This window comes from Mugil cephalus, chromosome 4 (genome assembly GCF_022458985.1).
Source record: "Mugil cephalus isolate CIBA_MC_2020 chromosome 4, CIBA_Mcephalus_1.1, whole genome shotgun sequence".
Taxonomy (NCBI): Eukaryota; Metazoa; Chordata; class Actinopteri; order Mugiliformes; family Mugilidae; genus Mugil; species Mugil cephalus.
In genome coordinates this window covers 14206455-14429573 of record NC_061773.1, presented here as the reverse complement: position 1 = coordinate 14429573, position 223119 = coordinate 14206455, and the positions used below count along the sequence as shown (strand labels likewise).

The following is a 223119-nucleotide window of genomic DNA, read 5'->3' as shown; positions in this document are numbered from 1 at the left end:
TTGTTTTGTCCGACTGCTCATCACCTGCGCTCCTGCCATCAGTGCAATGTAAATATTGTCACATAGTAAGTGAATGAAGTGTCTGGGTCGTTAACAGGAAGTGGGAGAGGGGGCAATCAGCCAATCATCACCCAGCAAAGCTTTAAGAGTGTTCTGCCAAAGTTCTTTTCACTTTTACTTTTCCTTCTGCACATGTTTGTTCACATGACTCCCCCCACCCCCCGTCTTCCCTCCCTCCCACCTGGATAAAACTGAACCCACCCTCCCCACTCGTGGCGGTCTAGTGTTGGACTGGTCGGACTGGTTGACTGGTTGCCCTCCCGTCTCATGCCAGGTGCTCAGTGCAGACGCTGCGACCGGTTTGTGCTTCTGCTTTCACTCACGGAGGAAATAGACAGCGGACTGAAAGTCTTCACCTGGATTTAGTTCTCCAACAACGTTCATTGTTTTGTTTTTGTTCTGTTTTTTATTTGTTGTGTTTTTGGGTATTCTTTGGAATATGTGAGATCTCAGTTTGCCACCGTCGTTTTCCCATGAGGACTTCAGTACGGAGAAGGAACTCGCTTCTTATCCAGTCACTGTTGCATTCTGACTGCGTTGCTTCCTCTTCAGAGCACTGCCTTTCTCAGAACAGCTTCCTGTCTTTGGATTTTAAGGAGATCTTTGGAGAATCGTCACTTCAAAAATTCACAAATCAGACAAAAAAAAAACTGGAAAAATCACAGTTGGAAAAGTCATAACCACTTAGCATATATATCTATATATTTATATATTATATCTATATATTTCTGTCTGGCATATATACATATATTACATATAAATACATAGATATATGTGGTTTCTCAGTTGAACTTCATTGCAAAAAAGACTGAAAAAGTTTTTTTTTTCTGTAATTACTATGATACACAGTTATAGGCGTTGGTGTTATTTTTGTATAAACATAATATCATCTATGTGGCATGCATGACATATATACAAAAATTTGGTGGTTTAAAGCAATATGTCCAACCTGGTGCGATTGGTTCCGTCGTGTTCTGTGTAGCCTAAAGCCACTCTGTACGAAAAGAGATATATATAGAGAAAAAAAAAAACGACAAAACAAGAAAAAAAATAGAGAAACTGCATTTGGATAAACTAACTGTTCGGTATATGTGTTCAATGTTCTGTGTTCTGCATGTTTTAGTATGGAATGAAACATCCCAAATGTTGACTTGTTTTCCAAATGAATCTTAAACACACACGACCCCTAAACACATCACACACACACACACATAAACACACACACACACACGTATTTGCACTGTGAGGTGAAACACACTGAGGAAATGAACACTGTGTGACGTCTGATGGTTGGACTGATGAAAGATGAAGACTCTTCTTTTTGTTTCCATCGTCATTTAACCAGAAAACTAAACGACTGCCTGATCTCATCCGCTTGCGTTTTTTCCGCCGTTTCACCTTCCCGCCACAAACACTCAGATTTACAGACTCCTCTGAACCTGGGGAGGATTAGGAGGAAGGAGACACTAAATCAGGCCTCAGACATTCAGCGTGTGGTTCAGGTAGGCCTCCGCTCTGCAGGTCTTCATCCCACCAATCACATCCATTGGGCCGCCATCCTCCTCGTCCTTCTCTGACGGAGGAGGACGAGGGAGTTTGTTGCTCACCTGTCAAATGTTTGTCCCGTCAGTGTATCTCATCGAAGATAAACTTAAAGTAAATTTTGAGATTTCAATGTGAAAACGAATATTTCATGATATTTTCAGACTTTTCTTTGAATTAATTTAATAACAAATTCACGACAGGGAATTAATCTGGAACTCAAACTTCATCATCACAAATACAGATGTTTTTAACCTGTTCTTAAAGTTCTCAACTGCAAATCAACCTGTCAAATTTTATGCAACAGCAACAACAACAAAACAAAAAGCGTTTCCAATGGCATCATTCATGTTTTTCTAACTGACACATCTAGCTCCACGTGGAAGGAATGAGGAGCTCTTTAGCCAAAACAATCGTCCAGTACATTAAGAGAAATTCAACAATCTGTCGGCCTGACATTTAATACTATCACTGCCATAAACAAATTAAAAATGTCAACCCTGGAGTTTCTCTCTTAGTGTTTGAAAGTCTGAAGCGGCACAGAGATGCCGAAAAGGACGTGTTTACAGTCAGTTTGCTGCCTGTGTTTGTGCTGAGATAGGCTAAATACTTCACTCTGACTAGATGCAGAAACACAGCAGAGGAATCAAATAGTTTATTTAAATGACAATAAACAGGATTTAAGGTCTACAATCTGTAATGTACGCTCATTGTCACTGACATTTATTTGAGATTTTAGATGCAGTTTTTTGTACTTGTATGGCTTCCAGAGTCAGATAATGTAACAGTGAACAAGTTCAACATCGCAGTTGAAATGAATGTCTGAGAGCGTGAAATATGAGAGCAGCATCACTGGCAGGATTAAAGAAGCTCTGAGGTCATAATGTCCGTCTTAAATGTCTATTTGGATCCGAATTAGCTTTTCTGCTTCTGTGTTGTCTCGTATTACGCTATTCCCCCAGCTTGAAGATATAAACCCTTTATCTATTTAAGGCCTAATCAAAGTCAAATTTATTCTGTAAGTGTAAAAGTAACAGATTTATTTCTTGTAAATCACTGACTTGGTTCTAAACACTGCGGAAAAACAAACTTTGCTCTTAGTTAAGCCTGAAAAAACAGCTACAAAATCCTTTTTTGTCCCTGATCCCAGCTGACGTGAATGCAGCATTGATCCAGACTTAAATATCGTAAAAGATATTTAATACATTGCTATGAAATTTGGTACAACCATTTATAATTCACAGAGGAAGAATCCCGATGACTTGGAGGATCATCTGACTTTTCTTTTGGTGTCACCATGAGTTTGACATCTGTGGTCCTCGATTTTCGCTTTAGTGAAATTCATGACGCTGAGGCTTCAGATTTCCATCCAAAACTGCTTAAATCTTTACCAAATCACCACGTGCTAGACATCAGTAGGTCAGAGGAGGAGACCTCAGCGTTTCTATCCTGTATGGCAGATTCTGGGCCTCGACAGGGATTTGTTTTCGAGCCAAAATAAAACTTCCTGTGCTTCCCTGAATGTGTGTGTGTTTCTGTGTTTGTGTGCTGGCCCAGTGAAGGTGTGTTTCCTCAGTGTGTGTGCGTGTCACCGTCTCAATCCCTCATCCTGTCCGTCTCCATCAGACATCCTCCTCCTGTTTGCTTCGATCTATGCAACAGACTCCTCCATCCGGTTCCCCTCACGCTCTCACTCTGTCTGATCGTCTCCGTCTTTATCTGCTTTTTTTTTGTGTGTGTGTTTCAGTTCGTTGTACAGACAGAACCGCCACACCTGTACACTGACGATGTATGTATGTATGTATGTATGTGTGTATGTGTGTATGTGGGTGTACGACAGCCGCACGCACATTGTTTTCTTTACTCTTTTGTAAGATATGATCATGTGGAATGCCTTGGTCTTAGTGTCATGTCGTTTGAACTTTACGCTGAACAAAAGATGATAATCAAGCAACTGAGTAAAAGTTGTTACATAAATATATATAATTATAAATATATATATATAAATATATACAAATCTATATACATAAAATAAAGCCATTGGAATTTGAAATAAACCTGTGTCCCTTTGTGGTTCTTGTGTCTTGGCGTCGCCACTCCCTGGTTTGCCCCATAAATGGTATTCATTGTGCTCATGAAGACGACGAAAAATATTCCAACTCCCTTTTTTCTGTGACTAAAGCTGAAGATATTTGGCCAGATTTTACCCACAATCCCAGCCTGACTGTCTTCCAAAAAGTGTGTCCCTGTGCTTGTATCTGATCTGATCCCGGGGTAGTTAATGGTAGCCCACCAAAGTTAACAGACTGCCTGGGACAACAGATTAGGTGGAAAGCATATGAATCATGGTACGTATAAACTAACGAAATAACGAAGTCAGGTAAGTCTCATCTAAGTACTGTTTTGCACTACATGAAGTTATTGCCTTCTATTTTTTACTGACCGTCTAGCTACAGTAGAGTGCATAATCTATTAGCATTCAGCTAATTCAACTAAAAATGTCCATAAATGTCGTCCCTGGAATGAATATGAGTATATAAGCCCAGATAATAAGTAAATAATTGAGTAATGCAGTAAACAACTAAAGTTGCAACCCTTCAGTTTAGTGTTTTATTGGTTTTTAAATTTGCTTCTAACTATGTACACCTTTAATGGTCGTAATAATATAATAGTATTTGTTTTAGAAATATAAGCTTAATTAAATGAGTTTCTCTAAAGTAAGGAAGAAAACAAATTACTACTTTGTCCGAAGGCAACAAATTAAAATAACTGCCTTAGCTGGGTCCTGTCTCGGTTTCCACAAAGACTCCGGGTCATGTCTTTATCAGGATGACACGTGATGGGAGCTGAACATTTCAGATTAGAAGAAAAAAAATATATAAAAAGAAACAGAATTCTTGAATTTACTGGAGACATTTCATCCAAGTATCTTCTCCAGTGCCAAACAGCTGGTGGGGAGTTGGGTTTATACTGGGAACCTCTGTGGGGGGTGCACACCTGAAGCCTACATGACTAGAGTCTGTTAAAGTAATATCATGACCTGGATGACTGGGAACCGTCACGGATATATAATAAATGTTAAAACTACGATAAAAATACAGACAAGTTAATGCAATTTTCTCCAGACAACTCTGACTCACAGGCAGCACAGTGGCGCGGTGGTCACCACTGACGCCTCACAGCAAGAAGGTCGAGTTTGAATGTGACCGGGGCCTTTCTGTGTGGAGTTTGTATGTTCTCCTTGTGTCCATGTGGGTTCTCTCCAGGTGCTCCGGTTTCCAGCTCGTTAGGTTCATTGGTGATTGTAAATTGGCCGTAGGTGTCCCCACCCTCAAGAAAATGAACGAAGTCATTGAGACGTTCATATCACGGATTTGCCTCTAGGGGGCAACATTAACACGCCTGATATATTTTACTGTAGTTGCCAAATTGTCTCCAGTTGTGATGAACCGTGACTTCCTCTCTGCTGCTCAGTACAACACTGCCTCCATGTGGACACAGACGACTGTACAGCTGTAATCTAATAGAATAATCTACAGGTCACAGTTGAGCAGTTGATACCAACTGATCTCCTTAAAGTTTTTATTTGTGCCCTAGACCCGTGCCGGTTTGTCAGAGTTCATCTGCCACGTCCGTATCTGATACATCCATGTTTTCTATCAAAACCAAGCTGCAACAAAGGCTCCTGGACTTATCATGTTTTCCTGTGTTCTTTTTTTTTTTTTTTTCATTTTGTCCTTATGGTTTAGGAGGATTGTTTGTTTAGTGATGGCTGGGACCATCAATATGGGTTGTTGGTATTTGAGCAGCAGTTTTTATTAGGAACATCCGTAGGCGGTATCTACCTGGAACACACATGACTACGGTCTCTTAACAACCACACACTCACCTGCAGCCATGAAGACGCTGTTCAGATTGTCCACCTGCACTTGTCTGAAAACACACACTGCTACAGCATGTTTAGATCAGATCACAGGTATGACACCAACAACGTCTACAAACAGTGAACCACGAGAGACTGAAGCCGATAAATCAATAAATAGAACCCATCGTTCATTTTGTCGTTCCCAGCTGAGGTTTATCTGCTTCACTCTGTTGAACACATTGATTGTGAAGACACTGATTGATGTGCAGGTTTTAATCAGATCTGGATCGGAACGCAGCGGCTCTCACATGTGATGAGTCCTGTGGGGGCAGCGCCTGAAAGTCAAAGATGTTCTACAACATTATGGAATATAAGCTGCAGAAGGTCCATGTCCATTCTCTGGTGAACCACGGGCAGGAGCACACCTGGAACAACCAATCAAGCAATTAATGGAGAGACACGAGACACAGGAAGTAAAACAGCAACACAAAGAAAACCAGCATTACAGAAAATGTTTAGAAGTAAATACTATAACCCAGTCCATAGTAATGAAACCTTCATGGGTCCTTCCTGGACTCACATCTTACCTGGATACATGGGGCAAAGCAGAGAAACCAGCATGACGCAATAGACTGGATGAGTTAAGAGTCAAAGACTTATGTTTGAGGTTCAGGTTTTGACCGGAGCCCAACGATGGTCTGCTTCCTGCTGTGAGAAATGCTCTCCTCCATCTGCTGATTAATTTCTCCTTTTGTCCGTCTCCACTCTCTCTGATTTTCCTAAGGCCGCCGTCATTCACCCTTTAATGGACCCAATCTCTGCGCCCACGGGGCCCGCATTTCTCGCGTAGGGAAACTCATCCTGGAAGCCGTTGTCAAGACGACTGCATCAGTGAGGGTGACTGTGTCGGTGTCGAGGCGACCGGTTTGTCTGGGTTTATTAGCGGTGGAGCTGGTTGCTGCTGCAGAAGAGCTCCAGGCAACAAACATCTCAACCGCAGACAGAAAAGTTTAAACCCGAGCTGACAGACAGTTTGCTGACATTCAGTTCATCTACACTGACTCATCCCCGTGTGTCTTCACTCTGAGCATCAATGAACCCACTCGGGCTATGATCTCCAAATTCCTCCTGTGTCAGACACTTGGATCTCCCCAAGACGAACAGGGAGGATTAGACCAGAAAATAGAAGACTGATAATTCCTCAGTTTCATTTTCATCCTCCTTTTCAAAAACACCTCATTATGCAAAGAGTGTGTGTGACTGTGTAAACAATCTCCACTGTCACACCGAGGTGCTGGGGATCTGTTTGGGATCCTGTTACGCAAATAACCCGGAAAATGTTTCATATCTGCTCCAGCAACAATCACATGTCAGAGATGATGGCGCTGACGTCGCTTCATTAGCAAATCAAACGGCCCAAGCTTCAATTTGTGTTGACTCCTAAGCCTGTGGGAGGTCTCAACAATATATATATATATGTGTGTGTGAGTGTGTGTGTGCGTGTGTGTGTGTGTGTGTGTGTGTGTGTGTGTCAGAGGGCTTTATAAAAGGTCTGGAGGTTGAATCCAAAGTCAGTTCAGTGTCTTATCATCAGAGGAGCCGTCGTCACCAACAGGGAACATGTGAGTACCTTTTAAATATATCGCCACTTAAAGAAGCTCTAAAGAATTCTGAGTATTTTAGGTTTTATTTGTGTTTCATTGTGTTTATTCTTAAATGTATTTGACATTTGCTCCTATGGAAAAAAAAAAACTTTCTAAAAAGACTTTTTTGCTCATTTGAAATTGCAATTCAGTAGAATAAATAAATAAATGAATAAATAAAAATAAAATATCATTTGGGCATGTGGATCTCATACATTGACTAAATAAATGTTGGATGAAAGCAGTAAGATTTTTGCTCATTTCTTTTATTTTTAAAAGTAAAAAAAAAAGGATTTGGATTGTTCGTTTAACCTAAATCTAGTTGTTGCATCTAAAAAAATGTGCTGTGTCTTCTCTGATAAACTGCGTCTGTGGTCAGTTTGTATTTGGATGGAGGTGTAGAAAGGCAATTGTGTAGATGTGCGCGGAGTAAATGGATGAAGGCAAAAATGTAGCCTGAACATGCGGACTTTACCAGGATCTGACTCATCCTGCTAATATTATTGTCAATGAATCAAACTAAGTTTAGAAACACATAAAATCGAAAAGCCTCCACACAACCGAGAAAAAAAGATAGAACCTTCCATGTGGTTGTGTTTAAAGCTGTTTGAGTAGCTGGGTTATGTACTACTGCCGTTTCCTTATTTTTTATTTATGTGTTATTGAACCGCACAGAGCTTTTATGATGATGAGATGGAAAAATGCATCAATGGAAGGTCATATAACTCATCTACTTATGCAAAATGAATGATAACATACTGTTTAACATCTGTTGATTTGCATATTTTATTTTTACATTTTTAGTCTTTTTTTTTATGGACATCTGGAAGTGAACACTTCGTTGTTGTACTCTGTTATTGGGCTTGAACTAAACAGCTGATGTGCATTCATATTTAAAGTGTGTTTGTTGCTGTTTTAACGCAGAAGATGCAGATGCCCCACAGGCCTGTGCAGTGGCTCGTTGTCATGCTTCTTGTCGTCCTCACAACCGGCCAGTGTGAACAGAGCGACAGGTGAGACCGCTGATACCGCCTGAATCCAACTGCTGGATGCTCTCGAACGCTTCCTTTTTCTCTTAATCTATTAGTCACTGCTCGGGCTTTTAAGTCTATTTACTTCCTCTCACGTCAGCTCTCACAGACTGACGCTGTTTGCATGAACTGTGACGAAAAACTTGTGACTTCCTTCTCCGCTGACTCCGCAGCCGTCGAGCTGTGACCGAACACCAGCTGATGCACGACCGCGGGCGAAACATCCAGAGCCTCAAGAGGCTCATCTGGCTGTCAAGCGCCATCGAGGGCCTCCACACGGCCCAGACCCGCTCCGCCGCTTTCAACCCGGCAAAGGTCCTGAACTTGGCCCTGAATCCGGCGCTGATCCCTGCTGCCGGGAGCCCCCAGCAGCCCGCCCGCGTCCGGAGCCTCCTGAGAGACTTCTTTAATCCCTACCAGACACAGCTGCCGGACGCAGAGCCCTAACGCCGCACTGATGCACAAACACAAAGCTACACACACGCACACACACAAAACAATTTAATTGTGTCAAATGTTTGTACAATAAAACGCGTGAAGCACCACGACAAAGTCATTCAGCTGGAGAACGTCTCAAGAGTTGAAAAGCAGTTGGTTTATTGATTTGCTGTACGATCGCACTTCCTCCAGAGTCTGGGCCTTACGAACAAATACACAACAGGACACATTTATTACTTTTTTGGCAAAATAAAATAAAAATATCTCAATTTAAGGCTTAAATGTGTAAAATAACCGAAGAATATTGAAGGATTTCCACGCAGCAGTCACTAAAGAGTGTCAGTTTTAGCAGACAGCTAGCATTAGCCACCAGAAACCCAGAGATCACTCAGTTCTGTAGTAGCCAGCTTCACATAAATAACACTTTATAGAAAGAGCTGAGCTTTTTGTGCATGTTGCATTCCCTCAGTCTTCAGGATGCCGACATCTTACACACGTACGCTAAAATGTGAAATGTTCAAATGGAAGGTGACGCTTTCTTTGCCACGTTCTTTATCGTTTTCCTACAGCTGGTTACCAAAGTGCAGTCAGCGTGTTTATTGTGACGCAAATTCCTAGACGCAACTTCGGACAGATTTTACCACCGGATGACGCTACAGCAAGAATAAATACTGAAATAACTGTACAGACAAATATTAGCTCAACCGACATGTGGATGTGTTAATGAATTAATGCAGTGTGTCGTATCTAGCTTATTACTCATATTCTCTCATCCTCTTCCTTCAGATTCAGAGATGCTTTTCTTTACATGCAGTAAATTCATTTTGTGGTCGGTTTGCTCAACATTTATTTATTTTTTTTTTTTACAGTGTGGAACAGCTGTGTTGGGCAGAAGGTGGATGTGTCAATAAGACTAAAGAAAGAGAAAAAGAAACAGTATCTGCTCGTACACGCTTCATCTCTTCATTTAAGTGCCGTCTCCTAAAGAATTCACATGAATAAACTCCAGATCTGAACCCTCACACACTTTTAGGAGAAACGCAATGACGTGGTTGTGTGCTGGTTTCTTTTATTCCCCCCTGCAGAACATTTATTGCATTAGTTTTCGTCTCCAATATAACTATTAACCTGCCTAGAGGTGCGACCTGGTTAAGAAATGAAAACCCCAGTCTGCACAGGTTTGCAGAAACAGTAAAAAGTCTCCTCCTCTTTTCTTTCGTCTGAAAAAAAAATGCTAATAACCCTCGCAGAAACGTCTCCTTAACCTGACATCAGCAAACTAGTGGTTGTGTAAACATCTAGGAGACAGTGTTGCTTTGTTAACTGGAGCTTACTGGCAAAAAAAATTAAAAAAAAAAAAAAAAGTGTTTGTAAGTTGCTGTGACTCTGTTATATGTGAGCAATAACACACAAAAAGGCAATAATATTAAACTAAAGCAGTGCGGTTTGGCTTAACTCGCCCGGCTGAAGCCTCATATGCTCGGCTTAATGTCCTCCACAGTGTGATCAAGTTAGAAAAAAGAATAAGATGAACACCAAATAAAGCTGCAGCTACTGTAACACGATGAAATCGTGCAGACGAAGCAGAAGAGAGGAGAGGAGTGATCTTTTGTGTGTAATAAATCTTTAACAGTGTTGGGTTTTATGCAACTTTAAGCGTCCGTTAGCATGTCCAATAATGTGCATGGTTGTTATCTCTCCTTGGCTGCAGATCTAGCGTCACTTAGTGTAGAATAATATCAAGTCCAGTCTGTTGTTGCTGATTCAGTGCAGAAAAACACCAAACAAAAAATAATAATACTAATAATCTGAAGAGCGCTGTGTATACCAACTGCTGCGTTCAGTGTCCTCAGTAACGTTTGTGAATGTGCCCGATGAATTCCTAGTGCATGTATAAAGAGACGTGTGAACAGTGATTTGAAAGCCTGCAGTCAACATTTGTATTAAATGGTGTGGTTGCACGGTTGTAGTCTGTGTCTGTGCATCTCCTTAATCCTCACATCCTTTTCAATTCGCTAATTATGAGGCCGGATACGCCAGGGAGAGACAATCAATTCAGGACCTTATAGGTCAGGAGGATTTTAAAACCATCTGTGAGTTTTACTGCAAAGACATCAGAGCAGAAAAAAAAAGATCCTCAGTCATCCGAGTCGTGGTGAGATTAGAAACGATGCTAGAATGCGGGCAACTGGACATCTCTTGAAGATGTTTAGCTTCTTCAGCTTTAATGAACTGATGGGAAGTTGAGGTTTAAGTAGGAACATCTGCGGGTGACGTCCCTCAGAAACCTACATGACTAGATTCTGTCAGTCATCAGATGCTTATCTGTAGATGGAGGAAACAGTTTGAACTGCACTTATCAGCACTTATGTTATAATGGTCTAAATACATGTTTACATTTGTTTTCCACTTAAGGGACCATATGTTAAACTCATTAATCTTGATTTTCTGAAAAAACATGAATAAATTGATAAACAGTTATAGTTTTCTGACGTCCTATGATAACACTCAGTCAGAATCAGAATCAGAAAAGACTTTATTGCCGAGTAGTTTGAACATACGAGGAATTTGCCTTGGTGTTCGTTGCATAGTAACCCCCCAAAACAAAATAAAATAAAATAAAACCATAAACATATACACACTCAATATGCAAAATACTACATATATAGACTATATATGCAAGAGCAAGGGCATTTAGCCCTGGCATTGTTCAGCGGAGGCACTGCAGATGGGAAAAAATATATTAGCCACGCGAGTGGTCCTGCACTCGATGGATTGCAGTCGCCTGCCGGAGGGGAGTCTGTTAAATAGTCTGTGTCCAGGGTGAGAGGGATCAGCGACAATCTTGGCTGCATGCTTCAGAGTCCTCGAAGTGTACAGCTCATCGAGAGACTTCAGACTGCATCCGATCACCCTCCCTGCAGAGCAAATGACACGCTGCAGTCTGCTCTTGTCCTCAGCAGAGGCTGTAGTACACCAGGTGGTGAGGTTTGGACTCAATGATGGCAGTGTAGAAGTGCTCCATCATTGTCTTTGGCAGGTTGAATTTCTTCAGCTGCCGCAGGAGGAACATCCTCTGTTGTGCTTTTTTTGATGAGTGCCCTGTAAAGCACAGGTGTCAAACATAAGGCCCATGGGCCCCAAATGGCCCACCAGGGGGTCTACTCTGGCCCGTGGGAGTAATTGGCAAAGTGCAAAAATTACTTTGAAGACCCTAGCTTCCATTTTTCCAATAAAATTAATTGCTATTCCTAGGTTTCACTTTTACCAAGAGTTGTGCACATAACACAAAATGGAGACCAAGAACTAAGAACTGTGTCCGGTTGTTCACAAAATGTTTTGTAATAGTGCACTTCGTTAAATGTAAACACATTCATACGGTCCTCTATTGCACTAAAACAAAGGGAAACATTTGGAGTGGTCATTATTTATAGGTTAATATATATTTATATATTATATTTATTTATAGGTTATTGTGTTACTGGTCTGCCCCCCTTGTGATCAAACTAGGCCATAGGTGGCCTATAAGGGTTAACTTGGGGGGGGGCTGCATGTTTGAAAAGCTACCACTACTAAACTGCTACTGAGGTATCCAGTGTAAAGACTATGTCAATGATAAAGCACTCTATAAAACCTAAGCATTACTATTGTTATTACGGTATTTCCTATTTGAAATTTTAAAAAATTTTAAAATTGCACAGAAGTAAAACAGCTTTCTGGCGTGCTATGATAACGCTCTAAGGCTGCCTGGGAGACAACACTCAGGGCGAACCTGTTCCATGAGACAGAGAAAACCACGCGAGACTTCCGTAGTGGCTAACGATAACTAGCTTTGCTGTGTGAGTGACACCGGTCGTGGTGGTGGTCCACCGACACAGCTGCAGGTTTACGGTACGCCACAGAGTGATAGAGTGGAGCTCTACCATCCGCAGAGAGGTGCAGTCTGTCGGCTTGAAGCAGCCTCTTCGCCCCCTGGACTGTCCGCGGCTCTCGTCCTTTAATCGACCAGGTCAGTCGGAGTTACAGCTGCCTCTCAGTTAGCCACTGTAGCTAGCTAATACTAGCCGCAGTCATCGCGGGGGGGTAGGAGGTGGGGGTCAATAGTATCCGTCTTCGTTTATCTGTTTCAAAAATATAAAGTAATATTGTCGGCAGTACCAGCACGAACAGGAGTTTCTAAGCCAGCATAAAACTGGTAAGTTAAAGCTGAATAACTGACACGGGTCCTCCGTAGCTAGTTACCGTTGCACCAGTAATGCTGGGTTAGCTGATGCTAATGCTAAACTGAGTGATGGGAAGTAGCTGACAGCGTGTGTGCTAAGCTCCAGGAGCAACCTGCCGAAGACTCAGCTCGTTTGCTGTCGTTTGACTCTTGTCAGCAGCTTGTTTGTTGCTGACAGCGTCGAGAAATAGTTTAGCAACGCGGAGATGGTTCATCAGGTGGATCTTTGTTTCTCCAGGTCGTAGATTTGTGCACCGCTAACGGTGAGCCGATTAAGACCTGTCACTGGGACATCTGCATTTAAATCATATTTGAAATCGGTGCTTCATTTCTGGTCCAACGTGTCAGGTGAGTGCTTTGAAGTGGCATGGGACAATTCAGACTAACGCCCTGGGGTACGGTTTAGTTTCTGCTTGAATTGAATTCCTTTATTTTCCAGTACAACCAGATTCATGTCTCTCACAGCGTAACATACCGCATTATGATGGTTGAATTAAGCCATCAAACTCTGATGAACCAGTCGTTTAAATATGCATTGTTGTCCCAGTTAGGAGCCTTAACTTGCTTACAATCTCAGAATAATATAAGCAACACAATTAATCAGATTATTCTTATCCCTGTGTGGTTCTCGTTACAAAAGTTTTTCAGACTCTGCCTTGAAGTCTGTTTGATTTTCCTGGTCACGTTTCGTGATCCAATATTTAGTTAAGTTGTGGTTATATAGATCAGATGTACTCTCCTGTAACAGGCCCTCATTAACAACAAGGAGGTTTAAACATGCTTCACAGCAGGCTATAATAAATCCGCTCTAAAACCATAACCTGTGTCAAAGCTTCCCTTTGACGACTGCCCGTCATATTTAAATAGTGTTTTATGCTATTTTTTTTTTTTTTTTTTACCGTATTTAAAAAAAGCACATCTGTTGTTGCTGTAAAGTCTTGACAGGTTTTAGGCAGACTCATCAACCTCAGTGTTTACAACAGACTCTTAACAAACGGCCACACATGTGTCAGGCAGATGTGGTCAGTGCTCAGAATGTCACTGAAACGGTTCCTTAGCAACAGCAGCTTTTGAAATTTACCTTAGCATCATTTTTTGTTTTGTGACCTCAGTTGCTTTGTGCTTGTATGTGTTGTGAACCCAAATGCAGATGCTGGATTAAACACACTGAAAGACTAGAGGTTTCTGAGTGATAATTTATGGTTTACTCATGGTAAATTATCCCTCATTTCATTGATATTTTTGTTGTGAATAAATGTGAATGTTTTTTTTTTAATAATTTTTTAAATATATTTTTTAATATTTTTTACTTTTTGGCTGTTGAAACTGTGACGGACATTTTATAGTCCAGGAGATAAATTGATATATTGAGAAGACAACGACCAGACTAACAGATGAATAATCATTAGTAATCATTATCGTAAAGTGTTAAACATGTGTTAATGCAATATATATATATTTTTTTTAAATTATTTATTTATTTTGTTTTCCCCAAGGAATCGCCCGACTTGGTCCAGCCCCACTGTGGATCTTTAGCCCCTCAGGCAGGACAGTGGCAGAGGCAGAGGTCGAGGCAGAGCCTTCGGGGACCAGACCAGCAGGTAGCAGGGCTCCATGAGCACCACGGGGCAGCAGCAAGGGGGGGGCCTGCGTTCTCGCCGAGCCCTTGGCCGGGACAAAGAACCCGGGCAGGGCATGGGCATGGAGGCAACCTGCTGGATCGCCCCCGGAGTGCTGCGCAGGCTTATCGAGCTGCCTTCACCCCCCCTGTCTCGACACCAGCTCAAGAGACTGGAGGAGCACAGGTAACAGGACAATAACGCCTAGAGGTTATTTAATCTGCTATTATTCGTTAGCATAACTGTTATATTTCAGAAAAAAAACATCAGTGTCTGGTTATTTTTTTTCCTCTGTATTTGTGATCTGAACAGTTTGAAGTGGGACATGAATGCGTCCAGTGTTTCAGCGTCAGTAGAATCAAGAACAATAGTTCAGTTGTTTCATCCTCTTAGTGTCAGATCCACTGTAGCTATGAAGACATTACATCAACCATTATTCTCAAATACGGAGCACAGAAGTGGGATTACAGTAGCTGATCGTGGCTGCACTGTTTTCTACTTAACGTTGCTGGCGTTTCACATCTTTAGCCGGTTGAGCTAACGTTAGCACCGCTGAGAATTCATTCACGCTTTGTATTCAGAGGCTTTAAGATGATCAGTTTTGATGGTATTCAGAAGTACAACAAACCACAGCCTCCAAAATGAAAGCACTCTTGAATCAACAGCTGTCTGTTACTTTAAAGAAATGCTGAATACCATGAACTTCCCAAAGAGAAGATTTAGAGCAGGACTGTTGTATAGCTGTAAAAAACAAACTCAGCAGTGTTGATCTTTTTGTGCCTCACAACAGCATAAAGCACCTTCCATCACTGCGGTTTGCGGTTTATTTATAATTTGGTGTAATTATCTTCTGTAATATGAATGACTGATGAAATGAATGTTGATTGCCAGCTCAGTGCCAGCTTAGTGTGTTCTTTTAAACTGTGATAGTATAATGTTCAGAATAATAAAATTAGCTCGTCCCTAATGAAAGGCAGAATTCGTCGTCATAAATGTCCTCGGGGCCTCACCTGCCTGTTGTCCGTCCCTGCAGGTACAGCAGCGCGGGACGCTCCCTGCTGGAGCCTCTAATGCAGCGTTACTGGGAGTGGCTGGTGGGACGAGTCCCTGCCTGGATTGCCCCCAACCTCATCACCATCGTCGGCCTGGCCACCAATGTCTTCACCACCCTCGTGCTTGTCTACTACTGTCCAACCGCTACTGAACAGGTACCTGGTGAAACATCGTTGCGCTCGATGGCCTTTATATTTACGTCACAGAGGCTGAAGTTCTCATTGATACAAATACTTTTAACATTCACTAAATAAGTCCATGTGTTGTCAGAACTTATCATCATACTGTTAATAAAACGTTCTGCAGCTGTTTCATATTGGATAGATAAATTACACAATGTTGGCCTTTAATTTGCAGGAAGTTGGTCACAAAAAAGAAGTTCACATCAGTTAATGATGATTTAATTCAACTGTAAAAGTGTGTGTTTGATCCCTGTGAATGTTTGTGTGTGTGTGTGTCGTTCCAGGCTCCTCTCTGGGCGTACTTGTTGTGTGCGGTGGGTCTATTTATCTACCAGTCATTGGACGCCATCGACGGGAAGCAGGCCAGACGCACCAATAGCAGCTCTCCGCTGGGCGAGCTGTTCGACCACGGCTGTGACTCCCTCTCAACCGGTCGGCTTGTTTCCCGTTTAGCTCCCTTTACCTTCGCGTTTCTCAACAATCCTTAAAAGCCCTGTTGACGGTACCTGTGCTCCTCTCTGCAGTGTTCGTGGTGCTGGGAACCAGTATAGCCGTGCAGATGGGAACCAACCCCGACTGGATGTTCTTCTGCTGCTTCGCCGGGATGTTTATGTTCTACTGCGCCCACTGGCAAACATACGTGTCGGGAACGCTACGATTTGGCATGTGAGTCGACAAAAAACGTTTTCTTACTTGCCTTTTATTTGAATGTTAAAAGCAGCTGGTACGGGAGTGTTTCAGTTTTCTGTCTACACATTTCTACCATTTCACATTTAAAACTAGGGCAATTGCATGGTTGTCTATACTTAACATGCAGTGAACCACACACTTGTTTCCTGTTTTAGTTGTAGCTTAAAGTAATATTTTTAAACATTGAAGTTGACAACATGTTTGTTTTATGTAAATGTATGTTGTTGTTGTTGTTGTTGTTGTTATTATCGCAACAGAATTTTCTCCTGAGTAACCACAAAGGTACTGCATTCACAAAAAAACGCACAAAAAACCTGCCCAGTGTGGTTTGTCTTTGGTGAGGGTGCAGGGCTCTTTGTGTTCTCTGAATGTTTGGCTACTAAGTGGTATTTCAAGTAACTGTGTCTCTGCCGAGAGAACGGCATTAAAGCAAAAGATGTTTTCATTTCTCTGTTTCTGCTCTTGGAGGTTTCTCTTACGTGATGTCCTCTTCTGTGATTATTGCCCAAATAATAACCTTATTTATGTTTATTAGCCACTTCAGTCCCGTTCATGTCCTCAACATTTTGTGGTGTTGGTTCATGTTCGGCTGTAATACGTAGAGGACATTTCATCCAGCCTTCAGGTGGAGCTTAGGGATGTCTTGATAAGTATCAGGGCCAAGCCCGATCTTTTGTTTATTTAAGGACATGACTAAACATGTCTGCTGTGTAGAAGAACCAGCCACAGAAATGTGTAACCAGCGCAGCGCGTGCGTTTGATGAGGTTGTAGCAGGAAGTCGTCTTTCAGTGCTATCGACTCGTTTCAATACCTGCAAAGATAACGGGTCACAAAACGGAAAACAGAGATGGGCAGCACCGAAACAACAAACACTGAAGGCTGCAAAAGAAAAGTCGAGTCAAGTTGAAAAATATTAGAAAGAGACTTAGAGAGTTTATGGAGATGGATGATCAGAACATTTCTGTGGTTGAGAACTCAGGTTTTGACATCTGTCCGAGTTTCTTTCTTTACAATGAGTAAAATCTTTACCTCTTAGATTCTTCCTATTCTATATTATGTTTGTGATGTTTGCTTTAATTCATATTTGATCACCTACTTTCATCTTAAAGTTCATATTCTTTGCTGTGCATGCGTATATATGTATATATGTATTTAGCCGACACGTGCTGAGCAGTTGAGCGGCATAAAAGTCGTTCTGAAAATCAGGTTTTTCCTCACAGGGGGTTAGTTAATCCCCCTCCAGACAGGTCTGATACTAGTCCAGTAAACATGAACGGGTTTTTCAGGTGCCTGGAAACTCGTTGAGTAGTTCCAACGCTTTAACGAAGGCGGATCAACCTGTTGTAGACTGATGTTGTTCCTTTCTCAAGAACAGTAGCGACATGTGCCAGCCAGGTGGAGTAAATCTGGATGTGTTCTGTGTGTAGATTTGACATAACAGAGCTGCAGATCTGTCTAGCAGGATTACAGATGCTCACAGCCACTGTGGGTCCCTGGCTGTGGAACGTGATGGTAAACCTCCTGGCTGCTGGCTGCATGGCTCTCTGCTGTCTGCTTCCACCATGACACTGACCTGCATGGAGTCACAGGGAGACAAATTCAATTCACAATCCGTTCTGCTTTAAGATGTAGTCAGTAAAAAAAAAAAAAAATGGCTCTTCAGTAACATCACTGCATGTGATCTGCTGAATATAACTTAGTTTTTAAGTTTAAACTGGGTTCAATGTAATTAAATTAGTATTTCATCTGTTTTATATATTAGACCGATTGTATTTTGTATATTTGGGCCTTAAAGATGTAGACTCACCACCACTAAATTTTTTTTCATTTTACCTGCATCTGAGACAAAAGGCTGCACTTGAACACACTACAAAGACCACAGCTCACAGACCAGCAGGTGGCAGTAGTCTGAATTCGTCTTTCAATATGAGAAGAGTTACTATTGGCTGCAAAGCTAGGAAGGGACCACAACGTGTCGTAGCGAGCTGACGCCTATTTAATCATCTTTATCAGTTAATCTTCACAGTTTAATTTTAGTTCACATACATCACAACAGGCCTGGACCTGCAACACAATAGCTTAATAGCTTCGTTTTCGTGCAAAGACGTACATTATGAACATATTTACATTTAATAATCTATTCTGTTGCCAAACATTTTCTGAACGACCTAAAATTTCCACATTGTGGCCATCAGCTGTTTCGTTCCGACTACACAACTCTTGACTGAAACAGTGTGACCCCGAGTGGACAAATTAGGAACAGCAGTTATGTTTGTTGAAATATTGTAATTAATGGCTTCAGTGTAAATTTTGCAGGCCGGTTTAGACTTTTTTTTTTTTTTAGACTTTTTTAGACTCTCTTTTTAACTTTAATCTTGTAACAATATAGTAATACATATTTAAGCCCTGCATCAGGCTCTTAAAGCTCAGTAGGAAAAAACTATTTGCCATACATAAGTAATATAATAGATAAAAATTGCATCAAAACAAAAATTTAAATGTTTGTTGGTTGCCGCCTTTAAACACTTACATTCAAAGGAGTCTTATCATAACTGTAAAGGATAGATGGATCCTACAGCCGTGTGATTTTGGACTGTACAGCTTCTCTTTGTTGCGTTACAAACAGGATGTGGTTACATTAGCTTAGCATAAAAACTGAAACGCACTCATCGTATCACGTTAATCTGCACCCAGACTGAAATATAAGAAGTACATCTTGTGGTCCAACGCCTAGTTATGCGTTGAAGCTGTTTCTACCAGAGGCTGTGACTTCCTTTAGTCTGCACTTGTCATGTGGCAACCTCACAATAATGATGAAACTACCTCAGCAGTCGCTACGGGGCAGATAAGAGACGCAGACATCAAAAAACCTCAGACCCAGTGGCGATAAATGATCTTTGTGCTGACAGAGCCAGTGAAATATTACTGCTTGCATCTTTACTGCAGCTGCTTTTCTGTTGACTCTTTAACCTCCTAATCAAACCTGCGCTGCGCAGGAGAACCCAGCTCCATGTCCGGCAGCGTGTTGTTGTGGAGGAGGACGGCTGCAGGTTGACTGTGCTGGTAGACGTCACTAATCCTCACTGTAAACTCTCTGCTTTCTCCTCCCACTCAGCATTGATGTGACCGAGGTGCAAATCTTCATTATAATCATGTATATACTGGCCGCCGTGGGAGGATCTGCTTTATGGCAGTCTCTGGTAATTCTAGTTATAATTCCTACAGATTCTGATCACTCATCGATAATTTTATAATATCTTGTATCTTTGTAATTTGAATGTAATCTAATCATGATGCCACTCTAACGTTTGTGTGATTTAACTGTTTTATTGAATCCGAGCGCTTGTAGAACTAGTGCTTTCATTGTGAACGACCTCGTAAAGATTTGCACTCGCACCAGGACTTGTTTTCTCGTCTTTACTGAGGTGATGTCTTGATTCCCAGATTCCGATCCTAAATATCCAGATGAAAATGGTTCCCGCCATCTGCACATTTTTAGGAGCCATCTTCTCCTGCACCAATTACTTCAGAGTTATTTTTACAGGAGGCGTGGGCAAAAACGGATCCACGATAGCAGTAAGTCTGGATACATCTGTGTTGGTTAGTTTTGTGCCTTGAAGTGAAGTAATGTTGAAATGCAATGAATGGGAAATGTATATATGGACGCAGACCTACCAAGATGAATTGGAATATCATGCTTGTATGCACAGACTTAAATAAAATAAGAGAAATAAGTTAATTAATCAAAAAAACACAAATATAGATTAAAAAAAGAATAAAGTAGGATAGAAAAATATATAGACTAATCCAAGTATTTACTGAGTATATGTGTAATTAAATGAATTTAATTTGAGATGCCAGATGTTCTTTTTTCGTGCACTAACCATGTGTCTCTGTCGTCTTCTTGTCGTCCTCAGGGAACCAGCGTCCTCTCTCCAGTGTTACACATTGGCTCAGTTATAATTTTGGCGATGATGATATACAAGAAGTCTGCTGTCCAGCTCTTTGAGAAACATCCATGTCTTTATATCCTGGCGTTTGGCTTCGTCTCGGCTAAAATCACCAATAAATTAGTTGTAAGTGGGACCTTTTTTCAAATTTATTTATTTTTTTGTTAATTAGAGTGATTCATAATGAATGAATTAATGTTTGGCAGATTTTCGTAACCATGCGAGAACCATTCATTGAAAAGAGTTCAAAGACTTGGGTGATAAAATTAGAAGGTTAAATGAACATTTTGGTGTTTTTCCTCTGTTACAAAGATGCCCTTTATGAGTTTATAGCTTAGCGTAAATACTGGAATCAGGTTAAAACTATTGAGAGTGAACAGTGCACCTACTTTCAGCTCTGAGCTGCTTAATCGCATGACTAAAATTCTTCTATAAACATGATTCAGGAGCACAAGCTTTGAATGTGCAGTTGGTAAACGTAAGAACTTTGGCCTCATCTTTGAGCCAGTTAGTGGCTGAGCTTATGATCTAAGTTTGACCCTGTTCACACCTGATATTAAAGCGTTTTCTGAGTGATCCGGTCCCAAGCATGCAGCTTTAAGTGTGTGTGTTTACACCTGGCATTAAAATGCGTCTCTTCATGCGTGACGCTCCACTCGACACCACACTTCTGACTTCCGTATGCAAATAAACACAGACATGTGTAGAAGAATATTATCGTTAGCGCTGCTGACAGCACACGTTAATGTTAATTTAAAATAAGGTTATAACTCAAACTGTGAGGACTTGGTCTAAGATGTCAGGTCAAAAAATGTTCCTCAATGTGTCTTGAGTGTGTTAACGTTTCTTCACTCAGGACAGATGTTCACACTGGATCTAAACAGCCCTTTAACTGGCATCAATTTGCTTTGTTTAGCATGTAGAAGTGAGAGTGTGTTATTATTATCCATACATTAATTAAATAATCAAATGAAGATGAGCAAATACTGTAAATATAATAAATGTTATTAAGTTAAAAACAAAAGGTTTCATCATCTTCGTCGTCTGTGTGGGTGAGATGCGTCTCTGAAGATGCTCAGAGCCATCTGGTGAAGCCAAACCTACTAAAATATTTAAAGGGAAGGAAATCCAATAGTTTAAGATGCCGTCTGAAACCAGAGAAAGTTGACTCTCGTGCCTCAACTTGTGTGTAAAACCGGAGCTTAACGTCACATATTTAAATAATTGATGCTGATTATGTGTGTTTGTCTGTGTCTGTGTGTGTGTGTGTTTGTCTACAGGTAGCACATATGACAAAAAGTGAGATGCATCTCCATGATTTAGCTTTCCTGGGACCAGGACTTCTGTTCCTGGATCAGTATTTCAATAGTTTTATTGATGAGTACCTGGTGCTCTGGATTGCACTGGTGAGTACACACACGACGCCACTCAAAGACAAAGTGTAATGAAAGCTGCCTTCAGTTTAGCTGAAAGTGTCTGCAGTGTTAAATGTAGGTTGTGTATTATGAGTTACGCGTGTATTTGTTCATTGATGAAGTCGTAACTTTCTCAGTGATGGGTGACTGTCTGCGTTGTTTAGAAGTTATTATCTCCACAAAGAGAGAGGACAGATAGATTAAATAAATATAACATGCAAAATCAAAATGAAGAGAAACTAATTCAAAGAAATTAATTTAAAGATTTGACGTCTGTGCTAAGATTTATGAATGATAAGGCCCGATCAGCCATGACATTAACCGCGGGTGAAGTGAATAACGCTGCCACTGAACGGGTTTCTAGACGACTCTGTAACTCTGGTTCTTGTGGGATGTTCTTCATCTGCAGTGGTCACGATCTAAGAAGTCACGGGCTCATTGGTGCATGTAGTGAGCAAAGACTGGTTAATGTGGTGCTGTCCAATAGACCGGCCCAGACTGGACAATGGACAGTCTATAGGGTGTCCATAGTGGGACATGTCTACTGATGAAAGCTCCTACAATGGACACATGCTGCTCTGCTCCAATGAATCGCATTTTCTTATCCACCACTTGTCACAAGAAGCACAAGAATGCAAGGAACAACATCTTGCTGTTTCCATAGATAGAATTTGTTTCCACATTGCTGCTGATTTCCTGAATCCATTTGATTCCGGTTCTCAAGGTTTCGATTAGATTCATTTTGATGTATTTCAGTTTAAACACAATTATATTTAATTATGAAAGAGATTTCCACAACATGAATGTTTCCACTGGTTTCAGAGATCTGTGGTCTTTCCAAAGCCAGAGTGCAGCCACACCTCATCTTCAGACCTCAGAGTTGTAGCTTCTTTCTCGTCAAAGAAGATGCAGGAAATGACGTGTATTAACAATAAAACGATCCAAGATCTTATGAATGAAAATAGTATCTGTCAAAAGAAGATAAAGCCCAGCCCCGGTTTTAATGTTGTGGCTGATCGGCCTCTCCTAGATGTAACGTGCTTCCTTCCTTTTTATTTTCCTTTTGAAAGGAGTAACGGTGTTTCTCTCTCTCCCGCAGATCATTTCCTTCTTTGACTTGGTGCGTTACTGTGTCAGTGTTTGCAACCAGATTGCCTGCCATCTTCACATTTTTGTTTTCAAAATCAAGCCTTGTTCAGTCCTCAGCTCAGCTCCTCACTGAGGACACGCCGGCCATTTACTGACTCTGTCCCTGGTTCCGTTAGTCGCACTCATCTTCCCTTCCCTCTGTTGTCCACGTAGAGATGGGAGCGGGGGGGGCTGCGACGTGGTGTAAAATATGTGCTTCTGCCAACTGAATGTGAGGACTAAATAATATATATATATTAAGATACTGGAATATTACTGTCATAGTTTCTTTTTTCACCAGTGCAGAATTGAACTTGTACCAGTTTCATCTTCTGCCCCAGTAATAAGAAAATCTCCTTCTGACTAATACTTCAGGAGAGTACAGGTGCTACTCTGTATGTTCGAGGAGAGAAAACTTAACGTGTGTTTTAACTGTTCATGTGCAAGAAAAAATGTATAGGACGTGAATCAACCTCTTTGCTTTTCATGATTATAATTTTTGTAATATTTGCATAACTCTACCTTTTTGCTATTGTAAATACCAAACTGTTACAGTGTCTGTACTTCTCTCTTTTAAGTTAAGGGAAAAAAAAACAACAAAAAAAAACATTCTGCTCCGACGCATTTACAAAACCTTCCTCCATGTGTACAGTTTTAACGTAACTTCATCCCTCGCACATTACCCAAAACTCTGCACCTGCTTCAGCAGGACGTGGCTTCGGGGGAAACTTAATGTCGACTTACATTTTTATTTTCAGGACGCCTGCGAAATATTCACTGCCAGCGTTGTCTCGGTTAAGTCTGCTCATGGGACTTTGTGTTTCTTTGACAAAAGAAAAAGTGCAAGTCTAAAGCCTGTCCTAGTTTTTGCAGCTTCGCCAAAAAGTTACTAAGTAGGTGACGTTTGTTTTGTGTCACATTTTGCAGTTGATCTGAAAAAAATCAAGAAGTTTTATATTTATTCCACTTTATATATTGTTACGTTTAGTCCCTTAACTAGGTCTCAATTATTTGATAGTACTAATCAACCAATCCTGTTAAACCTCACCTGTTACATCTCTGATCTACTGAAGACATTAATCTGTAAAAATATCTATCAGTCTATATTTAAATTGTTTATAAACGGACAGTCACTTCCTCAAAATGGCTCGTTTTTAGGAGAGGAACTATTTTCAAGAGCAGATTAATACCGTTGTGAGGCTCTAGTAGCCGCAGTCTTTTTTCTCCCAGCAGCAGGACAGTGTATGTGGGAGTCAGAAAATAAATAAAGAAGTGCTTCTGTTAGATTTTGGAAATATTGTAGCTCGTGGAGCCAGAGAGGAAACGGAATCTGTCACGTTATAATTATTAGAAGATCAGCTCAAAAAGTGAGGTACTGAGTATGTGTAAACATTAAAATTATTCCTTCCTTTGTTACAGCTACATTCCTGTGAAACGTGTGTTCAGTATTAACATAATGTGGCCGACACTAAGTTTCCTCCCCGACCATACCTGCTGCGGTAGGACGCAGGTGTGAATGAATGTGCAGGACGTGAAGTGAAACGATGCCGTCGCGGTTTCTAAGGTGGTAACTGACGAGAATCAGATCAAACTTAATAAAAAGCTGTTTATTTGAAATGCTGCTCGCTCTGGCTCCACATCCTCATCATCGTCGTCGTCTGATACTGTCGCTGAGTGTGTTTGACGTTGCTGCTCCTGGAGAGGACCTGCTGCCAGTGATGATTCATTCATCTCTGGGAACGCGTTTGTCCTCAACAGTGGACGTTTGATTATTACTTTCCGCACATTGTGCCTGGTTTTATTAATGTTTCTTTGAAGAGCTCCACATCCACAGACGCTCTGCTGTGTCTTTGATGCCAAGAGTTGACTCTTTCATCTACAGTGTCTTCAGTGTCCTTGTGTTGACTCGTTGCGTTCAGGGTCAGGGTGGTGAAGTTGTGATTCACAGTTATGGGAAAAAGTGTTGGCCACTGATTCAAATAAATACTCAAACGTTCACATGGTGGTTGGTGTTAAAGGGCCACTTCACCCAAATCACAAAAACATTAGTCCTTTAATGACGGAGAAAACTGTGATGCCCCGACTTTACAAGACGAATAGAGTCAGTATGGTGATAAAGTCAGTATGAGGACAAAGATACAGTTTTGAATTATTGCTTTTCTGTAATAATATTCAGTAAAGTAGTCTAATAACTCTGTAGGTATTAGGTTTAGGGAAGAATTGTTATTAAAGAAAAAGAAAAACGGTTTGAGAAAAGATGCTGCTATTAAGTTTCCTAATATTATGTCCTAAAGCTTTGAGCATCGTAAACTAAATTAACTTGATTTTTTTTGTTTGTTTTTAAAGCAGAAAGTGAGGAGCTCTTAAAATGCATGAAATGAAAGCTCATAAAGATGGAGTAGCTCTTTTTTTTTATGATTTAGGGGGAACTGAGCTTTAAAGGATGACTGATCACACGTTGTTGAAGTGTTTTAATTTGCTATCACGGTGTTGATTTTCTGTTCTAAAATGTCTCACAAGGTTATTTCGTTTTTGGCTGCTGATGTCGATTTGCCCTTTTTAGGAAACAAAAAAAAAAAAAAAAAAAAATGGAGGATGAGCCGTTGCCCTCGTCTGCATGTGTAGTATCCTGCTTTACGGCTTCTAGCTGGAGAGTCTCTGAATAACCACTTCCTGAGTCTGTGAGAGTCTGAGTCAGGTCGACTCTCTCCTTGTTACGAGTGAAACATTTGCCTTAAACGCTTTTGTTTTCCGTTTCTGTTGGTGTTTTGCGCGGAGGTGAAGCCTCTCTTGACGAGTGTGTGAGTCTCCTCTCGTGGCTTGTGTTGAAGTTTGTCTTCTCTTGTCCAGACCGCCAAAGCTCAGGTATCACAACAGCGTGTTCTTAGAAGGCTGCAGCAAACAAAGACCCGCCTCACCATCTTTCCTCCATCGACCAATGCAAATAAATATCATACTCCCACCTGGAACCAGGTTTTAACTCGTGTGTTACTGGAAGCTGATGAAACTGACCTTGCTGCACCTTTGAGTCGACTGTGGAGAGACTGATGATCAGACTGGAGACGTCACGCGGCGCCTCCAGTTGCATAGGATGTTCTCGTTTGGTGGGAAGGAGACGAGACTTTAAATAAGGTCACTTGCTTTCACTCTGACTATTGTTGCAGGCGAAAATAAATATATTCACTGTGTTCCTCCATGATTTAACTTAAAGTAAAAATGTGTAATCTTAACCGTCTTCAAGTTGCAGTATGAGGTTACTTTATGTTGTCATGTGTGTTCCCAAATAGCCCTGTATGTTGGTGTTAACATACTTCTGTCTGATTAACGAAAACATTTTGACTTTCTCCATTTTGTTCACAAATTTAAAATCACGCCGAGCTGTTTTTACAAATAAAGTAGTTCGAAAATACATCTTTAGCCTTTTAAACCGTTCTTCTTCTTCTTTCTCAGACTCTTGACATACTCCAGGTAAAAGGAGCTCCTCTGAGCAGGGTTGGTTTTTATAAGTGGTGTCTCGTTATAAAGATAAATCTAAGTCTAGAGACCACCGGTGTTGTCTGTACCGAGGCTGGTGCTTATAAAATGAAGTGGAGAACCATTACAAATGTCTGAGTGGAGGCCTGTTTATGTAAAGTCTCCAGATTGGCTATTTTGGCACATCTGTCTGCACATCTGCCCTGAGCTCTAGGGTTTTACAGGATGTCTCTCCAGACTGGATTTAAATGACCACAAACCTGAAGGTAACTGCAGCTGGACTGATTACTGTAGGTCCAAAATGAACCACCTGGATGAGTTCAGACTGGCACAAATGATTTTAATATCAGCTGAGACTTAACTATTAAGTGGGCGACTGTTTGTTCTATCACTGTCTGTAAAGTGGCTGATAAATTATCAAATATCTGCTCCTCTGAAACGGGCTATAAACTAAAATGACAACTAATTTCTAGTCAGAGTGACGTCATTTCAAAATAAGGTCATCATGGTCTCATCTGTTGTTTTACCAAGTAGCTTAAGTTAACACAGATAACAAAAACAGATTTGAAGTATTTCTTGGTCACAAATGTAACATATGTATGGTTCTCTCTTCAGGCACCATCATGTAAAACAGATGATTATCGATCAATCTTCATTCATAAAGCACTTTTAAAAACAACACAGGGCAAAAGCTGTACACAGACATGAGGATATAAAACACTTAAAAAATAAGATTAAAATCATGAAACAAACAATAAGAACCAACATTTCAAACTGAGTTAAAAAGCCAATGACAAAATAAGTATCACTTTCATACATTTTTATTTTATTTTTTGTACAGATGGAACTAAAGATACTAATAAGTATAATCTCTATTTATTTATGGCATTTCTCAAAAATCACAAAGGGCCTTTGTTGTCAGCCTCCCCCCTGGAACAGACCTGGAACTTCTCAAGGTAAATCACTATAAGAACATCCACAAACATGAGTGGTAACAAATAAATAATAAATACGGTACTAAGACATCATTTTAAAAGCAGATTTTAACTTAAGCGTCACTTTCGGGGTAAATCTGGAGCCCTCACTGCAGCAGATAGCACAGTGAAAGTATTTACAGTCATATACTTTTTATTTTCTGAGAAATGAAGGTAGGTACAGGGCAAATGCTGTGGAGATCTGGTGTTGTAATAATTATGCTCTTTGTAGAGTTAAATGTGTTATATAAAACTCTCTGAGGATAAATAATTGGTGTTAAAATTGAGTGTCATGGAGTGTTGGTGAATTAACTAGTAAGTGTTGCACTGACACAGAGTTAATTCACCAACACTCCAGGTTCAGAGCTCCTGGATATGAATTTTGAGCAAAGCTCAATTAAGCTGCGCACGTAAACACACTGAATGAGTCCTGATTTGCATCAAATTACTCAACAGGGGTGCTCCTACGTAAGCAGTGTTTTCCCTCATTCATTCACTAATGTGAGGGTGGAGATCAATAAATAATAAGTTGTGCATGTTTGTCAAGTCATGACGCACACATGTAAAACAGCGGTGGAGCAGAGATGAGGTCTGAAGAGGCCTCGGGACTCGAAAACCCAGACAGACACAGGAAGAACGTGCCTATTATTATAGTATAAAAATACTATAAGGGCCACTAATGGCCTTCCACTGGAATGGCTGGGGGCTACACCGTGAACATGAGCCTGGTGTCATGAGGAGGCTGAGACCTCCACCTGCAGCCACAGTGGGCTGATCATCTGGCTGTTGGGTTGGACAGACCAGAATCAGCGGAGGAGGTTGGACCTTTCAGCCCAACCTCCAAACTATTAGTGACAATGAGAAACAGGTCCTATTTAAAAGCTCCTGCTGGTGATTTGATGACATCATAATGACATCATCAAGAACAAGAACACATGTGGCTGATGGCCACGCCCCTTACGGGCATGTTCAGAAAAGCATTATTTGAAATTAAAACGAATGGCTATGCTTTTTTATGTATATATTTATTTATACAGTATTAAGATTTGTTATATATTTTGATATGATTAATAATATTTACGAACACAAACAAAAATCATTGTTTCTCATATAGTGACTACAAAAGTACATAAAATACATTATTTTAAGTATATATATTTTTTTATGAAATTCTAACATTTGGATTCTTTTTTCTTCTTATAAAAAGCACAAAATACAGTAACCATTCATTTGCATTACAAATAATGTTTTTGTTAAATACTAGAACTAGTTTTTTATGTTATATGTTTAAGGTTGGATACATTCATGCTACATGCTTCAGGTTACTTTTACTTATTTATGGCCGTAGGTAAACTTGACTTGAGCTTTAAAGCAAGGCACCCATCACAGTCAAAAACAGGCACATGAAGCAATACAGTGATGAATACAATAACTAAATAGTAAACAATACAACAATTAAAAAACAATAAATGAAAACTGAAAATAATGAAGGTGCTGCAATCTTCAAAATAGAATAAGCACAAATAAAAAAACACAATAAAAACCTAGGTTTTTTACTACACACAGTTTCACAGCTTTGCTCCAAGTTCAGTTTAGAATCAATAATCGTCCGAAGGCACTTGAATAATGAATAATACATTCAATTGTAAAGCGCTATGAATGTCTATGATAAGTGACGTCATGGGATCAGTTTCAGTTCTTCATTAAAATCAACGTAAGAGCAACAGGTCTGGAGTCACTGGGAGTTTCGGGGCCTGTGGTCATGACCTCATAGTCCAGTTCAGATAACAGTGGCAGGTTTCAACTAAACCTTTCAAATCAAAACACCCGAAAATGCCCGTAAGGGGCGTGGCCATTGGCCACATTTGTTCTTGTTCCTGATGATGTCATCATGACATCATCAATTTACCAGCAGGAGCTTTTAAATAGGACCTGTTTCTCATTGTCACTAATAGTTTTGGAGGTTGGGCTGAAAGGTCCAACCTCCTCCGCTGACTCTGGTCTGTCCGACCCAACAGCCAGAAGATCAGCCCACTGTGGCTGCAGGTGGAGGTCTCAGCCTCCTCATGACACCAGGCTCATGCTCACGGTGCAGCCCCCAGCCAATCCAGTGGAAAGCCATTAGTGGCCCTTATAGTATTTTTATACTATAATAATAGACACGTTCTCTCTGTGCCTGTTTGGGTTTTTGAGCCCCTCTCGGTCATGACCTCCATAATGTCATGTGCGTCACCCCGATCCCATCTCAGTTTTATTTTATTGTCTCTAACGGATCTCTACCACTGCTTCAAAACCAAGAACAGCTCTGTTTTACATGTGTGCCATGAGTTGGCACACACGCACAACTTATTATCTATTGACACACACGATGACATAAACAAGAATTAGTAGAAAATAGGTTCCAGTGAGTCTTAAGTGGGACTCAAATGCCCAAGGCAATTGCACAGTTCACATGTGAGAAGTAACACAGGTAGTTATTGATATTTAGTGCACATTAAGTAAAAAGACTGAGGAGGAGCAGTACTGGTTAAAGAGTATGGATGCAGCAGGAAGGAAAACCCTGCGCTGTCTTTCTTGTCACTGAAGGATCATCACAGGTCATAACTGGTTTTCCTGACTATTTACTCAACCAATAATTAATAGAAATATTGTTTCATGGCTTCGGCTGAATATCATTGAATGATAAATATATGCCCAGTAAGGTTTCATCACTATCTTTTTCAAACCTGCTGTTCCACCTGAGGCCTCTACCCCATACATGGATGGGACTAGCTCTTCAGCAACAGGCTGAGATACCGTCCTTCTCGCAGCTGTCTGACTCTTTAATAAAACCTAGCAATTCAAATACAATTTAGAGAACTTAACTAGCGACATTAACTATTTTTTACTTAGTCTTACCGCTAAAATATCAGGCCCCACTAAAATACAACTGAAATTATTGTTGTTTATACTATTTATACTGGTTTATAATGTGAAATTATTGCCCATAATTAACTTTGTTACACTAATGCTGCTGTAATAATGCACATTTCCCAACTGCGTAGATCAACAAATGATAACAATGCTATCTCGTCTTTTCTTCTGCAGAGTCGCCTGCGAGGCAAAGCGCAGGACACAAAAACCCAACGCTGCTCCTATCTGACAGGCGCATGCGCGTTACGTGCCTGAATCACACACACGGACGTCGTTGGATCAACTTCATAAATTTATATTTTGAGTGGGAGCGTCGCTTGACACCGAGGATTAACGGAGGTTGGCTGAAGTTTTAACGCCGGATTTTTTATGTTTTAAAATAAATATTTCAAGCGCGTTTTGCTTCCGCAGGAGGATTAATAACGTGAGTGTCGTTATGTTGATTTAAACGCCGCCTTTCTGTCCGTGTGACTCCACTAAGGCTGTTTACTGGGTCCAGTTCAACAAGAAAAACTGTCTTAAATAAATAAGTTATACCTCGTCTTAAAACCTGGGTCAGTGGAAGCCCCTGAACGTAGCTAACTTTAGTTAAACGCTGACGATGAATGTTTAGCACGATGTGACAGATTTGTAGCTTAATTTGTGGACTGGGTGTTAAATTGTCAGTTTTTACAACGGAGTTTGGTGCGACACTCGCTGTAAACGAGAGTAAATGCTATTTTCATGGTTTCGCTTCCCTATTGCATACAATGGGACTTTCCTGTGCATTATATATACAGCAAGGTGTTTATCACTCAGTGTTTAGATTAACATTGTTTATTCCTTAAATCTCATATGTCAGTTCGCCAAACCGAAATAAATTCATTGTTTGTGGATAAAATGTCAGAAAATTGCAAAACAAGTCCAAGGTAAAACAGATGCTTTGTCCAGACAACAATCTAATCTCTTAAAAATCTCTTATAAATCTCTTAAAACACTCATATGTGTGTGTTTCAATTAAAACAAATAAATCAGGTTGTTTTAAATATTTAACTAAACTAAACTACTTAAAAAAGGAAATAAAACAGGAGCTGATCCACCTCAGACTTTTTTCACACCTGGAAACAAACAAAGACATTCAACATATAGGTAGATAAAACATCTGCACAGAAAAGCAAAATAAAGATGAATTGTTTCATGTGATTTATTGAATGATTGACTACAGCACAGTCTTCATCGATGTCACGTATACAGTAAATACAGTAAAGTCTTATTACTTTACGCGAAGTAACAAAGTCTGTTTTTTTTTTTGGCAGAGAGCAGAAGCAGCTGCGCCCTGAAAACTTCCTTTATGGCGTCTGCTTGTCACATGCTGTTTTTTTTTAATGACCGGAAATAATGCCTCTGCCGTACAGCATTTAGAGAGAATCACAAGTTGTGATGGGACAAATTAGCAGCCACCAGGTCTATAATCCGATAATGTTATGTCCGTGATTAACTAAATAATTGCTTTAAACGTAAGGCAGCAGTGAAGCTTATTTGAAAGTGACGTATACATCTACAGTAATAATTTTAGAGGTGTTGACTCTTGGATTTTAAAGGATTTTAAAGTTCAAACTGCACATTTCTCACTTGTCACACTTTGCTTTATCAAGAAGCAGGAAGTAAATGTTCACATTGACACTGGAATGAAAAAAATGATTGGTATACACTGGCTCTGTGGAAGGTGACATTGATTTATTTGTTTTGTGCAGGCTGGAGTGAACTAGCAGCGCACACAGTGAGGACACCATGTGGTGGTTCCAGCAGGGCATGTGCTTCCTGCCCGCCGCCCTGGTCGTCTGGACGGTGGCGTCCTTCGTCTTCGCCTACATCACAGCGGTGGTGCTGAGACACGTCGACCCTCTGGTGCCTTACATCAGGTCAGGACAAGCACAATGTCTTGAGACGGCGGCAGAGACGTGAACGTGATTCAGCTGGATGGTCATTTTGGAGGATGTAGTTTGTGAGGCTGTTAAACTTTATTGAATTAAACTCTAAAATGTTTCTGTTATTGAGACTCGAAATAGCTCAAACTAATTGGATACATTGACACAATACAACTCAAGTGTAACAGTCATAAGATTTAGTGCAAAGTTCTTTTATAATGCCTGCGATAGTTTCCACTTGTGTAACTGATGAACTTAATAGTAAGTGTATGTTTAATTCCAGCTTGAGTAAAACCGGTCTGGCTTCAGACCACAATTTCCCTGAGGCATTGTGTTCATTTATCTTGGCCCAACTCATAAGAATGCCAGAGGTAGCATGGCTTTTATCAAACTCTTAACTAGTTCCAGTTAGAAATCAAGTTCATGGCCGGTCACACTGCTTCTTTCAAATGTGTAGAACAGCGAAACGGGACATTTCTGCATGAGTTTCCCTCCGAAAACTGCTAAAAATAGCAGTGACAATCATTTTAATGTTTGTCTGTATTACATCTTTATTTTTGAGGTCAGCATCAGCAAGTATAAGGAAATAGTTAAAAATTCAAACGTTTCATTTCACTAAGCCACGCCCCCTTAGTTACTGTTGCTACGTTGAGTTCTTCAGTTCTCACTGGCTCGTGTGCAGTTTACAGCGGGTTGTCTTCTAAATTCACCCATTTGTTTTGGGCTGTTGCAATACATTAAAATAGGACAAAATGTGAAAAAATATGGGCTATGCGTTAATACAATAAATGTTGTAATATGACAGCCTTTAACACGATCAGCAAACATTACGAACCTTCTAATATTGTTGAGGGCTCCTTGGTGCACTCGAATGACAGGACATGACCAGGGTGTCCTGTGGTGTCTGTATCGCCTTTGGGTCCTTTTTTTTTTTTTTTTAAGTTGTGCCTGAACTGTTTTTGTGTGTGTGTGTCTGTGTTATGCTGCATCCTGCAGGGGATGAGTGCTATGGGGTGGACACCCCCACACGAATGCCAGGTCCAAGAGCTGAAGCAGAACATTGAATTGTCACAAGACGCTCTTTATTCGTCCTGTCGGTGGTTTTAATCTTTTGCCTGATTGGTGTAAACCATTTAACTGCTCGTCCTTCAGATGTATTCAGGCACATGATGATGTGAATATTTGACTATAAACTTTCACAAATAGTCACATTTTTCACATTAAACTCTTATATTTATTTATTCAGACTTCTTCTCTAATATCACATTTGTTTTGTGTTGCAGTGACACGGGGACGATGGCACCAGAGAGATGTGTGTTTGGGATCATGTTGGATGTGTCAGCCTTTTTAGGTAACACACACACACACACACACACACACACACAGACACACTCTCCATGTTGATTTACATTTAAACAATCTGAGATGGTGAATCATAGGTTTCTTTTTTTCTTTGTCAGATATTGTTTGTTCAGAATCATGTATTAATTAAATTAGAGTCAGAACTTAATAATAATCATTAATTATCAAAAATGAGTTCATTATACAGCTGTTTTTACTGTTTTTTTAAATGAATGAATGAATGAATGTAGGATAAGCAGTAGGAGAAGATGAGATGAGATAAATGAATGCGAGGGCCAGCGTTTCCGTGTGTAAAATAAATAAATAAATAACATATTACGTACATTATGAACTGATATGGTCATTGTGTTTGCAGGCATAGCCACGGTGTACGTGCGTTACAAACAGGTGCAGGCTCTGACAGATGAGGATGAAGTGAAACTCCACAGACTAAACATCGCCGGGCTGGTGCTGGGCTGGATCAGCTCCTTCGGGATGTGTGTGGTGGCCAACTTCCAGGTGAGAGCAGGCTGCTGGTCTCAGATCAGTTCACACGTCATCAGCTGCGTCTTTAAGTGTTGAACCTGTGAGCAGTGAGTCTGTGTGTGTGTGTCAGAGCAGAAGACCACCCTGTTCCCCGTCCACATCCTGGGGGCGGTGCTGACCTTCGGGGTCGGAGCTTTATACATCCTGGTTCAGACGGTGCTGTCGTTCTTCATGCAGCCTCACGTCCACAGCAAGACCATCTACCGGGTCCGTGTGGCCATCGCAGTCTGTACCCTGGGCAGCATCATCAGCAGTATCCTTAAAAACCGCGACCACTGGAGTCAGTCCACTCATATTTATGCAGAATATACCCAGATGAGCCATAACATAATGACCACTAACCACAATCGCAATTATAAATATATATAGAAAAGATGCAATAAAAGACAACTGCATCAGCAAACACTCACCAGAAAGACACATAAGCTTCAGAGCCACGCGACCATGAGCGATGAACGATTTTAGGCGCCTGGCCGTCACTTTTTTACCCTCTCTTTAAGGGGGGGTTGAGGTCTGAGTCCCAGAAGCCACACACAGAAGAGACATCGCAGACGACGCCAAAATTATGGTTTGGAAATGTCCGTTCTGGAAAATAAGAAATTAGAACACTGTGGACTTTCTGTGGGTTTCATTGAGCATCTGCAGATGAGCTCACAGCACAGACACAACAACAAGCATTGATAGTGATAGTGATGAGGAAAGAATACACAGTCTGGATCTGTTTTATGTCCACTGGAGGTCACGTTGTCCATCCCTTTCACACAAGAACACGGCAGGACATGTGACGCATGCCTCAATAGGTTAAAGCAGCTTCTAAACAACGTGTGCTCATGATGTGGATTGAAGTGAATAGTTTCTCCTCGGAACTGATGTGGGAAGCAGAAAAAATATGGACAAGTGGAAAGATTTGAGAGAATTGGGCAAGAGCCACATTTGTATCATCCCCTGTGTGCCCTGGACCAAGGTGGACTAAAGAAGGAATAGCAGTGAACCAGTGATCATGGGCGACCAAGGCTCATTGATGCATGTGGAGAGTGAAGGTTGGGCCGACGAGCTGCTGTAGCTCATTTAGCTGCAAAAGTTCTAATAGAAAGGAGTCAGAACACGTGTGTGTCTGTTGGTTTTGTGTACAACTGCACACCAGTCAGGTTGTCCATGTTGAATCTACTTATGAAAGCTCCTACAATGGAGACATGGGCATGGGTGTTGCTATTAGACGTCATCTAACCAGTGTTGGAGTCCATGTGCACGCTTTAGTAGAAACAGTATCCCCTATTGGCAGCAGCCTCTTAGAGCAAAATGGTTCAGAAATGGTTTGAGGAGGAGCACAACAACAAGTTCAAGGTGTTGACTTCTCGTAAGTCGGCTCCATGGAGGCCTCACCTCTCAGTTTATGGGACTTGTTGCTAATATCTTGGTTCCAGATACCACAGCACGCCTTCAGAGGTTTAGAGGAGTCCTACACGATATTAGACCCGGTGGTCATAATGTTAAGGCCGATCAGTGTTAACATCAATCATGCTGGTGCTTCTGAAAACAAAGTGTGATCCTTAACAGCCTGTGTAGTGTTTGTATCGTCAGTGATCATGTACAGCAGTCTGAGGGGCGTGGACGTACCGCGTAAACTCCACTGGAACCCCGGAGACACGGTGAGTCAGGGAACATGATGCACATAAAGATGCAGTATTAGAGTTCAATAATTTAAATGCCATCTATCAGCACTTCACAGCTCTGATCCTTTAAATCTGATACTTGCAGGGTTACGTGCCTCACCTGGTCAGCACCGTGTCTGAATGGTGTCTGGCCTTCTCCTTCATCAGCTTCTTCCTCACCTACATCAGAGACTTTCAGGTACTTTGTCTCGTCTGTTCACTTCACGCAGCTTGTCCTTGGTCTCAGTTTCTATACGGGAATATTTTCTAATTCCTGATCTATATTTATTTTTTTAAATGTAGAAAATAACTCTGCGAGCAGAAGCAGATTTGCAGAGCAGCCACCTTTACGACAGCATACACGGATTCGTCCCCGCGACACATCGGAACAAACGAGAAGTTTCCGAAGCCTCTCCACTGCTGGCTGGATCAACGTGACCTGCAGCATAAAACCACTGTCACACGAGTTTCCACGTTTTTCTAATCGCATCGAAAGAACCTGCTGTGAATGTAGGCGTAGTAACAACAGTTTGTACCTCAAGAGGTGATTGCCAGTCGCCGTCTGCCCTCAGTCTAACCTAAGAGTCAGAAGAAGTCACCAGTCCTCCTACAGACAGTCACTGAACACATTAATTAAAGTTTCCAACCTTCCAGTCATGCCTCATCTCGTTAGCAGTGCGTCCAAATGACTGCAGTGTGGCAAACTCACCACCATCTAAACTGTATCAAGGCTGTTTTATAACGTTCCTGTCACCTTTTAGAACAACAGCTACAGTGAAACCCAATACACTGATATATTACGTGTTATTCAGTGTGGTTTGTGTTAGGGATGCCCCCAATCAAGTTTTAACTGCCCCCCTGATCCAATCCTGATCTTTTAATATTAAGTGTTGACTGATCTGAGTCTTAAATGAACCAGATTTCCATCCCAAGAAGATTTATAAAGGTTTTTTCTTATCTTAGTTGTATTGTCCTAGCTCGTGTGTGCAGCCTTTGCCTGAGTGTAGGCGGTCAGTCAAACATCCACATTGCACAATTTACACTCTTCTGTCCGACCGACCTCCTTTTCCAAAGCATCAGTGCTTCCACTCCAGTCAATATTTGACAACTTTGACGCTAACCAGCTGCCACTAAAACAGGGATGTGGTCTTTATGACAAACCAAAAAACAAAAACTGCGAAATATCGGCCTTGGCTAAAGTGAATCCAGTCGTTTAAAATATGTCAGGACTGACCCCAGTACCAATCAGGACGTCCCTACTTGGTTGTTGTCATCATCTGCACTAAACGAGAGGACGAGCTAATTGACTTTAGCTCTTAATCTGTCTAAACTGCCTATCAAGAAGCAGCTTACTAACGATCACTAAAGCTACGAGAAGAGTTTTTCTATCATCAACCAGTTGTGAGGCTGAATGACATTTGTTTTTATGTGCGATGGTTATTTTATATAACTGATAAATGTGGGATTGTGGTAACTGGTGCTAAACTCCAGTTGGATATTGAAATCACTATAACATTTTGACAGTGTCTAATTAAAATCGGTTCGTAAAATAGAAATATGTTTGCACAGAGCGAGAGAAATTTAAAATAGAAATTAGATTTCCTTGTTCTATCTGTAAGTGATTATTACAGCAGAACCGTCAAAGCTATTATGAATCCACTCATAATGAAAGATTTTTCTAACTTCTCAGAACATCTTTAATTTAAATACAACATTACTGGACCTGTTTTCTGATCATTACTGTCACAGACTTTAAGGAAATACTCGCCTTTTGAAAGCACAAATCTTTTATTTGACAGCGCTCTACTAGTTTAAACTAGTTTAATGAATGAATCATGAATTTAATGCATTAAAACATGAGGATGTAGCTCTGAGTCTGAGGCTACTCTGTCAAACTTGTCCAGTTAACGTCAAACAGCACCGTTTAAAAACTTTTCTTGGCAAAGTTTAATATAAAATGTATCTTTTATATTGTTTATGTAGTTCAATAAACTCAGCAGATACAATATTGAGCATTAAAGACTAAAGATTTTTATTTTCTGTTGTACACTAGGTTTAGGATTGACTCGCTGCAGTTTGTCTGTGATTTATGCTTCAAAAACTCATTTTAATGCTATGAAATGTTGTATGATAAACTAAGACCTTTGAAAGTGTCTGTTCTGAGCTCAGCTTTGGTCGGATGTGTAGTTATTGTGTTTTGACTTGAATGGCAGTACTGACACATGACACATGGTCGACATAAAATGTCAAACACATCATCTGTTCAAGGCGTCATTTTTGACATTACGTTTGATTAATGTAAGAGTTTTTCTCAGGGCACCTGCTGCCAATTAACAAATACAAATATTAAATCAGATAAAATGCTGCTTAAACGTTAAACTCTGCTCTGTATTTGCTGGCATCACATGTACATTATCTATACCGAGACTAATAAATATAATTTTTTTTTATTGTGACGGTGGTTATATTATTGATGTTCAATTATGTGTTGTCCTCTGTACAATCGTGAGATCATTTACGCTATAAAACCACATGTTAAAACAGACACACCAGCGAATACATGATACGTTTTATTTTTTCTCATAAAACTATTACATCTCTATGCAAAGCGTACGTCCTGCTCAGTTTTAGCCGTGACATCTGGACATGCTGAAACACAACAAGTTGTCTTTAAGATGCAGATCCGATGAGAGACAACTTTGGCAAACCGATTCAACACCATTCAGACTTTTTTTTTTTTTTTAAACGAGCCACTAAAACCCCGATTACACACAAAATATACCCACCGCCGTTATTCCATCCGCACCGATAAACACAAGTTATAATCAAAAAAATAGAATATTACAACATTAATTATTAAAATGAATGGCTTGACATACATATACAATCGTAACAATAAATAATGACATTAGATAAGAGAGAGAAATTAGAGAAGCAGCTTTGTCTGTGTAATCGGCAAAATCAACATTTAAAACCCTCCGTTTCTGATGTGCTGTGTGTTTGTCAGAGTTGTACCCGGCTGTTAAGGAATCAGTTCACCCAGATGTTCTGCAGTATTTTTGCAGTTTCCGGCCTTCGACATCGTGCTGGTGAATTTAATCGTCTGTACTTAATGTCGGCGCCGAGCTGAAATATGCGTCTGTTGTCCGTGCAGTTCACCCTCCAAGATGGTTCCCACAAGTAAGAAGCACCACTCTGTAGCAATATGACGTCCGAACAGCAAATATCATCCACGTGAATCACCATCAATATCTAAACGTCTGCTGATTTTTAAATGTCAAGATTGTTTGACGTCTGTAACAACTCAGACATGAGATCAACCAAAGGGGAAATGATTTAAATTGCAACATATGTCAGAACAGCTGTTGACGGTGTGTTTTTATTGAACTGAGAGCCTTGTAGTAATTGTGCCTCGCTGACAGTTTAACGCTCAGCGGGCAGACGTCAGGTTTTGTGAAACCAATTGTTTACATCTTTTTTTTAATGTGGTGAAAATCGATTCCTTTAAATTTCCCAGAATGCAGAGCAAAAAATAAAAATAACTGGGTGAACATGACTGAAAGCAGGATTTCCTCCCTTTGTTGCTAAATTGATGGTTTCAGTTTAATTAATTAAATTATCATGGACTAATTGCACCATGGTGAATGGGGCCAAGTCTCTCGTTTGGACATTCAGCCTGATGTGAGCTGCAGGTGGCTGGAAATCAGATCCACATCCATTTAACCTCCTCTTCATGCTTCTGACGTGATGTTCATAGCGTTTCCTGGTTGAGAAGCGGTCGCTCTGATCACTTTCCGTTGATACAGGATCTCTGGTGGTAGATTCATCATCATCATCGGTGACGAAACATGTAAATTCATGACAGACTCTCATGGCTATAAACGACCAAACTTGAGGAAGATTCGCCAACGAGATCCACGGAAAACGTGCCAGATGTGTCTGAGGTGATTCTGGGGTTCAGGTCAACTATCCCGTGATGATGATTGGTTTTAATTCCTAGAGATCAGCTTGATGCTATGGCACAAGTACATGTTGGCGAAGTCTGAAAGTCGTTTCTCAGTCCTCTGACCACAGCTCTTTTTCCAAACTGAAGTCACGTGTGCAGTGGTTTCTACGAGGGCGCCGGGAGGTCGAGAGACAGCGAGGAGTTATAAGGCATCAGTGGGCGGAGCCACAGGAGGGCAGACGAGCTCCTGAACGCCTCAGACATTCACGGCCGATCTGTGCGTTTCACTTCAGTCCTGAACTCTGCGCTCCTTCAGCGTTAAAAGGCCGAACCGTCGCAGATGATGTTCTGGCCTCGGCCGGGGAAGAGCTCCATCTGCCAGTATCGAGGGTCAGCGTACACTGCACGGGTCAGAGGGAGGAAACATCATCAGTGTTCAGATAAAAACCGCTTCAGAAAACTCAGTAGACGGTATATCCAGGTATCAGAAACAATGCAGATTCCTATCATCATTAGAATTTCCATGTAAATACATGCAGCTTGTGCAAAATATACTGTATTTTAAAAGATATTTGTCTTCTGTGCAAAATTTATTTTCTTATCTGCAAAAAATTACCAAAATAAAATTTCCACAACTCTAATACACAAGGTAAGAATTCTATTTACTTATCTATTATTTTAAAATCGTTACTAGTTGCCTGTATGCTGCACAAAGGATTTCCACGCTCACATAATTTATATTTTGTGCGCAATGCACGTAATATAAAAACTATAATTGATATGTATTTTATAGTAGTGACAACTTTAGCGCAAAGGTTTATTTTGTGCTGCTGTCTGTTGTCAGCGTGTTTGAATGTGCTGGTGCAGCAGATGTTACCCATGTCTCCAGGTGTCAGCCACAGGTTGAAGGAGCTGCAGTGTTTCTGGCAGCGTTGAACGGGCAGAACTCGAACTGTGGGCAGCCCCTCGCCCACCACCAGCCAGCCCAACACCTCGACACCCTGAAACGCAGACGAGAGCTTGAAACAAAAGGCTGAGTGTTTGTTTGTAGTGTCATGATGAGGATGTTTATTTATTCGTTTATTGTGAGTCCAAATCCTGATTCCCAACAGTTGCACCATCCTCCTGTTTATTCGTTCAGTCTCTCACCTTGCTCTGGGAGTTTGTGCTGTGGATGACCAGGCAGCGCTGCAGGATGGTCCCAGCGCTGTCCAGCAGGGGGCAGAGTTCAGCCTTGGGGAAGAGCCACCTCAACACCTTCTCCCTGGTCCCAGAGCTGAACCTCCTGCAGAGGAAAGTGTTAAGTACCACTGCGTCGTTGCATATCCTAAGGTTTAAGGGACACCCTAATCTGATCTGTACCAGCATCAATTCCAACTCTAATAATTAACTTTTGGCTAAATGCTTCCTGTTATTCATTCAGATTTAATGTTGAGTAAATAAAGTGAAGCTTCCCTGCTTTAACAGTAGAAAACTACACAGCAAGACTCTATATTCATGGGTTCAAATGCACCAACAATGAAACATTCTGCAAATAATCAGACAATAAATAGAAGATAAATATTTTAATATTAGTGATTCAGATTCCAAAACTAACTGCACAGCATGAAGTCCTTTATTGCCTTTCTTGAATCTTAATTCTCTTTCTGACAAAGATGTAGATCTACTTGGATTATAAACACAGACTATGTTATTTCTTGCCACTTCAATCCTGCACTAGGAGAACTAGGACCCAGGCAAACCTTTACTTTAAACACAGATGCGTACCAGAGCAGGGTGAAGTTGGCAGGCCCCTGAGGGAGGCCATGGTTGTGGTTCTGCAGGCTGTCGTCCTCCTCCAGGAGAATGGACATGGAGCCTGAATGGGCCAAGTACAGCTCCTCGAGCTGCTGCCGCTGGACGCTGAGAGACTCCCCGCCCTGCAGCACGGAGAAAAAACGAAACAAGTATGAACGAAAAGAGAACTCAGCAACTCCTTCTACGTCCCACCTCCATTAAATAGAAAAACCAAGAGAAATTAAAAAGGTTTTTACAGCTGTTGTTAACTAATGGATGTGACATTAGGAGGCTAATCAAACGGCCACGCCTCAACGGCAACGAGCAGTGACCTCTGACCTTCAGCAGGACAAGCTGTGGCCCCCGCCGTAGAGTCACCGTCCCCCTGAGGCTCTCTGGGACTTCCATCACAGAGGTGATGTCTGCACATCCCGAACAGTTGACCAGACTGTGCCTGAGAGAGCCGGCACTCCACCACTCATGGAAACCTGCAGTACATACACACACAGCGACTATTAGGAAACACTAGACTTGAAAAAAAAACATCCTCCATCCATCCTGATGTGTAGTAATCACATTTTCTCATTCCTTTTTGTAGTCCATAATCCATATTTCCAGATATGCAGCAATTTTAATATATTCATGTTTATTAGCACATCCCAATTACTGTACTCGGAAGCAAATGTAGTGTAGCACTTAAGGCCATAACATATTTTAATTTTACAGATAACCAGCACTTTCTTTGTTTATGCTAGAGTGTGTTTATGAAAAAGATTAGAAACTAAGAAAAAAAAAGAGTGATAATGCTCCGCACCTTGCAGGTTGTACTTCTTGGCGATGGGCAATGAGAGCAGTCGGACATGGGTTAGAGGGGACGACCAGTTGTAGCAGCCCAGGTTGACCAGTCCGAGCTGGGGGGTGTTCTGGGGGTAGGTGAAAGCCAGCACCACCACCAGCAGGAAGCCCACAGCCACCACAAACTGAACAGACGACAAAGACATGATACTCTGAGAATGGTTTCCTTCTTGAGAACGTTAATTTGTGCACAATACTTTTACAACAGCTAGGTAAGGGTCTTCAATGATTAATCCATTACATTTATTGTTGACCGGAAGTTGTAATATTTGGATGTCTGACCTTGATGGTGGCTCTAAGGATGGGGAATTGGGGAGGCTCTCTTCTGGGCTCGTTGGTCTCCAGGACCTGCTTGATGAACCTCTCAATCTCCCGCTCTGACATGCCGTAGCGGTAGCCCGACTGTCGGAGGATGTCGATGCTCTCAGACAGTTTGTCGTAGATACACGGCTCACTCGTTGTCGTTCCCATGGCGACAGCAGTGACGACGACTTCTCAGTCAAACACGTTGGTCTTCAGCAGCAGCGGGCGCCAGGCGCATGGTGTCACCTGCGAAGTCGTCCAAGATGTCAGCTGCCTGCACAAAACTTCAAAACAGTCGAAACTAAAGTTGAAAACTACAGATAATTTTATAAGACTTTGGTCTAATATAAAACAAGTGTTGCTGGACTTCAGAAAGTTAGCACACAACACCCAGAGTACCATATATTATTCACTTCTTTTTATTTTGCATTGGTATTTGGCATCTATTAAACATTTACTAATGTAATGTACACTTTACATAGAAATCCTCAGACAAACCTTTCTTGGGAAAAGCAATTGTTTTATTTAACTGTCATCCCAAACGCTTGCTTTTAAAACTGTTATAGAAAAGATTGTATTGATCAGAACTACAATTACTGATTAAATACTGTGGGAGGACAGTAGTGTTTGGACCCTGATTTCTTCTTGCTATGAACATATGTCTCTTTAAGTTCAGCACCTTCTACTTTCACATCAACTTGACCATCAGTTAAAGATAAATTCACTTTAAAAATGCAAATGTGCACTGTATTTGTACTTTCATTTGTCTTGCATGCATTTCTTGGTATGACTACTGACACTGCTACTTCCCTTAATGACCCTCCCTTCCCGTAATGCATTTCCTGATTTCTGACAGCATGAACACTGTGGAATTATTTTTTTCTCTTACTGTAAATGTAATCAAAAACAGAGAGAGGTCGCTTCATTCAGCAGTTCAACTGTGTTGAAACATGCAAATATGAATTATGCACTTGTTCTTGCTGATTCCATAGTAGAGAGGCGGTATATTACACCTTCAGGCTTTCCATAGTAGCGGATAAGGATTGGACTCCAAGGTGTCAGCTTAAAGGCAACAGGAGGATAGGATGTGTCTGATTAAAAACGTACTCAGGACAGAAAGCTTGTTGTAGATCCTTATCTCAAAAAACTAAATAAAATAAAACAAAACAAAACAAATCTGCCTTCAGTCCAGATGCTTCAGACAGGAACTGATCAGTATGTCGCTTAACTATGAGACCGGAGCAAACATGACACGATATTACCGCGTATTACCATATTTAACGTGATTATTAGCTACTATACTTAACTGAAGGTTTAATCATATTATCTTATATGACTTAACGAAGGCAAAACCCCAGATCAACCATGTTCAACGTTTTCATAACACTAAATTGACAGGTTAGCTTGTCTTTGCTAGCCTCGTACTACTTCCGCTGTACGGTAATAAACAAAGTTCAGAAACACACTGAAAGCCTCACCTCAAAGCCAGTTCTGCCCCCACAGAGTGGCGTCCCTCATTTTTCACGTTAGTTAATATAATACATTTATTTTTAATGAACTCGGCTGCTAGCTAATGGGCATGGCTCCTACTAGCCGAGTCTTTTTTTCTAGGGGTGCAGCAGCGGTTGGTATGGCAACAAAATGGCGCATTACCGCCGCCAACTGGTACGGAGAGTGATTGTGGATACCACGGTAAACTAATACATAAAATAAAACTAACATATACCGTTGTGTACACTTACTCTATTTATCAGGCGTTTATATCAGGTGTGTATATTTTCAAATTCTTCTAATAGACAAATATTTATAAAATCATTTTTTTCCGCTGTATCACTGTTACTAAACAACTATCTGTAGCCAATCAGAAAACAGAGAACGACGTTGGCACCGTCCCCATGCGATCAAAAACAATGAAAATCATCCAATGGGAGCTCAGACTGCTCACCAGAAGTACCGCCCTCTATTTCCGTTCCTTGTGCAACCATGAAACAGCGTCGTTATGATTGGCACCGTGCTGCGTCAAGTTGTACAAACTTACTGACCGGCCGCACTCCTGAGACGCGGAAGTTTCAAATTAAAATGACTAGTCTTGAATCAGAATCAATTTCCTTGTCGAGATATCTTCCCCATAGGGAAATGTAAATCCAAAGTAGGAGCATAGTGTGTTGAAACTCAATTGTATTTACTCATGCATGTTTATAGCTATGTGTTTTTGATTTATTTTACCCTCGGTTGTAAAACTCTCTTATTTTGAACGTCATTACCGGAAGTCTATTATGTTTTTGTGTGCTCGATAATATTGACCGACTGCGCTTTCCCACCTGGATGTAAATGACAGGCTGTTAGTCTCCTCGGAGCAAAGTTAATTCACGTTTAACTTCCTTAAATCGTGAATTGTATCGTTTTTCTTCATCAGCAACTAGCGGGTCACGTCTAGTCCGAATCTGCTTACGCTGCAGTTTTTGTCACCACCAACGTGTTGTTGACGGAGGTCAGGAGGTCTACAGCTGAAATCAGTCCGTCGACTAGATGCTTTCCCCGGGCAAGACCGTCTCCTCCCGGCTGCTGAGGCCCGCTGCCTGGTTTTCTCTGCGGCTGGTCTCTGAGCGGACAGCCGCCAGCTCTCAGCGGAAAGGTAACAGCAGCAAAGCACCCTACACTGAAGCTAATCCCAAAAGTGACGCAGTAAGGAGACAAGAAACTTCACAACAGCTAGAGACCGAGTGCATGAATATTAAGTAATGACTAGTGCATAAAAGTGTCAAAGTTCGTATAAACTAGGTAAAGGACACACTACTTCCTTAATTGGTTAACATTATAGTTATATATCAGCCAGAAATATCAAAGTTATTTTTTTTAAATAAATTTAAATATCTGAAATATATTTCTAATATTGTTATGATTACTAGCCACAATGATAAAGCTACATCAGATAATGATTTTATTGAAGAAGTTACGCAAGTAGAGAAAATTGATACAAATATATGAGTTAACTTAAGATATTAAATGTTTTGTGCAATACGAAGAATGTGTTGTTACGTCAGCAGTTTTCTCTGGTTGGTTGTATCAATAGCTTCAATTAGATGTAGTAGAAACTATTGTCGTATACACTTTGGGAGCTCTGAAAAACTGTGATGTAACAATAACTTGCATCCCATAATTTGTCTGACATGATTGTGAAACAAGTATTAAAACATCTTACATTACCTGAATCACTGTGGATGTTTTGTTTTGTGCCGCAGAGTTGATCAAGAAACACGAACTGGAGAAAGATGAGCTCCGGCCTCTCTACATGGACTTCCAGGCCACCACTCCCATGGTAACCGTTATCAACCATGTCGCCATGGATGTCAGAGTCTAAGATAGATTTACACTCACACCTCTCTTCTTCTGTGCTTATAGTTTAATGTGTGTTTTTGTTTGTGTGTGTTTAGGATCCACGGGTGCTGGACGCCATGTTGCCATACCAGGTGAATTACTATGGGAACCCTCACTCCAGAACACATGCCTACGGCTGGGAGAGCGAGACCGCCATGGAGACAGCCAGGAAGGTAGAGAGACACTCAGTCTGTACAAATCTTGTTTTGCTTTTTAACTTCCAACCTCCCTGATGACACATGAGGTATAAGTTACCTGTTAGGAATCTAAGGTAAATGATTCCTGTTTTGTATAGAATTTGTTCTTCTTTCCTCACATTACAAGTTATGTTGCTTCTTTCAACCAGAGGATGTTGTATTTTTAAACTGCCACTCATATGCAGTTGTGAGCCACACGCATGGGTTCAAGACTGATGTGATTTGTGTGGATTATCAGTCATCCAGGTCATGATATATATCTATAAAACAATCTAAAACATTGGCAACTGGACTTGGAGTTGGATTTTCTTGAAGACATTTCATCACTCCAAGTTATCCAAGTAGTTTCTTCAGTTTAAATAATGTTGAGGAAAAAATAGGACACAACCCAGGTCAATCTGAGCAACATCCTGTAATTGCAGGTTAGTGTTGGTAGATAATTATGTGAGTTTTCAAGTTTCTAATCAGCAAATAAAAACTTCCCACCAGTCATTTTAAACTCAAGAAGCTTCTTGGATGAAACGTCAAGAAAACTCAACTAGTGCAGTTGCCTTTGTTTTAATTAGTCTTTGGATTAACTATTTTGCTACAGTCACATTATGAACATGGATGACACAGCTGTATTAGTTTATGTCCAGGACTATTGTGAAGGAACTTCCTTCCTCTTTGACATGAACAGAAACTTCTCCACAATAGTGTATAATAAATAAAAAATGTGAAACATTCCTGTCCCTGAGTTGACCTCCCTCACTGTTGTTTCATTCCCTTTGTTTATTTCTGTGGGACTGTGGTGGGACGACACTGAATGATAACAGTCCTGGCAGAGGTTACACAGCCAGGGATCAGATTTGGGAACAGATTTAAATCCAGATATAATATGAAATAAATAAATCACTTTGGTATGTAATGTGATCTTTATTGACCGGGGTGGCTTCTCTCTTTCTCTCTCTCTGTCTGAGCAGGAAATTGCTGAGCTGATTGGAGCCGACCCCCGAGAGATCATCTTCACCAGCGGCGCTACAGAGTCCAACAACATGGCCATCAAGGTCCCGCTCTGCTCCTCCTCTTCATCATCTTTTACACACACGTTACTTTACACTCAGTGCTTACACAGCCAAACTAGCCTCAGACCTTTTTGTCTTTAATAGCTGCACACACAGCATGTGCTGCACAAACAAAATGCTCCCGCTCTTTTTTTAGTGACACAGGTGTTTAGTACAGAGCAAGAGCACATGAAATACAAGATGTGAACATCGTAGGAACAGCTTGAGAAAACCTCTGAGAATGCTTAAAGGACTCTCTGTGTTGCCCTCCTCCTCCTCTTCCTCCTGCAGGGCGTTGCCAGGTTCTACCAGTCCAAGAAGCGTCACGTGATCACCACGCAGACCGAACATAAATGCGTCCTGGATTCCTGTCGAATCCTGGAGTCCGAAGGGTTCGATATTACCTACCTGCCAGTCAAGCAGAACGGACTGCTGGACCTGGAGGTAAACATGCAGAATGTGCAGCGAGAGCACATACAGCCTGTTCAGACATTCATTGTAAATTAAAAAACTCTCTGTGTGTATTCAGCTGTTGGAGGCCTCCATCCGCCCTGACACCTCCCTGGTGTCCGTGATGACCATCAACAACGAGATCGGAGTGAAGCAGCCCATCAAGGACATTGGTAACCGTGGCAACCAAACATTTTACTGCACCGCGTTAGACAAACTTCTTAAACATCCACAGTGTTGGATGCTTGAGTCAGTGATACAGAATGAACCAGATCAACCAGGTGGAGACTGATTTTGTCTCTTCTCGTCCCCAGGTCACATTTGTCGCTCTAAAGGAGTCTTCCTCCACACCGATGCCGCTCAGGCTGTCGGAAAGATTCCCATCAACGTCTCTGACTGGAAGGTTGACCTGATGTCCATCAGCGGCCACAAGATCTACGGACCCAAAGGTTAGTATTTGTTAATATTATGAGGTGGTATAGCCTAAACTGCTCCACAGGCAGAGCAAGGTCGTTCACTTAGCTCATTTTATGCACGGGAAAGATATTGAGAACATCAGCTGCAGTTGAAACAGTTTTAGATCAGTGGACTCATCAGTGGAAGTAATGAGTGAAGAGATTAGAGTCAAAACAAATTAATCTCAATGTAGCTGAAGACTAATATAACTCGGTCCAGTGATCCATTTGTTGACCAGTAGAAAAATGTGAAAAACAATCTGGTTTGAGGCCTCATTCATTTCAAGTGCAAGGTGTTTGAACAGGTAGTTCAGCACACTGGGCTTCTAAAACTCCCCTTTTGTTGTTTATTCCACAACTTCTCCAGTTTTAAAAAAAGTGCACATCTAAAAATATAATGGATTAACGAATAAACAACTAAAGCAGAAAGTGAAGTTTTGTCTGACGTTGACAGTTTCAGTGATTCTAATATAACCGTTCTGCTCTATATGTCTGCTATGTTGAAACTGCGTCAGAAAGGTGGTGATTCACTTGCATGATGGAGTTCATGATGCTGTTAAACTGGATTGAATTACAAGCAGATCTTTCTGTTATTTAGTCTGACTAAAATCCTTAAAATAATAGAAACATGTGTCGCTGCAAGACGATATAATTCAGTAGTACTACCCCTTTGAAATTAAACCACAGTTGTTGAAAACCAGAACCTTCACAAAAAGAAGATTTAGTTCAAGACTCTTATATTCAAATAGCTCAAATTTTATTTTCAGTGTTCCTGGTAGCATACATTTAATATATTAAATACCCAATAAACATTTTAATACCTAGTAAATGTTTTTTTGCAGCGTGTGTTGATTGAACAGAAGTGTGCTCTGTTCAGTGTGGTTCTCTACACCCTGATCTCCATGGAAGTTAGACAATCAGTTTTGTGTGTGTGTGTGTGTGTGTGTGTGTGTGTACAGGTGTGGGTGCTCTCTACGTGCGTCGCAGGCCCCGGGTGCGTTTGGAGCCGCTGCAGAATGGAGGTGGGCAGGAGAGAGGTCTGCGCTCAGGCACCGTCCCCACCCCGCTCACTGTGGGGCTGGGAGCCGCCTGCAGAATCGCCCGGGAGGAGATGGAGGTAAAGTAACACTCTGAAGCATCACAGGACTGAGAAACAATGCTCCCTACTGTCCCAGGACCTAATGTGCCTGTGCATTGTGTGTAGTACGATCATCAGCGAGTGTCCATGCTGGCGAATCGTCTGGTCCACAAGATCATGTCCGAGATTCCTGATGTCATCATGAATGGAGATCATGAGCAACGCTACCCTGGTAAACACACACAAGTCACACAAAGTCCACTGCTGATGCATGAGTTTTAGCCAGCGTGAACATAAGATCAACCGATAGGGATCTTTGAAGGCCGATACCGTTTTTTTTTTTTTTTGTTTGTTTGTTTTTACATCAGCATTGGCCGATGGCCGATACGTGCTGCCGATTTCTCTGAGCTGATATTTGGTACCAGTACTGTACTGGTACCAAATGTTACAAGTCTCAATTTAACTAAAAACATCAAACATTTGTTGAACCCAAAGAATTTCAGGGTCAGAGCTTAACAGAAGTTGAACAACAACACAACAAGTCCAGTCTAAACTGTGGACAGTGACAACCTGCACTATTAGCTTGACAGAGAGAGAGAAAAACGTCAGCTAGCAAACTCGTACTTAACAATAACAACAATAGTAAAAGTTGGGGCTGTTGCTAGTAATGACTATAGTGCTACTGTAAATAGATCTTTGTTTGGTAGCCGTTTTTATTTTCTAGCTATTTGTTGGGGTGCTCCACACGCCTATGACTAGTACACACAGTCACTGGTCTATGAGTACGAGCATTTTCTCTGATAGCAGGGGAGGGGCTGTGTATGGGCTGTGTGGGTCCTCAGGGTCTCCAGCAGCACAGGGCTGCCTGTAGATGCGCCTGTCTGTAAATATTGCTGGGAGAAAAACAAATATATCGGCAAAAGCACCCGATGTATCGGGCTGATCTTTCCGATCTCTACGTAAAAGTCACTAAAAGTCTTTAGTCTCTGAAGGTTTCTGCTTGAAGTCTTAGCTTGACGTTTCTGGCCGTGTGTGTTTTCAGGTTGTGTCAACCTTTCCTTTGCGTACGTGGAGGGAGAGAGTCTGTTGATGGCCCTGAAGGATGTCGCTCTGTCATCTGGGAGGTCAGAGACAAACCTTTAGGTCACACGTGGCTACAATTTGTACATTTGAACATGAAAATGAATAAACACATTTGTGTGTGCGTGTGTGCAGTGCATGTACGTCAGCGTCTCTGGAGCCGTCATACGTCCTCAGAGCTATTGGAGCAGATGAAGACCTGGCTCACTCTTCCATCAGGTACAAACAGTTATTCATCGCAATCCTGATTTAAAGATACAGCTTCAGTTATTTAATATTTCCTCAAGAGTCTCCAGGCTGATGATCATTCTCTCGTCTTTTTTGTCTGTTTCAGGTTCGGCATTGGCAGGTTCACCACAGAAGAAGAAGTTGACTACACAGCAGAGAAATGCATCCAGCAGGTCCGCAGACTCAGAGAGATGAGGTGAGTTCAGATGGCTTTTAATGTTTTTTTTATTTTGGTAGTTTTCTCCATCGTTTCCGTCCTGTGCTCAGAGTTTGTAGTAACACTGTAGCCTCTTTAAAATCAACCAGAAGGGCTGGAAATAAAACAAGAGGAAGGTTTAATCAAAGTGAAATAGCCAGATGGTCATCAGCCCTGTTTGGTGCCAGCTGATCCACCGTGCTTAATTTATTTGTATGTGTGCAGCTGCCCACTGTGGGACAGAGGAAGGATTATGTTGTTCTATCTGTAACTGGCCGCTCTTTCTTTCAGCCCTCTGTGGGAGATGGTTCAGGAAGGCATCGATCTGAAGAGCATCAAGTGGACGCAGCACTAGACTCCTCCCACTTCCTAGCTGCCGACAGCGGACCAGCTCTTTCTTCCCGTACTCAAACACGCACAAAACTTCCTGTCCGACTTGAAGTCTGTTTGTAGCTGTAGGTCTGCGTCTGTGTGGACCCTCCTCTAGTTGCTCTTTCAGAAGAGTTGGCAAACAAACAGCGTTCTCCTCTTGTCGTATTTCTCTCTGTTGTGTATCAGTGAGCTTCTGTTGGCCGACAGGCCTTTTCTGTATCCTGAAATTATTTTTGTCAGAGGCTGTCATTTTTTATTGCGGCCTGAAATGTAAACCGACACCCACGGGGAAAAAGTGGGTTAAAACCTTTGGTTGTCGCTCCAGAGATGGTGGTGCTCACTTTGAGACACACCCACTGATGGCTGAGTGGGAAGTTTGACAACTGAAGTTCAAACACACAAATTAGGACCAAGTTCTCACGGCGTGCAACAAGCCAAACAAACTAAAAAAACTAAATAAAACTATGCTATTTTTTTGATAAATTTTAGAGGAAAAAAACAGCGTCATTTCAATCCACAGTCTCCTCTCGTGTACTTTTTTTCCGTACTTGTCGCATGAACCCTCGTCCATCAAATCTGACACAGACTGTGGCGACAAATTTTCTTAAAGCCATCTCACACAATGTGGCATCAGTAGTCAGTGGAGCCTTTAGTCTGGTTCTCTTTGGGTTAACCCGCCTCAGTTAACTCTCAGTTTACTAATCCCGCTCTGAGCCTGTTTATGCCATTACAGCCAATCACATGCTACATCAGAGCCTTAGGTGTGAGAACCAGTGAGGCAGCAAAAAAGTGAGTCAGGATGAAATGTTTATGATTTACTGAGCCAGTTGACAGTGTTAACAGTAATTATTATGCAGCAACAAACGTAATTCATTAGGATGTTGCTCTTCATTGAAAACGCACACGTTTCTTTTCTCTCTGACATATTTATCATAAACAGATTCCTAATTCTATTCGTCTGTAGGGTGCGTATGCTTGTTATTTGCCATCTTGATTTAAACGCACTGCGTTCGCTCCTCAGATTCTGTAAGAGTGAGATTTCAGCGTTTCCAGTGATCTGTTGACAGCTTTCTAAACTCCTCTGGAGAAGTTCAGACCAGCGTCATTATGTTGTAACTCAGCTTTACATCAGCCCAAAGATGGCTGACTTAAAAATCTCTGGAATTTGGTCGGAAACACATTGAGCAACAGCCTCCCAGCGATAAGAAACAAAACCAGAACAACGGGCAGTGTTGCTTCAGCTCACGAGAACGTCTGACCTTTTCACCGATGTATGTTCCCAGGTTATATGCTGCTCTGTCTGTCTCATAATTCAGTCTTCCCACATCACTGTTCGTTAAACAGCAGCATGTTGGTGAGCTAGCCCGACTAACACTGTTAGCAGGAGATGTTTCATTGTTCTCAGAGCACTTCACAAGACTGTAGTCGTGATTTGACCCTAGGGGATCAGTTTTAAAACAAAGCAGATAACAATTAAAAATAGCTGCTCTCCTCTCTTCTGTTTTTTTGTCAACAGAAATCAAAATATTGTCCTGAAAATGAGTCTGAATACAAAATCTAATAGTTAAACATAGTCTTGTGTTGTGCTCCTTGGTGTAGTCTGAGCTTTTATCTGTTATATTTATTCAACACCAGCTTTTACTGTCTCCTACTGTTACTCATCGATACACATTTGTGTCTAATAAAGTGCTGCTTCACAGTTATGCCGTCAAGTTTTATTGCATTTTAAATGTCTGTTCATGAAACCTGAACATATATAGAATAGTCACCTGTCCCTTTTTCCATCTATTCCTTTATATACATATGAAAAACTAAAAAAGCACATAATACAAGAAAATACAAGGATTAAGTACATAATTAAACAGAAAAAGATTTCACACAGGAGAACTGTAAGACTGCAATCAAGATCTGATGATCATTTCAAAGATGTTTCGAAAATTGCAATTATGAAAAAGCTGGAAAACTAAAAAATATCCAGAAACGTCCTCATACTTTGCTTCACATGCAAATTAACCACCTTCCTTGTTTTCAATGCTTAATCAAAGATAATAATATAACAGAAACAACATTTACTCATACTTGCTCAAGATACTGGACAAAAGAGAATTAATATGTGGATGAAATGATAGAGGGGAAATTTTGAAGGGACTGACTTCATATATTTGGGTTAATTGTTGTGAAATTTCCCAAATAAAGAGATATATGTTAAAGTAAATTACATTAAATTAGGTGAAGAGACTTTTTTCTTTTTTATGACAATTACCCGTGATGATTTTCCACATAATGAACATTCATAAAACACGTTAATTAAACTTATTTGCCCTGTTTCATAAAGTGTTGATTTGCCATCAACAAACCTAAATTTGGATACAGAAATGAACCCTCTTCCACCGACAGGGGGCGTTAACGCTCTGACGGCCAGAAGGCCCCAGCTCCATCTTCTCGCGACATCTCGTTTGTCATCGCGGTGTTTGCGCCATTTCGTGCAGTAGCAGCCTGCAGAGAGAGAAGAAAAGACCAGCGTTCATGAATTAAACCTCACAGTGTTTGTTGACAAATTTCTCGGTAAGAATCAACTAGCGGCAGCCCTCGCAGTGTCGCACTCACGTCGTGAGCCGAGCGCGACGTGAGCCGCTGAAAACACGCAACCTGCTCGCTGCTCCGCTCCAACACACACAATACACACACACATACACAAAGACAGGTTTACCACCAGCTAGGTCGCTAACGGAGCGTTAGCATGCTAAGTAGCTAACCTGCATCCTGTATTTCTGCTGGAAATAAGCTAGTTAGCCATGACTTGTATGTAAAGACTAAATACTGAATATGTTTGCAATATAATACCGGGTTTAACATAGTTAGCTAGGCTTATTTATGAAAATGCTGTCTTGTCCGTAGCCAGTTAACAGAAGCTTAAATGAATGCATTTTTCGTTGCAGGCTAGTCCGTGTTCTTGCACTGTATTTATGGCGTGGTAGGATTAGGAGGGTTTGTGAGTTGGATTCCTGAATAATTGCGTGTTAAGCTCAGTTCCGGCTTCACTGGAGGAGGTGGTTGGCCCCTGACCACAGGTAACCACAGACACAAGCCACGCCCCGGGTTTTGACGTCCCAGGCCTTCAATCATGTGTGGTGATGATGAGCGGTTAGTTTATTTTTCAAGATGACTGACATTCACCATTGAGACTGTCCGGGGAGGTTTCCTGGTACAGGTGCAGTGGTGTTTTGACTTTAGCCCCTTTCAGACATGATGTCCTTTGGACCAAGTGTACATCATACATAAACAGACGTGTAATGTTGTTGTGATTTTTAAGAAATCTCATCCTGCATCTTGCTAGTCACCACTGTAGATTTGTAAATAAACTAACTGAATTTAATTTTTTTTTTATCTTGGACATGTTTAATGCGATCTGAAACATTATGAAGGCTCTGCATGGAGCATGCACGTGTCATTATGTTGCATTCATTCTACGACTGTATAAATTTACAGAATGACCAAATCTGACCTGGTAACACTGGAGACAAGTCGCTCTTGAATTATCACTCATTGGCGTTGATAATGTGGTCATCCATTTATCAAAATAACTGGCGAATCAAGCGCATTTGATTGATTTAACACAGCAAAAGTTGAAGCTCAACAACGATCAAATCTTTGGTTTCCATGGAAAATAAATTTGGAGCTTGTTGTGGTTGTGGTGGTGTGAACACAACACCACAGTTGCATCCTGTTTAGGTTTGTAAACATCATAAAAAAACATGAGACAGTCGTAGGAAATTTCCATTTCCGAACATTCTTATAATAAGGTGCATGTCTGAAAGGGGCTGTAGTTGAGTTGGTGAATGGTTTCCTGTATGATGGTTGCGTGCCAGGATTATAAAGCAGTGGAGTTCTTGAAATAGATGGTAGAATACATTTACACAGCTACAGTGAAAATGGTTGAGTGCTCTTGTCCTTGTTATTCCAGATGCCTCTTCATTGTCCTGATTTGGACTCGGTGTTGAGAGTGTAAAGCTCTTGGTCCTTGATGTTGAATAGACTCTGGTTGTGTGTTATTATGTATCTGTAGTGTTGCACAATTCTACTTCGTTTGGCAGTTTTTTGAGGTTGATGTCATGCGTGGGCATTTATGTGTTTCTTCCAAGTGATCAATTAAGGCAGTGTTTTCCTCTTTGATATTGCTTTCTGGCTGTTTATAGGGGGCTGCTTTCTATCTCTTATCAGCTGCATTGTGTTTCCTTGTTTGTGCCAGCGTGAAATGAGGCTTCAGTTTTCACCTTGCTCTGAATACTTGAGTTATTTCTCTTATTATTAGCTCTTGTCTTTTTTTCTCCTCTTGCTGTGTTTTATCCTTTTGCTGCTGCTGATGTTTCACAGGCTTTTGGTAGTTTGACACCAACATGTGACGAGGGGAGATGATGCCCAGGTTGAAAATGTTGATTTGAAGAAGCCTTCGATGCTTTGCTTATCACCTGTTGGCAACTTGTCTGTGCTGAAGTTGAATTCTGCTCTTATTGATGATAATATTGATGTCAGGTATGATGTTGAAAGGGCAATGAGCTGCGGGCCACATCCTAACATACAGACTTTAAATGTTTGTATTTTCAGCATTTTCAACAATGATTTCAAGACGCAGATTGATTGAAGTATCAGTTCATCTAGGTCTGTGGTACACAGGACTTCGGGAGCAGCAGGCATTGCTCCAACTGCTGTTTGCTCATCTGGACACAATGTTTTCTAATGTTTAATTCCTCTTGCTGCTGTCCTTTGTGCAGTGCTGGCAATCAGTTGCTGATGTTGCTGTGGTTTTCATAATGCTAATATTGCTGTGGTCGATGATGCTAATGTTTCTTTGGTTGACGTGTATGTCAGGTTCTCTTACTCTTCTTTCAAAGTGTTCATGATGTTGCTCCTACTGCTCTTGTTGAGACGTTGCTGCTGTTAACATGATGCTTATGTTTTGTTGATAATGTGTTGCCTGTTTGCTGGTTGGTTTCCCATATTGTGGTATTTTACAGCCAGGTATTAAATTGCTGCATGCTGACTTGATGACGCTTGAGGATGCAGATCTCTGATGATGTTGGCTGCCTGGTTGCCAGATAGGTCCAGGGCTGTTGCTTGGTTTTTGTCGGATGGTGTTTACATGTTGTAATGTTTTTTAGCTGGTTGTTGAGATTAAAGTAGCTTCTGTTTGTGCCTAGCTTGTTTTTTGTTGTAGATGGCGTGTTTTATTCATGATGAGCTTTGGTATTGGGTAGGTTTTGCACCTTTGTTGTCAGGTTGGAAAGCGTCTGCTTTCTATAATGTCAATTTGTTGTTTCAAAAGTGTAATTTTTCAGATTCTTGAGTTTAGTGTACATTTCAATGTTGTGTTGAGGCCAAAACAACATATGTCACACAATACTTTTAACATACCTTTTAACATTTTGAGTATAATTACGAGCTAGCTACACTGATGAAACACATCCTCCCAGCTGTTGAAAACAGCAACTCCCAAAGCTGTCCTGTCCCTAAAACTTACTGTCAGTCTCTTGTCTTAAAGGTTGAATTCCATCAAGATGTTTTGAACAGGAATCTTTGTTTTTCTGACCTTTTCACCAGGTGTCAGTATCCTGCAGAAATCATCTGTGTGTAACTCAGTGAAACTATACACACTGCTTAGTTGCATTGGTGAGTTGCATGAGATTCATGAAGGTTTACTATTGCACGAAATATTTCACAGTCAAATATACTTGCCATATCTTTGTACTGCATGGTAGACAAGCGTATAGTGTTAATGACCTAGCTATTCGGTAATATATAGGGGCCAATGCGTAAAACAGCTCTAATGAAATTGACGGCTTCAATCTTCAAATTAATTTGTTTGACAGTGGCAGCTGACATTTCATCATCTCTTTCAATTTTGAATTATTCCCACTTTGGAATTGGGCTTTACATATGGTTAGGTGATACAACAAGCACTTCATTTGAAATATTCTGTGTATTTCCAGCAAAACTATTGTTTTTGTGTTTGTGTGTGTGTGTTAGCCTGGTATTACTTTAGGTTCAGACAGGAGACCCAAGCACAGTTTTATCACAAATCGATTCTCACCAGACATTTGGCTCCTCAGCTCTATATAGACGAGATAATGACTTCATAAATTTACTGTGTAAAACATTTTATATGGTGAACTGTTGGCTACATGTAAATCACCTTCATGTGGGCTAAAAAAAAAATCAGGGAATTGAAATTGAAACTCCTGGAAAAGGGCAGGAAAAATCAAAGGGTTTGGCGATCATGTGACGCTTATTTTCGAACTTATCATAATTAGATTATTTATATCATATATTTTTATATATATTGTATTGACTCGTGGAGACAACAGTTTGTTGCTGTGGATGGGTGGAACTATAGAGGGTATGCATTGCAGTGGCAACCGGCACTGGGGAAATTGTGGATTATCAAATCATATTAAGAGCAATTGGACTCAACGCTGATCCATATGAACTAGTATGGATTTGTAAAAGTGGACTAGCCTCAGTCAGTTAGTTTAAGTTAGTTTTAGTTCAGTTGTAATTAGTGTACCTAAATAAAAGATGTTAAAGCCAAGAGCTTTACTGGCAAGTAACGTTAACCATACAATACGGTAGCGTCCAACTGGACGTTAAAAGATGCCAAGGAGTAATCACAAATCAGTTTATTATTATTCCATTTATTGTTTTATTGTTAGTTATTGGTGGAACTGAAATAGTTACTGTCGGCCATAACTTCACCAAAGCAACAACATCGGCAAATTTATCTGACAGCCCTCCAGAACGTACCTTAAGAAGTAATTTATGGCATGATCAAAAATACAGCATAAATTAAGATTACCTGACACTAAATGTGAATCACAACGCCCGATTTCTGTGCCTGGATTGCAGTTGTTTCTTTGTGATGGAGCGATCCATTTACTTCTCTTTTCTTTGGCAGTTTGAGATATCTGTAAAAATAAGATAAGATAAGATAGTACTTTATTGACCCCATTGGGGAAATTGAAATGTTACAGTAGCACAACAGTAATAGGAAGAAATTAAAGAATTAAAGAAGTTACATAGGACATCAACATTAAACAGGACAACAGGCAACAAGCAGCAAAAACTACAGTACAGAAAGTGACAGCAGTTGTGGATAAAGTGACCGTGTAAGTATGCTACATATGGGCTCAGTGAGGTCAGAGCTGTGTGCTGTTCACACTGCTGTTGCACAGTCTGATGGCAGTGGGCACAAAGGAGCATCTGAAGCGTTCAGTTTTGCTCTGGGTGGGATGATCCGCTGGCTGAATGAGCTGCCCATCAGCCACAGCTCATTGTGCAGAGGGCAAGAAGGATCGTCCAGTTTTGCACAGATTTTGTCCTTCACCCTCTTCTCTGACTGTTTTTTTTTTTAAAGCTGTTGATACAGTCAATCGCGAAACAGCTCTTCCCCATTTTTTTAAATTAATTTTACAATTTAGATGCTATTAAAGCCTGTGATTCAAATTAATGCAGCTAATCTCTACGCTCAACTGTCACTTTTTGGCACTCAGTGGCTGTAACCACGGAGACTTCGCTGGCTGTGAAGTCACGTGCATACCCTCTATACATCGAAAACTGAACTGTCAAATTGTCTAACATGGCAGCAAAAGAAGGTTGGCAGCCCTTTGTAGCACTTCTGCCTCCTATCTGAATCTGGTGTTAGGTTGAGGTAATTTACTGATACACAGAAGGAACACAATCTATGCAACTGCAATAAAACAAAGTGCGCTAATGCTGAAACCTGATAACATTTGCTGGATCAAGTAAAAGCTGTATGGGCTGTTATTTTACAAATCAAACAGACTTCGCGCAGAGGATTTATAGAGTGTGACCTGACCATGGTGCATGCTTTCTTCAGAAACTTTTTTCGGCATATTTGGCTACCTGTCAAAAAGTTTGCTCAGATTCAGCAATGAAAGATATAGCAGATGGCAACTGTTTTGGACTGTTTAAGCATGTGACAAAACGTTTTGGAGACTTAAAATTCATAATATGTGTCGTAAAGAGAATGTACCATCGGCACCGCATCAACTCTGAAATTATCGAGTGTCCCTCTGAGAATTTTCTCTTGTTCATGCCCCTTTGTTGAAATCTGTGCTATTCCTCCACTCATTTCCTGTCATGTATCTTTACAGCACAAATTATTGATTCACTAAAGCTATAATAATGACTATGATTGCTTCTGTTGTGGTCTAACATAAAATGTGGCGTGACGCATGGTCTCATAATATTTTGTAAATTAAGGATATTTTTATCATACTTGTAGAGAGACTGATTTACTTGAGCTTTTTGTCAGCTTCTCTTACATGTTGAAACATTCCCCGAAAAATTCCCTACTAAACACCACTGGTTTCCAGATGTCGGAACCCAAAAAAGGGTGTGTTAACTTTTAAAATGGTCTCTGGGTTTTTCTGAAGCAAATCAAGTCTAAGCAGTGTTGACCTTTCCTCCATTAATTTGCTTGCAAGGTCACTATCTGAGTATACTGAGAACATCAGGAAACCACTGGTCTCCTTTTTCTGCTCTTCATCTGATGGTAGTGTTGCTTTCTCCCCAGGTTGTAGGGCTGTTGTTTAGCAGTCAATATGGCAGTAGTCATCAGACTGCAAGGTCTGCCCATAGTGGCTGGCACCATGGACATCAGACACTTCTTCTCTGGCCTCACCATTCCTGATGGGGGAGTGCACATCGTTGGGGGTGAACATGGTGAGGCCTTCATCGTCTTCGCCACTGACGAGGATGCTCGACTGGGAATGATGCGAACAGGCGGGTCGATTAAGGGGTCCAAAGTGTCCCTGTTGCTTAGCAGCAAGACAGAGATGCAGAACATGATTGAACTCAGCCGCCGCAGATTTGAGGCTGGGGCTGGGGCTGTGGAGATGGCTGCACCTACAGCAGGTAATGCCAACCGACAAGGTGGTGCTGCACCCATACCCACAGTGCAGTCCGGGGCGGGGGGGAGAAGCAGTAGCCATGGAAACCAGGGTTTCAGTAACACCCCAGTCTCTGTAACGGCAGCAAGCTCATCTCAGGAGCCACCGAGCAACAAGGTAGCAGCCAGCTTGGCCAGCATAGTGCCCAGTTTCGCCAACAGCTACAGCTCTGCTCCCACTATCACCACAGCTCTAGCATCACTCAATGCAGGTCCCCCACCCATGCCTCCCCTTCCTAGCATGACTTCCATGCCCCCTGTACCCACACTACCCACCATTCCAGTTCCTCCTCCAGTGTCTTCTCTCCCACCTGTCCCTACTGTCTCCCCACTTTCCCAAGGACCGCCAGTACCTCCTATGTCCCACCTCCCCCACATGTCCTCCCTACCTCCATTTAACCCCTCCTTGCCTCCCCCAGCAGGCCTGGGCTCTGCCCTCCCTCTTGGAACCCACAACCCCATGCTCTTCAATCCACTTTCCCCCCTGGCCTCACTTGGACTTCAGGCCCATATGAAGGCTGCTGCTGCTGCCGCCCAAGGGGCAGGAGTGGCTAGTCCAGATGAGTTATTTGTTTTCCTGCAGAACCTCCCATTCTCCTGCTCAGAGATGGAAGTCAGGGAATTTTTTAGGGGTCTTGGTGTGGATGGGGTTCGTTTGCTGAGGGATGGTCAGAGTCGGCCAACTGGCAGGGCTATGGTCAAGTTCTTCTCTCCCCATGACAGTTTTGAAGCTGTGAAGCGCGGAGGTGGAATGATGGGCCAAAGATTCATAGAGATCACCCCGGGCTCAGAGCGTCAATGGGTTAGCCTGACCGACAGCGGGGCAGGCCAGGTTCCTCACAATAGTAGCAAATCAAACAACAATAACGACTCACAGGACCAGCAGCACCGCCGTGGTAATGCTGGATCAGGAGGCAGGGATCAGCGTGGAAGGTCACGATCTCCACACCGGCAGGAATTCTGTGTCTACCTAAAGGGCCTTCCATACGAAGCCGACAAGAAACAGATAAAGGAGTTCTTTAAGAATTTGGCCATTGTAGAGGACAGTGTCTATATTGCATATGGGCCCAATGGGCGAGCTACAGGAGAGGGGTTTCTTGAATTCAAATCAGAACAGGACCACAAGAGTGCTCTGGGAGCTCACATGCAATACATGGGCTCCCGCTTCATTCAGGTTCATCCAATAAGCCGTAAGGGAATGCATGAAAAGATTGATTCCATCCGCAAACGTGAAGCAGCACAGGGTGATGGCAAGAACCAGGATGGCTTGAAAGCACCTAGGAATTGCGCGCACATCACCAACATCCCATACAATGTCTCCAAGAAGGATGTTCGTGCCTTCCTGGAGGGAGTGGGCCTCTATGAGGATACCTTGAAGGTCCTGACAGATAGCCATGGCAACGGTCTTGGCCAAGCAATTTTCCAGCTCCAAACTGAAGAAGATGCTCGCAAAGCTGAAAGACTGCACCGACAAAAACTCAATGGCCGTGATGCCTTTATCCATCTAGTGACGTTTGAGCAGATGAAGGAAATTGAGAGAAATCCTCCTCCCCAGAACAAGAGGGGCCAACGCAACCAGAATCAGCAGAATCAGAATCAGCACCAGCAAGCCCAGCCTAGTCCTCAGACACCTCAGATCAACCCATTTGCTGGGATGAGTGGAGAGGAGTTTAACTTCCTCAGAAACACCATGGGGAACCTCAACAGTGCCCCTTTTGTAACTCCATTCTCTGCACCAGGGAATGGACTGGCAGGCCCTCCTCCTCTCCCTCCACTGGCCACAGGACTGGGGGATGTGAATCTGGGCGTGGCTCCACCACTAGTTGCAGGCCTTCCCGGAGCACCAATCTTGGAACCACCAGGCTTTCGTCCTGGTGCTGCAGGTGGAGCTCCGTTCAGCCAAGATGGACTGAGAGGCTTAGTACCCTTTGACAATGCCAACAGGAAAGGAGGTGGAGGAGGACAGAACCGGGGGGGAGGGGCCAACAACAACCAGGGACGTCCAGGAAGCGGGGCAGCTGGTGGACAGCAGGTGTTCACTCCAGGGGCTGAAGGTCTCCGGAACCAGCCTGCCCCTGGAGGTTCAAACAATCCCAACAATCAACGAGGTGCTGCTGGCCCGACAATTGTAAAGCTTCAGAACATGCCATTCACTGTAACTGTGGATGAGATCATGGACTTCTTCTATGGCTACCAGGTGCTGCCAGGATCAGTGTGCTTACAATTCAGTGAAAAAGGCATGCCGACTGGTGAAGCCATGGTGGCCTTCCAGAACCACGAGGAGGCCACTGCCGCAGTCATGGACCTCAATGACCGACCTATTGGTGCACGAAAGGTCAAGATAAGTCTGGGTTAGTCCCACAACAAACTGTACATGACATTTGACATTTGCTTGGATCAAGGATCCAGGTGAAACACAGCAAGCGTAATCAACACGTGATTCTGGTCTAAACCCAGACGTCAGCAGCCCTATTTGGATCTTTCCCTGCCAATTGACTGTCAGTCATAATTAAAGCTCCTCCCCTGAGCGTAGCTATTGGCAGGTAAGCCCCGCCCTTCTGCAGTCTGTCTGACTGTAATCCAGACTTTGCTCTTTTCTGCAGCTGCTCCACTGACTTGGTAGCACAAACTGATGACGGTTACGATTATGATCATGATTTCGGCAGGACCTTTCTTACCTGTTTTTCAAGACAGTGCAGCTTTTTTTGTCAAATCATGTCTAGAGTTGACACATGAAACGCACTCACTTGTTTTGTTGCTATGGTAACACGATGATTGTAATGTGGTGGACACGCATTGTCGCTATGTGCGCTTAAATGTGCTGTGCTGCTGTGGTTTAAATTTGACTCCTGCTCTGTTGCTATGGTAATATCTTAACATTCTCTGTTGCTATGGTATTGATGAGCACATACAAAATGGTGCCGTGTTTAAATGTCTATGTTCTGTTGCTATGGTAACACCATGACCTGTCGCTACACTAAAATGTTCATGTTGTCTCTTGCTATGGTAAAAATCTGTTGCTATGGTTAAACATGCTTTAAGTGAAAAGCCTTTCTACTGCAGTGCACCGTTGCTATGGTCAAGTCTTCACATTCCATGTTGCTATGGTAAGATTATGATTTAAAAAAAAAAAAAAAAAGCTATGTTGCCCCGATCAAATGTTTGTGGTCTGCTATGTTGAAATGTTGACATGTACCATTGCTGTGGTAAAAATTATACTGACGTCAAGCTCTATTGGCGACACTGTTGCTATGGTAAAATGTTGATTAACTATGTTACATCAGTTTTCTGTTGCCGTGAAGAGGATGTGGAATTGACAGGTTGCTGACACATGACTTGTCTTGTAAATTGGGGCTGCTGAATTGTTTCCATCTGTCACATTTTTATGCTGTTTGAATAATGCCATCCATCAAACCCACCTTTTCCACAGCACATGCTCTGTAGGTGTTTGGACTGTGGAGCGCTGAGATAAAGTCTGTAGTGTTTTTAGTTTGGTAGCTTTTTGTTGTATGTATGTTTGATAATGATTTGGATGTTTCCACCTTAAACTTCATTTTCTTTCTATTGTCAGTGTGCACAAACATGTATGATCGAATAACCATACATAATGTGGAGTCTCCTTTGCTTTGGTTAATAAAGGGACGTTCCTCACCTGCGATGCGCCTTCTCTGACTGTCTGCTCTTCACTGTCTGATGACGGCAACTTGTCTGATTATGGATTAAAGTCTCTTATGCTCTCTGTATTTGAAACCTGAATGGAAGACTGGGTTTGTTTTGTTAAAGATATAGATTAACTGATGGGAGCGCCATTAATAGGAGGTATGTCTCAGTTAATTAGTGCTTTCAGAAAATTTAGTTACATTAAACTCCCAAGTAGCTCAATAGCTTTTATGTTTTAGCCAAACAGTAGCTGCTTTGTGGTCTTGATGTTGACAAATCTGAACTTAAACACATTTTAACAGTAATATAGGAACTTGACCAAGTGAATGAGCTTTTTGGTTGGTGAATAAAAGACCAATCAGAAGACCAACAGAGAGTGAATTGTTAGGACACTAATCATGTAAGAACCCCACAACTGGGCTGATAATGGCTTTATATGATATTGACAGACGTAACACGTCATTAGGATTTTATTATGGGACATGTCTCAATACAGAGAAAACATATCTCTCCCCCTAATTGAATACTCCTACAACCAGAGCCATCTTATTGTAAATACACTCTTTACAGAAGTTGCTCTTCTGTCCACCACCACCTAAAGGATTGGACTGAGCCGGCAAAGATCTTCAGAACTTCAGACCGACTTTCCCTGCCCATTAAAATTGCGTACAGATTGTAGACTGGCTTCCTGGCCACCATAGTACCGTAAGTCTAGAATGAAACAAATACTGAAGTTAAGTAAGAAACAGTATATCAGTGCAGCATATTAGTGCAGGTGGTTAAAGTAGTTTAGAGCTGTAGGAGAATGTAATAATTTTGTTAGATTTCTCCTGGATCTTTTCCATTCATCACAGAGACAACATATGCTTTACACTACAAAACTTTAACACCTAATAAATTGTGGTTGCAGCCAGTCGCTGCACCTACTTATGAAACTTGGGCTTCTAAGTGATTCAGAACATACAGTAAAGTGTAGTTAGATTTGTAAGCTGCTCCATAGTAATAAGACTGCTTTTAATTTCCCAACAAAGTGTTCAGGGAGAGAAATGGTGCTCTTATTGAGCGGTCTGTTATTCTGAAGTCAGCATTTGAGATCACGTTTATGTCAAAACACGTCGTACTATAAGAATAGTAGGTCTTCGGCTTCCATATTAGTGGGACTCAGTGGTCATCTTTCATGTTCCCAAACACAACAAAATTCTAACAGAATCCAAGCAAAGCAGAATAGGATGAGACTGTTACCAACATCTTCTATCCAGTTATGTTCTGACTTCAACATTAGTTACTGCAGCTGCTCTGGTCTCCGGGTATGTGCTTCATTCAACAGTTCTTTCTCTACACGCAGGCTCTCTTATACGTTTTGTAATATTAGAAAGCATCAGTGGAAGTAATTGTGTCTGAAGAGGAATCGTCTGCTTTCAGGAAATGGTTAACCTCCAACCAGGTACAACCGAATGTGCATGCATTGTTGATGTTCGTGTGAGTGAGGCAGGCCACAATAAAGTGCAGAGAAACTGAAAAAAACAAAAAAAAAAAAATAAAAAATGGTGGTTGGTTATGAAGATCGCCAGTGTTGTGCAGTTGCTGTGTGGAGAGAAGGGAAATGCATTTGAATAAGGAAAGGAAACGATAAAAGGTTTCTGCAAGGGAGCGTGTCTGAGTAGAGTGAATCAGCGGGTGCACGTTGGATAGAGTTAAAATTGTTGTTTATCATTCGACTACTGAGCACCCCCTCCCCCCTCCTGATTATTAGACAGAAAGGGCAGATGTTACAGGTGAGGGGCTGACACAGAATATGCCAATTTAAAACATGAGAAACTAAATGATTAATCAGTTGTAGCCGGTAAATGTAGATTAGGTCAGTCGTGAAATGAAATAATGATTTCAAAAGGAAAATGGCAGTTGCCACGTAGTGCACTGTAGAATAGGCAAACCTGTAGCTGGAAGATAACCAGCGCATGACTCATGTTATTGGGCAGATGATGTGTTTAGATAGAGGATATTGTTGATGGTAGCCTCCATTGTCAGTGCAGTATGTTGACACTGTACTTAGAGTGCTTGTTTTGCAATTTTTATCAGGTAGCTGAGGAAGGTGGTGTTTCTCTCCAAAATGAGAGTCTTTGTTGTAGGAGCTGTGCATGTGTGATTTACAGGCTTTAACAAAACTGTCGTGCCCCACATGTGGCACAGGACTGCGTTTTTGTGTTGCAGTCATTCTGCTCTGCTAGTTTTTCCGACTCCAATGCAGTTTTGCTGCACAGAATGAAAAAATTAAACTTTATTGTTCTCTGTGGTGACGTTGGCTTTGATCTCTTTTATTATCCCTCCCTCTACGCTTTAATTATCGCGTATTACAATTTAGACTTTCCAGTACTTCATCAGCTACGTCAGAGAAACATTGTGGCTGCAGTCGCACTTCCTGTCAAAGACTCTGCTCTTCACAATAAAAGCCTAGAAGCTTCGTTGGAATGTGTTTTATCCTTCACTGTGAAGTTTCCTATTTAAAAAGATCTTCACTAAAGATCCTCTTACTTTCATTTCTTGGTGGTTTCATTCGGTGGCATCTTTCTTATTACAGGTTTTGTCATTTGTTATGGAACAAATATAACTAAAATGGACCAAACTCAATCTGGTATGTAGGACCTTGAGATTAGGGTTTCTGTTTGGCCAACCTTTGAAGTGGCATATTGGGGATCTTGACTAACAAATCCCAGAAAGCATAATGAATAACTAAATTGTGTTTTGTTAAAGTTTGTCGTAAAGTCACCATTATAGGTCTGCAATTCATCTTTGATTTGATAAATAATTCTTAATACCAGTGCTGCATACAAACATTCTGAGACGTCCAGGGGCCTGTTTGATTTGTACAAAACATGTAATCTATAGTATACATTGTATTATTGTCCTACATAGTTGTCTATTGAGGAAGCAGCCTCGGTTCTTTGTGACTGGAGGGACTGTGGATATTTGTCTTCTGGTGCTTCCCTGTTTAAGTTAATGGAGCTGTGGCCTGTGTTTTGTCTGGGTTTCTGTTGTCACTGTGATTGTTATGATACTGACCAAAATGCTTACAGACAGCATATTTAATTCAGAAGGAATAAGTTGTGGCTATATTGAATTTTCTTGGCGCAAAGTCGGTCTGTGTTGTTCAGTTGGAAAATTACAAATCATAAAAACGTGTGCGCATATATTTCTGTTGGACTGTTGACGTGATAAAAATGGATTTTGTGAAACTATGCCTCACGAACGTTTGCGGTATTTGGCGCTTTTATTCTGAAGGAGCTTGGCGGGAAGTACTTTCTCTGCTGGCTTCAACATTGGGAGCTGGGAACGTCAGTGTGATTCAAGGGGGCGTGACCAACAGAGGTTTCGTCCAATCAGAACACGGTCTTGCAGCCTACTATCCAATCAGAACACGGTTGTGTAACTTCCTGTCCAATCAGCTCCCCCTGTCATGGGTGCCGCTCCCTGGTAGTAAAAAAGCTGCAGTCTGAAGACATCCAGCATCTGCTTTCTGCTCGAATTACAGCCTCAAGAAGCTCTAATAATTGAAAATTTGAGTAAATACTCGTTGAGGTCGCGTTTTATTAACGCTTATTGGTGTTTAATCCAAAGGAAAGGCGTCGTTTCCTGTTCCGGATTGTGTGGGAGTGGTCGTGCCCAGCCTTCTTGTTTGCCCGTGTGGTTTGAAGAAGATTAAAAAAAAAGTTTACCGGTTCTAATAAGGTGATTTACTAAGTTTATATTGACATAATTTTGAAGGCGTGTGTGTGTGAGGGAGAGGGAGAGCTTGTGTTGTGTGTTAGTGTATTACAAACCGTGCTGTTTAAGGCTGAGTGGTTTTACTCCTTCCATTCAAACTGATACTTTAACTTCAGGTGCTGCAGTTTAATCCAATTACCAAGCAAACATCTAAATCAGAGGGACTGAAATTAGCAACAGATCAGGTGCAGCAGAGTCGCCTAAGAGCTTAATTTGACAAGTGAATAGATTAGGTGTACCTGGAGATACCTGCACAAAGGTGGACATTTTCTGATGGTTTGTGTTCATGTCAGACGTGGTTTTGGTTTAGTTCAGGACAGAACTACATTACTTCTGCTTTTCCCAGTTTATTCACATCCTCTTATGAAAATATGTAGCTGATCTTGAAGGAGATTGTACTTGTCTTCGCCTGTGCATCCACCATCTGTTGGAAGCCTCTTTTGTATGAGGAACATTTGTGTAGTCGTTAAGCTTTATCTCAGGAGATAACGGAGGCCGTATGGTGCACCGTGCTGCATGCTGCACTTAATGTAAATGAGAGGTTATTTCTTCAGGTGGTGCAAGGGTGAAGTAGTTTAAGTGTCTATAAGTTCGACTGGAGTTTGGACAATCGTAGCAAGGTTTTGTTCCTCCAGGCAGAATGTGAAGTTATTCAACCAGACGGTCCAGTTCCTCTAAACATTTAGTTTAGGGCCACACTGGCAGACAAACGAGCTGGGAAAGTCGCTGTATATTGCGTGTGTACACCTTCAATAACAGATTCAGCAAAAATCCACCTTTTTAATTCCTTAAAGCAAGAAGAGACTTATTTACACATGTAGTTGTTTTTCTTCAACGTTTAATCTTCTGAAGTTGTTCTGATCTAAGCGTCTCTCTGCTCCCCCCCAGATGGCGACAGACTGTGTCACTAAGGTGGAGCTGAGCGTCTCCTGTACCGACCTCCTGGATAAAGATGTCGGCTCAAAGTCTGACCCTCTGTGTGTGCTGCTGCAGAAGTCAGGAAAAGACAGCTGGACTGAGGTAACATCGCCCCACAGGCTATATGCACCTTTGTTTTATTGTGCATTTATTTTCATGCTAGTTCAATGAAACCAAACCCCCTCCCCTCGTGTGTGTCTGCCTCAGCTGGGACGTACTGAGCGTCTGAAGAACACCTCCAGCCCGTCCTTCAGTCAGCGCCTCAAAGTGGATTATCACTTTGAGACGGTTCAGAATCTGAAGCTGGGCGTCTACGACATCGACAACTCCACCTCTGACCTCGGTGACGATGACTACCTGGGAGGGGTGGAGGTAACGCTGGGACAGGTACGCAACAAACATGACCAGGCTCAACACAAAAACAAAATACCTCGCTTAGTAGAAACATTTTTTTTTTAATTTCCTGATTCCCTTCCCCCCTTTTTTTTTTTTAAAATGTTTTTAATCCTACAGTATCCCCGTATTTTAAAAGCACCTAGGTTTGTGCAGATCCCTGTAAACCTTACAAGTGGAGCTGAGTAATTAACATCTTCAAAGGCCTGCTGCTGATAATGTCTTTCATCTACGACATACCTACCAATTACTTCTTAAACAACAAATCATTTTATCATTTTGTCCTGAAAGGGTCAGAGAGTATTACATCTAGATATTGAGTTTTCAGTTAAAGAAAACCAAGGAAAATAACAAATCCTCCCGTTTGAGAAGCTGAGGTCTGAATATGTACAGTAGAAGAATTTGCAGCGTGATTTCCTGTGTTAACTCCCTCTGGAGGTCATTATGTTTGTAGTGTCTCTGCTCTCAGTTAATGTTGTTTTCAAAAATCGTGACACTGTATTGATTCATCATTTGATAATCAGGAAGTAATCAGAAAATATCCACAGATACTTTATGCATTCTTGCAACAAGTCCTTAGTTCGTCCAGGATAGAAAAGATTATTAGAGTCTTAGGTAGAAAAGTGTTATTAAATCTACACTGCCCTCTACTGGACAGACTGTAGATGGATTGACATCCGGAGTCCAGAATAATTCATGATGCTGGATTGGACTCAGATGATGATGTTGTCGTCTCCTCTTGTGTGCATGTGTGTGTTGCAGATAGTTTCCAGTAAAAGTCTGACCAGACCTTTGCAGCTGAAGCAAGGAAAACCCGCAGGGAAAGGAGCCATCACGGTATGTACTGTGTGTGTGAGATTGTTTTATTTAAATCTAAAATATAAATTGTGATTACCTTGTAGTTTTATCCACAGTTGGGCCATAAAGAGTCAAATAATAATAATACTGATGATAATGTGGTTCCTGAAGTGAAGCGTGAGTGCGTTTGTGTGTCTGTAGATCACAGCTGAGGAGATAAAGGACAACAGAGCCATTGTGTTGGAGCTGGAGGCTAAAAACCTCGATAAGAAGGTAACATTCATCTTCCTCTTCTCCACATAGTCATCAAGGTCTTCTGTTTTCAGTAACTGATACTGACATAATTAATCAGGTTGCACTATTAAAGCTCAATTAACAACATAGTGTGTCTAATATTTAGGAGCGGAGCTGGATGAGAAACTATGAAGGGACCAGTGCAGAGACAACAATACTCAGTTAAATTTGCCTCATTTAAACTAAACCTCCCAACCCTTTGTTGAAGATGTAGCTTAGAGTAAAACACATGTTTGGCCTCAAAATCTATAACTTCTGAATATAATGTAGGTCATACTTTCTTAATTCATAGGACTAGTTTCTTAATGCATCCATCAATAATTTAAATCTTACTTCGTGGCTTTGTAAACAAAACTGAAACACACACTGCAGTGAGTGCAACATAACCCAGAACAAAAGACCAACATGTCTATCCGGTCCGGCTGTTTCCTCCAGTCTGCCCAGGTTAAAAACCTGCTTTGCTCTTCACATGGCTGAGGAAAACCAGTCATCTGATCTGTGCTGACTGTCTCTTATCTCGTCTTGACATGTTTAAGTGCAGTGACTGAGGTAGCAACAATGTTGTCTTCTGTCTGTACAGGACACGTTTGGGAAGTCTGATCCATTCCTGGAGTTCTTTAAACAAGGAGATGGTGGAAAGTGGAAGCTGGTCCACAGAACAGAGGTAAACACAAACACACTGCTTCTCTTCACCTCATCATGTTTTAAACCTGATTCTGAATTAAAATCACTGGAAACTGACACATTTTGGTGCTACAGAGACATAGGTTTGGTTAATGGCAGACCCTAAACAAATAACAAAAGTTCGGACGTATCTGAAGTCTGATGCTTATTTTCAAAATGCCTGAATCAGCCCCGATACCAATCCCTAGTTTTTAATAATTACCCTGGTACAGAAAGAAAACACCTGCACTGTGAAATAATGAAACAGAGAATGAATCTCCACTTTGACTTTGTGTGTATTTATATGTAGAAATGCCACATGACACACAATACACGTTAAGGACACATCAACACATTCAGACCAGACAGTATGAATGTGTTGATGATCAGTATCACTATACCAATAACAGGAGTCCACGAGCTGTGTGATTGTGAAGGTGCTGTTAAAGTGCTGCAGATGTTTGTCAGACAAGAAGAAAGTCTCTTATATTCAGAATCAAAATCACTTTATTGATCCCAGGGGGAAATTACTTTTCGTTACAGCAGCTCCAACCCAAAGTGTACCAGTGTTTAGAACAAAGAGCAATCAGAATAAGTAAGAGAATGTAAAAAATATAGGAAATATATATATAACAATATGTGCAAGTATAAGTGAAGTGAACCTGTGTTCTGAGTTATTGCTCTACAGAGAAAAAATATTGCACATATAAGGAAATATATACAAGTGTATGAAAATAATGAAGTTATGCATGTGTTATTGCATAATCTCAGGATCAGTATAGTTATAAACATGGATTATAGTTATAAACATTATTGCACATAGTAATTCATGTTCACCTCATTTACTTTAAAATCTCACCGTTCCATATTGAATGATTTCATAAAGATGTCAGGGACAAAATCTGAGAATACAACCAGGGCATATTTAAAAACATCGTATCCAACATTACAAAAGGATCTTTGTGCAAAAACAAATGGGGAAATTCCACCCTGATACATTTTCAGTGATTGGAAAAAAAAATACTGCTTTAGATGGGACAGAAGTATTGCACAAATACTGAGTCCCCTAGTATACAGGGAATGTGTACTGGTATATGAGATGAGGTGAACATGAATTATTGCACATTAATGAATTATTGCACATTAAATAAATAATATGGTTCTACACCCTCAGAGTGAGGAGTTGTACAGGCTAATGGCCGCCGGCAGGAATGATGACGCTCTGTGGTGCATCGTGGTGTGATAAGTCTGGTGCTGAAAGAACTCCTGTGTCTGGCCAACGCGTCATGGAGTGAAGTTCATTAAATTCAGTCAGATATTTGATGAACAAGCAGAGAGACACAACCTTGTTCTTGTTTCAGACACGAAGTTAAAAGACTAAATAATGAGTCGGGGTAATTTGTTCTTTCTGTTTGTGTTCTTGTGTGTAGGTGGTGAAGAACAATCTGAATCCCACCTGGAAAAAGTTTACTGTTCCCCTGCAGACGTTCTGCTCCAGTGACCTCGACCTGCCACTGAAGGTTCCACCAATAAGAATCATAATGATCATAATAATCAATCAAATCTTCAGCTGTTCCACTGAATCTCTTCCTCCTCCTCCTCCTGCTCCAGGTTGATTGTTCTGATTACGACAGCGATGGATCTCATGATCTGATTGGTTCCTTCACCACTAAAGTGTCTGAACTGCAGAAAGCTGCACATGGTTCACCGGTGAGTTCCTCAAACCACAAACATCTTTGTTGTGTTGGACGGTCAGAGGTTTATTAATAAACCGTCTGCTGTGTTTTCCTCCAGGTGCAATTCGACTGCATCCACCCTGACAAACAGAAGAAGAAGAAGAGCTACAAGAACTCTGGAGTGGTCTTAGTGAAGAGCTGCAAGGTAGAGACTACATTACCCAGAGTTCTCCTGTTGAAGTTGCCGGTTGTGATATATGGAGGGGCTTTTACTGCAGGGAAAAAACTTTCTCTACCACCACAATCATCATGCTGATAGTGACCTTAGACCTTTTTATTTTCAAGTGAACTGGCCACTTTGTCAGTTTATAGCTTCATGTGTCCAGTTTCTGTTGATGTTAATGTTGCTTTTTAAGTGTGTATCAAATCGTGTTCAGCAGCTAAGGCTTTTGTGCATCACCGTCTGTTATATTGTATAAAACCGATAAACTGATTGATCTCCTGTGTTTGTGTGCAGCTGGAGGCTCAGTACTCCTTCCTGGACTACGTGATGGGCGGCTGCCAGATCAACTTCACTGTGGGTCAACATCACGCACTCGTTTTAATTGTTTTATTTTAATCAGATATACAGGGCTCAAATATTTACAGATATGGTTTTCATGGCAAGATGTTTTGATATTTTGATATTCATCATCAGCCAGAGTCCTGATCCAAACTTTATTAAACCAGATCTCCTCCTCTGGAGATTCATAGAGGCTTTTCTTAGCTTGTATTCTCTTAGATCACATGTGCACTGTCCGACAGGATTAAGTCCATTAAATAAAGGTGTCAGAGCTGATTTAGTGAGTTCTCTTTAGTAGAAGAAGAAGAAGAAGATGTTGACGATGGCAAACGGCATTAAAACAGAAGAGGAAGAGTTTTGACACGTGGTTTATAGCAGAAGTAAAATAAATAACTAGAAAAGACCTTGGCTGAAGTCCAATAGCAGTCATTTAAAAAACACGATCGACTCCGATAAAGATCAGGACACCTCTAGTTTATAGACTGCTTAGAATAGCATGTGAATAAAAGCTATAGATTAATAAAAGCCTCTATGTCGCAGGTTGGGATCGACTTCACCGGCTCTAACGGAGACCCTCGTTCACCCCAGTCTCTCCACTACATGAGTCCAGATGGTCTGAACCAGTACCTGTCTGCCCTGTGGTCTGTGGGTCAGGTGGTCCAGGACTACGACACGTTAGTGAACGCTCAGTTCTACCTCTTACATCACAAGCCCTGAACACACACCCTATAAAGTCCTTACTCTGTCTAACATCAGTTGTTTTGTGTTTCCTGTTGCAGTGATAAACTCTTCCCGGCGTTCGGTTTTGGAGCCAAACTTCCCCCAGACTACCAGGTCAGCTCTCAAAAAACCAACCAATCACCACACAGCTTTAAACAGCATCTGACAGCAAATACCCTTTGAACCCGTTTGGTTTGTCACACTGTTGTGTTGTTCATCCTCCAGGCGGCGCACCATGAGTTTGCCCTCAACTTTAACCCAACTAACCCTTACTGCCAAGGTACACACACATTGTTCAGTATTTGACTAGTGACCCATGTGATTTGTCATTGATAAACTTAATATGATAATATTTGTTTGTGTATACCTGTATAAATCTCTTAATAGTATTTATTATTTAAGAATCGTCTCTCTTTTCTGTGGGAATGATTCGGTTTGATTTCCATAACAAAAGCCATTTGATATTCTATATGGAAGAATTTAGGTGAACACATGAAAAGGTTTCTGATTTTGGCAGTAACTGCTGAACATACGGGCGTTTCAAGTCCCCGCTTTGTTTTTTCTCCATGTTTGTTTAGATCGTCTCAGAAGCTCAACAAATACAGAATATTTTCACGTTCCTCTGCTCTGTTTCTCTCAGGCATTCAGGGGATTGTCGAAGCCTACAGGATGGTTTTGCCTCAGCTCAGACTCTCTGGACCCACAAACTTTTCTCCTATCATCAGCCACGTCGCTTCCATCGCCGCCACCGCCGCGCAGGCTGACAGCGCCTCGGTGAGGACACGCACAAAAACCACACAAACCAAAAATAAAACATCAACACGCGCGCTCAAATCAGAGTTTGACCCGTGACTGCGCTGTCTCCACAGCAATACTTTGTCCTCCTCATCCTCACCGACGGCGAGATCACAGACTTTGACCAGACCAGGGACGCCATAGTTCGGGCGTCGCGGCTTCCCCTGTCCATCATCATTGTGGGCGTGGGACCGGCAGACTTTAAGGCCATGGAGCTTCTGGACGGAGACGACGGCAAACTGAAGTCGACGGTCGGGGAGGCCGTCGCCAGAGACATTGTCCAGTTCGTCCCGTTCAGAAAGTTCAAAGATGTAAGTCTCTGTGTGTGTTCGTATTTAATGACTCGTTTTTAAATAATAGGATCAAAAATGAGGAGGCATCCGTTGTGGGACCAGGTCAAATTTCATGCTAAAAGACTTAATTGGGAAATACTTTTCCCTGTAGTATTCTGGCTTGTCCACATGGTGTTGACCAAACTACAGACGGGCAGTTCCCCTGGTGGTTTGTGAATGAACATTAGTCGCTGTGAGAGGAGTTTAGTTACCCAGAAGTTACCCTGTGTTACTTTGTGACCTCTCAGACAACCATGTGTCTTGTTTTGGAGTGAAAGAACAAGTATAATCACTTTCTTCCATTCGTTTTTGTGGGTTCTCTTTGTATACTTTTCAAAAAAATGTGTAAAATTGTTTGTTTTCCTACATTTTATGCATTAATGTCAAAAGATCTGAAGGGTAAACGTTTTAAGGCAAACTTTCTCTTTCTTGTCCAGGCTCCAGCGTCGGCTCTGGCTCAGTCTGTGCTCGCCGAGGTTCCCAACCAACTGGTCTCTTACTTCAAAATGAGAAACCTCGACCCACCTAAGAAAGCCGCTCCCAAATCCTAGACCACCACCTGCGTTCCCCCTAAACCCATAGGGACCCATCCTTATCTCATTCCAGACCCAGATCATTCTCCTTCGCTCGACCTCCAATCACAAAACTGACCAATCCTTCGCAGACCAACCTTATGTGTCAACCAATCACAGAGAATCACTCCTCTGTACGCCAATCATTGTTTTTTTTAAATTTGTTTTATATGATCTTTTTCTTTCTCTTCAAATAGCATAATCATAATGATATACTATATATTCCTCCTGCTGCTTCCATTGTAACTATGCAGATCACACATGTTTGGTAGCATGTGTATAATAATCACGCACACACACACACACACACACACACACACACACACATGCCGTCGGCCATATTTAGATCCCACCGCCACAATAGCAGAAGAAGGTTACAGATCAGCTTCGATCTTGTGTTTACACTGAAAAGGCAACTGGTATTATCGCATTTGTTTCCATACAGATTTATCTTTGCAGCCTCTAGTGGACGTTAGAGGAACCGCAGCTACTTGCACTTCGCCACAAACATCAGCGTTGCCATAGTGACACCGTGCGCCTTGACCAGCTCTGTGTGTGTGTGGCTCTCTTTAGCTTTATCAATCAGGTGCCAATACTTTGCACTTAGCCATTGCACGAAATGCTGGAAAATTGTATTATGGATGATATTATATACTCTTTATATAGCTTTAATTCTGTAGCCTTAATATGAGCTTAACTGTAGCCTTAACGTAGGCGTTAGAGTAGCCGCTATGACTCCGCTCAGCAGCTTCTCCCTGAATGTTTCTGGACCGTTTGTTGATGATGCCATATTCACTCCCAGCGTAGAGCTCACCACCAGACAAGTTTCACACATTGTTCACAGGTCAGACATCACATCAGGGAGTCATCTGTTAATTGTCTAATCAGCAGGAATGAGATCCAGAAAGAGGCCATAGACACACACAAAGAATCAGATGGGCCTCATGCTGCTGAGGTACAGATTGATGTCCTTTGCCATATTATATTAAGGAAAATAGCAACAAGAGAACAAATAAAAATCTAACCAAGTGAATCATTAATAATCATGAAATGCAAAAAGTAAAGACGGTGTCTGAGAGTAAAGTGCCTTATTTAACAAACCCTCTGACATTAACTCTTTAGGCTTGAAGTTTTAGGAGTAGAAAAGACAAAATTCAGATTTAAGACTGAAAGTTGTTTTACTTTCACAGAACTTCTGCCTGAAATTTCATCATTAAAGCCAAGAACTTTCCTGGGGACGAAAATCCTTTACTGGAATTTCTTCTGCCTGAGTTTAACTCTTCTCTCATTCATACACAGGGAGACATTTGGTGTGAATTTGAGACGAGGAGCAAATCAAACTAAAGCCATTGTTATCTAGTGTTGAACTGACTAATCCTGAAAAAGGCAGAAGGGCCCATTAGTTCACTGAAAAGTTCTCAGCCATTAAGTTGCTAGAATGTATTTACAGGATTTGTCTGGTGGACGTATCTCATGACTGAGGAGCATCTCACTTAAAGGCTGTTTTATTTCTACCAAAGACTATCTGATACTGGAACGACCCGAATACACAAATGGTATCAAAATGTGTCAAAACTCATTACTGCAGCTTGGCCATATTTAGTTTTTTATCACTAAAAGACACTGCTGTCAGCTTTTCACCTGAAACCACTTAAAAACTCATTAGTTTCTGATGCCTTTATTACACATTATTACAGAGAAACAATGAGAGGGAAACAGAAAATTAACTTGAACAATTGTGGTCAGCATTGCAACATGTAAAGCTTGATTAAAATCACCTTTCAACCACTTCTAATCATTGTAGATGTTCAAGAAAACAAATAAAAATGTTTCAGTTACTACGAAATAATGATAATTCTTTCTTTTCTTTTCTTTTTTTTTTTAGATCTTTACTGACCTGTGGGAATTCAGATATTTGTATTTGTTTATTGTTTGTAGCTCTGTCGTTTATGTTCGACCATCTTCATTTGGGAACAGTCTAAGGTCATTTTGTCAAACATATCAGTTCTGTATTTTTAGTTGAAACTGTGTTTTTTGTCGCTCAGCTCACATTCAGGCTTGTTTGTTTTTGTATCCATTTTGTCAGTTTTCTTGTATTCAAAAATAAAGACAAAAACTAATTAAGTTCTTTACTTTCTCATACATTGTTGCAGAGAAGTTTTGAGTGAAAGTTTGGTTATCGGTGAGGATGAAAGTGTCGCTCTGGAGAATCAATAATACCGGAGTTCCTGTTATCGTCATAATATTTATGATCATCATCGTCTTCTCCTGCTGATTCTTCCTCTTTTACTTCTTCAAAAATGAAGAAGCAAATATTTCAACCTTCTGAGACCCTGTGTCCTCATATGTGGACATTAAGTTTTCATCTGAGATCTGTTGTCCTCCTAAGTGGACGCTTTAGTCTGACATCTAGTGGTAGCAAAGGGTCAATACGCAAGTCGGTGTCAGGACACGATAGTGGGCCGAATCATTCTTTAGGAGATCACGGGACAAAAATGGACAAGATAGAAAACCTCATCAGATTCTACGGTTGAAACTTGTTTATTCTTTTTAACATTTCTAGTTTGATATGATGCACAAATTTAACAAATTCTGTCAAAAGTAACAAGCTACGATATCGCTAATTGGCAGGTACTTGCTTGAGGACGTTGGGATTTCATTGTTTCCAATTCTGTGTAAGGAATTAAAATAAAAATAAGTTTTATGTATTGTTACATATTGGTGATAATCAGAGAAACAGTCCCTGTGTCCACATATGAGGACATCAATATCTTGGAGAAATTAAAAATATCACCACCAAACTAAAGCCTGGGTCTTGGGAGGTCAGTCAGTTTTCTGATCTGAGTATTCAAAAACACATTGGTATAAACATGTACAACACTAAAATATTCAATTAAACTTCATGTCTACAGCATCAATAATGACACAAATTGTCTGTAGATGCTTTACAGAACCCAGAGTCTGAAACATTCAGAGCAAGTAAATGCTACATATTTACAGGAAGAAGAACGCATGTTGTCTCTTGGTACTTCGGCTTCCTCCCACCATCCAGAGACATGCTCATTAGACTAAACTGACCGTATGTGTGTGTTGTCTGTCTCTGTGTTTGATAGACTAACTACCTGTCCGAAGTGTACCCACTGGTGAGGCTCCAATGTATAAATAAGTTCCTGTATTTCACAGAAATGATCCTCACTTATTCTACTAACTGATATAAAGACATACAAAGGTTTAAATGTGAGTTAAAAGAATTTAGTGAATTAGCTACAGTGGCTGTGTGTGTGTGTGTGTGTGTGTGTGTGTGTGTGAGTGTTTTCTAAGGAGGAAACTAGTTGAGCAACTCTATTTGCTTTCTCAAACATTGGAAAGGACCTGCCCTAACAGACACACACACACACACACACACACACACACACATTTAAACAAGCCTCCGTGTACAGTTACACTCTGCACTTAGTTTCCACCTGCTGAAGAGAGATCAGGCTTCACAGAGACGCCATGTAGACACGCAGAGAGGCGTGCGTCATCATGTCCATCACTGTGAATCTGAAGAAGATCTACAACCTGCCGGGACGATCTGACAGGAAGGTGGAACTCAAATTCAGAGGTAAGAGGTCTCCTCCGTGGGCTATCCTTTTAGTCCTCTGCTGTCTCCTGTCTAAAAGTATGCGGACGGTTTCCTGGTCCTTACTTCTTTTTAGCCAGCAGTGAGCTTCCAGCTTTGTGTTGACAGTGAGTAAAATGACCACATCAAAAATTCTCAATTTTTAAGTCCTTCAAAAAATATTTTTAACATCCAGAGGAATCAGCAGCATGTGGCAACAAATGTAAACATGGAGCAGCTTTAATGGTTCAGTGTGGAGCTCATTTTAACAGCTCGTTATATTGTGTTTCATTCGAAAGCACGTCTCAGAGTAGTCATGTGTTGTTTTATTATTTTATTACTGTTAGATCAATATCGCGGAAGGTGAAACAGGAAGTAAATGTTAAAAACCACACTTCTAATGTCTTAATTAAGCATCATAGTATTTTATTGATTTACTTTTACTATATGAGCTTGTTTTTTGTTGAAAGTGAAATTACTGTCTAGATTACAGTGAAAATGGTGTAGTTTAGTTTAATTTAGTTGCTATTTATGCGATTTAGGGCTCCATCACATTAGTTGCATGATGGGAAGGACAAATGAAGCACAAAACTGTTTCAGCTCTAGACTGCAGGCATGAGGAAAAGGATTTGAAATAAGTTTCTACACTACTTAATTTCCACATCATGAACAAATCCAGGTGGTTTATATGATTAATAAAGCATTTAACTGCACAGAAATATTATGTTGACTTACTGGACTCATGTGGAGCAGTTACCATGGTGATACATGTAGGATATATTTGGGTCGGGACATTTTTCAGATCCTTTACTTAAGTAAAAATACTAACACATCAAGTTCAATGTACAAAAAGAAAGGAAGCTCTAGAAAATGTTATGTAAATAAAAGTCTGCAAATATGACCAGGCAAATGTACTTAAAGTACTAAAAGTAAAAGTAGTCAGTGAAGTAGAACATCGCTCTGAGACTATTATAACTTAAGTGGTGTGTGGTGCATTGATGTGTCAGCAACATTTTATTGTAATTTGTATTTTTATATAGGACTGTTTATAGCCCATATTTATTTTATATTCAAACTATAAACTGTAGTTTAGTATAAACTATAGAGCAATCTTATTTCATTCTTAAAATTTAAGTGCAAGTGAAAAGATGCTTTTTTTTAATGGATGTGCTGATAAAGACAAATTTATGGTTCTGTGTCAAATCTATACTGTATTCTGACATCCACTGGCAATGACAATAACAGCATCATTGTGCAACATATGATACGTTTACATACACAACAAAGAGTCTGAAGCATCATTGCAGTTGCTACGGTAACGTCTGTGACTGTGTCTTTTAGGCTTCACCCATAAAACCAGAATCCTGCAGTGTGAGAATGTGGCCATCTTCAATGAGGTGAGTAAACCTAATAACCTAATACACCAGGTTCCTGTGCAAAGACGTACATGTTATATCCCCCAGTCCGAACAAGCACAAGACAGAAAAGTTTGTACATTGTAGGCTGTCTTTGTTTTCTTATTTATTTCATGGGGCCCCTAATGAATGCTTTGTTGGTATGTAATTATGCCGACTGTGCGCCCTTGATCAACAAAGTTTCAAACTTACAGACAGGTGAGGATGATGAACTGTTGAGATTTCAGAGTGCATGGTAACACCTTTAAAGGGTACTTTAAAGGTTAACAGCTAAGTTTTGGTGAATATTTAGTGAGTTGAAGAATGCTTTAAACTGAAAGGAGCCCTCACAAGGAAAATTAGCAGTTTTAGTAGTTAGCTGCTGCTGTTTGCCTGATTCAGATTGAAACTATTTTAATTGAGCTGATAGAGACCGTACCCCTCCTACAGGGCACACACACGCAACCGCTCCTTCAACACACACACGCCTGCAGCGGACATTATTCTTTTGTATTTTATGGAGTCTGAGCTTCTGCTGCTACTAGCAAAATGAATCAAAGCGGGCCGATAGGCTACTAAAGGTTGACGTAGGCTGAGTTATCACAACAATGTCATGATCCTCAATCTCTGCATCTTATTGACTTTAAAGCATGTTGTGTAGCGTCAACCATTACAAATTACCAGCTTGACATGTGCATCACCAGGTCACATTTTAGATTTTCAAGTATTTGTGTGTGGAGTTTGCATGTTTTCCCTGTGTCATTGTGGGTTCTCTCTGGCTACTCTTACTTCCTCCCACCCTCCAAAACATGCCAGTTAGGTTCATTAGTGATTCTAAATTAGCCGTAGGTGTAGGTGTGCATGGTTGTCTGTCTCTCTGTGTTAAACCTGTGATAGACTGGTGACCTGTAGTTACCAGGTGTACCCAGCCTCTCACCCAATAACAGCTGGGATAGGCTCCAACAGTATCATGTTAGCATTGTTATTATAAAAGGTTGTGGTTCATAGTAGCATGCTTATTATGAAACTACATGACTGCTACTACATTACTAACTGACATCATTAACTACTACATTAGTATGAAAGTACAAAATTAATATTAGCATGCTAACATCTTTGTTATCACACATATTTATAAAAATATTAGGTTCACATTAGCATCCTAAAAGCTATCATAGCACGCTAATTATGCAGGTACACTTATAATAAAAGTACAAGCTTCATATTAGCATGCTAACATCTTTGCCAACAACTAATTATGAAAGTACAGCCGTTGTGACAGCATGCTAACAGTTTAGTTAGCATGACATTATAAAGGTACAAGGATGGTGTAAACATGCTAACGTCTTTCATTATATTAGCATGCTAACATCCTATCTTGTACATTTTTGTCAGGCTTACATAAAGACATCTCAGAAACAGACGAACAAGAACTATCAAGAAAATATTAAGGTTCATTTCTAGTCTCAAAGGGAAAGCAACAGTCCATGCCGGTGGTGTTTAAGGAAAATTGCAGATAAAACAAAAAAAGAAAGAAAAATGCAAATTTACTCTTGTAAGTGATGGTTCATGAATTGAGTTGTAAATATGAGTTGCCACCTAACAGCAACAGCACAGTGGAAAAAGCAAAATAATTGTGATATTACATTTCATTTCCTTACATCACTATCACTGTGTTGACATTAACAGGGTTGATTGATAATGTAAAACAGTAACCCCGGTGTGACGTGAGCATGTCTGAGTTTTATTTCCTTGCTACCGAGTCAGGCAGGTGTTTGTTCTTCAGGTGTGACCAGGTAAGTGCATGTGTGCGTGTCAAACCCTAACACATAGTGATTCATTGTTGCAGTGGAATATGTTCTGTGTAAAGACAAAAACAGCTAATAACAGAGCAGGCTGTTATCATGAGACAACGACCGAGTCGCCTCCATTAGCGGAAGAAGTCTGTGAAACATGGGCGAGAGCTCAGGAAAAGATTAAAAAAGACCCTTGAACTGAACGTTTTGTCATACCTCACCTAAAAGCTAAAGATGCCTGTGTGTGTTCAAATGTCTTTGTGTAATTTAAATTTTGTGTGTCTGTGTTCATGCAGCATTTCCGTTGGCCTCACTACGGTAAAGTGATCAGTGATGAAGTTTTGTCCGTCAGTGTTTACAACAGCAGCAAAGTCTTCTCCAACAGGTAACACACACTCACATACACCTGTGTGTCTTTCTGTCTTTGAGACGGCCCTCACAAACATGAATGATGCACCGTACCCACCCTTAATCATCACCCCTTATTCATTCGTAATGACAAAATATCAATTATATATTATATATTGTAATTGTAATAAATACTGTTTATTTAATATGTTTAAAAATATTTTTACCGTGGTTTACCAGAGCTGAAGACGACATCATCTGACCACCTGTCAATCTAAAGACTCAGTTTACAGTGATATACAACAAATGAAATATTACATGAGAATCTTGAAACAACAAATGTTGTTTGATGTTTTTGAAATCATAATTAATTGGGCATTGCTCAATTTAATTTACAAACCAATTAATGGTTAATGTTTTGTCCCATAACATATCAAATAATTAATTGTCTTAGCACTTGCTCACTTTATTTAAATTCATTCAGTCATTTTGAAACTTTGAAGTGATTCAGATAAATCTACAATGTGCTTGTATTTGCAATTTTTAAATGACTGTAATTAATGGGTATTTACTTAAAAGTTTTGCCAATAATATTTAGTTTAATCATCTCTGTAAATACTGATATGCAAACCTTTCACCGGCTTTATGTAGCTCTTTTCATACCTTCACAAGGCATCACAAGGTTCACAACATAAAACATTCCAACAAGGTTAAAAGAAACGAACAAGAAGAAAGAAAGAAAGAAAACCCACGCCCCATTTACCTCTCTATATATGCACATGCAGACACATCTTAAACTCAGCAATACAATGAATTATGTGTGAAGTTAATTTGCTTTGAATATCTTTTGCAATGGACTAGCAGACTCTAAATATCTCACTTCTCTGATGGCAGCCGTGTTGTTGTAAACAGAATCAACTCAAAAATAGACAAGCTACATATGCTGTCATACACGTCTTAGTAAAAGTGTGTTTGTGTGTGTGTAGACTACTCGGTCAGCTGATCATCAGTCTGCAGCATGTTGTTACTTCTGGGAGGTTGTTGCTACGGGAACCGCTCACTGATGCCAACTACAGCCTGACTGATGTAAGGACACACAAACGCGTACCCACTCATTTCACCATAAGATATATCGTGGTCGCAGCCACTTTGGTTACGTTTCTGTTTTTTCTTAAGATCTATATAGAGTTGGATATTCGCTATCATCCATTGGAGGGAACAGCAGGACAATGGGAGGGACTCGACTTCCTGAAGGTTGAAGACAAGGATGAGTAAGATCACGCTGAACCGAAACCTGAGTGTATTTAATCTGTGATGCAGAGAAACCCCGTCTCTTCCTTATACTTTGTTTTTTACTGTTTGGTCATCCTCAGATCAGCTCTGGTCATCAGGAATGATGGATTTGATGAACCTGACAGGTGAGAATTTACACCTACACTGGACATTGATGCTTGGTTTTCTGCAAACCGTGTGATGAATGACCCTCTGGTTGAGTTGTTCATTTAAACCCATTTGACCAGAGTCTTTTTTTTTTTTTTTTTTTTTTTTTTTGGTTTTCTGAGCCCAAAGTTCCTGTTGTAAATTCACAGACCTATGCTAATGTTTTGTAGATCCATCCATCTGCCTTGACCTCCTTGCACTGTACCATTCATTTCTCAGTATTACCTTGAATTTACTTGTTCCATAACCACCTGTTATTCACTGCCCTGATAATATAATTTAAAATCTGTTTTCTAGTTCTGTAGTAATGTAAAAAATACGTATGTTTAGAAATCGATACACGTGTATGTGTAACTCATGCTGGTTAGGTGTCCCCTTCAATTAGAGAGGAGAGACCTCATGCACTTCTAAGAATTGTTAGGCTCAGGATCACATAATTTTCCTTCTAAGTGTGTTTTAAGCATAGTGAGAGATCTGTTTTTTCAGGAGAACCTTTTATTGTGCCGTGAACACCTGTGCACTTTTAGTTAGTAAGTACTGCCAAATTGAATGATTGAGCTCCACCTGGCTTCGTCTTAATTTTTTTGTTGCGTTGTTTTGAATTTATCATTTGAGAAGGTTTCCCCAAATGTTTTGACTTGTCCAATGATGATAACTGGAATAAATATCATGCAAGGACTACTACAGCATCTCATGTTTTCCTGGTAGTCGGCTGCCGGTCGCCCGCCCGGATCAGCTGGACAGAGAGACTCGGCGCCTGGGGCGGAGTCTGGTCCGGACGGGGGACGATGATGATGATGATGATGATGACTATGATGAAGACTTGATGGACTTTGAGGTTTCTAGCATAATCTTCACTCCTATTCTGAGGTCAGTCAACTGTCTACTATCTTCTGCCTCTAACTCACTGTGGAGTAAAACTAATCAGATGTGTTTGTCTCTGTGTAGTCGTTGTAGGCCGTTGACCAGAAGCGCTGCTGCAGCGATGCCCACAATCAAGAGCTTCCAGGTGAGTTCACACATACATCCATTTTATTCAGGTCCCAATGTATAAACTTCGGGAGGATCTCCCAGTCATTCTCAGGCTGAATAGTTTCCGTCGATCCTTAAGGTCTCTTCTCAGTTATGTTAAAATGTAACAGATGACAAGATGCGATGTGAGAATTATCATTTGTTTTTATTTGGGTTATTTAGTTCATACTTTGGACAACAAAAAAACATTTTGTCAATATCCCCTAATTTGGTTAGTGATGGACTGGACTTCCTCAAAAATCATCATCAGTCATTTACCATTGTACATTATAAGAACCGTGAAGCTAAACTGTGTGTGTACAGGTGAATGTGAACATCCTGGAGGCTCAGAAGCTGGTTGGAGTGAACATCAACCCTGCAGTTTTCATCAGAGTGGGAGGTCAGAAAAAAAACACAGCGACACAGAAATCCACCAACTGCCCCTTCTACAACGAGGTACCAGCAGGGTGGAGGGGAAAGAGGAATATAATACAGCTCAGAATATTTATATTACAGCACAGTACAAGGAAGTAGAGTGGGAGTCGTTAGCAATGTATGGGAGACATTATAGTAGAATAAAGTAGAGTCATCTCCTGTCTTTTGCTCTTTCAGAACTTCCAGTTTGAGTTTCAGGACTACCCCACAATCTTCTTTGACAAAGCCATAGAAATAAAGGTCAGTCCTACAGTTCTTTATCTTCTTCGCTTTCTACTGCTGTCACCATGGTGTGAGATCTGGGAGCATCTGGGAGTGAACTCCTACCATCTTATCTCCTTCCAGGTGTTCCACAGACGGACTCTCGCCTTCCTGATGACCCACATTGGAACATTTAAAATTGACGTCTCCACCGTGTACAGTCAGCCAGGTATTAGAGCAGCTCACATTCCCTTGTAGTGGTCTAAATACTTGAGTGTTGACTGGCATCTCTTAATCTCCAGACCATCGCTTCTACCAGAAGTGGGCTCCACTGACCGACCCGGGAGACACGAAGTCAGGGATCAAGGGTTACGTCAAGGCCTCCCTCAATGTGCTGATGAAGGGAGACACTCTGAGCATGCCCACTCTGCGATCATCCTCCTCATCTGCCAATGAGGACATTGAAAAGTTAGTAAAAACACAAGATGTGACAGTAGAAATCATGACTCAACAAGACCAGATCAACTTGGTTCACCCCAATAATGTAGTGGATCTAGGATTGAGCCCTGAGGAACTCCAAATTTTACAACTGTCCATGTCTATGCATACGAAGATAATCAATATTATCCTTTTAAAAATATCTGATTTGTGAGGTATTATGACCCTAAATCTCCACTCACTACATCCATACATCATGACAAGGGTTCATACTTTTTTTTTCCTTTTTTTTTTACAGGAACCTTCTGCTTCCTCGTGGTATGCCTTCTGAGCGCCCATGGGCTCGGTTCCGAGTCCGTGTCTACAGAGCCGAAGGTCTGCCCACCATGGAGGCAGGGCTGATGGCTAAGATGACCGTCTCTGATCGGGCTGTATTCATTGATCCCTATGTGCAGGTCACCTTTGCTGGACAGCAGGTACTCAGATGCAAACACTATGTTGTTTGGCAGTGGACTGGACAACAAAGTTCTGTTGTCAGCAGCAGCTGGTTTAAAAATTGACTGAGAAAAGAGAGATAGAGAGAGTAAATTATTTTTTTCAAAATGTTAGGTGGCAAATTTCATCCTAATTTGAGTTGCTTAATCTGCAGTATTTGTTGTGGTATTCAGGGGGAAACGTCAGTCGCTAGTGCCACCAGCAGTCCAGTTTGGAACGAGGAGATCTCCTTCATCGAGCAGTTTCCTCCTCTGGCTCGGCGGATCAAAGTCCAGATCCTCGATGATGCCAAGATGGGAGACATCGCCCTGGCAACACACTTTCTAGACCTGCAGCAGATTTCTGACCCTACCAGGAATGGTAAGACTTAGAGTTTACACAAAGATCTCACAAAGTAAGAAGTTGTCCTGTTTTATTCTGTGGCCAAAGTTAAATATTTGTCTGTCTTTTTTTCTACAGGGTTTAATCCAACCTTTGGGCCAAGCTGGGTTAATCTATATGGTTCTCCTCAGAACTCCACTCTTGGAGATATTCACCAGGTAAACTCAGCAGCAGCCAATTATCTTAGTTTAGTACATGGATTAAAAACAATGAGAAACTGGGCTGGCTTTGTCTAAATGCAATGAAAATCCACTCTACCACTACATCTAAAGCTCATCTAAAAAGTATTCCCCTCACATTCTGGTTCATGGACAACCTGCTCTCTGCTGAGCCAAAGCTCAGACATTTTTCTGACTTGCTGTTCTCTCACAATGACCAACAATTCCGTGAATTTACGAATTTCTTCTTAAAGAGTCTGTTCAGCTTGCGCAGGATTAAAATCATCTAAATCCAGACTAACCTCCTTCTCTCTTCTCTCTAGGCTTTGAACGAGGGTCTAGGTGAAGGGATCTTCTACCGTGGCCGAATCCTCCTTGCTCTCTCCATGGAGGTTTACTATTCCCCCTCCACCTTACCCATAGAAACAGCGCCTGTTAGCGTAGTTAAGGTACATACAAGTTAACACTCAAAAGAATTGAGCTACACATACATTTATCAGGATTTATTTCCTGTTGGAAGTTAGACTGACCTTTTGTTGGTATTCTTCTGATTGGTCTGCTGACTGTCAACCAAAGGACTCCGTTGTAAGGTCAGACAAACAATAACAATCCAGGGCTCCATTGCCACAGAAAAAAGCTCTCTCTTATAAGAGCGTAGAGATAACATGAAGCTAACGCTATATGTACAAGTATGGGTGCAACATATAGTCGAAAGACTAGTAATTTTTCCAGTGTTAGTCCAGTTGCTAACATTAGCTGTCTCACCTTCACATTATCCCTAGACTCTTATTACAGGTTTCAAACGTTTTTCTATAAGAAAAGGACTCGTGTATGGCCATTGTTTGTCTATGCAACAGGAACACAAGCAGTCGAGACTTGGCAAATGGTAGGAGTCCTCTGGTTGGTGCTCAGCAGACCAATCAGTAGACCAACAAAGGGTCAACTGACTTTCTTTGACAACAGTCACATTAAATAAGATCTCATTAACCGTTCTGTGGATATATTTCTTGTGTGCTCTTGTCCTTAAAGGTGAAAGGGGCACTAGGGAAACTGGGACTGAGGAAGAAGAAGAGCCGCAAGAAGGACAAGATGGAAGGTCAGAAAATAATTACGGGAAAAGTATCACATCTGTTGTTAAATACATGACAAGACCAGAAAACAAAGGAAAGGCTGGTCTGGCTGTTTCCCAATACAACAAAAATATCTTCTACCACCACATCTAAAATGTTTTTATTGTAACTGTTGGCGTGCACCTATAAAAGCTCCTGAAAGTCATGGTACATATATTTTTGCATTTTGTTTTTGGCCTGACAAACAAGATCTAATATGTGAATTAATGAAACAGCTTCAAGCCCTCTTCTGAGGATAAACTGGAATAGATAATTGGTGGATGGAAGAAACAGACACTCCAGAGCTGTCTGATTGTGTTTTTATTGTCTTGATATTGATAAGGTGACAGGTTTTGTTCCTTCTGTAGTTTAACAGAGAGAAGTATAAAAGGTAGTTTTTCTTCACAGCAAAAGCTTTCAACTTTTTGCTACTGATTGCTACATGCTTTGCTATAAAACATATTGTACATATATCAGTGACTGGTATTTAAGTTGTGCATTAAAGTAGTGCAGAATAAAAACAAAACAAAACATGGGTTTCTTTCTTTCTTAGCATCTCAGGCTGCCAGTGGGTTGGCTGAAGAATCAGGTGAGGTGCCAGTTGAGGTACCAGAGGCTGTTACAGTGGAAATCGAGGAGATCCATCCTCTCCCTGAGGTCAGTGTCATCAGCCATTACCATTAAATGTTTGAAATATACTGTATCTACACCCTAAAGCAGGGAGTATGCAAAAACAATCTGAAACAAGAGCAACTGGACTTCATCCAAGAGTTTAGATTTTGTCTGTTAATGGCCAGATACTCAGTCCACCTCCGTATCCCCATAAACACAACATCCCCATTCACTTCAAACCCACAGATTCGGATGTCCACCAACGTTTAAAGGTACTCCTTTAAGGACAATGTCCACATTTTATTTACAGTATGTCAAAAATGCTTTCTGAACACGGGGCTGAGATATAATTTTCCATCAACCCACAATATAGTCTGAATATCTATCCCCAAAAAAGTATTACTACCATTTACACCTTGAGGCCGAAGTTGAAGCCAATAATAGGTCGATAGGGTACCATTAATTGGTGAAAACAAACAGGCTCACAGTTTCCTTCCATCACCAGGTGAGTAACAGACACTAGTTACGTACGTTTCACCATCCACAGATCAGACAGTTCCTTATAAAGACTTAAATTCCCCACCAATTACTTAGAAATGAAGAAGCCACTTGGTTGAAACATCTTCAAGAAAATCTTCAAGAGTTTCTGTAGTTCCTGTAGCTCACATTTTTTCCTTGTTTGTCTTTAGGGTTTCCTGGGAGAGAAGGAAGAGTTTCTGCTGTTTGCGTCTCTGTTTGAAGTCACAATGATCGACCCATCTGTAGGAACCAGACCGCTGAGCTTTGAACTCTCCATTGGTAAATAATGTTTTATGAGAATAATTGACTTAATTGGCACTCCTGAGCCCGACCTTTCAGATTTCACATTTTATTTCCAACATCAAACGTCCCTGTGCTCCAGCAAGTGTTCTGTTTCTACCAGGGAATTATGGGAAGGCGGTGGAGATCGGGAGGCCTAAGAAGAGCCAGAGCAAGGAGGAGCTGAGAAGGAGCAGAGAAGAACTGAGGAGGAGCCAGGAGGATCTGAATGAGGAGTCGCAGGGTCTGCTGGAATCAGAGGACGAGCTGGACAGAGAGGAACTGCAAAGTCCTGAACCTGAGAACAGATCTGTGTCTGCTGCTATGAGGCCCCAGCCCACTGAGTATGACAGGTAAAAAAAACAACAAAATAACACCTCATTACATTTAGTGTCCGTACTGGGAGGGACTGCTCCAAATAACATCGTCTGAGAGTCAGAGAGAAGCACAAATCCGAATATAAGAGGTATCATAGACAGGTTGGAAACAGCAAATGCTCTGTGGGCCAAAACCGTCCCAACAGAGGGCCCAATCTGTCATGGGCATGTATTTGCAAAGTGCAAACAAGTGTTGTCATTGACAGTTCTCAATCATCATGACACTTGAATATACATCAGCATTATATTAACTGCCTAAAATGACAGAAACCATCCTTGAAAACAAAAATTATTTGATGAGTACTTTGGCGTTTTAGTTTGGCCCAGGTCTCATTCACTAACATGGTGGAGGTGGACCTACACCACAACCAGTCACCAGGGGGAGCTCTACTTGCTTGCTACTTGGCTTCACTTTTGAAGCTGTAATGTTGTTCATCTTTTTTACAGTCTATGGTTCACATCTGTACTTTAAGCTTGTCACTTGTGATCGGACTGATGAACAGGGCCAAAGTATCCCTGATTTATGTGTTGGACTTCTCCTAGAGTCTGACTCAAGAAAGTGGCTGCCATTATTCTCTAAATCACTCTGGTGCTGGAGGATGACTTTCTTTGTTGTCACAAGGTTTAGTTTGTAGACTTGTAGTTTTAGACGCAGTGATCCTTTAACTCCTCTTCTTACCAGTACTGTTTGACTGTCTCTCTGTGTCTCTAAGGTCTTTCCAGTGTCTTCAGCTCCAGCCTCCCTCAGTGAAACCAAAGCCTTGTCTGTTTGTCTGGAGTCAGTTTGAAGATCACAGCTTTCGACTCTATCAGGCAAACTGGCTCAGCAAGATGGCCGACAGGCTGGTGAGAGTCGAGTGATTTCTAATTTTTAAAATGACAATGCCTGCAGTGCTCTACACTCTCCGACCCTCTTTCAGGAGATTGGTCTGAATGAGGTGGAAATGCTCTTGAGGAGGCCGAGGAGTAAAGCGAAGGACCGTTTGGTCGAGGTGCTGCTGGAGCTGGTGGCCTCCTGCAAGTTAGTGTCGTCATTTTGAAGTTTTCATTAGAGTAGCTTCATCTAGTTTGATTTGATTTGTTCACCCACTTTGTCTTTTTCTCTCAGACAATTCAGTGTTTTCTCAGACAGGAGATCTCAGTCACGTCCCAACAATTTGGACAAATGCAGGAAAGAGTTTATCAAGAAGAATCTGGTGAGTCGGTGGTAAACACATCTCTCTTGCTTCATACTTGCTTCTCTCTTTCTGACCTAGTGTCTGATTGTATCCAGATCCTGGTGGCCAGACATGCAGTGAGGGCCAGACGGAGGATTACAAGACGGTCGGCCAAACAGCGGTTGATGGATAGCAGGAAAATCCTCAAAAAGCTTCGTATTCTCGCTGAAGAGGTCAGAGTAAATTTGCAGATAGATCACGTTATGTCACAAGAAGGACGTCAAAAATATAGAGCTTACGTAGAGTTCTTCTGAGCTCTGACAACTTCTCCCCAACATCACACTCTCTACAGCCCCAGAATACAATCCCCGATGCTTTTCTCTGGTTACTGAGCGGAAAGAAGCGATTGGCTTACGTCAGGATTCCTACCTATTCCATCTTGTTCTCATTGGTGGAGGAGCAGCGGGGGCGGGACTGCGGCCGAGTCACCACCCTCTACATGAAGGTAAAGTTCTTATATTAGAGGTGATGTATGAATGATTTCTTGCTGTTCTTTACCAAGATTGATGCAAGGAAAGCAAGAACCCCATACAGCATCATTAGCAGGCTAGCTAACGAGGAATTTGCATCTTGCACCCTGTAGTTAATGATAAAACGGAGTATAATATCAGGCGGTGAGGGGTCAGGTGAGGAAGATGGCAGCCTGAATGTTGGCTGGCTCTGGCATTAGAGAGGGTATTAGCTGGACATGACCACCACTGCCAACCCACCAGCTGGAGAAAGTTCTGGTTAAGGGTCTAAACACTTAATGAGGGCTGAGCATTACCTGACGTCGACGTAATAAGGCATACTATGATGTATTGTGTGCAATTTTCACAACTCATCCAAATGGCTTCTTCAGTTTTGTATTGAAGAACATTCCTCCAATTACAGGTGAGTGTCTAATCTTTATGGACGCTAGTCATTTGAAACTCAAATAGGTCTGACAAATTATAAAGTGAAATGCATTATCACAACTCCATCAAAACAAATGTGCATGTGACCCCCAAGTTCAGTAGCGAATTAACCTTTGGGCTTTTTAATCACTGCACACGATGCATGTCAATCAAACTGTTCTCATTTGTGATCCTCAACGTTTACCATATACTGTCTCTGAACTCATCATAAGATCAACGGCTCTCATCTTTCTTAATTTCTCCAAAATTCTTAATTTCTATCCAAATCATCTGTCTGTTCTTGTAGTCACCAGGAGGTTCAGCAAGTGAGGTCTTCGTGAAGCTGGAGGTCTACCTGTGGTTCGGCCCTGTCAAGTACAGTAAAGAGGCCCTCACCTCCCTGCCAGAGGAGTTCAAGCCGGTCTATGAGGATGAGGACGTGGAGGAGCAGAGGGTTGTCCCTGTGGGAGGGAGGAGGAAGCTTCCGTTCAGCCTGTCGTGCCAGGGTGAGTCAGCTATGTTGGAACATATTCAGATGAGTTTGTTCTTTGTAATAAAAGCCTAGTAATTCCTTTAATGTCTGCTTCTCCTGACTTGACCTCTCTCTATGTCTCTTTGCAGACAGCAGGTACTTCCAGCTACGATGTCACCTGTACCAGGGGCGCGGCCTGAAGGCTGCAGATGCTGACGGCCTCTCAGACCCTTTTGCCAAGGTGGTCTTCTCTACACAGTGCCAAGTTACCAGGGTAGGTCCAGCTCTTACTGACGTATATCTCCTTTAAGACGTGATACAGCTGTTAACCAGGTGTGTGTGTTTGTGTTCAGATGCTGTCAGACACTCTCTCTCCCGCCTGGTGTGAGTGTTTGGTGTTTGACAGGGTTTTGCTGGAGGGGTCAAGAGAGGAGCTGCAGCAAGACCCTCCCCTCATCATCATCAACATCTACGACTACGACGCAGTGGTAATACTCAGACGTGTTACTTCTTATGGAGTTGTTAAACTGGAGGAGTTTTGTCAATCCAAACGAGGAAAAACTTTGTTATAAAATATCCAAATCTTTAAATAAAACATTGGAAATACAAGAGCTCTATCAAGTCTAATCAGAGGTCTTACAGTAGCTCACTTCTCTTCATATCATTCAGCAACTTGTGATTTTTTTTCTCAATTGCAATGAAATAACATACCTTATTATTTATGTCTCTGTCTGGTGTAATGTCCATAGCAACACTGCTCAAATCCTGTTTACGACATACTAAACTGCTTAATGAAACACCATTCTGATTTCATCAGAGGGACCGTTTCCAACGTTTTAGAGAAAAATCTGGATAGTCCTACAGCCAATCAGAGACATTTTGTTGTAAACAAATTCAACTCCACGATGCTCAGATGACATGTTCCCAACAGAGAGACTCCAGACAAACTACTAGCTACTGGTTGGACAAATGGACTGATGGACAAAATACGTTTTCCCAACAAACAAAGCTGATTAGTAAAACAGCTGTTACATTTGCCAGAGAAAATTATATTATTATATATCATTAACTATATACATCTTATAGCACCAGGATGGCATGGAGTAGTACTAAGAAAAGCAGGTCCATGACTGAGGTTCCTTGAGCAAATACCCAACTCCCAAAACTGCCCCCAAAGCCCTGAGAGTACACACTGCTTTGACTAGATGGGTCAAATGCAGAGAAATCATTTCCTCATGAGGGATCAATGAAGGAAATAAAAAAAGAAGAAAAAAAAGTTAGGAACACAAAATGTGATACTATTGTCCTGCACATTTAGCTCCCGTTTCTATTATAAGGCAGCCTACGTGTCTGAACGTGTGTGTGTGTGTGTGTGTGTTTGCGTGCAGGGCAGTCCAAAGCCTCTGGGTCGAGCTTTTGCGGAGCCAGAGTTTAAACCCGTGGAGCAGTACTACCAAAAGCCTCACCTCCGTTTCTACGACATCAACATGGGGAAGGCCCCAGCTGGAGAGCTGCTGGCCGCCTTTGAGCTCATCGAGCTGGACTACTCTGTGTTTGGAGAGGTGACATCAATCAGTCCATCAACTGCACGACACTTATCATTGGAAAGATGGAAAATAAACAGACCATTTGGACAAAAGCCTAATTAATGTAATACGTTAGAAAGGAAATGGACCATCGAGTTAGATGACTGCAAATAGGATGTAGCTTCAAGGAGTAACTTTATTACTTCACTTTCTTCCCACTTCAGTTTTGACATGCTACATTTATTGTGGTTGTGTAAACCTCATTTTCTTGGATTATTACTCACTGTATTGCATGCCCGTCTGATCAAATTTCTCAAAAAATGCACGTATTAAGCTTCAAAAATAACATCAGAGTTGTTATAAACCAGAAATATACTTCAACAAAAATACAAAACACAATTTAATTATTGACCAAATGAATCATCTTCCTCCCCCGCAGCCTTGTCTCCCCAACAGCGTGGATCCCCAGGAATTTAACTACGAGGATGACCAGAACTATTACGTCATCCCTAAGGGAATCCGACCTGTTCTGAAGCTTTTCAGGATTGAGGTTCAGACACAAAGACACTTACACACAGTCTGTTTGGAGGTAGATGTACGTGTTTTTGGGGATTTCAGACCCAGACTAATTCTTGTATTTAGGTGTTGTTCTGGGGCTTGAGGGAGCTGAAGCGGGTGCAGCTGTTTGAGGTGAAGCGCCCCCTGGTGAAGATTGAGTGTGCAGGACGGCAGCTGGAGTCTGAGGAGATTGAGAGCTACCAGGCTCACCCAAACTTCAAAGAAGTGGTCCGCTACATCGACGTGGTCAGTTTCTGGATCTGCCAAACACTACCACTTCCACCACCTTCCACAACAGGGATGCAGCTAACGTCTCCTTTTTTTGTGTTCGGTCTAATCAGGAGCTGCCTGAGCAGAGCTACCTCCATCCTCCCCTCACAGTGTTCGTGGTGGAGCGGAGGGCATTTGGTCAGCTTGCTCTGGTCGGGTCCCATGTGGTCCAGAGCCTCATGGACTACGGCCCACGTCAGAATGAAGTGGATCCGGAGGAGGAAGAGGACGAGCCGAAAAGACTAGGTATGAAGGTGGTGTTCACAGGAAGATAGATGGAGCACGACCAGGGTGCATCAGTATTTTGATGGCCATAAGTCTTTGTGACTCACTGGTAAAAAAAACAAATGCTACTTAACCTTAGCATCAGCGGCTTGCTTTGGTACAGACAGATATTTTTAATGTTTAACAAGTTGTGATTTGATCATGTCAGTGTGGAAAAGAGCTAGAGTGAAGTACAGTGTCGCTAATGTAATTGTTTCCTTGCATAGATGCAATAAAAAAAATTTTTTTTTTTTTTTAAAAAAACATCTACATGCATCTGATCAAGATGCAGCAAAGAAGCAGCAAAGAAAGTAAACCCTACTTTGATAAAAATGGAAACCTGGTATCTTGGTAGCTCAGCTTAGCTCAATAAATGAGTTGCTTACTGCCATAAATGACATCCAGGGTGTTTGTAACAAAAGTATATTGTAAGATAACCTCTCCCCTGTGAAGGATACTGCATGTTCATTCTTCTTCATTTATTTTTTCATCATTTTCTGCCTTTTGAACTGGTGAGAACCTGCTGACAGTGAACAATTGTCACAGCAGAGTTCTGTCTTCTCTCCTGAAGTGTTTCACAGACACAGTATTTATTTGTGTCTCTCCAGCGAAACAGAAATCAGTGAAGATCAACACACTGATGTCAGTGAAGAGTATGTCACTCAGCGGCCTGGCGATCAAACAGTCGAGGATTCCCATCATACCCATCAAGCTGGTCACTGTATGTATATTAATCTAGTATTAATTAATAAGCCAGATTTTAAATATACACTCATAAAAGGCAAGATGATGTTGACACTTGTGTGTTGTAAATATATAAAACTCCTTTAGTCGCCACTGAAGAAGCTGATAAAGAAGGGAGAGGAGCTGGAAGAGGAGCTTCCAGAGAAGGAGGAGCTGGATTGGTGGTCCAAATACTACGCTTCACTGGAGGAGCTGGAGAAGCAGGTGAGACAAATGATTTACCTTCCGTCTGTCAGTCTCAATAAAGCTGATAAACATTAACGCCTTTAGCTTTGATAACAGCAGCATTCACTGTGGCATTGTTTCGAAACTTCTGCAATGTCACAAGATTTGTTTCCATCCACTGTTGCGTTAATTTCTCACCGTGATCTTGTATTGATGATGAGACCACATTTCAAATGTTTCTTTCATCAAGGTAGCGACATCTTATAATCTTACGGTTTCATTTAGAAAGTATCATGACTTATAACACTTGTTAAAATGGTTTTGTTTTTTTTTTATTTTACAGTTCATACTTTAGCTTTATGAAAGAAAATGAAGATTTTTAGTTTTTACATCAACTCAACATGTGTAATACATTATTTTTGCAGGCTGCTGAAATTGAGGAGATGGAGGAACAAGCAGAGACAGGTACAGATCAGTACCTATTGTGAAATTTTGGGTTGTGGTTATGAGATATTTTCCTTTAAAAAAGAATCATCAAATATTTCTAGTTTAATTTTTAGAGCAAAAACACATTCAGATGATATTTTCCAGTTGTTTTACTCCGTTGTAGTTCCTCAACTGTCCTCTAGATGTTGCTGTGATAAATTCCTCATCATATTGAAAGGATTGGGAAACCTTAAATATCTGCCTCTTTATCATTACAGTAACCATAATAATATTGTAAAGTTAAAAAAAAAAACCCTTGATTGGCTGATTTTTAATATCACTGTTTCACCAACGAAATGCACCAAATGGCTGTTAGTGTGGCAGCCACATGTGTTGGCTGGTGTTTAGACTTTACCTTGTGCATCACGGAGGGAGCAAACATGTTGACACAGGGTCTGTCTACAGACATAACATCTTGGTAAATATGTAGATACAAAGCTGTCAACATAGGTGTGTTAATAAAGTTTTCCTCTTTGCACAGACGGGGCGAATCTGACCATGGCAAACATCGAAGAAGAGGAGGAGGAAACTGTGGTGCAGGAGGTCGATCCTCCAAAACGCAAGCCGATCGCCACACTAAAGGTGTGAGGTCACGGTAGTTTCTGGCCAATCCTTTCTACACTGACAAAAATGATCATTGTAGCTGTGCTTTTCGGATTCCAGTAAAAACTATAAAATTATTTGGTGACAAGGCAGAGGCCACACGAAAACCACTGAAAACCTGAAAGTATATAATAAATAAATGAATAATAAATAACTAGAATGCATACCAAGCAGTATTAAAAAAAACTGCAGTAAAACAAAATTGCAAAAGATTTATGTCCTGGGGTTTGTAATCCTCACAGCCTCTGGGAAGTCACTTTGTTTGTTTAGCCTTGTTGTTCTGGCTCTGAGGCTGAACAGTTTAGGTGTGTCCTCCATGATTTATGATGACCTGCTCCTGCACCTGCTCAGGTAAACGTCCTCCAAGGAAGAAAAGCAGTTGCTGTTTTTTTTGGGGGGTAGACTGTTTGTTTTGTAGCACCTTTTCTGTCAGCTGTAGAAGAGTTCCCATAGCAGGCAGTGATGGAAGCTGTTGGAAACGTGCTGTCCACCTCATAAAAGGATGATCAGGACAACTGATGGCTGATGGTTTCTTAGGTTCATTTAAAAGGAAAAAAAAGCTTCTATATCATGTCCAGAGACAAACAAAATCCAAATAGCTCCCTATTGACGTTTAGATCAGGGCAGGTATGTAAAAATATTTGAACAGCTTTGAGTGTTTCCTTGATAACATGAGGATGTTTGTGTGTCAGCTGTACGGAGGTGATCTGGAGTCAGAGTTCAGTCAGTTTAACGACTGGCTGCAGGTCTTCCATCTATACAAAGGCAGAGCGAGCAACGACGACGACGAGGATGACGAAGAGGAAAGGGTGATGGGAAAATACAAGGTAATCTAAACGGAGATCTGTCTGTCAGTCTGTCTCGGCCTGTCTCTCAGTCTGCTGTGGCGTTCACTGTTCCCACCTTCCATCCTCAGGGATCCTTCCTAGTTTTTCCGATTGATCCCAGAGATGCAGAGGACACCACTTGTCAGATCACCAATGGAATCCCCAAAAACACACCGATCAAAGTCTTAGTCCGAGTCTACATCGTCAAGGTATACGACCAGATTCTTCTATAAATGTGTATAGACCGCACTGGTGTACTCTTTATATTCTACGTCCGGTCTGATCTGTGGTCTCTTTTGTGTCCTGCAGGCCACCAGCTTGTCTCCCACAGACCCAAACGGTAAAGCCGACCCGTACATCGTGGTGCAGGTGGGAGAGCAGCATATGGACTCCAAAGATCGTTACATCCCCAAACAACTCAACCCGACATTCGGAGAGTCAGTACCTATCTGTCTGACCATCTGTCCAGCTGTCTCCAACTGTCTGACTCTGTCTTTCTGACCCTGTCTTTCAGGGTGTTTGAGCTCACAGTGTCTTTCCCGCTGGAAACGGAGCTGATCATCAAGATCATGGACCATGATCTTGTGGGAGCCGATGACATTATCGGCGAGACACGTGTTGACCTGGAGAACCGGTTCTACAGCCGCCACCGAGCGTCCTGTGGTCTGGCTCTTTACTACGACACGTTAGTACCAACACTACAACACACAACAACATTAATAAGGAACCATAAGCTGTAGACAATGTTGTCACGATTGTTTCCTTGAAGAGCAGTTTTGTAGCTTAATATGGTGTCTTTGAGCATGCACTGCCAAGATGGCGATGCCCAACAACTTCCTTAATGATTTAAATGTACAAGTGGAGAAATATATAAATTTGTAGACACTATGACACCAGGTTGAAAACATGTTTATTTCTGCTCTATGGAGAATGACTCACCTGGAGAGCCAACCTCAGGTGAACATTTGAGGAATTGCAGTTATGGGCATCATCAAAACTACATTTGAGCCCAATATTAGTACCAGAACCTTTCAAAGAAATGTTTATCAATCCGCGTCTCTCTTTTCAGAGACGGTTACAATGTGTGGCGTGACGCAAAGAAGCCGTCAGCCATCTTAGCTGAGCTCTGTAGGAAGAACAACATCCCTTCTCCAGAGTACAGAACGTCTGAGGTCAAAGTCCTCAACAAGATCTTCAAGATACCACCAGATGCTGTACCTGAAGGTAGGACAGACGGAAAGGTAGCGTTTTATATACGGAAGCATCGTAATGAACAGGATGGAAGTACTACAAACGTTATCATGCACTACTACTCATATTCTAGTAACTGTTTTACGCAGTTTAGACGTCTGTGGTAAGTTGAGGCAGAATCTAAGGCGACAGCGCAGAGTCCTACACAGACCCTGCGTAGACCATAACGTGACATGCACCGCTCCAGAAATGTAACTACGCGCTGCAGTGACACAGAGTACGAGAGCTGTGATTGGTCGACTTGGTAGTTGTGTGTTTCGGCTTCAGTATTTCCAGCTGATTCACCATCTCCACAATTTTCAAATTGATTGTTTTGGATTAATAAAGATGGAATACATCAAGAAAAGGTTAACTGAGGAGGGTGGGAGATACAAACATGTGTATGACTTTGTAAATTACTGTGAAAGTTTCAGTCTCTATAGTTGAAAGTGAAGCAGGAAGTAGAAACAAAAATTAACAATTTAAGAGCCTTAACTCGACCGTAGCCACTGCTAATACTAAAATAATGGTGTGACCGTGCTGCCCCTCACACAGCAGGTCTAACAAAACTAACAAGCTGTAACAGTTTGTGTTGTTGTCGTCAGCTCTACTGAAGAAGAACCAGCGGTCTCCAGAGGAGGAGGCGGAGATGGAGGAGCATGCAGCCCTGAGCGTTTTGTGGCGCTGGGGTGAGATGAGTGAGTTCCTCACTGGAGCCATTCCTCTGGTGCCCGAGCACGTGGAGATCAGGTCTCTGATGAACCAGGACAATCCTGGACTTCCCCAGGTAACCACAACACGGCCATACAGAACAACACGCCAGGGCTGATATCACTCAGCATCCTCAGCAGTGTGTGTGTGTGTGTGTGTTTGTGTGTGTGTGTGTATATGTTGCAGGGCTACCTTCACATGTGGGTGGACATGTTTCCCACTGATATACCGGCCCCACCCCCTGTGGACATAAAGCCCCGCCTACCCGAGCAGTAAGTCACCACACTGTACTGTCTGCACAGTAGAGCAGAGAAGAGACGTAGCTCCAATATGTGACCTTTGTTTCCATGACGACAGGTACGAGCTGCGGGTGATCATCTGGAACACGGACGACGTGTTTCTGGACGATGTCAACCCTTTCACAGGAGAACCGTCCTCGGACATCTATGTTAAAGGGTCAGATTCAGACATGATTCAGTTTAATTCCTTTTCATTTGTATAGCATCACTTTACAAAATCCAGCCTGAAACGCCCTGAGTCAGCATGAGGGCAGCGATGTTAAGGAAACGCTCCCTTTTAACGGGACCAAACCTTGAGCAGAACCCAGCTCGTATGGAGAGAACATGTGCTTGAGGCCAGCCGGGTAGAAACAGAGAAGAGAGAGAGGAGAGCAGTAATCTTACTAAAGCTACATATTGAATCTGATTGTGATACTAGTGCAAGATATAGGTTATGATGTTACAGACTGAAAATGAATAGAAACTGAAAAAAAAGGAATCACAGGCAGGTTGGAGAGTGATGCATTCAGGTACTGGTCAGGTTGAAGAGTTATTGTTGGTCTGCCTTCGTTATGTGTCCATCGGCTCTGAGGTTCAGTCTTCTGTTGTGTTCTCTGTGCAGCTGGATAAAAGGACTGGAAGCAGACAAACAGGAGACTGACGTCCACTTCAGTTCTCTGACTGGAGAAGGAAACTTCAACTGGAGGTTTATTTTCCGCTTCGACTACCTTCCCACTGAGGTACACAAACACACGCACACGCCTGGACGAGTTGATGGCCCACATTTCTACTTCACTTTATTTTCTCTTAGGCTGTAAATTATTATTTATATGATTAATTATTTAGTTAAATGTCCAAACATAAGAATCCCAGATGATGTGTTTATATAAAGCAAAAATGCAGCAACTCCTTGTATTTTTCTGTTATTTTACGTTTCCACAGCAAGAGATCAGAATATAAATGTGCTGTTCCCGAGAGCTTGACTCCTTTAGATTTTAAAGACCCTTCCTCTAGCGCCACTGTGAGGATGAATTACATTTTTAGCTGCAATTCACTTTGACTCCTGAAACTACTGAGAACGGAGAGTTGGGGTTGTGTCAGCGCTTGTAATCACTGTCTAGGCTGATGCACTTCCACAAACAGACTGTGACAAAACCCAGATTTATTTCTTTGTAGCTAATCAGAGTCACTGACTGACACCTGAGCCTCTTTACATGAGTGGAAACAACCAGTCGTTTTCTTGGATAAACATATACACAAGTTAATTTGTGTTTAATCTGTTTGATTGGGCTCATTATGTAAAATTCAATGAAGAGAAAATGATAAAGCGACACTGCTGAACATGTCGACCCAAAACAAGGGTATATACAAGTAATGAGGGAAGAAACGTGGCTAGAAAAAATCCTGATAGTTTCTATGAGTCAGGTTTTTGAAATAAACCTCCTCCTGTGCTCCTGTAGAAAGAGGTGGTGTATAAGAAAAAGGAGTCCATCTTCTCTCTGGAGGAGTCAGAGTTTCGTCAGCCGGCTGTTCTGACGCTCCAGGTGTGGGACTACGACCGCATCGCTGCCAACGACTTCCTGGGTGAGACATGCAGCGAGGCACTCAGCTCTAAAACTCTGAAATATTACTGATTACTGACCACCACTGAAACGTGACAGGTCCTGTGTCATTGTCCACACCCTCTCAAACAGCTATTTGCATTTTAATTTTATTTTTGAAATCATTAAGAGCCACCCGTTCTCCTCCTCTCTCAGGCTCCATGGAGTTTCGGCTCAACGACATGGTGCGACCGTCCAAGACGTCCGGCAAGTGTACAATCGAGATGGCGAAGGACCGGGCCAGCCCTCGCTTCTCCATCTTTCGCGCAAAAAAGATGAGGGGCTGGTGGCCGCTGACCCGCCTGAAGACGGCCGAGGACTTTGAGAAGGAGGAGAAGGAGCGGGAGGAGGCCAAGAGGAAAGGACGCAAGAGCAAAAAGTCCAAGGACAAGAGGAGCAAGTTGAGACAGGAGGACATCCAGTACACTGACAGCTTGGGCAACACCTTCCTGTTGATGGTACGAAATTACACATCAACCTTATAATAAAGATGCCCAACAAAGATGCAGTAACTACATATGGGATTATATTGCTTATATTACCTGAGAGCACAATAAAAATGTTAATTCCCAATTTAAACTCCAGTTTGACACTTAATTTGTATTTGTGTGAAGGGGAAGGTGGAGGCAGAACTTCAGCTGGTCACCTTAGAGCAGGCCGAGGCCAACCCTGTGGGGAAGGCCCGCAAGGAGCCGGAGCCCCTGGACAAACCAAAGTACATTATCCAAACACACACACACACACACACACACACACACACACACACACACACACACACACACACGCACACACATAATAAAAGTCTGGTCAGAGCACACAAAGTTTATTCATATTCGAAAAACTTGTGATTCCATGAGACGTACCTGCTGCACTAGGTGTCGTCAATTTTCTTCTTTAGCATTACTGCGAATGACAGCAGTATGTTGCTCATGTGCTCGTTGTTGGATGTCGTCCTCCTTAAGTTAAGTTAAACAGTGAAACAAAACTTTGACGTGTAGCTCCTTTGTTCCTTCATATCTGTGGCTGCCACTTCAAATTAATTGTGGCCTCTTGCTCAGCTGGTGTGGACACAGCATATCTGTTAGTTAGCAAACTTCTTAGCTGGTCAGTAGCTAACAAATCCTCCGATGACAGGGATTTTTCTCCACTGAAGACATTTTACAGGAAAATTTTAATCTAGTGTGAAAGCAGATGTAAACCGTCTCTTCTCGTCTCTGCAGCCGTCCCACCACCAGCTTTGGCTGGTTCGTCAACCCATTGAAGACTTTCGTCTTCCTCATCTGGAAGAAGTACAAGAAGTATATCATCACCGTGTTCATTCTCGTCATCCTCGCGGTCTTCGTCGGCCTCCTCGTCTACACGCTGCCGCAGCAAATCACCTCCCTCCTCCTCAGAGGATGAAGAGAGCGGAGACGAGTCTTCACCGCTTCGTCGCCGGATGTCCCTGATTCTTCATATCTACTTCTCCATCTGATTTCTATGGTACTACTGTAAATCTGTAAATCTCATGATTGCCAGACTGCATTACCCAGCATCCTCTCTGACGGCAACATAACAAATGACGATTAGCGTTATCGTTGACTTATTGTATCGCAAGAGGAAATTTATCAATATTATGTAAATTTTAATATTGTCTGATTATACAACTTGGAGCACAACAAAACTTTATCTTGTTTTGAAGATTAAATATAGTGAGTATATATCACCAGATTCGTATTTTTGTTTTATTTTGTACTTATACAAATATGAAGTTTACACAAACAAATAAATAAATATTAATATCAATTTGAAACCGTGATTCTGTCTTCTTTCATTCAAATGACATACACCGATCAGTCATAACATTATGACCACCTTCCTAATATTGTGTAGGTCTCCGTTGTGTCTCCAAACCAATTCTAACTCATCAGAGAAAGGACATGGGCCTTCTGAGGGTGTGGTGTCTGGCAACAGGATGTACTTAGTGGGGGCCTTTGGGTCCTATGGGTTGAGGGGAGGGGCCTCTGTGGATCAGGCTTTTCCAGTTCATCCCACAGATACTTGATTATTTTAGGATCTAGGAGGCCAGGTCAACACCCTGTGCAGTTTTTGATGTTTTTTTAGTTGTTCCTAAATTGTTTTCGTGTGTGTGTGTCTGTGTCAGGCTGCATCCTGCTGAGGATGACTGCTGCCATCAAGGAGTGTCATTGCTGTGTGATGGGGGGTGTCTGGTCTGGTCTAGGTGGGTGCTACATGTCTAAGTAACACCCACATGAATGTCAGGTCCAAAAGTTTCCCAGTAGAACACTGAATATGTTATTTTATTTGTCCTGTCGGGGGTTTTAATGTTGTGGCTGATCCGTGTATGCTGTTTATTTATTATTTGGAATAAAACATGTCACCAGTCTGATAGAACCACGCATGCAGAGTCCCACTATCTTGAAAATAAAATAATAATTATTCCTATATTTATTATGAAGACAGCTGTAAATATTTAGAAACTATATTTGCACATACGGTGAGTTGATGTTGGATAAGACTTTAAATAACTGAAATAAAAACTGAATTTGTGACTCCTGGAGGAAGGAAGTTGAAGGAAGGCGGAGCCACCATACACACTCACGATTACATTTAAACATAAATCCCCTGAGGATCTCACATCTAAAAATCCAATATGACAAATTTTCTTTTTACCATCAAGCATTTGCTCCATCGGGTGGCGCTGTAGAGAAAGGATATCGGTGCCATTAAAGGCTGAAGCGATCATCTTATACAGCTCAGGGTCATGATCAGGAAATGTCACAATGATCTGCATGTAATGAGTCGTGCGTCTGGAACAAAGTTTATCAATCAGCAGAATATACAAACAAACACAGGAAGTGGCTCAGACCTGTTTAGTTTTCTTGATGAGGGAAAAAGAAGTTGGTCTGAGAGGTGAAAAACTGTGAAGGACACTCGACACCCTCACATTAGCTGAGAACAAAGATGCGTGTTTGGTGAAAAGGCAGCAATGATCAGGATGTAAGGAAAACACACCTGTATCCAGCTCTCATGACACTTTCATGGCAGGAGCTCCTCAGCGAAGGGCTCTCCATCATGTGTTCGCTTCACTGAAAGGTCATTCATTGTGTTGTTCTTTTTCACATGTGGACAAGTTGCGGTGCACTGATTGTGTTTTAAATGTCACTGAAAGGGCGTCCAGTTGTTCGCCTCTCTCACTTCAGATGAGGAGACACAGTGAATGGCTCCTTGTCCACTTTAAGAGCTCCAGCTCATTCAGTTATAAAGACTAATGATGAACTTCGTTACACATTCTTAATTTGTTGCGTTTTGTCTTTTGTCGTTTGGATGCTCTGACGTTTTATGGTGACGAGAATTAAGTTAAAATCGCGGCGCAGTCGTAAGATCTCGACCTCCCTGAACAACAGGAAGTAAGAAATGGTTTGTTTACAAACTCTGATTGTTTCCTCTGAGATGATGTGGGACATTTAGAGACAAACGCTGGCTCTTCGCCTCCGACGCTAGAAGGGAAACGACGTCAGAGGACAAATATGAAGTTCAGAGTTTGGCAACACTTGGTCAGAAGACTGTTGATTGTTTCGCATCATAGTGGCGGTGTGACTCTGGGAAGTGTTGGTCAGATTTATCTGAACTATTTGATGGATTTTACACATTTATGTTCACAAGAAGATGAAATTGCAGCAAGAAAGTCCATATTTTAAGTTTTGAGTGACATGTCTCCATAAAGACAGATTAAATGACTGAGAGTAGATGAAGACCATCATCATCTTCACCTGGTCATTCTCACAATCCTCTCACTCTTTGTTTTTCTCATTGTCGCTGCAGAAAATCACCTTCCTCAACATTAAAGGATGAAGAAAACAGAGTCTTTATCCCTTCAAGCTAAATGTCCCTGAATGTCTCAGTCTTCTAATCCTGCACCAGGTTATTTAGTCTCAGTCTATCTCCTGTGTATTCTGTTCCTCTGAAGATTAAATTAACTTTGTATCCAGAACAAAGCTAAAAGACAAGAAGTTTCATCCAAGTAGCTTGTTCAGCTGTTACATGGCTGATGGGGAGTTTAGGTTTTTATTTGGAACGTCTGTAGGTGTTGCACACCTGCAACTCTCACATGCTGTGGTCTGTTAACACCCAATACTGACCTGTAATCTGATGTTGCTGCATGACTCAAAAACAGGAGAGCTCGCTCTTCACATCAGGACTCAATGGACAAGAGACCAACTTCTGAGATCCACATTTTGGCCAGAGGAGAAAACTGGAAACACCCTCTCTGAGTAAGGGAAGTGGACTGAGATTTAATCTGTCTGAATATCTGAGTGTAGTGAAGGATCCCCCAAAGATAAAATAAATAAATAAATAAAAAGCTAAAGGAAGTAAATTGACATGAAACCCATTTGTAAAATAAAAGCAGGAAAGACTCAGTATTATAACAGCCGGAGTTCAGGACATTAATCATTAAGCATCAGTTGATAAAACAAAAAGCTGAAGAAACAACTTGGATGAAATGTCTTGGGTTGTTTTATTGATCTATAGTCACACTGAGAACCCTCACACATAATTTCTTTCTCTTGTCTTTTTTTTTTTTACATATATAAATAAAACCTGGTCTGATATATATATATACATTTTTTAATTCCAACCTCAAACCTCTCATCCTCACTTAAACCACATCTTTCACGTGAATCAAGCTGATCTCGGTGTGGACGGATTTATTTCAGGGGGTCTCTGTCCTCCGGCAGCAGTGCGCGCCGCCGCGGCAGGGGGCTCCGCCGCTGTGCACCGTGAACGCGCCTTTCCATGCGGGTTGAATAAAGAAGAACAGAAAAAAAAAAAAAAATCAGCTGGTGTTGAAAAGACATGCAGCCGTGGCCGGGGCGGAGAGCAGAGACCGGTTTTATTGTCTCGTCGGAAGCCGGTCGCCGGTCCGCAGGCTCAGGTTCTCCTCTCTGCTGCTCCACGCTTTGTCAGCCGCTTCCCGCACGGACCCGGGTGGGTTTGTGGGTTTTCCCTGAATGAAGCAGCTCCTCCACCGGAGGAGGAGGCGGAGGACTCGTTAGTTTTAAAACGCTAGCGAAGCGGCAGCGTTTTTATTGTAGTTTTTACTCTTATTATTAATGTTGTGGAGTCAGCGCTGTTTTTTATCTTTTAATTATTTCGTGTTGGACTGATTCAGCTTTTGTTTGGAGGAAAGAGACTGGCGGAGGAATCAGATCTTTAATTACATCTTCATCAGCAGGTTAATGACAATTCTTCTTCACGGGTCTGTGCTTGGATTATCCCACCTCAACACAGTGGATTTTTTTTAATACATATTACTATTAATTATTTATTATTTTTTATTGTTACTCTACGTTGCGTCCTGCGTCCTCGGGTCTATTGTTTGGATTTGATCCACCAGCGCCGGACTCTCCCCTAGACTGTCCCGGTCCGGTCCAGTGTTGTCCCGGGTTGAGCAGCACCATGCCAGAGTGTGTATCGGTGTGTGAGTTCGTGCAGGAGGTGCAGGACGACTGGAGCTCTCCGACCACCTCCTCATTCACCTCCAAGATGATGAGCTGCAGAAACACCGTCTACCTGCTGGAGGAGGTCAGTGCCGGGAGGTTCTAGTGGTTCACTCAGAGCACAGTTTATCTAGTTTATCTGCAACAGGACTCACGTACCTGATGAATAAGGGGAACCTACAAATGGTGAAGTCATTATCTAGCTTCCATGCACCAGACATGGCCGGACTTAATTGCTGTGGGGTCCTGGGAAAATGAGCTGCTGTGGCCCCCCATTCACTCCGAAGACCTGCCCCCCCTCTATGCTGCTGTCAGTGTCTCTAGCCCAGCCTCCTACAGATTACATTAACAGTAGGCCCGCTGCTCTGCTACATTAAATTTGTATTAAATGAAACATAAAGGCCCCGCACAGCCATTAAGTTACTAGATGATTGGAGATCTCTTTCAGGCTGCTCTATTATTCTCATTTTTTCCTGGGGTGTTGAGTCCATGGACATCACATAAAGGCCAGCGCAGCTCTGCAAACCTGAAACCTGCCCAGTCAGGATCAGTGACAGAGGCTCTGATGAACATTAGCAAAGACGCAAAATGTCACTTCCATTAGAGAGCTGAGGTTGTGACGTCGTGTTGTGACGTCGTGTAGTGACGTCCGTGCATTTCTGTGCACTGGCCTCCAATGCAGTGGCTTTTTTTTTCAGAGTTACCAATCTGATCAGAGAAGGGCGTCAGCGTTGTTTGCTTGGGTCCCAGGTTGTGTAGCCGAAAGACCTCTTGTGCATTATATAGACTTTTCACTAGAGTTAAGATGATGATTTTAGACATTTAGCCTGGAAGTTACACCAACTTCCCCCATGCACCATTTTATTTTTTTTTTTTGTGGTGTAAAGTTGGTCTGCAGTCTCTCCGTTGGGAACTGATTACACTCAGACAAAGATCTGCTGCCAATCAAATCGTTTGGTCGAGTTGAGGTGGTGACAGACGGAAGAGAAACACATCTTAGAGATGTGGAGTTGAATTAGTTTACAACTAAATGCCTCAGATTATCCAGTTAATGCAGAAATATTTCTTTTTGCACTATGAAAAACAAATGACGCGCAGGCTAGAAGACATGTAGAAAACTACACCATCATAGTTAGGTTTCATATATTAAAGAGCAGGCAGAATGAACACAGGAGATTATCACAACTGAATCAAATTATTAATATTCTAAAAACATTGCCTGTTAATCGCTTAATAATAAAAAAAGTGGTGAAGAGACGCTTCATAAGGTTGAACTGCAGCTAATTGAATTGTTTCAAATCCAGATTTAAATGTTAAATTAATCATTTAACCTTGAAGTGCAGTTCAAAACGCTGATGCTTTTCAGTATTATATGCGGGAGGAGTCAGTATTAAAGGAGTGTGTTTCTGCCACCTGAGGCTCAGAGGGCACCAGATGTCTATTCTGAAGCCCAATAACTTCCACATTGTTCCTTTGTGCATTTCCAGCTCTTCAACTCATTCATGGCCGTAAAGTATCTCTTCAGTCAAGCCTTGACATTCAGCCTGAAAATGTTTGAGGAATTCTTTGAAGGCCGATGTGTTACTGAGAACATGAGAACATCCACAACAACAATAAAAATCTTTTAATCTTTTAACATCGGACAATGCGCTAACAAGAGCAGTAAATAATCAATGCGATTCTACTTCGTAGAAGAAGATGCGACTGATTCTGTCTTTGTTCCTCTTTTCAAACACTTGTTGTTTTTCTACCTCCATGTGTGTGTCCCCCCCATCACGTCTCCTGAGTGCGACAAACATTTGCAGAATGACCGGATTTAATCCAGCCAGAGAGAAACGATTTACATGGTTATTAGGAGATAATATTGTTATTGAACGGAACAGATTATCACATTTTTACACCACCACTCTCAATCAGATTGATAATTCCTAAAAATGCAGCTACTGTTTAGTCACAGCGTTGACAAAGAGGTGGATGTTAAACTGATTAAAATTAAATTCATTGATTTAACAATGAATTGAATTTTTTTTAATCAAGTTCAGTTTATTCGTTTGAGTTCAGATTGTTTATGTAGAAGCTCTTTTACCACCTTCACAGGCTCCATCAAAATATTAGTTAATTTTTGTGCAGTATGTGTTTGTTTTAAACCATAGTAACTAAGTAATTCTTCAGTCAGACTCAAACACATCTCTTAATCTCTGCGTAGTCGTGAAGAATCTCTGCTGCTGTGTGACGTTTGTGTTTTTGGACGCTTTAAACCCCCCCCCTGTGGAATCACTGACCCGGAGACTGGCCTGAAAAACAGACTCAAACTGCCCCCCTGCCAACGCCGTGTACCCCCGACAGAGTCAGCATATGTTACCACGGCAACAGATTAATCCCCATTAGCATTCACTGTTATTGTTTAAAGGTAATGAGGAGGAGTTTCAGAGGCGATTATCAATGAAGTTATGAATTAATCTGTCTCCTGCAAGCAGGTGCTGCATTCAAGGGATGATGTAAAGTGGTAAATTGTAGCTTTTAGGAGAAAATGGAGTTAGATATCCTTGTCACAGAGTCAGACTGTGTGATCTGTGGTTCTGATTTCATAATGAAGATTTATTCCTTTCAAACTTCCTTATCAATTAATTGTTGGTTAAAAAAAAAAAAAGTCATGCTGTCAGTGAGCGTTCATGGCCCTTTTTGTAGTGACTCATTCATCGTCGTGTCTAATTGGACTTCTGCAGCTTTTCTTCTTGTCTGAACATTCAACTTCTCAAATACGTCATCTACAAGATAAACTCTAGATCAACAGATCAGCATGACTCTGAAGAGCACAGCTCTGTGCAACACTGATACAAACTGTCTTCCCGGCCTCCTCGCCTCCCAGCTAATAACAGCTAATCTCGTTTCCTTTTTTGAACGGTGAATACAGACTTCTGCCACCTGCTGGTGTGAAGAGTGATTTCCTCTTGGTGCAGATTTAGGCTAAAAGGTTAACCCGGTTTTCATTTCATCTCGTTTCCACCTCTGTCATCTATGTACTTTTTACTTCATAATATTAATAGGTTTGTACTGAGTTCGAAAGTAAAAGTTCTCCTTTTGTAATCCCGCAGTTTTTTATTCTTATTTTTTTTTGAGGACTAGTTTATTCTGAGCATAATAAGAAAGTAGTAAAGCGGCTGTCACATGATCGTTTTAGACCCATGTGGCGGCCTACATGGATTTGACGAATGTGAGGAAACTACTCACAGAAGTCAACGCACTATGTATCTCATGCCCACAACTAATCACAAGGTAAATTGACAATCAGGTTAACTAAGAAAAAGAGCCGTTGTTTGTTTCCATAACATATGGAAAAAGATTTATTGTTTCTATAACAGTCTAGATGAGCTGAGTTTAAACAGCATTCAGCATCAGGCATCAGTTACAACCGTGAGAACTAGATTTGAGTGAAGTCTCATAAAATTGATCCAGTGTTAAGTCCAGAAGCACCAACACAACATATTGTGCATGTTTCATATGAGTCAGTGACTGTTTTAGAGGGAATTAAACACTGAAATTGTTTCAATCTACTTCTATTGTGCAAGCCATGGGTTGTTATTTAAGCAAAAAAAAAAATAAAAATGCCTCCATTGCATTGTGTCCCACATGACATGAACCACATCCTGAGACACACACATAAGAAAGACGGAGACAGACAGAAAAATCTGTGAGGATAGACAAATCCATATCTTCTCATCTTTCCAAACCCTGAGTCAGACTGAAGCTTCAGTTTGAGCTTGAGCTGCTTCCTGTGGAGATTTGACCTGATGAGTTGATGGTTTACACACACAGGAATGTAGCTGTTCTGTTGTCAGAACAAAGCTCGTCCTCCGTGCGTGTGTCGAGTCAGCAGGTGAAATACTGCTACACAAACCACACACACTGCAGACCCACAGACTGATCGTCAATGTGTGTGTTTGTTTTCCAGGCTCTGGACAGTGACAGGTTGGTGCTGCAGAAGATGAAGAAAGCTGCAAAAGCCAAATACGCAGCAGGCCAAGGTACACACTTACACACACGTACTATGTTTCTGTCTTTGAAGATTGATTCACACAATGTGTTTCCTTGTTCCTGAGAGGTTTTAACATTTAAAAAGTTGTAGGGCCCAAATACATGACCCCACAAATACAGCCTGCCCCCGCAGTGACAGTATTCTGCACTACTTCCTGTACTGACGCCGTTTCTCTCTCAGACCACGTCTCTTACCTGGAGCAGTATATTAACTCCATGGAGAAGCTGTCGGTCAACTGTCACTCAAACGGAGAGACGGAGGTTGGCTCCGCCTTCTGTCGCCTGGCGGACTTTTCCAAAGAGCTCGTCTCTCCCATGAAGAACCTGGTGAGTGATGGCACGGCAGCACATAGGTCAAAGGTCAACACACCAAATCTCATTTCCAACCCAGTGACTGATGGTTAAATGGGTTATTAAAAAAATCAATATCATTTAGTCATGTATTCCAACTTTCCCTAAGAAACATTGTAATTGTTATAGCTCAAAGATAAATGGGGAAGACATTCATTTTTATAACAATCCTAATTTATGAATTGATATTTTTAATTTAGAAAGTGTATAAATTAATTGACCAACATTTGAGCTTTAAAGTTGTGTTCAGAAGTTGCACAGATATAGTATAACTTTCAGTTAGATTATTCATTCCATACTCCATTGGGAAAACCTTGGATTTAAAGTAATTTGAGCCTTTGTGTCGTGGAAGATGCCCCATGTCGGACGTTATCCTTTTGTTGTACCTTTATTTTTGTCGTTAGTGGAAGATGTGTATAACAGAAGTGAGACATTGTGTTGACTGTTTCCTGTGTTTGTGTGTGTACATGTGTACAGTTGAAGAGCATGCTCCACAACATCAACTTCTTCTTGGACTCTCTGGTTAAAGGAGATCTGAGGGAGGTGAAGGGGGTGAGGACTTTGTTTTTATCATTGCCTGCGCCGGTCATATCAGCTGTGATGTGATGTCATTAATCGGGTCAGTTTGGTTCTCAAAACTCTGCAGGACCTGAAGAAGCCTTTTGAAAGAACGTGGAGGGATTACGAGAGCAGATTGTGAGTAACAATCACGCTGAATGATCTGAAAATGCTAGGATGTCATATATTCTTATGCATTCAGATATCACATCCTGAATGATTTAGGAACATGGGCAGCTGGTTAAAGGCCTTGTCTTAGTAAATAAAGTATTATATGCAGTAAGCAGGTGGAGAAGGAGAAGAGGGAGTTGGCTCGTCAGTACGGGATGGTGAGGACCGAGGTGAGCGGAGGAGAGATCGCAGAGGAGCTTGAGAAGGAGAGGCGCTCTTTCCAACTGAGCATGTGCGAGGTGAGTGACTCCTCCCCCTCAATCCTTCCTGCTGCTCCTCAAAACCCTACACCGACATAAATGGTCTCTTTCCTCTCTGTGTCTAATAAATGAAATCCTCTTTCCCCAGTATCTGATCAAGGTCAACGAGATAAAGACGAAGAGAGGAGTCGACCTGCTGCAGAACCTCATCAAACACTACCACAGCCACAACAAGTGGGAACTACAAACAAACACCCACACAGACAAAGCTGCGTAGACTAAACTGACATGCTTGTATTTACCGTGCGTGTTTGTGCGTAGTTTCCTGCAGGAGTGTGTCTCCACCACTCAGAGGCTGACGCAGTACATGGAGGAGCTGAACGGAGTCTTGACCACGGTAAGACGCGAACAACGTGCGGGAACATTTACAGCAGCCTGTAGGGGGCGCTACGGGTTGGTAGCATTAGTCCTGAAGTTAAAGCACAAGGGCAATGATGGTTGTGTTTACACAGACACTAGTATTGCGCCAATAATCGGAATAAAAATGCCTCAGATTCAGTGGGGTGGTGTAAACCTACCTGAAACCAACTGTGTATAGATTAAATACATGGATGAGCGTAATATAAACTAAATAAACTATAGTTAAATGATTTATCCCCTGTAATATACGCTTGCAGCTTTCCTGAACTCAGCCAATCGCATAAGAGTTGATCCCAGTGCCCCAATGTCTCTGCACATGTTGCCTTAATTTCAAAATAGGAGCGCATCGCTATTAATTTAAAGGTAAAGTAAAAATAATTACAGCGTTCAGGCGAGTTGTTTGTGCGTCTGCAGGTGAAGCAGCGTCAGGAGGAGGAGAAGAGACAGCTGTGCACCCTCAGAGATCAGCTGAGACCGGTCGTACACACAGAGCAGGTCAGAGACACAAACACTGACACAGACCAACATTATATTACTGCTCCACGGTTAATTAATGTGCTTGTTTGTGTGTAGGAATCTGTACCTAAGCAGGTGTACAGCATGCATCAGCTGCTGGGAGACAAACAGTACGGGACAGAGAGAACGGGATTCCTCTACAAGAAGAGTGACGGGTAAACACAACACAACGCAAACTATAAGGGAATTTTAGTAAAATCAACTCAGTATGTAAAGGTACTAATGGAGTATTTTTCCTACTGCGTATTACTGAGAAGGAGGTCAACTTTGCCAGATCGGCAGTTTCATGCCTAGTTGAGGTTTTTTAATTTTATGTAAATTTTACAGTTGAGCAGGTAAACAAAGTTTGTTTTACAATCTTTTTGGCATTTTTTGTAATTACTGTTAATGCTCATTTGAAACAAAACCAAAGTGTATTTACTTTTCCCAGGGCATTGTGTGTGTGTATGTGTGTGTATGTGTGTGTGTGTGTGTGCGCCTGTGTGTGTGTCTTTATCTATGTGTGTGGCTTTATTGTGTCTAGACATAAGCAGTTTTTTTTTTTTTTTTTTAATAATAGGGTACCCTAGCGTAAGAAATGTGCTTAAGGTACCTAACACAATATCAGTCTTATATTTTGGGCAGATTTGTGTGTGTTTTGGTCTTGTGCTGGAAAACCCCAACTGTTCCAGACAACGCTGGAGGAATTACTTCCTTAAAGTCTAAACTCAGGGAACAAAACTGTGCAGAAAAGTACAAAAGTATAGATTGTGAGACTGACTGAAACTAACCTCTGAGATGTGCACTGATATGTATGTTTCAAGTCAAACAACATTTTCTTCTGTAGTTAAAAAATGAAATGTGCCCTCACAAAGATAGTCATGTAACTCTGTGACACACACTAACACTCACAGTCAGTGTTAGCAGTGTAACTAAAGCTGTGTGTGGTGTGTTTCAGATTGAGGAAAATGTGGCAGAAGAGGAAATGTTCCGTCCACAACTGTTATCTGACCATCGCACACGCTACTGTGAGTGTCTTTGTTTGCGTATGTGTGTGTTCAAGTAGACGACCATTAACCTTGAACATTAGAGTTATAATCCTTCATATTTTCATTCAAATCCACAACAGCAATATTGAAGATGCACAAAGAGAGGAAAAAAGTTTGTTGTTTTTTGTTTGTTTTTTTAATGTTGTGATCATTTTGCATCTGCATTCAAATTAGATTAAACTTGTACAGTGGAAAAACAAAGTGTGCATCCATGGAGACTTTGTGGTGGAGAGCTTTATTAAAAAATGTGCCTCATTAGTTTGGAGTCATTTTAGCATCTTATGATGTGCTGTTCATCGCAAGTGTCTCATAAGAACTTACAAAGCACCAATAATTGAAAAATGATCATTAATGTCTCGGGTGTATAAGCATTTTAGAAAAGAAAACCCTTAATTCACTTTTTTTTTCTACTTGATCTTAATCACGTCTGTATCTAATAAAAATAAAAACAAAATAGGTTTTTATTTAATTTTCTTGTGATCTATGGTTTATAATTTAATTTGTGCTCCGAAGCTACAAGGTGTTATACACATAAAGACTTAATTAATTCTCTCTCTCAGCCTAATAAACCTCCGACCAGGCTCAACCTGCTCACATGTCAGGTCAAACCCAGCGTGGAGGACAAGAAATGCTTCGACCTAATCTCTCGTAAGGGACACACACACACACTCAAACAAAATAGAAGACAAGTTAAAACACTTTATAAAATACAGGTCAGTGTGTATAAATGAAACGTGTAAAAGTTGATTCAAATCACGTATAACAAACACTTTCCCTTCCAGATAACCGAACTTATCACTTCCTGGCTGAGGATGAAGCTGAGTGTGTGGCGTGAGTCATAAATAAACTTCAGACCGTTGTTAAAGGGTCACTCTACCACTTGTACATCCCAATCTGTTTGCAGCTCTTTGAGAGTACTTGTGCATATTTAATGAGGTTTTACGGAGGATATTTTGTCTCTAGAGGGAAGCATGAATGACTTCAGCTGATGAATCTTTTGAGTCTGTGTTGGTCTGATCTGGAGACAACATGTGTAGTGATGTTGCTTTAGCTAGTAATATGATAACTCCAGAAAATTACCTTTCAGTGTTTGTGTTAGATTGTGGGACCTAGTTTTGGTAAAGAAGAAGATGGCTCACATTCTCACACTCTGCAATGCTGTACTCTTTTTTTAGGTTGTCATAAAATAAAAATGATGCATTAAAATGTGTTGTGTGTGTGTGTGTGCAGCTGGATCTCGGTGCTCAGTAACAGTAAACAGGAAGCCCTGAGCATGGCTTTGGATGGAGGACAGAGAGGGGGAGGTGGAGCTGAGAGCAGCGTGGAGGATCTGACCCGGGCCATCACTGACGACATCCGGAGGATGCCGGGAAACAACAACTGCTGTGACTGCGGTGCCCCAGGTGATGAAACCAACACTTATACCACGTAAAAGTTCCACTGTCTCTAAAATACTGTCGATGTCCAAGTGGTCAGAGGTCACACTTGGTTTCCTGGTAGACTTTTAATGTGCAGGAGATGTTCAGGTGATCTCTCTCTCCTTCTCTGTAGATCCTGGTTGGCTCTCAACAAACCTTGGCATCCTGACTTGTATCGAGTGTTCAGGGATTCACAGGGAGATGGGGGTCCACGTCTCCAGGATCCAGTCTCTGAGCCTGGACAGTCTGGGGACCTCAGACTTACTGGTAGGATGGAAAGCTTTCAAGCTAATCCACCAAACAGTCCACAATATGGTCATCTGGTGGAATTATACACCGAAGAGGACAGTTGCATCACCACAAAGTTTAGGTTTACAAAGTTTGAGCTTCTCCATCCAATCAGCTGACATTTAGCATCTAGGTTCAGCCAGCCTTGAGTTAAGTGTCCAGGTTCAGTTAGCTCAGAGTTTTATTAGCTTATGGTTAGTGTCAAGATTTAGGCCTCTAGTTAGCTTAGAGTCTGCATCCAATTTCAACTAGAGAGTCCTAAAGAGTTAGCTTCCTGGTTCAGTTAACTTGCAGTGAGTTATATTGTGGTTCCAGTTAGCCTAGTGTTGTGTTTCTGTGTGCAGTTAGCTTAGAGTTAACATATAGGTTCAGCTAGCCCAGAGTTAATCTTCATGGGCTATTGAGTTTAGAGTTAGCATCAACTAGCACAGGGTGAGGCATCTAGATGCACTTAACTTCATGTCAGTTTCTAGGTCCAATTAGCTTAGGTTAGCTTGAAGGTTCAACAAGTTAGGGTTACAGTTTAAGATTCAGTTTACTTAAAGTCAGGTTCTAGGTCCACTTAGCTTAGATTTAACTTCTAGGTCCACTTAACTGAGAGTTTGCATTAAATTTGAACTAGCCACCAAAGTTGAGTTCCTATAGAGCCAGCTATAGGTCCAGTTAGCTTAGCCTGTAGTACAGATAGCTTAGAGTTAGTTTCACAACTTTTTCACATGGCTATAAGTTTGTTTGTTATTTAGATTTATACATAGATTTCAACTTTCTCTCCCTCAGCTGGCCAGGAATGTTGGCAACTCTGGTTTCAATGAAATACTGGAGGCGAACCTGCTGAGTCCATCACTAAAGCCCTCCCAACACAGTCACATGTAAGACGCAGACTCACACACAGTCCATCGTTATAGTATTAAATGTTTAAACTTTAACCAATGTGATACTGTACATTGATGGCGCGCAGGGTGGAGCGTAAAGACTTCATCATGTCAAAGTATCAGGATGTTCACTTTGTGAGGCGGGGCCACAACTCCGCTGCAACACTGAGACTCAGCCTGCAGGAGGCGACCAAGAGCTGTGACATCTACAGTCTGATCCAGCTGTACGCTCAGAGGGCAGAACTGAGCCAACCGCTACACTCACACATACAGGTATACAAACAAGGTACACACACATACAGGTTTACACGGGTACACACTTACACAGATATACACATACTGGTATACACAGGTATACACTCATATAGGTATACTCACTCATACAGGCATGCACAGGTACACACTCATACAGGTATACACAGGTACAGATCCATACAGGTACACATACAGGTTCGCACATAGTGGTATAAGCAAATAGGTATATGTACAGGTATATATACAGGTATATACTCACACAGATATACACATAGTGGTACACAAGTGGTACACTCTTATATAAGTGTACTTACACAAGGTACACACACAAACAAGAATATATAGGTATGTTCGTACAGGCATACAAACAGGTATACACATAATGTGTTTATACAGCTTTATATTATACACAGATATACACACAGTTACTATATACACGTAAGATATACACACATAGAGTTGCATTGTTTATATAAGGTACACACAGGGTATGCAAACAGGTACAAGCTCATAGAGGTACACTATATAGATACACACAATATAAAGCTGACGACCCATAACTTTACGTACTGACTTTGTTTCCATGCCAACAGGAGAAAGGGGAGACGGCGCTCCACTTAGCCGTCCTGTTGGCCGATAGGACATCACTGCACATTCTGGACTTCCTGGCTCAGAACTGGTCAGTCCGCTGTGGTGACGTTAGTGAGTTGTGACACCTCAGAGTGAGCTTGTGTCGATACCTGTGCGTTTACCCGTGTGTGTGTTTATGTTGTACTTGTAGTTCCAATGTGGACGCGCAGACATCAGCAGGAAACACGGCGCTGCACTACAGCTGTCTGCACAACAAGAGTGATTGTGTGAAGCTGCTGCTGAGGGCCAGAGCCAACACACACATTAGTAAGACACGGACACACAAATGTTTGCACCATCGCTGACCACACAGAAAAGATTATGCTTTTTTTTTAAGCCATCAGCAATTTTAAAAATAACAGGATTTGAAATAAAAATTTGAGGTATAGACATTTTCAAAACTTCTAGATGTGTAACTTCAGTCATCTCATCACCACAAATGTAGAAAACAAATTTCCTGTGGACGACAGAAGACGTCTTTGTGGTATTAATATCGTAATTGTTTTGTGTTTTCCAGAGAATGAGTTAGGAGAAACCGCCCTGGACATGAGCCGCAGGCTGAAGCACAGCCACTGTGAGGCGCTGGTGAGGTCATCCCTAAATCTACTTTTTATGTCACAATTTATTTATATTATGTCCCCTCTCATACAGGCTTACAGAGGACTGACAAAATATTCAAATGTAAAACAAACAAACAAAAAAACCCAAAAACATTTCAAACCAAAGCACACGGGGAAAACAATAATTATTTATTATTATAATTAATAAATAACTTGACTAAAGACAGATGAAATACATTAAAACAAGCAGGAAACAATAATTTAAAGCGTGAATGAAATAAACTGACAATGACTGTGCACTTGTAGCTGCAACAGGCCCAGTCCAACCAGTTTGACCATCACGTCCACGTGGAGTACGAGTGGAGGCTTCGTCATGACGACATGTACGACAGCGATGACGACTTTGATGACAAGGTAACCGTGGCAACTCACAGTCTGCTTCTTTGTTCAAGAGGAAAACCACCAAGGTTGAGCTCTGTTGTCTCATTTTGAGTGAAGATTATTATTAAATCTGTTTCCAGTGTGTTAAGCTGGAATAATGTCCATTACGAGGAATTAATGGCTGAATGTACAGATAAATTATTTTTAGTGACTTTTCTCATTCGTAACTGACGTCACTTGTCTCTTCCCCGCTGTTTCAGAACGGCCCAGTGAAGAAGGAGCGCTCATCTTCCTCCTCATCCTCCTCCTTCACCCCTTCCTTCTCCTTCTCCTCCCGCCCCTTCAGCTTCAGTCAGTCCCTGTCCTCCTCAAACCACATGTCCTCCCCCGGGGCACCAGCAGGAGGCGGTGGAGGTCTCCTGAGCGTGGGTCGGAGGCTCGCCATGGCCATGGAGCTCCACAGTCGCCCCTCTGGCTCCGTCCCCAGCCCTCCTCCTCCTCCGCCATCCTCCCCTGCTCCCCCGCTGCCTCCCAGGGTCAAAGGTGAGCTCCGGTCGTTGCGTATTGACTCTCTCTTTCTTCCACCTTTGTGAACATTATTTTTCTATTCAAAACAATCAAGCTGAAACAAAGGTCAGAAATTATCAAGTAAAAGCTCCTCTTCACATAACGGCATTAAGAAAATATACTTATATTTTGATTTCCATGACATTCATTACTCTTTTTGTTGCTGTTGTGGTTTTGTTATGAAAAGATGACAAAGAAGAGATGTGAAAAGATATTTCACATTAAAAATCTTCCAGTGTTTATGACCAAATACCTGCAGAACTGACTATTAAACTAGTTAAAATCAGTCTCTGTTGTAGTTTGGAAAAAGCTTTTATCAGAAACGGCAACGAAAGCTCAACCTGAAAATCATATCGTGACATCTTTAACCTCTGATTAAACGGCTGTGCCTCTTGTCAACAGACAACGAATTGATGAGATTTTAATGAAATGAACAGTTTCAGTTACAGCTTATGAACAGCAGCAAACAGCAAAGATGAACTGTTTTCGACTTAGTGCCAACCTAATTAAAACAGGGGAAAAACAGGGAAGCTCTTTAGTAAAATATTCACTCTTTGTGCGTGCTCTTGTTTTGCCTCCAGCTCCCAATGTTCCTCCTCCCCCTCCTCCCTCTGGAGGAGACGGAGTGGGTGAGGAAGAGGAGGACGAAGGGGAGGTCTTCTTCTCTTTGACAGGAAACAGAAAGATGACTCCCCCTCCCATCGCCGTCCGACACAAGAGGAGTTGCTCTGAGTCCAGCAAGCACGGTAACATCAGAGAGACACACTGCAATTAATGTCTCAACATAGTACTGTGTTATTAACTCTGTGTGTGTGTGTGTGTGTGTGTGTGTGTGTGTGTGTGTGTGTAGATTACGGGTTGCCAACCAGTCCCAGGATCTACAGCGGCCCAGACTCCTCCTTCAAGAAGTGTGTGTGAGTATCTGAGTGACAGTCGATCTGAATTTGACACAAACTCATCACAACATCACTGCAGTAAAACACATCCTCTCATACGGTGCAGACTGAGTGTTGAGATCTGCTCATGACCAAACTGATTCACCACATTTAAATCCATGGATCACTTTTGATAAGACCAACAATGCCCAGACATCACCTAAACATCACAACCTGGTTCTTGTCAAAGTCAAATTCTTTAATTTGCCCATTTTCACTTCTTCTAATACAACAACCTTGAGAACAAATGTTCACTTGCTGCCTCATATAGCCCCCCCCCCCCCCCCCACACACACACACACACACACACTCTTTAATATTTACTGTATCCGTATTGATATGAATATCTGGGGCAGTGAATCAGAAACACTCTCTCAGAGAGGAACCTCTTAAAATGACTGGGAGGAGCAGCTTCATATATTACATTTAATTAGTGCTTTAAGAAAAATGTCTCATTTTAGTTCAGCGGCCACATACAGTCCAATCCCGATCTGGAGCAGTAACACAATAGCGTATAAACCTTTAAATAAGGACGTTGTTTTGGTGCAAATAAGTACATTATGAAAGTATTTACAGTTAATGAATTATAAATGTTCTATAATGTCATGAACAAATGGACAATTTCTGTATAGCTTTATGTCTTATTAAAACTGTGTGAAACTGAGGAATAGCATTTACTGTTATTGGAAAAGTTGCAGTTAATGTTTTCAATGTAATTTTTGAACTTCACAAATTCATCGTGGAGGCCAGATTAGACACTTTGTAGGGCCGCTTTTGGCCCGTGGGCCATTTATTTGACACCTGTGGTCTAAGCTGTTCTTTAAATCAGACATGGATAAAGAGACATTAGCTAATCTCAAAGTGTTGGTGAAATGAATAATAATAAGGTAATTTTATAGTCAAAAAAATATTATGTACGATATTGTAAAACTCTCTGTATTTGACAGGAACCTCTATTGGCCTTTACACACACATGTTGTTTTTTAACTTTAGTTAAACCTGTGAAACAATATTTTAAATATAAGGGAAATAAATAAATATTTATAAATAACTAAAGATGTGTTGAATATTTCCATCAAATGAGAAGCTGAAGACATCCAAATGTAGAGACTACACTGACCTCTGGTGGACAGAAGCTGAACTAAGGATAATAAAACGGAGTCCTCCTCCCTCCTCTCCTCTCTGTTTGTCTTTGTCTCTCTAGTCCAGCTTCACCTCTCAGCTCCCTGACTGAACGACCAGACAGAGGTACTTCCTGTCCTCTCAGATGCACATCTGTTATATCTGCCTGCAGTCTGTGGAAACAATCAAGTCCAGCTGTGATAAATGTTCACTGACAAGTTCACAATATTTGAGCAGGGAGCAGAGGAGGACACAATCTGGTTATGATTTTTAACTTGATACTTTAAACAGATACGTTTGGTTGAAGATTTGTTTTAATTACAGGTAAAAGGAGTTTTTGAATTGTTTTCCAGACAAAAAAAATATTAAAGTAATAAGGTAATCCACATATTTGTTCATAATGGAAGTCATTTAATTGCATTTCCATCCTCCATGGTATCATTTTCTTTTCAGAGCTTTAAGACAAAAAATATAGCTTTTTTTCCCCCATTATTTGGAGACACTAAATCAGTCAAGATGTTTTGCTCATTTTTGTTAGTTATGCAGCTGTGGCAAACAAAGAAAAATGTGCTTTAAATTTCAGAAGCTTTATAGCAGCCACTGTTTCCACATGTGTTATGTAATAGTAGTTAGTGTTGCTCTGCTCTGCACTGTTGAAAATGGTAAAAATGTTGTAACTGGTGCTATAGGAATAAAATATTTCAATTGATTAGTCTTAGATAAGAGATAAGATAAGATACTTTATTGATCCCTGAGGAAAATTGTATATTTTACAGCAGGAGGGCTAGATGGTGCAAAAGTAAAAATAAATAAACAAACTAAGAAAAATATCAAACAAACACAAATATATTTTGGATAAAAAAGCAAAAAGTATATCCTGTTAAAAATAATGAATCCATAGATTTATTGCATTTCTTAAACATTTCTGTACATTTATTTTGTGAATCAAAGTTATTTTCATCCTTTCAATTGTTACATTCTGTGTATTTTTCTCTTCATTACTAAAATGCAGTTTGATATTAATTTAAATTTTTGAAGAGGAAGTATAGTGGGTTTAACAAGATTATTTTAACAAGATATTTTTGAAAACCGTCCAACAAGTGATTTAAATAATAGCACAAAACTGTAAAATATATTTTTACCTCGATAAAAATGTATTAATTCATTATTATTCATGTTAGCTACAATTAACTTTTCACATTGTCTCTCGGAGGTTTTCGGAGGGCGGAAAGTGACGGTAGCTCCTCCCACTTCCTGTATCCTGCCAGTAAAGCTCCGCCCAATGGGTCCCCCACCAATCCACGCTCTCAGAGCTTTGAGTGCGACAGCAGAGGCCCCGCCCCTCAGCCGCTCCCTCGGCGATCGTTGGTGAGATCTTATAAAAGACATTTTGCATTTTTGTTTTCATGACCTTCTAATATCTGGCACATCTGTTCCCACTCATCAGGGTAATCAGACGCAGGCATTATTACATCAAACTGAATAAATTAAATATCTATTTATAGTTCAACAACTGAAACAGATTCTTAAAAGAAGATAACATGTAGTGAAGGAAGTACAGTGGAGGAAAGACAAGTTACATAAAATTTGTATTAGTAAAAATAGACACAACCATGTAACTGAAAATAGAAAAAAAGCTAAAAATATAAATTAAAATATAAAATTGAGATACAAAGGAAGAAACTCAAATTAAAAACATTAAAATGTTATGAACAAGGTCCAATGTGTATAAATAATTACTGTGTGTCAGTATAAATGATCATGTATTTATACATTAAATGTAACTTTTGAAAAAATAAACAACTAACTGATAAAATATCAAAAGATAATTTCTTTACTCGGTTAAACTGAAGGTGTCGCTATTGGGCCAACGGTTCCTGTAAACTGTGATTGAAGAAATTAGCCAAAGCATTTACTACTTTATTAGTTTTAGTCAAAATGAGTAAAATAGTTGAGACGGACGTTTTGAGGCTCGGATGTTAAAAAAAAAACTATGTTTGTATCATTAACTGAACAAAAAAAAGGTTTTGGGATTGTGGCCATTTTAGAAACCTCATAACAATACCCCAGCAGCAAATAGCAGCGCCATGGAAACGCAGAGTAAACACACACTTACGCCATATAAAAAATATGTAACAATGTTTTAGAGAAAGTTTACAGACCTCTGACATGTTGTTTGTTTCTGTCCATCAGCCTCGGGGAACAACCAGCCGTCGGGTCCAGGCTCTGTACGACTGCCAGGCCGACCACCACGACGAGTTGAACTTCTCTGAGGGTCAGGTCCTGGTGGTCCTGGGGCAGGAGGACAGTGATTGGTGGGTACGTATCAACGTCTCCACGTCTTGAGCTCTGATTGGTGCTCTCAAGAGGGAGAAGATATCGACTGCACTAGAGCTGTGACGTTTAATTAATCACAAACTATTTTAATATTTTAATAGATGGATTACTAAATAAGGGAATCTGTTACTGAAGTGTATTATTTAGTTTTCTCTAAGTGTATTTGTGATTTTCTATAGATGTAATGTGTGTTTGTGTGTGTGTGCAGCACGGTTACATCGAGGATGAACCGGACCAGAGAGGTTTGTTTCCGTCCTCCTTTGTCCAGCTGCTGTCAGACTGACGTTGAACCGGGACGACCTGGAGTCAGACATCAGCCCACGTCCAGATCGCATCAGAACCAGGAGCTCAGGAGAACCGGGGCTACTCCGCCACACGCCGCCCAGAATGAGACGCAGGAGCACGTCCAGCCTCCTTCGAGTCCTCGCGATCGCCACAGCAACTGGTGTTCCTCATGCCTTGTTACCGTGGAAACGTCACAGGATGACCTTTCAGTGAAGACTCTGGACCTTTTTATTTTTTATGTGGGGGTCAGGTCGGGATAACGTTGCCTCACGCTGACTCCCAAGAGCCAACTCGAGGCTCGCCAACATAAAAGCACACAGAACAACAGCAGGTGTTGGCTTTTATTTTGAAGTTAATCTGAACTGCTCTTTTCCGGTTTATTTATTTTAATTTATTTAATGTTGTTGATTCCGTGGCGAAACCACGCGAGCCACTGCCGCCGTATGTCAGGCTTTTCTTCCTTGTAGGTGCAACGGACCAGGGTTTCATAAAAGCACAAAGGATTCTGGGATACCGCAGACCAAAGCTGTAGACGAAGGTGAAGATCAGCGTCTGCCGACGGAGACCGGACTTCAGATTATTACAGGACTCTAATCATGCACTTCCTGATGTCCCAAGAGATCACAACACCTCAGTGAGTACTGCAGGGATTTGTCACCACTATTACAATCATGAATCTACTCTGCACTGCTTGTCACATTAGAACAAGATGGTTTTATAAGTTTTAACAAGAGACCTCTGCTGGAAAATTGAACTCAAGTGAAAGTACTTGAAAGAAATTTTACATTATTTATTTTGTTATTGTAGTCAGGTGTGATCTGGGTATAAGTTACTGTGTTATATTTTCTTAAAAATACAGACCAGAGCAGAGAACAACACAAGGAAGTTCAAAGAGCACACGTCATCTACATCTTCATCTGGACGTTGAGATACACAAATATTTTCACAGTAACATGGTCATCTAGAACAGGGGTATCAAACATACAGCCTGCAGGTCAAAACCCTAATTTTTCCAAATAAAAATAACGGCTAATCCTAATTTGTCCATTAGGGGTCGTACTGTTTTAGTCACAGTTAGAGGCGTAAGGAGACCCTGAACTAAACAGCAGATAGCCACAATGTGCTAAAATACCCCCCCCCCCCCCCCCCCCCCCCCCTTTTTTTGTTTGTTTGACCAGAGCCATATATTAGAGACTACTGCCACCTGCTGGTATGAAGAGTTATTTCATCCGGTGCCAAACATTTGTTCCGGCTGCTTGTTGACTCTCCTCTTTGTGGTGTGTCCAAGACACTAGCAACCCCACAGTTCTTTGATGTTGGTAAATCTGTAACTTAATGTCCAAACCACAATAAATTCTCCATTAGACTTAACTGCGCCACTGTGGTTTCTATAACCAAGTTTTCACAGATTGATCTGGACTCTAGCGTCTCAGCAGTGAATGTCAGACAAACATCAGAACAACGACTGTTGCCACCTGAATGAAGGTGGACGTTATTAAGTCAGCCTCAGCAGCTGTGATGTATTTGAGCCATTTTCTGTGCTCACCAGCTGATGTGTTAAGTGGATTTATGCAAAGCCACTCAGTCAGTGAATGCATCTTTTCAGAGAATATCAGCTGATTCCAGGGAAGCGCCACACTGACGTTAAGCTTTGAACTTGGCTAAACGCAACGCTGAAGCTGAAAAATACTTTGGTAAGAAGTACAACTTTGTTCAAGTGAGGAGAGTAAATAACATCCAACGCGTTTCAGTCGTCACAAAGACAGTAAATGTCGTTAAAACAACAAACAACCAGAGCAGCAGACTATAAGTAACTAGCTGTCTGATTAATTCTGATACACGCACTTGTTTGTTTTTGTCTTTAAAAAGATCTGGTATAAAATAAACTTGGAAAAAATCTTGTTATAATGAGCTGATGTATTTTTGATTAATGTCTTAAGTAGAAACATTCTGTCATCTGGGTTCGACAAAACAAATGATACAAAAGTCTTGAATTCATTTTCAGATTTGTTTTTATTTCACTCACAGTGACAGCAGTGGGTTTACGCTGGTTCAGTTGAAATGTCACAGTCTGTCTGGTGTCTATAAAAGAAAGATAATCAACATGGCTCTGATTTGTTTGATAGGAGTCACGGTTTGAGACACGATGAGCTGAATTAAAGCTGTGGTAACTGAACATACTGTACATCACACTCACACTCGTCATCATTTTGCCGCCATCTTACACAGGATGAAAACCTAGTTCAGCTGGATTTATTTTTCACTTGCACTTGTGTACATTAGCTAGGATTAGTTTTCCACAAGTACTCAAGTAGATGATCCACTAAATACATGTTGTGACATTAAATTTAAATGTTTTAAGCAGAGTTAAGTCTGACATTGGCCTACAGTCACTGTGTACAACTCTAATACAACATACAACAAATCTATATGTTTTAGTATTTAAAGTCAGTTTAGCTTTTGAACTTGTATAATTGTGTATATGAATCTATCTTGAGCATAATTGATATGTTAAAAAAAATAGCTTTTACTGATTATTTTGTCCTAGTTACACTAACGTTTCTGTTTGTTCAATAACCCTGTGCTACATTTGAGTGGGCTATATTGTAGCAGTATATATTGTCAGAATATTTGGACCATTTTATTAAATCTAGCACAAAAAGTTGATAATATGCATTAGACGCCATTTAAGTTGATATTCAGCCTTGAGGCTAATTTTAACATAACATTAACATTTTCTACTATGGGTGTAGTCATCCCTGAGTAAGATGGCGGCCACTTCTTCTCCTGTTTTGTATCTATGGTCTGGACCTCCTCCTCTTATCTTTGTCGGACCAGTAGCAACATTCATTGATTCATTCAGTCATTCATTCATTGATTCATTCATGTCCTGTAACCTGCTGTACAAAGGAGCGGCATTAAGGCAACTTAGTAAACAACCAAATTAACAAACTTTAAAGTGCCTGGAGTCCGTGCTACAGTCTGTAGATGCAGACTGAGTTTGACATCAGTTTAGAACCGGCTTTCTACTTTACTACTTTACTGGTTGGTGGGCTGGAGATCCTGATCCCTGTCTGAACAGAAGCGTCTTCATTTGCATGTTCCTCCTCCCATTTTCTAGAAAGTGTCGATTTCCTTTGTTCGCTTTTCAGAGGTTTGTGGATCTAACTTTAGATTTCTTGTGAAATATCTCAGGTTTCAGTCTTTTCATTTCTATTGCAAAAGTGGCAGCGCTCGTTCAGATGTTTACTCGACGCCATCCCAGTTCAGCTCTGCTTCAGTGTTTACATTTTTCCAAAGCCTCCTCTGATTGCTCCTAATTCCACCCAGATGCGTCCCGAGGCATTTTGGTATGCGCCCGCAGAGGAATCAAAAATAAAGGTACAAGGCCCATTTTTCTGACTGTGATTTAAATCTACAGATTTGATTTAAATCTACAGATTTAAATCTACAGATTTAAATCAAAGAAGCAGCTGATTTGGTTGGTTTCACCTGCACATTCCTGCATCCCTGATGGAAACGAAGCAGGGAGCTGCTGGGAATCTGATGAATCTGATGAGCACGACTTTGGATTTGAAGTCGCAGCAACCACATTTATAAAGAGTCGAGAATCTGTATACAACAAATTGGCGGGTCAGTTCTGAAACCTTGCAACCAGATGTTAAATCCAGCTCGGGCGCGTTCAAACACTCATAGAGAACATGTGAACTGGATAATTCCCTAGTTTACTGGCAGGAAGTTTCCTGGACGAGGCAACAAACCTTTAAATCTCAGCAGTGAATGAAAACATATAAAACAGGCAGCAGATGTTTCACATTAACCCACGGCGTCAGGCAACTCGTTGGTAGAATTTAAGAGACCGTTTGACTGTTTTCACACAAGAACCAGCTTAAGTTCAATGACCCTTCAAGACTGTAGCAGCGCTAACGACAGGCGACAACTTAGCACTTAGGATCATGTTTATGTTCCCAGTCTGCTTCATCTCCAACAACTGATTCGGGCAATTAAAAAATCAAAAAAAAAAAAAACTCTGACTCTTATAGTCAGACAATCCCACTGACTGTACACAGTGATCGTCAGGTGTGTGAAGCTGTGAAAAGGCTCCGAAGATGAGCGCTACTACCTCTGTCATTCATGGTGTCAAGATCAGAAAAAATCTGAAGCAGAGAGAAGTGTTTGGAAAATAATCAAACCAAAACTCTAGTATTTAACACTCAATAAACATCCTACACCCAAACCAGCCTCAAAGTGGAGCTCTCAGACACAGAGGCAGCATCCAGTCAAACGCGCTGTAATCCAATAGGAGACGTTCACATTTGTGGAATTCTAAGAATGACCATTTCTGAGCTAGGAAACCTTCCTGCTGCCAGTCAAAACAACTAAAAGCAGAACAGCGAGGTTAGAGAGATGATATGCTCATTTTTTTCAAACTGTGCACATGGAGAAGCAACTGTAACGTGAACAGTGTTGTTTGTGGGCCTTGTGTGCTACACATTCATTCTTATTAGGGACGTCCCGATTAGTATTGGGGGCAGATCCAGGCTTTTCTAAAAACCCTCAGATCGAGCTGCAGCCAAGTCTGAGCTTTTGTAGTTACTTGTTTTCGGTCCGCCACAAACCAAAACCACATCCCCGTAGTGTTCTTCCTCTTCTTCTTCTGTTTGTAACGGTGGTTGGCTTGGTTAGGGTCGAGAATGCCAAAAATCAAAGTAGAAGAAAAATCACATGACTGGAAGGAAGATCTTTACAAATGTAGACAATTGAACACATGGAGTTCACTCAGGCAAAGGCTGCACCGAATGAACACTGAAGGCTGATGACTACGTTTAATAGGAGAAAAAAGTTTCCTGGAGACGGCGTCAAGGAGAAAAATATTCCAGAGAGGGTTGAGGAGTTTATGACGTTGGATGACCAGAACATTTCTGGAGAAGAGGACAAACTATGAGCTGCCGTCTCCACACTACAATAACTTTGACATGAATCCAGATGCACAGTGCATACGTGGCCTAGGAGAAGAAGGTGAGAGAAGAAAAGCCTTTATGAATCTTGGGGTTCATTTAAGACTGAACCAGGACTCGGACCGGAGGATAGTCGGGTTCAAAAAAATCTGGATCGGGACATCCCTAATTCTTACTATTTAATCTCATGTTCACAAGTGGAATTCAAACACATCCTTAAAAACTTTTACCCTGTAAACACAAAATGACAACAAATTTTGAATAAATTTGAATAAATAAAATGGTGAAATCTGGACAAATGACCCACTTGTTTCAATGCCACATTAAAAAAAAAAGGCCTAATTTGTAGTATCATTATGTCATTTGTTCATGATGGCAGAGGCAGCAGAAAATACATGGGCTCTCAGAGTGTACAGTACAAACCACTATCGTTACACATGAACAGTTCTGACCGGGTCCATCAGCGCTGAAGATGGACGGCAGGATTCGACTCAAACAAACACCTGAAGAAAAAGCTGCTACAACTGTGACAGAAGATCAGCTACAGGTACCTGAACGTCCACAGGACAGATGTGGCCGACTGAATATGCAGTCTCGCTCATTCACATGGTTATTTTTGGTTGGACATTTAGGAAAAATTGCACTACATCTTCCACTGCCAACTGACTTAAAGTGGAGGTGAAACAAAATCATGACACTCACACACAAGCTCCTCCCACTCACTGTCCTCGTGTCCATATGTGGTCGAGAGAGGCCTAGAGAATTGGCTTGCAAACAAAAAAAAAAAAAAAAAGCACACATGCTGATTAAGTTGTGATTTCGTCTCTGGACACTTGAGGATCAGGACGGTTTACTGTAAAAGGGATGGTTCATAAACTATATAAAGTACCTTCTCATGTGATTAGAGAGCACAGCAACGATATGGCCACTTTCAACCATTCTTACTTCCGGACAAAGTGCTTGTTTTTAAAGAGGTTTTCCCCGTATAATGTCTATAAAATCCAATTAAAAAAACGTATAAAAAGTCTGTGGTTTTTTTCCCGCTCAGAGCAAAGCTTGTTGTGGTCAATCCCAGCAGCCTCAGACGGCAGGATGGTCGAGGGTCCAGACAAACCATTTGAGGTGGGTGGACAGGGTATGTGTTACAGCACCCACCTACCATCGATGTGTCCACAGGTAATCACGGTACTCCGAAAGGTCTCTGCCCAGCAGCATCCTCAATCCAGCATGCCCGGATGTCTGACTTAAGGCAGACGTGGTGATTAATATAAAAAAAAATCAAAGTGTTGGGGTCGGCTCAGAGTCCGCTGTTTAGTGCCACAGGACAGACGTGAGTCCAGTTTTACTTACAGTCAGACCAACTATTAGACCTACAGAGCAGCAGTCAACAGCCCAGTGGTTGGGTCACAGGTGGAGGCTGATCTTGCCTTCCTTGGCGAGCTGGAGGATGACCTGCGTCTCGTAGTCGGCGCTGTGGACGCCCGTCTTCCTGAAGGCGCCGGCGTAGCGATTGGCCTCCCAGTAATGATGCCAGTTTCCTTGTTTGTCGGCACCATAACCGAACACCGACACCTGAGGACAGACAGAAAGTGATGCTTCATAATTCGTATCTTTCCGTCAGTTACTTCCTCGTAGTATCAGACTGGTGCATTTAACCTCCTGAGACCCGAGCTTTTGTGTGCATTTTTAATTTCTCCAAGGTATTTGGGATCATTAGAACCTAAGACGTATAAAAACTAAGCATCGTCTTTGAACTGGAAGAAGTACTTTTAAAAAAAAAACAACAATGTCCTCATATGTGGACACTGGGATTATTTCATTATTTATATTATAATAAAGTCACCAATCTGTGACAAAAGATAAAACTGTTTAAAACTTAACATTTTAATACCTGTACATGACTGAGCAAAACCAGAATTATGAACAATGAAGTCCCAACGTCCTCACACGAGTACTTGCTAATTAGCGTCGTTGCTATTGATAGTATTTGTTACATCTGTGGATCATATTAAACTAGACAAACTATGTTAATAAGCATAAATAAGTTTTTGTTCCTCGTCCACTTTTGTCCTGTGATCGTCTGTGAATCCGCCCGCCATCATGTTTTTACCGACTAATGCTTTGCTACCACTAGATGGCAGACTAAAGTGTCCACTAACAAAGACAATGCGTTGAAATGAAGAAGCTGCAATAAAACCTAAAACGTACCTAAAATAAAAAAAAACCCTAAAATATCCCCATAAGAGGACGCAGGGTCTCAGGAGGTTAACAGAAAAGACGCCATTATTTCGTCCCCAGAAACACATTCAGAAACATTGACAAACATTTAGAAGTGTCCCTGAATGTACCATTAGCACAAGTTTTGTTAACACTTAATTTGACAAAACAAATAAATAAATAATAAGGTGACTTCATGTGCTTCCTGAAGTGTGGATGAAGACACAGACTCCGCCCTCTTTCTCCTACCTGGTCACAAGTGTGCAGAGCAAAGATGATGGCCAACATGCCGGTGGACGGGTAGCGACCGTGATGCTCAGTCCAACGATCGTGGACGTATTTGAAGAACACGGGGTTCACCACCAAAACCTGCATGCACACACACACACACAGTTACTACAGTAACATATTTAATTGAACAAAGGAGCTCTCTAAACTTATCAGTTTGTCAGTAAGCAGAAGCAGACAAGTTAAACAGAGAACTAAAGAAAAAAATCGAAAAGTTGAGCAGAACTCAAAAGCAGTGATGAAACTGAAAATGCGCCAAAACAGAAGACAGTTCAAAACTGAGTCGGACAGGTGAAACAACTATTGGCAGCAAAGTGGAGAGAACATGTTCATAACTTTATGTACCTTGTCTTTATCGGCCTCCACTCGCTCTCTAACCCTCATGTAGGTCCTGAAAACACACACACACTGAGTCAGTGGTTTCATATAAATCTAGACTAAATCTAGTCTCGACTGCATTCGTGTATTTCTGTCGTACATTTTGACCTGTCCGGTGGACAGCGCGCTGGTCAGCCACTCCAGGTCTCTCAGTTTGAACGGCAGCAGGACGAGGCTCACACCGCGGCCGACGTCCACCGCGCTCTCTGGGTACAGGAAGTGATGCGTCGTCCGATTCCCGACATCTTTCTCATATCCTCGAGTCACCGCCTTGTTCATTCTGAGAAAGACGAAGATGAGTCAGAGGGTGAAGTCTGGGTGTTTTGGTGTGTGCGTGGAGACATACGAACCGGATCACGGAGTCGTGAGAGTTGATCAGGTTGCCATGTCCAGATTGCAGCAGGTTGCCAGAGTTGCCGACCACTGCACAGCTACGGCAGCGGGAGGGGAGGGGCCTGAAGTCCACAGTAGGCGGGGAAATGACCTGGAACATCTCTACTATCACTTCCTCCAAGGTCCTGTCACTACCAGACCGCTGAAGACCCTGAGGAGAAAAAAAAATACAAAAATAGTTAAAATATACACTTTCAAATTGTTCTTATGATCCTTTATGGTATGTTGTTTGTGACCGAAGAAAAGCTAAAAAAAGGGTTAATCAGTCCAGTAACAACCAATCAAACTTCCAGCTCGTCAAAGTTGAATCATCTTCATATTCTGTGACAGCAGAGTGACTGTAATGTGAACAACGCATTTGGGAAACTACAATTTCCACTGTTTTCCAAAGAAGAAATTAATAATTAAGCTGAGGCCTACATGATTTCACTAGTTCATACAGCTCCGGTTGTAAATACTGCATACTGTGGACCAGAATGATGATGTTAGCAGTATTACCTCATCCCCTCCTTTTAATCTACTAATGGTTTCTGCAGCAGGACTTAATCTATAAAATCAGCAAATAAACTCAATCACATTCATCTCCTGGTGCAGACTGCTGTCAGCTTCCACGAGGCCAAAACTGAGATGATGTAGATTTTCTAAAATTGTCATTACAGGCCCTGAGTCTTTACTGAAACAAAGATTTTGAAGGTTTTACACATTCACCTTCTAATAAAAAATATTAAAAAAACTAATTGTTCTGTGATTTAGATGATTGTTACTGATTGTCGCTGTAGAGCTGCCAGAGTTCTTCCAGTGTGCTGCCTGCAATAATTTCCCACAGGGTGACTTCAGCACTGCAGACTTTAAACCACAGTCAATTACAAATAACTAAAGACGGCTTTTTTTTCTTTCTTTTTTTTTTAAGAATACTGTTAAACTGCAGCTATTACATTATTTGTTTTATGCCTGTTTGTGGTATAAAATAACAAATGCAACAGGATTTGATAATCTGATTTAATTCAGTGATCTGAGTTGCTTTTAGGTGCAGCAGAACAGCTAATGTATGAAATCTCATTCATATTTTATTTATTTGTTGAGATTAATGTATTTAAATCTATCTAAGTTTCTAATTTGGATGTCAAATCCCAGACTCAAACATACTAACTACAGGATGTTCTGCATCTGTGTAACCTCTTCCTACCAGCAGGTGGCACATCAACAAAACATCCGTTATTTATTCCAGATCACCTGGTCGTTTGTGTATTTGAATGTTGAGATGAGATACAGATGAAAAGCCTCGTGAAGGAACAAAACAGATGAAGTTCAAAGAGCTGTTTCCTTTCTCGTTGGCGTGTTAAGCTCAGCAGCCGCTAATGGTTGTTTCTCTGAGTGGCTGACACACCCTGCCTCAAAATCAAAAACTACCGGCCATCGGCTTGGTGGGCCACTGGCCTAATAGAAGCTCCTATTGCTGCTTTAGCTGTTATTACCAGATGGCACAAATCAAGCGGATTCCTTTCTTGCTCAACCATCCAGTGAACGGCTGTCAGTGAAAACCATCAGTTCAGGACACTGTATTCCGCAAACACCGCATTATGTGAGCAGCTCCTCCTCTTTCACTCAGTGTACAGTTTGTGCCTCGCACACAGGAAGGAAGGATTAACAGGACTATGATTTCCTTAACAGTGAAAATGTCCTGTGTCAGGTACTTCTCGAGTTGTTGTTGTTACCAGGCTCATAGGAGCCTGTGTTGTGAACCTACAGCTCTCCAACGAACAATGTGGTCTTGAGTTTTTGTGTTGGTTGGTGGTATTTTATCCCCTGAAGGAGGAGGCATCCTTCCTCTTTTTTTGGGTCACACTTCTATGAGCAGTGTTGGAGCGTGAGAGGCTGTTCATGTTATTTCAAGTTTCTATAACATTACCTCTGGTGACGCCTAAGACTTGGTAAAATTAGACGGTGGTGGATTCTGCTCTGTTTTATTAGGATGGCCTAAGCCAATCTCATTTTCTCTGTGCAAACACACACACGCTGGGGCAAATATTGCTTACCAGCCACCATTCGAGGGCGTCAGGGTCGAAGTTCTTGGTGTCTCGGATGACAGGCTGCTGACTGTGGTCGTAGCGATGGCGGAACCAGTCGGACCCGTCCGGGTTAGAGATGCAGGACGCAGAACAACCACACCTGAAAGAAGACGACACAGAGCAGTCAGGGACAGAACGGGGTATCGTGGGAAGAGACAAGCTCTGGTAATGTTTCCCTTAGGCCATACTGGTAGTCTTCTTTAAGCTCATCCTCCTCCATCTCCTCTTCATCCCCCTCCTCCTCCTCTTCTTCTTCATCCTCCTCCTCCTCCTCCTCCTGGGTGTCAATGGGAGAAGGGGGGGTCAGTAGACGGACCCGTTTAGGAGTTGTTGTGGGCTCAACCTCTGCAGAGACACACAAACAGGCCGAGAGTCAGAGAACAATGCACCATGGGAGCACAAAATTACTACAGGAAATGTGGTTATAAGAGCACAGCTACGAACACCGTTAGCATCTCTACACCATGGTCACATGCTCTTTAGTAGTTTATAAACAACATTTCCCCAACTCTATTAGTGCTTCTGCTAATATGGCTACAATTATATTACAGATACAACTGCTGTCACTTTATACCACATGACCTTTGTTCCTGCCACTAATGCTACTAATACTTCTTCTACTTCAGCCACACTAGTAAGAGTCTGTCACTGCTATTGATGTACTAATAATAATACTGACATTTACTGCTAGTTACTGCTAGCACAATGCTAATAATAGCATTATTGCTTCATGCTACTACTACTTGTAGCATGGTTGCCATGGCACGGTTGCCGTGGCTTTAACCACTGCTACTTCCCATCACTGCCAGTGGAGGAACCACTACTACTGGTATTTATACTACTATCCGAAACAGTACTACCGTCTACTACAACTACTACAGCGCTACTGCTAGCACTGATACAGCTAAGATACAATCGCAACTACAACCGTGTGACCAAGTGTCACTGCCTATAGAGCTATACTTCTGGTCGTGGTGGCTTCAGTGGTGAAATGAAACGCTATTTTGTTTTCTGTAGCAACCTTCGACTGTTTGACTGTCACATCGTCTCCTCACCTGTCTGCCTCCCGGTGTGACCAGTGTCTATGCCACTGGACCTGCTGGAGAGCGGGGAGTGTCTCCTCTGGATGCTGTGGGTAGCAATCATGAGGAAGAGGATGGCGGCAATCACCGTAGCAACCCACACTTTCCTCCTCAGCAACATGACTGGCCGGGTGGCGGGCGGGCGGAGGCAGGACGGAGGGCGCGCTGTTCGGCTGTCAATCTACCAGCTATGTCAGCATAGTTGGACTCCGTCATTCGCCGTCATCTGGACATTTTCCTCTGCTCCATCATCGCTCTACGTAGCTTTATCTTCATGTAGCCGAAGTCTGAGGCTGCTTTTCAACTGGTGGTGACTCGGTCTGTGGTAACAGATAGAAAATAGAAATAGACTAGTTAGGGGAAAAGTTATTTGTGTGTGTGTGTGTGTGTGTGTGTGTAAAAAAACCCCAAATATTTGCAGACTTTTGTTTCTAATTTCTCTGCGTACAGCTGGACATATAAACTAATGTGTGGCTGCCTGCTCTGTGCAGCTGTTGGACTGCAGCAGTAATAGATCATTATATCTCTGAGAGACATTTACTGGAGCCAGCTTGATAACTTGACAAAACTTTGTTTTAATTATTTCTATTTACATATTTATTCCATCCATTTCTAACTAACAGCCAGTCAGCACTGCGTCCCTTGCAGGTTATTCAAAATGCAGCTGCCCGTCTGCTCACTGGTAAGAAAAGGTGTGACTACATTAGTCCTGTCCTCGCTTCTATGCACTGGCTGCCTGTGAATTTTAGAATACAGTTTAAAGTTTTATTAATTGTTTTTAAATGTTTAAATGGTCTGGCACCATCCTACTTATCTGAGGTGTTGAAGCCTCACACGACTGACTTAGGTCATTTAACCAGCTGCTCATGGCAGTGCCTCGGTCCAGGTTCTCTACTCGTGGGGACAGAACTCTCTCAGTTGCAGACCCAAAAGTGTGGAACAGCCCAGCTTTCCATATTAGAGCTGCACAGTCCACGGAGCACCTCAAAACACTGCTAAAAACCCATCTTTTGTCTTTGAGGTTCAGTTCCAGCTAGATGAGTAACCTTGGCTTTTATCTTTTATCCTTTTTTATTCATTATTCTTTATTACATCTTTTATTCTTTTTATTTTTGTTTTTAGAATTGTGCTAATTTCATTCCATTACTGTTTTATTTAGTGTATGTATCATAATTTTTACCTCTGTAAAGCACTTTGGTTCAACCGAGGTTGTTTTTAAAAGTGCTTCAGAAATAAACTTCGACTTGACTTGATTTCTTAATGATCAGGGCTGGACTTAAAAACAGATTTTTTCCCAGACTAGCCCCCGGCAAGTGCAACAAAAGTAGCTGACATGTAAAAGGAGATGGTACCGGCTCTGAGACACTGTCAGGCACAAAAAAGTGATTGAATTTAAAAAGTATGACAACAGAGAAGATCTGGACGAGCAAAGCAATATTCAAAATGTGTCAACTTGAGGAAATAGGAAAGGAGATGTTGTCAAATACTGGAACCACTGAACACACAGCACCAGTAAAATGTGGCAAAGCATCTTTACTCAAGTTGGAAGTGTGGTGTGTAAACATCAGCTTTTAATAAAACACCTGGTCAGAAGTCCATTTTTGTGCAACCTGCATCATTAATTCTGTGAAAATCTGTCATTAAACTAATCGAATTGAAGTGAACCAGGACCATGGGAATCAGAACCTAATTGATTCAGGAAATCAGATTCCCAGAACTGCTAATTACAGAACGATTTGGCTCATCTACAATGACAAACAATCTCCCTATGAGGATTTTCTGTAACAATATTACAATTGGTTGAAGACAGATTTACAGCCTGCAACGAAGTAATTACCGTGGCCTTCGACAATGTTTATTATGGTCTTACTGTGTGTGAATGGGACTGTTTGTGAGTGCATATTATAGAGTACTTATTTATGTGCGTTTGTGTTTTATTCTTCTTAAACGCACCATGGGGATGGCAATGTTGTCATGATAAAGGTTTTCTATTCCTATCTTCTATTTCCACAGTAACCTAGCGATAGGAGCTTGGTATTAATATCAAACAGCACAGATGTTGTCTGGAGACACAGCCTGGAAATGAAAGTAATGAGGTTCGCGGTGGAGAACATGATGGCTGCTGTTGATAACATTATTGCTGCTGTTATTAATGATCATGGAGATTAAATGGCGCATCGCTGACACCAAACATCCTGTGTTTGGTGTCTCTTTATTTCTGCTAAGGAATGGAGTCACCCACTTTTTCCAGCTCCTTCATCGGCCACCTCCCCTCTGCTCCTTCAGGAATGTCTTCCTGCAAACAGCCCTGGTCTCTGAATACCAATCAGATCTGGATTTGGTTCAGCGTCTCCTGTTTCAGCTCTCGCTCCCCTACTGTCCCCCCCCCCCCCCCCCCCCCCCCCCCTCTCTCTCTCTTTGTGTGTGTGTGTGTGCGCAGTACGACCTATCAGCTGGTGTGTGTGACTTTACTATAATTGTGTAACTGATATCGACTACAGCTGGTTCAACACACAGGGCGGTAAAGCTTGAATCACTTCAGAGGACGTTGCATTCAATCTTTTTCTGGAGACTCGTCCCATCCGCACACATAACCACCACCTCCTCTCCTAATCCTTACCCACAGCTTTAACAAGCCCTTCAACCTGAAATGTCACGGTTTACAGTACGGGGATTTGTTTTTTGACTCCAAGAAAATGGGATGTGAGTCAGTGTGCCAACAGTTTCATTTCCTCTTGCACCACTAAGCTCCTTTCAGTCCTCACCGTGTCAAGAAAACGCCAGTCAGGCAAATATTTTTATATATTTTTAGTCTGTGTTAAATGAAAGGAAGAAAAGTTTAAACATATGGCGTTTAACCTATTTGGCTTCTGACCCCCTATAACACAGCAGCGCCAGGTCAGGCTCTGTGAGCACAAGGTATCACATGACTAAACATGTCCGCTATGTGGAAAAACTGTATTCTGGAAAATGAAGTCAGTCAGACAGTAATTAGTAAATTGTGCAATGTGGATGTTTCTCACGTTGGTAGGAGGAGATCGTCATTCAATACTACACGCCTCGTTCAACACGTACACACAAATAATATTAAAAAAAGAAAAAAGAAAACATAACAAAGCTAAATGCATGGAGTCCACAGGGGTAAAGGCTGAACGGAAACAGCAGCAACAAACCAGGGGAAGACATCTGGTTAATGTGAGGTCGTATCAGGACTCGGATGGACATGTGTGGGCTCAATTTAAATAGATTTCATAGATATTTGATCTTGATATTTGTACATGCGATATCTTTCTTCCTGGCATGAAGCACAGATCCTCTTCCTGGCAAACCTATTGTCACACAACTAGCCAGAAAGGCTGCAGGAAATACACATAAGAGATGAACAACATTACTAGTATATCATCCCCATCAGTTCAATCAGCGATACACAGCGTTTGAAAGGAACAAATGAAAGAAACACTGAAACACTTTTTTTTTTTTTTAGGTTTATCCTCCTCAAATCACATCGAAACCCCAACTATATGAAAGCTTCACTCCGACAGTCACAGTGACTGGTCAAAACAAGAGCAGACATGTCAGGACTGGTTACAGCATCAACCCACACGTTATATTTAAGGTTTCCTCTCCATGGGAAATGAGAGGAAGTTTAGATCCTGGACTAGCATCTGAATTAGCATTTTAGCATAGAGCTCCATGGCTTTAACACTTTTAAAGAGCAGCTCAGACCAAACTGATCAGCTGGATATTCGGCCTGGAGCAGAAAGTCTTAAAGTCCACATAGAAACCAGGGCTTCATCGATCAATATGCCTGTTAAAAATGAAGCAGTCCATAACAATCTTAACCAAAAGTGGCAATTTGTGATGGGTCGTTGCAAATTATTGAAACATGTCTACTTTGAAGATGGGTTATGTGCGCACGTGTCTTTAAAAAGTAAAATTTTAATTAATCACTACAAAGGTGAACATGTTATTTACTTAAAGCGATAGCGCTCAGTGCTGTCTCCGACGCTCAACCTTCAAAACATCCAATCGCACAGCTTCAAAGTCAGCGGTGTTGAAACAACAGGCGGTTCACTTTCAGATTTGGGAACCAAGTAGGAAAACAGATGGTGGTAACCTGGTTAATGTAATTCTGCACGTACAGGACAGTGTCACTGTTTAACGCACTAAAAGTAAAAGCTTTTAAAAAAAAATCATGCCATACATTTATCTGTCACTTTAGCACCAGATTCACAGTCTGCAGAAAGCAGATAAAAATCCTATTAATTACCAAGCGGGCACCAGCTGGTGCAGTGGTGTCACGCAAGGTTCCCGCTCTTGTGACCTGGGTTTGTTGCATATAATTTGAAAAGCCCTTGCGTATTTCCTTAATTGCCCCCCTAGGGACAATTAAGGTTTTCTGAATCAAAATATGTTGCCAAACATGTAATCCATCCCCTTATCCTCTACAATTTGATTTGTCTGATGGTTTTGAGCTTTTTTTCTGTGAATGGATGAATTTTGACTTGATACTCAAACATCTGTCCAAACGTTCATTCATAACTCCAAGAAAAAAAGACGAATAAAACTCATGAAAAAATAAAAACACAACCACAAATTAAGAGATGCCGATCTCATGACGTCCGTGTTAAACCCTAATCGTACGGGATTAGTTTAAAGTGGGGGCGTCGTACGATTCAGAAACTACACCCCTACAAGTTTCATGTGTTTACTGAGATTTACCCTCCTCTGCTACTTTTCGATTCACTCCACTGCGTGTTCTGACATTTTACACTTTTAGACAGCTTTAGTTACTCTGCAAATTCTAATTGTTAACATATTTTGTATCAAATAAACCGTGATGAGACTATTGATCCCGAGGAAAAATGTATGACCTGCCTACCTGGCAGCATTTAAATGAGCCCCACCTTTGCTGATGAACACATCAATGCTTGATTTAATGATCTCATCCGTCTTAATGAGTCAATAGTTCAGCGACATCTCGACTTTGCTCCCTAACATCTGGGCAAACTTTTATTTACCGCACGTCCAAACAAAAGTCTTGAAAGACTAAAAACACACAAATAGGGTAGATAATGTGTCATTTTTACTTTACAGATTACCAATATGACTGATTCCCAAAGAATTATGACGACAGACGACCTCCGCACTTTTTACAATAAGTGGTCTCATCATAAAACTTCCAGGATTAAGATCACAAACAACCCCTACCAAACTGTTAGAGGACCCAATGATGAAACTTGACTCAATCAGAATCACAATCACCACAATCAGAATAAGATCAGGACTTACTGGCACCAAACCGCCTGCTGAATGACTTCTTGTTCTTCTCAGTACAGAAGATAGTTGAGCAGCTGGATGTTTGGGTTTGTTGTTCACTCGCCCGGACAGATTAGAGACTAACATAGATGTATCAGACTCCCTGTGCATCCTATTTATTTGAGTTCTGGGAGTTGTGTTGTGTTGTCTCCCTTGTGCCACTACCTATTCCTCAGAGTGCACCTGTTTCCATTCGGCTACCAAAGAAAGAGTACGCACGGAACAGGTGCCATGGGGTCAATTAAGGCCCGAGTGTTGTTTTTATGATTTGTTGTGCCTTATATTTGTGAAATATAAGTGAAAATCTGATATCCTGGCAGCCTTACTTCATATGATAATTGTTCCTTTTTTTTAAGCCACTGTATATAAAGGAAACCTACTCTCTGATTTATTGACTTCTTTTCTCCTGAGAATCCTGGGAGACATGTCAAACTGTATAAGTGATCAAAGATGCAGCTTAGTTTCCTTGTTGTGTCTCTAACACCAGACATTAATTCAAAAGCTATTGGTTTAACTGCAAAAAAAAAACCAACAACAACAACAACAAAAAAACTATTGTGGATGGACAACAAAAGTTATATAAGAAAAGAAGCTGGTATCCGGAAATCTGCAACTTTCGAATTGATTGTTTTGGGTCAATAAAGATGTTTTTCTGCATATGGTCCTGGCAAACTTCACATAATTGAAGGGAGGATGAATGGCAAAAAGTAGGCCTACCGAGACATCCTTGAGAAAAATGTGCTGCCATCTACCGGAATGATGAAGATGAAACGAGGGTGGACATTTCAGCAAGACGATGATCCCAAACACGGAGCCAAGCAAACTCTCAACTGGCTTCAGAGAAAGAAAATAAATACTTTGTAATTTCACATTATTACACATAACTTAATTTCCGAACGTATTTCTTACTTTGTATGGATTACTTGGGTTGTTACCAACACCTGGTGAAAATTTCATGTCAATAGCACCTTTAGAAATATGTTTACTATGAAAAATTTTGATGTGTTCAATACTTATTGTACCTGCTGTATGTTATTTAACTGACTATTCAGAAAATAATTGAAAAAATAATCTTTCAATATTATTTTTGTCTATAGACAGGTTTGTGTTCTTTTATTAATAAAGAAAAAAACCCAATCACCCATCTGCTTTGATGTTCCCTTTTACGTCTTTAAAAAGTTGATTAGAAAGCTAGTTACCCTCATTCATGACAGAGAAACTGCCTATTTAAGCGCCTGTAAAAGCTCCGCCATAGACACAGGCTTGAAAGGAGAGGGGAGGGTTAATGACTATCAGCTGAGCCACAGGCTGCATGTTATTTTAGAGTTTGCATGTCGGGAGATGTGGAGGGACAAGGTTAAAGGTCACATGGTTTCCTGTGCTGGCAGAACTTTGCAACAGCTTGCTTCCTGCCTCACTCTCTCTTTCTCTGTGACTCCTAACCTCTGAGTTGACACAAAGACGATAAGCAGCTGCTCTGCTGATGAGTACGGCAACGAGGTGGAGACTAGCACCATAGAAGAAGAAGACTGCCACCGTCATGATGAGGAAACCAGTGAGGATATCCCATTGAACGGATGAAGATTTTTGCAGAGTTGCTTTAATGCAGTTAATACTTTAAGTTTAATCATTTCAGGATAGGTGGTGTACAAAATGGTACAACTACTCCATATGATAAATCCTCAAAGAAACTGATGCTTTTACATGCTCTTAAACATTTCCTTATAATATAGTTAAAATAAAGTTGTTTTAACCATTTTTCAGCATAAAAATGTAAATGACTACTTGTTCCAGGAAAGTTCTAACAGGCCTTTTCTCTCAGTACGTTTATATGCACGTGAAAAAAAAACAAAAACAAATTATTGCCTTAATCTGACTTTAACTGGACAATTTAAGTACATGTAAACCTGTTGTCCTTATCCGATTAAGACACCCAGATAATGCGATTGGAAATCGATTTTCCCCGCCATGTATACGCCTAATCGAACTATAACATGAGTGTGCACATGCTCCACAACCACTGCGCTGGCGTGTGACCAGGACGCTGGTCGCAGGAGAAGAAGGTGAACAGAGCCGGTAAAAGAAGAACCTGAGGCATAGCGTGCATCTTATCTGCAGCATAAGTAGTGTGCACACTATGTACGGGATTACAAAAGCTGAACTATTATCCATCTTAGGGCTGGGTGGTGTACCGGTTCATACCGAAGACCGGTATTTTTCGCCATGATATGAATTTTTTAATATACTGACATATCGGTGTATTTGATTGTACAGCGTTCAGAACATTGCACCGCGAGACACTGTTTCAGACCATTTTCTATGTAGCGCTTCTAAACACGCATGGTGCGACTGTGTCACTGTGAGGTGTGGTGAAGATTTAAAGTTTGCAGCAGAACAAGAAAATGTGGAAGAACTTGAAAGGTATCAGTCGTGTGGGTTTTTTTTTTTTAGGGTGACCAGATTTTGAATGACCTGTCCCCCTGTCTAAAGCTGTCCCCGAAAATGTCCTCGATTTTAGCACTTTACAAATGAGAAAAAATACATAGCAGTATGTCATAGCATGACATGGCAGCTGAAATATAAGCAGGGCTCTCAAGTTTCACGCATTCAACAAGATCACACGCTCTCAAGTTCTCACACCGAAAGATGCTAAAACTCGCGCACATAGACTTTAAATGAGACTACTATTCTGTGAATTGATGATACGATGTCTGGCTGCTCTGCTTAATTATCGACCAATCAGAAAATATCAGCGGTCAATCAAAATAGTATTTGTCGTTGCCAGGTGAAATAGGACAACTTAAAGTAGGAGTATGTGATCTGGTAATCGCTTAATTCATTAGTATTATTATTACTGTTATTATAAAGTCTAGGGATTGTGCAGGATATTTGCTTATGAATCACACTGGCTCATGTGTAGGCTACAAACATAAGTAAATATTCTGCAGATTATTGATGATGAAAATAACAGTTGTAGACGCGCCACCAACATTACAGAGGAGCTTAATTTCGTAAACTAGTGCCGTTCCACACCAAGCCCACAGTCTATAGTCCTACTACTTACTGTTTGTATCACATCTCTGCCACTGATTGGACCAGTGTGCAGCTTTTCAGCCAATTTAGAAAACATAGGTGACAAAGGCCTCATTTTACAGCTTCACAGCATCTAATCAAATATTTCCACAAGAAACATAATGATGTGGAGAGAATAAACTATGGACCAACAGATCAATACGATTTGAAGACAACAAAATAACAACAAACCACATAAAGGCAGCCACGTTACTTCTATTATCTGGAAATGTTTGCAATGTCTGACATGAGATGTTAGCTCCTGAAACTACAAATAAAAAAATAAAAATTTAATTTAATGGGCTGGGTTATGATCCAGTGAATGATCCAGTCTCAATTCATGACATATTTGTATCGATTTGTTTTTATGCACGCAATTTACTGCATCCTCTCATCAGAAATGTTGCCGTGGTCTCACATGACTGGTTACACACAACTTACCTCATTGGATCTTGGAACAGGATTAATCAAAACATGACAGAAGCTTCAAAGCTGAGACCAGAGTCAGGCCTGATGTTAAAAAAATTTGACGAAGAAAAGCAAAAACATATCCAAAACACAACAGTTTCGGTAAAGTTGACATTAAAATGTCTGTAAATAACTTGACAGTGAACAGACGCAAATTAGGACATGTAAATCAGAGCTAATCAATTCATGAAGTCAGAAACATACCCAGTTTATGTATCTACACAGCACTTTGTAGTTTCCTAGCTTCGCGGTTCGTAGCAGCGTTTCCTGTTTCCCCTTTTGAATGATGAATACGTCGTGCTGCTACCTGCTGCTATGAAAAGTTTTGTTCTTCTAGATCGTATGTAGCAGCTGGTCGGTAGCTGAAGAGGGATGAGTTCAAGTGCAACTTTGTGTTTGAGACACAGGCGATGTAAGGTAACGTTACAGTTGGCCTTTTTTGTTGTATAGTTCTGTCACATTAGTATGTCTGTACATTTAGACTCACAAAATCTGGCTTCCAGGATAACGCCCAAACCTTTCCTGTACAGATAAATACCTTTAATCAATTATTCAGTCCTTAGATACTGCATATGTAATCTTTATTTCTACAGCAATTTTCAAATCAACCTCACAAAGAGCTTAACAAAATGTAAAAAAAACCTGATTTCCTCCGGCCGATCATTCACAGCTGTGAGGCCCTAACTGTTTACAATGTACTGATAACATATCTACAGCTTTAAGTTCTGGGCACCTCAGCATCAACTCAACAAATTCGCCGAAACCGAGTTGCCGTTTAAATTTGCTTCCCTTTGACGGAAAACTTCAAGCTGCTATCCAAGAGATAAACACTGAACTTCGATGGAAGGGAAAGCCAGAGAAAGCCCAAACTGGAGGAAGCCATTAGCTAATGAGTTGAAAAGCACCATCCAGTTTTGTTTCCTTTCCTGTGTGAGAATACTAAGTTACAAGAAACTAAACACTGATTCACTCCAGCTTTTGAGAAAACAGAACGATTACACCGGTAGAGTTAATGTCTGAGTGTCTCGATGTAGTGTTTGCGTTTCCATGAAGACAGACAGCAGTAACATGACATTGTTATTTCTGGGTGGAAACTGTGTGGAGCTCTTACTCATTTAAGAAGACCAAAGGAAACATTAAATCATAGGAGTTCAAGCCTTAATCTTCATCTAATTCTACCCAAAACCCTGAAATAACCCTCAAAGCAACCAAGTCTGAAACTTCAATAATCCTTAAGAGAAACAAGGATCGACCTAGATGTTCTCGCAATTCAGAAATGTCCTCAGTAGAACAGCTGAAAACCACAAACCACACTCACTGCATTCTTTCGCTCCTCCCTTAAGTGTAATTCAAACTGTAGCCTTAAAAACCCTTCTTAACACTCAAACATTCCTACGGAGGTCAGGACTGGTCAAAATGTCCAAAATCCCGAGGCCTCTGGCTCACACTGGCCACACGTTTAAGCCCAGCTCAACATCTCAACTAAACGCCTAACCCTAACCCCAACCCTAACCATAACCTCATTGTAACCTTTACCCTAAAACTGAATTTTAACCTTCAAAACAGACAAAAAGTGAGGCTAAAAAAAAAGTGGGGACCGGCCAAAATGTCCTCACTTTACACAAATGTCCTCAATCTGATGGTATAAAACTTAGGCTGGTTCTCGGAAAGACAGCTGTACAAGAACACACACACACTTAGCGCACACACACACAGTGGAGTAGCTTTAAATAGTGACTTGAGCAGCAGCAGCTCATGCAGAAAAGCATAACTCGCTCCGTTACAGCACTGACTCATTTCAGTGCTCTTTCAAACTCTGTAATTATATATTTGCACTTAATATAATAACCACTCCCCTGGTTCAGCTTTCTACTGAGGTTAGATTTTGATATTTGAGGCTTTTTGCGTTGCACAGTTTTCTCAGTCTAATCTGCGCCTTTAAATAAAAAAATAAAAAAACGACTCGAGGTCCGCAGACAGAGAGTCTAACGATCGGTTACTGTAGCTCTGATTTAACCCAGGCCTCTTTAATTAAATCTGCACCGATACCGACTACACCAGACCACACAACCTGCCTCTCCTTCTATAATTATGTTAAGCGTTAGTCTCATATTTCAGTTTTCATATCATAACACAAAACTACACGCACAACTTCACATAGACATCCTCTAAGACTGTCACGAACACACGTGAATATCTAAAGGTCGATAAAGGTTGATAAAATACAATAAAGCACAACATTTACTTTACATGTGCATAAATATCCACGCCAGTGACTGGGAGTGCGTCAGAAATATTAAGGAAACTACAAATAAGGAAGGTCAGCCAAATACAACGGAAAATTACCATACAATCAAGTCCATTACAGTCAAACTCCACCAACTGAGTACAAAAGACAAACTGTAAAGGAGTCAAAACAAATGAAGTCAACAAAAACAACTTCTAGAATAATAGGTTACCGTAAAAAGCTAACGGACATTAAAATTTTATTAGAGATAATAACGCATTAGCCTGTAGCCATGTAATGGACGTGTCCAGGGTGAACGTCACCCCTCACCCAATGACAGCTGAGATAAGACTGGAGCCAGTCATGACCCTCAGGATGTGTAGAGAGAAAATGGATGAATAACAACACATTAGAGGACTTTAAATACACCAACAACTGGAGCAGACGCACTGCAGAAATACAACATGAGTAATAAACCAACTCCTGTGAATCTTTCTGTGAGTCACTGTGTTTCCTTACAGTCAAATTCACAACAAGCAGCAACTGAAGACAACAAAATAACAACAAACCACATAAAGGCAGCCACGTTACTTCTATTATCTGGAAATGTTTGCAATGTCTGACATGAGATGTTAGCTCCTGAAACTACAAATAAAAAAAAAAATTTAATTTCATGGGCTGGGTTATGATCCAGTGAATGATCCAGTCTCAATTCATGACATATTTGTATCGATTTGTTTTTATGCACGCAATTTACTGCATCCTCTCATCAGAAATGTTGCCGTGGTCTCACATGACTGGTTACACACAACTAACCTCATTGGATCTTGGAACGAGATTAATCAAAACATGACAGAAGCTTCAAAGCTGAGAGCAGAGTCAGGCCTGATGTTAAAAAAGTTTGACGAAGAAAAGCAAAAACATATCCAAAACACAACAGTTCCAGTAAAGTTGACATTAAATTGTCTGTAAATAACTTGACAGTGAACAGACGCAAATGAGAACATGTAAATCAGAGCTAATCGATTCAGGAAGTCAGAAACATATCCAGGACATCTCAGGCAGAGGAAGGAAAACACATCATTGGAATTTCTTAAATCCCAGCCTGGGTGCTGAAATATGCTGAAAACCATCTAGCGTAACTATGGATCGAATGTTTTGGGCAAGTAGCATAAAGAAATGGGAAGGTCACAATGCAGCCAGTGACTGTTATTTCACTCAGCCAAGGCATCATATTGTTGGACCAGCAGAACCAGTCTGACTGTTGATTTTACTGAGCGTAAGTGATAAGGTGATGCATGGCTACATAAATAAACATTGTGATGAAACAGAGCAAAGGCTGAGACCTTATGATGAACAAAAAATCTTAATTCAACAATATGTTGTAAAGTTTTTGTTGTGAACGTTTCCCTACCCATTGCCTAGGTGTGGCATTTGATTTTATTTTAAAAAAGTTTTCAACAAATTATGCACAATGGCATCCTTGTATGTGTTTCCTTTAAGTCGTTGTCCCTGATAATATATTATATTATTTAAAGGTTTAAATGGATTTCATTAAAAAAACAAAAACAAAAAAAAAAACTACTACAAAAGAATTTCACAACAACAACATAAGAGAATAATACTACGATATAGTACGATTGAAAGCAGAAACTATGAATGTGTGATGTCCTCAGACTGGATTGGTTAAAAAAAAACATGCATGCAAGTCATGGAAAACATAAAGATGGGAGGCACAACGAGCTTCAACAGTTTGATAGTGTGCCTCGTGTCGAAGTTGCTTTGCATGTTTTAAATTAAACTAGTTGAAAAATCTGCCAGAAATGATGCAATTTGATTTGATCCAACTGGTTGAGCCCTAAATCTATGAGAGCACAGGGAGACGAACCAAACTAATAAAAAAATACCAAGAATGATATCGGTCACAATATTAGGTACACTAAGTTCTGCACTAAATATATCTTCATGAAGGTTATGGTATTCGACATTTGTCTTAAATAACTGAGAGAGCTGTTGACTCCATAGTGTTTTTATTTTGGAGGCTGTCGTTTGTGGTACTATTAAATTGTACTGCACTGTCCCAACACATAATCGCTTTATTTTGACAACCCCGTTTTAGACAGTGGGCTAGACTAAACAACAGGCACACTCCAGTGGTTAACAGAGCCACAAACTACATCCTCACGATCAACCAGCTGAACCACCACCTTTCTGACCCAATTTCAACATAAACAGAACATTAAAACAATGAAGAAGGAGAATGTTTTGTGGGGCTGTTATATTACAGAGCAAACAAATAGTTATAGCCTGTTCTCTTTTACTGGGTACATTTTGCACTTTTTGCTATTTGCTCTTCTGGTTAGATGTCAAGCGTTGTGTATGTGCGTGTGTGTACTATATGCAATGACAATGTTGAATCTAATCTAATTACTGTTCATTCGTGAACCTAATGCGTTGACAGCAAAGTTTGTTCCACAACTAAAACTGTAACTGACGCTGAGGTTTATGGTGGAGGTTTTCATAGGTGTTTTTAAAGTTTATGGTAAAATTAATGTCCTAACTAGCAAACTAAGAGCACAGCACACTACTTAAACTAGTGGTATAATGCATAATAATGCACTGACCGAAGGTGGAATATCATAAAACTGTCTGCAAACACTATTTATTTATGATGTATGGAGTTAAAATAGACTCGGACAGCTAACTGTTATAACGGTACAGTGCTATTAGGATATTTGAAGAAATGTAGTCAGTCCCCTGTTGACTAACGTTACTGCAGAAGAAATGTGGACAATGAGGCCAGAGAGAGGAACATTTTAAAGGAGAACTGTATATGGAGACAAAAAGTCTAAGTAGTTCGTCCCCGTTCGCTCCCACGCACTTTTTTCTTCTTCTGCTCTTCCTTTCTTAGCGGTTCCTTGTTTCTGTTTTTCTCCCAGAACTACAAACAACTACACAAATAATATCAACGAAGAAGCGCCAACAACCGGCGATGAAATCTGTAATCTGTAAGTGACATGAAGTTTGGAGGAAACTTTGAGAAGTTTCCAGCCCTAGTTTTCACCACGTTGCTACCACACACACACACATACGCGCACACATACACACAAACATACACAGTCACACACACACACGGAGAGATTTACCCATTCAGACAAATACTGAGTCGTTAAACAGTCGGTGAAACGGTACTAAGCTCCGTTAGGAACAAAGTGAAGAGGACCTACATGAAGCAGCAGCGGTCGGATGATTATCTCCTCCTCCTCCTCCTTCTTCTTCTTCTTCTTCTTCGTCTCTTTTGTGAAGCTGCTGCTGCTCTGAAGGCTCTGAAGCATGATGATGCAGAACGGAACGGGGCCCCGCCCATTCAGAAATGAGAGGGGCGGGGCCATGGCGAGGAGTTCTAGTCATTTTATTATTATTATTTTTCTTTTTTCTTTTTCTTTTTTTTTCAGTCAGACATTTTCATTTTGGGTGTGTATGTGGGATTGTGGTTTGTTGGTCTGTGGAGAAGCACCTCCCTTTCAGAGACAAAAACTCAAAATAAAATGGAGGTTTGTTTAAATGAAGGTTAGATTTGAGTCAATGTTTGGTTTAGATAACGTTAGTTTTAAGTCACTGTCATGTTTACATAAGGTTAGTTTTAAGTCACTGTCATGTTTTCATAAGGTTAGGTTTAAGTGACTGTCATGTTTACATAAGGTTAGGTTTAAGTCACTGTTATGTTTAGATAAGGTTAGGTTTAAGTGACTGTTATGTTTACATAAGGTTAGTTTTAAGTCACTGTTATGTTTAGATAAGGTTAGGTTTAAGTGACTGTCATGTTTACATAAGGTTAGGTTTAAGTCACTGTTATGTTTAGATAAGGTTAGGTTTAAGTGACTGTTATGTTTAGATAAGGTTAGTTTTAAGTCACTGTTATGTTTAGATAAGGTTAGGTTTAAGTGACTGTCATGTTTACATAAGGTTAGGTTTAAGTGACTGTTATGTTTAGATAAGGTTAGTTTTAAGTCACTGTTATGTTTAGATAAGGTTAGGTTTAAGTGACTGTTATGTTTAGATAAGGTTAGTTTTAAGTCACTGTTATGTTTAGATAAGGTTAGGTTTAAGTGACTGTCATGTTTACATAAGGTTAGGTTTAAGTCACTGTTATGTTTAGATAAGGTTAGGTTTAAGTGACTGTTATGTTTAGATGAGATGAGGTTCAGATAAAGTTGTGTTTTAATAAGGTTAGGCTTCTATAAAGCTAAGTGTTTAAGGTTAGTTTTAAATCAATGTTATGTTTAGATAACGTTAGTTATGAGGTAATGTTAGGTTTAAATAAGATCATGATTAGATAAGATTAGGTTTGGATACAGTTGGGTTCAGATAAGGTTAGTTTTGAGGCAATATTAAGTTTAAATAAGATTAGATATAAATCGGTGTAGATAATGTTAGGTTTTGAGATTAGGTTTGGATAAAGTTAGTTTTAACCAACTCCTTGGTTTAGATATAATTGGGTTTAAATAATGTTAGGTTTAAGCAAGATCAGGTTTAGATAAGATTAGATTCAATATAGTTGAACAATAACAATCCAAATTTTCTCAAGACAAGATTCAGATCTGAGGCTGGATTGCGGACTTTGAGAGGTAACTTCAGGGTTAACCCTGGGTTTCCGTTATCCCGAAGCTGGATTCATTCTTTTCGAGCTACGTTACCATGGTAACTTACTCTGAACGGCAAACCTGCTTCGGGTCAGGGTAACTTTCAGGATTTATCTGATTCTGATAAAAGGCTCCACCCAATCAGCTGTTCAGGAAAGAATCATGTGCCCTTTCATTGAAGACCCGATTGAGATTGGAGGAGATAACCACACAAAGAAGAGAATATTTTTGCCATTTATCCCCGCTCAGCTCAAACACAGCTCGAAATCAGGATAATTTAATTCAGGCCAACAACTTGTATTGATGTGATGTAATTGTGGCATCAGCTTCCAGCTTTATTGTAGCCCATGTAACATTATGAAATGAAGAAATTCAACTCCCCAGATGAAATGATGTTTTTGTGCTTTTATCTACTCCCATGTTCTTTTTACTCCAGAGGGGTTACATCTGGGGGAATGAGACTAATTGTTATACACGCGATTCATCTATGCAGCACAGTGATTAGGATGGCTTTATTAAATGTAAACTAATTGAGCCATTGATGTGTAATTTATGCATTTATGCAATGTGCAATCCTTTGCCATGCCATTAGGTGCCTCTTAGATGCTGCCACGGTGTTTGACTTTTCGGTGAGATTTACTTTTTCTTCTTCATATTTGAGGAGAATCAGTCTTGGCCCCTCATAGGAGACAGTAAGTTGAGCTCGCTTCTTGATTCAGGCCTCAGTTTAGACTTAAAGTAAGTTAATGTTAGCTTTGGATAAGGTTAGGTTTAGAAAGTGTTATGTTTAAATCGAGATTAAGGTCAGCGTTAGATTAAGATCAGGTTTAGATTAGGCATTTTTTAAGTTAATGTTAAATTTAGATGAGGTTAGGGTTAAATCAGTTTTAAGATTATATTAATTTAGGTTTAAATTTAGATTAAGGCTGATTAAGATTAAGATTCCATTTAATTTAAGGTTAGATTTAGATAAAGTGGCGTTTAAATCAATATTAAGATAAGAGAAATGTGGTTTAAATTGAGATCAAGATTAGATAAAGTTAGGGATAAATTAAGATCAGGTTTAAATCAGGTTACGTCTAATTTAAGGTTTGGTTTAGATAAACTTAATATTAGGATAAACAGGGTTAAATAAGGCTGGAGTTACAGCAGTGGTTGTTACGGAAATTAATGAATGTAATGTGTGTTAACTGAAGTGTGTTTGTGTCATTTGTGTGTGTGTGTGTGTGTGTGTGTGTGTGTGTGTCACCATTCCAAAATGATGCTGAATATCTGTTCATTGTGACACTGAATACAAAAAACTGTCAATAAGCAGAAACGTTTCGATCATAAAAACAAACCCAACAGCATTAATCACACTCAACATGTCTCCTTCTATGGTTTTTGGTTTTCAAAATTTGAGTTATTACTTTTTTTTAAAAGTTCCATGTCACAACAAGCTGTTCCCAGAATTCAGCTGACATATTATCCAACAGCAGCCAGTATCACTTATAGCTATTGGCCAATTGTTCCATGGAGGGCCATTTTAGGTTTGTTTTAGGATTACATTTGAATGTAGATATAACATACATAAGATACAATGCCAAGATGGGCTTAAACTAACTATATTTTTCTGTTGATATGAAAGTGACTGAATATTATTACATGTTAAAATGTTTAAAGAGGTTATCTTTGTTCAGTTTAGTTATTTCAGCATTAATTTAACATAAATACCATTAACAACCACAAGTCTTGGCTGACAGGAACAAGTAAGTAAGAAGCACCAAGAACCAAGTAAGAAGCAGACATTCTACACAACTTCCAGTTAAATTTCACAGTTGACCTCAAATGGTTTCAGATGCAGATTGTTGTCTGTGTCATCAGTGTCGTAATCTTTAACTTCTAACCTGCCATTAGCAACACACCAAACTAAAATTTCGGCCCGCTTGTATGTTTCTTACTGACCTTGAGACCCCTTTCTTTAAGCTTTTCATGTATAAGTTTATATCTGTAAAAACGGGTGATATTATAATTATTATTAGAAGTCATGTTCTACTATGTCGCAATCTTGTGAGTTGGAGGATTGGCCAATAGAGTTTCATATCAATATAAGGATGTAGCAGGCCTCCAACTTTTACAAAAAGTCATATTGTGTATGGGACTTTCATTTCCCTTAACAAACAGCTTACTTCAAAGTGAGTCTCAGTGTCAAGCTGTAGAAGGACAGTTGCTGTGTTAAATAACACAGATAACATCAAATTACACAACAGCACAGTGCCTCCAACAGCGACTAAAATGCCGCTGAGGTTTTTGTGTTTTCTGCTGACTCATCAGTCAGAGTGGTGTCATCACCACCATAACCACCATGCTGAGCTCCTCCTTCCGTTTCAAGTGACTTGCATGTATACAACGTTTAAGCTTTAGCTCTGCAACCAACTATTCAATGCACCACACAGTTATTTTGTTTTAGTGGAGCATTGTTGACACAAGAAGAAATAAGTTTGTGTGATGGCTGAGCTCAGCCCTTGGAGGCAGAATGAGGAGCTCTGACATCTGCATAAAGTGAGTAGGTGGTGCTGCTCCTTCGCAATGAAAGGGGCCAGTTGTTCGGACGTCTGGTGATGATGCTCCCTGGTTGCCTCATATGAGGTTTACCTGGGAGGAGACAACAGGGTAGACTGACTGACTACACATTAAGATGATGTCACCCACAGGATTCCTGGAGGTTGGTGACTCCACCTAAATCCCAGACAGTTCAAAAATGTGGATGTGAGCTGAGGCTACTAGCAACTTGAGACTGCACCCACGGATCACTTAAAGCAGCTGCACCCTTTATTATGAATACGCTTAGGCCTGGACATTAGCTATAAGTTTATTTGTGCTATAAAGTTTGACATTTTAACACTGAGGTTTATGGGGATTGACTCACTTTTGCACTGTAACAAGCTTTACATACGTAGATCTAAAATACAAGATAAAAAATAAATTTCTGTGACGCCACTCTTTCAAGTAGGTTGAATAATATATTTCACATAATAAATTATTAGTCCCCTTTACCAGCTGTAGGATTAAATTAATTAACACTTTAATTAAGTAATCATTATTAAGCTGGATAATTACTTTGAACCAGAGCTTTGTACTTCCTCCATCTCGGCTGGTAAAAGCTCTTTTTGGGTTCATGACCCAGGTGTGTGATCCATTGTGTGACTGGAGTGAGGGAAATCATTTGTGAATGACGTTGAAGGATGGAGATTAAGGTGAAAGGAAAGCGATACCCAGGGATGGGCTATAAACCAGTCTGACTGAAAGCAAACTATGAAACTCCACATTGTCTCCTGGCAAACGTTTTTCATGCAGGTAACCCAGGAGAGCAAACAGGCACTTTATTGTGTGTCCCAGAAAGCACTTTTCTTTTTCTGTTTGGATCAAACACAATGAAGCAAATGTCTGTGGGAGCTGCAGGTGTTGCGTAAGATTTTACATCAGTACAAAAGTGTGTATTTGTGAGTGAGTGAGAAAACATTTGAAGAGTGTTAAATGCATTTTGTGTCAGAGCAATAAACATTGCCCTCAGTCCATACTGACTTCTGACAGTGCAAAAAAGTTTGAAAGAAGTCAATTCAGCGCTAAGAAATGTTTGTTACTGCGTTACTGACTGAAGGTTGTCATTTGATGCCTAATCATTTGCAGTTGATTGCTACAAGAATCTGTATTTAAGGATTTTTCAAATACTCTTGTCTTGTCAAACTAAAAGTCCAAAACCTTAAGATACACAAAATTCTGTCACATAAGACAAAACTGAGCAGAACTGTGACACAACTGAGAAACTTACCAATAACCCAGCACCCACACTTCCTCAAAACTCATATTTGTGCTATTTGTGTCTGGTCAATAGTGCGAAGCGCTCTACTTCCTCGTCGCCACAGATGTTAGAGTGTTGTTGTAGTCGACTAGTTACATTATTATTTCCTATCACTTCCAATCTGCAAAGACCCCTCAGACTGAAGTTATTTAGTAGTTTCATTTAGTAGGTTTCAAACAGACTAAGTTATTTTGCCAAAAAGGAGGCTGCAGGCACATTCAGGATCGCTTCACGGAGAAAGTGTCTATCACAGCTGTCTATCATGATGTCATATCTTGTTTTCATTTTTTATTTTTTTAAAGCGCCAAATAACTGAATAACTAAAACTAAACTTCTCAGGAAAACAGGCTTAAGCGTCATATGAACCACCTAAAATGACAGAAACCACTGGAAAACATTTATTTGATGTGTACTAGCACTTTTATTTTGGTCCATGTCCTTCCATGTCCTTAGCCCGAGCTCATGACCTATTCTGCAGTCAGCAGCCAGGGGGCGCTCTACACGTTTTTAGCTTCACGAGGCAGCTGTCACAGCATCCACTTTTTGTACAGTCTATGGTTGTGCTGTTTGCAGAAACGATGGAGTTGGATGTAAGTTCAATTATAATATAGTCACGCAGAGCTTTGTGGAAACAGTGATATTACCAACGGCTTCACCTTCTGTAACATTTTTGCAGCTCCTAGATTAAGTTTTTTTGTCTTTAGCGTACCAAATTATTAGCCCCTGTGCATCATCCAACTGTTTAGGCTGGAATTATTCAATTAACTTAATTAATTTTCTTCAAAATCGATCGTTGCAACTCCAAACTTGATTGTCAGTTTTTCTTCACAATATACAGTATTTCTAATACATCATTTTATTATTGCATTTTAGTCTCATTTTAGTAAAAACCTTACTAAAAGTTTTTACTATTATGTTCTAAATTGGGTCATAAATCATTATCACTATAATAATTATAATGATTATACATTTATGTTGAAGTTAAATTAAGTCAATTGAAGTCAATTAAACAATATGCACTGATAAAATCTAAATATAACCCTTAATATTTATCAATTCAACTTTAAATAACATTTATTAATGTCTTACGGTGGATCAACACCTCAAAACATTATTTTTCCAGATTTTACTTGTGACTGCAAGAAGACTCGACAGAAGCAGATGAGTCTCAGATTTTATTTTTGAATATTTGAGTGGTAACATATGATTAACAATCAACTATAACAGAACATTACTGTTAACAACAGGACCATGTCTATGTGATTGGCAGCAGTTAGTCACAGTATCGCTTTAAGGAATTTACTCTGCAGATAAAGGGAGATTCTACCGAATAAAGGCTCATCACATTCCAGCAGCTTCACATCCATTATTATAGATGTTTAATGTCTGTAACTGAATGATGTGTTCAAGAACTATCTGACATGTGTGAAGTGGATGCTAACAATTACAGAAGAACTATTGAATGTTAAAAAGAAAATGAGAAAGTTACTTTGGTTATATACTCCATAGAAAAGGCTGCAGATCAGCAGCAAACTGTAAAATCAGAAATAACCAGTAAATGTCACATGTAGCAAAGTCAGCATAAAAAAAATAATGTTAAGAGTAAAGGCTGTCAAAGTGAAGTGGCTTCATCCTGAGTGTGACAAATAAACAAGGTGTGATAAAGGCCTGAGCTGAGACACAGATCGCCCTCTTCAGGAGCTCTACTGTACTGCAGGAAGGCAGGTGAAGGTACAAACATTTGGACATCTGACATCAAACAACAAAGGCCAAAGAGACTATTAGCTGCGAGGTTAGGAAGCTGGAAAAGGCTACAAACCATTGTTCAGGGATGACCTCTCCTGAATCACGGGGATTTTCTCTGATTTACTCATCGTTCTAGATGATCATGTAGTCATAAAGATATTTTTGTATTTGAATGTTTGGGTGAGATAAAGATTAAAAAAAGCAAGAGGAACCTTCCGTGGACCCTGTGAGCTGTTGTCATTTTGTTTAATTTCGTCACCTCAGTTTCTCTTTGAGTGCACTGGTTCTCTAAACTTAGTTATCTGCCAATCTGCATCTGTGCTGACAGGTGTTTCGATCAGTGACAAAAACTAGGTCCACCACAAGCAAATGGCCCGACTGTCGGTCACAGCACCCCACATTTCAAAGTTAGCCTGGGAGTAGTTGGCGGCTAAAAACTATAAAATAAAATGTACCATCATCTGCATGGTCATAAAAAACGCCCTAATGTGAATTTTGAGCGAGCCTAAAACACAAAAAATATCTTTCAACTTCTTTGACAATGAATTAATACGTTTGTAGCAATGAATGTTTTTTGAATGTAAATATTACTTTAGTAAACATCTGGTTCCTGTGTGGCTGTGTGCCTTTTAAACTTTGGTGTTCTACTAACTTTCACTACTGCTACAACTCTTCTCGTGTACTAGTTCTTTAAACTGAACAGCCAATTAGCAAACTCCCTAAATGACTGATTCCGTTGCCCAGCGAACATGATGAATCGAATGAAGAACTGCCAGCGGCTCGGGCCACAGACTCTCACAGACAATACCGGCAAACGGACGACAGCTGGCTTTGAGTCTCATGACCTTTAAAGAGACGGACTCTTGGTACAGTATTTGTCCTGATGTGAAATGTTATTGTGTATAGTACATTTTTAGTTGTGGGTGGAGTGAGAGTCAGTCTGTAAAAGTTTGTCTCTGTAATGAATGAATTAACAGAGTCACACTTATAATCCTGCACAACAACAAACATTTTTCCTATAGATCATCGGTATAAGGGAAAAACGTGTACACCTTAAACTAAAAACGAAACAACACAGAAGTGAACCCGTATGCAATAGGAAGTTTTTAGATAATGCACTGAAGTGAATTGACAGAACAGTTCTGTCCAGCACCAGGAACCTCAGAAAACAGAAGGTGGTTCAGATTCTAACCTCATTAATAAAACTGTAAAATTAATCTACTTATTTCTAAAAGTTTAAGTATCAAATAGTTGGAAGAGGAATAAAAGGCCCCCAAAAGATTGTAAGGTTTTCAGTTTCTGGTTGCCGAGGGATTTTCCAGCAGAATAAACTTTCTAATCATCGTCTATCACCAACTCCCTCCAGGCCACAACAATTATGCCTCTTTTTCTTCCTTTTTTTCTACCCAGAATGCCTTTCGGTGCCTGGCAGATTATCAGCTGACTAACTGAGAGTTAAAGCAAAGAAGAAAACCGACAGAAGCTTTACTGGAGCTCAGGGGGGAAAAAAGGAAATGACATATATAATACTCCTATAATTACCGTGTAGTTTGTTTAAAATAATAAATGGATGTATGAAAGACTGTGTAAAAGTTTTCAGCTGATGAAACGCCTTCATGAAAAATGAAGTCCAGTTTTAGAGAAGAATTTTTTTTTTTCCATATCAATAAAAAATGCAGAATGTAAAAAATGTCAGGAATAGTATTGATAAGTCACTTTGAGAAATATTTCTGTAAACATAAAGCATCCACGCTGGCCGCAAAAACGAACAGATTTCACTGTATTTACCACAAATAATGATTCACTTGCAGGAGAAGGTTGACAAACATCTAAATTTAGCATCGAACCTAAGTGTGCAAAATGTAAGATGTAGTTTATCAGCTGTGTGTTCCTATGTGGTTTTAGTAAACATTTTTTGCTAGCGGAGTATAAACTGCTCCATGACATTGATAATAGGCAGTAAGCTAACAGCACATTGTCAGACACAAGTTATATTAGCTAGCATGCAAGAATTTGGAAAACCCTGACTTAAACCAGTCAGGTCTGATTTGGTGTGTTTTCATCCCTCAGGAGCTATTTCATGTTTTTCGTAGTTCATCTACTTGTTTTCAAGGAAAGATTTCATGACTGGTTGTGGGCTGAGGTTAGATGTCAGGAATAACTGCACTAACGGCAACTATATTTCAAATTTAAAGCTGCAATCAAATTGATTCAACCCCCATTGCACATTATTCTTATTGCCAAAATGTACAAGCTAGTAGAAGTTATTTAAATTATTCGTCCAATAACCCTAACTTACAGTGGGGGTTGAATGGTTTTGAGGTTGTTGCATATAATACTGAGAATACATACTTTACACATACTGTACTGTGCACATACTGGCGTGTTGTGTTTCAGGAAAATCCCTTTGTGAAATGGCACAAGCATTCACAGAGAGACGATAGTGGACTCAATAGCAGGCTGATATAATCTTAAAAGGACAAAATCTTCATGTAGGCTAATCAACAATTCAGCTGTTCATGCCAAGAACTGCAACTGCAATTAATGGCGATTATTTTCTTTCATCTGCCCACAAGGTGAATCATAACTGCATCCTAACAGGAGGTAGAGTTTAACAGTCAGAACCAAAGGACAAACACTAAACCAAAGAGTGTACAGCTATATTTAAAGTGTTGTTTTAAGTAAAGATAAAATTAAGAATTGATACCTTGATACCTATAGCTTTCGTTAACAATGGGAATTCGATGTTTGAACTAAAAACTAAAATCCTGCTGATCGGCTGCAGTTATTTATCTAAATGGACGTTTCGTGTGGGGTAAATGTGAGGCCGATGTTGTGTCTACAGGATGACGCAGCAGCAGGTTGCGGGGTAGTCAGCGCTGACTTGGTGCTCTTTGCCATAAACATAGTACCAGTGAGCGCCACTTTTCCACTTGTAGTTCACCTTGGTGATGGGAATCAACTCAACCGTCTGCCTCTGAGAAAGACAGAGCGAGAAAGTCATGTTAAATAGGCAGGAAAAAACACGTTAACACAGCATCTAGTAGCGTCAATTAAGTCCGACCTTGAATCAACATCCTTCCTGGGGAACACGATCACAAGTGATCAGCGTAAAACCCATGGGTAAACACACCCAGGACTCACTGAGGATGCATTTGACCACATTCCTCCTACCTCCTACTCAGCAGGGAGCTCTTGCGTCAGTCAGAAAAGTAAATTTATCGTCATTAGTAATGGGAGTCTTTTAAAATAGTCTGTAATTGTAATAACTAATAATGTATGTAAACAAGAATGAACAAATTCAAATATTTAATATGAGTACACTCTGTGTGATTCTGTCATTAAATAATGTAGTGATGTAAAAAGAGCAGCGTGGAGTTAGGTTGGTATTTCCTCCTAAATTTTTTGTTAAGAAGAAGAAGAAGCAGGTCTCTTAAATAACTAATGAAACATGTGTCATGACACACAAACAAAAAGCAGCACTGCTCATGGTGAAACTATGGTAGGTAGAGATTTTTCAGAGACTGCGTCCCAAATGATGTCTGAACTGGGCCTTACGCTGACCTTTAAAACCATTACTGTGCAAGTTCAACTTTAATTAATTCTTCAACAGCTTCTGACAGCAACTTCAACCTTTTAAGTTTAAATCGGTGTCAGCAAACTTCACAATTCTTCAGAGGACGTAGCCTTTTTTGCTATCCAACAGCTCAACCAACGACTTAACCAAAATGCGAGTTTCCCTCCTTACAGGCTCTAGATGTATTCATCAGCTTTGGTTTTCCACTTCGTACCTGCTGCAGGATCCTGGAGGTCTGGCCATATTTGGACTGGTGCTCCCTGATAAGCCGCTCCGAGGCCTCGGAGATGGCCGGGTTAGGGAACCCGAGCAGCGGGTAGAGCTGAGAGGAGACGGAGAAGAGTACAGACAGCTAACTCCATCACCGTCTTTGATTTAACCCCGTGACATTTTACTTCTACGACGCCCGTCTGACTAAAGTTGCTGCATCGATCAGCATCATTATGATGTTAACTCCACACTTAAATTTCCAAACACAAACTGTAACAGGCTCAATAAGATTAAAGGAACAAAAACAAAAACAGTGTATGTGTGTACCAGGTACTGGCTGTTCTTGAACAACTCCTTCCCGGTCACTGAACGCAGCTCTTCAGCATTCAGACCAGAGTTCTGCTCCACCACATGGTCCTCCACATTGTTAGTCCTAAGCACAGAAACACAGATATACACTATATACACATATGCAGTATGTATGACACACACTATAAACCTCTGAGTTTGGGTCAGTCAAACTAACATCATGTAAGGTAACCTTTAAGTATCACATTTATTAGAATAATCATTCTCTGACTTTTAAAAGTATTTATATCAAATAAACAATCATGTATTATAGTCCTGCAGTAGTAGTACTGATAAAGTACTGTCATCGTATCAGCTGTACGTTATCTTTCAGTCAGCTCTTCATTCACCTTAACAGAGCACTGTTTCACACAGAGCGCCACGCGAGACCTGTCAATCTAAGCTTCTTGTGCACAGCAGGCCACGCCCCTATCACTCTGTCAGGTTCCCCTGCAATTGAGTGAGAGCCCAATCAGTCCCCAGGCGAAATCCCAGACACACGCTGATATATAGGAGAAGAGAAGCTAACAATGCTACTCGCTAACATGAGGCCAAAATGGATCACTTTCTTTTATTTATTTTTTAATTATACACCAATTAAGTATGTTTATGCTTACATTGAACAATGAATGCAGAATTATGATAATAATGTATATTTATAAATAGCACTAGGCCGAGTTTAATATAATACACATGTAGTAAGTAGGGGGTTCCTACTTAATCTCTCCATCAGTTTGGGGGTCCTTGGCCTGAAAAACATTAAAGATCCCTGCCCTATAGGATTCAAAGACCCTTAGAAACTGAGCCCACAACCTCTGGGAACTAGATCTACGATAACTGCTAGAACATACAGATGTCTGGGTCTTCAAGGCCCTCTTAAATTTCTCAGGAACATCACAGACCATATTCAAGGACCACTGGAACAAAAACCTTTGGAGCTTTCCCAGTGATTTCTAGAAACCCTTCAAGGAGTCCACCAACTTATGACTGTCCTCAAATTTAAAATGAACCACAACAATGGTGGTAGCATCTCCTAGGACCACAGGGAGCCCCCTAAATTAACCCCCTAAAAAACCCATGGACACTCTCACTCATCATCCAGGACTCAGACAGAGCCCCTGAAATCTTGTTTAGAAAACTTGAAGCACATTAGTGTTGTTGGTACTCACCACTCCACTTTAAGCTCGATGTAGGTCAGCAGTTGGCGTTTTCCTTCACAGGTCTCACACTTCTTTGTTCCTTGACCATCACACACTGTGCACCTACACACACAAACGGTCAGACATAACAGACATATCTGACATTCTTGGGTAGAGCAAACATTATATCCTGAATTGTATCAAATTTGGGATACACCTGATAAAGAAATGACTCATGTCAAGGTAAACAGCCAATAAGAGTTGGAATGAGTTTTCTTTTTTCTTCCTCAATGTTCTGTTCATAAATCAGGTGTGATTGATGCTCTTTCTATGGACACCAGCCTATTATTAAATTAATTTTTCCCAAAACGCCTTCGACATTTCACTTTCAACAGTCTGTGGCGTCTCAAGAATCAATAAGCTGGACAGAAATGACAGAATTTCATATCATACACAGTGCAAAATGTAGCACATGTTAAGTATATATTAGCACCCGCGACCTTCATGGCTCATTTACAGTTGCTACAAAAACATGTAGACCCAATAACCCATTGCACAGGCTGACAGGCTTTAAGTCTGGACTCCCCAACCTCTATGTAGTACCTGTCTTTGCCCGTAGCATTACAGTGAGTGCAGTCCCCGGTGTCCCTCGTCCCAGAGCCATTACACACCCAGCATTCCTTCTACGGACACAATACAAATGAAAGTTGATCCACCACAGCTTTCACAGAATCATTACTAATTATCTTCAACTTACATATCCATTTCCATGGCACTCCTCACATGGCATTGTACCTGTGGCATGGCAGCTGTGGCAGTCCTACAAACACACACACACACACACACACACACACATAAACATAGGACAGCTAAAAATAACATTCACTATCTGTTGAACCCATTGACACATTGACACTCTTGCTGTATGATTGGCTGTCAGCTGTGTGTTAAAAATCAAACGTAGATGTTGCTCATTAAACAGCAGGTAACCATGGTGATGGAAAAGACACTGCATGGTATGTCGGCAGGTTAAAAGACCTGAGCGTAGCTCAAGGACAAAATGAGGTTCTGAAACTTTCCAAGGGCTTAAAAACAACTTCCAGGGAACATTTTGTACCTCAAACCTTAAAGGGCCCATGAAGGCTCAGAGGAATTTGAAACATACTGCAGGGGGAGGGTGCAAAATCCTTGGTTGATTAGACATTTTTTTATATATTTTTCAAACTTTGTCCCACAGTTTTTCCCCACAAATTTTTATTTCTTTAAATACACATTGACATGAATCCAACATATTTTAGTAAAGGGATAAATGGTGGCAGAAGACGTTATCTTTAAGTCAGCTCTTCACTCATTCAACGACACGAAACCTGTCAATCTAAGGTTCTTGTACACAATAGGCCACGCCCCTATCACTGCTGAGCCAATAACGACGCCGCATATTACACGCTAACTCTGTCAGGTTCCCCGCAATTGAGCAAGAGCCTATTCAGTCCATAGGGGAAATCCCAGACACATAGCACACGTAGCCTTATGTAACCTCAACAGAACTGGTTAAACTGTCTTGTGGACCTTTCCAGGAATCACTCCATAGACCCCTTGGAAATCTTCATGGATTTCTGGAACGTTTTTAAGAAGGACCTCTAGAAAGGACAATTACAACCTCATCCCAGAACCAGGGAAATTTTGCGAGGCTACTGAAAATCTGCAAGATCTTCAAGAAACGTCCTCCAGGATCACTTGAACGTCCAAAGCGTCCTTGAGTAACTTGAATAACCCTAGAGCCTCTACAACACCTTCATGAGAAAAAGAGAGGATCCTTTAATCAAGAAAGTATGAAACCAGGACCACTCACATCTGCTGCTGAAGCTTTTCAGTGCTGTTTGGAAGCTCCTTCTCAAATATCAATCAAACACCATTAAATTCTCTTCTAAAAGTGTTGAGGATCTCACTTTGGCTTGTTAGAGGACCCATAGAACAACCTCAGTGTCCTCTCGGACATCCTTATAAATTACTTGAACGTTCACTTCCTGTTTTTTCTTGGACCTCTCCAATCTCCTCAACAACTACCAGAATATTCAGGCCTCACCAAACACTGGCTCCTAACCGACTAATAAGTTCCTATTAAAATCCAAGTCAGAGCTAAAGGGACACCAGGTAACCACAGCAACAAGGTCAACCTCGTTGTCCAATCACCTTGATGGAGGACGTGTAGGGCACGCGGATCTTTTCAGTATTATCAGTGAAGAGTTGGGGTGGCATGACCTGAATCTCCCAGGGCCTGGGGGCAGTCTGGGTGTAGAAGTCAGGCGCCTCACCTGTCAATCACACAACCGATCACAGTCAGTCAAAAACGTGCTGCCATGGTGATAACATTGTGATGTCATCATGCTGAAAAGCACTTCTGGAGTGTGATCCACAACTAGAGGCTGTAATATCTATCATTCATTTTTATAAGAATTATCTGCAATAAAATATCTCCCGTATTTTTATCTGTTAAGAACAGTTTTGAGAATCGTAAATGTGCAGCAGAGTTCCACCCTCACCTTTTAATACACTCATATCCCACCTGTACAAATAACCGACTGGACAAGTAAGCGCATGCCTCAGTAGTGGTATTTAATGAGGGATTGATATGTGCAGCTTGGAACATGTGCACTATTCAGCCTCTTTTTGCTCTTGTTCCATACTGTAATTGCTGCAGGGGGTTTTATGAAAATATGCCTGTCAGTTCTTTTTCCATTAAACTCTGAGTAGAAAACAAAGGTAGAAAAAAAAAGCAAGGATTGCTGAACAACTGTAATAAGTCGTTTTAATTTAATTAAGACTGGTGGTTTCTTCAGCTGGAACCTCACAATGCACTAGTGTGTGTAACCAAAAGGTCCAACCAGTAAATTTAAAGTGTGTGTGTGTGTGTTTACCTTCATGAGGTTTGTGGGCCCATTCGGTCGACCTGGATTCAGTGAACGTCTCCAGGCGGTACTAGAGAACAGAAAACACACTTTAACAAGGGATACTGCATGTGCTGATAACATTAAAGTGTTAATGTGATTTTAGGAATGGAGACAAACCAGATGTGAAATATTGGTTTTTATGCATACAACGCAAAGTTAATGTCACATGAGGCCTCGTGCCAGATGAGCAACAATCACATGTTTATTAACAGTTGTGAAACTATCCTCAAAGAAATGTAAGCCCCTTTAGACACTGCATCAAAATCTGTCCTGGATAATCGAGTTACACACCCCAGGAGGCATTGAGGGCGTGTAGTTATGATCTCAGATCGCATGTCGTGGTGGTCTGGATCCGCATCCCTTTTTTAGTGTGAATGCACAATGTGTCCTGAGTGCGTCACTACTCAACAGGAATGCTCATGCGCTAGCAAAGTATATCATAAAGGTCTAATTGTGATCAGATTGTCCAGGTCAGATATTAATGTAAAGTATGATTTGGTAAATCAAAACGTGATGTTACGTTGATGAATGCACATTCTCAGGCACCACAAGGAAGAATAAATTTATATTCGACTCTAAAAGTGCAAATAAGTGCACACGGCATACAGGATGAAACACATCCAGACTGGAATGTCAGGTTCAAACTATTTGATCAAATGCATTCTATTCTGTGCATTGCACCACTGTGTACCTCCAGTGTGGTGTCATAATGTGAAGCGGATATTCTTTTCTTGCCTAATAAGTGTTGCTTTTGTGTAAGTGTGTGGTAACATTATCTTGTTGCAAGAATCCTAATGACTAAATCACTGAGCTGACGTTGGCCTCAGATTTACTGTTGCTTTCGACTGAACTTTCATGGAATCTTCAACTAGCAATGTATTCGGTCATTTGTTCATCAACACTGATGTATCCAAAATACTAAACAACATTGTGCCTTAAGGGCTTGACAATGATTATTTTAATAAGCGTAATTTTGCGTAATTTTTTTAATTTTTATTTGTCAGCTCTGTGTATCGATCAGTGGGGCAGTAACAAGTGAAAAGAAAAACAAGTAACTGTTCCATGTAGTTTAATTTATAGTGTTTGAATGATAAATACCAGGTACTGCTCACAGGTTAACACCTCTAGCCCTCAATATCTCATAAAAAGTGTGTACAAATAACCACCCTGTACGTGTTGTACGGCTCCATGCTAGTGATGACCCCATCGTTGGCCGGATCTGAACTGTAGCAGCAATGTGACGACGCGAAGTTCTTGAACGCCACACGGGCCACATCCTCTGTCAGAGACGGGATGCTACAACGGACACACGCATCACACGTTAAACCAGAAAACACATCATAACACGGCAGCTGGCCGGTTGAGACGCAGGCGATGTGGGTTCTTACTTCCAGTCATCAGGTACGGGTCCGGGTTGGGGTGGGGCTACAGGCTCCATAGGCATGGGAGGGGGCAGGTAACCTGCGGTAACAGCAACAGATTCATCAGATGCTGCGGCAGCGTCAAAGTTCACTAAGAGCTGAGTGAGTTTTCTTACCACCTCCTGCCCCGATGCCTTCATAGCCGGGGACGCTGCCAAACGAGTTGGCCACAGGGGCCGTGAGAGGAGGATACACCGCTGGAAGAAACACCAAACAAACAGGCTCACACCAGATCAGGAAAAGCCGCTGCTTAAGAGGTTTGTGGATGATTAATGTGCTTTTAAAGCATATTAATGACCATTATGGATGACCATTATGTAGCTGGTTATCTTAGCTCAAGTCCCAAAGCAGAAAAGGGGTTAAAGTTACAACTACGAGCAGCTCTTAAGATTATTAATTAACAAATAACATCATAGAGTTTTGCTTAAACTGTGCAGACATCTGAGGATTTTCATAGGAACTCGCATGTAATTTTACACCAAATCAAACAGGGGCTATTTCTTTGCCTAGACTTGTAATAATCTGGAGGATTCTCGTCAAACAAAAAAGATAAAACGTTTCAATCAGTACACTCTAGATCTCCTAATTTTATTAATGATGGACTGAATCCGGCGGCATTTCCTCTTGTTTTGAGAAGTTAAGTCATCTGCTATCATACCAGTTTTTCACGGGACCCAGTTTGGCTGCTGCTATTTCACACTGCCAGTCTCACTCCGCCCACCACCCCCGCAGCTGTTTCACTACATCAACTTTAAATTGTGGTGGGTTAACATGACACCAGAGGAATTACTTAGAAAAAAAAAATAAAAAAAGCTATCGATTGGATGTTTTCAGGAAACATGGATTAAGACAGACTCAATAATAACATTTTTCATTATAGACCCCTAGATTATTGAGTATTCTTAGATTGTTTATTTTGTCAGAAGATGTCCCACAGTTGAAAGAGACCAGTCCCTAAATTCTAACGTATTCAGTTTCAATCTCAGTTCTCCATGGGAACTTTCGACAAACTCGGTTCACCTACACAGGCCCTACACAGCCCTATCAACTTTCGTGTTTCATACAGAACAGTTAAGGAAATTTAACACTTCAGCTTCCTCTGTCTGTCTGGAATATTTTAAGTGAAAAGCCGATGGTGGGTACGAAGCTGCAAACGCAAATGTGTTATATGATGAGGTAGCGTCTGAATTATGGAAAACAGGACCTGTTAAAATCTCAGAAGTAGTAAAAATCTAAAAAAGAAATATTTCAGAGATTAAATGTAAACTGACCGGCCTGAACGCAAATCTTGACAGATCTGACCTTGAACAGGTGGGTGTGAAGAAAGGATTGAAATCTGCATATTTGTGTCTCCCACACATGTGGATGGAGGCAGAAAAATGAAATCAAAATTAAATACAGGAGATAGGAGGAAATGAATGAGCAAAAGCGGAGAAGAAAGATAAGGAAATAAGACAATAGGAAGGGTGAAAGGAGGTGAAGAATAACAGGAAGAAAAAAGAGAAGGACAGAGAAAGAAATGAGGCAAAAGCAAAGCAGGAAGTAGGATAGTCAAAAATGTGACAGAGAAGGTGAGGAGAAGATGAAGAGGGCATAGAGGGATGGAGGGACGATGAAAAAAATAGAAGATGTTGCGTTTACTGTCCTGGGAAATAACAAAAACTTGGACCAGTTTGATTTAACAATGACTCTATTGGAGTCAAGTTAAAAATAAGCTACTCACTTATGAGTTACTGGTACTCTTAATGCACCTTGTGTGGTTGTAACCCGATTATGATTTCTTAATCCGGGTAATCTCTCGCTTTAACAGTTGGATGGTTCATAAATGCGGCTTCACGTCAACAATAAAGGTAAAAACGACTTTGCATTTTCTAAACTAAAAACTGCTCTATATAAGCTGGACTGAATTTAGTCTGGGAAACCGGTCTAAATTGCGTTGCTCCATTTAAAATTGGTTGCAGGATCCGTCAGGAGGGTTGTGCACCGTGTTGGTCGCTGCTGAGTGGTCGTTGTGCCCAGCGGGGTGACAGCATGTACCGTTGTGTTGTGTCGTGTGTTTCATTTCCTACCTGGGTTGCTCATTTTACTGCAGTCTGCCAGCAATGAAACCAACTCTGCATAAAATAGTCCAGCGGCCTCTCCGTTAAATACACGTTGCGAAAATGACCCACGGAGACTCACTGCAGTACAGGCAACCTCCACTTCCTGTCACTTCCTTCAATTTCAAAATAAATGGCGCAGGTGATTAGTTACAAAATGAAGACAAATATTCAGCAAATTAGTATATGCTCCATATGAAGGTGTCACGTACAAAGTATATCCGACATTTTTTGTTATGTTATTGCCATTGATGCAAATTATGAATGAATTATGAATTCAAATCTGGGCGGTATGACGCCTCGCAGCAAGAAAGTTCTGGGTTTGAATCCATCGGCCGACTGGGGCCTTTCTGGGTGTAGCTTGTATGTTCTCCATGTGTCTGTGTCTGACTCTCTGTCAGCTACTTCTCTTCAGTCTATGCTACAACCCATTTTAAACTAATTTGGCCAAATAACTCAAAACAAAAAAGCAAAAACATAATAATAGATATCAAATCAGAATCTCATGAAGTTAACAATGCAAATTAAAACTAAAATATGTAAAATGAAACAAACAACTAAAAGTAATTTTGGCTTTTCCATTCTGCTTAGCTTGGGGTCTGGGGTTTAAGTCAGTAAACCAAGATCATATTCCTTATTATCAACTGCGTAACTTTGAACAAATCCCCTTCTATCTGTTCTTCATGAAATATAGAACATCAGATCTAACATTTAATAGTCCACACTTTTAGGACAGTCTCAGGTCACATGTCTGCCCTCTGTGCTTCTCTGAAGTACCACATAAAAAGTAGACATAGAAACAATGTTTGTTGTTTTAATTGTCCCACGTCATGCTATGAAAAACGACTTTTTGAATTGCCTCATGCTTTTATTTAGAAGAATCGGTGCACGAGTTGGCTCTAGTTTTTCTTTGGTAACTTGATGCCTGTCTTGCAGGAATGCGACCACGCCTCACATGGAACAGATTATAAAGCAGAGCGCTGAGAGTAGATGCTATAACATGATCGCACGCACACAGAGTGAAGTAAATAACCTCCAATCCGATGAATGAAAGTTGATAAATAGGACATTTAACCTGTGCTTTAATTACCTTAACCAGAAATGCAGATGTAAAAGGGAGTTTGAGGGGCATCTCTGCAGCATCAATGATGTCTCAGCCCCCAGGGCATCACTTCCACTGTTACAGGTCCTGAGCTGCCCTCCGCTGCCAGACAAGTTTGTGTCTCCGAGGAAATATTTCTCAGGTCAACAGGACGAAAAATTCTGACAGCTGTCAGATCTACACCCTCCTCCTCCACCTCCATAAAGAGGGATCCTTTGTTCCTTTTCGTCTTTCACATAAAATCAAAGTTTAGGGACGGTCTCTAAAAAAGGAAAGGAGAGAAAAGACATTGAATATGATATTATGAGAAATTATGCAATGTAAAGGAAAGGGAAGGAATGTACAAGGAATGTAAATTAAAAGTGAAAAGAAATAAATGATGTGAAAAAAGGAAATGGTTAAAGTGGAATCACATGACGCTCAGATGTGAAACTACGTGATGGTGAATATAAAGTCAGGAAAGATGTTAAAGATGTTATTTTAAATAAATACGTGAACTAACAAATCTCTGTTTCTCACACAAATAAATAAAGAAAAGGTTCGTGACTTTAGCCGAAGAGAGAAAACATTTCTTTTTTTTCCGGTTTGATGAAGAATCCCAGCAGGCAGCGTACAGCCGGCAGGGGGAGCCAGAGAGTCACATGCGCGAACCTCAGTCAGTTTACATTCCTTCAGATCTTGGTGGTGTCAGACTGTGAACAAAGAGGCAGAGTTACTGGACTGATGTGTGGACACTGAACCAGGGACAGAGAGAAAACCAAGCAGTTTAAATAAACACGGGAGGGTGTTTGATTTTCTGTGCTCTCTTCTCCGTATATGTAAATCAAACGCACCTCAAAGGACCTGAAATGTTTGAAACGCTATGAAGACTAATGTTCAGGTCAGTGACAATGCGAAGAGGCGCAGAGAGGCCTCCAGGGGTGTTTCTCCCTGAGGCTTTCAGGTTTGTTTACAGCTCAACAATTAACCATATACAGTCTGATAGGACGGAGAGAGATGCTAATCGCGTTTCCTGTTTTCAAAATGTTAATTTGCTGAAATTAAACCCGACTTTACGCCATCTTCACTTACCTCCATCCTCTGTCAGCTCTGAACTAAGAATAGCCATTTACCACGCCTGGAAGACATGTGCTAATACTGAGCTAAGGACATGGCCACATATACAGCTTGCCTCATTTTGTCCAGGCTGAAGAAAAAGTGTTGATGTTTTGGTTCTGCTCCAGGACTTTCTGCAAACCATCCAAGACCATTAAGTAGAGTAGAAACAACATGTCAAAAGGAGCCACTTTTACTGAAATGTTAGCAGGTTTAGTTGCGTTCATCATCGTGATGATGGGAGAGAATAAAAACTCTTGTACGTACTTCCCATTAGCACACATTTAGCACTTGGAGTGGCATCTTCTTTCATTTGCGCATTACCTGAATTACTTTCATAGAAACTTACAATTTCCACATTTCCAGGTAATTGCAGGTGCTTTTACCTCAAGTTTAACAGACAGATTAGACACCGAACGCAGGGAACAAATTACATTGGTAGCCCAGAGGTAAGATGCAAACATGTTAAACAACGTGTAGTATGAAAGCATAAAGGTACAAATAAATAAAGATAAATAAAAAAAATTAAGTGGCAATGAAACACAACAGGGGGCAGAAGCTCCACCATACGAGCAGTTATTGTAGAAATCAGTTTGATTTGTTTTTACACCTCAGACCAAGAGAGGAAACTCAGAGGAGGGATTTTTCTATGTTTCTATACGCAACAGATTCAAGGAGCTGCACTCACAGCTCTGAGTCTCTGGTCCTCCTCCACTGAGAGGATGTTTACACATCACTCTCAGTGTGTGTGTGTGTGTGTGTGTGTGTGTGTGTGTGTGTGCGTGCGTGCGTGTGTGTGTGTGTCATCCGGGTTGAGCAGAGTCATGCATTCTTTCCATTACCCTCATCAAATCAATGTTCAACACTCCTCCTCCATCTACTGTCCTTTACAACCACAGAGTGTGCGTCGGCTTAAATGTGTCACCGAAAACGCCCGATCAATAAACAGATAGGATATCTGATCAGCGAAAACTGGGACAACCCGTCTGCCTGATGTTGGCTCCCAGATAAACTGATGCCGATTTGAACCATGTCTGGGGCTATTTCGCGGCAGCTCGGCTGCCTCTCCGCTCACTCCTCTGAAAGGATCGGTTTCCTGATCCTGCCACGATGCCCTGACATTTGACATTCCTGTTGTCCGCAAGAGGAGCAGTAAAAAAATGTTTACTCGGTCGCACCATCGTCAGACCAAGTGTGAAGTTGTGTTAAGGAGAAAGTATTTGCACACAAAAAACAATGACCTACAAGTATGAAAGTTAACATCGGCCTTGATTTTAGTTCATAGTTCGTAGAAACAGATTCCTAGAGCTGCTTTTTATGGCTCTTAACATCAGGTTTGTCAGTTGCAGATGTTGTGGGTTCAGGTTCAGTTTGCAGCCTGAGAGGCCAGACTCAGGGCAGGAGAGGGGCCCAATAAAAGAGAGAGGCTGCTGCTGCTCTGCCTGTTTTCTGTCAACTACACAGAGGTGTCAGCGTGCAGTTGTGTCGCCATGACGACCGTAAACAACATCTACTTGGAAGGTGGCTGACCACATGTCACCATGGCAACGCTAAACATCCAGGAGTGTGTTTGTGTGAAGTGGGAACACAGAGGTGTTGGTCCGTGCAGCGCCTGCAGGAAAAACAGATTACAACTAAAAAAAAAAAATAAAGCACACAAGAATATTAAATTAATAATGCAAAATGAAATAAAAACAGGTTTATGTAAATCAATATATGCAAATTTAATTAATCCATATATATATAGTAACATTTTTCATATTTTTTTATATTAACGGACATTTGACTGAAAGACCCTTAATTACTGTTTCCACAACTGTCAAGTTTATCGTTGTCATTTTTTTTTTTAACAGACCAAAATTAACAAAAGTCCGATTTTTTCACAAATGCAACTAGTTGTCAGATCTGATTTATTTTTCAAGTTGCAGCTGGTTTTATCCAGCTATATAAGATATATATGACTATATTTGTCGGAACTCTGGTCCTGAATGGATATCACCTGATGATGACGATGCAGCTAGTTTGGGATATACTAACACTAACATTAGCAGCTCAGAACGTAATTTAACGTATTCATTGCTATAAATCTGTGTACAGCTCTTTAACATCTGCAGAAATCCAGACTGACAGCGTTACTGTGCCTTTAGTCTATAGGTGTGGGCCGAGTGAAATATTAGCTTTAAATACTGAAAACAAAAACAAATGATGAGTGATTAAATATTCAAATTAAATCCATATTGACAGTGTTTTTAAGTATTTAGCCCTTTGGATGTTTTCCCCCTTTTGTTGCTTTTAAAAATGGAATCAGTGGTCAATTTTTGAGAATTTATAAAAACAGGCTGAAAACAGATTTCTACACAGGAAAGTCGATAAATTCAAATCAAATACATTGTAAAATACATTATTGCAGTAGAAGCAGCGTCTAGTCGGATGTCCACAAATTTCTAAGTGTCTTTGCGTGGAGAGTCTCTCACGTCTAAGCTGCTGAAGCTTTTAACTCTTTAACAGCAGTCACTGGTGTCCTCCGCTACGAGTCTCCTTGCACATCCTTACCGCTCGGTTTGTGAGGACGGCATACTTTAGGCAGATTGTGCTTTGTTTATTCTACTTCCTAATAACGGATTTAACTGAAATCCAGGGAAATCCCCCGATTTACACTTTTCAATAAACTTTTGTCGGAGCTCTGCTCTTTTTGTCTCATCGTGTTATTGTAGCCAGGAATATAGATTAACAGTCACCACCAGCACCAACTGGTTGGATCTCCAGTCACTTAACGCGGCGTGAATACTTATATTTTTCCATTCATTGACTTGAATACATTGATTCCACTTACAAAAGCAGTAAGAAAGGGAACAAATCCAAGGACTTTTTGTAGGGCGTTGTTTGCTACAGTGGTGGTCTCCCGTGAAATAGGATTTTGAGATGATTGTTCCTTTAAGACTTTTTTTTATTCTGCGCAGCGCTGAACTGAAAACAGCAGAAGCTTAAGGGAAACAGCACAGTGGTCTCAATGGAAACTATAGCGCGTCTTTCATAATGGAGAATATAAGATCGGTTCTAACACGCGCACACACGCACACACACTCACACACACACACACTGATCACTGGACACTCATTCGCCCTTTAACCCTGCAGTGGAAATCCTTTACAGTCGTCTGGTTTCTTTATGCTTTGGTCATCTGAAGGAAAAGTCAATAAAATGCTGAAACCAAAAAGTCAAACAAGGAAATGAGCTGATCACAGTCGGTGTGTTATCAGTCTGCTAACTCGCCGCTGATTGTTTTTGTCTGAGGCTGTCAGCTCGCATAGAGTGAGAAAACAAACAAACAAAAAAAAAAAACTGCAAACATCGTAGTCCAATGAGTTGGAAAAAAAAAAAAAAAAAAAAAGGTCCTGCTGGGCTCTCGTCTTCACAGCACGGCCAGGTCGTGGCAGCTCTTGGACCTCACTTTGACCGCCATGCGCTGGTTGTTGCGTGCCACCAGCCGGTCCAGGAAGCGCCGGGCCTTCTGGGTAATGCCCTCTTTGCGTTTGTAGATGGAGTGTCTCCGCTGCACGGCCTTGTCGCCGTCCCGACGGAGGCGGATCTGACGGATTACGCCCTCGAACAGCTCGGCCACGTTGTGCTGCAGAGACGCTGACGTTTCAATGAACTTACAGTCGAAGACCACGGCGCACGCTCGGCCCTCTGAGGGGAAAGCAACGCCAAAAGAATGAGGTTAACTCTTACAGTGACGTCAGGCGATCGTTACCCACTAGCATTTTGTTGTATATGCCGATGTATGTTCCCCACTTTGACGTTTGACCCCACCTTCCACTGCCACTTCTCTGGACCGGACCAAGTCGCTCTTGTTTCCCACAAGGATGATGGGAAGGTTTTCAGACTGGCGGGCGCGTCGTAGCGTGATGCGAAGCTCAGCGGCAGATTCGAAGCTGGAGCGGTCAGTGACAGAGTAGACAATGACGTAAGCGCTCCCCACCTTCAGACAGTCGTCATGAGAGGATTCTCCCTCCCCCTCCTGACAGGAAACATAAACACAGAGATTACATTCATTCTCGACATGCCTTCTTGAAATTACTGATTGTAAGTTTGTTCTCCGTAAGTGGACAAACAAAAGTGGTTTATTTCCACTCGGAATCAATATCAGAATCAGTATCGTCTTTGTTGCCATGTATGTTCGCTCATACGAGGAATGTTTTAGAGGCCTTGAGGGCCATCTGTGGCCCTGGTTTTGGTCGTGTGTCTCACATTCTTGGCGCTTGTTGGCCTCCCTATTGGCAGCCGTTCAGAGTGTGTTGGTGAGAGAGATCACCATGATTGGATTTTCAGCTTTGTGCACAACCAGCACACAAGATGACTAAAGTAAACAAAACAATAAAGTGCAAAGGGCATAAAAGTGGCTGTTTTTTTAAATTTTCTTTTCATTCTGATGGTCCAGAATGAAAAAAAAAGCAGGGCCCCTGCACATTTGAAAATTCAGAATACAATACTTTTTCCAGATCTTCCAGAGACTTCTCATTAAAAAACGTATAATGGAAATTAATTATGGAATTAATCATTTCTTTTCATTATTCTGAATATATATGCCAAATTAATTTCCAGAAGATTAAAGCTAGGTAATGTAGCTCATACAAATAAGTTAAGACCAAACCCAGATAAACTCAGTGCACTTTTTTTAAAATATATTTTTATTTATTTGCACATGAATCCTCCATCTATGATCATTTATGTAGCATTTTTGTTATGTAACATTTTTTTTTTCAATATGCATAATTTTATGGAAACATAAATAATTGTCCATACACTAGTTTTCATTTTCCACACTTTTCCAGACCTGGAAATTTCTAAAATCAAATTCCATACTTTTCCACACTTTCCCACTTGCGTAGGAACCCTGTCTTAGCTTCCCCTCCTCCCAGGTGACAGTAACTCTTCTAAATTCTCCCTTACAGTGAGGAATACAAACTACTGCGACCTGTCGGTGTGAAGGGCGACTTCCTTCATACTGCAGCTGCACAATATGTGTGCCAGCATGTTGCTGCCTGTGGTCTTTGTGATATGTTTAAGTGCAACTATATTGCTCAAACACAACTAGATGTTGCTCTTTCATGTTGGTTTGGTGTGTCCTGACATTAACACACAACAGCCTCATGGTAGATGTCCATGTTATTTTTTAAGGACACAATGACTGCCACATGAAGATAACAACTGGCCAACAAACATAAAGGCTACAGCATACACTTGATGTGCATAAAGTAGCAAACACCTCATCATTATGCTAACTAGGAGCAGCTAACATGTTGTCCACATGATGCCCCTTCTCTTTAAATGTAACGTTTCATAACCAGAATGCACAGGAGACAATGAATAGGAGTGGACATTTTCTGTTGTGTTGCTCCTGTGGCCGTATTTTCTGTTTGGATACTATTAACGTAAACAGATCACTTCCTGCTGCTGACACACAATAAAAGCTGTCTTTGGGGAAACACTGGAAGACGTTTGTTTCTCACAGATGTTAGTGACTCCTCTGGACCTTCTAGTTTTTGTTTCCTTCCTTCAGCGCTGAGTAAATGCATTCTTGTAATGCACTGTTTTAAAAAGTTTATAATAATACAACTCCCACACAGTACCAAAATAAGTTTGTGGTACTGCTCTGCACTATAATACATTGTTTTGCATAAAGTTTAAACAACTGAAAGTTAGTATGTTTCTCCAGGATAATGGTATTAAGTGACCTCGTAACAGGCTTGTGTTCTCCAGTTCACAAAATATACTTATATATTACTTTAATATTACTTTAAACATAACAATGAAATTAATTATTTGGTTTTCATATTATGATGAAAACATTTTCAATTATGCAACGGCCAAAATGTAAAAATACCAGTTGTTTTTCTTTTGTGGATCTGACTCCGAAATCTATGTTGTTTGAAATCCTACACCATAAAAACATCATGATCACACACACACTAACCACACACACACACGCACACACACACTGTACCAGTCTGTCATTCTCCCAGGTATCCATGACAACGAGTGTGCTTTCCTCTCCATCTACTGTCAGTGTCCGCTCGTACGTGTCCACTGTAACAAACGGTAAATACAAACCATTAGCAACGAGGCAAATTAATCAGCAAACATGATAACGTCTGAGGCTGCACTCAAGAGATCAGTCATCATGATGCTAACATGCTAACAGTGATACCACCAACGCTGCTAATCAGCACAAAACAGAAGGACAGCTTTAAATGCATTAATCAGAATAAAAGCACTGAGATAGATAGATAGATAGATAGATAGATAGATAGATAGATAGATAGATAGATAGATAGATAGATAGATAGATAGATAGATAGATAGATAGATAGATAGATAGAACAAAAAACAAAAAAAAATTCCCCACATTGCTGTGGTGGCCAAAACAAATAAACAGTAATAAATCACAGCGGCCCTTTATGACTGTGGTAAAAATAGGCTACACAACAATATGACAAACCACAGAGACAACCCAAACTGAACTTAAAACTCAAACACAAACAACTAAATGACAAGAAAAATACAACAACAACAAAAAAAAATGTGTAAAATCAGACAAAGAGTCCAGTCGACCTGAAAAGTGACATCAGACAGGCTGTGCAGCTCACACCATGTCAGACTATCACTGGGTCAATACAGACTGCCAATCATGGCCTCAGGCCAATCAACACAGGACACAAGAGCTGATCAATGATGTTAGGTCAGTCAAGGTTGGGGTGTCACAACAAAGTTAGAAACTATGCTCTGCTCAGAATTAAAGATCTTTTGGACTCAGTTTTATAAACATAGAATTCATTTTAAACATATCTTGGCGCTTCTTTCACTAAAAGTTATGAAATCAGCACTTTTCTTCTAGCAGTTCTTGTGCATTCATTACGTCCACTTCCTGTCTGACACTAAATCTGTATTTTGCTGGGAAAGATTCTATAAGGACCGACAGAAACCAGAGTAGAGAAACATTTACAGAAAGTAACTACTCTGTGACTGTTAAGAGAAGTTAATAAAAGCCACATCAAGTGTCCCCACCTCCAGGTTGCTCATCTTTTTCTGTGATTCCAGCAAAGATTCCTGCGAGGCTGGTCTTTCCAACGCCGTGGTCGCCAAGCAACACGACTCTGTAAACACAGTCCGAGTCGCTCTGGGAGTCGTCATCCGAATCTGAACTCCAATGGGCAAGGTAGTGGAGGGACTTGTCCCCGGGGTGGTAGGACGCCGACTGTCCTAGAGGAAGGTGGCTGCGCTGGGGACGGGGCTGGTCCGGGTCGGTCTGGGTGCTACGGGGGATCGTAGTGTCCCGGGTCCAGGACGGGTGCTGGTACAGGGGAGGAATCGGCGTGCTGCCTCTTCGCCGCAGGGGCTCCTTCTCTCTCTGAGTGTTGAGGGTCATGTTGCTATGGTAACAGCATCAGGGCAGGATGGGCCTGAGCGAGGAAACAGGGGGATTCAAGTTTGAGATGAAGTCTGTCTTTAGTAGGTTTAAGACTTTTTATAAATGTATTGCACTGATGTGGAAACATACTCCAGAACTGGGCAACATTACAGACACGTCAAACTTTGAGTTAGTGGAGCAGCGTATTAAGTGTGACATTGCACACAGGAAGGTCATTATTTTTCTATCTGTGAATGCAGTAATATTTTTGATGACGCTGTGGTTTTGGCAAGGACTCACTTGTAAAAGAGATAATGCAGCTCCAAAGACCTCCTAGTTAAATAAAACAACAGTATTTCCAATGGAAAGCAGCTATGATCTTAGCGTTTCCTGCCTGGGTTCATATGGTGACCTCCACACTCTGTGTCCAATGGGATTTTAGCTACAATGGCTGAGGAAGCTACAGCTGCAAAAATTTTACAAAATTAAAGCATTATTCTATTTTATCGTATTTGGCAAATCTCCATTACTTGGTAGCTCAAATCTGACTTGAGTAAAAATATCTATTATGACTTTTTAAAAGATGCAAATTGATCTTTAACACAGGATACTGGAATGAATTGCCAGTTTCACTGTTTGAACCCGTAGCATTTAGCAGAAGTGAGCCCAATTGTTTTAGTAGTACAATACATCCAGGCCAAAAAAACTTAAACAAATTCATAAAAACAATAACAATATATGGACATTTGTATTCCTTCATTAATCCTCATTTAACCACCTTAGTCTGAACAGGCTTGTCCAGTCTGAAGGAATTTTCTACCTAATTGAGATGAGTAGCGTAAACATGTGATATTCTGTTCAGCTAGTAAATAATAGCTCCTAATAACCACGTAAACATGTGAGCTGATAGGTTCTCCCTGGTTGGAATAAACACATTCTTTCTGAGCATGTTTGCCCCATGTGGGGTAAACATCAGGTGATAAGTTGGGGACGGAAGCATGAACGTAGCAAAACAACCCGATGCCTAAACAAATGTGAATAAAGTTGCTTTGGGGGCATTTAAACATACATATGTTATCAGGTCATTGTATCTGGTCTCCTTGTAAACAGCTGAGTTTGAATCTGAGAGATTCCAGCCAGGTTGAAGAAATACGACACAGTGAATGCACACACTTTTCTGGTTCACGCATTACAGCAGTTGCTTAACTTAGAAAGCATTACTCAGATACACTAAGAAACACAGAGATCAGAATTAGTTGAGGTGACTTAAAATTATCCAAAAAATTATTGAGCAGACATATAATTTTGGAAATTATCATTTCTTAGTTGGAACAAAATGGACCAATGATCAGACCTCCTACAATGAATAATTTAGATGTCTGAATGTGCCAAGTGTGGCAGTCAGTGATGGTCAGGGCCAGTGAAACCAGGTGAGAGCTCCATGACAGTACAAAAAATCATCACTCCTTAAAAATCACTGGTAATTTAATATAAAAAATGTGGGTAATTGCTCTATAACAGAAGCACACCAGACAGCCCTGAGGTCAAATGTCATGATAAATGGCCGCCTATTAGCTCACAGGAGGTAATAGAATATATACCTTTCTTTTAGTTGAAGTGAAAACAATCAAAGAGCAATCCTACAAAAATCTCAAAATTACTCTTTACATCAGAAATATCCATAAGAACGACATACAGATTTACTAAAAGAGAATTATGCCCGTCTTATTACTTTCTAAGTACTTTCTAATTTCTTATGTGAATCATCTGACACTGATCAAACTAATTTCTTTCGGGACATTTCACAGGTGAGACATAACAATTATGTGTGAAAACAAGAATCTTCACTCTTGATTTCTTGGTAAGCAGCAGCTAAACAGAAACCGACATGCAATAGATAGACAGACTTACCTTGCACCCCATGCACAGTCTTTCTCCGTCCAGCCTCAGTAAACAACAGAACTGAGCTGAACCCTGTCTCTCTGTCTCTGTCGGTGTAATAGTACCCCGGTGCCACAGTAACCGGCTGGAAAAAAAAAAGTTCCACAACAGCGTTAAAAATTCAGCAGTGGAATCACAGTTATCTGCCTCCCTCTGTGTGTGTGTGTGTGTGTGTCAGAGCGACAGCAGAGGAGAAACAGATATCTGAGGAGGCTATGTGTATGCGTGTGCGCGTGCGTGCATGCTTGTGTGTGAGTTTTATCAGCGTGGAGGGTGAGCTGTTTTTTTCGGAAACATTTTGGTCACTTCCTGTTCAACTTAAAAGACGTAGTTTGTCTTAATGAAAGCCCAATTTACATATGACATGTGAGCATGTACTGTTAACTGTAAATATCACACAAAAATAAATACATAAATCAACAGACAGCTAATTCACTTGAATGCTCAGTGAAAGGAAATGTTTCTTTTAAATTATGTGTATATGGAGATATATTACATACATATCATTGATGGCTAGTAAAGAAAATGCTTCCATGCAAACCAGCTGGCTAATAATTTACTTGCTTGCTAAATTATTAAGATACAAACTAATTAAACTAACTAACAAGCTAGCTGTTACTTGTTTATTTCATGCTAGCTGATTTGGACCCATTACAGCCAAACCACTTAACCTTATATATTAGTATAATTTAAAAATAAAACGAAAACTCCAAATGATTAGATCTATCAAGAGTTGAGAAATGTAATGGATAAAAAAACAAAAAAACATCAGTTTATTAAGCTAAAAACTGACCAGATTACAATGATAGCTAACATATCAGTTAACAGTTTAGCTAATGAAGAACCACTTAAAAGCAAGTAACACTATTACAACAACAGCAATTTACTGACTGGTGTTAACTAGTAGTTTACTTACTGGTTTACTTACTTCACCTTCTAGCTAAAGCATTAAGATACATAGGCTACTAGCTAACTAACTGCTTAGTGGGGAGAATCCTTGTTGTTTTCCGAATTAGCAGACAATGGACCAGTTTTTAATTTTACACATTGGAAAAAATAAACACTAGCTTGATGATGATGAAATATTTTTACCAGCTAGAAACTCAAATGACAATGGACTGATTTTAGCCAAGCCACTTTATAATGTATTCTATACATTTAAAACCAATATCACGACACAAGATAGCTAGCTAGGTAGCTATTGAATAGAAATACCAGTTTCCTACCTACATTATTGGTAGTTATTGATTTTGATATGCTGAAATTGTTCCTTTTACATATGAGATAGCTGAACAGGATACCAACTTATCATCAAGCCGAGTCCAGGTTATTTACTAGTTATTGGACTGGCAATGACCAACCTATAAACTGAAAATGGACAAGTTTTAGCCAAGTCACTCTATAATTGTGACAAGTTCGTACAAGTTTCTGGTCATTAACAGAAACTAGCAAAGCAAGATTCTGATGGACAAAAATACACATATTATTAACTTTATTACTACTTTTCTCGTATCTTAATTAGGTCAACATGAGCAGTTTACCAACTACCTGGTAGCTTACTGATTAAGTTACTATGAACTAGCTAGGTGATGAAGATACTTTAGCTGTCAATGGACCAGTTTTAGTCAGGAAACTATTTACTAATGGTATAACTTTAAAAACAAATCCAAGACACCAGACAACCAGCTAGTCAAAAAAATAAAACACCAACTAGCTAGCTAATAGCTAGCTAATAAAGATGATTAAATAGCACATTATTAACTGGTAATTTAACTGCTGCCTTACTGATACAATGACACAGTTAGAAGCTAACTTATTATAACTGACCAGCTTACAATGACAAACCAATAAACGTATCAGCAATCAGTTTATCTAATGATAATCTGACATCTTAAGGTCAAGTAACACTATTAAATGTAACATTATCACTTTACTAACTAGCACAGTTAGTAAAAACACTAATTAACTGATTAAGATGTCTGGTCAATGTTAACAGGCAGTTTACTAACCATTCATTTATCTGCTTGTGTTTAAATTACCCTCAATTACTAGTTATAATGGACTAGTTACTAACCACTAGAAATAATTATTAGATAGTACTACTTGGTAATTAATATTAACTAATAAATGGTGCTAACTAGTTTTTGGTTAGTACTAGCTACTATTAACTAATAACTTGATATGTGATGAAGAACTAGTAACAAGCTATTGAAATGACACTGGACCAGTTTAAGTCGAATCACTTGTTAGGAACCCTTTTGTCAAAGATTTAAAAAAGGAGCACTGTCTAGATGATTAAGAAACACGTTTAATAACTGGCAATGAGTCCATCTGGGGAGCATGAATGTACTAGAAGTACAAGTGATGTAACCGAGTTTAAACTGTTGAACATAGCTGCCAAGTGCTCTAACAATATTTCAACTGACGCTATGCTGTAGGTCACATTACATTGTTTGATTTCTGTTTCTGTTAGAAAAGAAGGATGAACTGTTAAAATGATAGAGATAAAAATCATTCTCATATCTCATGATATCCACATTATTATCCAGTCTGTGAAAATTATACAGTTTTGCACTATTATAATAACCACTAATCACTTTTTGTTCAGTGACCTCTAATTTTGAACCAGTCTTTGGGTCTTTTAACCTTTATCAATCTTAACTTTTTATTTATTTTCTGACTGAAATGGATTTGCACAGTTTCACACACGTGCTGCGCTGAGACTATATAAGACCAGACACGACTTCCTCTGTGTCAGTGTGAGTGTCCTGACTGAAACTCAACACATCACAGATGTTTAGATTTTCATCCGCCCCCTCAGTTTGAAAGTTTAAATTTAAGAGGAGGAGCTTTCTCCAGCATCCTGCAAGTTTAAAATACAGTTAGTTAAGCACCACAGATGCCAATCCCCGATGAATAGTATCTTTATTAGTCAACCAGCTGCTTCGGTCCCTCTTTTTCAAACGGATATTACTGATGCTCAGAGGAACTTTACATGACAGTGTTTGCTGCTAATAAAATTAATTTCTTTTTACTCCACACAGTTTAAATAAAGATTAAAAATAATAAAAATAAGATACATAATTCCTAATATTAGAAAGAGGTAGACAAAAGCAGCCCCTCTTTCCTGTTTTATTTTATTTATTTAATTTGAGTTTGCCAATTAACTAAGCTCGCATTAATTTCATGACTAGTTTCAGTTCAGACTGTAAAAGGGTCTGTAATGCACCTGAAACCAATACGTAATCGCACAATAAAGTATAGAGGCTAATGCTTACAAATCCAAACTAACAGCATCATTATGAGAAATCATATAGAGGACATGGAAATAAAAATGGTTCAGTCCTACTTTGCATTGTGAGAGTGGTAGCATACAGTAAGATTAGGCCTAAAACTATTTTATACTTTCTCAATATGCAATGAAACAATCATTGATAGTCTACGAAATTTCTTACTTCTCCTGATTGATGATGACGGCCTATTGAAAAGAGAAATATTCATATCCATAAATCAAGTATAACAATTCATTTCTGTCTAATTCTGAACTCTTAAACCCTTTGTAAATGATTAAATAATTGCTGTAACAAGACAGTGAGAACACCAGCTGCTAATCTAGGAGAACTGAATAAAATATTTTGACTAAATCTAAAAATATCCAGCTAGAAATGCATACTAGATCATACGGAAATGATTATTATTATTTGGAATATGGACGCCTGCTGCCATCACATGGTCACAGAGGGAAATCTTCTACTGCAGTAGTACTGCAGTTCCTCACATCCTCCATGGACACTGAATACCAATAATGATTAATCACGTTATGTCAGCCAAAGAAACAGACACAGCTTAATTAAAACGTTCAAACATCAGTGAAACCGTAAACATTGAGATGAGCTAATTGTCATATCTTATATTTTACTGGAAACATGATTCAGCTTTTCAACTTAGATAACTTTTTAAAATTGTATTAAAAAACTATTTTAATAATTGTTTAAGCTTTTCATTTATCCTAATAATAACTTTTATTTAATGTTATGTGGCGCTGTGTTCATTGTAAATTTGGTGAATAAACAGATTCTGATCACTTAATAATTGAAGACTAGGAATTTTAGAAAACTAAATTTGAATTAAATTAAATTTGTTGCATTTATACAGTTTAATCCTGCATATATGATGCTACGAATATAAAATATAAAAGTACAACACTAGTACAGGACATTTTTCCTGCACTGTTGACTTTGTTTTTCACAGTGCATATGTAGATATATAGGGATATGTCTTTGAGAAGTCGATCAGACTTTATAGCTGATTCATTTATTTTTGTTTCTAAATCTGTGTCTCATCATGTTTCATCCCGTTGTCCCAGCTTCCACTGGAGGAGATGCCCAGAGAGGACAGTGAAAGCTGGGATCCGGCCGCTTCCTGAGAGCAGGCGTCATTGCTGTTATCCTCGTCGATGGGAGGAGTAACAACGGGAACAGCTGGAGGGAAGGAAATCCAGAAAACATGCATTCGTTTCAAAGGTACAAGATAATAATCAGTATCCAACATTTTAATATTATTATATTTAACATAACAGGAATTCATACTTACGTCTCAAAGTCCTTATTTTTTCACGTATAGCAGAAGTTCCAATAACAGTCCAGCAAGACACTTTGTTGTGGACAGCATTCAGTGCTGCAGGAGAGAAACAGACTCACGTAAGTCTTCACTACACGAGTTAGTCAAAATGATGCATGTATATTTTTGCAGTTTAGTCGAACCTCCAAACAGGAAAATTAAAGAAAGAAAGAAAGAAAGAAAGAAAGAAAGAAAGAAAGAAAGAAAGAAAGAAAGAAAGAAAAAGATGCTGTGAATCTTCCAGTTCCTGTTACTGACAGAAGGTGGAGCTGCCTTCACCATGACAACAACATGATATTAAACTTGTAAGAACTGCTACATGATTAACTTAAGGGTTTCATAAAAACCTGTAAATGTAAACATCATACCGCTACAGCCCCGTTCATTCCTCTCTACAGTCTTTACAGTCAAAGACAAAAGTCTAGAAATATAAAAGGAGGAACACTCGTGAACTTTTGATTTTGGTTCTCTATGGATTACTGATGAAATTGCTTTAGTAACGCACATCTTACATGGTCTAGCTTTTCAAATACGGCTGTTGTTGTCCTGACTGACATCTTTATTGACTCATTTTACCATGCTGTTGTTAGTTTTATCCAGTGCTTGCTCCTGTTTTAACACATGCTCTTGTTTTAATGAATCCTGTTCTTATTTGTAGTTCTTCACTGATTATTACATTGTGCGTCTGTCCATTTATGTGATGGGGTTGGTGGGAATTGGGGGGTGCAAGTGGGGCTATTTTGTAAAGCACTTTGGGTTATGTTTAGTTTGAATAGTGCTATACAAATAAAAACTAAACTGACAACAGCTCTTTTCTCATTAAGTCCTTCAAGCCCATGAAGGTAAACTTGACCTTCTGACTCAATCTCCTGTCTCCTATTTCAGTGCCTTGAGTTAATCTGACAGTTCAATTCCTTTCAGTCTTAGGACATTTGTCAAGTAGGATGGGTGTTGGGTGAGGGCTCAGACACAGGACTAATGATGAGTCCTGCGAAAGCAAGAACGAGGAAATGTGGAACATGACGTGGAACATGACGTGGAACATGACGTGGAGACATGACGTGGAACATGACGTGGAACATGACGTGGAACATGACGTGGAGACATGAGGCTAACATTAACGTAACGGAAAGGCAGGGCTATATATACACATGAGGACTGAGGGATGACAAGGCATAGGTGAGACGCATAGGGCAATCACAGCAGGTGAGACAAATTAACAATCAAGAGACAAGGGGGCACAAAACAGGAAACCCAGAAACTTAACAAAATAAAACAGGATACACAACATGACACAGACAGACATGACAAAACCACAAGGAGACAGGACAGACAGGAAACTAGATAACTTGACAAAATAAAACAGGGAACTTCAAAACATGATCACAAAATAAAAGACAGACATAGAACCTTGACAACATTAATCTCCAGCGATTCCACATCTACTATAACAAACTGCTTGGTTTTGTTTCATTGCTTCAGTTTGGGACGTCACTTGAACCCTGGGGTCTTGATGTGAGGACATTTAAAATTTAGTTTAAAAAAAAAACTACCTTTGTGTGGAAGACAAGCAGCCTCTGAAAGTCCTGGGTCTGATCCAGATTCTTCTCCGAGTTCCTCCTCTGGCTCTGGTCTAATTTGCTCTGTGGATTCTTCTCCAGATTCTGGATCATCTTCTATCTGGAGAAAGACTCGGTCCAGCATCTGGTCCAACAGCTGCCCGGCCTGGTCTGGCATGGTTCTGACAATCAGCAGGCGACGTGGTCGTCCTCCTGAGATCTCGAACTCTGTGAGATTTCTAAGGAACCAGAAAGGGAGTTTCAAAACTCTACCCCACGACATACACCGCCTGCCCCAATTTTCTGGCAACAAGTTATTTAATGCCTACTGATGCATAGGGTAGCTTCTCATTTCTTAAGCAACCATGTAGAAAGACAAATCGGGAGGTCGTGGAAAAGACGTTTGTTGGTAAGGAGATTGCAGAAACTACGAAAATTGGGTTAACCGTCCAATGAGTTATTAAAAACTGGATAATGAGCAACCATTGTCTTCAAGGAAGAATTGAGGTCAGAAAAAAATCCTGATTAATTGTGATTGTTTGGTGAAATGTTCCAGTCGTAGAAAAACTATTTCCAAACCAGTAACCAGATTGAAGTTATTTATCCAAGTCACTGTGCACTACTATTTCTTTTTCCTATTTCCCATTCCCATGAGTAAAAAGAGATTGTTGCTTTCTTCTTGTGGAAGTGACGTCACATATGTGACAAGTCACATTTTCATCACGAGGACAACTCACGTGTTAATACCACGGAGGGACACAAACATAAACAAAAGAGGGAGGAGACAGATGCGCGTTTTAATTAAATTGCTGCTTATAAGGCAGTTGTGGATATATTATTATTTTCATTATTATTGTTATTCACCTGTTTGCGTTGTGTTTGAGGACCCAGCAGAGGAGCAGCAGCACCATCAGAACCAGCAGCACAACCAGCAGGGACAAGACGAAGAGGTCAAAGCTCAGCTGATGGATCAGTGTCATGCTTGGAAAGCAGGAGGCAGCGATGTGCTCTGTTTCTTCACACTACACAACTGTTATAGGCCAAAAAGTAGATGGTCATTGAGGTTTATTTAAGGCATGTTTCATTCTTAGAAACAACTGTAGTGAAAACATGATGGTCTCTAGATATCAGTGTATCAATCTGAAATCTCAACATCTTCCATGACAAACGACAAACATTTGTTCATTGATTGTTTATCCAGGTCATGTGACTGGATGTAAAGTCGTGTCTTTACAACAATTTCCCACTAAATTCACATTATGTACAAGAGACATTTTCCTCTGTTTTCTTTGTTATGGACATAATGTTATAAAGCAGCTCTCAATTGCGTAGTACCTTAAGAGAGATACACACACCACAATTGAACAGATAAATAAAATAAATAATAAGAAGCTAAAAACAGACAGATATAAAAGTGATGGCAGCCATGAGATCTTTGCAACTAAGCCTCTGAGGAAACTTTCCATTTGACACATCTCTAAAACTAATGGACAGATTTCCATCAAGATGTCCTGCCCTTAGGAAACTTTGCATCTTTAGATAAACTGTGACTGTACTGTAAACCCATCTTGCGTCTGTAATAAACACTGCAGTCTGCAGAGTATTTTACTCGTCATCTGATTTAACAAACAATCTGAATCTACAGTTTACAGAGCAAAGTGTGGCATAAAACATTTTGTCTTTGAGCAGATTTAACGTACCTGCTTCTGATTCTGTCCTATCCTTCTTCAAGGGGGAAAAAAATGTTTTTCAGAAATGCTCAGAAACTTTTCAACCTGCATTCTTGAAAAAGTTGAAAGAAAACATTCTGTTCTTCATCCAGATACATTTTAATTGTTTAAATTTGAAATATTTAAGGTAAAATGTAAAATTAGGTAAAATAATCTTTTTTAAAAGGAATAGATAGATAGATAGATAGATAGATAGATAGATAGATAGATAGATAGATAGATAGATAGATAGATAGATAGATAGATAGATAGATAGATAGATAGATAATATAATATAATATAATGCCATATCCAATTTTAAAAACATAAACATGAACAGGATGTGTGGTAGCATATTTTAATCAGATTTAAATGGACCAGGAAGTCAGTAAATCCTTTACAAAATAAAACTCAACTCAATAATTCATCAGAAACAATGTACAAGGGAATAATATTTAAAAAACAAAACAAATAAAACAAATCGTAGACTCTTAGGTTTTTATATTAAAGCACCATTAAACAGTTATTGTTATATTATTATTTTTTTTGGTTCAATATCAAATATCACAAATGAATACTTACATTCCGATTTACCCTGATAGACAATTATTAGACACCATGATGATATAAATAACGTTTTACAGCAAAGATAAAAAATACAAGGATCAAAGAGGATGAAACAGGGAGGAGATCTGAAAATGGTTCTGAATACAACAATCACTTATGTACACAGTGTGCGTGTGTTCAAACAGCATTATTGGTGGGGGCGTTATTGTTATTGATCTCCATCCTGCTGACCAGCTCAGTCACCAGCTGCTGCACGGTGTGAGAACGCATTCGTCCGACCTCCAGGACGCCCTCATGGTTCACGCTCTCCGTGTCGTCGTAACTCTTCACCACCTGGTGCAAATCAATCAACACATCAGCTCATCACCTCAACCAGTCAGTGAACCAGTCGTTCAAACAATCACACATATTTCAACTTGACCTTTGCAGGTTTCCGTTGTATTAATCACTTAATCGGTTACTAGGTCTTGCAGATTTGATATTGGTCATAATCATCACATGAATCATCAACAGTCTGATCATGTGCCAGCTGTGTGTTACCTTGTTGGTGATCAGAGAGAGGCCGAAGACCCTCAGACCGCAGTGAGTTGCCACAACGACTTCAGGAGCCGTACTCATTCCTGAAAACAGACCAGCAGAGCTTCTTATAATAATACTCCAACTACTATAGTACTGTTTGATTATTGATTGTGTTACAAAATAATCCTCTATTACCAATTAGTGGCTATAGCTCAACACTTTGACACAGCGATCAGACTCAAATCCACCGGGCTGTTAGAAATAATATCACTGCTGCTTCTCACCCGAAGATGAACCCTTTACATTTAAACGAACCATTTATTTTTATCTCCTAGTAGCGCTGCTATGACTCAAGTGGACACAAGATGTGCCAAACGCACGTCCTCTTCCTCTGACGGCCACTTAAGGCCGGCTATAAAGCGGAGTCAATCCCTGTAGACCTCCATGTTAAAATGTCCATCTTCACAGGAAAAGTAAACATTTTTACAGCCTGGTACAAATAGATAGGTTTTGGCCAATAGATCATTTCTCCTATAATGTTAATTGACATCTGACAGTTACTCACAATTAAGGAACGTGGCCATTTTTAGAGGAAGAAATGTTGAATTATACACTGCACTTATTTTTTCCTCCGCATGATCCCTGTAGTTTTTATTTATATATTCATCCTTCTATTTTTGTAACTAAAATGAAACTTCTTTCAATACACCAGCATTATAAGCATTATACCATATTAACCACTAGAAACCATTCATGAAATATAATTATTTGAATTATTTGTACTCTAGTGTTTTAGTTTGTGCCACATCTCATCCACTAACATAGAGAGGGTGGAGCTTATCACATATATTACAGTCAGCCACCAGGCGGAGCTCTGCGTGCTTTTGCTTCACTTTTGAGGAACTGTCATGGCGTCCATTGATTCATGGATGGTTTATTTTCTTTTTACATGCAGACAATAGTAAGAATTAACTGAAGTGTGTCTGTACTGGACCCTACGTTGCCAGAGGCCACTTGCAGTAACCTCAGTCTTGTTTGTGTGTGAGAATCGTACCAACAGCATCCACTCCCAGCCGATGCATCAGTCTGGCCTCGGCGATGGTCTCAAAGTTTGGACCGCCGACCATGGCGTAAACGCCCTCCTGCATGAGGTTGCTCACCCCCAGCTGCTTGCCGATCTCCATTGCGAGGGAACGCAGGCCTTTGTCATAGCAACCAGACATGGCTGGGAAGCGTGGCCCAAACCTGTAAACCAGAAAAAAAAATTAACAACATGATGAACGACGGTACAATAAACAGAAACAATTACAACGCTTTAGAACACAAGCATGCCACATGACAGTATAACCACAATAAATGTCATAAATGAGGTGTAGTATCGGTGTTACTTGTCGTCGTTGGGTCCACATAGAGGGTTCAGACCGACCAGTCCGGGGAAGTTGATGTGGTCTTTGATGACCATGATGTCACCAGGCTGGAGGCCGTCAGCTAATGAGCCGGCAGCGTTCGTCACGATCACAGTCTCCACCCCCAACAGCTTGAAGACGCGCACTGGAAACGTCGTCTGATGGATAAAAAGACAACATTTGTAGAAAGAAGTCGCCTCCCGCTTAGGTTTGCTGTCATGGAAACTGTGGTTTGTCATGATTTTCTTCAGTACTTTGAAAACATTTTAGTTTCTAAAGATGACCGATGTGATTTACTGTATTTTCACCTTGAGTGTAAATGTGTCTTGTGTTCATTCTGCGGTTTTGCTGTAAATTGTGATGAAATGCCACCTAGGGGCAAGTCAGGTAGTGTCAGAGACACAGCGTTTGTGTGTGTGCGTGAGAAGCAAGTTCCAGTTATGCATGAATTTGGTCACATGCAGCCTTTTAACAGACTGCTCAATACCACTATTGTTTCCTTCTATGTAACAGAGACACACACGCACACATGCACGCACGCACGCACACAATAGTACAGGTTTGGTCTCATGCTGGGTGACTAAGCTTGTTCAATCAGCTCACTGTAAGTGTGTGTGTGTGTGTGCAGTGTGCACATGCACAAGTGTATTTGTATTTATTCCGGGTATTAACTATTTAGTTAATTAGTTGCACATTAGACAGTTCCTAATCAGTTTGTGTTTGTGGATATAACAAACACTGAATTGTGTGGGTTAATACTTTCAGACTTGGATTTAGGGTTAATAATTGTGTCTGGCTCAGCAGTTCAGGAAAGAATTCATTATTTAATGTTAGAACAGACATCTAAATGTGTGTGTGTGTGTGTGTGTGTGTGTGTGTGTGTGTGTGTGTGTGTATGTGTGCGTACCTTGAGCAGTGAGTGTCCTTCATACATGTGGAAGCGACCCTGCATGCAGACACACGTCTTCCCTTTCAGCTCCCCGAAAACAAGCCGGCCTGCATGACCCTGCACTGCAACAGACACACAAACATGTGCAGAGTGATGACTGCGATGAAGAACATCTATGGTTATGGTAATTACCACGCAAGCCTTTACAATTGGCTTGTTAAGCCTCAGTATAAAAAAGTTTCCTCTTGTTTCCTGACTTTGTGCTAAACTGGGCTAAAATGTCCCAACGGTTAATAATCATGAATGTTGTTCTGTTTCTTTGTGCCACACCACATAAATTAAGCCAGATTTTCAACCTGTAAAGGTCACCACCTGATCGGTCGGTCAGATTTCTAAACTGACCTGAATTTTTTTCTGGCAGGTCAGAAAGTTTGGTGGATTGTTGCTGAGTGTGACATCCACAAAAGTGCAGTAGTCTTAATTAATCTGTGTGGATTATAATTTGAATACATGAAAAATTAATCAATCAATGAAACTATTATAAAAGGTTTTGCACTTTTGAATCAATTGTCCTGAGACCTGAACGTGAGACCTATAACTGTGAGCTTTGACACGCAGAGCGAAGCAGTAACTCCACGGTACCTGTGCTCTGAGGGAAGCCTGGTATGTCAGAATAAGCGAAGGAGTCTTGACACTTGAGGGTGTCGGCGAGCATGCCCAGCCCGGACCCGCAGATGATGGCCACCTGAGGGCGGTGCCTCGTCTGAGACTTCAGCCAATCAGCTGTCTTCTGGTATTCATCATGACTACAGAGAAAAAAAGAAAAGACAGGAGGAAATTCTTCCGTAAATAATGTAATTTATATTAACGGAAGCAGAGTTATTGGGAAGATAACTCTGGTCACATGATGAGGCATGATCCGCATTGTCATCACGCTTCGCATTTCTTCATCTTATTAAGTGGATGATCACGCTTCCAATTCAGAGCACTCTGGGTCAGGTCCAAACCATTTATTTTTAACTAGACTAAACTAAAATGTTTTAAATGCTCCCCGGCGACTGGCTTTACTGGTCCAGCGCCAACTCCCACCATCATCCCTAACACCAAACAGCAGACAGGCTCAGCTTGTGGGGAGCTGGTGAAAACAGTGAAGCATTTAACAGAGGAAAGGCCAAATATTTCCCTTAAGGAGCCGGAAGAGACCAAGAACTGAGCTAAAAGGCAGTGAATTTTGGACCTGCATTCATCAGGTGGACAAACAATGCCTTCAATTGGAACACATGAGGACACAAGTCATGTATGCAAAATATTTGGCATTAAAGTGGTGCTAGGAAGTGTGAGTTGTGTATGATGATATGTCAGCATCCTGTAGGAAACACTTTTTTTTTTTTTTTTTTTGCCTGCATCAATTTGGTAAGCACAACAAACAAACCAAAACAAAGTGGTTATTGTGAGTTTAAAGAATATCTGGAATAAAAATGTCCAGTGAGTTGGGACAGGAAGTGTAGCAGACATCTTAAATAACCTCAGTGTTTGGTTTGGTTAGACGATTTAGTCGGTTCACCTGATCACCTGACCGCTCCATATTTATACGTCTCTAACTGTTTCACCGCAAAATTAATTACTGCTGGTTTAAGTGTATGAAGGCACAGAAATGATCAGCACATGACGCAGGAGAATGTAAAATAGACAAGTCACAAGCAAACTGATGTGATTGTTTGTCAGATATCTTGGCATGAATGATTTGTTTTATGAAGGGCTGGTTCAAGAGTTTGGAGAAACCAGGTCTTTAAATGAAAAGCATAACACACTCCAGATTAGCTTAGCATCAGTTATGTAGATCAGTGGAAATGTCCTTGGATGGTTTTATGGACTGTGACCATTGACTAGAGTCTCCACACTTCATGGTACAGACTAGGCTTTGTGGCAGTAATTACCAGTTCAAGTAAATCATGTAAATCATGTCACTTTTCGTAAAAAAACTCTTTCATTTCTTTATTGCACTTTAAATCATTCTGATAACTCGTGGCTGTAACAGCTCATTTACAACGATGCTTCTCTGATGGTTTTACACATTTTTCTTTCTGTAAAAATTTGAAATGATTATTTATTTCCTCTAAAATACTCATTTCTCTTTCACCACAGTCTCATTCTACTATTTAGTTTTTTAAACAGCTGTATTTTAAAAAGCAATTAAAAAGTCAACTTTTTTTTTTTAAAGAAGACTTTTTGCCACTCGTCCGAGTAGCTTGTTTTAGTTCTCATGGACTGGTGGAATGTTAAGGTTTAAACAGGAAACACTGTGGTATAACCCACACCTGTTCCTGAGGTTTCAACCTTGAGCCTCTGGCTGATCATAAACCATTAGAGCACCATTCATAGGGAAAAGTATCTACTGCAGCTGCCAATGGACAACAGTTTCTAAGGACATTCACAGACACATCTACAACTGATTCATAAATGACACTGTAACCTGCTGCAGTGATACACATTACTGCTGCAAAGTCTGTTTGGAACAACAAGAAAACTTCTGTGATTAACAAGAAATCAGAAAAATAAAAGACGGATTTGTTTCTTGGGAAATAATCAATGCTTTTATATTATATTTTCAGACTTTGGAAAAAGACACACAGCAGCAGAAACGTGCAACACTGAGAAACAACTTCAAGCCAATAAAAGTTTAGTAAACATTAAACCTTAAAGCCAGTTATAATCTAACACACCAGTTCAGCTTCAGACTAGACGCGAGGAAGACGTCTCTTACCTGATCTGCTCTTTGCTGTGCATGATGACAGATTTGCTCGTCTTAGTGTGTGTGAGTGTGTGTGTGTGTGTGTTGACAGTGAGACAGTGAGAGTGTGGCTGGCTCATGCTGACCGGCCTACATATTCGCCGGTCACATGCTCCTGATTGGTTAACAACTCCTCCATTCAGCAGCAGCAGCCAATGGCATCAGTGTTGCAGAAATGTGTGTGTGTGTGTGTGTAGTTTTTTTTTTTATTGTTGCTGCTCATGCACCCTTATTAGATTTACCTCAGTGTTAATTCCTGAATATTGAATGCACACAGACTCAGTTATGGCTCATATGTACAGTATGAGGCTGTATAGATGGAAAACGATTACACATATTTGTGTTTATTGTCGTACAGTGCAGCTAGCACGCCTTACACGGTACAGTCTGCCATGGGTGACCAGAACGGTGGGTAAACAAACACAAATCAGTGTCTCTTAGCCTGTATTTATGACATAGCATGTGTTTTTTTTATGCTGACATGTTTTAATCAAATAATTACAAAGATTAATGGTTAATTTATGAGCGGAATAATGCAGCTTTATCATGTTTAGGTCCTCCAGGTTTTGAGTGTATTAGGCTAATTAGATAAAAATATTCTCTATCCTGTTAAGATCCACAAATCAAATAGGAACCAGACACCAAGTGTCAAGAACTGCAGTTCTTTCATCGGCCACTTGAGACTGGTTCTGAAAGTGAGGTCAGTCTGCACAGACCTCTACGTTACAATATCAAACTTTGAAACTTTGAAATGAAACTATTAAATGATTGATAAAAGAAACAAACAAACAAACTGGCCTGTCTGTTTATGTATAGTGACAGGTTAGCTAGCTCTATACCTAGGAACCATACACCCACGTTGCCCACCTATATGTTTTTTAAATCATGAGTTAGGCTACGTGAGCCACCGACAAGACAGCAAGAGCCTTAAAACCTATTTCTTTCAGAAAACCGACAATGTCAAGGAACGTTCATGCATTTTTATAAACAGTATAGATAGGCTTTTTTGCTATTGCCATTACAAAAATACAACTTTACTGGGCGCTCAGGATGTTTTAAAACTTCACAATGGAAGACGTCAAAGCTGACCTTGGTTGGAGGTGTCCTGTTATCTGTTGTCTTTTATAATGGAGGTTTACGTAGGCCCAAGGGGACTGTTTTTGACTCCACATCCAGCTCTGTGAGTATATTCACAGGTTAAACCTGTAAGTCAGGGGAGAAACTTCCTATTGGCCAGTTTTAGAAGTACTGATAACTTTCCATGCATTCAAAGTATTACACTGCAGATGTATGTAAAACCACATGAAATGTGTTTCTCTGCTTCCTAGCATGCGTTCAATTAGACAAGAATCCGCTGAGTGCTTCAAGCATTTAGCTGGTTAGCATAGTTCATACATAAAGATGGTCTACCTAACACTTAAGCTTTGTGAATTAACAGGCTGCAGCTTATTTGGTTAATGAGTGCAAAAACTGAAAGATAAAAACATTGTTCTTAGCATAATATCACTGATGACATCTCAGGGTGGAAACAATACTTACTTTCAGTGTTTGCTTAGATGATGTATTATCAGTTAGTTAGATTGTAAATTCCTTAAAAATGCAGAACAGCACACAATGAAATACACGTAATATCTGTTTAAATATCTGTACAGAATTAGTAATACATATTTGTTCACCTAAACCGAGGTTCAGCAGTGCCTTACATGGAGTTGTATTTCTCTTGAGATGGTCACTAGGTGTTCACCAAGTCCCCCAATCCTGACATTTATGCTGCATGGTGCATAGAAGCCATCACATATTGCAATCGTACCCTCATCACAACAATACTTATCTAAAAAATAACACAAAGCATATATAAGATTATATAGGTTACTAATACATTTCCATTACATTTCCCCCATTACATATAATCATGCAACAAAGGACTTGAAACACACTTCAGACTTGAAGACACTTGAAAGACTTAAATTCACTTGGATTCAAAACAAGTCATCATAGAATTTCATTTAAATGATTAACATGGGTTTTTGTTTACATATCATCATCAGAAGAGTCAGAGTCTGTATTCAAACGAGGGAGTTGGTTATGGAACAAGGCATTGTTACCAATATCCCCATCAGAGGTAACACATCATTTAACTTCCAGATAGCTGTCATTTGATGTCAAACAGATGTACCAGTCGTTCTAACACTAAGCTCTCTGACACAGTGTATGAAACTGCAACCACATTACGGACAAATAGTTACAGCAAAAACAGGGTCTCAGTTTTCCATTGTCCAAACTTTGAATCAAACCATCCTGAAGGAGAAGAGTCAACACCAGTTAGAATTCTCAGTTAGTTCTTAGTTAGTCAAATGTGTCCACGTAGGACATGGCATTGTGGTCTCTTCCTAATCAGTGGATCTTCCAATGAATGATTGAATGAACCAGAATGATTAAGGCACTCGGAGGTCACCATCCTAGAGCTGGACAGCAGTTGGAGCTCAGAACAGCCGTCGAGGTCACCAGACAAAGGTGTGCGTAAACTCTTTCCCAGGTAATTGTAAACCCTGATATTTGTCCAAAGTTGTCTATTAGACTGATGAAGGGAAGTAAGGATTTCTTATCACCTGCCAAGGTTAGGATCATATCATCTGCGTATAAACTAATGGTGCATTTGAAAGGGCCACATTCTACAGTTTTTATAGCCAAAGGCCAAAGGCTTGTCCATTATATGCAACAAACGTCGAGTATTAGAAAGAAAAACTTTCTGCCATGAAGCCTGTTTGATTAGGATGAATTAATGTCACAAGGTATTTATATAATCTGTCCACTGGAGCTTTTGCAATAATTTTTTTCATCACTATATAACAAACTTTATGGCCGATATGATGAGACATTGGTTTCGTTTTCCTTTTTTCAAGAGAAGGCAGATATTGGCCTTAAATAATGAGTCGGGAAAAATACTGTCCTTCCCAGAACCATTTACCATCAGAACCCATCAGGACTGCATGCACCATTAGAAAAATGAACTTATGGTGTTTTTTATTTCTTCTAAAATCAGAGTCCAAGTCAAGCATTACAGTTTCACAAAGAGTTGAAATATCCAAAATATGAAGAAAGTCACCTATGACTACCAGTGGCTTTGGACTTTGACGCATAAAGTACTCACTTTAGTATTTATTACATTCAGTTAGGAAGTGATTGACAGTTTAGGCCACAGCGCTGTAGTGGTTAGCACTGATGCCTCCCAGCAAGACGTTTCTGAGTCCATCGGCCGACCTGGGCTTTTCTGTGTGGAGTTGGTGTTTGCGTGGGTCCTCTCAGGATACTCTGACCTCCTCCCACCATCCAAAGACATGCTCGTTAGGTTAACTGGTGATTTTAAATTGACCATAGGTGTGGGTGTGCATGCGAGCGCCAACCTTTCCAGGGTGTACCCCGCCTCTCGCCAAATGACAGCTGTGATAGGCTCCAGTCCCCCAGAGGACAAACGGTTACATGAAACAAACCAACATTTCATTTAATTATGTTCTTTCATTTGGCATCAACATGCATGCATGGGTTCAATTAATCTGGTCTAGCTGAACCCTGTCAGGTCGTAGACTCAGGCCCAGAGATGTGGCAGCTTAAACGAGCAGCATCTCGTGGGTCAGTTATGTTTTAATTGAGCCTCTACATGGAGTCTCATGACCGCTAACACACCTCACATGTTCCTCCTCTGCCACTCTGATCAGCTGCTAATGAAGCTCATGTGGGGTTGATGAAAGATGACCAGAGCTGGACTAGAACCAGGTGAATTGATAGGAAGGCAACTTTAATCATTTCTTTTATTTTCCAGTTAGTCCCACAGCTAATGGGACTAACTAGCTACTACTAAACTACTACTACTGCTACTAACTAAAAAAGAAGTGGTTTAATAGATTTAAGCTTCAAAGAACAAAATGAAAAATATAAAAAAATACAACTTGAATTAAAAAATCCACCTAAAAAAGACACAAAGCCAAAACAAAAACTCACGGATCCTATTCCATGAATGGTCACTTGACTCTGGCGACGTTCTTGCACCAAACATCTGAAAATAGAACAGTAAAATCTGCCGGTCTGTTATTCATTCACACGTGCCACAGCGTGTGTGTCGTTAAACAGGAACCACATGGAAGCTGGTTATCAGGTTAATGAACAGGAGACAGCTGATGGTTAGAGACACACACAGACAGACTGGACTAGTGTCATGTCACACTGTGGAAAGATGTACATTATGCATAACGACGGCATTTTAAACAGCAAAAATTGATGTAATGCTGTTGGTAACTAATGAATGAAGGAGTCTTATTCAGCACACGATGTGAGATGGAGTAGACGCTGCCTTTAGATGTCGTCTCGTGGTTAGTTGTGTGCACTCGTGAATTCAAACATAATCAAAAGTTCATATGGTGGTTATTCATGATTACATAAACACAAAACCACTTGAAGACAGCTACACACAGGCTAGCATGTTATCGTGCATGCTAAATGTTAGCGGGACTTTGTCATTGATCATTTTGCAAGAAAAATATTTCGATGTATCACTTTAGCTTTGGTACCATTGCCTGTAATACTTCAAATAAATGTACAAAAGTTCTGTTTGAATTTTTAACATGCTGTTTTAAGGGACTTCTTTTATCTGTATGTTCTTTTTTTTTTGTTACTATTATTTATTTATTTTCTGTAAAAATAATAAGTTGTGCAAAAATAAATCTAGATTAAATTTATAATGAAGTTTATTTTAGTGTGATAACTTACAAACTTAACTACTTCATTCTCATCAAATTGAAACCTTTCTGACACAAATGATTTGCAGAGTTAAAACATAACTATAACTATATATTTTCTTGAATAATGTTACTCTTTCCAGTTAGCACAATGAACAAACTGATCCAGATGATATTAGTGGTTCATATTATTATTATCAATAAAATAATGGCACCTGTATGAGTTTCAGTCTGTGAGCTCTTTATTGTTAATTCTCCACCACATCACTGAGTTAATTTTATGTTTTACACAACTCACCTACAACAGAGAAAAAAAAATGATAATAATAATAATTCTTTGTTCTCGTCCCAGGCTTTAACAGAAAAATTTGTGTCAGTTGACTGGAAGTTTTACCGTCACATGTTGAATTTATTCACTGATAGTTTTCTTTGCTGCTCTCTGTTCTGGACGCTGCTGCTGCATTCGTGTGTTTAATGCTCAGCTGAAGGCCCAGCATTACCGCGTTCCTTTCACCTCAGTCAAAATGTGAAAAATGTGACCGCGTCTATTAAAATGTCATTCAGATGTCTGGCATTCTCGGCCGTACGTGACGTACGAGAAGACGCTGCTGCCTATTTTATTCCTGCTGCTTCAGCTCCGACGCACGAGAAGGCCTAAAAGGTCTGTTGTGTTCATGTGTTCATGTGCACGAAATAGTACAGGATATGAGAGTTCTCTAAACTATGGGCTCTAATCATACACAACTAAAGCTTCATCTTCATCATCCCACGCAGAGACATGCCCATACTATGATTTCAACCCTATGACCTGTTAAACCTATGGTGATGGTGGGAAACATCTGACGTAGCATCTCGGATGCCAGGAATGCCATGTGGACTCAGACGGACATGTCTCAATAACTACTAAATAGACATGAATGACGACATTCATGGCGTCCAGAGGATGAATCTTAATGACTAACTTCTGGTCCAGCTGATATTTGTAGATTCAGCTGAAGTGTAACGTCATGTAGTAGGTTAATTACTATAAAGTTTAATGTAGACATTCATAAAACCAGTGACACCAGCCTCATCAACCCTACATTCAAAACTTTTTATGTGCAACAGCAGATAATGATATAGCAAGATTATACTAGGTCGTTGTGCGATGAGGAAATGCCAAAGTGTGTTTGGTTTGTTTTTTTTGTCTTTTGTCTTTATTTGTCATTGTTTATTTTATTGTTCATTCAACAGGCGCAATGTACCAGTATCAGATTTATGCAAAAAGTCATTTTAATTCGTGGTCCATTAGCGGAGGCCAGTACTGACATGCAGGTTATCCGAGCATAAAAGAAATATATAGAAATGTCCACAAGGAAACACAATCTAATTTAACGTCAACTACACTGCATTGTTTCTTAAATCTGGCCAGTGACAGGAATCTAGATGTGAACCCCAAACTCTTTGCTTTGTGCACCCACCATCCACCCCAACACCTCTTGTTAGCCCTGCTGTCAGCTCTACATATGATAAATGTAATTTAAGCTTTGTCTTTGATATAATTTGGGTTTAGTGTTAATTACCAACATGTTTATACACAAAATTAAGACGGAGACAGACTTTTCAGATGACAAACAGTTAATTAATAAAATATCTTAATGGTCATTTCTTTACTTTCCTAACAGCCGACACACACCTCATCTCATCTCATCTCATCTCATCTCATCTCATCTCATCTCATCTCATCTCGTCTCATCTCATCTCCCATACTGCTTTAATCCTCACTAGGGTCACGGAGGTTGCTGGAGCCTATCCCAACTGTCATTGGGCGAGAGGCGGGGTACACCCTGGACAGGTCGCCAGACCATCGCAGGGCCTGACATACACTACCAGTCAAATGTTTTAGGACTGAGTAAGGACTGACTAAGTTCTGGTATAGGTTGGACTAAAGTTTTGGGTCATTATCTTGCTGTAGGTTAAAGCCCTGACCAACTATACCAGAGGATACTGCGTGCTCTACTAGTGTAGTGTAATATCACACATTCTTACTGGTAAATAAAAATGTTATGTCATAATTCTGGACAAAGTGCCGAAACTGCCAATAAAAAACATTTCTAATAAAGTGTCAATTTTAGTGTGTCTAATCACTAAAATTGACACTTTATTAGAAATGTTTTTTATTTCAGTCTAAAAGTGATCTAACTGAACGTCAGCTCAAATGTCTTCAGTATTACCAAAAAGGAATTTTGTTTTTCAGCCGTTAAATATCCGACTCACTGATGAAGAAGCTTTAGGTCAGAAATCACTATTTCATGACACATTTACAGCTATGTGTTGTTTTTATTTACTTATTTATTTTTGTCCCTGCAGAAGTAGGACAAACATTCAAACCCTTTGCAGGCTGACGCATGTCTCTAAAAACGACGCGAGTGAGTAAAATCCTCAGCCTGTCAGAGGATATTTCAGATTCTCTGTGTGCTGACTCAGACTGTCTGCTGGATGATGTTTTTGCCCTGCAAACCAGTTGATGATGGTTGTATTTTGTTTTCTGACTTGCAGGGAAACTGAAGTTTAAGGTCTGTGAGACATCTGACATCTAAGTGGGAACCAAGAGAGAAAATATCTGACTGACTAAAATATGAGGGTCTCGTGATGTTTCTAATGATATCTTCAGTTATGTCACATTTTTTATATTAAAATTGTAGGTAAATAGTCTTTTCTCGTGCATGTTTAACTTTCACAAGCAAACTCCTCCCGCAAAGTCTTCCCATATAGTAACTACAACCTCACGAGTTCTATCTGAAGGCAGCTCTGAACCTTCATTAGCAGTGAAGCCACACCCTCTGTTATGTAATTTATAGTTCACGAGTCTCTGTGTGTGTTTCTATTCCTCACATGAGTTTTCTTAATGTGAAGCAGATTGGCAGTAATTTGCTATTTCAACATCTCTAAAGTCATTTGCTTGTCAGAGGAAACAAAGAATCATCAAAGGACACAATGTGTTATTGTTGGTGTGTCTGTTAAGGGGTCAAAGATCAAATTACTGTTTCGTCCAGATTCTGATTGAGTCTGTGTCATGTGGACGACTGACACTAATCACAGAGATGCTGCTGTGGACGATGTGACAGAGGGGCTGGTCATGGAGAGGATGGTCATGGAGGGGGCTGGTCATGGATGGTTATGGAGGGGGATGGTTATGGAGGAAGTAGTCATGGATGGTCATGGAGGGGGCTGGTTATGGAAGGACTGGTCATGGATGGTCATGGAAGGACTGGTCATGGAGGGGGTGGTTAAAGAAGGGGATGGTCATGGAGGGGCTGGTTATAGAAGGGGATGGTCTTGGAGGGGGCTGGTCATGGAGGGACTGGTCATGGAAGGACTGGTCATGGAGGGGCTGGTCATGGAAGGGGCTGGTCATGGAGGGAGATCGTCATTGAAGGGGATGGTCTTGTAGGGACTGGTCATCTAGGGAGTGGAGTGGTCATGGAGGGGTTGGTCATGGAGGGACTGGTCATGGAGGGGCTGGTCATGGAGGGGTTGGTCATGGAGGGACTGGTCATGGAAGGACTGGTCATGGAGGGGCTGGTCATGGAAGGACTAGTCATGGAGGGGGATAGTCTTGGAGGGACTGGTCATCTAGGGAGTGGAGTGGTCATGGAGGGGTTGGTCATGGAGGGGGATGGTCTTGGAGGGACTGGTCATGGAGGGGTTGGTCATGGAGGGGGATGGTCTTGGAGGGACTGGTCATGGAGGGGTTGGTCACGGAGGGACTGGTCATGGAAGGACTGGTCACATCCTCATGACACTTTCACCAACAACCTGATGGGACTTTTATGCAGCGTCTGTCTGTGTTAAGATTCGTTAAAAGCATCACTGAAATAAAAGTCAAACGTGACCTTTAACCTCCTGAGACCCTGTGTCCTCATATGGGGACATTAAGTTTTTGGTTTCATTGCAACCCATTCAACTTCATTTAAACCCGTTAGTGAACATTTTAGTCTGCCATCTAGAGGTAGAAAAGGTCAATACACTAGTCAATAAAAACATGCTAGAGGGTATTTCATCGGATAAATTCTTTTTATCAAAAAACACTATTTCCTTTTGAAAGGTGATGCTTAATTTTTTATACTTCTTAGGTTCTACTGATCTGAAATACCTTGGAGAAATTAAAAATGCAAACAAAACCTCAGGTCTCAGGGGGTTAATGAAATAAAGTTGAGGAGTCACACTTAAAAACGGGCAGTTAACAAAACTAAAAGAACAGACAGAGGCAAGACCAAGGTGGGAATACAAGATACAAAAATACTAAACTAGCAATAAACCAGGAGATGAGGGTGAATACTACCTTTAAATAGTGTATCATTTAGTATGTTGATTTGAGGAGTCCACATGTACAGCGCCCTCTGGTGGCATTTATAATATTGTCAGTGGACATTTTTGACCCAATTTCAAAAATGGTGGAAGTGAATGGTTGATTTCTTCAAGTCGACGCAGGTTTTTCGTCCGATGTGAACTATCGACTCAGCTTCGATGTGAACAGGAATGCCACATTGACATCGATGACGTTGACGTATCTGCCTGTCACATTCTGATTTTATCAGTGGACGGCCTCTCAGAGCGTGGCATTGTAGAAGCTCCAGGGCAGAGCAGCTCAAACAGAGTTAAGTGCTGGTCTACTCCCATAAGAGACTGATCTCTGAAGGGCATAGAGTTTTGTCAATTTTTGTCAACCTTTAATCTATGCATGATATTTGTTTGTGTACATCTCTTGGTTCAAGATCTACACAGGTCAGCTTTGTGGAAAGGGGTTGAAATAAGTCCGACAAACTACATTAGATCAATAACAGAGAAAATATTTAGAGGTATGACACAGTGGAAATCTGTAGTTTTAAAACTGTTTTTAGACTCTAGTCTTCCTTTATTAATGTACTGTGAATGTGTTTGCAGTGCACGCATATATTTAATTAACATATTGAATAAGGGACTGTTTATTCACTGTCTGTACAATATTCCAGCTGACAAATGACACTTTTAAACATTTAGTTTACTCTTTATGAGCTTAACAAGCCTTCATATTATGTTTAATTTCTTGATGTGTCTGTTTTCATATTGATACGATCTGTGATTCAAAGTCTTGAGATAAACCAAACTTTAGCTCCATGAAACAAAGGTGTCATTGTTCTGCTTTTATTTGTGAAACACATAACAGGACGTAGCGTGGGCTCAGTCACAAGAGCAGTAAACCAACAGTTAACACAGCTTCAGTTTCTTATTGAGAGTCAGATGAAAAGGTTGATGCTCTGTCTGGATAAAGTGTACTTTCTTTTCAGGATTATCAGATTTCTAGTTCTCGTTTTGCCCCCCTTCCCTGTCATTCTGCCTAAAAATAAAGCTGCTGACCCCTCCTCACGCCTGCATCTTTTCACTACACTAACTAAGAAAAAAAAACATTTGCAGATGGCTTGTGACTTTCAGCTCACGGTCACAAGTTTTGGATTCCAGCTGGTCTCAACCTTCGCTGCAGTGAAAACCCACAAGGTTTCTTTTTCTTTTTCTTTCTTTCTTTTTTTTTTAGCAGTTATCACTACAATGAAGAAGAGACTATTTGTAACACTATAAATGAAGTGAAAGGTTTAACTACTATAGTAAAATATTTAAAAATTACAAAATAACAGTTTTTTTACTCTTGTAAAGTGAGACACTGTGTAATGTTATATATTTTCTTTTAAATATTTTAATAGAACTAATCATTCAGAAACTACAGTTCGGAAACATTAAATACAAAAATATAAGATAATTAACGTTCCAAACAGCTGTCGATCAACAGGCTTTTACTGTGATGACACTGCACAATTACTCTGGCTACATCTAGCTTTATTTTCCAATCTGTAAGTAAGTGAAAATGTAAATCAAATGCAAAACTAAACTACAGTATAATTACATTAATGTACAACTTGTAATATATGAATGGTAGCCACTAAATGTTGGAGACAAACCAGAACAGAGCAGATGAGCTGATGGAGTTTGTCTCCCCCTGGTGGCTGGAGGCCGCTCCTCTCTCACCTGGCGACGGAAACAAACTGACTGAACAATAATCACACAAGTGCCTCCTTATTAGAGCAGCACATCAGAGAGGATGAAAAATAAAGCTGCAGGGTCCCGACATCACAGCCGAGTCTGAGGAACAGTGTTTGGAGTCAGTTATGAGTCTGAGTGATGTGACTGAACTTCTCCACTGTCTTACTGTCAGAATCAGGAATTCTCCACTGATCCATCACCGCTTTGGAGATTGTGTGTGTGTTGCATCATGCTGACATTCTTCACAGATCCCAGTGGAGCGCACACACACATACCCACACACAGTCACACACACACACACCCACACACACACACAGGATCTAGCAGGTGTGAGATAAATGGGCTTTTATAACGGAAACATGCCGTGTCTTTGAGCTAATAATGAGCTCCTACATGCGACCTGGTTTAAAATGGTCTATATTTATCGCGGCAGCCAGCCAAATCACAGCCCTCACATGTCCTCTTCCTGTCCTATTTCCTTCTCACTGCACACATCTAAAGATCAGGAATAGATTGTGAAATGTCACCATGAAATGATACTGGTGGAAGATTTGCAAAGCTTCTGGATCGGTAAGGCTGACTGTGACCTTACCTCCTGTCACCTGTGTATGGACCAAAAAAGTTGTACTTGAACACACCTTCGGTTCACATGGTCTGCACCTGGGTAAAAGGAAATAACCTTTCATACCAACGGGCGGCCGTAGTCTGGAAAAGTCACTCTTAGCGGGGAGTCTAGGACGCTAGGAATAACTACAACCTGCACTAGCAGTCAAACATTTGAACACACCTTCTCGTTCAATGTTTTTTCTTTTACTACTTTCTACATTGTAGATATATACTGAAGACATCAAATATATGAAGCAGGAAATTATATAGTGATTGTCACACAGAGCTCAAGTAGCAGACACGTCTCCACATCAACTGTTCTGAGACTGAGCAAATCAGGTGTATATGGTCCAATAGCTGCTAAGAAACGTCTACTAAGGAAAAACAACAAGCAGAAGAGATTTGTTTGGGCCAAGAAACACAAGGAATGGACATTAGACCAGTGGGAATCTGTGTTTTGGTCTGATGAGTCCAAATTTGAGTGTGTGTTTGTTTGATGCAGAAAAGGTGAACGGTTTCTACATGCATGGTTCCCACCGTGAAGCCTGGAGAAGGAGGTGTGACGGTGTGAGGGGGCTTTGCTCAAAATTGAAGGCACACTGAACCAGCGTGGCTACCACAGCATCTGGCAATGACAAGTGACAGGAAAATAACCCCCAAACACACCTCCAGGCTGTGTAAGGGCTATTTGACCATCAGGTGACCCAGCCTCCACAGTCACCTGATTTAAACCCAATCAAAATTCAAAGGTTCACAATGAGATGGGCCGCAGAGTGAAGGCAAAAGGGCCAACAAGTGCTGAAAACCATTTCAGGTAACCACCTCAAGAAGAGTGTGCAAAGCCGTAATCAAAGCAAATGGCTATTTTGAAGAATATATATAAAACACGTTTGAGTTATTTCACACTTTTTTTGTTTACTACATAATTCCAAATGTGTTTACAGTTTCAATACCTTCAGTGAGAATCTATGATGTAAATAGGCATGAAAATAAAGAAAAAAGCATTAAATGAGGTGTGTCCAAACTTTTGACTGGTGGCGTACATGGTGCTGATCAGCTGATATATGCAGTTTATTCATTATAGATGATCATGTGGATGTAGAAAGTGTTTGTACATTTCAGTACATCTGAAATTACAGACGAGATATAGATACAAAAACAAGGAGCTTTCTGTGCATCCTTTAGTTTTACTTTCATCACTCTTGTTACTGAATCGAACGTCCGACCTGTGGTAAAAACTAGAACCACAGATTTTAACCAACACCAGCAAATGGTCAACTGTCAGCGCGGTGTATCACAGCACCTCAGGATTCAACCTGATTCTAACACAAAGTCAGCGGATGAGACTCAGAAACACAGTTTTAAGACTCTATTACAAACCATTTATTGAACATAAAAAATGTCTTATTTGACTACTTATTAATCTGTTCATAGCTTATGTTGTTCGGTTTCTGTAAACAGATATTTGGTAGACATTTGGCTTCAGTTTCAAAGCTTTATGGTGGAAAAATCTGGCAGGGAAAAGTGCAACCCTCCGACCAAAGCGTTTAAAGTATAAAACATTTACTTTGTTGTCGGTATAAAAGTACATTTCAGTATATTGCTGATATTTTCACTTTTAACTGCACCTTTAGCCATATCTTCCATGTTTGCACATGGTTTAGTTCCATTCATCCCGGGATTTATCCCATTCACTGTTTACTTTAAAAAAAAATTTAAAGTCACATGATTTTTTTTTTCTTTTTTTAACTTGAAGTTGTAGTTTTTTTTATTTTATTTTTTTTTACTGGTGATGCTGCTGTTAATGCAACTGTTATAGATGTGACATCATGGCAGTATGAGGTCAACACGCGCACACGAACAAGTCAACACTCTGTAACTCTTCTGCAATCAGAGGCTGACTTCATCCTCCAACCAGCCCGTGTGTGTGTGTGTGTGTGTGTGTGTGTGTGTGTTGGTCAGCGTTGCGTGTTGATTGCACCTCGTTACGGCAGAAAGCAGCCGGATGGTGATGGAGGGAGTGTGTTTGTTTGTTTTGTTTGTTTCAGTCGGAGGCGGATGGGTGAGTGTGAGTGTGAGTGTGTGTGTGTGTGTGTGTGAGAGCGTGTGTGAGAGAGCGTTAGAGTGTGTGTAGGGTATTGCCTCAAGTTGCATTTGATGGTTGCACAGGAGAGCAACAAAACCATGGACACACACACACACGCACACACACATATTTGAGAGTTAACATAAGAATTAATATTTAACGCTGCTTCTACATTTACTTTGTTTATTTTTTTAATAGTTTTTATCTTCTTCTCTTGATGCTGAAAACTTTTCTCTTGGAACATTTTGACACATCAGACGTTTTATTTATTATTTATTTTCTGCATTAGATTTGCTCATTTTTATTTATTTTTTATGTAATAACAGAATAACTGAGCGTGAGGACATCAGAGCGGCTGCATGGAGCTTTAACACATCACAAACTCAACGAGGACAAACTGCTCGTCCCCTTCCCTCTTTAATGTCACAGTTTCAGAGTTTGGATTCTCTTACCTGGAAGTTTGACCTTTTTTTTTTTTCCCCTCTCATTTCTCTTTTCTCTCCTGCTGCTCCATGTTTCTGCTTCCTGTCAGACGACCGCTCCCATTCCCACGCCCGTTCCTTCCTGGAAAATCACAGTCACTCATCAGGCTGCGTTCAGAACACGTTGGTGAAAGAACAGGGCTAAAAAAACAAAAAAACTCACATATTAGAATTGCAATCTGGATCATTAACATGAAATTTTCCTTCTCCACAGCTGTTTTATGTTCCTGCACTGGTGTTTTATTTTGTTAAGTGTGGGAGAGAGATGCGAGGGTCTCGCGGGAGGAAGAGTTTGACTGCTAATTAGCTGCTGATGCAACGTACCTGGGGAGAGGACTGATGAGAGGAGGCTGATGTGTTTGACTCATTGTCTACGTTTACAGTGAGAATGTTCCTTTATCCTGACTGAAGTCATTAAAGGGTACAACTGTTTACTACACGGGTTGAGCACAATGAAGTTTTTCTCCAGCTTTACTGACGACTGAATTTATTCAACAGAAGAAGATGATGAAGACGGCCTTCACATTTTCATCATTGCTTTGTTCGTCTTTTAAAAGCACACCTGTTTTACTACCTCCATGTTTCTGACCCTCCTTAGATAGATAGATAGATAGATAGATAGATAGATAGATAGATAGATAGATAGATAGATAGATAGATAGATAGATAGATAGATAGATAGATAGATAGATAGATAGATAGATAGATGTTCAAAAAAAACATTTTAGTTCCAATAACTCCAGGAAAGATTTTCCGCAGCATCTACGTATTAGTGTCCATGCAAACGTTGCCAGCGTCACACAAGTGTTTTTTCCCCCTCTTGAACAGACCTTAAATGTGCTGAACTCACGTTATTTTATTTTATTTTAGCACAAGTTTGTATATGAAACTCCTCCACCACCAACATTTGAGCTCAGTCAAGTCCTGGAGCTACAGCTGAGCCACAAGTCCTCCTCCTGCATATACTCTAATGTACATTTACTCCCACCTTTTACATCTTAAATACAAATACCGAACCTTTTTACATTCATAACAGCTTCTCAGATCCGGTGACTGTATAATAAACCTGTTTTCCAAATCTTATTTTGAGTTATTGAGTCTGAATAACAAATAATAATAATGTTTAGTTGGGAGGGTTTCACATGACTCAGACCAGGGAAATAAAAGTTCAGATGATGAAACTGTTCACAAAACTACAGCAAAATTAGAAAAAGGTCCAAAACATGATTCAAAAAGCAGCAAACAGTCATAAAAGTGAAATGTAACTTGGAGGAGAAGAGGAGAAGCCTAAATATTAGGAACACATTCCAATATAATCCAATCAAAAACGACCACAGCATCGTTAGTATGTGATTAGAGTTTTACACAGGTCCTTCTGAGTGAATACTGTACTTTAGGCTGAATTGGTACTTTTTATTTATTCTTAATTAATGAAAATACAAAATCCCAGCGTGAGCCCTCTAAAATAAAAGCTCAAAACTACTGATTTGGTTCATTTTAATGTTCAAAACCACCAAAACTCATTTGCTTCTAGATGTAGGTTAGATAAAAAAAAAAAAGCCCACATCCTAAATTAAAGCTGGAGGTTTAGAGAGATCCACGGTTGATATAAAGACTGATGTTGAGAAAAGGTCAAAGGTCACACACCTCCCTAGAACAAACGAGGACACACTCACACACGTGCACATACACACACAGTCATGTCACAGAGGATGGAGTCGTCATGCCAACAGCAGACATTACTGCTGGTTTCATCACAGAGACAATCCCAAGCTGGCCTCATATATACAAACACACGCGCGTGTGCGCGTGCACACGTCCACACGTCTACACATACAGTATTTAAGTGTCTTCTTATCTCAGTTTTGCATCATCCCTGGTGACCTCCGTGTGTGTGTGTGAATGTGTAAGAGTGGGGATTACAGAGGAGGCTGAATGAGAGAAAGGCTGAGACAAGATCTGATTTCACGCTACATGAAAAAGAGCAAAGAAGAGAGTACCGCGATAATTATCATTAATAACATTAAGGATATTATAACAGACTTAGAGTTCTTGCTGTTTAGAGCAAAGTTCAGAGTCTTTCAGCTAAATGCAATCATCACATGCTAACATTAGTATTAAACGTAAAACATTCATTAAAAACTGTAAAAAATGTTTTATATTTATATTATATAGCCTGCATGTGGCAGCAGTAACTCAGGAGGTGGAGTGGTATATGTGTATGCTTGGTGATGGTTGGAGAGGTAGTTTACCACAACCAGGATGTGACTGTGTGAGCGAAAGAATGATGATTGTATTCAATTGTAAGTGCTTCTAAAAATGGAAAAGCCCTATATTAAACAAATGCATCATTATTGTTATATATTTTATGTGCAAAATAAACACTATCAATAAACCAATAGATAATGTTCATTATGCACGTGGCAGCGAACCAAACCATGTTACTTTAAATTCGATTTTGTGTTTTTGAAGCTAGAAAGGACTTTGCCTCCAACACGGAGTGAACAGGGAACATTAATATTGTTTTATTTAGCTGACACAAACTCAAAACTGTGGCGTTTTTTTTTCCAGGTGGAAAAAAGAAACTCTCTCCTCCCTTCATTGTTGTTTACTTTGTTTGTCCTGTTTGTTTGTTTGAGTTGTCCTCATGTTGACTTGTGGCATGCATGACGTCACTCCAGCAAGAAGAAAGCGAAAATACCTCTTTTTACATATGTGCGTGTGTAAACATACGTGCGTATACACACACATGCATATGCGTGTGCGTATAAGCGTTTACACACTCACGCATGCATGTGTATAAGTGTTTACACATTTGCGTGTATACGCATGTACCCATACATGTGTGCACACACACGCGCCTGTATAAGCACGTATACATACCTGCATGTACACAAAACAATATTGTAATTCAAATACAGCAACTTTTTTTCCACGGGCTGATGTTTAGGTTAAACTATTTGGTTAATCATAAAAGTGATACACTTGAGTTTAAATGTCTTCACTTGGGAATAACACTACAATGCTGTTGTGATGTATTTGATCAACTCATATAATTGGTCAAATTGGGCGGCCAGGCTCTAGAGGGTCTAAACAGTGATGTGTAGTTGGGAGTCCTTGTTGTATTTCAGGTAAGTTGACCTGAGCATTCACACTGAGACGCACACCTACGGCCAATTAAGAATCACCAGCTATCCTGTGGGAGCTGAAGCACCTGGAGAAAACCCAGACAGACACAGGCTGGAGTAGAGGGACATGGAAATTCTGTGCAGTTTGCATGTTCGGTGCTAAACACTACACTAGAGTTCTTGTCCTTCCACCCGACTGGAATCCTTCTGATTAGAGAATCCAAATTAACTGTTTACATGGACGCTGAATAATTAGATAAAATGCACGTTTTTACATGCCCCCAAAACAACGGCATAAAGACATCTCTGAATTCATTCACTCAGTAGAAGAAGTCGACCCACTCACAACCGTGTTTCGTTGCCAAGCTGATTCAGTTTGGATTCCTTTCAAACACTTAACAGAATAACTCGTTGTCTTATGTATATCCAGTCTCCTTACTAGCTGTTTGTTTTTTGTTTTTTTCTGGTTAGCTACTTAAACCTGAAATGCAAATATTTTTGTACCTTAATATATTTACTTTTATATAGTTTATCTTGTCTAACCTTAATCTACTTTTTGCATATTTTGTATTAAATTTAAATTTGTTTATTTCACTTATTTCTATTTTGTATATAGCTGCTGGAAATACAATTTCCTGGAGGGAGTCATCACAAAGGGATCAATAAAGTTGAGTCTAAGTCTAAGTCTAGTTTAAGTCTATTTGCACCATTTTCCCCATGGAGATAAATAAATCTTATCTTACTGGGACTAATATTTTTCTATTAAATGGATTATCATCATTATTTAAACTACCAATCTACATCTGACTGACTGATAGATAGATAGATAGATAGATAGATAGATAGATAGATAGATAGATAGATAGATAGATAGATAGATAGATAGATAGATAGATAGATAGATAGATAGATAGATAGATAGATAGAGTCAAGAGTCTTGTTGGACTTAACAAAATGAGTGTCTGTTAATGAGTGAGGCCGAGAAGGTTTTAGCTCCAGTAAAAGAGACCTGTGTTGAGTTTAGGACAAATAATCACTGGCATTTACAGCTGCAACACATGAAGGAAGATGGGAATCGATCATTTCCTGTTGTGAGTCACTTTTTTTAAATGTATCACAGTTCATGCACAGCTTTCCGGTTTTCACACCGGTGCAGAATTGGTGTCAAAGCAGTAATTCTGTGGGAGCTCTCGTCAGTTCATCAGTCCTTTGCTGCAGGTTAACACTGAATAACCTTCACCAGCGAGCTGTGAATACGCACCGTGATTCAGGTTTCTCTTTATGTCAGTACCACGAACAGGATTTTTGAATAAAACAAAATAAAAAAAATCCCACGCTGACTTATTTTTATCATGCACTGACAAATTAGTTCTAAAACAAGAAACAAAAAATCCTTATGGTTAATTTCCACCTGTCTATTGCGGTTCTATGGGTCATGCTAACTTTGCACCCTCCACCTCCGTTAATACATAATGAAGCTAATGTGAACTCAACAGTTATAAGGTTATTAGTATTGTCACAAGTTAATTTATTTTAATTATTTACACAGATGAGATGATGGATCCTCTCCAGGTCCTCCGGTTTCCTCCCACCTGTGTGAGCGTGAATGGTTGTTTGTCTCTGTGTTATCCCTGCGATAGACAGGCGGCCTGTCCAGGGTGGACCCCGCCTCTCATCCAGTGACAGCTAGGACAGGCTCCAGCAGCCCCCGCGACCCTAGAGAGGATGAACATGACATGAGATGATAAATCCAACGCAGGATGGAAACACAAAAAAACGGTGGCGTCACTGCTCTGCTGCTGCTTGATATCAGACTTGGAAAGGCTCCACATGTCCACAGACGATCTCATGGAACCACAACTAATGAATTTGCAACCATCCCGTCCCGGGGATGATGTTTCACCTCCCTAAAATCAACTGGAAGAAAAGACCAGAACGAGTTGAAACAATCAAACATCTTTATCTTAGTAAGTGTAGGAAGTAGTTTTATGTGCTGGATATATTTAACACTATCCACGGCCTCACACACACACGGCAAACACAAATGTATGGATGAATAAACTTAAAGTGCAAGTTATTATGAATAAAAAATCCTCAAATTGGCTGGTGTTTATTTATGTGTTTACTTTCCATCAGACTTTATTTTAGAAAGCTACACTGAGTTGCACATTTACCCCACTAATAATAAATGAATAAGCTCCCAACACCAAAGCGCAAAGAAGTTCTGCTGCTGTTCTGATTGTGTAAACACTTTTTTTTGTGTATGTATACGTAAGTTTCTGTCTTTACATGTGGTGCCAGAGACAAACGTGAACATAACCACGCTACATGAAAGTATTTATTATTTATTTTATTATTTAAAAATGAACAAATACAGAGAGACACTGGGTGAAGGAATGTGCAACTACACGTAGGCTGTTGTACTTCATTCTTACCAGAAGTCTGGAAACACATCATTTAGATTCATCATGAGGTTTAAGAGGAGAATGAAGAAGTCACTGTTTAGTTACATTTTGTTTTGGTAATTTCTTTGATTCACTGTTTGGTTTTGTTTACATCTTTTAGTCACTTAAAGAATAAAACCTATCTGGTTTAGTGTTGCTTCCCTCTTCCCCTGGCAGAGTTGTTTAAATATCAGTGGAGCTAAATAGATTGAGTTTACATGGAGCCAAATATTCCAATTACAATCGGTTTAGAATCCCAAACCGAATTAAAATGCTCCATATAAACACCTCAATCGGAATAAACACGTCCATACCAAATGAAATTTAGTTCGGTTTCACAGGGATGGAATATTCCTGTTCCCAAACCGATTTGAAAGTCATGTAAACAGTGAATCGGAATGAAGCCAGGCTCCGTTCTGTCAAAGCATGCTCTGTATTGATGTAAACGTGCAGTGACGTTCAAGTGACGTTTCCTGAACTGGTCTGCAGCGCTGCAGAGATCTTGTTTTTAATAAAAACTCTGAAAGAAACAGACATTATCACTTAGACGGCAGAAAAAATGGAAATATTGAAGACTGGAGTGTGGAACAAATTCAGAACCGCTGGAGCACTTTGAACACTGGCCACTATAGGACTAAACAACACAATAGCAAAAGATGATATGACCCCACAAACTTTCCGAATCAAGCTGTTGCTTTAGTTTTAGACGAGAGACCTCCATCTTTCATCGCACGTCACACGTCGGTAAAACGGCCGTTACGATTAAAACTAGACGTGCATGTAAACATCAGGTCAGAAATGATCACCTCACATGTAAACAGTGGACCTGAAACCTACAGTCTAAATAAGAAAAATGTCTCCATGCAAACCCAGCCGCTAAAATGTAAGTCCACCTGTAGTGTTGGTTAATCTCAAATATGTATAAATATATAGAGTATATGCTGATTTAATCTGCATTTAGCATAGACCACAGGGTGAACGGGCTCAAGAGAAGAAAACGCTCAGGGGTGTTTTATCGCCGAACCACCCCGGGGCTTTGACAGGCTTTTAAAGCTCCCACTGTTAGACAAATTTTAAACTCAGTGTGTTTCCCCGAGGCTCGACGAATCAGGATGCCCTGAAGCGAAACACAGAGATGGTGGGAGAGAGAAAGAGAGAGAGAGAGGGAGAGAGAGAGAGACCACCGGCACAGACAGCAGGTCTGCATATTAGAAGAGCATTTAAAACTGTAACACACACATGAAGCGCACACTGAGCCACAACAGACTGCCTCCTGACTCAGATCAAAACCAGAGTGTCACAGGTGTGAGGCAGGTGATAATCCAGAGAACAAGGACAGTGTGTGTGCGTATCAGAATAATGAGAAGAAATGTGTGTGTGCGCCGCTGTCAGCGTTGTTCCCGGTCTGTGTGTGTTCTCATGGCAGGCCGTAGTTGAGTCAGACACTTGGCCTCTGATTTCATCACGTCGGTTATGAAAGAGACAGTAAATTTCAACACGCTCACGAACCCGCGCTCACGCACTCGCACACTGTTTCTTCAATATTTCATCATGTGGCGTAAAAACACGCTAACCATGCGGAGATAACCTGCTGTGTGAGCGCGTGTGTGTGTGTGTGCATGTGTGATTCGAATGCGTGAGTGTAATCAGGTCAGTCTGGCTCTTTACTTGCGGCTTGGAGTCTGCCCAATAGGAGCAGAGCTGGCGACACGCCCCAAAACACACAGGGGTCAGAGGTTGCCACACGCACGGGAAATCTGCTTAATGGACATGTGACCTCACTTCCCCTTGGAGCAGCAGGCGTCTGTCGGTGACTCCTGCAGAGATTAAAGGAGGAGAACTCACCTGCAGAGCTGTCCGTGATCTCTTCATCTGCCTTCGTTCAGCCGAGGATGATGTGAGGCCAAAAACATCAAACAAATCAAGAGGAGAGATCTCCTGAAGTTGCAGCCACCGTAGGGGGATCGGTCCTGGTAATCACGAGTCAAAACATTTGATGCACTGCAGAGAACTTTTCTGCTCTAAAGTGAGATAAATAATACTTTTGGAGCTAGTATCATGTGCAAAAAAAAAAAAAAAAACATTCATCCATTCAATATCTGTAACCACTTATCATCATATCAGCTGTCACTGAGTGAAAAGTGAGGTATCATGAGTGACACAGGAAGACAAACCACCATTCACACTCACATGCCAATAACCAGTTAACCTCATGAGCATTAATGAGCGTGTCTGGACTGTGAGAAGTAGCTTTAAACTCTGCACACAAAGGCCCCAGCTGGTCCTGGTAGTTGCAAGTCAGAACGTTTTTTTGATTACTAAAGAGATTTTTCCACTCTGAATTAACGTCAATGACATTTTTAGAAGCAGGAACAATGTGCAAAAAAAGAAGAAAAAAAAAACATTTAGACCAATAAACAGTGTTGCTTTGAGCTCAGTGGAGACCTGTAGCTGTTCAGCGGCTTTGGGGGAGGCTGGCTTTAGATCCGCCACAAGCTTAGCAATGATTTAAAAGGTTTATGACGGGTTTAAACTGCATTGCTGCATCCTGTTTAGGGTTTAACATGCACCTGTGGTTTAGTTTGAAACCTGCAGGGATCACCTGAACTCCTGAACCTTAACTTCAGACAGACACGTTCCAAAGTTCAGTATAAAGGCAGATTCGTACAACTCAGACCTCAGACTGGAAATCTTTGCATGTGCTTCTATGAAAGGGTATCTATGACTGGGTCACAGAGACTGAAGTCCCATGAAGTGCTCAAAATTGCTGAAATAATTTGTGCTTGTCCAACAATGAGAACGTGACCCTCAAAAAAGGACCATGGAGCAATGGAAGAAAGCAGCCTAAGTCTAATGAAACATTTTTTTCTTTCGGCTGTCGGGGTGTGTATGCCTCCATTACTGGAGGAACACATAACTCCAGGGCGCTCTAAGGGAAGAAGGCAAGCCAGCTGATGCGGTGTGATGATTTGATTTGGTTCTCAATGATTTGGTTAATATTCTGCTGGGAGACCTCCGGTGTTGTCATTCATGTGGATGTTACTCTGACATGTACCACCTAGAGCCTTTAATGTTATTCCCTGATGGCAGAGGCCTCTCTCAGCACAATAATGCTCATTGCCACAGAGCAAAAATGGTTCAGGAATCTTTTGAGTAGCACAACAACACGTTCAAGGTGTCGACACATCTTAGATCAACAACTATGTGGGATATGCCGTATGCACGAGTTAGTTCCATGGAGGCCACACCTCTCAACCTGCACGACTTAAGGATCTGCTGCTAAGTGCAGCGCTGGACCGTTTCTGTCAGATAAAGGTTGATGTAGTCAAAATAGTTTAATTAATTAATTAAAAGCAAGACACTTGTTACTGGTTGAATATGGGACATACTCCAATGACCAGACATGAATGGATGTGATCGCTGAGCCTTGGACCGGAGACTGACTGGAGATTAAGGTCAGCAGGTGACTGCTGCTCTGCAGGCCGACAGTCTGTTTGAATGAGCTCAAAATACACAGACAACACTGAGATTAGAAAACCTCCTACCTCCCCTATTATAATGTGCAGTGTTCTGGTTAAAGCAGCTCATTTAATAACTTCAGATATGGGTGAGTGGCATTATTCACCGATCAACTCATTCTTTTCTTGTTTGTCACAAAGTTGTTTTTTTTTAACCTTGAACAATGAAAAAAAAACATCCACGGTTAGTTGATCATCAAAATGTATAGACCCCTTCATGGCCTATGTCACTGTGACGTCACAATGTCAACCGGAGGCAGAACAGAGGGAAGCTCGAAAGCAAACACTTTCACTTTCAACCATGAAAATGTTGTTTCGCTGTATTTTTTTGGTGCCAAAATCAAAAAATCTAAAACACTAACTTGAAGTTTTATCTCATACCAGCCACTGCCAGTCGTAGACAACTTTGGTTTGGCTTTGGCAATTAAAATAAAGGATTGGAGTGAGACAATCAACAACGCACACACTTCATATCAGGTCAGATTAATATGTAATGCATCATCAGTTTCAGCCTGGATAACGTTATGGGTTAAACTAAATCGTGACTGAAATTACGTTAAGTTAATCCACATTTAAGGGATTCTTGTTACATGTTAATGCTAATGCTAAGCGCTAGGTAACACAATGTTAGTTGCGTGTTTCAGGGGTGTCCAAGCAGAGGTTGCATTTACTACTCCACAGTGGTTCTATTTACTTCTTGCAATATATTTGTTGGAGAGGTTTCACTTGATAAAGACAGATCAGACTTCGACCCCTCTGTGTCCTCCCTTGCTGAATTTAGTCTCATCAGTCAAGTTTTTAAAATAACACTCACAGTCTCTGGGAGTATATATATTAGTTATATTATTATATATTAGTATATTCTCAAAAATATGGGTTTTCCTCATCCATTCTTGCCAAAACAGTCCATTGAAATATGGTAACCGGCATTTACAGGCTATAGTGTTTGAGATGTGTTCCATCCAGTTAAGCTCCGCCTCTCAAAAAACACCACAAACCATTAAGGGGTCTATAGCCTATGCATCATTTTTTTTTCTCATTCTAAATTAAATAACCTTTTTAACTCCACTTCCTCCGTTTTAAACCGCTTGTCACTCTCTGATTATTCTCTCAATGTTGAGCAGCTGGTCGGTGGCACAAATTCAGTTCAACATTTTGCAAAATAAACCAAACACTTCCCTAAGTGGTGAGAGTTGACCTGGATACCACTTGCATGTTTCTGCGCTCACTATGATGCTACTGCTAGCACCTTGTTAGCCTAGCTTAGCCTACGGAGGTTACTGGTTCCAGATGAGAAAAGTAGTTTCCCTTTCTTTCATGTTCTGCATAATTTTTTTCCTTAATTCAGTGAGAGTGGGGCGGCGTATCAACGGTAATTAATTGATTTCATCAATGCAGACGAAAAACCTTCTGGCATATCTGGAAAACCTTCTGGCATATCTGACAGATCCGACCATAGCACATGTGCAGAGAAAAACAAGCAGTTTTAGGTTGCAGCTATTTAACACAACATTTAATCAGTCATCCACAAAGGCCCAAAACATTTAACTGAGTTTATTAACTTCAGCCTCATCACCTAGAGTTTGATTAAAATCCTTGAGGTTAGTTACTGTGCTCCTTGCTGTGGAACAAACTTATTTTCACCAGCACTAACTTAAGTCCTGTCAAATGTGAACTTAAATATATTTTTTTAAACTTTTATTTTGTACTTTGAGGCAAAATTGTTGTGTCTTTTGTGCCTTGTCTTCTCTCGATACAGGTATGCGATGACACCCTGATGCATGGAGCTAAAAATATATTTAGAAGCTCAATAACATCTATTACTTTCATAACTGGTCCGCGTTTTCCAGTAAGTACAGTTAACTTGACCGAATATGATCACATTTCTCATATCTGACATCAAGAAATAGTTTTTTTTTTCACGTTTAAGTTCAAAGACCTATTTAAAGAACAACGAATACAAACAGAAACAGAAACGATTTTCTTTCAGCCTTACAAAACACACTTGGTCACGTGGATATCTGAACGCAGCACTAGGTAATAAATACAAATACTATCTTCAATACATAAATGACATCTGTCAGTAAAATTTAATCTGACTGTTTCAGTTGATGATGCAATCACCTTCCAGTCACTGCTGTAATTTTAAAAATAGAGTATGAACTCTCCGCCCACTCCGTTTATTTTTTTTTCATATGGTCTTTCACTAAAATAAATTATATAACTAGTTAATCTTTATATTTTGATCTATAAATTACTTCGGCATACTTTCGGGATGCGTCATAAAGATGATGTAAGTTTGCTGGTGTATGAATAAAGTTTTTTTGTGAAATTATTTATAACCTCTACAAACACTGATGTTGTAACTTAAAATAAAAAGAATATTATTGGGGTTATTCTTATTATGAGTGTTTTCGGGACTGAAACTGTCCGTCTGAGTTCCTCAGTGTTTTAAGTTTTTAAGAGCACGTGCGCTAGCGAAACTGTTTGTCTGACGTCTGATCAGCTCGCGATTGCAACATCGAAACTCCGCCCCTCTGGATGACGACAGAGCGGGAGGAATCAACGAAACCAAACATACTCCGTGTCAGTCCGGCTGAAAGTTCTGGAGGGGACTGGAGCAGACCTGGAGCTGGAGCTGGAGCTGAAGCTGGACCAGACCGAGGGAGAGTTAACTAAGACCGGGACACGGACGAACATTAGGACCGGAGGGAGGACTCAGTCTGAACCTTTTTCTTTGTTGTTTGTTTCCACTTCAACTCCGGATATTTTTGTTTGTTTATTTTTAAAGAAAAAGGTTTATTTTTTTTAATTTAATAGGACTCAACATGTTTCGGTTTGTTTGTGTTTTAAGCCTGTAAAAGTTAAACGTCGCTTTAATTAAGAACAAAGAAAAGGAAACTGAACACCTACCAGCTGACTGACTGACGACAGGTTGCGCAACCGAGACAATAAGAAGGAGACAAAGACGCCAGCTCCAGTCCTCCCAGTAACACAGCAGCTGGTCCCAGTTCAGCCTCAAAACAACAACTGCTTCTGCTGCTGCTGCGGACACACACACACACAAAAACACACACTCCTCTCCAACTCCTCTGGGCTTCCCGTAGACCTGCAGCCCGAACCAGTCTGACTCTGTGAAGGTAAGAAACTACTCCGACTCCTCTACGTGGTTAACAACTAGAAACTTAAACACACTTTAATATACACGTGCATGTAAAAACACACCCAGATGTTTTACTTAAAAGGCAAATAATAATAATAATAATATGTATAAGTGGAATTAAAAGTGCTTATTAGGCAAAACAACCTCTTTTAAAGTGTCACAATAACGTGTTTTTCACATTTTGTTTTTGTTTACTGATAAATTCTCATCACGTTGTCTTGTGGCTACTTTTACTGTAAAGCAGTCATTGGTTACCAAAACCAAAAATTGCTGTCAGATACAAGAAACGGGAACAGAGAGTAGACATTATAATGCCACACTTGTTTGTGTGTGTGTGTGTTACACTTGCTCGTCAGTTCATTAGGGACACCAGTAAACTGCGTTAGTCTTCTAACGCAACAGTTCTGCAATAAAATCTTATCTTCATCAAGGTTGTGGTATTAAAAAAAAAAAAAAAAAAAGATCTATTGATTGAAATGTGATTTCATTTCAGCGGGCCCATGGCTTGTGAAACTGCTGAATTGTGCCAACGCATCAAATCAAACTTTATTTGTTTAGCACCTTTCAAACAAATAAATTGCAACACAAGCTGCTTCACACATAAAACAAACAAATATATAACAAACCCGTAGAGCCCCCCCTTTCCACTCACACACACACAAACACACACAGGGCACAGGGATAGAAAGAGCACTTATAAGATTAGTTTTTGTTATGACAGAAACACTTAAGAGTTTAATTCAATAAAGTGTAACCCAGTTGAATTATCGCCTTTCTGACCCTGTTTCAACCTGAACCGAACATTCGAGGAGCCATGAAGCAGCAGAGCTGTTGTATTAGAACAAGCTGAACTGGCAATTGAGTTTACATGAAGTACTTATATAAAAATCTTGCCCAATTTTTAAGATGAGCTTGTGAAAAGGTCAGATCTCCTCCTGCTGTCAGCGTTAATGCAAACTGAAAGCAAACGTGTGGAAACCTGCTGACACCTTTGTTGCACAAAGCGACGCTGGTGTCCAGCATATAACTAAAGCAGTCAGATGAATTCAGTGAAGAGCTCAATAACTGCTCTGGAAATGTGGTGAAAACGTTTCAAACTGCAGACATTCATCTGTTCTTCACTCATCCATTTATGTCAGGTTTTTAATAGTTTCACAAGAATTAAGAGTAGTTCAGTTTGGCAGCGACGCAACCAAACCCTCGAAGCCTCAGTTTCCAGAGTAGCTCTGGGCTTTTTTAGAGTTCAGGACGTCGTGCGCAGGCAGATTATCCACCTTCAAACGCAGGTCGTGTTTGATTAAACAGCTGCTCAGTGGTCAAACGGGTTTAAATGGATTACTAACTTTAATGACGGATTACAGCGGCCTGAATGTGCACTGTCAACACACAACGAGGACATAAACAAATGCTTAGTCTGACCCAGCAATTATAAACACAGTCAAACTGTGACTTCTGGCAAAAGTTTGCACTAAAAAAAAAAGACTCTAAATTTGGAGTCTTGTGACCTGTCAGAGCCAAAGATATGTGCCGGCAATATAAATTTAGTGTCAGATGAAGCCGTAGCCTTTTAGAGTCTGAGCTGTACCATTAATGAAGTAAAGATCAGACGGTTGAAAGGAAAACAGTAAATGAAACACAGCAACTAATTTAAATACATGAAATTCTAGTAGGAGCAGTTTTTCCCCTCAGTTTAATTGCGTTTTTTATAATCACAACGGTTTTAATTTCTTCTGCAAACTGCTGCAGGCCATGCTGATTTGAATTAAACTTTGAAAAGTAAACTCGCGCACAGCGAAAGAAATGCTTCGTGTGCAGTTGCACTATGGAGTTTTGCAGAATCCACTTAGCTTTATTCGTTTAATCCCTTGTTAACAGTCAGATCTTTGATTGGGGAAACGTCAGCTAAAAACAAAGTGATGGAGGAATCCTCCAGAAATGTCAGTCCGTCCGAATCGCTCTGTGCTGTGGAGGTGGATGACGTTACCGTGGTGACGCTGTGACTCAGGGTGTTTCAGCAGCGTCGGCCCAGGCATGCTTCCACACACCACGGCAACCACAGGCTCTGAAAAAACTTTATGCGCACACACACACACACACACTGAGAGAGAGAGTGTGTGTGTGTGTGTGGTAGCTGTTGACTGTATTTAAGGCATGTTTAAACTATAAACTGTTGTGCTCTGATGCAACGATCTGAAAGCTGAAGCGCCTGTCAGCTTACAGGAAGTTGCATCATAAAGCCTATAGACACATTGACTGTGTAACATGTACGCAGCAGGGGCGCAGAGCACAGTGAGATATGATGCTAATATAAATTCTCTTACTGTATGTACAAATTATCCCGAAGAGGGTGAGGGGGGGGGGGCTCGGCGGTGGTTTCACCTGCAGACGGTGCTGCAGAGCTAGTTGAACCAATCACTGACAACGAGGTAACACGTCCAGCAAAAAGGTTTCTGCTGTAAACACAAAACACCATTAAAGTCCCTGAGTAATCGGTGCACATTAAAACAACAGTAGCCCGGTCCAAAATGTACAGCATCAAAGCTTTAACATCTTTTTAATACTAAATGAGATTTTAAACAATTTTCATGGTCATATCAAAGTGTAAAAATCTGCAGCAGGGCTGTCAAACATAAGGCCCACAGGGTTTTATAAAGAGATAATTTATTAAATTTAAACATTTTCACTTCTGAGCATTAAAACAACCTAAAATAACGGCAACTCTAGACACTTTTCTGGAAAGTTCTGAAACTTGCTGGACATGTGTTTCAGGATGAAAGTTAAACTGAAATGTGTGATATGTATTATTATTAGTATTCATTAACACGACGGTGTCTTTTGTCTCTTCTTATCAAATGTAGATGAGCATGGCTGTGGCTACCA

The 223119-nt window shown here is 40.6% G+C and overlaps 13 protein-coding genes across 22 annotated transcripts in view; 8 read left to right on the top strand and 5 right to left on the bottom strand.

Annotated features, from left to right (window-relative positions):
- The first annotated feature begins 7051 nt into the window (after window positions 1–7051).
- On the top strand, window positions 7052–9430 carry pth4 (parathyroid hormone 4). The gene is made up of 3 exons (XM_047583537.1): window positions 7052–7089; window positions 8035–8123; window positions 8315–9430. Exons 2-3 carry the CDS (start codon window positions 8038–8040, stop codon window positions 8586–8588), a joined length of 360 nt encoding a protein of 119 aa, XP_047439493.1. The 5' UTR covers window positions 7052–7089; window positions 8035–8037; the 3' UTR covers window positions 8589–9430.
- A 2953-nt stretch (window positions 9431–12383) lies between these two features.
- Window positions 12384–26248, top strand: cept1b (choline/ethanolamine phosphotransferase 1b). Of its 3 annotated transcripts, XM_047582917.1 has the most exons (11): window positions 12387–12588; window positions 13040–13149; window positions 14298–14606; window positions 15454–15628; window positions 15940–16087; window positions 16180–16321; window positions 19462–19546; window positions 19791–19922; window positions 20264–20422; window positions 21577–21702; window positions 22811–26248. In XM_047582917.1, the coding sequence occupies exons 3-11, from the start codon at window positions 14416–14418 to the stop codon at window positions 22931–22933; spliced, it is 1281 nt and encodes a 426-aa protein (XP_047438873.1). In that variant the 5' UTR covers window positions 12387–12588; window positions 13040–13149; window positions 14298–14415; the 3' UTR covers window positions 22934–26248. The 3 variants fall into 3 exon arrangements, with proteins under 3 accessions (XP_047438874.1, XP_047438873.1, XP_047438872.1); XM_047582918.1 differs by lacking the exons at window positions 13040–13149; window positions 19462–19546 and adding an exon at window positions 17774–17858 and having other exon boundaries at window positions 12384–12588; XM_047582916.1 differs by lacking the exon at window positions 13040–13149.
- Window positions 26249–30401: 4153 nt separating this feature from the next.
- On the top strand, window positions 30402–38102 carry dram2b (DNA-damage regulated autophagy modulator 2b). 2 transcript variants are annotated; one of them, XM_047582159.1, is made up of 8 exons: window positions 30402–30539; window positions 31934–32101; window positions 33391–33458; window positions 33825–33967; window positions 34070–34247; window positions 35561–35643; window positions 35753–35845; window positions 35950–38102. In XM_047582159.1, exons 2-8 carry the CDS (start codon window positions 31971–31973, stop codon window positions 36082–36084), a joined length of 831 nt encoding a protein of 276 aa, XP_047438115.1. In that variant the 5' UTR covers window positions 30402–30539; window positions 31934–31970; the 3' UTR covers window positions 36085–38102. The 2 variants fall into 2 exon arrangements, with proteins under 2 accessions (XP_047438115.1, XP_047438114.1); XM_047582158.1 differs by having other exon boundaries at window positions 30452–30624.
- Window positions 38103–38203: 101 nt separating this feature from the next.
- c4h6orf89 (chromosome 4 C6orf89 homolog) lies at window positions 38204–44168 on the bottom strand. Of its 2 annotated transcripts, none has more exons than XM_047582156.1 (8): window positions 44005–44168; window positions 42506–42810; window positions 42183–42348; window positions 41708–41856; window positions 41360–41511; window positions 40742–40877; window positions 40470–40593; window positions 38204–39993 (listed from the first exon to the last, which is right to left on the bottom strand). In XM_047582156.1, exons 2-8 carry the CDS (start codon window positions 42692–42694, stop codon window positions 39911–39913), a joined length of 999 nt encoding a protein of 332 aa, XP_047438112.1. In that variant the 5' UTR covers window positions 42695–42810; window positions 44005–44168; the 3' UTR covers window positions 38204–39910. The 2 variants fall into 2 exon arrangements, with proteins under 2 accessions (XP_047438112.1, XP_047438113.1); XM_047582157.1 differs by having other exon boundaries at window positions 42506–42772; window positions 44005–44156.
- Window positions 44169–44810: 642 nt separating this feature from the next.
- nfs1 (NFS1 cysteine desulfurase) lies at window positions 44811–52706 on the top strand. Its single transcript, XM_047582155.1, has 13 exons — window positions 44811–45161; window positions 45769–45845; window positions 45961–46077; window positions 47064–47147; window positions 47436–47588; window positions 47674–47767; window positions 47909–48043; window positions 49009–49166; window positions 49254–49359; window positions 50170–50251; window positions 50343–50426; window positions 50542–50631; window positions 50923–52706. Exons 1-13 carry the CDS (start codon window positions 45056–45058, stop codon window positions 50984–50986), a joined length of 1350 nt encoding a protein of 449 aa, XP_047438111.1. The 5' UTR covers window positions 44811–45055; the 3' UTR covers window positions 50987–52706.
- Window positions 52707–53428: 722 nt separating this feature from the next.
- On the top strand, window positions 53429–77237 carry cpne1 (copine I). 5 transcript variants are annotated; one of them, XM_047582141.1, is made up of 17 exons: window positions 53457–53568; window positions 56602–56670; window positions 68279–68410; window positions 68516–68695; window positions 69464–69538; window positions 69701–69772; window positions 70374–70457; window positions 71887–71976; window positions 72068–72166; window positions 72251–72337; window positions 72650–72709; window positions 73235–73368; window positions 73474–73528; window positions 73640–73694; window positions 74055–74188; window positions 74284–74520; window positions 74979–77237. In XM_047582141.1, the coding sequence occupies exons 3-17, from the start codon at window positions 68279–68281 to the stop codon at window positions 75090–75092; spliced, it is 1608 nt and encodes a 535-aa protein (XP_047438097.1). In that variant the 5' UTR covers window positions 53457–53568; window positions 56602–56670; the 3' UTR covers window positions 75093–77237. The 5 variants fall into 5 exon arrangements, with proteins under 5 accessions (XP_047438093.1, XP_047438094.1, XP_047438092.1 ...); XM_047582138.1 differs by lacking the exon at window positions 56602–56670 and having other exon boundaries at window positions 53444–53568; XM_047582140.1 differs by lacking the exons at window positions 53457–53568; window positions 56602–56670 and adding an exon at window positions 67062–67354.
- A 1327-nt stretch (window positions 77238–78564) lies between these two features.
- fer1l4 (fer-1 like family member 4) lies at window positions 78565–103329 on the top strand. Its single transcript, XM_047582161.1, has 49 exons — window positions 78565–78720; window positions 80059–80114; window positions 82204–82292; window positions 83242–83341; window positions 83432–83526; window positions 83629–83673; window positions 84404–84565; window positions 84644–84704; window positions 85031–85162; window positions 85319–85381; window positions 85487–85571; window positions 85645–85810; window positions 86079–86256; window positions 86449–86635; window positions 86735–86814; window positions 87138–87263; window positions 87844–87910; window positions 88477–88580; window positions 89225–89333; window positions 89458–89686; window positions 90424–90556; window positions 90631–90731; window positions 90819–90906; window positions 90984–91100; window positions 91220–91372; window positions 92110–92308; window positions 92424–92548; window positions 92628–92762; window positions 93663–93836; window positions 94240–94350; window positions 94443–94604; window positions 94700–94874; window positions 95501–95613; window positions 95724–95840; window positions 96227–96266; window positions 96769–96869; window positions 97583–97717; window positions 97807–97926; window positions 98027–98154; window positions 98232–98402; window positions 98787–98941; window positions 99553–99734; window positions 99845–99930; window positions 100016–100114; window positions 100559–100676; window positions 101397–101520; window positions 101694–101995; window positions 102152–102252; window positions 102758–103329. The coding sequence occupies exons 1-49, from the start codon at window positions 78642–78644 to the stop codon at window positions 102936–102938; spliced, it is 6159 nt and encodes a 2052-aa protein (XP_047438117.1). The 5' UTR covers window positions 78565–78641; the 3' UTR covers window positions 102939–103329.
- A 2872-nt stretch (window positions 103330–106201) lies between these two features.
- Window positions 106202–126070, top strand: unm_sa1614 (un-named sa1614). Of its 2 annotated transcripts, XR_007112561.1 has the most exons (29): window positions 106202–107123; window positions 110991–111063; window positions 111255–111400; window positions 111902–111976; window positions 112071–112120; window positions 112263–112392; window positions 112502–112587; window positions 112675–112750; window positions 113188–113268; window positions 113347–113444; window positions 114227–114296; window positions 114878–114965; window positions 115100–115148; window positions 115548–115720; window positions 115869–116002; window positions 116801–116892; window positions 116982–117168; window positions 117744–117829; window positions 117932–118047; window positions 118298–118365; window positions 118647–118754; window positions 118982–119264; window positions 119870–120034; window positions 120139–120202; window positions 121428–121471; window positions 122559–122713; window positions 123539–123664; window positions 123891–124601; window positions 125146–126070. XR_007112561.1 is itself a non-coding variant. In XM_047582163.1 (28 exons), exons 1-28 carry the CDS (start codon window positions 106998–107000, stop codon window positions 123963–123965), a joined length of 3024 nt encoding a protein of 1007 aa, XP_047438119.1. In that variant the 5' UTR covers window positions 106202–106997; the 3' UTR covers window positions 123966–125107. The 2 variants fall into 2 exon arrangements, 1 of the variants encoding a protein (XP_047438119.1); XM_047582163.1 differs by lacking the exon at window positions 125146–126070 and having other exon boundaries at window positions 123891–125107.
- On the bottom strand, window positions 125962–149765 carry st3gal8 (ST3 beta-galactoside alpha-2,3-sialyltransferase 8). Its single transcript, XM_047582164.1, has 9 exons — window positions 149666–149765; window positions 135326–135672; window positions 134459–134615; window positions 134238–134370; window positions 132159–132352; window positions 131909–132088; window positions 131776–131821; window positions 131392–131511; window positions 125962–130497 (listed from the first exon to the last, which is right to left on the bottom strand). Exons 2-9 carry the CDS (start codon window positions 135471–135473, stop codon window positions 130330–130332), a joined length of 1146 nt encoding a protein of 381 aa, XP_047438120.1. The 5' UTR covers window positions 135474–135672; window positions 149666–149765; the 3' UTR covers window positions 125962–130329.
- Window positions 149766–156084: 6319 nt separating this feature from the next.
- On the bottom strand, window positions 156085–168536 carry LOC125006859 (protein SSUH2 homolog). The gene is made up of 12 exons (XM_047583316.1): window positions 168384–168536; window positions 166431–166511; window positions 166282–166354; window positions 166060–166189; window positions 164861–164921; window positions 164136–164257; window positions 162700–162762; window positions 162546–162625; window positions 161973–162065; window positions 160783–160888; window positions 160460–160567; window positions 156085–159645 (listed from the first exon to the last, which is right to left on the bottom strand). The coding sequence occupies exons 1-12, from the start codon at window positions 168394–168396 to the stop codon at window positions 159508–159510; spliced, it is 1068 nt and encodes a 355-aa protein (XP_047439272.1). The 5' UTR covers window positions 168397–168536; the 3' UTR covers window positions 156085–159507.
- A 4483-nt stretch (window positions 168537–173019) lies between these two features.
- rem1 (RAS (RAD and GEM)-like GTP-binding 1) lies at window positions 173020–180181 on the bottom strand. Its single transcript, XM_047582009.1, has 5 exons — window positions 179933–180181; window positions 177679–178073; window positions 176618–176700; window positions 174424–174631; window positions 173020–174300 (listed from the first exon to the last, which is right to left on the bottom strand). The coding sequence occupies exons 2-5, from the start codon at window positions 178037–178039 to the stop codon at window positions 174023–174025; spliced, it is 930 nt and encodes a 309-aa protein (XP_047437965.1). The 5' UTR covers window positions 178040–178073; window positions 179933–180181; the 3' UTR covers window positions 173020–174022.
- Window positions 180182–188194: 8013 nt separating this feature from the next.
- pnp4a (purine nucleoside phosphorylase 4a) lies at window positions 188195–194102 on the bottom strand. Its single transcript, XM_047583094.1, has 7 exons — window positions 193996–194102; window positions 191874–192037; window positions 191250–191353; window positions 190325–190500; window positions 189991–190181; window positions 188958–189037; window positions 188195–188750 (listed from the first exon to the last, which is right to left on the bottom strand). Exons 1-7 carry the CDS (start codon window positions 194100–194102, stop codon window positions 188595–188597), a joined length of 978 nt encoding a protein of 325 aa, XP_047439050.1. The 3' UTR covers window positions 188195–188594.
- A 25543-nt stretch (window positions 194103–219645) lies between these two features.
- The window catches only part of trib3 (tribbles pseudokinase 3), a 6056-nt gene continuing 2582 nt past the window's right edge, over window positions 219646–223119 (top strand). The window contains exons 1-2 of the mRNA XM_047582959.1: window positions 219646–220216; window positions 223098–223119. The exon at window positions 223098–223119 is cut by the window's right edge and continues 257 nt beyond it. Coding sequence (XP_047438915.1) covers window positions 223098–223119 — 22 coding nt within the window. The 5' untranslated portion in view covers window positions 219646–220216. The remainder of the gene's footprint in view (window positions 220217–223097) is intronic.

What these genes read in the sequence shown, in the direction of transcription:
- pth4 (XM_047583537.1), top strand. Translation starts at nt 8,038, where the DNA reads ATGCAGATGCCCCACAGGCCTGTGCAGTGGCTCGTTGTCATGCTTCTT. An exon ending in CAGTGTGAACAGAGCGACAG is followed by an intron (nt 8,124 to 8,314) that starts GTGAGACCGCTG and finishes CTGACTCCGCAG; the next exon opens with CCGTCGAGCTGTGACCGAAC.
- cept1b (XM_047582918.1), top strand. Translation starts at nt 14,416, where the DNA reads ATGAGCACCACGGGGCAGCAGCAAGGGGGGGGCCTGCGTTCTCGCCGA. An exon ending in AAGAGACTGGAGGAGCACAG is followed by an intron (nt 14,607 to 15,453) that starts GTAACAGGACAA and finishes CCGTCCCTGCAG; the next exon opens with GTACAGCAGCGCGGGACGCT. An exon ending in CCTGGCTGTGGAACGTGATG is followed by an intron (nt 17,859 to 19,790) that starts GTAAACCTCCTG and finishes CTTGATTCCCAG; the next exon opens with ATTCCGATCCTAAATATCCA.
- dram2b (XM_047582159.1), top strand. Translation starts at nt 31,971, where the DNA reads ATGTGGTGGTTCCAGCAGGGCATGTGCTTCCTGCCCGCCGCCCTGGTC. An exon ending in CCTCTGGTGCCTTACATCAG is followed by an intron (nt 32,102 to 33,390) that starts GTCAGGACAAGC and finishes TTTGTGTTGCAG; the next exon opens with TGACACGGGGACGATGGCAC. An exon ending in ACTGGAACCCCGGAGACACG is followed by an intron (nt 35,644 to 35,752) that starts GTGAGTCAGGGA and finishes TGATACTTGCAG; the next exon opens with GGTTACGTGCCTCACCTGGT.
- c4h6orf89 (XM_047582156.1), bottom strand. Translation starts at nt 42,694, where the DNA reads ATGGGAACGACAACGAGTGAGCCGTGTATCTACGACAAACTGTCTGAG. An exon ending in TCCTTAGAGCCACCATCAAG is followed by an intron (nt 42,349 to 42,505) that starts GTCAGACATCCA and finishes TCGTCTGTTCAG; the next exon opens with TTTGTGGTGGCTGTGGGCTT. An exon ending in CAAGAAGTACAACCTGCAAG is followed by an intron (nt 41,857 to 42,182) that starts GTGCGGAGCATT and finishes TATGTACTGCAG; the next exon opens with GTTTCCATGAGTGGTGGAGT.
- nfs1 (XM_047582155.1), top strand. Translation starts at nt 45,056, where the DNA reads ATGCTTTCCCCGGGCAAGACCGTCTCCTCCCGGCTGCTGAGGCCCGCT. An exon ending in TCGCCCGGGAGGAGATGGAG is followed by an intron (nt 49,167 to 49,253) that starts GTAAAGTAACAC and finishes CATTGTGTGTAG; the next exon opens with TACGATCATCAGCGAGTGTC. An exon ending in GTCGCTCTGTCATCTGGGAG is followed by an intron (nt 50,252 to 50,342) that starts GTCAGAGACAAA and finishes GCGTGTGTGCAG; the next exon opens with TGCATGTACGTCAGCGTCTC.
- cpne1 (XM_047582137.1), top strand. Translation starts at nt 59,622, where the DNA reads ATGGCAGTAGTCATCAGACTGCAAGGTCTGCCCATAGTGGCTGGCACC.
- fer1l4 (XM_047582161.1), top strand. Translation starts at nt 78,642, where the DNA reads ATGTCCATCACTGTGAATCTGAAGAAGATCTACAACCTGCCGGGACGA. An exon ending in GCCAATGAGGACATTGAAAA is followed by an intron (nt 85,811 to 86,078) that starts GTTAGTAAAAAC and finishes TTTTTTTTACAG; the next exon opens with GAACCTTCTGCTTCCTCGTG. An exon ending in TACCCATCAAGCTGGTCACT is followed by an intron (nt 95,614 to 95,723) that starts GTATGTATATTA and finishes AAACTCCTTTAG; the next exon opens with TCGCCACTGAAGAAGCTGAT.
- unm_sa1614 (XM_047582163.1), top strand. Translation starts at nt 106,998, where the DNA reads ATGCCAGAGTGTGTATCGGTGTGTGAGTTCGTGCAGGAGGTGCAGGAC. An exon ending in AGGGATTACGAGAGCAGATT is followed by an intron (nt 112,121 to 112,262) that starts GTGAGTAACAAT and finishes TATTATATGCAG; the next exon opens with TAAGCAGGTGGAGAAGGAGA. An exon ending in CTCTACAAGAAGAGTGACGG is followed by an intron (nt 113,445 to 114,226) that starts GTAAACACAACA and finishes GGTGTGTTTCAG; the next exon opens with ATTGAGGAAAATGTGGCAGA.
- st3gal8 (XM_047582164.1), bottom strand. Translation starts at nt 135,473, where the DNA reads ATGTTGCTGAGGAGGAAAGTGTGGGTTGCTACGGTGATTGCCGCCATC. An exon ending in TCACACCGGGAGGCAGACAG is followed by an intron (nt 134,616 to 135,325) that starts GTGAGGAGACGA and finishes GTGTCTCTGCAG; the next exon opens with AGGTTGAGCCCACAACAACT. An exon ending in TCTCACGACTCCGTGATCCG is followed by an intron (nt 132,089 to 132,158) that starts GTTCGTATGTCT and finishes CGTCTTTCTCAG; the next exon opens with AATGAACAAGGCGGTGACTC.
- LOC125006859 (XM_047583316.1), bottom strand. An exon ending in AGGCATCGGGGCAGGAGGTG is followed by an intron (nt 166,355 to 166,430) that starts GTAAGAAAACTC and finishes CTGTTACCGCAG; the next exon opens with GTTACCTGCCCCCTCCCATG. An exon ending in CCCGTACCTGATGACTGGAA is followed by an intron (nt 166,190 to 166,281) that starts GTAAGAACCCAC and finishes TGTCCGTTGTAG; the next exon opens with CATCCCGTCTCTGACAGAGG.
- rem1 (XM_047582009.1), bottom strand. Translation starts at nt 178,039, where the DNA reads ATGACCCTCAACACTCAGAGAGAGAAGGAGCCCCTGCGGCGAAGAGGC. An exon ending in AAAAGATGAGCAACCTGGAG is followed by an intron (nt 176,701 to 177,678) that starts GTGGGGACACTT and finishes CGTTTGTTACAG; the next exon opens with TGGACACGTACGAGCGGACA. An exon ending in CCTGGGAGAATGACAGACTG is followed by an intron (nt 174,632 to 176,617) that starts GTACAGTGTGTG and finishes GTTTCCTGTCAG; the next exon opens with GAGGGGGAGGGAGAATCCTC.
- pnp4a (XM_047583094.1), bottom strand. Translation starts at nt 194,102, where the DNA reads ATGAGCCAGCCACACTCTCACTGTCTCACTGTCAACACACACACACAC. An exon ending in CACAGCAAAGAGCAGATCAG is followed by an intron (nt 192,038 to 193,995) that starts GTAAGAGACGTC and finishes TTTTCTCTGTAG; the next exon opens with TCATGATGAATACCAGAAGA. An exon ending in TCTCTCTGATCACCAACAAG is followed by an intron (nt 188,751 to 188,957) that starts GTAACACACAGC and finishes GATTTGCACCAG; the next exon opens with GTGGTGAAGAGTTACGACGA.